The sequence below is a fragment of the Mustela nivalis genome (assembly GCF_964662115.1).
Source record: "Mustela nivalis genome assembly, chromosome: 2".
NCBI classification, from domain to species: Eukaryota; Metazoa; Chordata; class Mammalia; order Carnivora; family Mustelidae; genus Mustela; species Mustela nivalis.
Window position 1 is genome coordinate 35,801,120 of NC_139021.1, and position 288,358 is coordinate 36,089,477.

A 288,358-nucleotide genomic window follows, 5' to 3' on the forward strand; every position below is an offset into this window, starting at 1 on the left:
TAATTTTAGACTTCAAGAAACATTATTAACATGTATATTAAAATTTTTAAATAACTCGGAAAAAAAAGAAATAGAGAAAAAAGATAAACAGAAAACAAAATAGATGATAAACAGAAAACACACAAAATAGGTGGAAATCAATCCAAATAGGTTGGAAATCACAGAAAATATAAGTTGATTAAATTCACCTGTGGGGGGACGCCTGGGTGGCTCAGTGGGTTAGAGCCTCTGCCTTCGGCTCAGGTCATGATCCCAAGGTCCTGGGATGGAGCCCTGCATTGGGCTTTCTGCTCAGCAGGGAGTCTGGTTCCCTTCCTCGCTCTCTGCCTGCTTGTGAACTCTGTCAAATAAGTAAAAATCTATTAAAAAAATAAATTCACCTATGGGGAAAAAATCTTCAGAACTGTTTAAATGCAATCTAGTTTCCTGTTTACCAGACATATACCTAAACCAAAGCTATACATAAAGGTTGAAGCAGAAAAATATCCCCTCAAAGTTATAACCATAGAAAGATACTACAATAATGTTAATATCATTAATGTCAAATGTTGAGGCAAGAAACATTAATAGGAATAAAGAAGCACACTAATAAAAGAAACAGTCTTCTGGGAAGATAGAGCAGTGATCCATGTACCTAAACATAGTCCCAAAATGTAACCCCAAATTACATGGGATTATAAGAAAAATCGATAAATTCACCATCATGGGGAAAAACTGTTAACACTACTTTCAGAAACCAATATATCAGATGGCAAAAAATTGGAAAAATAGAGAATATTTCCACAACAAAATTAACAAGATTGATCAAATGTATGTATATGAAGAGTAGAATCCTGTCTTCAACTAATGCTTCATACATTCATTTCAGATACACATGGTGCATTAACCAAAAGAAAGTCTAAATTTTAAAAAATTCTTGCCCCAAAGACCATTTTCTTTTACCACAATGCAAATAAATTAGAAATGAACAAAAAGATTTTCAGATCCCATGTATGGGTATTTAAAATGCATTTCTATATAATTAATAGGTTTAAAAGAGGACATCACAGAAATTATATAATATTTAAACAACAGTGTGAAATACCAATGGGGTCCAGTTGACACATTAATGTAAATTTATAGATTTTTTTTCTTTCTTTTCCTAAAACAATTATATAGATTTAAATAAATTTGTTAAAAGGTAAGATTAAAAGTGAGTTAAGGATACAAATCAAGAAGGTAAAAAAAAAAACACACATATAAAACTTAAAATAGAAGAAATTAAAAAGAAAAACCAGAAGCAGTAAAACAGGAGAACTGGTTCTTTTTTTTCCCCTCCAGATTATTTATTTGAGAGAGAGCAAATGCACACATGCAGGGGGAGGGGCAAAGGGAAAGGGAGAGATAGAACCCTCAAGCAGATTCCCCACTGAACTTGGAGCTAGATGGGGATGTGGGCTCAATGCCAGGGCTCTGAGATCCTGACCTGAGCCGAAATCAAGAGTTGGCTGCTTAACCGACTGAGCTACCCAGGCGCACCAGTTGAAAAACTAAATATACAAACTTTTACCAATAATGATCTAGGAAAGAAAAACAAAACAAGAAAAAGCACAAATAAACAGCATCGGAAACAAAAAAGGAAACTATGCAGATATAATAGAGATTTTTCAGTCAGGAGCGTGTGTAATGTATAACTTTACGCCAATAAATTGGAAAACTAAAAAGTTTAAAATAATAACATCTGTGGGTCAGAGATTTCAAAGAGGCTTAGCTGAGTGGTTCAGGCTCAGTGTATTTCAATCAAGATTTCAGCCAGGACTAGCCATCTGAAGGCTTGGCTGGATCTTTTCCAAGGTGGCTCACTCACAAGTCTATTGGCAAAAAGCTTCAGTTCCGTGCTGTTTACTGGCGGTACTTCATCACAGAAACGTCTATAGTACTGCTTGGGTGTCCTTATGACATGGCAGCTGGCTTGTTTCAGAGTGAGTAATCTGTGACACAGTAAGAGGGAGGCTGCATTGTCTAATTTATGACCTGTCTTACAAGCCACTTCTACCATGTCCTGTTTGTTAGTGGTGAATTAGTAAGCCTATACTGGGGGGAGTGGGTGGTGGTGGTGCATAATTTAACTTGACCTCTTGAAGAAAGGTGTAGTGAATTTTCAGGCATGTTTTCAAACCAGCGCCCTGTACTTAATGTAAGTGATATGGCAATACATAGAAAATTCAAGAGAACCTGTAGATGTATTAATAGAATTAGTAAGAACGCAGCAGGGTTGCTGATGTGAGTCAGCACATATGCATCAGTTTCGTTCTTTGTACTGGTAATAACCAAAGTAAAACTGTAGTAAAAAGAGACCTCAATCACAGCAGAAAGAACAATGGGTTTTTAAAAAAATAAAATGTATAAAAGATATACAAGACCTTCATGGGGAAGATTATAAAAATGTATTAAAAAGATAGCAAAGAATATCCAGAGAGTTCACGTTCAAGGGTATGACTTTGTGTAGTAAATAAAATTTCCAATAGGCTTTCTGTGGTACATGTCAAAATAATCCTGACCCTCAGATGGGATAGAAGATTGCAAATAATTGTTATAATGATTATGAAGAACAACATTGTGAGACTTGCCATAGAAGATATCAAGAACTAGTGATGATGATGACACTAAAGTTATTAAGACAGTGTGATATTGGCACATATATGTTCCACAGACTGTTAGAACAGAGTAGAGAGCCAGAAACATATATATAGAAGAAATTTGTTGTATATTAGAGCTACATTATCCAGTATTGTGGCTATTTAAATTTTAAATGTAAAGTGCCTAGCATTAATAGCTGCAGTAGTGGTTCTCAGCATTCTGGTGTTCTAGTATTAATGCTGTTTTTCGGTATTTGGGGTGATATATTGTGGGGTTTAGGGGCATTTAAAAAACTTTTTAAAGTATTTATGTCTTGGAACATACCAAGGGAATTATATGGAGAGCCAGGTAGCTAAAAACTTGAGATCCTTGGTCACTGATCACTTTTTCTCATATTAGTCACAATGACCTGGTCGGTCTCTGGGCAGTTAAAAATAATTTCTTGGGAAACTGATACAGGGATTTGCCAGCCCTACTCCCATTTCTGAAAAATTTCCTAGAACTCTGAGTACATAGACTTGAACTGAGCCAACTCATAGATCTGCCATTTTAACAGGAGAGGCTTTGTAGGGGCCAGGTCTCAGTCAGAAAGAATGTTGTTATAATTCATTGTCCTTTTCACTCAGAAATACTGTTCTATTGACGAAGCTATCAGGACTGCTGATTCAGCTCTGCCGTAGAATGCCGTAGAATACTGGCATTTCCCACTTTGTGCCCCACATTTTAGGTTCCTAACTGGCAGCTAGAAGAAAGCTCCAGCCAAAAAATACAACTTCTCCCTGTAATTCTTATTTTTATCCTTCTAAAATGGGCCGAAAAATTTAGGGGGGAAAATCCTTATTTTTCTTTTCTTTAACCTATAGTCATTTGTATGTCACCCCTTATTTTCTTTCTCTGGGTATCAGAGGACGCCTCCCCAGAATAGGTTGCCCCGCAGTCTAAAAGGGGGCAGCAGGCAAGGAAACAAAGGCTCTCCTTAAAGTCTCAGACATCTGTTCTTCATCCTTTACTCGCTTTCTACCAAAGGTCTTATCCTTAATTCTTAGGGAATTAAGGAAAAAGAGGAAATGTCTCACACCCCCCAATGGTGGTCCTTTTGTCACTGTTCATAACCATGCCATTTTTAGAGGCTGTTTGGCTTAGTTGGTTCCTTAGTCCTCTCTTCAGTCATTTTTTTCATTGTATATCCTTATTTACTAGGGTCCCCAGAGGTTCAAATAAGTGAGGCAGGACACGAGTCTAATAATGACATGTCAGGAGTTCTTGAATTTTAAGTGTCTTCATAGGCGACATCACTGTAAGCAGTATAGAGCCCTCGACCACAGTGGTTCATATAGCTTTACATGCAATCAGAGCACACACCTCAAAGAAGTCTGCTAGATCATTTGTGGGCTTGTATAGCCTAGGGAGGTCCCTTGTCCACCCTATGTCACTATGTGAAGGATGCCATACATGCTAGCATCCATCTGGTGCACAACTGAAAGCATTAGGTGGGGACAAATTACAATAAAACTGTGACACACTTATGTTAAAAATGATGTACCTTATATTTCCACCGTGAATCATGAATGGAGCTAGAATCTTGAGGGTAAGGGGTAGTTTGCTTGTCAAGTAGCATGTTAACGGCCTTTCTGATTCTCAGTATCCTTAAATGTAAAATAAGGAGATTGAGTTGAATAATCCTGAATGGACTTCCTGGCTGTAAAAACTTCATAGAAGTATTCAAGGTTCTCCTTAAAACAGAGTCTTGTGCCATCAGATTGCTTGAGGTGAATCTAGTTTACATTTTGTGAACTATTTAGAAAATGAGTAATTTACAAAAGTTGTAGTTCCTGTATTTTTAAATAACATCAAATAAATGAATAAGTCTTTTTTTTAGGGGGGGAAGGGCAGAGGGAGAGAGAATCTCAGTTTCACAACCCTGAAATCATGACCTGCGCAAAAATCAAGAGTTGGACGCTTCACTGAATGAGCCTCCTAGGCACTCCAGGAGTGTCATTTTTTTTAACACTTTAATTTTGTATAAATGAAGTCTGTTAGGGTGGGTTTAATGAGATTTAGATCTCTAAATAGTCCTGGAGTTATATTTATGCTATTAATATGCTTGGTAAACTTTTAAATTGAGGTATAATTGACATACAACATTATGTTAGGTAAACTTTTTTTTTTTTTTTTAAGGAAAATTGAGCTTTATCTCCACTCTGAATTTCACTAATTAAGAATTATAAGCGGGCGCCTGGGTGGCTCAGTGGGTTAAGCCTCGGCCTTTGGCTCGGGTCATGGTCTCAGGGTCCTGGGATCGAGTCCTGCATCGGGCTCTCCGCTCAGCGGGGAGCCTGTTTCTCTCTCTCTCTCTCTCTGCCTGCCTCTCTGTCTACGTGTGATCTCTCTGTGTCAAATAAATAAAATATTAAAAAAAAAAAAGAATTATAAGAGAATGAGGGCGCCTGGGTGGCTCAGTGGGTTAAGCTTCTGCCTCCGGCTCAGGCCATGACCTCAGGGTCCTGGGATCAAGTTCCACATCAGGCTCTCTGCTTAGCAGTGATCCTTCTTCCCTCTCTCTCTCTCTTTGCCTGCCTCTATGTCTACTTGTGATCTCTCTCTGTCAAATAAATAAAATCTTTAAAAAAAAAAAAAAGAATTATTGAGAATAATAATAATAGCAAGTAACTGTGAAATAAAACGGGAACGCCTGGCTAGTTCATTCAGTAGAGCATTAGTCTCTTGATATCAGGATCGTGAGTTTGAGCCCCACATTGGGTGTAGATATCTAAAACAAATAAGTAAGTAAACTTTAAAAACAAAAACAAAACAAACAAAAAAGAAATGAACAAAAACTTCAAAGTTCTTCCTCTTGCTGTATTCTGGTTGTAGATGCTGAAGTTGTACTTGAAGCCCAGGTAGGCCACAAGGTGGCACCATTAGGTCACAGATAAGGTGTTGTTGCAAAAAAACAAAAACAAAAAGAACCCTGATTTTTTAAAAAATCACTTCATTACAAAAATAATTCATATGCATGAAAGACTTCAGATTGACATTCCAGTGCTTATTTAATATCTTTATTATATAATTACAAACTGTAAACTGAAGACTTCTATGGGGGCAAGTCATTTGCTAAGAGTATTAAACATTCTGAAATTACACGGTAAAGATTTTGGAAAATACTGATAGGTATTAGAATAAAATAAAATATCCACGGTACCAGTACTCCATTTGTGAACAATTAATTTTTATTTTACGCCAATATTTCTCCAAAAGTTGAACTGAACTAAATTTTAATGCAAGAATATAAGTAAAGTAGTACAAACATTGGAGAAAATATATAACAGAAATCCTTGTTTGGTGTTTTTTGATTTTCTGATGGAGAAAGAAAATTTTACACAAGTGTTTTCTCACTATCCCAATGAGTAAGAAATCCATGAGAATAATGACTCCAGGAATTTAGTCACTTCCTATAAAGTAGAAAATATTCCCAAATATTTTGTTGTTATTTTCTCACACTTAGAAAAGATTATTTTGAGAAGATTGCAAAGAGTTAATTCAGAATATATGACTGAATGTTTCCTGTAAACATGGACCAATGTTTCCTGTGAAGTAAGAAACATTTCCAGATATTTATATTGTTTTCCTGCAGTTTGAAAAATTTACTTTGAATGAAATGATTATAAGGAGTTAATTCAGAATATGTGGGCTAGACTAATGTTTCCCTTTACGTAATCTTTGATGAAAAGTTTCCTAAACTAATTCATTATATGAAAAAGAATTTTATGAAAGCAAACTTAGTGCCATTTGTTTTTTGCCCATAAAATGAGGATAATTGATCATACTTATCTTTTATATAAGACTTATCTAAAGGTTAAATCAATCATTCCAGGAAAAACAATAAGTGCCTGGAATATAATAACTTAGTAAATGTTAAATATTATGTATCTCATGTTGCTAAACAGTTGTTGCATAGTAATAGCAGACATATAAACAAATTCTTGTTTCTTTTTTCATTAAGCTTTCTTTCCTAAGAGTGTTTACTAAGTAGTACCTGATTAGCCTACTTTCAATTATTCTATGAACTTAAACATAATGAACTGGCTTTTAGTAGCATCCTATAATTCACACATTTCAATTAACCTCACATTTATTGTTTTAATAAAGTTTTAATTAAGCAATTGAAAGCTTGGCATTGAAGAAATCACAACGTTAAGAATTTTAAACAAATCAAGTTAGACTTGGAAATATCACAAAATCAATGTAAAGTAAAAATATATCTGTAGGAGATCCAGATCTATCTAAAAATTATTCTTTTTGAACTTCTGTTAATTATTTTTGAGACTTGAAAGTAAAATTTGGAGGGTTCTATTTATGAACTTCCTCCTTCAAATGGTCTTCATGGTGCTAGAATATCCTGAAAGGATAATATTCTCAATTCTTTTTCAATTTACTTTCATGTTATCAAAAAGGGGCCTACCTTTTTTCTTTTTTAAGAACTCCAAACAAATATCCACATATTTTGCCTTTATTTTGGACAGATAAGTCCAAGGTTAAGAATTGGGATTCTAGCCATACAATCTGTGAGAATTTATTTCCCAGACCCTTCTAAGACAGTCATCCAAAAATCGATAAATAGGGGTTCTAAAAGGGATTCAGATTAAAGTGAACTATAGTTTAACATGAACCATACACCAGAATCTTTGAAGTTTTTATTGTGAACAAAGCAAGCATTACATCAGGATTGCTGTCAAAGTAAAATTGTTTGCCATAAAGAAATAAGACCAGGGCCACCCCCGTGACTCAGTTGATTGAACATCCATCCAACTCTTGGTTTCAGCTCAGATCATGATCTCAGGGTTGTGGGATCAAGCTCCAAGTGGGGCTCTGGTCTCAGCAGGGAGTCTGCTTAAGATTTCTTTGACTCCCTCTGTCCTCCCCCTGCCCCCCACCACATTCTCTCTCAAATAAATAAATAAATCTTTAAAAAAGAAAAAGAAACTAATTCCACATTGTAGCTGGATCCATTTGTGTCACATCTGTTAAATGCATTGCCTGGGAATCCATTACGATAGATTCCATTACGAAAATTATGAGAACCTATCATGATAGTACTAAAAATACTATTTAAAGGTCTCTTAGACTATGTTTTGTTTGTTTTTTAAGATTTACTTATTTTAGAGAGAGAGAGTGAGCAGGGGGAGGGGCAGAGAGAGGGGGAGATAAGCAGACTTCCTGCTGAACAGAGAACCCCACATAGGGCTTGATCCCAGAACCCTGAGATCATGACTTGAGCCAAAACCAAGAGCCGGTCACTTAACCAACTGAGCTACCCAGGTGCCCCTCTCAGACTATGTTTTTATGAGCTTAAAATGTCAGTGAATTTAAATTTGGGTAATAGGAAAAATGCAAAGCAATTTTTTTAATGTGCTAAGGAATTTAATAAGGAAATTATGGAAAATTAGTATATTAAAGAATAACATCATTAAAATTATTTTTTGAAAACTGGTAATGTAGAAGGGTGTTCATGATACAGTAAGTAAAAAAGTTCAACATTTGCATTTATAGTATGAATTAAATATATATTCATATAGAGAAAAAAGGCTGGAGCGCCATAGCACCAAAATAGTAATAATAGTTATTTCTAGTTGGTAGGATTATGGGTAACTTTTATTTTCTTCTCTTTGTTCATATTTATTTTCTTAATAAATTCTAGGTTTGATCATAAAAAATGTTACCTTAAAATCTTCTTAAGATGGGGGTGCCTGGGTGGCTCGGTCAATTAAGCATCTGCCTCCAGCTCAGGTCATGATCCCAGAGTCCCCGGATTGAGCCCCTCATCAGGCTCCTTCCTTAATGCTGAGTCTGCTTCTCCAACTCTGCCTCTCAACCTGCTCGTGCTTTTTCTCTCTCTCTCTTTTTCTCAAATAAATAAATATTTTAAAAAATAAAATAAAATCTTTTTAAGATGAACTTAATTGAATGTGTAATCCACAAAGAATTACTGGATTCTCCTATGTCTAGATTTCAGAAAAAATGTGCCAGGCACTATGTAATATGCAAGGATACACAGACATCTCAGACCCATTTCTTGCATTTTAGAGACAAGGTCTGGCAGGAATTTTTGCAAACAGTTGTGAGCAAGCAACCGAGCTTTGTGTGACCCATTTCCTACTGATTATCTTGATAACTGCATAGAGGTGGCATATTAGAAATAGTGTAGACTAAATTTGAAGTCCGCTCTGCCACTTAATAGCAGTGCGGCATTAGACTCATTAACCTCTCTGAGCCTCAGAAATTATTAAGACCACTATGTTAAAGAAATATAGCCATTGAGGAAAAGCAGGCTGAAAAAATATATTATTAACATTTTGAGAAGGAATTGTTAAAATTTTGACGTGTGCAGAGCTAGATTTCTTTTAGATGTGGTTTTTTTCCCTTACCCTAGTACCTGTGGATCTGTACAGCACTTGGATTTTAAGAACAGTAATTCTAAAGTGCTAGCAGTTAAGATTTAATGACTTCATTGGAAGTTCTTATTTTATGGTTCTTTGAGGTTATTTTTGTATTTTGAAACAACTGTATCCTTTTAAAAGTTTAAGAATAACCACATGAAGTATAGAGAATCCAGATTTGGGTTTCCATTTACTGTATATCACTCTCAGTTTTAGTACTTTTCTAGGACATTAGAAAATGTAGGCAGTCCGATCTGATAATGCGTCTCTCCAGGTATGCCGTTTTCCCCTTGCATTTTGCTGAAGTGTCTGATGCTTTGATCTCTGATCAAAGTTGCTATGTAGGCATAATGTCAGTCCATGTGAACCAAGAATGTATCACTTAGTCTTGCCTTTCCCAGTGAAAAGCAAAATGAAAAATAAATCAATACATTATGTATGGTTGGTGATACTGGATATAGAAGATGAATTTAAAGTTAGGTTTAGTGAATGTATATTAAAATACAACAGGTTTTCTCCATTAGTTCTTACCCACCAAGAATACTATCTTAAGGTTATATAGATATGGCCCAGTATTGACATAAAAATATAAAAGAAAAAGAATATTAATTAGAACTATCAAGTCAGTGACTCACATGCTTCCTCTAAAATGCCCTTATTGTTTTGTCATTTGGATTGAGACATGCGCTGTGTAGCATTAAGAGTTCTTGTTACTGACATCTAGGTGACTGCTTCCCTCCAAGACATGACCCCCAGAGTCTGCCTTTTAACAATCCCAGGGAATTGGCCTCTGAACTAGTCACTGTCCTTCATGGACACTGTCCCTTAGGAACCGGGCTGTGGTGAACAAGGAGAGGATTTGGGGGGCTTGACTGTTCCCACAATTGACTGTTCTTGTGGGTTTTCCTCTTGCCAGGAATCTGTTATCAATTTCCTTTCTTGGAAGTCTTTACTCCCCACTAGAGGTCACCCCATTGCTAGATGATGCTCTGTTACCAGGGGATCAATGCTCAGTGTTCCATGCAGGCTATCTTCAGTACAGCAGAGAAGTAGCTCCCCAGAACTATCTATGCCCATCCTCAGGAAGTTAATAACTATTAATTTTTGAGTACTTAAGTCACACAACCGGGATTCAAACCCCAGCTCCAGATACATTCTGGGTGAGGGAGCCAAGCTCTTTTAACATCTTCTGACACTAGAGAAAGTGCCTGTTTAGATTATTATACACTCCTGGAAGTAGTCCCTCAGGAAAGTCAGACAGTATCTTAGCTCTCTCCCTCCTCCTCTTCTACCTTGAAAAGCAGTCTTCACTATGCTTAGATTTTATGTTCATTTACAGGGGAACAGACTCATCCGTCTGTGAATCTGGAAAGATAGTAGTTCAGTTTTCATACTCACACATTAATGTTTCTAACTCTACTTGTGGAATGGTTCTTACTGCACACTACCTTTGGTAAATACTAGGGTCTTTATTAACGCTTAATCCAACAAACTCTTCTGTAAATTACCTCTCGCTGTCCTGGTTGTGTGAGCCATCCAGGCAGATGATTCCCAAAGAACACCTTACTTTCTCTTTTCTTTTCTTTTCTTTTTTTTTTTTTTTTTTTGCATAGGGACAGTAGGCACCTTCAGATTTGACTTTTTTTTTTAAGATTTTGTTTGTTTATTTGAGAGAGAGAGAACACAAGTAGGGGGGATGGGCAGAAGAGAAGCAGACTCAGCAGCAGGGCCTGATCCCAAGACCCTGGGGCCAGGACCACAGCTGAAGGCAGACACTTAACTGACTAAGCCACTCAGGCACCCCATAAATTTTCATTTAGTCCAAATCTTTAAACCTCCATACCAGCAATTAAACTCCTGGCCATTTGTTCTAGAGAAATGAAGACGTCCGTTCACATAAAAACATATACCTGAATGTTTTAGAAGCTTAATCACACCTTCAAACTGGAGACAACCAGATGTCCTTCAAAGGGTGAATGGCAAAACAAGCTCTGGTGCATCCATAACCATGGAATACTACTCCATAAAAGAAAAGAATCACCCTATTGATACACACTACAACCTGAATGAATCTTCAGAGAATTATGTTGAGTGAGAAAAAAAAGCCAACCCCAAAAGGTTACATACTGTATGGTTCCATTTATATAACATTCTTGAAATGACAGAATTCTAGAAATGGAAGACAGGATAGTGGTTTCCAGGGGATAAGGTGTGGTGAGGGTGGAAGGGAAGTAGGTGTGACTGTAAAAGGGCAATATGAGAGAGCTCTGTGGTGATGGAAATGTTCTAGATCTTGATTATCAATGTCAGTATCCTAGTTGTGATATTAGAGTTTTGTGAGATATTAACATCGGGGGAAACTGGGTGAGAGTACAGAGGATCTCTTTGTACTATTTCTTTGAACTTCGTGTGAATCTACAATTATTTCAAAAAGTTTAATTAAAAAATCTTTAGTCCTCTTCATTCCTTGAACCATAGTTAATATGTGTTCTGAGTTTTACTTTCATAACTTCTTGAGAAGCTATTAATAGATTTCGAGTGATGAGGTTCTAAATGGGGTGTTAGACATTTTCTTGGCAGGTTTCAAGTATAATTAGGTCTAATGCATTTGTGTAATATTAAATTTGAAATCACATAAATCTGTAATTTGATCAAATGTATTTTCTTATGGGACTTGCCATCAAAAGAAAGTGGCAGAAGTATTGTCTTGTGAATTTAAAGAAACTTTCTTATGGCTTTTTAAAAAGTTTTTATTTAAATCCCAGTTAACTAACATAGTATAATATTAATTTCAGGTATATAATATAGCAATTCAACACTTCAACACCCAGTGCTCATCACAACAAGTACACTCCTTAATCCCCATCACCTACTTAGTCCATCCCCCCACCCACTCCCCTTATAGTCACCATCAGTTTAGGAACTTTCTTATGAATTTAACAGGTCATTTAAAGGGGTAACTATTTAATCTATAGTTCTGTCTCCAAATGAGAAGCAAAGTTTGTTCTTTTCATAATGTGAACCCCACTATCTTCAGAATAACATCCACAGCATTTTAACATTGAAAATCATGTATTAGAGGTAGGCTTTAGTCATGAAGATTCAGCCTCCAGTGGTCAGGATAAGAAAGTAAAGGTATTGTACTTTGGATGAACTCAGAATATTTGTGATTAGAAATTGATTAGAAAGTGATTAAGTGGCTGTAATTTGAAGTTTGTTTAAATTGGTACATATAATTTGTCAGCCCTCATCTTCTAGTCTTGCAGTGACAACCCTTTTGATACAACCTGATTTATGTATTTAAATGGAGCCTCATAAGATACCATTAATTATTTCTTGTACAAGTTTATTTAAAGGAATTTGATAATATTGAGCATGAATAACCAATAAAAACTTAATCTGAATCTCAGCCTGAGCCACAAATTCGAGATTTAGTCTTTATACCCTACCACTTAGCATAGTATCTGCCATATTTTGAGCACATAGTAAATGTTAGTTTCATGAATTTACACTGATGTTTTGTGGTCCCTGCTGCCTGTGCATGACCCTACTTCCACAATCCCTTTAAGGGGCAGACAGGGTACTTGAGATGTCTCTTAGTGCAGAGGGGAAATGTGAGGGGATCCCAGCAAGAGCATGAAGGTGGGACAGCAGCATGTTTCAGGAGGAGCATGGTCTGGCATGTGGAAAAGTCTGCAGATAGATTTGGGCCAATTTTTCTTTCACACTGAAGAGCAAAAGGGACAGAGGATCCATCTCATAGGGAGATTTAAGTATCAGCATTGAGGATGGATTAGAAATATTTCTCCTTAAATGTATCCTATTTGGTTTAAATATAAATATTGACTGTTTTTACTTACCCTCCATAGCATTTTATTTCTAGAAATGCTTTTGTGGACTACTGTGAGATCTAGCCACTATTTATAATATGAAAAATAGGTATTCTGAATTCCAGTGACTTAGAATGAATTTTCAGAGTCCAGATTGTCCTCTACTAGTGGCACATAATTTGATTCTTTTTCTTTTATCTTGTTGGCCATGCTTTCTAGTTTGGGGCAACAGAGCCACTCCTTAGGAGGCCTTCTGTTCTCCTTTTTCACTACTTTATTACTTGTCAGTTACTACTAGCCTCACAAATTGATGCTTTACCAATAGATTTTCTGGAGAATATCCACAGAGCCCACCAGCTTGTCTGTGTTTAATAGAACAGCTAGACTTATGTCACACCCTTATTATAACTGAAGTTTTTGTTTACTGTAGGTCCTTGTTGTCACATTTCTTGATATTCTGTTGAACCTTCTTAAGAATTCAGAGAAACTGCTGGGTGACCACTGAAAGAAAGATCTAATCTCCAGGCTTACGTGAGTATTTTTCTGCTGTCAACTTCCTCACAATATGTGAAAGCTACGATACCTTGTTTTATGGCTTATTCAGTTCTGTGATCAAGATGAAATATGTTATCTATCATTGGCCTTATTTAATTTGGGGGTAAAGTTAGTTTCTCAAGGACACAAAGAAAATCACAAAATACACCACTCTTATTCTCACTTAAAAAATAAACAAACAAGGAAGACTTTTTATCCCCCACCACTGAGCCAACATTCAAAAGAATCCCAAGTCTTCAAACCACAAGAATTCTTACTGTGTTAGAACCAAAAATATCAAGTTTGTTTTTCATTATCTGTTTTTATAGAATTGAACCAAAAGACGGTATCTCTTGAAAAGCACTTGATATGTGGTATATTATTTTTTTTAAATGCCTCTGATAACTTTGTCCTTTTTAATTATCTAATCCAGTGAATATGGAAGGGGAAAATAGGTTACCCTCAAAAGAGAATTCTTGATTATTCTATTTTATTAATTTTTTTTTTTTAAGATTCTATTTATTTACTTGCCAGAGATCACAAGTAGGCAGAGAGGCAGGGAGAGAGAGAGGGGGAAGCAGACTCCCTGGTGAGCAAAGAGCCCGAGGCAGGGCTCAATCCCAGAACCTGAGCCAAAGGCAGAGGCCTAACCCACTGAGCCACCCAGATGCCCCAATTCTTGACTATTTTAAAGAGTAAATTCTTCTTTTCTTCTTTTTTTTTTTTTTAAAGATTTTATTTATTTATTTGACAGAGAGAGATCACAGTAGGCAGAGAGGCAGGCAGAAAGAGGGGAAGGGAAGGAAGCAGGCCCCTGCCGAGCAGAGAGCCCAATGCGGGACTCAATCCCAGGACCCCGAGATCATGACCTGAGCCGAAGGCAGCGTCTTAACCCACTGAGCCACCCAGGCGCCCAAGAGTAATTTCTTCTTAATGGGTTGATTTCTTTAAAAAGCATTATATAGTGTCATAATCTGAAATCTGTTTTATCTCGATCTCGGTATTTCTTAATCCTTAGCAGGTTTTTCCCATATTTAGAATTATCCTTAAGAACAACTTCTCACCTATTATATGCAGCATGTCATTAAGTTGTGCTAATTCTATCTTTATCCTTCTCCATTGTGATCCCATCTATCTGCCACTGCCTTAGATCTGGCTGTCATCATTTCTTAGTGACCTGCTGATCTTCCAGTCTCCAGCCTCAACCCCCTCTAAACTAACCTTTCCTTCTGACAGAGTAATCTTTCTGAAAGACTAATATAATAAGACTATGCCATTTCCATGACTTGAAATCTTTCAGTAACTAAAATTCTAAAATTCAGTATAATAACCCTTACATAGAGTTGTTAGGAAGATTAAATAAAATTACTAAAATTCAGTATAATAACCCTTACATAGAGTTGTTAGGAAGATTAAATAAAATTCATTAGACACCCTTGGTGCAATGCCTGCCTTGGAACAGGCCTTCAGTGTGTGTTAATATTATCCCTTTGCACAGAGAACCCATAAAACCGGCAGAGCTCTGGTGGAAGGTAGCCCACATCTAGAAGGACCGTGGCTCTGTTGGGAAACCAGGCTAAAAGGAGTGGTGGCCAAGAATCTCAACATACTCGATAGCCATGCTTTCCTGAATCCCCTTGAGGTTAAACACAAGAATAGATTGGTCTAATATCCAGCTCTATCAGTGTTTCAGAAAGAAAGTCTTTATCTGACAAATTACAAGCCAACCCTGTCTGTGACTCAGTTTCTGTAACTATGAAGTGAGGGAGCCATCTCTATAAACATATTGGTCTTTGCCTTTGTGTTTTCTTTTGGTTTGTTTTCTCTTGAGTTTCTTAGCAAGGTTTCTTTTGTCAGACTTTAACTTTTCTTAAATGAACCAAGAGGAGGTCAGGGAGATACACACACACAAACACACACACACACACACACACACACACACACACACAGACCAAGAGACTGCTGGGGTAGTGAAGTATCAGTGAAAGAGGTGTGGACACACTGGAGAGGCTAGGTTGTTCAGTTGGATTAAATTTGCAGAGTGGAAACAGTTGGGATTGTTGCCTTTGTTCAGCCTCTATTCCCAAACAGACCTATTTTTCTTCGTCTCCGTCTTCAGACAGTGGGAGTTTGGCAAAATCCGATTATTTAGATAACCACAGAATAGCAAAATAGAATCAATACTATAAAAAAGTCTGAATTGATTTCATGGTATTTCCAATTTTTCAGTTTAGTTTGTTGCTTTTCTTAGCTTTTCTCCTTCTATGAAAATTGAAGTTTCTGCTATAGACAAAACATTCAGCGGTCTTTATTAAAAACGAATAAGCTATCTCATTGTTTTTTCTTACTGACTTAATTAACTTTTGAGTAGGTAGTTCTGTTTACCATGTAGAATATCTCAAATATGATAAAAAAGCACATATGGGAAAGAGAGTTACTTTGTTTTAAATAAGAATCTCTACCAGCAGTAGCATGTGTTTGAAGTTTAAGGGTAACGTTATGTATGTCTTCTGACAATGCAATAAACTAAACTCTAAGCAATCATATCTTCCTTAGTTTTTAAAAGTTCTTAATCTTTTGCCTAATAAAAAGCAAAATAGAGCTTTATAGTAATTTATTTGCAGTTTTGATCAAGTGGATATGAAGAAAATAAGACATTTTAATGAGAAATAAAATCTAATTGATAACTTTGTTGTTGTTTCTGTTTGCTGAGGTAATTTATTAGAGGCAGGAGGCCAAGAAGGATAAGAAATAGTGCTTCTCTAAATGACTTCATTGTCTTGATTTAGTTTGGCTTCTCCAAATCTCACCTCATATTTCATTACAGGCATAGTCCATCCACTCCATCAGAATAATGTCCTACGTTTTCGTAAATGATTCGTCTCAGACTAATGTGCCCTTGCTACAAGCCTGTATTGATGGAGACTTTAACTATTCCAAGCGGCTTTTGGAAAGTGGCTTTGACCCAAATATTCGTGACAGCAGGGGCAGAACCGGCCTTCACCTCGCAGCAGCCAGAGGGAATGTAGACATCTGCCAGCTGTTGCATAAATTTGGTGCTGATCTTCTGGCCACAGATTATCAAGGAAACACAGCTCTTCATCTCTGTGGCCATGTGGATACTATTCAATTCTTAGTTTCCAATGGACTCAAAATTGATATTTGGTAAGTGCTCTGTGGTTTTTGAAGTCGAGTCATTTCTTCCCATTAGTTTGTCAACCAGTGGCCCAATCTCAGAGTCTATTGATTCTGCATTCTCATTGATCAGCTGCAGTGACAAGGTCAACAAGGCATGGAGGACAAGGTAATCTTGTTAGGGGAGTGAGAAAACGAGAGGCCAACTTCTAGATTTATGCTGAAGCAATACAAGTTTTCTGTGAAAACAGTGGTGAGGTTCTGCTACCAGTTATTGCATATTGACGGATAAGAGAAAAAAAAAGTAAAAAACTAACATTTGTTGAAAACATGTTATGGACCAGGTGCTGTGTTTACTTACATTAGCTCATTTAATCCTTAGAATGAATAGCTCTTAAGGTTGTTGTTATCTTCATTTTGCAAATGCAGCATTTGATACAAGAAGGGTTTAAAACAAATGACAGAGGTCACACAGCTGGAATTTGAACTTAGTTCTGCCGGATTCCAAATTGTTCCGTCTTCTATCGTATAATATTCCATGCTGGCTTCATAATCTCTCTGGGACTCAGAGTCCTTTTTATACTGAACAGTTTGAAGAAATAGTGTTTGTTTTAATGATACCTTGTCTCAGAGTGGAAAAGGTGTGAGACCATCTTTAAAACTGAGCTTGACCTTTAAACTACACTTATATGTTGCATTGATTTATTGGTGCTCTGCTGTCCCTAAATCTGAAAAAGACAGCAAATGTGATGGACAAATGTGGTGCGAATTGGCTTTGGGATTCACTATTACTTGGCTCTTTTCTCTTACTAGGGTTCAGTAGCTAGGTGAGCCAGAGCAGCTTGTTTGGTTGCTTTGGGCTTTTATTTGCTTTTAATTCTTAGACTTAAAAAAAATATATGCTCTATTGCCATAAAATATAAATGTCAGGTAGGAATGAATTTAGAATCTAGAATTTGCAGTTAGTTTCTAAGAAAATGCCCTATGTTTCTTTGATTTATTCTCATTTATTTACACTTTTGCCTATATATTCTTCTTCCTTTTTCCCTATAAGGAAAAAAAAATAGCTTAACTCAAAATTAAAATTCCAGTTCAGTCATTGGTTCTGCTCTGGTCTTTGAGTTAATTTGGCCCACTCCTTTGTCACTGAGAGCTAAACAAGAGGGTACTAATGATATAATCCAACTATAATGATGACGTCTTTATATTTATGAACTTTTTTTTTTAGTAATCATCAAGGTGCTACACCCTTGGTTCTGGCAAAGCGCAGAGGAGTGAATAAAGATGTCATTCGATTGCTGGAATCTTTGGAAGAACAAGAGGTAAAAGGATTTAACAGAGGAACTCACTCAAAACTGGAGACCATGCAGACAGCTGAGAGTGAAAGGTACTTAACAATGTAATTTTTTAAGGGACAGGTCCCTTTAAGTCTTTGGATCTTTTATAATAACTTTGTGAGCTTTCTATTTATTTGCTTTCAAGTACAGAGCTTTGATACTTTCTTTGAACTTTATATAAAGTCCGTATGGCTCCAGATTACAATTGAGGAGTAATTAAGAGAAAGTACTACGTGCCCACATGCACGTAATGTTCTGTTAGTCCCTGTGCAAGGAAGCCTTGCAGTATTGTCAGCACAAGGGTGAAGAGGTGGTTAAGAGCTGAATTTGAGGGAAAGAAACAGGAGTTTGAGAACTTTAAGTGCAGGTCACAAACAGAATGGAATTGCTTAAAGCGGGAGAAGGAAAAGTAAGACTAGAAACTTGGACAACATTAGAAAAGACTGGAAAGGCCATTTCAAAGGTAAAGTGGAGCACTGAGGAAAAGTAAAACAGGAGGAGAGAAATGAAAATTTAACACCCAGTTCAGGAATGTGAAAGTGAAAGTAACTTTCCCATGATTTGGAACAAATGAAATTTGGTCTCCTGTAAGTAACTGAAGCTAAGATGTAGTGACTGACAGGCCTTCAGTATCTCATCATTTCTCATCTAGAAGCAGTTTACAAGACGGTTCAGGGAGCTCTGAAAAGGTGACAAATCATCTTTTCTCCTGGCCCCACTAGCTCAACAGGTAAAGTCCGTAGTTCAGACTGAGTTGTACTAGCATGCAGTCTGGTTGATTGCCACGAAGTTTCAGGCTTCCAGGTAATTGCAAGGTAGGACAGGTGATGAACCTGCTATTGTCTCCTCCCAAAATTTTCCATGGAATATATTTCAAGGGCTCTCATGAGCTGTTGACCCAGTAGTTTGACTGATCAGGACTTGGAAATAGATCATATGCTCCAGTTAGACTGTTGGGATCATTGTTTCTATGAGTTCTAATTGAAATTGTCTATTTCTTTTTATAGTTGACCCTTAATTTGATTCCTTTGTACCAGTGATTGCTTTCCTTTCCTTCATGTGCTGGCTGGTATACTCCTTAGGAACCATGAATTCTACTCTCAATCTTAAGACTATTTGTTTAGATACTTCCAAGAACTTATTACTGTCCAAAGAAATTAAGAGTTTTACTTCTAGAACAATGCATGCTGCTCATGAGTTATCACTGAAAACTGACATGTAGATAAAATAAGAAGTCCAAGATATATTGCAAGCTCTTTTGCTCCCACCTGTGTACTCTGAATTGGCAGAATGTCATAATCAATATGACAACATTGAGTTTTCTATTATTTGTTGAAGACTGTGTTATTCCAAAATATCTTGAAATTTATTTTCATAAATACTTTAAGTTTCTTTACCATGAAAAAAGTTCAAGAATGTGTTTTTGCTTGGTATGTTCTGGGGACCTTGCTTGCTACATTTTGTTAATAGCCAGTTTATTGGCATCTCCTTATCAGAAATATATGTCTAACTTTATTTTGCCTAGGTAGTGATTACTTACTAAGTAGTAGAAATAATTAGTCATTTGAGCTGCTCCACATGAAATATTTACTCCTGCTTCTCTCACATACCTGTCATTTCCTTGCATAAGGATTTGTATTATTTATAGCATTGTGTAAAGCCAGTTCTTAAAAAACCCAATTACTAATACTTGTACTGTGTGGTTGCACTACCTTACTCCTGCCCTTCAGTATCATGGCAGACATGTGGTAGTTGAAGTTTAAATTAAAAAACTCAAGGACAACATCATTGGGGTCATTAGGGAAATGCATAGCAAGGCCGTAGTGGGTTACCACTTCATACCAGTAGGATGGCTACAGTCAAAAAGATGGAACAACAAGTATTGGTAAGGATGTTGAGAAACTGGAACCCTTGTACATTGCTGGTGGGAATGTAGAGTAGCAAAGCTGCTTTGGACAACAGCCTGGCAGTTGTCAAAAAGCTATACAGAATTACCATATGACCCAACAGTTCCACTTTAGGTATATACCCAAGAAAATTGAAAACCTGGTTTCGTACAAGAACTTGTGCACAAATGTTTATAGCAGTATTATTTATAATAGCTCAAAGGTGGAAACCACCCAAAAGTCCATCAACTGATAAATGGATAAACAAAATGTCATCTGTGCATCTAGTGGAATATTACACCATAAAAAGGAATGAACTACTGATATGTGCTACAATGTCAGTGAGCTTTAAAACCATCCTCCATAAAAGAAGCTGGTCAAAATGCCATATATTATATAATTCTGTTTATGTGAAATGTTTGGAATTGGCAAAAAGGAAGTAGGTTAGTGGTTGCCAGGAGCTGATGGAAGTGGCAATGGGAAGTGACTGCTAAAGGGTATGGAGTTGATTATAGAGGTGATTAAAATGTTCTGACATCAGTGGAGGTGGTTGTATAACTTTGTCAATATACTAAAAAAAATACGCCTTATTATACAAGATGAATTTTATATATGAACTATACCAATAGAAAAAGTTATGGAATAAAGCTTAATGGGATTGGCTAGCACGTGGCATTGTGGCAAAGCTGTGTGATGATTAGCAGAACATAAAGCAAGTTTTGAATGTTCTCAGTATTTTCCATCACTCTTAGAATTCTCTGAGACATAGCATAACTTAAGGGTCTATAAATCAAGATGATGAAAAATATTTTCCCACTCCCCCATATATCCTAAATTTAATAGTTATTTTAAATTTGTGGGTATAGGATGACAAAGACACTGTAGATGACACACGTACAAAAAAACTTCTGAGCATTCAGTAGAAAACATTTCACTGGATAAGGTCACTATGGAAAATTCTGATTGGCAGAGCTTCTTAAGCTCCTAGAGATTGCTCAGCGGAATTCTCGTTTTATATCTAATATCTTTGAACATGAGATCACATCAGCTTGGACATTCACTATATTTCATACAAGTCCGAATTAACCTCTCCTGAACTTCTTTATCTAATCATGGTATCATGTGTTTAAACCTTCTCAAAGTTCCAATCTTATTTTTGAACTTGCTTCAGTTTTCTTAAATTTTTGTATTCATGTAGACTCCCACTGAAAATGTCTTTTCTGATTTAGAGAATAAACATCTTTTAATATAGAAGAAAGAAAAGCTTGGATATCAAGCAGAGTGGCCAATTAGGAAGTCAGCTTCCTATGATTAGAGAAGACCTCTAATACTAGTAAATGCTGAAGAATGTCTGGTTAAGTGTCAAGAAGTAAAGTAAAATTATAGGTTAAATAAAAATGCCAGTTTGTAAGACACTGTTTTATTTTGTTTCCATTGTTCTGAGCCCATACGGTTGGAAGAATATGAAGAGAAAGGTTTTAGGAAGGGTGGTAAATGATCTTTTATAAGCAACAGATAGTTGATACATAGGATTATGGTGATTGTGGCTTTAATCTAAATGATACCCTGTTATTGGACCTGCATTTTGTGACATAATTGCAGGTGCTAATTGCTCTGAGCTTTAAATTCTTCACAGTGTGGCCATCTACATATCAAAGTCAGATACCCTGTTTTCTACTTTCAGGGGTCATATTTCTCATTGATAGAGTTCTGAAAACCAGAATTATTCTTATGGCTTTTGTGCTACCTTATTACCTATTGTGCTACCTAGATTCAGCCTTTATGCAGAAACAAAATAAACTTATTTTGTATTATTGTACAAGAGAGAACTACAACCAGTGGGTGGAAGCTATTAAGAAGAATTCCTAATGACTAGGCTTGTTCAGATGTTTAACAGACTGAGCTAAGTGTCCATTTTTAGAGGATTACAGTTAAAAGAAGTAATTCCTTCATTGTTCAGATAATTTAAAAGTTAATGAAAATCCCCTTTTGACTTTAAGATTCACACACTGTGTAAAAGTGAATCTAAAATCATTTTTAGATTTACCCATCTTTGCTTATTTTCATTAATATGAATTCTTAAAATACGAATCTTTGTTTTGAATTCTTCTAAATTTAAAGTAACTTAGATACTAAGAGTTTAAAACAACTCATTTGACCTACAGTCAAGACTTCTGCTTGGGACCTTTTCATTAGAAAAGGATTTTTGACTCTAACTCTGCTGGATACCAAACCAAGAAACATAATCATTGCGGCTTAATTGGCAATTGAATGTAGATTGTCCTGATACATGCAGATACATACATCAGTACATGAACGTATGAGAGCACATATATGTCAGTTTTCTTCTTGCAAGTGTTGTCTTGGCTTTTCTAAGTAACATGGTTGCTGTTGTATCTTTCTGAAATGGGTGGAATGTGTTGTTCATGCCCCTTTCCTTTGTCTTTGCTCCTTTTCACAGTGCCATGGAAAGCCATTCTCTCCTCAATCCCAACCTGCAGCAAGGGGAAGGAGTCCTGTCCAGCTTCCGAACCACATGGCAGGAATTTGTCGAGGACCTGGGCTTCTGGAGGGTGTTGCTCTTGATCTTTGTCATTGCTTTGCTATCTCTTGGCATTGCATACTATGTGAGCGGGGTGCTCCCCTTTGTGGAGAACCAGCCGGAACTGGTGCATTAAAGGAGCCCATGGGGGTGGGGCCTGTGTCTCTTTCCTGGCTTCCACTGTTGTCCTGAGTTTCTCAAACGTTTTCTCTTAGTGCAAGGCAGTGAGGGCTGTACATTTTTTCTTTGTGCATTTTTATGTATTGTAATCCTTTTCAAACAACGTGGTTGTTTGAACTAACCACATACCGTAGTCAAGTATACTTCATCCTAAAGCTACCTCTGACTCAGCCCAACTTGTTAGAATGCCTTCACATAGCCTTGTTTCATAAAAACGTGGAGGTGACTGAAGAATGAAAGATAAAGGAAGAGACGAGGGAGTCCTTGCTATAGAAACCTTACCCTAATATGGACCAACTAAAGTGAAGTGTTCAATAGGAGAAAGATTTTCTTATGTGATTACTTTTTTGTTAGTTGGTTGATTTGGGTTTTGTTTATTTTTGCAGGAGCCCCTTTTCTTCTTTTTCTTCTTCTTTCCTGGGAATAGGGGAAAGAATGAAACATTAAGCTTAAAACTTGAAGTGCTTTTTTTCACATCCTGTATAGCAAATCAGTATTGTGGGAAGCTGTTTGGTTTATTTTAATATTTTTAAAGTCTAGTTACAAACCGAACAGAACTCTAGAAAATTAGCTATGTTTTCTTCAAAAATGATTGATTTGATCTTATATTTATTTGTTTATAGGATAATTTTGATTCTCTTTTTTGTAAACTGCTTTGCTTGTTGTTAATATCTGTGAAAAAACTTAAGTTCATTTAGTTCACTTTCGTGTTTCCCCTAGTGTTTTTATCAAAGATCTCCTGTTCATCAAAAATTTAGTCAGGAAACACTTTTTCTACTCAGTAGTTAGCAGGGAAAGATAATTTGAACATCTGTCACTGTAATTCTGTAGTGTAATTATTGTGGAAAATTCAGCTTTACAGGCTAGCTGTGCTGTCACAACTGTACATGCAGTCCTGTTTAGAGGCCCTGTTAGAATTGTCTTAACAGTTTCATCCGTGTCAGTAATTCTCTGATGCAAGAACGGATGGAGTATTTCTGAGGTAACCATGTTGAGCACTACTGTACTGGGTGCCATTAACTCTTTATGGATGGTAATATTATGTAAATCGAAATCTGGTCCTCAAACTATATTGCAGCTTTCAGCAGTATGTTTGAAGGGCTCTTTTGTTAATGACTCTGTTATGTATAAATCATATTCTTGAGTTTTTAAAAAGTATATGAAGTTGATAATTATTCACTGAGTGTAGTCAGAAAATTGTAGTGAAAGAACTAATGGTTTTATTTTTTAGAACAAAGGCATCTAAGCTACTGCTAATTGAATTGTTGTTAGAGGTAGAAATTATAGTTTAGAGTAGGATTGGCATTTCTGTGATTCTCATTGCTTCTTGATATTTTCTCTTGTATTTATATATGTAGGATGAGGTGTTTTCTTTCATGTGGCTTTATCCTCTCTTAAAGAACTGTTTAAAAATTCCTGATTTTACTGACTGCTTCAGGATCAGCTCAGAGAGTCTTGTTTTTAGGATAGAAACAAAATAAATAAAATACGATAAAATAAAACCCGACTTTAGAGTGGAGAACACTAGAACTCAGAATCAGAGTATATTCAGAATGAAAGCTTTGGAATTTGCTTTATGTTTGTAGATCTAAATAGATAAGCAGGATTGGTTAACATATATGTAAAGATACTGCATTTTTAGAAGATTTTAAGTGCTGATTTCTTTCTATTTTAATCTCTGCATTCAGCATTCAGTAATACTACCAATAAACGCATTTATAGTCTCTTAATCACAACCCATTTTCTTAGTGTGTCATTGTTTTCTTTTAATTTAGGACTCTTTGTAATAGGTTACAATTGCCTGTTTAAAAAAATGTTTTTTTCAAACCTGATATAACAGGTATATTGAATTTCACATATGTTTGTCTTGTAAGTGCTCTGAAACTAATTTGGGTGAATTGCTTGTGGATTCAAGAGCGACAGTAGCTACCATGATCAAGCACCTTTCTTATTTTTACTTAACATGCCTCATCTTGTGTTGCCTGTCAGTCCCCCGACGCAAGCTACATTTTCCCATTTTGCAAAGTGAGAAAACTGACACAGGGAGCGTTGTGACCTATCCAAAGTCAGACAGATAGAACATAGTGGAACAGGGATTCCAAGCTGAGGCTCTACCCCAATTATAAGTTTCTTTTTTCCTTCTGCCCCACTGTCATACACCTAACAATGGAGTCATCTAGAACCTTGCCTGCTGCCATCACAGTAATACATTACTAAATTTTCCACCCACATTCCTAAAAACTTTCCTCCTCCTCTAATGCTCCATTTACCACATCTTCTTAGTATTACCAACCTTTAAAATTAAAGGTCTAACTCTGGCATGTTCAGAAGACCTTCCCTAGTTAACCTTGACAGCCCATTTCTCTGCCTCTTATTTCCTCTTCAATTACCATACTGAATAAACAATGTTTTTTCATTTGTCTCTTATTATAAGCTTCATGAGAGCAAGGGCTTAATCCCTATTACTACCCTTTTTGTCCACAGTACCTCCTATGCTGTGTAGGACTCTTTGTACACACATACTGACAGCATTGCTTTTTCACCTGTAGCTGTATTTTTTCTTTTCAGATTAAGTAGCTTTTACCTTTCACATGTTCTAACAGGCTGCATGTGTGAATGGTGTTGTTCATTCTTTCACAGTATGCCTGTCACTTGATAGAAGAATTGCACAGTCATGAACACTGTGGCTCCTTTACTAAGAGCATGCAGGCTCATTTACCATAGGTAAAAAATATATATACACACACACATATAATTGGTGTGTTCTTGCTCTAGAAGTCCAGGAACAATACTTAACCTGTTAATGTTGTTTTGGTTTGGCTTTTTTTTTTCCCCCAACCAGGTCTTATTCTTTGTCTTGTGAAGTTGTTCATGTATGTATCAAAGTACTTTTAGCTGCAGGAAACCAAAATCCAAATTAAAAGTGGTTTAAACCATAGGAAGTTACTGACTGATACAACTAGAAGTGTAGAGGTAGAGTAGACCCCAAGGGTGATAATCCAAATTTATCTCAGTTCTCCTGTGCTTCTGGCTCTGCCCTCCTTGCTTGTTCACTTCATCTTCCAGCTGGTTCTGAGATGAGCTTAGAGTTTTCAGGCCTCAGATCCATTTGTAATCATGAAGAGAAAAAGAAAGAAACTGTCTGTCCTGTGGTTTTCTCCTAGGAAACTTCCTGCCAGGTGCCCAGCAAACTTGCTCTGTGTTTCATTGGCTGACATTACATCATGTTTCCTCTTCCCAAACCAACCACAGCCAGGCACTGGACAGTGAAGCCTGGATTTATGAGCCAGATACTGGTGATGGTGGCAGTGATAGAACCCATATGATTGGCTTGGAGCAGTGGTTTTAGAAAAATGGTTGGAGGTGTTGCTGGCAACTAGTGGGCAGGGGGGTCAGCTGTGTTTTATGTCCCATAGTACATGGGAAGGTTTAACACAATAAAGAATTGTTCTATAGGTCATGATTCTTGAATGTTCTGTTGAATATTCAGAAAAAAAAGAAAGTTTAGTTTTCTGAGCCTTAAACCCAACTCCATTTTTAGTTTTTTTTAGCCTCTCTAAAACAACTGATTTTTGCATATTCTCCTTATGACATATAAAGTTGACATTGCTTACTGACAGTGAACATGTTTGAGTCCTTTTCTTTGTGCTTAGTGTTACATTACAGTATTTAAATTTTAACCTAAGTCGTATTTGAAAAAATTATATGATATTATCAACCATGTGTTAGATGTATAAGACATGTACTAAATTTTGACATCCTAAAAATTTTTTTACCTAATACATTTTATTAATTGTGTTATGTTAGTCACCATACAGTACATATAGTACATATACAATAATGTACAATGTACATTCAATGTACATTGAATTTTCCAAGAATACAACGATGCAATTAGTGAGGGAGGATTTTACTTTATTTTATTAAAACTTGACCAAGAACTGTACCTGTCTCAGAAAATCTTGTTACCAGTGCTACTGGTGATAATTGAGTCACCATCACAGGTCTGTGTATAGGTATTGATGACTTTATTGCTTCTTGTGTGGCCGTGCCTAAGCATTTATATATTGAAATACATGTTTTATTATCAATTACTTGACCTTTATTTTGCCTTTATATTGCGTGACTTATATGAAATCATTTTATTGATTTTAGCAGTTGTTACTTTTTTCTGGGACTCATATCCATACTATACCTTCTCTCATTTAGTCATCTTAATGTACCCTTTCCAAATAGTTTATCCAGGAAATAGCATTTCATGAAGTTAATAGAACACTGGGGGAAAAAAGAGGCCAGCATCTGGTTAAACTACCCTTTAAAATTGTTCAGGTCCAGGGTGCCTGGTGTGGCTTAGTCGGTTAAACATCTGCCTTTGGCTCAGGTCATGATCCTGGGGTCCTAGGGTCCTGAGCAGGGAGCCTGCTTCTCCCTCTCTCTCTGCCCCTTCCCCTGCTTATACTTTCTTGCTCTCTGTCTCTTGAATAAATAAATAAAATCTTTAAAGGAAATAAAAATAAAATCGTTCAAGTCCAAACACTTCCAACTCTGCTGATCGAAGTAGGATCCTGGGATCAAAGCCCATTCCTTTGTGCTTTAAAGTAGCTTCAAAGCAGTTTTTTAGGGATGATCTTGGCCTTGCTGTGGACACCTCTTTGGCTTCCCTCACAACATAGATAGGTGGGCATTCTGTTCAGTCACCTTGGACTTTACACATCAAAAATGGACAGGTCCATAGCCCAAGGACTAGGAACTGTGTTTACCTGGCAGTGGAGGTGGCCACACACCAGTTAGATGTCAAGGAATACGATCTGGAGAACTTATTGCCAAATACTCATCAAAAACTTGCAATGGTATTTAGAGAATATTACTTGGAAGACGTTTATAGATAAGTACTGTTTAAACTTTCTGAAATTTCTATATCCGTGCTGTCCAGTGTGGTGACCACTTGTTACTTGTGGTTATTTAAATTAAATTAGAAATTCAGTTCTTCATTAACAGTTATCTGAGCCTAAAACCCAACTCCATTTTACATTTGAAAGCAAAACTAGCCACATTTCTAGTGTTCAAAAGTTCTTTTGGACAGCACTGTCCTAAAATCTATAGGGTCAAGTTAGATCGGTGTACTCAATTGTATTGTGGCAGTGCCCACCCTAATTACTTTTACTAAGCTCTTCATTAAAAGTGGTAACACAATACAATGCTTATTAACTTGCTTAATCTTTGCAAATTGCTGTTGTCCTCTCCACCTCACAGTTAAAGAAACTAAGGACCCGTGGCAGGTCAGAATAACCTACCCAAGGTCACCCAGCAGAGCTGGGGTTTGAACTTGGACAGTGTGGAACTGGAGTTTCTCCTAACCATCGTGCTATGATGCCTCCCACTGTGTGAATGTGATGCTATCACTTTCCAGTAAGAATTGTCTTGAGGACTAGCCCTGTGTACCCACCCACTGCATCTATTTTAGGAGGGTTACTGAGGATGCTGTTGGCACAATTCTTTGTGATGACCCCCAAAGAGGAGCTTTTGCTTCTTCAACCATAAGCAACTGCATTTCCGCTGAGCTTTTGCTTTCATCTTATTTTCTCTATGAATTATGTAATTGATCAGGTAGACTTCCTCATTCACACTGGGTGCTGGAAAACTTAATGCCAAATTTGGGTTCCACTAGAAGTAGGAGTGCCTGGGTAGTTCAGTGGGTTAAAGCATCTGCCTTTGGCTCAGGTCTTGATCCCAGGGCTCTCTGCTCAGCGGGGAGCCTGCTTCCCTTCCTCTGTCTCTGCCTGCCTCTCTGCCTACTTGTGATTTCTGTCAAATAAATAAATAAATCTTAAAAAAAAAAAAAAAGAGAAGCAGTTGTAATGTTGACTGTTAATGGTGATTTATTAGATAGAACCTCATTCCTGGCTTATTTTGTATGCTCATCTTTAATTTTATTTCCCTGTTCTAAATGTTCACTTTTTATTTATGCATTTCTGTATTATTTAGGCCCCTTTAATTTTTTAGATCATGATAGCAGATGATAGTTAATTAGATTGTTATTTTTATTAATATGAATTGATAGGACTACTTGATAATTCATTAGTATGAATTGACAGCAAAACTGTCAGTTTCTGGAAAGTAACAGCAGAAAATGCACTGACTTTTGCAATGGGAAACAATAGTTTTTACCTCCTAATCAAAATACAGTTATGGTTTCTGGTGTAGCTGCAGTTGTCAGTTTACCTTATTCATACGTCTCTCTGTTCCACAAAAGGATTTAAGTTCTGCTGAATAAGCAGGTATTATTCTAAGCTATGGAAATTGAATGTCTTGGTTCTCTTCTAGCATTCGGATGAATCATGTGAGTGGAGCCTAAATGAACATTGGGGCACCTGGGTGGCTTAGTGGGTTGAAGCCTCTGCTTTCTGCTCGGGTCATGATCCCAATGTCCTGGGATCGGGCCCCACATTAGGCTCTCTGCTCAGCAGAGAGCCTGCTTCCTCCTCTCTCTCTCTTTCTGCCTACTTGTGATCTCTATCAAATAAATAAATAAAATCTAAGAAAAAAAATGAACATTATAACAAGTTACTATAATCACAAAATTTTAAAGATGAAGGGACATTAGGAGTCAGGGAAGGGAAAAAGACGGAGAGGAATGGAATGACTGGTCCCACAAGTAAGAAAGGGGTAGAACGGTTGTATGAATCCAGATCTAGTGTATTACTCTTACCAGACTTGCCCGTATCCACATCTCTAGGCTCCCCATAGGCTATCAGAAATGTTACTTAAAAATACAAATATCTCCTGTTGGTTACATAAATAAACTTTCTTGCCATGGTGTTTTGTGTACTTCAGTAGTTAACCAAAACACTGATCTAATCAGTAAGTTGATCATGTCATAAACCAAGAATGTATTTTTCTGTAACCCTATTCTGTTTGTTTATGGGGGAGTCACCATAAACCTATCATCTTCTCTTGATAAACACTTTGAGAAATCTTTCACTTCTCAAAAAAAAAAAAAAAAATTGACATCAGATAATGCACATTATCTGTAAAGCACCTTACACCATGGAAATGCTGTGGGGAAGCCAAGCAGAAGGCCCCAGAGTTGCCGTCAGAGGCACAGTGTTGCCTATTTTTCCCTCGTCAGTCACAATACTTTTTCTTATTAGAACAACTAACTATTTCTTCAATCCCATTGTCTGTTGTATACTTTTAATTCAAGGTAGGAGGTTGATGGCAGAAGGACTGTGACTGTGAGCCCCGAGTTCTAAAATGCCCTGCTCGATGATGCTTCACACGGCCATTCACCACTTAGTTCTCTCATGATTCAGCCATGTTTTACGGGTGTCAAGCGGGCTCTTCAGTACATGTTCCCATGTGTCCTTTCCCACATCTCTGGTAGGAGTTTTTTAAAAAGTAGTGAGAAATGAGTGAAGATAAGAGAATAACCCAAAGTCAGAAGAAAACTCATTGTATCTGCTTAGGACTCATTCACTTAGGGTGCTCAGTAGATTCTTCTTGCCCCCTTTTTCTTCCTAAAGGTTTTCTTTTTAATCTGGGTTATTTATTCATGTCCAAATTAGTCTAAGGATCAATGTAATATTAAGCTCTGACTTAGGGTAATTCCAACTTGAGATGTACAATAGTTAATCTACTCTTAGGAAGAAAAAATACTAGATGGATTAATTTTTTATTTGTAGGAGTCATCACCAGTTAATGTGTGCATATATTATTTTATGATCAAACCTAGTTCAGCAAATTTCAGGTGTTTATCTTTCTCTTTTTTACAGTATTCTTTATGTGTCTTTAAAATTGTATGGTGTGCTGCGTTAGCTCTACAGAATACTTGTGTATTTTTGTATGTGTCCATAAGCCAGAAAACCTTTCTGGAGGTTAAAGAATATTTGTCAGCCTACTTCTCTTGCAGCTTCCCGGTGTAAATGGCAAGTAATTTCAACTTTAGAAGGGTGGCATTGCAGGGTTAGTTATTTCTTCCTATAATTGGGCTAGGAGAAGGTTATTCTCTGTCACAATAAAAATTAATATTCCCTTTCTTTGGGGATTGATTTCTAAATTTAAAGACTCCAGGTCAGAGTTGGCTGGGTTTTTTCACTGAAATTTCAGCCCCTAAGAAACAAAAATAGGTTTTGGAATAGTTTCTAGGTCACTGGCACAGAAAGCCGGCAAAAAGCGCTAGCTTGCTTTGGATGGTCCTCGTTGGTCCAGTTCCATCAGTACGGCCTGTTCCTTCAGCCTGTGACTCAAGTTCAGGAGGAAATAAAATGTAAGGATCCCGAAATTTGTACTCTGTAGTAAATGTTTAGTCTTGGATTCTCCTGTATTTTAGTAGAACCCCTGACTTAAGGGGTAGAGACTTATTTAATCAGATGTCAGTTCTATATTTTACCCTACTGAACTGTTCACATTCATCTGTTATTTTACTCTGTGTTCCAGTTCTGCATCAGACAGTGGAGGCTGGGCTTATATTGAAAAGCATGCAGTCTTGGTTGGTGATAGATCTCAGCTATTCTTAGTGTGGACTGACCTTGATCAAATAACACAAGCTTTCTAAGCCTCTGTCTTCATCTGTAAAACAGTTAATACCTACCTCACAGACTTAACAGTGAAGAAAAATAACTTACTTGAGAGCTGTGCGCCTGCAGGTATGTGTACCTAGCCCTTTAAGTGTTGATAGTGTTATTATTCCCATAAAGAAAACAAGGCTTAAAAAATTTAGTATGTTTCCTGAGGTCATGGAGTAGATCAAACCAAGAATCTGTCTAATTCTGGCAATTTTGTGCATAGCCATTAGAACACGGTGCTTCTCCCATTAAGTGAGTCACCACGTCTGCACGTACTTGGTACTCAGTATAGGGACCCACTATAAGTTCTCCTTTTCTCTTGGCAGAGTAAGTAATGTGGTTTATTGACTGAACTCTCGATTTTTATGTGCAAATGATCTACACTTTATCGCACAATTTCTGATTCACTGAGGATGGTTTAATAACTCCTTTATTAATTAAAATTCCTGTCTGTGATTTTTTTATACCTGCAACCTTGTAAGAGCTCGTAGAACCTCTTAGGCATCATCTCATTAGCTCTGACTGCCCCTTCTCAATGAAGAAACTTCTTATCTACAAAGAGAAAGCCCAGAGATCTTTTCAGGCACAGGGAAAAGGAAAATGCACAGACTCATGATTGCTGGACTGTCCAATCTCAAATTTACATTGAGAAGGGAAGTGTACCTTTTAAACCAACTGTTGAGTTGTAAAATGCCAAATGCACACCATTTAAGACTGAGGAGGAGGATTTCCATTGAGTTCCATGAAAAAAAGATCTGGATGTGGGTAGCCATGTTGACTATATTCTTTCAAAAGGGGTTCTTCTTATGGAACTACTTTTGAACATAACAGAGTAAATGAGAATTACGGAAGCTTATATTTTCTTTCTAGTTGAGCTTTTTTCTATCTGAGAAACATGATATTTTTTCTCTCATGATTTTTGTATCTGTGATTATGTTGGCCATGTCAGATCCCCAGAGATGTGGTGATATCATTTTGCCTAATTATATTCAAAAAGCATGTGTTGGTCACATGAACTGGGAATGCACTAGATCTTCAGTTAAACCTGCAGCCATACTGGAATTCCCATTCTGGAAAGTGGCAGTCCCAGGCCCCTCCCAGGAATTCTGCCCTATCTTATTTCCCCTTTGACAAATGTGACACCTTTCCAAGGCCTGCCCTGCCCTAGCCTTGAGCTGCAGTTGGAAGAGAGAAAGACTTGAAAAGCAAGTTCTTGTTCTTTTGGTCCTGACTCAAAGAATGCTAAAAATAGAAGGGGCTGGAGCTCCCCTCATGCAAAATTCCGATTCTCTTTGCATAGATTAAACATCTGACCCTCCTCAGAATACAACTTCTATTTAACCAGAAGTCTTATTCTTATTAGAAAGAAATCATTTTGATTCCAGAGTTAAGTGGCAAAGCCCCTTTTCTCCTGCTGATTGAGATTCTTTGTCGTCATTATCACACTGGGGCTACTTTGGTTTCCTGGCTTACAGCTGCTCAAATAGCATTTCCAGATGTGGAATAAATATAGGTGGTTAACTTATTTCACACATCAGCCTTTTAAAATATGTATATGTGTATGATGTTTCTTGATCATTTAATTTGGATAAGATAAATTGTAACAGACTGTGGCTTCTGGGGCTTCTGAGTTGCAAGAATGGATATGAAGGGATGAGGTAAGATGCCCCACCTTCAGCATTCCAAGGGACATGCAAACACACAACTTGTTCTCTCTACCTCACTATTTGCCAGGCTTATATAAAAACAAAATAAACAAGGCACATCTTTCCACAGGCATCCTGTGTTTGTGATTGGGAGACAGAATGGCTTAGTGGTAAGCACGTGGGCCTTCAAGTCGGACCTGGCTTTGGATCCCAAGCTTACCGCTATAGTGGAGTGGTCTTGGTCAGGTTGCCTACTCTTCTCCCCTAGCTTCAGCTTCACAATCTGTTAGGTGAAAATAGTAACACTAACCAGAGGCTCAAATGAGATAAGCAAATGCTGGACACAGGGTCTGGTAACTGTCAGTTATTAGTGTATTTATGTGATTAGTTCCATTTAGGCCAACCACTACCTAGAACTGAGCCAGCCCGCAATGCTACATTTCAGGAGGCATTTAAAAGGACAACTTCTGTTCTCTTATAATTGGTCAGGCCCTCAGGCACTGGCTGATTGGATTCCAGGATGACTGGATGGCTTCCTCTCTGAGCTTTCTTCAAATAATACCTTAATTATTAGCTCAAGAGGGGGTTGACCACAGTCTCTGCCAATCTCCCAAAACCTTCCCTGCAGGAAGCCCAGAAATTTGAGGAGCTACAGAGCACTTCCCATCCAATGTTGAGAGATCTAAGGCAAGAACTGGAGAAGCAGGACCTGTGCTTGCCAGGTCCAGACATTCATCCCTTGTTTGGTCCCAGTTCTACTCCGTAGAGTAGCAGAACTGAGATTTTTTTTACCCTTCCCACTTCTTCAGAGAAGGAAACTGAGGCCTGGAAGCTTTGCAAAACAAACAGAAGCTGAGTCCAGACTATCTAGCCTCCAGGTGCTCTCTGTACCTGGCTCTTACCACCTGAGCATTGGAAGCCAAGAAAGGAGGGACACAGACATCAGTATCCCCGTGCCTGTATCCCCAGCATGACTGTGTTAATGGAGCTGCATCTCCATAGAAAAGAAGCAGAGAGACCTCACCGCCAGGCCCCTCCTGTCTATTCCTGACCTGCAGTCCACCTGGCATATCTGTGGCCTTCCCAGTTCCTCCAGCTGAGCCCAGAGGACCATCCCCTTTGCTGGGGCAGGATGCAACCTCCACAAAGTAGATCACATGCATCTGTTCTTGAACAAAAGGCTTCGACCGTGTCTGACATGACAACTCCCCAGTGGGTGATGTCATGCTGTTTTGTCTCCATAGACTGTGGGGATCTGATTTCAGTTGTGAAGAAAAATGGTCTGGGGAAGAAAGTTACTTCATTTGGAAAATTCCGAGAAGCCATAAATACAGTTTGCAGCTGATGAAAGCACATTCACAGGCAGACAATAGCTTTGGGATGGAAGAAGAGCCCTCTTGAGAGGCCAGGCCTTTCACCCCCACCCACGGCCAGCAGTGGCCCTGCTTCTCCCAGGCTTCTGGCAAGATGGAGAGCAATCCCTCTCTCTGCTCAGGAGACTCTCTGTATCCCAGTGGCAGGTTGGCTAGGGACAGATTTTCCCTGGTTCTCATCCTAAATTGCCTCTTGCCCAGTTCATCCTGGAGTGTTTGGCACAGTTGGGTCCACCTTCCTATCCGAAATGGTTGACCTGCATTTCTGAGTTCTGAAAGCAAATTAAAAATAATATTTTGTTTTGTTTTCATTTCTTACTCACTTTCTAGCCTTGGAATCTCTCTTGAATCTTTTTCACTTTGCATATTCTTTTCTCTTTTTCATACAGTTGGCATGGTAGGAAAGAGGGAGAAAACAGAGGATGAAATTCTGTTTTGCTTTTCATAAGAAATTTAAGAGTATAATTCCTAGTCCAGATCCTCAAGCCTGAGTCAAGAAGGAATATAACCATTGCCAGGAAAGATCAGAGGCAGAGAGCTTAGAACTGGGGGTAAGTTTTCAAGAGATGTTGCATCCCCCTGACAAGCTCCCCCACCACACACAATAATATAAAAACAATATGACAAGATTACAGAATTTGGGGAGATCAGAGAAAGTTTTCCTAATCTATCCCTTCCTTTCATCATTGTATCTTCCTGGTGCCAGGTCCCTAGTTCACTGAGTCCCTCATTCTGTCTTTCCTATTCCCACAACCCCCAGCTTTGGGGCACCCTTCTCTTGGGGTTTGGCCTCCTAGAAGTCCATGGTCTTCCCAGACCACAGGAGCTGTTTTTTCCTGAAACTCACCCACAGCCTCCGATTTCCATCCCCAAATTGGTTCCTAGAGATGACGAGCCCCTTGTGTTTAGTCCTGAGAAGGGGAATCCCTTCCCTTTGGCCCTCAACCTGGGTGCCTCCTGCACAGGTCTGCCCCAAGTACCTGCAGCCCTACCAGCTGCCCATCTGCAAAGTCTGAGCTGGGCCACTGTGGTGCAGACACTGCCCCAGGCCTGGCAGGCCCCGCCTGGTTCCTGCCTCCACCCCCACCCCCACCCCCCCACCCCCCACCCCCCCCCCCCATCCCCCGTGAGCCTCAGTGACCTGCCAGACTACAGGTTCAGGCTCTTGGAAGGAGAGTCCAGTTCCTAGAGTTGGTGCAAGTACAGTGTCAGAGGAACCTTGGGTGGAGACCACATGTGTCCTTTGGGGGGTTCTCAGTCCCTCAGGCACAGCATCACCAGATAACAGAAGAATAAAAACAAAGCCAAAGCTTCTGGGAAAGTCCCCATTAACCCAATTAGCCAAATCCTGAAGGGGCTTTTGTCTTAATGGAATTTGACTATATCTCAATATTACTTGAAATTAAAAAAAAAATCAATTCACATTTAGGAAATGTGGATTTTAAACTCCTGGGATTTGATTTCTAGACATGAATAGTTTTGCCTCATAGATCAGTGTTGCCCCATAGAAGTACAATAAAAGCCAACTGGGTAATTTTAAATCATCTAGCAGCCACATTTTTAAAAAGCAGTAAGAAACAGATGAACTTAATAGTATATTTTATTTAACCCAGTATGTCCAAAATAGCAACATGGAGTCAATATTGAGAACTATTAATGAGATATTATATATTCTTTTTAGTGCTAAGTCTTTGAAACTTTACTCTTTCAACATACCTCATTTTGGACCAGCCACTTTTCAAGCACTCAGTAGCCACATGGGGCTAGCAGCTGCTGTGCTGGGCAGTGCTGTTACAGGCAACTGTCATCTCTCCTGGGAAGGTTCCCTGTGAGAGAAGATCCTGGCAAGTAGGCCGTGGCTCTGAGAACACAGCCACTAGAGGCTGGCATCTGTCAGAGAGCATAGGGTACAACCAAAAGCAGTGGAGGAGTCCATTAGAAAGCAAGTGCTATGGGGACAAAGGAAAAATAGAGCAAGATAAGGAAATAAGTGCTGGGGTGCGTCAGGTTGTAGTATTAAAGAGAGTAGGCCTCCAAGAAGGTGAGATTTGAGCAAGTCTGTATGCAAGAGCTGAAAGAGAAGTTGGCCTGTAGAGCATCTTCACAGGACAGCTAGAGCAAAGGCCCTCGGGTGAGCAGGCATACACCTGGCATGTTTGAGAAATAGCAGAGACACCATTGTGTCTGGTGAAGAATGAGCAAGGGAAAGAGTATTAGGAGATGAAATCACAGAGGTAAGGTGGTGAGGGGCTAGATCATATCGGGCCTGACAGGCCATTGAAAGGACTTTGGCTTTTATTCTGAGCAAGAATCACTATAGATTTTTGAATGACATGATCTGACTTAAATTTGAACAAGGTCACTCTGGTTGCCGTATTGAGAATAGAGTGTAGGAGGGCAAGCGTGGAAGCAGGAGGACCAGTTAGGAGTTTATTCCAAGGCAATGGCAGTTGGTCCAAGGTAGTAGTAGGGAACATGACAAAGAATACATGCCTTATGGATATATTTTCAAGGTAGAACCAGTGGAGTGTGAGAAAAAGAATAGTCCAGGGAGCACCTGGGTGGCTCAGTGGGTTAAGTCACTGCCTTCGGGTCATGTCATGATCCCAGGGTCCTGGGATCGAGTCCCGCATCGGGCTCTCTGCTCAGCGGGGAGCCTACTTCCCTCTCTCTCTCTCTCCGCCTGCCTCTCTGTCTACTTGTGATCTCTGTCTGTCAAATAAACAAATAAAATCTTTAAAAAAAAAAAAAAAAGAATAGTCCAGGATGCCTCCTAGGATTTTGGTTTGCATAAAAATCTGTCATGGCATCTATGGGGGTAGAAAAGGCTACAGAGGTACAGGCTTATGGGAGAAGTTAGGAGTTCAGTTTCAAATGTGTTTAGTATGAGGTGTCTGTTAAACATCCAAATAGAAATGTCAAGTAGGCAGTTGGAATTACGAAGCTAGAATTTGAGAGGTAGGTCTGGGCTTGAGATACAAATTTGAGAATTTTCAGCATATGCTTAGAATTTAAAGCCCTGAGATTCAATGAAATCAAATCATATGAGTACGTACAGGAAGAGCAGCCTAAGGCACTCCCAACAGTAGATGGTTGGAAGATCAGGAGAACCAGCGAGGGATACAGAGAAAGAGTAATCCGAGATGGAAGGAAAACCAAGAGACTGTCATGTCCTGGAAACCAAAGGAAAAGAGAGTGTCAAGGAAGAAATGGTGAGCTGGATGGGATGTCCTGACCGGTCAGGTCAGATAAGAGAAATGAGAACTGACCGTCGGATCTAGCAGCCTGGAGGTCACTACAGTCCTGATGGAGCAGTTCCATGCGTGATGGAACAAAACGGGAGTGGACAAGGGGAGAGTCTGTGGGGCAGAACTGCAGACAACTCAGCCTTGCAGAACAGCTGGTGGGGTGAGTGGGAGCAAGAGAAAGTGTTTTTTTAAAAATCAACTTTATTGAGGCATAATTTAAATTTACGTCTGAAGTATACAGTTCAGTGAGTTTTGACAAAAGTAGACACCCATGTAACCACCACAACAATCAAGATATATAATACTTCCACTACCCCAGAAATTCCCTCATGCCCCTTTATAGTCAGTCTCTCCCACCCCCGCCTCCCAATCCCCAGCCCCAGGCAACCACTGTTTTGTTTTTTGTTGCTGAGCTTTGTTTCACCTTTTCTAGAATTTCATATAACTCGAATCATAGAGGATGTACTTCTGTGCCTGGGTTCTTTTGCTCAGCATGTATCAGTAGTTCTTCCTTTATATCATTGAGTAGTATCCTGTTGGACAGATAGACCACAATTTGTCTACGCATTCTGTTGTTGTTGGACATGTAAATTTTCTAGGTTGGAGCTGTTATGATTAAAGATGCCAAGAACATTTGTATACAAGGCTTTGTGTGGACATAAATTTCACTTCTTTTGGGTAGGTATATACCTAGAAGTAGAACTGCTGGATCATATAGTAAAGTATGTTTAATTTTATAAGAAACTACAAAAATGTTTTCTAAAATGACAATGTAATTTTACATTCTTACCAGCAATGTATGAGTTCCAGTTGCTTCATGGATTTACCAACACTTAGTACTGTCAGTCTTCAAATTGTAGATGAAGATTTTTGTGGAGGGGGAATAGACTTTTGATTTTAGAATAGCTTTGTGTTCATAGACAAGTTGCAAAGACAGAACAGAGAGTTCTGGTACACCCTTTGCCCAGCTCTACCCAATGTTACCTTCTTATAAAGCCATAGTATATTTGTCAAAACTGTCATTGGCACAATTCAAGTAGCCCCACCATGGCCTCTACCCACAGCTCACCAGTTTTCACACTAATGACCTTTCTCTGGATCAGGAGACTTTCTCTACTTTCTGGAAGCCACTCACTGAGTCTAGCTGACCCTCAGGGAGAGGGGATTCAAGTTCCAGCTCCTGGAGTGGGTAGTATCTACATGTATTACTTGGAATTCTTCTCTAGGGAAGATTTCCCCTTCCCCTTTATTTCTTTGTTGAATCATTTATTACAGAGAAAACTTTCTTTTTAAAAGATGAGAAAATAACAGTGCATTTGTATGTTGGTAGAAATCCAATAGAGAGCAAAATATTGTGGGAGTTTCTTTAGTTTTTTCAGCAAATGTTGAAAATTTTTTGACTGTTAAGAGTTTCTATTGGGTCTTTTCTCATGTCATTTTAAACATCACTTTTTCCTGTAATTGTTTCCATAGGCCTCACTGGAAGTCAGAGGAGTTGTGGAGGTCAGGGCAGAGTTTTCATAGATGGCCCAGGCGTTAGGTCTGTTCATCCAGCAGAACTCCTTGGTACTTGTCAAAGGATGGCTCCTCTCCCCAGCCTTCACACTTTCTAACGTCTCCCTCCTCAGCCCACAGTAGCCCAGGCAAGACAGAGAACTCCAGAACTGGGGAAGAGCCTGTGTTTCCCCAGGGTAGGAAGGTGCCAGACATCTGTCACAGGGATCTGTGGCAGCTGGAGACCTCTCAAGGGGACTCTGGGGGCTGATAGAGTCTGAGGGGGAGAATTCTAGGGGAAGGAAAAAGCAGATGGAGCTGCTTGGCTCCAACTCAGAATCCAGAACAGTGGGCTCTATTTCTTCCATCCCCTCATTGGGAGGACAGAGCTCTGAGGACAATAGTCAAGGCTCTGAGCCCCAGTCCAGTGTGGGGGGTTGTTCCAAGAAGAACCCAGGGCAAGATGCGGGGAGGATGAGATATGAATGACCTTAGAGGTTCGGGTTAGAAACTCAGTGCTGGAAGAGATACCTGAGGAGAGAGGCCCAACAGGCCTTGGAAGGGACAGGGGCCACTGCCAGCCAGCATACCAACCCCACTTCCCCATCCCAACCCCCCAATCCCTACACACAGAGACTCTCATCTGACCTCCAACTGGGGAACCCCAGACCCACACGCCTAAGACTGCAGGGTGTGGAGGTGGTGGAGAGAGTGGTTGTGACAAGAGGTGACGTATTTTGGGCTGCAGAAATGATCTCCAGGCTTGTATTTTGCAGAGGCCAGTGGTATGGTGTCTACACAGATACAGATATTTGTAGGTGAATCAATCCATACCCTGCCGTGACAGCAGAAGCCCCGCCACCATAAAAGAAGGTGGTAAATTCCCTCTCATTCAGAGAATGCCTCTCTCTTCTCAACCAGCTGCCCACGGGTTTCTCATCAAGATAGTAATTAATTGTACAGGGAAGGGAACTTACCCTGGGGAAATTCCCACTTCCTCCCGAGAACAGTGTGCACAGTGTTAACCTCGGTGGGTAAGAATCCCCCTGCTCCCCAAAGGCTGCTTTTCTCTTTGGAAGCCTGCAGCCACTCTAGGTCTTATCCAGACCTTCTGTACAAGTCTGAAAAATGCCCAGGGAAGACCTGGGGGTGAGCTCAAAAGCACCAATAACCTGATTAATAGGAACAGATATGATAACGTTCTTTCTGCCCAGCATCTCCTTCTGACAGCAGCCCTTGGATTTTCCTTTGGGGTGGTAGCTCTTCTCTCCTGTCCATGTGCTTCCACAGGCACAGGCTGCCGGGATGGACACGGGCTGAGCCAGTCAGAGCCTTGGGCAGGTACTGCTAGCCTGGAGTCCAGGACAGAGCCTGCCTGAGGACGGAGTTGAAGCCGAGGGAGCACTTGGCTCCAGCTGGTCTTCTCAGTTACAGATCAAGCAAATTTCTTTCCTGTCTTTCTCCCTCCCTCCCTCTCTGTCTCCTGCCCACTTCCCCCACTCCCACTACCTTCCCTTTATTTTGTCTCGGTCCAGTTTGTGGTGTTTATCTCTTGCCCTAGAATTGTTCCAACAAATACCTTAATGCCATAGCCACCTCACGTGCCTGCCTGCGCCCCCTCCCCTATGCCCCAACACTGTCTGAGAAAGCTTCAAACTCTGGTTTTTCTCAGGAGCCACAGGGCTACTGCAGGAACCATCCCACGGGTCCAGCCCACAGTCCCTTTTGTCCCCTACAGAATAAAGCGAGAATGTATTTTTTTAAACTGAATACAGGTGTCTTTCTAGTATACAAGAACTTATTGTTTTAATTAGAGAAAAGGGGGAAATTATTCATAATGCAGCTGCCATGAGGATTTTAGCTTATTTCCTTGCAAATGTGTCCTTAGTACACATGGACATAGTTGTAGCCCGAATGCACACACAAAATGCACCTGCCTGCAGCAGCCTGGCGTTGGCAGTAGCATTTCTCTCTTTCTGTGGTTTTTCACTGTCTCTGTTCTCAACAGCTCCCCTTTTCAAAGGTCCAGCCTTGAGACTGGAGAGTCAAGATCTCCCCTAGTATAAGGTAAACCTGCTTGTTCAGGTGAGGACTATTCCTAACTCTTTCCAGAAATCTGGCTAGCCTCAGCTGGAGTTGGACACTGACGCCAGGGTCGCACCCCTAGGCAGTCTGCTTCAGGGGCTCTGGGGTGGGTTCCAAGAATGTGTATTTCTGAGTAGTTGCCACATGATCCTAATGCTGCAGGTCTCAGTATGCAGGGTTTACCTGGAAGCTAAAACGCATTTGCTATTCAGGTGACCTGTAGGCCCATTCCAGTTCAAGAAGCCCAGATAGAGACATGCCCCAAGTTTCAACTTAATAGTCACTTACTAAACACTACCTCATGCCTCTGTGGTTTTTCAGAAGCCTACCTTTTTCTTGGGGGTGAAGTTTCCAAGTGGGGTAGGACCTTACAACTTCACACCTAAAGCCCCTGGGAACCCCCAATTTCACATAACCTAAAAAAGGAGGGTTATGGGGCGCCTGGGTGGCTCAGTGGGTTAAGCCTCTGCCTTTGGCTCAGGTCATGATCTCAGGATCCTGGGATTGAGCCCCACATCCAGCTCTCTGCTCCGCGGGGAGCCTGCTTTCTCCTCTCTCTGCCTGCCTTTCTGCTTACTTGTGATCTCTGTCTCTCAAATAAATAAATAAAATCTTAAAAAAAAGGGGGGGGTTATGTGAGGGTTTCTTTCACTGTTCTCTTATAACCCTCTCCTGTTGGTTGGAGATGAAGAGGCAGGCTGTGGGGGTTTGGAACCTCAGGTTAGTTTCATATTTATTGAGTGTTGGGGAATCTAAAAATAAATGAAACATGGTCCTTGTCATCTAGGAGCTGATGGATAATGGAGAGGTAAACACTAAATAAATAAATGCTCATAAGCTGAGAAGAGCGGGGCAGAAGAAAGCAGTGTTCCCTGGGAGCACAGAGAAGGAGCACTCAGCTGGCCGTATGGGATGGGGAAGCTGAGCCGAGCAGAATTTTGCAGTCCTTTAGCCATGAAGGAGTATGGGAAGGGCAAAGGAACAGTGAAAGCCAGGGGCCCTGAGACGTCCTGGTGCTGTCAGGTGTAGGATGGTGAGAGACGGAGCTGGGGGGTGAGGTGGGCCTGTTGTAGACCCTATGAGCTGAAAGGACACTTTAGAACCTCCCATATCTCTGGTCCTCTGGCCCAAGAACCTGACATGGAGCCAGCATAAGACTATTGGAGGATTTTGAACCAATCCACTGAGTGGAATGACTTGGTTTCCCTTATCATTTATAATTTCACCCCAGAGGCACCAAGTTTGGGTAATAATTGTGAGGCCTGCACATACCTAGCCACCACAAGATCTCACGAATGGCTCCTGCAGCTGAAACCACATGTCTGCTTAAGGATGAGGACAATGGGTTGGGTTGGGTTGCTAGTAATAAAGAACCAGATAGCAATGAGTTTATTGAAATCCAGTCATAGTTCCTCCATTTGAACTTCTAGTGTTCAAATCCATCATCCTTGACTGCCTTGCTGCTCAGAGTGTGAGAACCGGTTAGAAAAATGGGAAGGGCCTGCTCCAGACCTGCTGAGCCACAGCCTGCATTATAACCCATCCCCAAGTGACTTAAACACCTATAATTGAACAAGCTGGGCATATCCTCACTGCAAGGAAAGATACCACACACCTTGGGCAACGGTCGACCATCTCAGTAGGAAGGGGTTTGACAGGACGTGCAGGACTTGGCATTTGGTTGAGTGAATTTAGGGAGGACCCAAGAAAGCAGTCATTTGCTCTGGTTTGGGTTTTGCCAGGAAATGGGATAGTTCTATGACTGAGTATCTTAGTAAATCTTATCGATAAGGAGGGTAGATGTGACCCAAGCTAAATGTGTAATTGGTAGAGAAGGACATCTGTGAGAAGAGTCAGTCTGCTCCGTTAGAAGGCTTTCTCCCAACCCTAGGGAGATGAACAGTGGGAGGAGGGGAAGAGGACTCCTCAGAACAAGGTATGGGAGCTAATGAGATGGAGGCATGCCTTCGCTTTTATTCCATACACTAACCCAATGCCCAGGAGTCCCAGAGGTCACCGGCCGGAATACACAGCAGCATCACACTGATGCCAGGTCACAGTGACGCACCCTAGCTCCACACCACAACACACACACCACCACCTGAAGTAGAACGGCACTTCCTTCCGAGTGCCCCCATCATTTCCCAGAAGCCCCAAAGGGACCCTTCCCAAGTGCCCCTGGCAATATGCCAGCTGCCCGTTTCCTCGCCTCGTTGAACACATTTGCTAAGCACCTTCGAGACCCCAGGCCCCGTGCCAGACACAAATGATTCAGGTGTCCGTGAGACAGATGCATCCTTACCACAGAGAGCTGACAGCTCACTGTGGAAAACACACAAGAATCTACTAGACATAGTTACAGATTGTGCAAATGCTGTGTGAAAGACAAAAACCTGGCAGTGACCAACAGGAACTAGGGTATTCCTTGAAAATACCCCGAGCAGCCAGGGGTGTTCCCACCTCAGAGCACAGCTGCTGTTCTTTCTGCAGGAACAAGTTTTCCCCTACAGTCCCCATGACTCACTCCCTCGCTTCCTTCAAGTCTTTGTTCCTTCAAGTCACCTTCCTAAAGACGCCTTCCCTGACACCCACCCCCAGCCCCCGCTCTCCCTACTTCCTGGCCTTACTCTGTGTTCTCCACAGGTTTAACATCTACCGTCTCACATGTGGGTTAGCTGTCTACTCTCCCCTCCACTAATAGTTTGTTCTGTGACATCAGGGTTTTGTGTTTGTCACTGTCCCCCGTGTCCATAAACAGTACATGTGACCAGGCTTCGGTGAAGGTATGTTGAATGAAAGGATGAATGAATGAGTGAGTCAGCACAAGAATGGAGCAGTCAGGGAGGGCCCCTTGCGCCCTTCCGCCCAGGAGGCAGAGAAGCCTGAGAGATAGTGATTTGATTTCTGTTTTATTACCAGTCATCTGGCTGTTTGGGGCAGAATGGCTTTGAAAGAGCTAAGCATGGCAATGGAGAGGCGGACAGGGTAGGAGGCCACTGCAGTGGTTGAGGCAGAGAAGTCAGCCGGACATGGCCCTGCAGAAAAGTGGGCAGTCGAGAGCCTTTTTGGAGGTGGACGGGATAAGACTTTGAGTTGTGCCCCTGAGCGGGGTGGGGGGGTGGGGGGTGCTGGCCTCCGCTGCTTGAGATGGAGCAGATGGGAGGAAGAACAGGTATGGAGGAAGCCAAGCATTTCCCTCTCCTGCTCTGCCCCCACTGTGGACCTCTGTAGCCCTGAAGAGACTTGCAAAGGGTCTCAGTGCTGCTGCTGGGACAGAGTCCCCCAGGGAAGGCCCATGGCCCTGCCAGGTTGGGCCCTGATCCCTGCTGAGGCTGCCAGTCCTTGGGGAGCAGAGGGTGTGCCCAACCCCTGCTGGCCCTTGCCCCTCCAGGGTACGTGGGGACTAAGGGAGCAGATCTGCCCCTTCCCATTCCCTCTCTCCCCTTCCAGCACCCACAGCTCCAACCTGAGCTACCCAGTTCAGCTGCCTGGAGGACCCTGCTACACAGGCCAGTGTCCACAGGGTTGAGGCAAATAGTTAACTAGCAGGGCAGCAAGCACCACATTCACTCAGGACAGGGGCCCAGATAACCATCAGCCCCCAACACACCCTCACCAAACCCCAAACACCAAGTTGGAAGGAACAGGATAGTCAGACTCCCCAGAACCCTGAACCCAGTGGGTGACAGACCCCCAAGGGTCAGCCCAACAGCCTTCTCCAAGGACTCTGTCCCCACTTCCAAGGCAAACCAAAATGGCCTCTGAGGAGCCCATATGCCACCGCACTGAGTCCAGTCTCCTCAAGGTTTGCACCTTATCCCTTTCTCCACTTCCGTTCCTGCCCCTACCTTCCCATTCCCATTCTCTGACACCATCCCTACTCTGCCTCTTCTCCTTTGTGTTTCATTTCTGGGTTCTTTGGCATCTGCATCCTTATTTCAGGATTTGGGACTGTGTCCTTCAGCTCCTGTCTTTTTTAATTCCTAGAGGTAAGAGGGCACTTGTTACATGCCCACAGAGTGGGGGTGGCGAGCACAGACTACCCCAGGCAGAAGGTGTGCTCAGGTCCCATCTGCCACGTGTGGCCTTGGGCAAGGAACTTAACTTCTCTGTGCCTCATTGATCAAGAAGGTATTCATGCCTCTTTGAGAGGTTCCTGGAAGAATTGGATGAAACCCTGTTTGTGAAGAACACAGCCTGGTGCCCTGTGCTCAGTTAGGAACTCTAGAGAAATCAGCCCTTATTCTCATGAGACAAGTCCCTGTGATATCTAACAACACACCAGGCATTCAGGAGGTGCTCAGTAAGTGCTCAGAGGGTAAATGGGCTGAATCTCTGTTTTTAGCTGCTTCACACTAGTTATATATTAGGGCATCTGTTTCTCTTTCTCTATGGACTTGGGTCACAGCTGTGGGACTGGAGAAGCACAAGGCTGATGTCTTATTTCCGTAGAGCCTGAGCCAGCAAAGAGACAGGCAGGTCAAGTTTCCAGATAAGTGTAGACATTGGCTTTGGGCCCCTCTCAAGGGGTGGAGAGAAACTTTCTCATAAATATGTTTACAATTCCTCCCCTCTTTTCCTCGCAGACATCCCTAAAACAAGGGCAGTCTCTGTGGCAACCCTCTGCTTCAAAGACAGATTCTAGAAACTCTCTGAAGACCCTTCAGGTCCCACATGACCTGTTGCAGTGGCTGAGGCTCTGTCAAGGAGTGGTGTGGTCATCGTGATACTTCACTTATTGACCTCGGGGTTCCAGGTCCTGGAGCCAGCCGTTTTATATACATATGTCCCTTGTATCCTCATGAAAACTCCATTCTACAGTTAAAGAGACTAAGACTTGGCAAGGTTTAAGAAAAGTGCTCAAGGCCACACAGTTGGCAAATAGCAGCCCCAAGATGTCTACCCTGTTTGACCTCTACAAGCTCATGCTTCTCCCTCTGGGCCACTCCCTTTTGTAATAGGGTAGCCACCAGCCTAGAAGCCAGATCTGGAAACCCGGCTTTGGGCTAGGTAATGGACTCTCCTGCTGGAACTTCTGGCTTATCCCTTTCTAAACAGGGGAATGAAAGTCTATTCCCACCCCACCCCCAACTGCTCACATGAGGGCTTTTGGGTCGGGTCAAGAAGAGAGTAATGAGTAAAAAAACAAATTATTTTAATTTATAGCTAACCAAATTTCTCTCTTGCAACAATTTATATCCATTTCCCCTAATTCAGGCAACTCTGAATATGAGAAAAAGCATTCATTTGTTTGAAGAATGCTATTCAACTCATGACAAAGAACAATTCTTTTGAATCTTTGAGAATTTTCTGGAAGTCACATGTCATTTTCACTTTCACCTATTAAAATCGAAGCTTACATTCAGCTTTTTAAAAAGTTCCTCAGCATGGAGGCAGCCACCAGCTGCTCCTGCCGGCTGGATCTCAGGTCCTTGCCAGGGGTCAACACTGGAATCACAGACTAGCTCAGCAAGCCACAGGCTTGGGCTGAATCCCGAACTGATACTGAAAGAAAGAAAGACCTGCATAAAGATCACAATGAACCAACAATGAACAAATATTCAATGTCTGTCATTATCTCAACTTACTGGGGGCTTGGGAGCGGGATACAGCACATTCCAAGAGCCCCTTGAGGGAAGAATGAACCATGAGGAAATGGAGCTCCTGGGCTGGACAGGAGCCTGGGGCCAGGATGAGGCCTCTTCACACATCTGCTTCCCTCATAACGGGTCCCTGACTCACAGGCTCTGCCAGGTGGAAACCAAACCAGCCCTGGGCCAGGGGCCAGAGCAAGGACTTACCTGGAAGAGACCTCTGCTAAGCAATTCAAACCACATGCAAACGCTGCTATTTTAATGATCATACATTTCTATGGCAGGCTCCCCCAGTACCTTGGCTACCATGTGAGTGGAATCATTTTTCAATGTACTCAGTACAGAGGAGACACAGTGCACAGGGCCAGGCAGAGGGTGCGTGTGCCTGTGTGTGTGTGTGTACACGCCTGCATTTTTCGGGAGTGAGGGTATTTGCATAACGCAGATATCTTTGCAGATATCAGACAAACAGGAAGTTTCAGAACCTTTGCCATTTCCTTTCCCTGTGAATCAGCGGCCTCTAACTTCACACTCATAAATGATGAAAATCACAGGGTATGGCACTGGAACATGAAATACAAGAGAAGAGCACAAAGGCCTGCCAAGGCACCTTCTTTGGTGGGGGGCTTCCCTCTCGCCCACTCCTACCTGCACTCCTCGGGCCATCACCTTCCACCTGTCAGCTTCCTGAGTACTTCAAGTGATGTTTGGGCACTAGCCTGAAACACAGCAGCAAAACAGTCTTCAGCCCCACAATCTATGTCACACCAATGCTCGGGGTGAGGCCCAACCAGGCTGCAGTGGGACCTCCTGCATCCTAGCTCCTGGCCCCAGGGCTGTATACCAGAGAGGCTCTGGGGAGTTACACGCACACCCTGGACTTGGCACCAGACTACCTGGGCTCACATCCCTGCTCCAGCCAGAGAGGCCTTGGCAAGCCCCCTTCCCCTTCGAGCCTTGGTTTCCCTGACAGTTACATGGGACTGATGGCGACTCCCTGTGGGTTTGGGGCTAATAATACCTGTGAAAGGCAAGGAATATAAGGCGGCAAAGAAAAGCACAGGCATTGGAGTCGGGGATCTGAGTTCAAAACCCAGCTCTGCAGTGTACTGGCTATGACACTTGGGGGAAATTACCTAACTTTGCCAAATCTTATTTGCTCCTTGTAAAATGGAGATAATGAGCACATCTACCTGACAGTCAACGGAGAGGACTAAATGATGTAATCTCTTGGCTCACAGGAAACTCTCAACAACTGTAAACCAGTTTTCCCACCACCTCCCCCACTCTTCCTTCCTCCTGCCCCACCCAGTGTGGCAGGATCCCTAAGTGAGACCCCTGCTGAACCTCACCGGGGAGGCCGCAACGGACTTGGCCTGTAATAAATCAGGGGAATGAATGGAGGGATGGATATTCCCGGTCCACAGCAGGTGCTGAGGAAATATATCTCATTAAATAAATTTATACAAAAGTCACAGACCAAATCATGCCCTCTACATTTTTGAAACTCCTGAAGGTGGAGTTGGGCAGTAGAGAATAGTGATGACAAACATCCGGGGCTTAGACAGCAGTCAAGTATGGCCCGTCTTTTAACTTCGCACTCTGCACAAAATATGGAGAGGCTGTGAAGAAATGGGTCTAATGGGTTCGGTAAGTCCCCTTGACGACCCAGGAAGATGATTCCAAAATTTGACTTCCTTTCCAAGAGGACAGGCCTTGCGACTGGCATCCCTCTTGCCTCATTTCTCTCCTGACCCTCCTTAGACCTAACGGTCTTTTCTTGTTAAAGAACTGGTAGGTCTGAAGCCCCACAGCTTCCAGCAGCCTCACAGAGGCCAGTGAGCAACCCCCACTGCCGACCCAGCCTGCAGGAGTACAGAGGTGCAAGAGGCTTGTGTCGGCAGTAGGACAGCACACTCACCGGGGCCTTCACCTCTGGGGCATGGCTGTTCAGCACTCTCCTTGTGTAGGCTATGCCAGAAGAGTGCTGCCTAGCCACTCCTCCAGGAGCGAGTCCAGAGCTCTGCAGACACGCAGGCTAAGCGCCAAGGTCTGGAGTCAGATAGCCTGGCTTTACATCTAGACTCTGCACAGACACGCTGATTAATCTCAGGCAAGGCTGCTACCTCTCTCAACCTCAGTTTCCTAATCTGTAAAATGGAGACCAGTGCTAAAGCCCAGGCTGAAAACCTTTACTCACTAGCCTGGGGACTGAACTAGGAAGTGAATCCCAGCCGAGACCAGGCTAGACGACTAAATATTAGCTCTGCTCATTTCTACTCCCGGAGCTCTGTAAACACTCTGGACATGAGCCGCTGCTTTCACTACACAGCTCCCAGGGGAGGGACTTTCAGAGGAGTCGTGGCCCTAGACAGGCCTCATCATTGCCCTGGCTCAGGTTAACAAGGTGCCCCCTGCCTCTCACTGTTCCCCAGAAAGTCACAGGAGTGGGACACCCTGGGTGGCTCAGTCAGTTGAGCATCTGACTCTTGATTTTGGCTCAGGTCATAATCTCAGGGTCATGAGATCGAGCCCCTGCGTCAGGCTCTGTGCTGAGTGTAGAGTCTGCTTGAGATTCTCTCTCTTGCCCTTTCCCTCTGCTCCTCCCCCCACTCCTGCTCTCTCTCTCTCAAATAAATAAAATCTTGAAAGAAAGAAAGAGAGAGAAAGAAAGGAAGGAAGGAAGGAAGGGGGGGGAGGGTGAGTCCCAGGAGTGCTGGGGATGGGACAGGACCTTGATCTCATCTGCCTTGTGTGAATCATGCTCCATTCCTATGTTGCCCATGGCAGGAGCTCTTTTCCCTGTGAACACTCTGCAAATCTTTATCACAGCAGCAAAAGAGCCTAATAGCTAGTGGTCTATTCACTGAGCATATATTTACAGTACATATATTGTACATATATGTATATGTACATATACATGTACAGCATATATTTACAGTACAAACCAAGCCAGTGTGTGCCTCACATACCACACACTGGGGTACCATGCACTGTCTGGAAGGAAAACCCCAGAGATATTTATTGTGCACATATTCCTACAAAGGATCTGTGTCAGAGGCCAGAGTCACTTTTCCTCATGCTTTGGACCAGTTTTTTTTGTTTTGTTTTTTCTTTTTTTTAAGAGTTCTCAGGACATTCAGAGCATGGAGGCTGCCCCCACAGCAGCAGGAGTGGAAGCTCAGGCATCCTGTGCCCCAAATACCAAGCCAGAAATATCAAGGACACTGTGCCCAGCTGGCTAGAGTCTGGAGGTCATCTTGGCCTCCAGGGAGAGCCCGCTGGAGCTGAGTCTGCTCAGAGCCAGGACAGCCGGTCACCCTGGGGTCCTGTGACCCCCTGCCTGGGCTTTGATGGCCTGCTGGGCCCCCATGGTGAGGGTTAAACGCGGCCATCGCTCTCCTGCAGACCATCAGTCCCACTGTGTAACTGACTGCCTTTCTATGAACGCCTCTCCTGTCATCTCATAAAAGATGCTCCTGCTGGAGGAATGTGGAAGCCAGCCAGGGAGGGAGGTGTTGACCCCTCAGAGCACTGGCTCTAGAAATGTCACCCAGGCGATGGCTGCCCATTGAAGCCAGATAACAATGCAAACCCAAATGGGATTGTCTGATAACTGTTCCATCAGCAGACTTTTTTTTTTGAGAACTCCAACCTTTGTGAATAGAACCCAGCAGGAGTTCACTGTGGGTTTTTCGAGCATCTGTATCTATCCTTTGCTGTGTCATGACTATGGACAATATAACATAATTTTGTGATCCCAAAGCTACCATTTCTTGTCTGCAAACTGTGCTTCTGTCTTGAGCATTTATACACATTCTCCCCTTTGAGCTATCCCTTGCCAAAAACCTGTGAGAAAGGAGTTATAGTAACACTTACTATTATTCTTTTAGTTTTAATTATAATTTATCATCATTATTAATAAAATGAATTTTATTTTAATAAGTATAACATTTACTAAGCTTTTTCTCCATTCCAGGCATTTGTGGTCATTGTCTTATAACAAACATCTCCTTTGTTCCCTCCAAGAGCCCCATGAAGCATGTGCTATAATGACCCTTTTGCAGGTGAGTTAGGGGAGACCTGGGACACCAGCCCAGAGCCGCTGTCCCCAGAGCCTGTGAGTGTCCCACTGCGCCATCCCACCTCCCTTCTCAGCCCTGCTTCTTCTCCCTCTTCTCTGACCAGCAGAGGCAAGGGCATCGGGGCTTAGGAACTTATGGCCTGAGCACAGGCAGCCGAATCAGCAGAGCTCTGGAATACCACCCACTTGGTTGTCCCAGCAGTCAGTGAAGACCAGTGGTCACTTCTGTGAGCACAAACACACTGGTCAGGATGACTCCTGAAGGCGCGGGCGGCTCTGGGTCAGCCTCAGAGTAGTAGGTCTGGACTGTGGAGGCTGACATCACAGCTGGCAGGCCGGAGTAATGTTAGCAAAGAGTACAAAGTTCCCAGACGCCCCACTTGTTACTGACACCTGTATTGGTGTGATACATTTATGACGCATGATGAATCAATTATTATTATTATTGACTACAGTCCCTAGTGTGCACTGATTCACTCCTGGTGTGCCATCTGTAGGTTCTGACGAATGGAGAAAGACACGTCTGCAGCAATACAGTATATCAGACTAGTTTCGAGGCCCTCAAATTCCTGTGTGCTCCACCCATTCGTCCCTCCCTCCTCTCTGGTCCCCTGCTGCTCACCTCCTGCCCCAACCCCTGGCAACAGCGGATCTTTCTACCGTCTCTGTCGTTTTTACCTTTTCTAGAAAACCACGTAGTTGGAATTACACAATATGAAGCCTTTTCAGATTGGCTGAGTTCACTTAGTAATATGAATTTAAGGTTCCTCCCAGTCTTTTCATGGCTGCTTAGCTCATTTCTTCTTATTGCTGAATACTAGTCCTCTGTTTGGATGTATCACAGTGTATCCATTCCCGTGTTGAAGGACATCTTGGCTGCTTCCAGATTTGGGCAACTATGAACACAACTGCTATAAACGTCCGTGTCCGGGTTTTTGTACCGAAGTTAAGTTTTCAAGGAGCTCAATTGCTCGATTATATGGCAAGAGTATGTTTAGTTTTGCAAATAACACTTTCAACTTCATTTTACTTGGGATGTTTTGTGTTCCAGTGTGAGTGCTGAAGTGGTTCTGCAGATTTGCCACTGTCCCAAAAAAAGCTCGAGACCCCCTAAGAGCAGAGATCTAACAGTCTAGCCTCACCTCCTGTCCCTGTCTCTCCCCTAGTGTCTCCATCAGTTCCCACTTGGGGAAGGGAGGTGGGCACAGGACAGGTCTGCTCTCAAACCCACCAGGCTAAAATTCAGTGCAAAAGGCCAGGTTCACACCTTCTTCGGGGCAGGGAAGTAATTGTATGGCTTTTTACCACTAGTTAAAATTCAGTTCCTGCTGAGCACACACAAAGATGTCATTCATGTCAAGCTAAATAGTTTAGAATGTTGACAGAATTTAAAAGTAAAATTGTGGGATAATTCTGGAATATAATCAAATTCATTGTCCGCTCATTATTAGATTGTTACGTTTTAATATATTTCATTTCTTTCTCTCCCTGAATGTTCTTTTTCTTATTGAATTGCCCCCTTTCTCTTCTTTTTTTTTTTTTAATTTATTTTTCATTTATTTTCAGCATAACAGTATTCATTATTTTTGCACCACACCCAGTGCTCCACGAAATCTGTGCCCTCTATAATACCCACCACCTGGTACCCCGACCTCCCACCCCCCGCCCCTTCAAAACCCTCAGTTTGTTTTTCAGAGTCCATAGTCTCTCATGTTTCACCTCCCCTTCCAATTTTCCCCAACTCCCTTCTCCTATCTCCCCATGTCCTCCATGCTATTTGTTATGCTCCACAAATAAGTGAAACCATATGATAATTGACTCTCTCTGCTTGACTTATTTCACTCAGCATAATCTCTTCCAGTCCCGTCCATGTTGCTACAAAAGTTGGATATTTGTCCTTTCTGATGGAGGCATAATACTCCATAGTGTATATGGACCACATCTTCCTTATCGATTCGTCTGTTGAAGGGCATCTTGGTTCTTTCCACAGTTTGGCGACCGTGGCCATTGCTGCTATAAACATTGGGGTAGAGATGGCCCTTCTTTTCACTACATCTGTATCTTTGGGGTAAATACCCAGTAGTGCAATTGCAGGGTCATAGGGAAGTTCTATTTTTAATTTCTTGAGGAATCTCCACACTGTTCTCCAAAGAGGCTGCACCAACTTGCATTCCCACCAACAGTGTAAGAGGGTTCCCCTTTCTCCACATCCCCTCCAACACATGTTGTAAACTGTCTTGCTAATTTTGGCCATTCTAACTGGTGTAAGGTGCTATCTCAATGTGGTTTTAATTTGAATCTCCCTGATGGCTAGTGATGAACATTTTTTCATGTGTCTGATAGCCATTTGTATGTCTTCATTGGAGAAGTGTCTGTTCATATCTTCTGCCCATTTTTTGATATGATTGTCTGTTTTGTGTGTGTTGAGTTTGAGGAGTTCTTTTTAGATCCTGGATATCAACCTTTTATCTGTACTGTCATTTGCAAATATCTTCTCCCATCCCGTGGGTTGCCTCTTTGTTTTCTTGACTGTTTCCTTTGCTGTGCAGAAGCTTTTGATTTTGATGAAGTCCCAAAAGTTCATTTTTGCTTTTGTTTCCTTTGCCTTTGGAGACATATCTTGAAAGAAGTTGCTGTGGCTGACATCGAAGAGATTACTGCCTATGTTCTCCTCTAGGATTCTGATGGATTCCTTCTCACATTAAGGTCTTTTATCCATTTTGAGTTTATCTTTGTGTACGGTGTAACAGAATGGTCCAGTTTCATTCTTCTACATATAGCTGCCCAGTTTTCCCAGCACCATTTATTGAAGAGACCGTCTTTTTTCCACTGTATATTTTTTCCTGTTTTGTCGAAGATTATTTGACCATAGAGTTAAAGGTCCATATCTGGGCTCTCTACTCTGTTCCACTGGTCTATGTGTCTGTTTTTATGCCAGTACCATGCTGGCATAGTATAGTCTTGATGGTATAGTCTTGATGATCACAGCTTTGTAGTAAAGCTTGAAATCAGGTATCGTGATGCCCCCCATTTTATTTTTGTTTTTCAACATTTCCTTAGCGATTCGGGGTCTCTTCCTCTTGACATACATACCTCTGCTTTGGAAAATCACACTCCTACTTTATTAGCTCAGTGGGTCAGGAGGCAGGCCTTATTTCTCTCTGTAACCCCTGGGAAAATATTTATTGAATGAATACTTCAGAGAAAAGTATCTTGTTTTTTCCCTCCGGTTTGAAAATGTCTTTTCCACTGAGTCAATCTTTACAGCTGAGTACCCAAGGGCAGTGTTGGAATGTCATTAACATAGTGATTTAATACGTATTTAAATTTATGGCTTACTTCCTAGGGTTGTAGCATCTTGGAAGAGAAAATGAAGGGCTTGAGTTCAACCTCAAGGGTGTGTCAAGGGCGTGTCCCTTGCGTTCCATACCCACCTTTCAGGCCTTTCTCCTGATGTCCTAGATCAGCCTCTTGCTGCTGCAGTCCTTTACACACTGTCCCCAGAGGCTTCATGGAGGCGGGCTGCTCTTGATCCCACTGAGGGTCTCTGATTCATGCTTACCAGTGGCTCCTTCCCAGGACCATATTACGGAGGAGCCCCTGGTGCCTGGGGCCGCTGGACCTGCACTCCTCTGTAAGCTGACAGCTCCTCCTAGGGTTTGCATTCATACCCAACTCCTCAGCAGAAGCCTGTGATGTTGGATTTGTTTGGCTGCTATGTTTGACTAACTTCTGGTTCCTTCTACTGAAGAAATGGACCCTAATTTCCAGAGGGCATTTTGCATGACTGTCAGTCTTAAAGTCTTTACCCCTGTTTAGCCAGGAATGGCCCAGGAAGAGCTTTGAGGCTCTCCTCCCACCTCAGGAAAAGGTCAGCCCCTACCACCCTCCATACTTTATTCAAGGGTCCTATTTCTGGGTTCCCAGACCTTGACCATCAGCCCCAAGAAAGATGTCTTCCTAGGAAGACTCCTTTCTTCCTAGGAGTGAGCTCTCATGAAAAGCAAAGTTTCTGTGGTCCTCCTTCCCATTTCAGAATTCCTGTGGTGGGTATGCTGAATTGGCCCTGCTCTACTTAGGACGGGCTAAACCACTGTAACAACTAGACCCCAAAATGTCTGGACCTGTATACATTAGAAGTGTATCTCTAGATCCTGTAACATTCCAGGGTGGACGTTCCAGATCAGCAGGTGGCTCTATGCTGCAGGGTGATTCAGGGACCCAGGCTCCTTCCAGCTGTGGTCTCATTATCCACAAGGGCCTTGAGCCAATGGAGGGGGAACAAGACCATAAAGGAAGCATGTTGCTGTCTCAAAAGTTCCTCACCCTCCATTGGCTGGAAGTCAGTTATCCAGTCCTTGGCCACTCTTACTTGCAGGAGGAACTGGACCATACTGCCTAACTCTCACCCAGCAAGAAGGGGAGATAGGTTTTGGTGGGAAGCCAGTGGCCCCTGCCAGAGACCCCATCCATCTTCTTCTCAAGTCTGCCCTCCCTTGCCTTCCTGCTGTCGCCTCATTTGTCACATTTGCAAGGTGATGTGTTGAGAATTTATAACTCAGGAACCAATACAATAAAGAGGTAGTCACCTACTGCTCCTAACAACCAGATAATAGAATCTGCTCAGTAAGGTCTAATCACCACGATCTTAGCAACACCCGCCATATCCCAGCAATGGTCTGCATTAGCATTCTTTCAGTTTTTATTTTGTTTGTTTTAAAATTTATAGTCCGTGCTGTTATTCATTATCCCCAGGCCTCACTGATGTATACCAGCTCCAAGGGAAATAAAAGCCAAACATTAGCAAACATCTTCCTGAGCACGAATATGTTTTAGAGCTTTGTGCTCAGTATCAGGCTTGTGATATTAATCTTCAGATAAGTTCTTAGGGGCCCACTCAGATGCATTGGCCTTAATGATATTATTAATGGAAAACAGGACCAGGCTTGGGGTTACAGACCTTGAGGCAAGGGTCCTGTAGCCTCCACCCCTACTCCAGCTGAGGCTGGCTCCTCCCGTCTATCAAGGAACAAAAGAAGTCAAACTGATTTAGAGAAGCACTGGACATTTATTGGGTGCCCTGTGGAATAATGTGAACTTTTGGCTTCAAGATGGAGGAGGGGCCGAAGGGGAAGGGAAGTTTAAATGTGGCATCTCCAGAAACTCTCTATTGGTTCAGCTTATGATGAGACTCCCCAGTTTTTAATCGCCTCCATTTCCCTTTTCTCTTCCTAATTGTTCTGTGAGTGCATCCCAGCCAGGGGCTACCTTCCACGATTAATCTGCTGACTGACCTCAGCTTGTCCTGTCACTCTTCCTCATTGTCTCAGGGCTTAATACCAGGCTAGTACTCTTTGATGGCGACTTTACTAAGCCCCTTTTCCAGGTTCAGCCCTCTCCCCCTTGAGAGTTCCCTACCTGAGTCTCTGCCCTCAATTCCAGGTGAGAACATCTGGCCACTGCCCCTCCAGCAGGCTGGCCCTCAGAGGAGCCTGCGCCTGACTGCTTCCTGCAGGCGGAGACCCGAGGGTCTGGACACATCTAGGTGCCATCCGCCTCTTTGGCCCCTACCTCCATCCGCAGCCTGCAGTGGGATAGGTTCTTCCCCATTACTGTCCTCCTCCTCCCCCTACAGCTGAGGGCTCCCATGTGCTGCCTGAGGCTGGAGCCCTCACAGGTAAGGAGGGTCATTCCCACCTCAAAACCTTCCTTCCTGCTGCGTACCCCATTTGTCCCTTTCCATCTGGGCTCGCCTTGTCCCCATGGATGGCCCAGCTCCCTTCTGGAGCCTCCTCTGATGAGCCCGATGTGGATTTCTTGAGCTCTATGTCCTTTAGGACGCTCAGGTCGGGGTAGCTGTTATCAGACCCAGGGGAGTGGTCCTTAAGCAGAAGCCTCTGTTGGGGCAAAACTCTAGATTTTTCTGAAGGATGAAACTACTGAAATTGTGCCAGAGGCAATAAGCTGCTCTCCCCTGTTAGTTAATAGAAGCTGTTAGCCACAAAGGAGTGGGAGGCATACTTTGTTTTTGCAGTTGGGGAGGCTGTAGAAATTACCAGGTGTATCCACTCTGTGGTGGCTGTGGTTAAAAATGAGCAATCACTTCCTTTGTTTGGTGGATATGGTGTGGCCTCAGGAGGTTTGGGTGAAATTTTTATCCCAAATGCCTCTGAAGGAGAAATTGTCTCCAGGTTTGGTCCCTGGAACACCTGCATCAGAACCACCAGCAGCACTAATTAAAATGCAGATTCCTGGTCTCCCCCAAGACTAGTGAACCAGGGCCTCTGAAGGTGGGGCCCAGGAACCGGCATCCAATGCTATCCGCGGCTTGACCACGGACAGCTGTTTGGCACAGGATGCTGTCACCTTCCACCCTGAGGGCGTCGTGGCATACCCTAAGGATCCCAGACCTCCCACCTTAGTAGCAGAGACTTGGAAGACCCACCTAATATCTCTCAGCCATGATCAACCCTGGTTTCAGCCCACTGCCCTATACCAGTTTGCTCAAGTAGGCAGTCTGTACATATTTCTTGAACTGAACTAGTACCCTTAAGGGCAGGGCTTTGTCTTCTTTATTTCTTTGGGCCCCCTGCTGGCAAACAGTTAGTGCTCCCTCTCTCTCTGACAGCAGACTGATGGATGAGGTCACAGATCCAGGCCCTATCTGTAACAAGACTGGAAAGGAGACAGCAGCTTTAGTTAACACCAATCTACCTGCTCCTCAGGGTGTTTTTACAGGAAGAAGCTGTTTTGTTCATGTTCAAAATCCACAGATTGTCAGACTCTCAGCTGGGTAGAGTCCACTGATAGGAGTCGGGAAAGGAAATATGCACGCAGGTGCCTTTTCCAAGAAAGAGCCAATACTGGTAAGTGAATGAAGTTAGCCTCGAGGGCCTTGACAATGGCTTGGCCAGACAGAGCTTCTGTGTACAACTTTGATTTTTGTTCTCTGGAATAAAAGCCATGGTGACAATCTTTGGTGTGCCTCCTGGGCCTCTCAGCTTGAAGGTCATAGAGCCCTTGAGATATGCAGGGAGGGAGCCCACCAGCTATGGTGGGAGAGATTTGAATACGGCTGAAAGAATTCTTAAACCTTTTATGAGGAAACAGTTTTAAACCAAAGACCCAAAGGAAATTGGAGAAGGCTTACATGATAACCCAAAATAAATGGACTTAATTCAACCCAAAATGAATGGAATGTCGCACCCAGAGAATACACATACATTTACATGGGACTGGGAGAATTACCGGCTCATAAGAAATGTTCATATTTGAAGAAAGCAAATGACTTCTATTAGTGTCTCAGTCAATCAGTAAGTATTTACAAGAGCAAAACTACCAGCTAGCCTCTCAGCTGGACTACAGGAGGACTCAGAACAAGCCCCACCTCAAGGCTTTACAACCTGGATGGAGAGCTGAGACAAGCTCTCTAGAAAGAGAGAACCACACAGAAGATCTCAAAAGTAAGCACACCTCCCTAAATGGCTAGGAAAATTCTTGAAGGGATGAAGAAATTTTGAGTCTTACCTGGAATCCTAAATTCGTAGTTGTTCAGTATCTTAAATGCTTATATAGATCAAATTTATTCGCCTAATTGCGAGCAACAGAAAAATGGCCTGGTTCCAGAAGAAAAGAAATTTAGAAAAGTATAGCTGGGAAGCTGAGCTGGGACTCAGACTCAGAAAATGGGCAGAAACCATGAGAGGCTGGAGAACAAGAAGAACCACTGGGTAACCTCACAGGAACCAGCTGATGAGGCCACCCGTCATGGCAAAGCCTAGGATTCCAAGTCAGAGGCAGGAGTCTAGAACCACATGCCCACATCCTAACCAAAAGGGAGGATGAAAAACAGAGTGTCTGGAAGGTTTTGGTTTTTTTGCAGGAGATAAACATTCATTCATGAGGAGGGGAATTCCAGGGCAGGCAAAATAAATAGCAAATGTTCACCACGCCTTCCTTATCTGGTATGGAAACGGAAAGTAGGGATGTGAAAGAATAAAAAAAGATTAAAAAAAAAAAAGGTATACTGCGAGATAGGAATTGTGCCAGTGATCCATCCAAAAAGCTCTGCTCCATGGGAATTGGGGAAGTCTTAGTAGAAAGGGGGACCTGATGAATTTGAAGGATTGGGATAAATGGGAAAGAGGTGGGGAGAATCCCAGGCTGGGAAACTACCTAGAAGCCTTGGGGATGAGGGCAGGAAGGAGATACTTTGAACTTCCTCCTACCCAAGGCAGCCCTGTCAAGGCTCAAGATGCCACATGAGGATACCCCTGTAATGCACATCTGCTGCAGTGTCTTCAGCATCACCCAGATGTCCAGTTTATCATCAACTGCGAGTGGCATCACCACTACTCCTTTGAGCGGGGAAATGAGGAGCGCCCGCATTTAACATCTGACTCCATTATACCTAGAACAACAATGAACTGAAACCAGTCACTACTAATGGCTCCATGTTAAACTGTTTTCAAAGTAAAGGCTTAACAAGTGAACAGAGATTACCAAAACTGAAAATATTACTTGATTTTCCTTGTATACAGTATCTTTCCCTTCTTGCAGGTAAAAGTAACTGTGGCCTCTTCAACCGGTGGTTCCTAAGATGGATGGTTATCAGGGATCACCTGGTGAGCTTTTAAAAGTATTTCCAGCTCCATCCCAGATCAGTCCAAAATTAGGACTTCTAAGAGGGGAGCTGAGACACCCATACTTTTTAGGCTCTCCACGATATTTTCAGAATTATCCAATTTGGAAACCGTGCTGCAGACATTTCAATGCACCTCAGCGTTCATTATACATTCCTTTGATTGTCTATGAACCCAAGAGCCCGCTTCACTTTTTTCCCCTACTTAACTCTATTCTCTATTCTTTTTTTCTCAATCTATAAAAAATTTCAAAATCCAGAAAAATTGAAAGAACTCTACAGTGTTCAGTTATATACCCTCTATCTAGATTTTGCATTTGTTAACATTTTGCAATATTTGCTTTATCATGCATTTATCCATCTATCCACCCAGAGATCCCTCCACCTTATTTGATACATTTCTGAGTTGTGGACCTCAGCATTCCTCACCCGTAAACATGTTAGATTGCACATCATCAACTAAAGTTCACTATTTGTAGGTAGCTCTTTCTTTTTTCAAGTAGAATTTACAAAAACTAAAATGCACAAATTGTAAGTGTACCAATCACTGTGCGTTGAGAAATTCAGATCCCTGTGTAACCCAAACTCTTATCAAGATATACAATATTTCCGTTACCTTAAAGGGTTCCAAATACTCTTCCCCCTCAATCTCCATCTCCACTCCCAGAACAAGTGTTATTCTGATTTTTTTTTTAAACTTAGGTTAGTTTTGCCTGTCCTAGAACTGTCTATAAATGAAACTGCACAGCACATAATCTTTCTGTGTAAGGCTTTTGTCACTCAGCTAAGGATTCATCCTTTTTTGCATTTATTGGTAGTTAATTTGTTTTTCTTACTGCTTTTATTCCATTTGTATGAATATATCATAGTTTGTTTATCCATTCTCTTAATGATGGACATTTTGGTTGTTTCCCAATTTTTAGCAATTATAAATATAATGTCTATGAATATGCTTGTATAAAGCTTTTGTGGAGATATGTTTTCATTTCTTTTAGGTAAGTACTAAAAGGAGTAGAGGAGTAGAATTGCTGAGATGTATGGGAGGCATATGTTTAATTTTATAAGAAACTAGGCAGATTTTTTTTCTAAAATGTTTGAACTATTTTTGATCTGCTAATAATGTATGAGAGTTCTGATTGCTTCTTGACATCCCTACATTTTAGTGTTTTTAGTCATCTTTAAGCTATTTTGGTGGGTAGTAGTGGTATATCATTGTGGTTTTAATTTACATTTCCTTGGTGATTAATGATGTTGATCACTTTTTCACATGCTTTCTGGTTGGTGATATATCCTATTTTGTGAAGTATCTGCTCACATCTTTTGCCTGTGTTTAATAGAGTTGTTTCTTTTATTTTTGAGATTCAACTTGCTAATATTTAGTTAAGGATTTTTGCACCCATGTTCATGGAGAATATTGGTGTGTGTTTTACTTTTATTGTAATAACTTTCCTTGGTTTTGGTACCAGGGTTATGATGATCTCATAGAATGAGTTCATTTTATAAATAATTAGTGTTAATATAGTTTTTCCAACTTTCTTACAAACTTCCTCTGAATTTATACTTAAATTGTGCTTGTAGACAGCATAAAATTAGGTTTTTCCTTTTTCTTTCCAGACTGCTAATTTTTAAATTTTAAGTGGAGTGTTTTGGTCAATTCATATTTAATGTAATTAATATACCTATGTGGGTATTCATTGTTTTTAGGTTGTCCAATCTATTTTTATTTTTGTTTCTCTTTCCTGTTCTCTTGGAGGTAGTGTGGTTGGAGGTGGGGGTTGTTTTGTTTTCTGTTCTGTTTTGTTTTAGAATCACATTTTAATTTATCTACAGGTTTTTTAGTGATCCCTATTTGCACTAGTTTTTTTTAAAAGTAAATGTTCTACAGATTATAATAAATATCCTTGACTTACTACAATTTACTTAGAGTCATTTCACAAAATGTAAAAATTTTGCAACCGTGCAGTTTTATTTACTGCCTTTGTCTGTATACTCTAGTCATGTATTATATCTACATATGTTCTATGCTTTACAATATAATGTTACAAGTTTTGCTCTCTCTAAGTACTCATATGTATTTAAAACTTTTTTTTTAAAGATTCTATTTATTTATTTGACAGAGAGAGATTACAAGTAGGCAGAGAGGCAGGCAGAGAGAGAGAGGAGGAAGCAGGCTCCCTGCCGAGTAGAGAGCCCGATGCGGGACTCGATCCCAGGACCCTGAGATCATGACCTGAGCCGAAGGCAGCGGCCCAACCCACTGAGCTACCCAGGCACCCATGTATTTAAAACTTTAAAGAGAAAATAGACTCTTACCTGTATCCACATACTTACCATTTATAACATCCTTCATTCCTTTCTGATGAATTGAGTTTCTGTCTGATATCATTTCACTTCAGCATGAAAGAACTTTATCATTTCTTGTAGTTCAGGTCTGCCGATGACTAATTCCCTTAGTTCTTATTTATATGAAAGTGTCTTTATTTCACCTTTATTTCTTGAGGTGTGTTTTTTTGAATATGGAATTCTGGATTGACAGGGTTGTTTGTTTGTTTTTTTCTTCCAGACCTTTAGAGAGGATCAACTGACTTCATATCTCCACTCTTTCTGTCCTTCATGAATGAACCAGCTGTCATTTATATTGTTAGTCCCTTGTATGTAATATGCCATCTTTCTCTAGCTGATTTTCTCTTTATGTTTGGTTTCAGCTAAGATGGACTACTACTACATATGGTTTTCCTTGTATTTATCCTGCTTGGTGTTTGCTTATATTTTTGCATCTATAATATTATGTCTTTCATCAAATTTGAATTAAGATTGGCAATTACTTCTTGAAACATTTTTTTCCTACTTCATTTTCTTCCCTCCTTCTAGAGCTCCAGTCATAAATGATAGACCTCTTGATACTGTCCCACAGGTCTCTGATCACTTACTTGTTTTTTAAACTTCATTTTTCTCTTTTCTTCAGATTGTTTAATTCTTGTTGATGTATCATTAAGTTCACTGACACTTTATTCTGTCATTTCCAATCCTCTCGTGAGCCGATCCAATGAATTTTTATGTAAAAATTCAATGAATTTTTACTGTATTTTTTAGTCCCAGAATTTCAAGCTATTTTTTAATCATTTCTGTTTATCTGCTAGAATTTATGTCTTTTCATTGATTGTGAACTTTTTTTTTTTTAATTCTTAAGCATAATTATAATAGCTGCTTTAAAGACCTTGTCTGCTAGTTCCAATATCTGGATCTTCTCAGTGTGTCTCCATTGATTGCCTTTTTTTTTTTTTCTTAAGATTTTATTTATTTATTTGACAGAGATTACAAATAGGCAGAGGCAGGCAGGGGGGCGGGAAGCAGGCTCCCTGCTGAGCAGAGAGCCCAATGCTGGGCTCAAGTCCAGGACCCTCGGATCATGACCTAAGCCAAAGGCAGAGGATTTAACCCACTGAGCCACCCAGGCACCCCGATTGCCTTTTTTCTTGAGTATGGGTTACTCTCTTGAGTACGGGTTCTCTCTCTTCTTGAAACATCTCATGATTTTGAATTTGGTCACTGTGAATGATACATTGTACAGACTCTAGTTTCTGGTATGTTCTTCAGTAACATGTTGATTTCTATTGATTATTGTTCTAATAGGCAACTAGCTTGGTTGAACTCCAACTTCAAACTCTATCTCCTCTCCACTGGGCAGCAGCTGCATTTTTTGTTTGGTTCTCTTCGCCTCGCTTAACTGCTTGGAGTTTGCCCTATATGTGTGTAGCTCAGAAGTCAACCAGAGATTTGAGCAGAGTTTATATATAGAATTTAGGGTTCCCTCCCTTTGCTCTATCCTTTCCAGGATTTTCCCCTTCCCTTTATAGCTGCTTTGGCAGCCCCAAATTCACTTATCTCATTCCTCAGGCTGATAAGATTTCAAGTTTGTTCCCAGACTCTAGTTACCTTGCACACCTGACTGAGGTCTACCACCAGGTAAAAACCCATACAAATTTAAAAAATAAATAAATAAAGGGAAGCTCACCCATGGTCCTTTTCTTCTTCCATGTGTCAACTCCCCTCCGGCTTCTGCATAATTATGGTCATGCTCTAGTGGCTTCACACAGTTGTTTTGTATGCTTTGTTTATCACTGTCATCTGTGTGACATCTGTGTAGGGTTGGTCTAATTTGGAATACACAACTCTACTGCTTTGACTACTTTTTAGAGATAGTTGCTGGGCAGTCAATCATTTGGATTTTCTTTTTCTAGCAAGGCTATAAAATACAATAGTAGTTAAGATCCTAGACTCTGCAGATCAACTTCTTGGGTTCAAATTCCTGCTCTGGCTGCTGTGACTTTGTGTAAAATATGGGTCTTCGCTATACCTCAGCTTACTCACCTTTAAAAATGAGGATAATCCCAAAGTATCTCCTAGGTTTGCTGTGAAGTTTAAATAAATTCATATGTAAAGATCTTGGAGGAATGCATCTTTCATGGCCAATAATAAATAAGGCAGCATTGCTGGGTTTTATTGATATTACTTCACTTCTCTCTTCAGTAAACTTTTTGGTACACAGAGTTTGGGGCAAAGTTAATTAGCAACATTTTATGGATATGCAGACTGAAGATCTCGAAACTGTAAACAGAAGTCAGAAATTACAGCTCCAGGCCTCTTGTTCTTTGCTAATTTACTCAGTTGTCATTTTCCCTCACCACACACTACCCTGAATCCTTCAATGAAATGAGCCTGCCTAAAAAAGTTTATCCCAGGTTTTATTCATTAGGCTGAGAGAACTCCCAGACCCCTTCTTAAATAAGGACATTCTGTCAGGAAGCTTTTTTGGCTTTTATTTACGTTTGAAGGGCTACAACATTCCTGCTGCCTAAGAGGAAAAGCCTGTTCTCCCAAATGCTTTTCTCCTTGGCCACATACCCCAGGCTTGAGCTCATATTCTAAACCAATGACTTCTCCTAAGTGGTTGAGTTTATTATTAACAATGTCCTTTAAACTTTATCTCAACCTTGGCATCTGCAGCTGGGGTGGCAAGGAGGGAGAGAGCTGGTCTTCTCAGGACTCAAGCCTGTCACCAGGAAGGTTCTGGCACCTGCTCCACTCTGATGATCCCTCTCTAGCTCTCCCGTACTAAAAATCAAATTTTTAAAAAGCCAGATTGGTGGGTTCTCTTTACAAAAGGGGCCCAGAGGAAGCTGTGAAGGAAGGCTGATTTTTGAAAGGGGCTTAGTTTCATTAGAGTTACAAAGTTGGCCTCAGGATGTATTTTTTAATCCTCTGAATTTAAATGATTTTAGGTAGAACAGGCATCACCATTCTCTGTTTATGTTTGACTGGCTCCTGCAGGATTTAACTTTGTATCAAGTTCTATCAAGGGGCACCTAGGAGAGTACAAGAAAATCTGGATTTTGCTGCAGACATTGGCACCTGATGAAGGGACCAGAGACCGGAAAGCATCAGCAGTAGCAGATATAATCCACTAAAGACATACAAACACAGGCCCCAAATTCCAGCCTACCAGTTCCAGGCCCAGCTGCCATCACAAGTTAGTTTCCTCATTATGGTTACATAAGATCTAGTTGGAAAAATCCACCTGCATCGCCTAATTTTATATCTCAAAAACTGAAGCCTACCACAGTGCTATTTGTTGACAATGACCATAAAGAACAAACTTGGGTACTCCTATACAAGTCAGGAATGATTCAGTATTTAATTGAATGAAATGAAGTTGATCTAGTTCTTTGGAGGAGAGTTTGGAAACCCAATGGAAGCTACTAGAGCCACAGAGCCAGGACTGAATATTGCCTGCATCCTCTCTGCCTCTGGTTTTAGGTCCCTCCACCCTCCTCAACTGGGACTCTGCATTACTAGCCAGAGATATCTTCCTTGGTCACCATTTGATAGTGTCTCTTTCCTGCTCAAATCACTCTTGATGACTCCCAGGGCCCACAGGAGAAACCCTAGTTGAGTGATGTGACGTATAGGGTCTGAGTTTTGACCTTAAGCACATCCTCAGTCTGAACTCTGACCACATCATTCCCTCCCCTCCCTGACATCAACCTGGCAGTCCAGCTGCAGTCCTAAGATGTGTCATACCCAGTCTTTGCCAGGTTGCGTCCTTGGCTTCGGCCACTTGCTGTCTCCAAACCCCACCCCCACTGTATTAGTTTCCCATTGCTGCTGTAACAAACTTTCACAAACATAGTGGCTCAAAACAAGCCAAGTTTATTCTCTTAACCTGCTATAGGCCAGCAGTCTGAAATCTGTTTCCCTGAGCTAAAGCCGGAAGTATTGGTTGGGCTGGTTCCTTCTGGAGTCTCTGAGGAGAGAATCCCATTTCCTTGCTTTTTTCAGCTTCTAGGGGCTTCCCGTGTTTCAGGCTGGAGGCCCCCAACCTATCTTCAAAGCATATCACTCTAGGATCCTCTCTGTAGTCAGCGTGCTTTCTCCTCGGCCAAAGTCAGGTCTCCCTTTGTCTCCCTCTTACAAAGACACTTGTGATTACATTTGGGGCCACCCAGATAATCCAGCATAACCTCTCATCTCAAGATACTTACCTTTATCACCCCTCCAAAGAGCTCTTTGCCATAGGGGGTAATATTCACAGATTTGGGTGAGTAGGATGTAGACATCCTTGAGATCCAACTGCCCTCCAGGTTCTTAGCTCAGATTTTGTTTTTCTCCTCTAAGAGGCATCCCTGATCCCCCAAGCTGTGTTCATGGGCAGACTCCCTCATGGAGCATGTCACACACCAGACTGTAATTGCCCTTTTGGTCTCCCTTCTCTCAACTGTCCACTGCTCCAGGGCCAGCATCTTGGTCGCCTTCCTCCTTTCAGTGTCCTCAAGGCGTGGCCCATGATGTATGCTCAGTTTTTGTTGGCAGGGATGGAAGTGTCCCTCTGGCTGATCACTCTAGGATGAACAGCCCTGACAAAGTGGACACAGAGGTCTCCCCATCAGGGGGTGAAGGAGCCTGAAGAAAGCAGGGCTGTAGCTAGGCCAGTTGGTGGGCCAGATCACATAGTACCCAGGCTTTCGGATTCCAGAGTCTTGCACAGGGCATACAACGGCCCAGCAGCCATAGAGGCCTGGGTTCCTCAGGTCACATGCCCTGTCCCTGCAGCCTACCTGTCGCTCTGACCCCAGGGACATGACCCTTGGGAACAGGTACAACAGTCCAACTTTACTACACCTCTGTGGTGCTCTGTGACTGGTTCCTTTAGATACTGATTAACTTTTCAGGGAAACACAATCATTAGGCAAATTCCATCCACCTACCAGGCAAGATAGAAACATAAGCAAATATTAACCTAGACACGTGGTTTACAGCCCGCAGCTGCACATGGCCAGTGCCAGCTTGTCCCTGGGTCCATGGAGCTGTTTGGTTGAAGGGAGTGAGGCTGACAATTCTGTGCTTTCAGTTTACGCCAACAGATACAGGAACATGACCCCTGGAATGTGGACTTATCCATGGAGCAAGGTTTACGTATCAGCAAGAAACACAAACATTCACACACCCTCAAGACTATATTATATCGCAGCTGCAAGTGTTTATTTCTGACAAGGCTAACCTAGTTTTAATTATTTATGCCAAAACTTATAAGCCACTAAAAATGCCCTGCAGAATGGGGGTGCAAAGGGAAAGAAGTCTTGGTAACCCGAGACTTTGCTACGACAGGCACCTTGCCCTTAGCTCCTGCGGGCAGCAAGCTGAGGCTGTTTACTGGTGCACTCTTTCGACATGTGGTTGAGGTGGTGTGGGTGGGAGAAGCTTCTGTGAGCTTCTTTTGGATGGTTAAGGGTGCAGAAAGGGCTAGGGAGTCTGGTCAACCCTCAAAAAACACACACCTCTTTGAGACTGCAAAGGGTGAACTACTGTAGGACTGACCACCCCCTCCGTGGAGGCCCTCAGGCCACTTCAGCTGTCCCCACCCCCTGAGGTGTCTGGGGCTCGTGGCTGGACACTCTGGAAATCCCGGTCAAAACACTGGACTGATTGGAAACACTGAAATCTTCATTCCCTCAGTTGGCAGGCCCTCTCTTGCCCGTTCTAGAGAGTTCAGAGGACATTTCTCTTCATGCCCACAAGAGGATCTTTTCTGCCCTCTCCTGTCCTGTCTCCCTTAACCCCTTTACTCTCATCCATCTGGAGTCCCACACTTATCAGCATCCTGGGCACAGGAGAAGATGAGCACAAGAAAGATCTTAGAATGAGAAAAAATTGCATTCGATCCTGCCACGTCACATACCTAGTGCCAGTTGTGAAACCGAGATTCCTTTTCCTTATCATCAACTCCCACTTGACAGACGGTTTAGGGTCCTGGCTAAAAGCATGGGTTTTGGAGTGGGACAGACCAGGGTTAGCGGCGGTGCTGCCATTTATAACCTCAATGCCCTTGTGCAAGTTAGTCTGCCCAACTGCTCCTTAGTTTCCCTGTCTGCACAATGGAATAACAGGGATGGATACCCACCTCACAGGGTTGCTATGGGAACAAAATGAGATAAGCATGTTAACGGCTTAACAAGTCCCTGTATATGTAGCGACTGATTGATAAATGTTAGTTGTTGCTACTATTGGCCATGATAGGATTGTGGGTAGTATAAGAGTAACATGGAGAACCTCTGGTTAGAGAATGCTGGAGAATCAACTACTCTCCTATATTCAGGGTAATTGGAAGTACAATGGAGGGTGGAAGATTTTTCCAAGAGGTCATGGGAGGTAAAGTCACATAGGATGGAATTCGGCAAGGCCACTCCCCAGTACCTCCAGGATCTCTAAGTGAATGAGGAGAAACACATCTTGATCCTATATTGTTCTTTGAGAGTCTATTCCCCCTACCTCACCCCCCAGCCCCATCAAGCAGAAGAATCTCAACAGAAACTGGCATAAGTAAATTTAGTGCGAGAGGAAGTGTTGAGCCACCCACTAGGGAGGGGCTGGGCCTTCCAGCTTCACATTACAGGTCGGAGAAAAACAGAAAGCGTTACAGGGACAGCTTTAACTCACTGAGCCAGCAGCCTACTGGGGTCAAAAGCTACTTCCCACAGGTATCAGGCTAGAACCTTTCAAGAAGGAACTACCCAGGGCTGAAGTAACCACAAATGGATCCAACTGGTTTTCGTGGTGAGGAATGTTTGTTTAACATTATGTCCAGATGTCTAGAATGCAAGACACATATGTTGGCCTCAGAAAGTGTTTATAAAATTCTTATTTGAACTCCATACTGGGTTAGATACTGGGATAAATCAAACTGAAACCAAACTGTTGGCCCCACCCTTGCAAAGAAGGGCTGGAACTGGTCCCAGGTTCCAAAAAAAGTGGACAAAAAAACAAAAAAAGAGAATCATATGAGCAAGGAGAACTTGCCTGATATTCTCAACTGTTTTCCCGTTCCAGGAAAAAGGCTAAGTTGTGGACATGGCAAAGTAATCAGGGACTTTATTGAGATCTGGTTTCCTAGGTGAGCCCCAGATAGGGAGAGAGCCCCCTCCCTGGGAACATCTGGCTCCTTTCCATTGCTGGGCAATTAATGATATACTTGGTTAAACAACCTCCCTGCAAGAGTGGGAGGTGAATGCCCCACTCCCCAAAAAAGCAGGTTACTTTTTCTTCACTTTTCTACCAAACATAAGCATTAATATCCTCTATTCGGCAATAACTTCCTGTTCTGGCAAAGAAGTGGAAATTATTGTGAGGTTTTTTGGCTGTTTTCATTTTTCAAGACTTATGTATTTTGGGTGGAGGGAGAGAGAGAGAGTGCGCATGTGCATTGCATGCAGGGGAGAGGGAGAGAGAGTCCTAAGCAGACTCCGAGCTAAGCACCAAAGCTGATGCGGGGCTTCATCTCAATGAGCCTGAGATCACAGCCTGAGCTGAAACCAAGAGAAGGTCACTTAACCAACTGAGCCACTCAAGCACCCCAGAAATGGAAATTGTTTTAATGGGGTTTTTGTTTGTATTCTGGGTTGTTTTTTGTTTTGGGGTTTTGTTTTTTGTTTTGGGGTTTTGTTTTTTGTTTGTTTGTTTTTGGTTTTACTTTTTTTACCCTAGTGTTGGCTATAAATTCAGATTTGTATTCTCGAGTTTGACTTTAGGTAGCAGGACAGGCCACAATTAGACCTGGCCAAGAGCTCTAGTACAGAAACAGCTTAGGCCAACATCCACTTCATTTCTGGGTTCCCCAGTACTCTGCCCCCAAAAAAGGGAAATGTCCAAAACCATCATACTTGTGAAAAAAAGGAGGTATAGTTAGAGACTCTCAGATAGGAGCCTCTATTAGCTAACTTAACTTCAACAAAGTATAGCTTACATTTAGGCCTTAGAACAATGACAAAAAAAGCTCCTCCCTAGAGAATGGATTCATGAAATGGAGAGGCTAGTCTAGATTTTTTACTTGCTATCTTTTTTCCTTTTTTTTTTTTTTCCTGGTGACTTTAACTGCCATTTTCCACAACATTACTATTATTATTTTTGAAAGATTTAAGAAAAAAGTGTTTCTCCACAAATAGTATGTTTGAAACATCTGAAAAATCATATATTCACAGCTTACTGTGACAGAGCCTATGACTGAGAGTCTGTTATCTTGAAAATAGTCTCTAAATTGCTTTCTTCCTTTGATGGATAAGAGGTGAAGGGTTGGAAACTAGGCCAGATTCCATCTCACTGCCCACCCCCCTCCACTTCTCACCACTGTTTAAACTATTCAGGCAAACTTGTTTCAGCAAACAGAAGATAAGGCTGAAATAGCTGATGTAATGGTGACCGAGTTTTTCCTTCTGGCAAATTAAAACAAATGATTTTGCTGTCAAACTTTACCACTGAAGTCACTTGGCAATCCAGAACTTTTCCATCAAGAAATTGCAAAATTGGATCCACTTGGAGGGACACAAGAGAATGGAATATTTGACCAAAAAGATAAGATAAAAGAGTGAATCTTTGCATTCTGTTGGATGAGTGTGCAGAACATTTTCTAGAGATACGAGGTGGTAAAAGGTTGCATTTGTATGGGTGAGGCATGTCAGAGCGTAAGACTGGAGAATAATATTTTAGAAACAGTGACTCTCACTGGGTTGTGTAAGTTCTCATAGGGCCTCCCTTTGAGTCTTGAATAGGTGCTTTAAGACTCAGAGGGGAAACTAGGTATTTGGAGATGACAATCATCTTTGACTCTTTGCTTCCCTATATACAGACACTGGACGAGCCCCAGAAACCCTCTGGTGGATCAGATACAGAACACTCAGTGGTTAGGACTGTAGGTCCTGGTGTCAGCAGGACTGGGTTGGAGTCTTGGTACCACCATTCACTAGCAAATAATTCAATGTTTCATTTTCTTCATCAACTGCAGATTACGATACAACTTACATCTTTCAAAGGCCTTGAAAGATAAATCTGATGATGCACACAAACATTTTAGCATGGTGTCAGCCACAATCTAAAAATGTCTCTGACCAGAGACTCTATATAATCTCTTGAAGTCCATGTAGAGGAGGGTGTCATCACTGGGAGGCTTATGTTTAGTTTAAAGACCCGGCTGAAAAAAGCCCAGGCTAACTGTTAAAGACCCGGCTGACTAAAGTGTTCAATGTGTACAGTTGCCCCTTCATTGTCTTCAAAGACAAGGTGCTTTTCAGATAGTAGAGATTTGGGGGGTTGTCAGCCTGCCTCCAATAAAAATATTTCAAGTGACAACAAATTTTAATTAGTGGGTGGTACCAAAAATATGGCAGAAGTAAACCAGTCTTCTCCACTATGGTTTCACACTGGGTAGCCTACCATAGCTATTGGCTTCTAAAATAGGCAGATAGAAATACTGTGTGTGTGTGAAACTCTTGAGACAGACCAAATTTCCAAAGCTGAATTGTTTGTTCCTACCAGAGTGTGTTTTAGGTCATTATCTGGTAGAAAGTTTGCAGGATAAATGAATTCAAGCATTTATTCACAGTTTGTTCAACAGTGATTTATGGAGAACCCCAGTATGTGCTGAGAATGGTTTTAGGTGCTAGGTTCGTCCTGTCCATGAATATGGCCCTGTCCTTGTGGAGTTCACATTCTATAAATACTCTGGTTGGAGCAAAGCAGAAATTAGCTAACTGAGCATTTCTTTGGACTCTCTCATGGACTAGTGGTGAATTATCTAAGTAAGAAGACCTCAAAGGCTCTGTGAACAGAATGATGGCCTGGCACTCAGAACCTGAATGGACACTCCCAAAGTGGTTTCCTTACGGGCAGCCATCCTACAGGAGCACTTGGCCCCTCTCTCCAGGAGTGAGGACTTGCACCTCTCTCATGAAGGGCTGCCTCTTTGAAACCAAGGCCAAGGCCAAGAGTGACTCATGTGGTCACGTGGGGTTTACACATCACCTCTTCACCAATCCATTTCCTGCAAAGTGGCTATTAGCTTGGCCATGTGAGAGGATAGATCAAGAGGAAAGTAGGAGAAGCCTGGTTCTTATAGGCAGGAAAGATATTTGTTGGGGGCCGAGGTTTGAGATGAGAGATTCCTGCTGCTGCTGTGGCTAGCAATGTCGGGGCTCAAGGTATCATAGGAAGGGATAATGGAGTTAGCAGCTGGTTGCTGAATCCTTCAGGACCCTCCACTATAAACCACAGAGGCTGATTCTGATTATCAAGCAGAAAGGAGTTTATGGAAAGGAAATTGGCTTGCTCACAGACTTAGCCTAGAGAACCAATCTCTTAGAACAATATTTGAATCCACGCTACAGAACCGCCTGGGTGAAGAAGCTATTGCTTGGTGCCTACCCCACCAAGGAAAAAGGCCACCAGCACTGCCACTGATCCACTGATACTATTTCTGACCCATTTCTTCTAAAAGAAACCTCTGCCGCTCCTTGTGACAGCAAAATGGACTTCACCCGAGAGCCTTTTCCTTTAATGTTTTCACTTCTCAGTCAAATGTAACTCGGATTCAGATCCCTGAGCTCTAATTGCACAGGAGCTTGGGAACTGATTTTCTGGATTCTTCCTGATAAAAGTAGGACTTAAAGCTGGAATTTCCCTGATAGAGCAAAGACGGGTTAAAAAGTTGCTGGACAGCCAGGCAACACTGCAATTGTCTATCTCACTCAACACCTTAACTAAGCCAAGGCCAACCTACACCACAATGTGAAGCACAGTGTCAATAACAACAAAATTCTCTGCCTAACGTAATTCAGCTCTCTCTTAAGCAATCTAAAATGACTCCTCTGCCTGAAATGGGTAAAACTCAAACTCAAACAAGAGTGGGCCCTCAGAAGTAAAGAAAACAAAACAATGACAAAAACAAAAAACCCACAAAATAACTAGCCATTTTATCTTTTACTGGAGAAACCTGGCAAGCGGGGTTTATGGTATAAAATCTTTAGGGGGGCATTAGTTTGGTAATCAAGGCATTCTCAAGGACACCATGGGTACCTCTACCTTCTGGCTAGCTTATCCTCTAATCTGATGCAGGAGAGAGGAGCTATCCTAGAATCCTCTCAGCATCCTCTCAAGAGATAGAGAATTTGGATTCAGGGAATAGGGCTGCCTCCTCATAAGGGCTCAGGACACAGTTGTCCAGAATGTCGCATTGTGGGCCCTAAGATGGGAGCACTGACTTCTCGGTATTGGGCAGCCCTTGCCTAGTCAGATAGTAGAGCTCCCTGTCAGGGCTCACAACCTCCCAGTTTCTCACCCCTTCCATTTCCCCTCTAAGCTGCCCTCTGGAAAAGACCACAGTCAAGTGTGAGGGTTCTTCATTCTTATCTGTTCCCCTTGGACTCCTGGCAGCCCTTGAAGGTCCCTCAGAGAGGGTGTCCTGTGACCGGGTGTGAGGGTGCTGCCCGCAGTCTCTCAGAAACTGGCAGGCAAACGGGCACTAGAACTCGGCTCTGTACTCTCCCATGATGGCACCTCTTGTTCAAGGATATTTGCATTTAATAGAGGACAGAGACTTGAGCCAGAGGGTTGAGTCACCTCTTGTGCAATGTGCTCACCTTTGAGCCCTCGTGCTAGGGATTGCTGAGTAACACAGCATTCCCCCAGAAGCCACAGGGAGGTAATACGGCAGTGAGCAGAGCAGGCAGCCCTGGGGCATCTCTACTTCCTGAAAGCCTGCCACCCTCCACTCACAGGGCTGGAGGAGAAATCCCAATCTCCTCCAGTGGAGGAACCCAGTGGAGGTCCTTCAGGAACTTCACTTTCTAGGTCTTCCCATCATGGGAAAGATGAGAAGGATGAGAAGGAAATGCCAGCCCTCTGTCCCACTGGCCAAGTTCAGCTTCTGTGACATCTGAACTTAGCAAAGCGTGTGCTAGAGGAAGGAAGTCTACAGGATTTCAAGTTGCCTTCTGCCTAAAATGAGGGAGTGGTAACTGCATGATCATAAAACTGTCCTGGGCCAGGCTCTGAGATTTGGAGAAGGCTGAAAGAGGAGGGATGACAATGGAGGAGACATAAACAGGCCATGAGGAAAGGTTTGGTCAGAGCTCAACGTACTGGAGGCTGTGAGTGAATCTGAATTCCAACTAGAACCTAATATGAGACCCAACAGTCAAGGCTCTGAGGTGTTCAGATGACCACAATGGTTGATTCATCACAAGAGGAGGAGACCATCCGGAGATTCTGGGCTTAGGGAAGCCTGCCTTCATGCTGGCTTCACTCCTCTTGGTTTGTTCAGCATTTATAGGGCTGAGAACCAACATGGGTGCCACCTCACCTTAGGAATCTGCTAGCCTTTCTCATGGCATTTCTACACCTGTTGCCCCAGACATACGCCCTTGATCCTGTACCTCAACTATACAAATGTGGCAAGTTTTGACTTAAATTTTCAAAGAAGCTTCTTGATCTGATTGGAAGACAGATATCAAGCTATGCAAAAATGTGTTATGACTCTACTGACACTAGGGCCCCTACGGTCTGGTCAGACTAAGACAGTGGTGCATGAAAGACAGTCCAGACTCCGCAGAGCAACTCTCTTGAACTTCTGTCCTTTCTTTGTGCTTCTTGAAAGAGAAGAGATGTCTGGGCCACACTGCTCACAGTCCTCCTCTACGCTTCTGTCCTTTCCTTCTTAACCCAAAAACGCTCTAGCTTCTCTTTCCTCTGAAATATTGGAGGAAACCCTCTCCAATACTAGTTGGGGTACTTCTTATCCTTTTCCCCTTTTTGCTTTCTGCCTTACAATAGCTCCTAAGAGCTTCTGGCCACACGGAACCCTGGGGACAGGTCATGGAGGGCAGTGCTTCCACATGAGGACAGTAGTTCCCAAACAGGATCCACTGTCTACTGAACCAGATAAATGCACATTCAACACGCTTTTGGTGCCACTTCCTTTGGATCCACCTACTTCTCATTTTACAAAATGCTTCTAAGTGCCTAAATTTGTTGTAGCACCTCAGGTAAATACTAGAAGGAGGGGTGATATCTGGGGGACAGAAGTAGAAGAAATACAAATACCCATGAAAGAAAAGTGTGAGTTCTTGGTGGGAATTATCGGTGTGAAGAGAAAGCCAGAGGAGACCAGCGTAGCGATGGTACTGATTGGTGGGTCAGTCCGCACGTCTGTGATGCTGAAGTCGGCTCAGTGAATAGTTACCGTAGTACTGAGGGCCAGGTACTTTACACAGAATGTTCCCCATGATGACTCTGTGAAGTGATATCCCCCTGCTGAGGAGAGAGGATTTGAAGTCAGAGGGGTTAAGCTACTGGCTCAAGGCCTCTTCTGTAGTAAGTGATGGCATTTGGAATTGAACCTGAGCAGTCTGATTCAGAGACCGTGCTTTTCACTTCTACACTTGCTTTACTGTTTCCTCACAGAGAGGCTCCGTTTGGGAGCCAGGAGAGAGAGAGAGACTCACAGAGACTCCAGTGAGGCCACAGGCCTGTGGGCAGGACTGGTGTTTTCTTCAGGGAGAAAGTTAGGACCTGGGGAAATCCCTAAGGCACATCGCTATTTAGGAAATGCTGCGCAGGCATGATCTTAGTCAGTGTAGGCTAGTGGGCAATGAGCAGCTCCATATCCTAACAGCTGAACACAAAAGCTTATTTCCTGCTCCCATAAACCCTAAGCAGAAAGTTCTGCTCAGGCAGCTCTCCTGGGCTTCTCCTCCACGCAGTCACTCTAGGCCCCAGGGCTCTAAGGTGGGAAGAAAGTGAAGGAAGTCATTCTGGCGACTTAACCACCTCAGTCAGAAAATGTCACCTCACCGAGACTCCTGTTTCACTGGCCAGAATGAAATCACCAGGGGAGGGTTGAGGGGTCTCAGAAAGGTAGTCCGTGGATGGTCCGCTGCTTTTCAATAGTCACTACTCACTCTGGAAGGCCACCATGACTCTTCAGGGATCACTTGCCATTTCTGCCCCAAACACACTTGAGAGCACATGTGGGCAGTGATATGATTGCCTGGCACATGCTGGTGAATGGCTCCTGAAAGCTGGCGTTGTATGGGCTGCCCAGGAACTGGAATGCTTGAGAGCTTTGCATGGGGTGCTTCTCCCAAGGAGCAAGTCCAAAGGGTGAAGCCCATTCCCTGGGCACCCATACCTGCTGAATCTTGGCCTAGCAGCTTAGACTGGAATCTGCCCTCGCATGTGGTCCACTGTCACTGACTCTGACCTCAAAGGCAGCCGTGCCAGAGGACGGGTTTCTGAAAGCAAGACCAGCCTTCCCGTGACTCTAGCTGGACTCAGTTACATCGGGTCACATGACATACTGAAGTGTTTAATAAGTTCCTACTGACAGGCTGCTTTGGGAGTCTGGGCAAGAAAGATTGAATACCAAGATCTAAATCCTCAGACTAAAGACATTTACAGAAAGAATTTGAATAAATGTGGCTGTCAGAAGGAAAAGGGGCCAGAAAAAAGGGTGGACAGATTCTGAGGGGGGTGGAAAAAATAACCACCTCACCAGCCTGTTCTCAGAATCATATTTCAAATTCCAAATCTTTTTTTTCCCCAAATTGTCATTAATTATGGATTGTATGTCACGTGGAAGTTTGTTAATATTATTAGCTTTGGAGAGGGGTTTCCTGCTTCTTTGCCATATGCAACTGTTTATTTAGTCAGCTGGTTCTCATTTCCAAGTGCAGGTTCAATGGTCCAGCTAGAGGATAATGGGCCGAAATGTCTCGAATGAGACTTGAATAAATAAATAACTCTGATATTTGTTCTTCGGGAGTAGACAAATACAGTATTAAATCCATTGGGACTCACCTGGCCCCTCTTTAGGAAAATGCCCCTGGAAGGAAAGAGTAGTGGATTTGAAAACTTGAGTTGTAGATTTTTCTGGAACGCCAGTGTTCTTTCTGTACATCTGACACTTGGTACTTGGAAAACGGTCTACGACTACTCTTCAAAATATCCCTCAGAGGAAAACTATAAAATTTCCCTTTGTTTCCAGATGAGGAAACAGGCTCTGAAAAGACAGCTCTTCCAAGGTCATAGAAAGGGCATGAACTTGGAGATTGTGGGGCCCCCAGTTTCTCACCCACTTTCCCACTCCGGTCAATCCCACCTTCATGAGGCCATTTTTCTTACCAAACAGCCAAAAGGACTGAAGGGTGGGCTCACAGACACCCGGTGAGTTGTTCTGAGACCTTTTAGAGCAATTGTAGGAATTTCCACTTGAAACCTGTGCTCAGGGCCTTAGTCAGTGTTGTGCCTATAAGCTGTCACATTAAAAAGCCTCTGCCAAGCAATCTTTTTCCCATCAGCCCCAGTGAGCCTGCTGTGTGCTCCTCTGGCCCCACTGTCCCTCTCCTGTGACCCTCCCTCCATCTCCCTCTGCTCCAGCGCTCCAGCATCCTTGGCTGTCTTCCCACTTCCTCCTCCCCTACACAGCCTTTTCCAGGCAGCCCATTGCCCTCTCTGCATAAGCACAGCTGGTCTGAGTGGGTGGACTCGTGCAGAGAGGGGCGAGGGGCCCAAACTCTTGTGTGTGCCAGTGAGCAGGTGTGGGCCATGCTGGGCTGGAACAGGCTCGGCTGCTCCAGCAGGTCAGGGGCCTCAGCAGTCTAGCAAGACAGAGGTCATGGTCTTGGGCATGGCAACAGACAGATGGGACTCTGAATCAGAATTGGCGTCAGAGGTGGCTGTAGAACAGACATAGCTTGTGTGTCACAGGGAAGGGCACTCTGGACACATGGTCAGAAGGCCTGCCTCCAGACCCTGCCCCTGACAATTTCCATCTGTGTGACTTTGGGACAACTTCTCTGAACCTTGGCTTCCTCATGTCTACAATGGAGGCTACCTCAACATTAGCAAATACGCAGCTCTTCAGAAATCCCCGACGGCACTCCGAGCACTTTACAAACATGAATATACTTATTCCTGATACACACGCTCTGGAGTGTGTACTCTGATGAGGCTTACTGTATAGTTATGGAAATGGAGGCACAGAGAGGGGGACCAACCTCCCCAAGATCTCATGGCTTGCAGAAGCTGAACTGGGATTTGAACCCACGTAGACTGACTCCATTATCTCATTGAGTGGCTGGCAGGTAATCTTCATCAGGTTCCTAGCTCAGTGCCTGGCACAGAATAAACACCCAATAAAGGTTTAGAGATAAAGGAGGCTTGATGCTGGGGGGGGGGGCAGGTATGGATGGGGGTCAGGACAAGACTAGCAAAGGGAAGATGCTGGATTGAAGGACAAGAGGCAAGCTTCACAGACAGACCAGAGTGGGGGCTTCGGTTTGAACTAGGCCTAGGGTCTCAGCCTAGCTGTTGCTTCTTCCAGGAAGCCTTCCCTGATCTTGCATGACTGAATTAGGAGCTCTTCCTCTCTAGTGGATCCTTCGGCATAGAGACCAGGCTCCTGTGGAAATGCATGGACAGTTCTGTAATTACTCAAACTCGCTTATTCTCCATACTGTGGGCTCAGCAGTGACTCTGGCCTGCTACCCTGTGTACCCCAAGGGCCTGGCGTCTAACCTGACACACAGCTGGTTTCAAGAACTCTACTTAGGAAAATGAAGGCATGAACAAAGAGGCACAAAGGGTGTCTGGACAAGCAGACTGACAATATTGTCTCTCATCTAAGCACTTCAATTCGCACAGCAGTGAGTCCCACTGAGAAGCCCACTCAGCCTTTGTTTCCACTCCAGGCCTGGGTAGGTCAGGGTGACATGTCTGTAGGGTCTGTGGGTTATGTGGCTGGGCCTTGCAGTGAGGCAGCAAATAGCTGCTAACAGTGAGGCTACCTCAGGACCTGAGGGAGGTCCCATGAGCAGTGTATCTTTGGACCTCTCTCTTCAGACTTCTCTGCCACCCCTGGCCCAGGCAAGTGTCCAGGAGAGTGACCAGAGTGCCTGGGAATGGTCCTGGGAAGTTACCCTTCTAAGTCCTTTACCCTCTTAGGATCACCAAATCCTTCCAAGGCGGGTTACCTCATGTCTGGAGAGAGTACCTGAAATGCTCCTCTCAGCAGACTTTTTAAGAAGTTGCTTTTCTTACCAAGGCCCGTCCCCAACACAGCAGGCACTGGGGTCACCCACCCCAGTCCCAACCCAGACTCTCTGGACCCTCCTTCCTCATTAACACAAGCTCTTCCAGCTCCTTCCAAGCCTACGGCTTGTGGGAGCAGCTGTCTCAGGGAAATCTCCATGGGAACCTCCTGGGGAATTCCAAGCCCCATGGATGGCCTGCCATCTGAACTTGGCCTCTCTCACAGTTGCTCAAGACCACTGGCACACTGATGGGGAGGCAAGACAAAACACTTGGTTTTCTTTCCCCAGCAGTGCTGTCTGGGCCAAACCCCCATGCTCAGAGATGCCTTATTGTGTAAGCTGCAGGTGGGCAGGCCGGGATGGAATAGTTTCGGGCGCAGAGTGTAAACCGGATGTGTAATCACCTCACAGGCCCGAGGTCAAGGTTTATGGTTCGACTTTGCAGCTTCCATCAGGCCTTGCTCTTTCTACAGAGCAAGGCAGGCAAAACCGTAGCTGCTAGAATACCAGGCACAATTTCCAGACTTGGCCATTTCCAGCTGGGAAAACTCTGGACTTGGCACTTGTACCTCCAACACCTCCTTTTGTGGATGCACAATATAGCAGGAAACAGAGGTTAAAACAGTTATTGTGCTGTAGAGATCCAGAGATCTCTCTTGTTGGCAGAGATCAACGGCTTCCTGATAATCTATTCTCTGGAAAACACAGGGCAAGGAATGTTCCAGGCAGCCCCACAGATAACCCACAATAATGAAAAGTTCTCAGTAAATGAAATTGTTGTGAGATACAAGAAACAATGTGGCCAGCCTCACTGAGGCTGATGGGGTAGGCAGGCTGGGTGAGAGTGTGGCATATCTCCATAGTGCTCTTGACTGAGTGGGGATCAGGCCAGCCTTGGATCAAGTGAGAATCCAGCCTGGACCCAGGCAGGCAGGGCTGCTGGCCTCTCAGCTGTGACCTGAGGGCAGACAGAGCATCACGACGTTACTAAGCCTTAGAGCCCCGTCCCAGTTCTACTCCCAAGACCTCAGTGGGTCCCGGACCTAAGGAAGAGGAGGACAACATTTGCTCTGCTTCTCAGGGTGGTCACGAGGTTTAAGCTGAATGACCGTGACAGCTCCTAAGCTGTTGCTCTAAATGCTCCTCTGTGACGCTGGGGACCCTGCAAACCACGATCCTCCTTTGCCAGCTGGTAGCAGCTGAATGTCACCAGCAGTGAGAAGTAGCAGCAGGCCAGGGTGCAATGAGCAAGGCTCCTAGGATGCAAACTTGAAGAAGCCACTTACTCTGCCAAGCACCCGGCACCCGCACGACCCTCCAGAAAGGCCTGCAGAGACTCAGATGAGATGTTGTTCCCTGCCACCGTGATTTATAAGCACATACCTTGGTGTTGCTGACAGAGAGCCACCCTCCTATATGTTCCCTGCAGTTCATTAATGACTTAGTTTTGTTTTTGTCCTTTCTTTTCTTTTTTCCCTTTCGATGACAAAGACAAGCAGCTTTTCATCCGTGAGGGAGCACTCAGGGCTTCAGGATAGCTGCGGACATTCCCGAGGGCTGTCGGGCCAGGAAACCCTTACTTCCTTCTCTGGAGGGGTTGAGCCTAGGTTTCAGGAAAGGGAAAGATGCATCTCTTGTTGCCAGTGGCTTCCCCGTGCCCACATCTGGCCTAACTGGTCCACCAGAGGAAAACAAGCAGAGTGAAGGACCGATGAGCAGTCAGCAAGGATAGGCTTGGAAGAAGGAATGGAAGGAAGTCCAAATTGCTATGAACAGAAGAAAGAGTCACCTGGAGTTCAGAGGCGTGTCTGCCAAGAGCAATCAGACATCCGTGTGGGCATTATTATCCCCAGTTTCCATGAAACCATGATTCCATCTGGTTTAAGGAAAACAAAATCTATAGTATTTAATGATTTCGTTCCCGTAATAGCACTAAATGAGCAAACAATGTCTTTCGCTCTGCTTGGAGAAAAATGCAAACCATCCTCATGGAGTGATGTTTAAATAAGAAGCTCACTCTCTGATTCTCTGCCTCTCTCACCCCCCCTCCCACCTATTGCTCTAACCAGTATTGACAAAACAGACACCAAATCATTAAGCTGTTGATACTGTGCTCTGGGGCATCTTGGTTACAACAGTCACGTGATCTTTGTGTCTGTATTCCATCTGAGGTGTAACTCTGGCTAGCCAAATCCCAGACAGCAACCCAGGGTCAGAAAGTAGAGTATTGGAGGATTTTCTGTGCAAGAAAAGGATAGAAACAGACCAAATCTTAACACTTGTCATTTAGGAATATATTCTTGTCAGTAGTACTTACTTAGCTTGCTAGGACTACTGTAGAAATCACCATGGGTTAGATGGTATAAATAACAGAACTTAAATTTTCACGGGGCCCCTGGGTGGCTCAGTCAGTAAAGTATCTGCCTTCAGATCGTGATCCGAGGGTACTAGAATCAAGCCCTGCATCGGGCTCCCTGCTCAGTGGGAAGTCTGCTTCTCCCTCTCCCTTTGGGCTCTCTCTCAAATAAATAAAATCTTTTTCAAAAAGAAAATTAAATTTTCACAATTCTGGAGGCTAAAAGTCCAAGATCAAGGTGTCAGCAGAGTTGGTTTTCACTGAAGTTTCTCTTTTTATCTTGCAAATGACTACCTCCTCCCCACGTCTTCATCTTCACGTGGTCTTTCCTCTTTGTGTTTATAACCTAATCTCCTCCTCTTGTAAGGACACTAGTCATACTGGACTAGGGACCACCCATGTGACATCCTTTTACCTCCTGGAAGACCCTAGAAATACACTCACATTCTCAGGTACTGGGGGCTAGAACTTCAACATATGGATCTGGGGGTGAACAGACACAGTTCAGCCCATGACAAATATTTGGGATGATAACTGCAGTTATAGTTAACCTTTCCTGTAGTGTTTGGAACTGTACTAAACACTCAACTCAAATCTAATCCTTAAAAACAGTTTTATACGGTGGGTGTCATCACTGTTCTCATTTTAGAGCTTAGTGACAAAGGCTTTAAGAGGTTGAGTGACTTGCCCAATGATACATTACTAGGAAGTATGGAATCAAGAATTATGAGTTAAGACATAATGTGAACTCAGGTCTGCCCACTCCAAAGATATCCAAGTTTCGGAGGTCTTGCAATATTTCCCTTTCCAGAAAATTAATGAAAACAGTTTACTAACCCTCAGCACATTTATACATTGAAGAGAATAAAGTGAAATATCTTTAGAAGAAAAATACAATGTCTCAGGTATGCAGTGAAGGAAGAATATGATAGATGCCATTTTGGAAGAAAACTGGTTTCACAATTGGGAAGTATTTTAAAGACTAAGCAAAAGGGGAAACAAAAAGAGCAATGAATAATTAAACTTTATTTGTTGATGTTCTTGGGATTGTATTCAAAAACAAATCCATTTTGGAGAAAACCGCAGATCTCAAGAACACATTTTGTACTATGAAATTTGAACCTTACACAAAGACAAGAACAAGAGCTAAGTCAAGTAGATAAGAAACATCTATGTTTATTTTTCTGTACTTGAAATATTAAATCACATCTATCTCTACACCTATCTCAGAACTATCTGGTTTAACTCCTTCGTCTTCCTGCCAATCTCAAGATTCTTATTTATCGTCATTATCAATGTAAAGAGGGCATGTGATGTAAGGAGCACTGGGTATTATATAAGACTGATGAATCACTGACCTCTACCTCTGAAACCAATAATACTGTCATATGTTAATTAATTGAATTTAAATTTTAAAAAAAGTTTATCAATGATCCAAATGTGTCATTTTTAATATAGTATCTATTTTACCTATATTTTCCTCTCTGTTCTGCTACCTGACCCATCCAAGCTGGATATTAGCTAGCTAATTAAGATTTTATTTATTTATTTGATAGAGAGAGAGAGCAACAGTGGGGTTGGAGGGAGAAGCAGATTCCCCACTGAGCAGGGAGCCCAATGTAAGGCTCAGTCCTGGAAATCCAGGATCATGACCTGAGCTGAAGGCAGATGCTTAACCGACTGAGCCACCTAGGTGCCTTGTAGCTAGCTAATCCTAACAGGAAATGAGTAACTATGATCTGAAATGATTCTTGAACTAAATATTTCAAACATTCCAGATAAACCTAAATTGGGCTTCATCCAAAATGTTAGCACCACTCAGCAAACATGGCTTACTAGTTAATGATAGCCAGGGTTCTGTAATTAGCAGGAATGAATATGCCATTATCATTGTCCACCCCCCAAAAAATACATCCAACATCTCCTGTACATTGTTTTGTCAAAGTTACTATAAAAAGATGGAAAGATTTAGTTTTATGCCCCTAAGAGGCAAGGGAGACCATAGTTTAAGATCAATAGTCTACCTTGTATATATTCTGGTTAAAAACTCGAGCTGGCATAAATTGATATTAACCTGCTAACCTTGAATTTATCCACAAAGAGTGTATAAAGACTGAAATAGATAAAAAACACTAATTCCTAAACCCAAGCCTTCAACCTGATCTGAACATAAATCCACTTAACATTGAGTTCCTGAATATGTAATGCACAGTAGCTAATAAAAACATTTGATAGAAGGATTAGTGACCCAAGTCCATAGTGGTTACATTGAGACTTGAACTGCAACAGACATTAATCAACAAACCCTCCACGGAAAAATAGTCCCTTTGTAATAAAAATCAATATTGCTTTTTAAAATCATAAATAATGCAAAGCAGGACCAATATCAATAGTGGTTTACCACAAAGACACACAGGTTCCCAATTTTACATAACAAAAATTCCATCCTATGCCCAGTTTCTATCGGTAGGGGAAAGGGGGACGTTGCTGTTGGCTCTGTTTTCAGGACAGCCTGGGCGGTGACCTGCATACGTCCCATTTACTCTCCAGCATGGAGAGCACCTTGCCCCCTGCCTCCGCAAGCACATTCTAAACTCCAAACCTTTCTCCCTTTCTTTAGCTTCTCCCTCTACACATTATAATTCTCACTCATTAAATTCCCCTCAACACCTGATTATCTCCTTCTTGCCATGCTGTGAGCTCTAGGAAGGCAGGTGGCAAATGTTTTAACTTTCCTAGCTACTTAGTCTAGTCTAGTAATCATTCTAGAAGTGCTTATTTAATAAATGAATGAATTAGAAATTGGTCTCTCTTTAAACCATATGCAATCCCTGCAGTCTGCTGTAGGATAAGCTTTTATGCCCACGTTGGATTTCTTTCCCTGGTAATAACATTTCTAACAACAAACTGTGTCTTTAAAATGCATTATTTTTGTGGCTAGTACGATCATAGTACGCATTCAGCTACTCTGCTAAATATTAAACTGACTTGTTTATTAACTAAAGTTAAATATTTTCAGTAATCTAAAGTGACCGAATCTCTGTAGTATCTAAAGAAATGTACTCAAATATCAAATATTCTTTTTAACTCTTCCAAGAAGAGAATCTTGGGGTGGGGGTGGGAGGACACTGAATAATTACTCTTACATCTTACAGTGTGACTCAGATTTTAGGAGCAATATGACAAAGTGAGGGCAGGACTCTCATGTGGAAATCCCCCAAACTGGGTACTTGTGACCCAGGCCAATTTGAAGTTTTGTGGCATGGCATGGACCCGTTGCTAGGCAGCCCTGGTGATGGGACCACAACTCTGCCTCAACAAAGCTGTACTCCAGCCCAAGTAAACAACCCCCCTGCCTTAAGCAGAAACAGGGCTGTGAACACAATATTTTCACTCTGCTCTGAAAACCTACCATTTCCAACCTTGGAAAGCACACAGTGCTCTCTTGCTGAGAGGAATTTGCTGCTTAAAGTCAGAGGAAACATACTTCAAAACTAAGAGGTTACAGACCATCTAACACTCAGGACTAGAAAACAAGACCTCTCCTCTTCCTAGAAAACAAGACCTCCATTTTGTGCTTGAGTGTTAGTTTTTCTGCTGCACCCAAGTGAGGAGTACTAAGAGTCGGTGTCCATATTTGTATGTTCCTCTCACACTGTAATTCTATTTGCCAGTGGCCTTGACCTGTCGGGAAGTTTCTGTGAAGCAAGGGAACTGTTTGCACTGACTGGACCTAACTGGGGTGCTCTGCTCGATTGGCCTGCTTTTAACTTAGAGTCTGCCCTAGGGCTTGAAATCCTGATTTTGTGACAGAAACTTCTGCGGAAAAGATGATGGTGGTGGGGGGGGGCAAAATCAGACCCCTTTCATGCCCTCCTCTCTCTGCCAAGATCCTAAGAGATGGAGTCTAGATGGACACTCCTTGAGATGTGAGCTGTTATGTTGTTGGCATTCCCTTATGCTATTTTTGAGTAATTCCCAAGAAACGAGGAAGCTCTCTTTTCCTCTTCTATCACACATACACCCCCCCCACCGCTGCACACACACACACACACACACACACACGCACACACACAATATGTATGTATTCTCTACCTTTGACTTTGCATTTGTAATTAATATTTTTCATAAAATAAGTCAGTATTTTATGTTGCTCAGATTGTGTCATGGTTCAGGGGTGTTCGGGTAGGTCAGTGAAACCTGTCATAGTGCTGTGTGGAGGTTTTAAAATATGTCCACGAATTCTTTGACATGACTTGCTTCAAAGATAAGACCTAATTCCTCTCCTCTTGAGCATGGGCCAGATTTAGTAACTTGTTTCAGAGGAATACAACGTAGCAGAAATGACGCCAGGTGACTCTGACTTCAGCTCATAAAAACAATAGCTTCTACCCAGCTCTCTCTTGGCTTGCTTTCTTTGGTGAAAGTCAACCACCATGTTTTAAGGACACTTAAGCGGCCCTTTAGAGAGGCCCAGGAAGAGAGGAGCTAAATCTGGTGCCAATAGCTTGTATCAACTTGCCTACACAAGTGAGCTTTCCTGGAAGTGGATCCTTCAGCCTGGCAAGCCTTCAGATGATTTCCATCCCAGCTGACATCCTGACTGCAACCTCATAAGAGATCTTGAACCAAAATCACTCAAGGAAACTACTCCCAAATTTCTGACCCATAGAAATGATGAGAAATAGTAAATGTTCATTATTGTTTGTTTTTTTCTATTTTCATTCCAGTATAGTTAGCATATGGGGTTATATTACTTTCAGGTGTACAATGTAGTGATTCAACAATTCTCTACATCATCAGGGCACCTGGGTGGCTCAGTGGTAAAGCCTCTGCCTTCGTCTCAGGTCATGATCCCAGGGTTCTGGGATCAAGCTCCATATCGGGCTCTCTGCTTAGCGGGGAGCCTGCTTCCCCCTCTCTCTCTGCCTGCCTCTCTGCCTACCTGTGATCTCTGTCTGTCAAATAAATAAATAAAATCTTTTTAAAAAAAAAAAGTATGTTGTTTTTTCTTTTTTAATTTGTTTCTTTTTTTTTTCTGTGTTCATTTGTTTTGTTATTTGGATTCCTTTATCTTTATTGTTTGCATATCTACCACTGGTTTTTGATTTGTGGTTACCATTATATTTGTATATAACATTTTATGCATAAAACAGTCTATATTAAGTTGATGGTCACTTAAGTTTGAACCCACTCTTTATTCCTCTCCCCCTCATGTTTTAGGTAAATGGTGTCATACTCTACATCCTTTTATTTTGTGAATCCCTTGACTGATTGTTGTAGACACACTTATTTTTACTGCTTTGGTGTTTCCGTTTTTCTCAATCCTACTTGTGTACTTTCCTTTCCATTCAAAGTCCCCTTTCACATTTTTGTAGGCCGGTGTAGTGGTCGTGAATTCCTTTAACTTTTGTTTGTCTGGGAAACTCTTTCTCTCTCCTTCTATTCTGAATGATAGCCTTACTGGATAAAACATGTTTGGATACAGATTTTTCCCGTTTAGCCACTCCCTGCTAGTCAGCAAAGTTTACGCTGAAAAATCAGCTGATAGCTCCTTGGGGGTTCTCTTTTATGTAACTGTTTTCTTTTCTCTTGCTGCTTTTAAAAGTCTCTCTTTACCACTAGTTTTTGCCATTTTAATTACTGTGTGTCTTGGTGTGGACCTACTTGGGTTGATTTGGGTGGGGGGCTCTCTGTGCCTCCTGGGTCTAGATTTCTGATTTCCTTCCCCAGATTCAGAAATTTTAAGCTATTATTTCTTCAAATACATTTTCTGGCCCCCTTTCTGTCCTCCTTCTGGGATCCCTATAATGTGGATGTTATTATAGTTGATGGTGTCACTTAATCTATCTTCATTTATTATTATTATTTTCTCTCTTTCTCTCTTGTTCAACTTGATTGCTTTCTTTTTTTTTTTTTTAAGATTTTATTTATTTATTTGACAGAGAAAAAGAGAGGGGTCACAGGTAGGCAGAGAGACAGACCAAGGGCAGGGGAAGCAGGCTCCCTGCTGAGCAGAGAGCCTGATGCAAGGCTCAATCCCAGGACCCTGGGATCATGACCTGAGCTGAAGGCAGAGGCTTAACCCACTGAGCCACTCAGGCACCCCACTTCATTGCTTCCTTTTACTCTGTCCTCTAGGTCTTTGATCCATTCTTCTGCTTCCTTTAGTCTACTATTTATTCCTTCTAGTGTATTTTTTAACTTCAATTACTGAATTATTCATCTCTGATTGGTTTTTGTTTGTTTGTTTGTTTGTTTTATCTCTCTTTGTTAAGGGTCCCACTGATGTCCTCCACTCTTTCGAGTATCTTTATGATCATTACTTTAAATTCTCTATCAGGCATATTACTTATCTCTGTTTCATTTGGGTCTCCTGCCATGATTTTTGTCCTGGTCTTTCATCTGGGACATATTCCTCTGTCTCCTCATTTTGTCTCTCTGTCTTTTTCTGTGTTGGAAAAGTCAGCTATCTCTCCTCTCTTGGAAAGTAGTGGCTTTAGGGAGAAGAGGTTCCTACAGTACCCTGCAGTGTAATGTCCCCTGTTCACGAGAACCTGGCACTTCAGGGTTTCTCCTATGCATGTTGTGAGAGCCCTGCTGTTGTGGCTATGCTGCTTTTGTCTTCAGTGTATTCATCTGCAATAGCTGTCTTTACCTTTTGTGGGCAGGGTTTTGTCCCTGTGTTGGTAGGATGAGTCTAGGGCCACCCTGGACTTAAGCTGAGACAGAACAGATCTTTGTTAGAGATGCAATAGTACTGAACTGCAGGGGAACATAGGAGCAGGGCACACAGTGCCAAAAAGGTCCTTATTGGTGGGAGGAACCTGCAGGTATTGGGGATTGAGCCATATCAAGTTGGAGGGGGTGGATTTGCAGAAGAGCAGGGGAGCAGGTGACATGGTGTTAGCAAGGTTTGGGTGGGTCTGCTGTGGGAGTCGACCTAGAGCTGAGGTTGGCTGGAGGAGGCCTGTCTGCTGGAGCATGTGGAGGTGGCACACTGTAGGCACAATGCCAGTTCCAGCAGACATCCGTGTGTTTATGCTAGGAGGTAGGGGAGGAAAATGGCACCCACTAGCTCCCTTTTTCCTGGGGAAGTCTCGCAATGACCTCCTGCCCTTGCAGCACATGCTATTAGATAAGTAAACAAATCCCCCTCCTGCATACCCCAAGCAGTTCTCAAACTGCTGCTTCTATGCTATATCTCTGTGGGGCTGTTTGTTATGCTGTCTCTTTAAAGGCGGGGACTCAGTTTCCTCTTGCCCTCCCAGCTCTCCCACAAGTCTGCTGATTTTTAAAGTTCCAGATTTTAAGCCTCACTGATTGTAAGAACTCATGAAATCCAGCCCCTTTGGTTTCAAAGCCAAATGTTATGGGGATCTGTGTTCCCTTTGCATGTTGCCTGGTGTTAGAGTCTGTTTCTCTCCCCTCACTTTTGCCCACAGATAGTCTCGCAGTTCCATTTAGTTTCCAACTCATTTCCACCCTTCCTACCCTCTTCCATATGGTCTTTTCTCTAAATTTAGCTGTGGAGAGTTTGTTCTACCAGTCTTTGAGTTGTTTTCTGGGTTATTTACACTGACGGAGGTGTCACCTAGTTGTATATTCAGGGTTAGGTGAGCTTAGGGTCTTCCTACTCTGCCATCTTCCTGGAAGTCAAATGTTTGTTGTTGTTTTAAGCCATTAAGTTCTGAGTTAGTTACACAGAAATATATACACGTTGTCACTCCTCCCTCCTGTGCCCCTTACAAAACAATACTGATTGATTATGGAACTCTTGTCCCCTGAGCCTGGGCATGGCTTTGTAACCCTTCACACATTGCATTTGGCTGCCACCATTATAAAAGATTAAACCCATTTGCCAGCACTTGTCATGGGGACAAACTAGAACTGTTGAACATTCAATCCAACATTTTATAAAAATGCCCTTTTACTATTAATTATAAATGAAGACTAACTTTAGCAACTCTTTTATTACAATGTAGATGCTATTTATACAATATTTACAATAGTGCACAGATAAAAAGTATGGCCTATGGAGAATGATGTTTGTGTATGTGTGATTCTGGTCTGTTTCCATGATCTATTCAGCTTACTCTACAAAAATCGGGAGTCATATACCAGCTCAAGAATTTGGTCAGAGAGGATTTTGTGTGTGTAACTCAGTTGCCCAGGCCACAGTAGAAGTAAAAACAAGGTCACTATCAAAAGTATAGCTTGGGAGTGATGCCAGCAAAATGGTGGAGTAGGTAGCTGTAAGTTCTTATTCCCCCAAAGAAACACATCTCACACACACACACACACACACACACACACACACACACACCCACAAGCTGAAATTTTCAGAACCAAGTTGTCAGAACTCTAGAAAATAGCCAAAGGTTTATAGCAATCAAATAAATGCTGAATCAAAAAAAGTCAACTCGACAATGGTAGGAAAATTATGTGGCATTTTGCTTGCTCTGGCCCCACTCACTCCCCAGTATGAAGATGGTCTTGAAGAGATGGCAGCCTGGGTTCCCCATGTTCGCACATTATTGTTTATATCTGTTCTAACACACATTTTGTTCACCCATTATTGTGTATGTCCACTGTAACCTGTCTGGAGGTTACCAAAAATGCTTGTCTAGTTTTGCCTACCTCAGACCTCAGAAAAGCAGTGGGATGTTTGAGAACGTTGCTGGGTGAACCAACAACCAGCAGAAGCCTGAGCCAAAAGATTATCGTCCAGATACAGGTTACCAATAGATCCAGGAGGAAAAGCTGTGGCAAGTTCTTTGGGAAATTAGGATATTCAAAAGCACCTATATATGCAGGGGATTTTAGAAAACCATGCACATGCTCAAGCAAGCTTCATGCTCAGAAAATACCTGAGAAGACATTCAGCTTTTACTCTGTGCCAATCCCTAGGCTTAGTGCAAGCCTAAGTTTTGGAGTGCTCCAGCAGAAAGTCAACCTGTGAAGATTAGGATAAGTGTTTGCTTTTTGTGTTTTTTCTTTCTCTCTCTCTTTCTTTCTTTCTGGTTTTGTTTTGTTTACTTTTGTCTTAACATTCAACAAAATCTCTATTAAACATTAGCTGAACATAAGCAAATGAAATAGAGACATCAGTGACCACACATACAACAAGGAATAAGCTTTGCATAAATAATTTGGGGATGCCTGGGAGTCTCAGTCTGTTAAGCATCTGCCTTTGGCTCAGGTCATGATCCCAGGGTCCTGGGATTGAGCCCCACATTAGGCTTCCTGCTCAACAGGGATTCTGCTTCTCCCTCTCCCTCTGCCCCTGTTCATGTTCTCTCTCTCACTCACTCTCTCTCAAATAAATAAATGAAATATTTAAAAAATAATTTGGAAAGTCATTAAACAAGTGGGCAATTACAGAAATTAACAGTCAGTTAAAAAAACACAATAACAAAAACAGGAAATCTTGGGGAGGGGAAGATGCTGATTTTCAGTGTCATGACATAACATTCAAATGTCCAGTTTTCAACAACAAGAGTTACAAGCCATTAAAAAAAGAAGAAGAAGAAAAGTTTAGCTAATTCAGACGATCAAAACAAGTGAATAGAAACCATCCCTGAGGAAGCCAAGGCACCAGATTTACTAGACAAAGACTTTAAAACAATTACCTCAATACTGTGAAGGAACTAAAGGAAAAGACAGACATGGAAATAGACAAAATCAGGAAAACAATGTATGGAAAAAAAAAAAACCAAACACTGTTGTAAAAAGGAACCAAACAGATATTAGAGGCCTGAAAAATGCAATAACTAAAATGAAAAATTCACTAAAGAATTTCAATAGTAGACCTGAGGACATAGAAGAAAGAATCAGCAAACTTGAAAATAGGACCACTGGAAGTATCCAGTCTGAGGAGCAGAAAGAAAAAGATTTAAAGTGAATAGAACCTAAGAGACCTGTGGGAGACCATTAAATGGACCAACATATGCTTTATGGAAGTCCCAGAAGAAAAGAGAGGGAGAGGAGTAGAAAGAACATTTGTAACTAAATTTGGTTAAAGACATGAATCTATATATCTAAGAAAAGAGAGAATCCCAAAACCAGCAAAAGTGACTTTTGATACACAAGGGACCCTCAATAAGACAAATAGCTGGTTTCTCTTCAGAAATCATGGGAGAACAGAAGGCAGGGGGATTATATATTTAAAGTGAGGGAAAGGAAAAAGCCTGTCAACTGAGAATTCTATATCCAGCAAAATAAAGGAAAAATTAAGACACTCTCAGATAAAAAGTACAGTTAGCAACATAATAAAGATCCCACAGCTAACAACATAGTTAATAATGAGGACTGAAAGCTTTCTCCCTGAGATCAGGAACAAGACAAAGAGGCCTATTTTCACTGCTGTTATTCACCATTGTACTAGAAGGTCTAGCCAGAGATACTAGGCAGAAAGAAAGAAAGAAAGAAAGAAAGAAAGAAAGAAAGAAAGAAAGAAAGAAAGTCAGTCAGTCCAAAGTGGAAAAGAAGAGGTACAAACTATCTCTGTTTTCAGAGGACATGATCCTATATGTAGAAAATTCCAAGGGATCCACAAGAAAGAAAGCTACTAGAGCTAATAGACAAATCTGGCAAAGTTTCAGCATACAAAATCAACACATAAAAAAGTTGGGGCCTTGCCTTACACCATATGCAAAATTAACTAAAAATGGATTGGAGACCTACACTCCAAAGATAACACTCTTGAGAGAAAACAGGGAAAATCATTATGATTTAATGTCACTGAATTGGACACTAAAAATTGGTTGAAATGGCAAATTATAAATATACATATATATAATTTATATATGTAATATATATACACACATTATAGATATAGATATCTGTATCTCTCTCTCTCTCACTCTCTCTTGAGATATCTGTATCTCCCTCTCAGAGAGAGAGATACAGATATCTTGAGAGAGAGAGTGAGAGAGAGAGAAAGAGAGTGCACAAGCTGGGGAGTGACAGAGGGAGAGGGAGAAGCAGACTCCCCACTAATCAGGGAGTCTAATGTGGGACTTGATCCCAGGACCCTGTGATCATGACCCAAACAGAAGCAAACGCTTGATGGACTGAGCCACCCTGGTGCCCCTCCTTACTTTTTCTTTAACTAAAAAAAAAAAAAATCTGATGATGTTTATGATATCTGCATGTTTTGGAAAATGTGCAATGTACATTCAATGTACATACATACAAAAATTATGCATATGATAATTAAAACATGCCCTCCTATTTCCTTTTATTTCATTTAATCCTGACAACAAAGCAGCGGGGATGATCTCATTGTTTCTGTTGTCATGGCAAGGAAACCAAGGCTCCAAGAGAAGTTATGGGGCCTGCCCAAGGTCACGCCTAGGAAATGGACTTGCACTAGGAGAGCCAGAGCTCCTTCTCATAAACACACTGCCTCCTGAAGCTGAACTCCAACCACGTGTTACTGCAGAGCTTCCAGGGAGCTCAAAGCTTTCTTTTATAATGTTCTATACTCAGATCTTGCAGAACTGATGATTTGGAAAAGAAGGAAGGGAACTTCAACTGTTACTAGCCACAGAAACGGCTGCTGACAACTGTGGACCTTGGGCAAGATGACTTCCTATTTTTTTATATGTGTTGCAAAATGATTAAATAACACCTCATAATTTCAAGTAATTACCATTTCTTTTTGTGGTAAGAACATTTAAGATCCACTCTCTTAGCAACTTTCAAGTGTATAATACAGTGTTATTAGTGAAGACTTCCTAATCTTAACTGTAAGGATTGGACCCGTCTAAGGACCATTAGAGATAACCTACAATATGCTTAAAGAAATGCCCGGTACTAATACAGGTACTAATACATCCTTGGAAATTTCGGTTGCAGGAATAAATGGATGCCCCTTCACAGGTCAAACATTCCTGATTGCTACCTTTTCATGTTGAATAGTGATTCTACCTGGATCACTGAAAGAGGGTCAAAGTGGGAAGCATCCCATCCACATAGGCAGGCACCTGAAAATTAAGGGGAACACACCCCCAGGGCCGTAGTTGGAGTAGGAGTGTTAGCCCCAAGAGGAGGAATCATTATGCTTCTCCTAAATTCTGCAATGGTTCTTGGTTTTGCCATTTTGATGTCTATCCCTCCAAAGCCAGTTTTAAGTTGTTTCCAACTCTCCTGCGCTCAAGAGGCTTGGGAGTTTGCTCTGAATCACAGGCATAAAGAATTGCCAGGAAGTCCCTGAGTTATCTTTGTGATCAATTCCTTTCCCAACTAATTTTAAATCTTCCCAGGTGCTGCTTAGTGATTGCGTGAGCAGTCTGCAGAACAGAGAGCTGGGTTCCTTCAGCTGGTGCGACAGCCTGGCTTTGGGCATATCTGGTCAAGGATGCCATAAATTCTGTACAGCATACCTTTCGTCCAATAATCCTCAAAGTGCACCTACAAGCATTAGAGAACATACCTTTCACTTCAGAGTCACCCCCCAAGAATTGACTCGCCTTCCCAGTTCACAATGTCACCACGAGAACCACTACAGCCCTCACAGCCCCATGTTGAGTAGACAGCCTGCCCACCACTTCCGCAACAATGCAGCCAGTCTCTGACTAATCCCCAACTTACCAGTGATTCATAGATAGGAACAAGCTCATTACGTCCCACCACCTCCACCCCTGGAGTTCTCCCCACCATTTCTCTGCCGCAGCCAGAGCCACCAGCAGCTCCCTGTCCCCTTCTCAGGGCTCAGGAGCTGCAGCCTCTCCGGCTCCCCTCGGCAAGCATCGCTGATGCCAAAAGGCATTTGGGGCAAGTTTTCAGAGTGAGGGTTTTGGAATCAGACAGGCCACTGATCAAGTTTGAGTTCCTTCACTTGTTGGTTGCATGGCCTTTGGTTGGTTTGTTTATTTATTTATTTATTTATTTATTTCTCTAGTCCTTGTTTTCCTCATCTGTAAAATGGAAAGCTAACTGTACAAATCCCTTAGGGGGGTTGTGAGTGTCAAATAACAGGGGCATAGAGAGCATGTAGCACATGGGAAGTGCTTTCTAAGAGCTAGCTATTAGTATCATTATTATCACCATTAAAAATACTCAAGACTCAGCTACACTCAAAGGCATCAGTAACCCAGCCCACTATCAATGTCCCAGATTTGTGCCTGATGATCTATCTGCTCCCACTATCTCACAACCCATCCCACTTGCTCACTCTCTCCAGCGAGTTCCCAGAACATTCCATCCTTCCTCCTGATGTGTCAATGGTGCTTCTCTCTGTCTAGAATACTCTTCCTATTCTTATTATTCTTCTTCTCTTTTGCCTGGCTGACTTCTCATCTGTTAGGTCTCAGCTTAGATGCCACTTCCCAGGAAGCCTTGTTAAGCACTCCTAGTCTCCCCCACCAGATCCGGTTATGTTCCCCCTTAATGCTGTTAAGTGCTATATCTCTTTGGAACATTATCCATAATTATAATCATGCCATTATGAATTTAACCATGATTATGTGTCTGTCCCCCTTCTACCATAAACTATAATTTCCATTGGGAAGGAATTGTTTCCATCAAGGGCATCCTTATTGCCTAGGAAATGGCTTGGCAGTTAGTGTGAATGAATGAGAGAAAGAAAAAAAAAAAAAAAAAAAACAAGGTGAGGGGTGGGGGAGGGATTGGGGAGGAAAGAGAGATCCTTGGCTACAGTATGAGCTATTCAAATTTTACCCTTCTAGATCCTGGCCACTTGCTCAGCTCACGAAACTATGCTTCTCCTAGATCCCAGCCATCCTTATAGAGCCTAACACCAAACCAAGCTTTCCTAGACCCTTCCTTGGAGGATTAGATGCTGCTTCTAAACTCAGCAGGTAGTGCCTGAGGTCCTATAGAGCATAAACTCAACTGCTTGAAACATATCCAAGATACCTGCCTGCCTTTGCATATTCCCTTCTACCTGGGTCCTCACCATGGTCCTATATCCCCCAATTAGCCACCTCTCCATGAAGGCAGCCTGGACCTCAGCTAAATTCCCATTCCCTAAAGACATAAGATGCACCTCTAGACCCCACCCAGTGAAGCCCCACCAGCCCTCCTGCTTCTGGTTCTGGACTCTGGGGGAGACAGGATTCAGGGTGACCATTAGGACTCCTAAGGAAGTTGAGCAGACCAACTCCGTGTGACAACCTGGAGTCATTTCTTACCAACTTTCCATGGAATATCACAGAAACATGACATCTCTATGAATTTTAAAAATAACTCATTTGAAAAATACTAATTTTTTGGTAAAAGTTCTTACTTGTTTGGGCTTATCTACTATAACGATGTTACAGGAATCCATGTGCCAACCCTTCCCCTGCTCAGCACACACATATTTCAGTCTTACTACACCTACGCTAATTCCAGGTATACATTGGTTGGTTTCTGTGGGAAAATGCATGCCCAGATTCAATCAACCAACCTACATAGCAGTCCTTGGAATCTCAGTTCTTGGTGAGTAAAGGATTGCCTGCCTATGCACCAGACTGGAGGCTTCCTTGTGATTAAGAATGGGAGAAATTCCAGGAAGGATATAGTTCAGGTTCAATTTTAATGTAATAAGACCAGTTTAGGAATGTGCTTGGGGAAATGGATCACTCGCCAGGTGGATCTCCTTTTGTCTTCCACAATGCTGTACATCCACTCCTAAGCCTTTGTTCACACTAATTCTCCTGAATAGGATACCTGCTTCCTTCCCCTCTACCTGGCTAGACTCAGTTTATCTTCTAGGTCCATCTTGAAGCTGCCTGAAAACTTCTCCAGGATGTACCCACCTCCCCTACTGAACTCTTGGGGGCACTTAGCCCATGTTGCCATCTTCACATGCTCTACAATTGTCTCATACACCTTTCTCCAGATAACATTATAAACTCATCAAGGACCATGGTCATGCCTGGTGCACTGCCACGGTCCTTTTATGGAATTGACACTGAAATCCCGGCCATCTCCTACCCCTCTCTACTGCATATACTCTAGCCCTCTATCTCACAAAAATGGGGAGAATGTTACGGGACTAGCCCAGGACAGCCTGGGATTATAGATATCAACAGAAGGTATGGTTGTTCATATCCTCCAAGGTCTCTGCTCATGTGGGGAAACCACATGCTTCTTAGGAAGGAGAATTAGGGCAGCAAGCTCAGCTCTGGGTTGTGTGGAGTGACAGTTTGAGAGAACAATCAGAGAGGCCAAGAGAAGCCGAGTTACTCTGCATAAGAGAAGCCGAGGGAGCTACCCAGCTGAAAGAATCTGATGTATCAGAAGAGGCTAGAAAGCGGGCTGTCCAAAGGACAGCCTGCGTGGTTACAAGTACAAAAACAGGGAGAGGACCAGGAAGAAGAAGACAAAGAAGTAGACATAGAGCAGCCATCATGAGGAGTGAAACTTTGGGGGTAAAGAAAGACATGTTTAAAGACAATTTTGAAGAGTTGTGCCATGTGACATATAGCCTCCTTCCACCCCCACCCCCCCAGAAACCTGCAGTAAATATCAACATTGCTCCCTGACGTTTTCCAAATCAGGTGTGTGGAGTGTTCGGTTCACTTTTTTTCAATAAGATAATAGGTATGGCAGTTCTCACAGAGGATGCGGGGTGAGTGAACAGAAGTCCAAGGAAGCCCAGCTTGGGGACATATGGGTGACATTCTCTTCCTTCCCCTTTCCTTCCTCCCTCCCTTCCTTCCTTTTTTCTTTCCTTCCTTCCTTACCTCCTTTCTTTCTCTCTTTCTTTCTCTCTTCCTTCCTTCCCTCCCCTCTTTCTTTTCTTTTCTTTCTTTCCCTTTCTTTCTTTCTCTCTCTTCCTTCCTTCCTTCCCTCTTCTTTCCTTCTCCCTTCCTTCTTTCTTTTTTTGGAGGGTGTCAGAGTCATTTTTTATTGGCATAAAGACTAAATAAGAAAAATACAATTTGAGAAAATGAAAAACAAAAAAGGTACTCTGAGTCTCACTAGATTAATACCAGTTTTCCTAGTTTTTTTCAAACTAGCTGAACTTCTGAGGAATGTGTTCCTAACCTAAACCCCAAATAGACCTTGGAGATGAAGAATCCCCAACTTTGACAATTTATGTTGTACACACGGACAGCTGATTGCTGCTTACCTGTGACTCAATTAACAGGAAAAAAAAAAAAAAATCCAGCAGTTCTGAAGTGTTTTCCCGTCTCTCCTCAGGAAGACCAGAGGTTGCGGGAGCACATGTGGTCCCCGCAAGCCACACCCTGTGGGCCACAGAGCATGCGCACTCTTACCATTATATTCGAGAAACTGGAGCAAGCCCAGAGCGACAGATTGTGATTTGTGGGTGTCAAACACGCCAGAAAGCGGTCAGCGTGAAAGCGACAGATGGGAGAGGGTGGTATTCCTTACTGCAGGGGAAGGGAAAGCTGAGGGCCTCCTTCATTTTGAAACCTGTGGCTTTTCTCTGCCCGGGAGACTTGGCCACACTGGGGTGGCCCGTGGGAAAGTCTGAGTGTACAGGCCTCGAAGCCAGAAGGTCAGGCGTGGTTACAATAAAAATAAATTCTTGTGACTAGAACCCTGGCTCAGCGCACACGTTTGTGGCCTCGGACTGAAGACGCTGGCCACAGTATGATTTGCATTCACCAAAAATAGTCATTTCAGCATCTGAGAGTGAGATTGGGAAGGAAGAGCCAAGCTCAGTATCTCACTCTCTAGCTGCTATTTTTCTCCATGGGACCAAACACATCAGTGCAGTCCTTGTTCTTCCTTCTTGCTTCAATCTCACCTGCTCAGGCTCGGGTACTGTCAATCAACGAAAGGTTATTTAGGACCATTTGTGCCCCGGACAAGGTGCTAGACACTGGGGATTCCACAGTGAACAGATTACATGTGGCCTCTGCCCTCAAGAGCCTGAGAGTCTTGTTGGGTATGCATGCATTTCCTGGAGACTGTCCTAACAATCCCCCACAAACAAGGGGGCTTAAAAAACAGAACTTTATTGTCTCATAGTTTGGGAGGCCAAAAGTCCAAAATCAAGGCTTTGGCAGGGCCGTGCTCCTTCCAGAGGTTCCAGTAAGAGTCCTTCCTTGACTCTCTCAGCTTCTGGGGGCTTCTGGCAATCTCCAGCAGCCCCCAGCATTCCTTGGTGTGTAGATGCCTCACTTCAGTCTCTGCCTCTGTCTCCATAAGGCCTTCTCCCCCGTGTGTGTGTGTCTGTGTCCAAACTTTCTTCTTCTATTAAAGGCAACAGTCATATTGGAGTTAGACCCACCCTAAACCAGTATGATTTCATCTTAACTAATTACTTCTCTAAAGACACTATTTCCCATAAAAGGTTACATTTTAAGGTTCCAGGTGGACATGAACTTGTGGGGGGAGGGCACCTGTTGAACCAGATGTCAAATCATAAACCAATAAACACAAATAAAAGGTACAGGGTAGGATTATATGGAGGCTGCTAACCATTGCTTTCTGGGTATTTCCACTCCACCTCCTCACAGGTGCACCCAGTCAGCATAGACCAAAGCAGAAATAAGAGCAAAAGGAGAGAGCACACTGGGGGCTCCAGGAAGATTCTTGGATGCAGGCAACTTACAGAGTCTCCCTTTCCTCTCCCAGTGAAGAGCCCAGATATGGCAGGAACTGGAGATAGGAGAGTGAGAAGACAGCACGGCAACAAGAACAGGGGACGTGGGCAGGAGATTGGGGGGGAGGGTCTCCAGACTGGGAGAGGAAGGGGCAACTTCTATGAGGAGGACCAGGGAAAGGAGTGTCTGGGCCATTCTTGAGTGTGACCCCCCCCCCCCCACATACACACAACTCTCCACCTCATAAGAGTCCCAGGCACTTGTAAGTCCCTCTAAACCAAAGGGAGGAGACTTGGACACCTCTGTGGACATGGAGCAGTAGGAAGAAAGGAATAGAACCAACTGGAATTTCTGTCTGAGCTAAGGCCATGGTAGACACACCACCGCTGTCTCTGTAATTGCAGATGATGATAAGAAGGGAACAGGTGCACTGGCACAGAATAACAAAAGGGGCTGCTTTCAACTGAGGCCTGACAGGAGCTCTCTGAAGACGTGACTGGTAGGATGGGACATGAGGACAGGAAGACGTTCACAGGCAGAGGGGCAGGGCTGGGGACTTTTCTGGCAGAGAGCACAGCTGGTGAGCAGGCCTCATACTTTCGGTCTTCTGGATGGAGGCCCTGAGCATCAGGGAAGCAAGCAAGAGAGAGAGAAACACTAAATGGGGTGAAGAGGGAAGCAGGGGCTGGAGCCACAAGTCTGGCAAGACCCAGTGAGGAATTTGGAGGTAAATTCAACAGGACCAGGTTAAAGAATGTTGGCGGGTTGGGGAGATGGTGTTAGGGGACTGGATAAGAAAAAAGAAGCTTCGAGAATGACTCAGAGGTGCAAGTAGGAGGAGCAAGTTTGGGCAGGAGGGGATGGAGCTTTAACTTGGGGGCATGTGGAGTTTGAGAAGGCTTCTAGGTGGTCATGTGAAAATCCTAAGTAGGCAGAGGAATGGCTGAGTCTGAGCTCAAAGAGAAATCAGGCTGATGGTATAAAGCATAAACGTGGGAATTACCGCAGGAGGGTCAATGAGAGCAAACCCATCCAGGTCAGCTGTTTGGCAGAAAGGAGAGAATCGTAGGCTTTATTTTTAACAAAAAGTAGACATTTTTTCCCTAGTTACAAAAGCAAAACGTATTCATTACAAAATGCTGGAAATTCAGACCAGCAGTAAGAGGGTAAAAAGAGGAATTTCTGCTCCCAACAGTGTACTATAAATATGGGTATATGTCAATATATATCCTATAATAGGGTGGGGAGCAGCTGTGGGGATGCATTGCAGGAACATGGAAGTCATTCCTGATCATCTCCCATTATAAACAGCACTGCCATGAACAAGCTTTTTGTGTGTATCCTTTCATTATTTCTATAGGATAAATGACCTTGCAAATCAAATGAGGTTTATGCTCTCTGTGGTTTTTGATCCTTGTCACTGCACTGCCCTCCAAAAGAGCTGGATCTATTTAAGAAGTTATAGGTGTGGCTGGATCAGGAGGAACACAGACTGGCCAGGTTCCCTCCCAACCCCTCCACTACCGACAGGGATGAGAAAGTCCAAGGGGTGGAGGTTGTCATCCCAAGGAATGGGACATTCCTTCCATGAGAGCACATGCCTGCATGAGCTCTCAGGCACTGAATGTTCCCGAAAGGAGTGATTCTCCTGAGTGCCAAGAGCGACGTCAGGAAGCTCAGCTACCAGATGAACGGAATTTACATGACTGCAGGTGGGCCGGTGTTGCTTGTGCTGATGGATGAAGTCAGGTGTCCAGGGTCGGAGAGAAGTTTGGGGTTAACAGGCAGCCCTTACGACCTCCTTCAGGTTCGCAGCCTCACACAGGTGCAGCCTGGCAGCACTTCATGGGGCAGCTGAGACCATGACGGGAGAGCGCCTGCACCTGCTCTGGGGCTCTGCACATGCGCCCTGGCACGCGGAGGCGGTGCCGCACCTGGCACATTTTCTCTCCTCGCCCAGTGGTCCGTCTTTAGGCGATGGCCAACTGGAGAGCACATCTCTGCGGCTCTCCATCCTTCCCTGCTCGACTCAGCTTGTCTTCCATTCTCTGGCTCTCACTCCCCAGACTTTAAGTCTGTTTGTTAGGCTCTGCTTTGGGAGCAAACTCAGGCTAAGACAGTTGCTCTAGTTGTGCGACCTTGAGAAAGTGCCTTAATCTCACTGACTTAAATGTTTTCATCTCCAAAACGGGAGGAACTAGGAGTGCTTCCTGGGGTAGGCAGATTAATGCCCTCGCACCCCACCACCACCAAAGATGCTTGCATCCTGGTCTCCAGAGCCTGGAAATATGTTTGATTATGGCAAAGGGAAGTTGAAGTTACAGATGGAATTAAGGTTGTTAATCAGCTGACTTGAAAACAGGAAGTTGATCCTGGCTATCCAGGTGGACCCAGTGTAATTAGATCATCCCTTCAATATAGGAGAAGGAGGCAGAAGAGAGAGAGATGGCCACTGAGGAGAGACCCCTGAGGAGCTTTGTGGCCAGCTTAGAGGCTAGAGGAAGGGGCACAGAGCCAAGGAATGTGGTCAGCCTCCTGGAGCTGGGCAGGGCACAGAAACAGATTCTCCCCTAGAGCCTCTGGAAAGAATGCAGCCCTGCCGCCACTCTGGTTCTAGTCCACTGAGACCTGTGTCAGCCTTCTAACCTCCCAAGCTGTGAGGTAATACATTTCCCTTAGTTAAGGCACTAAGTTTGCAACGATTTGTGACAGCAGCAAATAGAAAATGAATACACATTCTGTATGTGACCATTTCACAAGCTGATGTGTGTAAAGTGTTTGGCTCAAGAGCGGGTGCGGTGGAAATGCTATTGCTGTTCTTGTTTGGTAGCAAATAACCCCAGAGCACCTGTCTGGTACACTGAGGTGACAACCTGAGTGTCACCCCTGCTGATTCGGGAAGAAAACATCATCCTTTAAGGGGTACATGAGTGATGCCAATGTACTTCCAGGATCTGGGACCATGTCTTTGAGCCCCCAGTGATAGCCTTGTGGCCACCAGCACCACTCATCCCCTGACCATTGGCACCCTGGTCCTTGCCCCATCCCAGGCTGCACAGCCCCCCAGCCACTCCCACCCCCCCAGCCCCTGAAAAGGAGCCAGGGCCAGAAATAGCAGCCCCATCCCTCAGTCTGAAAATGTGCTCCTGCCAATTTGGTATTTTTGTCACTGTGAATGCATTTAAAGTGTGAAGACAGTTTTTCAGGCAACATCAATATCCTAGACCATCTTAAGGACACATCTTATTGGACACATCTTAAGGTAGGGTCCCGGACCAGCAGCATCAGCGTCACCTGGAACTTGTTAGACATGGGAATTCTCCATCTTATCCCAGACCTACTGAATTAGAAACTCTGGGGTGTGGGGGGCTCTGCGATATGTTTTAACAGGCCTCCAGGAGATCCTGATGCATGGAAGTTTCGAGAACTGTGGTGCTGCACCGGCACAGTACCAGATGCCAGGTGGACTGCGTGTCTCATTGGGCCCTACCTTTCACATCCGGTCTTTTCCTACCACCACCCACCCCGGGGTTCAGTCACACAGGATATAAGGCTTAATAGTTAAGTCAGTAAATATTGGGTGCTTATAGTAGGTAAGGCACGGAGCTAAAAAGTGGGGTGCAGTGGGGAACAAGCCAGCTTGAGGCCTTTCATGGAGCTAAAAGAAAAGGCATTTAACAGATCATTCCCCAGTCATACCTCACAAGGTACAATTTGCAGTAAGGTTTGTTTGTTTGTTTGTTTGTTTAAATCCAGGCTTCTCAAGCTTTAATGTGCAAACAGATCACCTGGGATCTTGCTGAAATGTAGATTCTGTTCAGGTAGGTCTGGCGCAGGGCCTGAGAGCCTGCATTTCTCATCAGCTCTGGTGGTTCAGAGACCGCTGGCGGTATGGCTGCACTTTGAGTAGCTAACCTCTTCTGGCGTGTTCATCTTCCTTATCCCATTCCATCCCCCAGACTCTCTGATAAGCAAAGGTAGCAGGAATTAGAGCCTCATGTTCAGGTCAGGAAACCCAGATCCCGAGACTTTGCCACGTTGAGGGCTGGCACCCTAGAACCCAGGAGTTTCTTGGGCCTCTGGCGGTTATCTAGAAGGGCTGGCAGTGGAGACAAAGAAAAAAGGCAGCTCCCTGATAAACTGCTGCCCTCAGGGTTTATCACAGAACTGCAGAGCTCTCCCTGCTCGGGTCCTAGGGGAGGGAGACCGCTGCTCCTTCTCCCTCCTGTCCAGGACTTCGATAAGAAAACAGATGCGAATTTGCGATGCTTTGGAATTAATCTGCGCTCTTGGGCCAGCACTGAATGATAAGGAAGCCGCACTCCCCAGTTGCTGAGGGGAAAGAATAACACTGGAGATTTGCAGTGCCCCTCACTCCCCCACTTTTAAAAACAAAAGCCTCTCAAACTCCTTCCTATAGCAAAGGGAAAACAAAGGGTGCAGGCTTTTCTTGGCTTGTTTCCAGCCAGGGCAGCTGGAATCTATTGGACACATTCAGTTACTCTTTCCTGAGATGGGGGCTTGGGTAAAGGCTGCATTTCATTTAAGACCGCTCTGTCCCCTTGGGGCCCCCCTCTCAAGGCTAAGGAATGCCCCCACCACAGGCCACGCGTGCTCTCTTGTCCCTTGACTATTTCTTGCCTATACTGAGGGTTCTCAAGATTTGGGAAGGTGGTAGGATTCCAAGGGATTTAAGGGATTCTTTCCCACATCCTATCAAGCCTAATTAGCATCCACATCTCGTGAATTCAGCATTTGGCCAATTTGAGCAAATGACTCTCTTGGCTGTCAAAAGCATGATATGACTCTTATGATTCTGCTTTTCGAACGAGTCGCCTACAAGGGATACATCTAATTTACAATAGGTCATGATTTCTCAATAATTGTTATTGCAGACTAGAAAATTTTCTGCAAAGTAAGGAAAGCAAGCCTTATTGTTTTTGAACACCATGATTTTTTGTGAATCCCAAATTTATGAAGTTTAGCATGATATTTTTGTAGGCATGTAATCAGACTTTCATTAATTTCAATTTTGCCACTTCCTTTTCCTACCCAAAAAAAAAAAATTATTTTTACTTTTTATTTATTTTTTTTTTCCTGAGTCTTGGGCATTTCTGTAGGCTCTTGAAGGTACTTAGCAGTTGAAACAGCCCTGGATAAGGAAGGGGGTACTGCTGTTGGGAATCTGGACAAAGGGTGGATGCCACCTGAGGGAACTACTTACCAACAGCATGAATCTTCACATTTTGCTTAGTTCCTGCATTTCCCTACCTCCAGGGATCCAGCTTCTTCCAAGAATCTGGTTGCCATGGTGCTGGGGAAATCTCAAACTGTGCAGAGAAAACTACAGAGCATCCTCAGGTCCAGGGGCTTTGTTCAAATTGACTAAATTTTAATTATAGCAAGTGTGGAGAGTGGTGGGCAAGGGGAGTGTGGTCCAGACTGGAATGAAAGAGGCCACCGAGAGTGAGGGGATGGGATGGGGGTGGCAGTGGGATGAGGGCCTGGGAGCTGGGGCATCTACGTGAAGCCCTGTACGTGGGCTTAGTCCTGTAGACTTGGGCATTGGATGGTTTTCAGTCCTGGCTCATCTTCCACTTTGTCTTGAGACCCTGGGCAAAGTACTTCACTTCTCTGTGCCTTTGCTCGATCTGTATACCAAGATCATTATAATGCCTGCCTCCTAGAGCTGTTGCTGGAATTAAATTAGCTACTGTCTGTATACTAGACAGTATACTAGATGTTTCTATATTGTATGCATATATGTATGTCTGGAATTTTATCAAAATAATGGCTATTGTATTTATATTCCTGTGAGTGGGGTCAGTTTCCTTGTCTCTGCCCTCTTTTTTTTTTTGATTGCTCCAATGCATGGTAGGTCCCCTCAGACACCCACAGCTCTTACCTGCTTAGGGGCAAATCCAGCAGCAAACATGGTCTGAGGGAAGATTTTTTGAAGTTAAAAGAAGAAAATGACAGTCTGCATTTGTAAGTTCTCCTCTCACCCCGCCCCCACCCTGACCCGCCACCGAAACCCCAAGGAAGCCTTAAGGGTAACGAGGTGGTGATTAAAACAAACATATTGGGCGAGTAAGTCTCAAACCCTCAAACCCACGTGTAAGTTGGAACAGCCTCAGAGTCTGGCCCTGGATCCTGGGAGACAAGGAGGAGGGAGGGTTTCAAGGGCAGTTGGAGGAGGCAGACTCGGAGGTGACTGGCCTGGCTCTTCCCTACCCTTTTGCCAGCCAGACTCGGGCACACACTACCTCTGAGAGTGAGGGGGGCTGAAAATCGGGTCAGTCACGTGGCCACAAGGAGCATCGGCCAGCTGCCAACACAACGAGTGATTTTTAAGGCAAAGCTAAATTCAAGAACAGCTCTTCTGGGGCAAAAGGCAGCACTGAAGTCTCAAACTGAAGAGACCAAAGGGAACAAACCCTGTGTGACCCAGGAAGGGAGGCTTACAGTTCGCAGCATTATCTCCTGCGCTCACTTCAGCGTCCCAATAAGGTCGCACAGCCTCCCACTTGCCCTCCTATGGCCCCTGGGCCCTGGGAGCCTGCCCCTCCCCACACGGCACAGGGGTTTCTTGTGTGCCTGCAGGGCCCTGTTCTAGTGTAGGCCAGGCTTTCTGCATAGTCAGCCCCAAATCCCAAGGGTCTGACAGGGGGTTTGGCACAGAGTAATAGGAGTTGGTTGAACATAATTGCAGAGGAACTAGATGGGGGGGGGGGGAGCGAGACGGAGAAGGACAATCCCAGTGGTTAAGAGCACAGGTTCTGGTTCACTGTCTTGATGTCTCAGTGCCTTGATTTCCTTGTTTGTAAAAGGGTTCGTGGGTGCGAACACTTAACAAGCTCATCACCAGGCTTAGAAGAGCATCTGACTCAGTGAGTCCAGGTTAAATATTGTCGCTACTTTTGTTAGTAAGACAATAAGAAACCTTGCACCTGGAAGGATGCGAGGGCAGAAATGTGCAATCACGAGAAGGGACTGTTTGCACACAGCACAGGGGGGAAAGGGGGAGTCGGATGGAGAAAAGTTTCCCCGCACACCCTGGCTAGGAAACTTCAAAGCAAGTAAACATCAGAGAGTGACATTTAACTTTTCACAGAGCAAATGGAACATCGCCGTTCTCGCCCCGTGCAGGCTGGGGCAGGAAATGGGTCAGTCATTGCCGAACACAGGTGACTTAAGAGTCCCACGGTGCCAAGGCAAGGCTGGTGTTTTGAAGAGGGAATGAGGGGGTGTGTGAGAGACAGAGATACATGTGGGGTATCCGAGATCCACCAGATAATACTTGACATGGTGTTCGGGCCACAGGTGGCTGCTTTATTGCATTAAAATTTCCATAATTCAGAAGATCTCTTGCAGCAGCTGTATGATTAGATGTCAAAGATTTGGAGGGACTTAAAGATCTATTTGGAAAAACCCTGCATGATGAGACTAAGAGGGAGATAATGTCACAAATTTCAGTTCAGTCATTCAAGGCTTAGGCATAGCTCTCCTGAAAATGGAACACAGACCACTTCTGAGGACACCAAGACTAGATGTTTAATCTGTGCTTTAAGTGGGCCCTGCTAGCTCTTTCTCCATTCATTAGCCCCTCTCAGAAGGTGATCAAGAGGTCGAAAACGTGAGAGGCCAGTTACAAAAATCTGATTAAAATGAGGGAAATCATTTGAGCCTGCCCTCCAGAAGAGCCCAGGTGAAGTGGGCTATGGCTCAGAGGAAAGCCAGGATCTCATCCATTGTTAAGGCCCCAGGATTCAACCCCTGCCCTCTTCATTCTGTGGTTCCCCCCTGAGGAAAGGGAGCACCACGTGTTTGCTTGGCTTCCTTTGATTCCGGTTAAAAGAACAGTCCCTGATTAAAGAACTTTTCACACATTCACCTCCTCCTGGCAATGCACCTCTATCATTTTGTGATCAGAGAACCCCTCCTTACCTCAAGGTTTTGCCTACTGTTTACAAGGCAGACTCCTGGAAATGTCTTCTGGCATTGACCTCTTTCAAGTGAGGGTTACCTTAGGAATGGAGAAGTCTGGGGAAAGGGATGGACCCTGAGGTGGGTGGTGAGGTGGGTATAGGGAAAGGGACACCGTGGAGAGGCGCGAGGGGAAGCCAGAGTGGCCAAAGCCCAGCCTCTTGCCTCCGTTTACACTCCTTGTACTGTACTCTGTGGCCAAAGCTTTGTACACTGTTCACCATGGCTTCAATCCCCTGTGAATTCCGCCCTCATTCTTCAGCACTTCCCATTCACTGCCCTGAACCCGCACTGGTCTTGTTTCAGTTTCTTGAACATACCAAGCCCTTGGCCACCTGTCCGCATTCTACCTTTCCACAGAGGCCTAGCCTCTGCCTGGGAAACCCTTCCTACTGCCCATCAGAGAATGGACTCCTCAGAGGTTTGCAGTCTTTTCTTGAGAAGAGGGGGGCATTTCTACCGCCAGAAGGGATCTTACTATCTTGATTACGGTTGTCCCCTTGGCACCTGGCTCATCTATATAGTCCCCATTCAGGTAGTTGTTGAATGAATACATTTGTTTCATGGTTCAGTTGGGCAAGTCCCACGGCTCAGTTCCCGGTTAGGATCAGGCTTGGTGAGTGGGCTGAGTTTCTATAAAAATCTCCTCACCAGGTTCCAATTTTGGTGAAACTATCTTTGTGGGCACAGAAGAATGTGCTTGCCACTCCCAATTCGTGCCTCCGGTTACCCAGCCGTGGATCATGGTCCTTGCCCACAGAAGACTGCCTCACCCCCCTTTCACTTTTCATCGCTTGCAGTTGGCAACAGACACAATTGTTCAATGGGAACAACCAAGTGCCACCAAGTTAGTGACCTTCGGGAAGGGAGCTCATGAAGGTAGTCAGAATCTCATGGTTACAGGTGATTCAATATCCTGGCTGATATCTCTGTTATCCTAAATTTCCAAATTAAATTCTGAGCATCAGGAGTGAAATGAAAGTAAGAAGACAGCTAAAGTTCTCAGACAGAAAGCAGTTTTCCTCTTCTGAGATCCAGAAACGCTTTCTGCCCTGTGTATCCTGAAGGTAGAAAGCAGGGCTGCCATTCCACGGTAGAAAATGTGAGTAACCCTCACGTAAGATGTGTTAGACCTAGATAAGTCAGCCTCGTTAAGAGACTATAACATGTATACAATTCACCTGTTGTTACCCACTCTGGATACCAGAATATTTATGATTTTTGAAAACGTATAAATAAATTTATAATTAAAAATTACAAGAGTTGAACCCTCTTATATATCATTTTTGTATATATGTATGTATGTATATCAGAATACATACATATATGTATATATACAATAAATACACATACACTATATATGTTAAGAATATACAAAAGGATTTAACAGTGGTTATTTCTTTTCTTTTTTTTTTTAGATTTTTATTTATTTATTTGACAGACAGAGATCACAAGTAGGCAGAGAGGCAGGCAGAGAGAAAGGAAGAAGCAGGCTCCCTGCTGAGCAGAGAGCCTGATGTGGGGCTCTATCCCAGGACCCTGAGATCATGACCTGAGCCGAAGGCAGAGGCTTTAACCCACTGAGCCACCCAGGCACTCCAATAGTGGTTATTTCTGAGAGGACAGGAGTATAGGTAGTTTTCCAGTTTTTTCTGAGCTAGATTACAAGTTTCTAAAGTGAACATGCTTCTAGAACAAGAAAACAATAAAATAATTTTTGATAAAACAGTATGTTCTCATTAAAGAAAAAAATTACAAAATATAGTAGAATTAACAAAAGAGGAAAAATTACTCAAATCTATTATATCCACATTTGGGGTTTTTTAAAATTCAGTCTTTCTGAAAAGTAAAATGTTTTCTATAATTTAGCATAGTTAAAAATCTATATATAAAATATTTTTGCCTCCATTTTTCAAGTCATTTCATTGTAAACACAATCCATGTTGCTACTAATCATAGTAACATTATTTTAACTTGTGAATAATATTCTAACTACTGAGTTATTATAGTTTGACTTCTTTTACTTTTTTCTCATTAGAGGACATGTATGTTTCCAATGTTTCATAGTTAAAAGCTGGCCCCCTAGCATGCCACACCGTAGAATTTCTATTTCATTCTGAAGGCAATGGTAAGTCACTGACCCATCTTAAGCAGACAAGTGACACAACCACGTTTTCATTTCAGAAAGATCTGGCTGTCTCACCTTCAGAGTGAGGCTGAAGGCAGACAGGACTGGACTGAAGTGGAAACCTCCTGAGTCTCCCATTTCACAGAAATCTATTCCTACTGTCCCAGATCTTGCCTTCACTTTACTTGGGCTTATAAAGTTATGGAGTGCTGTGGAGATCTAGGAGTCCAACTTCCCTATTTTACAGATGGTCAGGGAAGGCTCAGAGAGTTTATGCAACTTCTCGGAGGTTCCATAAAGATGCAATGAGGCGCTGTCATTGGAATGCAAGGGATCTGATCGTAGTCTCCCGCCCTTCGCTAGAGTCCACCGTAGCAAATAAGATGACTGGAATGTCCTTTGGATACTCAGAACTGTGGGAAGTCAAGAGAAATTTATAACTAAGTAGCAAAGGCAGGGATCCGTGATGGCAGTGGTGATTCTTCACAAAGGCCAAATACACCCACAAATGTGATCTTCCAAATAAATAAATAATGCCCATGATCTACTTCCAAGCTGGGCATCATGTGAGATATTTTATATAAATTATTTCATTTAATTGACTCTATAACCCTATGAGATTGGTATTCATCCCATTTTACAAATGGGAAAACTGTGGCTCAGAGAAATGAAAGGACTGGCCCAAGCGAATGAGGAAGTTGGAATTAGAATTCTGTTCTTTTGTGTTTTATCAGGATTTCTTTCAGGACTAACCATTCAGACAATACTTTCCTCTGGCATGTAATTTAAACAATTGTAAGGCAATTGCTGAAAAGAAAAGGGAGGCAGATGGGCTGGCCAGGCCAGGTGCATGGCTATTGAGAAGGGGCTGGCCACTCTTTCCAAAGATGACCCCCTTGGAGGACATAGAGGGTAGAGATGGAGCTCCACACAAAACATTCTCCACAAAGATCTTTGGCCATAGCCATAGATCACCAAACAGGTACAGGGTTTAGGCAGAACTGCACTTATGGACCTAATCATTAAGAATGCCATTCCCAAGGGGTGCCTGGGTATCTCAGGCAGTTAAGCATCTGCCTTCGACTTGGGTCATAATCCCAGGGTCCTGGGATGGAGCCCCATGTCAGGTTCTCTGGTGAGTGGGGAGTTTGCTTTTCCCTCTCCCTCTGCCTCCCGCCCCTCCCCCTCTGCCTGCTCATGCATGCATACTCACTTTCTCTCTCATAAATAAAATCTTAAAAAAAAAAATGCCTGCTCCAAGCTCAGAGTACAAGATATGACAAGAACATGAGCCATTAAGAGAGAGAACTGTTTTTAAACTTTGAAATCCTCTAAAAATCGATCACTTCTCACAGGCTCCCATCAGCTTAAATCTAAATACGTGTTGCCATAGGCAACGGAGTTCATGGACTATCAAAACTGCCCAGTGCAGATGCGCTCTGCCAATGCGATAACAAGCATTTGTTATTGGGTTATTCCAATGTGAGCTTATTTGGAACAGCTATACCTGGTTCAGGAGCATAACAGCAGCCCATAATTAATTTACCATCCATGATTGATTTACTGGGAAAAATTCAGGGCCCCAAGAGAATAAATGTCACATTCATTTTTATTTCCTGTCATAAACAGGCCATAATATAATAGTTTGACACTATTGTGTTGGGGAAATCCTCCTCTAGCTTAGTGAGATGGAAGGAAAGTGTGATGGGTTGCCCAAAGTACTCAAAGTGAGGAAAAGTAGGTCCTTGTTGAAACAAACAATCAAAACCCCTCACCCTTTTTCAATGAAGGAAAAAACCAAGGATGACCTAGAGTGTTGGTCTGTATTTCAATGAGATCACTATTACCAACGAGAGTTTGTTTCTCAGTGTCACTGGGTAGGCTGGCCATGTGACAATGGGTTTTCTCTTCCCTATTTCACTCCCAGATATCAATTCACCCTTCTCCTCTGAATGATTCAAAAGTCACCTCCTCTGAGAGGTCTTCCCTCGTTCTCTAAAATCCCACAAAATGTCTGTCTAAAATCCCCTTAAACTACTTACGTGTCTTTCCTGCTTTTTAGCTGCTTAGCATTATTACTGTTTCATATCCTCTGTTTTACTGAGTTTGTTTATGTTGATTGTTTTGTTGATACTTAGATGATTATGGTGGTTTTCTCCCTCCCTAAAATATAAGCTCCATGAGAGCAGCCATCTTCATGTTTCTCCAAATTTTGAACATGGTGCTTAGCACATAATTGGCTCTCAATACATTTGTTGGGCAGATGAGTGGAAGCATAAATCAATTTCTTCAAGAAGGTCATTGAGAAACTCCAAAGATGTGTGACTAGGGGTTGATGGACAAAAGTATCACTTATTTTGTTACTAAAAGATTAGTCATTGACCTTTATTATCGACCAGACACTGGCCACAAGCTGTCCATGTTTAGGGCAGAAAACCCAAAATGTTTTTTAGAGCTGGCTGCAAGTGGTATCCCTTGCTCAAGGGGAGAAAAGGCAGAGTTCATCCTCAGGACAAAACTGCTCTGCTGTTGAGAAAACAATCAGGGACAACTTGGATGTGCAAAAATGAGGGGATCTTCGTAAATGACGTCAAATCACAGCTCTGACTTCCTTGGAGAGTTCACATTTCTGTGAAGGGATTTTCAGTTTTACCTCACAAATGTTTGAGCTAGGGTGAGGGAGGAATTCTGGACTTGAGAGTGAATGGAGACTAGAGAAAGGACTTGGACCCCAGAATCAGGACGGCCAGCTGGTGCCCAAGAAGGGAGACCCCTGACATAGGGCTCTTTTTAATGTGGCATGACTCATAGGCTTGCAGTGATGTCCGAGACCGAATATTCAGCTGCCCCATCAACATGCCCATCTTTCAGCAAATCTTGCACAAGACTAATGTACATACTGGCACATAGCCTCTTGGCCTGTACCTTCTCCCCCAGTTCCCACCACCATTGCCTTAAGCCCCCTGGCTCCAAACCCATGACCCCTTGATCTCCCCAGTGATCATGGCAGGGACCCATTAGGACTGACTGGCCATTCCATGGGCCACAGCAGTTGCTCCATATTTTGACTCTCATCCCTGCCTGCACATCCACCAGCTGGGCTCTGGTGAGTGGGAAGTAGAGGAGGAGGAGGCTGTGTCCACAGCTGTGTCAAAGCCAAGTGGAGAGAGCAGTGGTGTGAGAAGAAATGAGGAGACACCTGAAGGCCCAAAACCAGAAGGTGCCCTTAGGTGGCAGGTGGGACGAGGGACAGGCAACACCCAGGGCCTGCAAGCACTTGCCAGGTCTCTCCAGAAATATCCAGAGGGGTCCGGGTTCCTACAGTCAGGGCAAAGGTTCAGCCTGTAAAACTTGAGTATTAAAAAATGAGCTTACAGAAGTCTGGGAAACTTGGGGATACTGAGATCACGTATCGGAATGAAAAAATGGCCCTTCCCATGCTAATTCTGATAGTTTCAATTTTATATCAAAGAGTAGTTTGTGTCAGCAAAGAACAGGCTGAATGAAAACAGCATGATTCCCCCCATATTTAATCAGATGTTGAAGCATGTGGCGGGGGTGGGGGGTTATGCATGGCAAGAGCTGGCTCCTCAACCCCGGTTTCGAATCTGACCCATTCCTCAGGCGTGAGCATCCCAGGGAGGAGTACAGGACCCGCCGCGTTCATTAGACTCTGCTCAGCAACAGCAGCCTTGTCTTTTCTCTTAATATTAAGCAAATGGGAAGCTATGAGGCAGAAATATGAGTGATCCTTTTCCAGAGGCCCAGACAAACGCTGCTGGGGGGAGGGGAATGTCCTGCCACCCTGGTCATCCCACACTTTCACTGGCTTTTGTCCGAAGTTCTCTCCCCTCCCTTTGTCCTTTGTTGCTGATCTTCCCTTTTCTTCTCAGGCTGGAGGCTTTCCCTTACTGATAACACTTGTATTCTGCTCACTGACAACATGGTTGGCCCCATGTCAGACACCGAGGCTGACTCTACCCCAGGGCTTGCAGAAAGCAGACAAACAGTTCCCATCTCGCTGCAGAGAAGCGAGAGAATAAAAAAATGGTGATTCACCCCCATAGCTAGGACTCCGGAGAAGGGGCTACCAAAGAGCCTGTGAGGAAAGAACAGGGGATCCCTTCAACCCCCTTGCCCTACAGAAGGGTGAACTTCTTCAAGAAAACCTCTCATTTGAGACCCAGGAGGCATGCGTGCCACGTTTTGCAATACTCCTTTGGGACATTGAGAGCAAAATATCTTCTCGGCTGCCTCTTGAACCCTCTTGCCTGCAACTCTCCTCTGGCTTCAGTCTGGACACGCCAACCTCCTTGTGAATCCCACGATCTGCCAAGCACATTCCTACCTCAGAGCTCTGTACCGCCTGCTCTCTTTTCTAGAACACTCTAGATGTCTATGTGACCCCTTCCCTCCCTTTCCTAAGGCCCCTACTCAAATGTCACCACCTCAAACACCCTCCACAATGACTGTATCAAAAATAACACCTCTAGTCGCTACTCCAACCCTACCCTGCCTCATTTTTCTTTCTAGTACTTGCCCCACCAGACATAGCTAACATTTGTTTGACCTCTGCCTCTCTTCATTAGTACAGAAGCTCAAGAGAAGAGTCACGTGTCTGTTCCGTTGGTGACTGAGAGCTCCATACCCAGAAAAGATCCTGGCACAAGGAAGTTCTCATAAGTGCCATTGAATGAATGATTCCCCCAACTTTTTCACCACCAGATATTGTTTTCTTACTAATTTTACTCCTAGAAGTCTTAGAAATTCTTATCGGATTACTGAAAGCCTGTCTGAGCTTCTAAGAAGCAGAAACTGAACTATTCTCACTAACTTGTTTTAATGCCAGCCGTGTGGGTCTTCAGTAGACCTTGTTAGCTACCTCTCAGGTTTAAAGTAAAATTTTAAGTTACCTTTTCCAGCTCCCCACACCCAGGGGTCAGGAGCGCTCAGGCTGGGAATTGCTGCCTCAGACCTTCGGCAATACCGCTTCTTCCCACTAAGGGAACACCTGTCCACTCACAGCGTGTGGGCAGACCTGTCAACGTATCATTCAGTCTGCATGGCACTGGATGAAAAAATATCCTCTCTGACCATTTTTTCAGGCTCCTACTCAGTCCTAGAAACAGCAATACATAGCAGAACTGTGGTGCGCACATTATGGAAATCAGTGAATGCTTGTTAACTTGAATTCAAAGTGACCTAGAAACCTAGGATCTGCAAGGACAGAAATCCATGTTAAAATGCTTCATTCTCAAAGCTCTGGAGATGGGTAGCAGTGGTGGTTCCACAATATGGTGAATGTACTTCATGCTAGTAATTGGACACTTAACAATGGTTGTTAAAGTGGTAACTTTTATGTTATCTATTTACTTTACCATCAATGTTTTGTCCCCACTCTCTCCTTCCAGCGTATATTCTTTTTTTTTTTTTAAGATTTATTTATTTATTTGACAGACAGAGATCACAAGTAGGCAGAGAGACCACAGAGAGAGAGGAAGGGAAGCAGGCTCCCTGCTGAGCAGAGAGCCCGATGCAGGGCTGGAACCCAGGACCTTGAGATCATGACCTGAGCCGAAGGCAGAGGCTTTAGCCCACTGAACCACCCAGGCGCCCCCACCAGCATATATTCTTTAAACGTGTTTTGTGGTTCACAAATCTGCACTCCTTTCACTGAAATTTCTTCAATCAGGTGGAAAAGGAGTTTACCAGAAGGGTATCAGGTAGCTGGCAGAATTATCAGCAGGGCCAGAGAAACATGCTTGGGGCTGTGTTTTGAGGGAAACGGTCACATGGCCACTAGGCCCTGGTGCTGAAATATACAACATTGCAACTTAGACCTGAAACTTCCTTTACTGCAACTTCCACTGCCTTTTGCTGCACCAGTAAGCACTTCTGCACCAAAAACCACCTTTCGGTTACCGCCACTGCCAAAAAAATCCCCTTTACCTACTTCACCAAAAAAATAGATTTTAGATGGTGCTGGCATCCTTCCATTACCCACTTTCCAAGAGAAGTTTCGTGAGGACTTGGTGTCTGATTGGTGGAGCCCAGGCCATATGTCAGTTGTTTGCTCAAATCAGAATCCAAATAGTCCATTCATTTTAAGTGGTTACACCTCTTACGTGTTCTTTAAGTCACTTTTAATCTAGAAGAGTCCTCCCTGCATTTTTCTTTACAAGTAACTGACTTAAGAAACCAAATCTTTCTTTCGTGTCTTACATCCCAGCTTTCAGTGATTCCTTTTTCGTGATGCCATTTAACGTGTCCTTCTCCCCACTGTATTTTCTATAGATGAGGAATTAGAGTTAATGGATAGATTTGACTCAAGTTCAACTTTTTTAAAGTATACTTCACCGGTGATGCTGTTTGTATGCCATGCTTGGTTCATAACGTCTGATTGCACTTAAAGCATTGCCAAGATGCATCTAGGCTGGAAATAGCCTGAGCTCTCTGTTATCAAGCCAGATATCCTCTTAGCCTCTATCCTATCCTCTACTGAGGACCGCCACGGAATTGTAAATTTTTTAACTGTGCCATTTCTTCCGTAATTCAACTCCTCTGTAATTTTGATATTGAAGAAGTTTCCTTCATCCACGAGAGCTGTTTGGTTACTCTGAGGTTTGGATAGTACTAAAACAGCAGGACAAATTCTGGGGGTATTCTGGAACATTCCACAAAATCAGTGTTTCAGTTGAGTTACCTTTAGAATACACTAAAGAAACTGAATTTTTATTTATTTATTTTTTATTTATTTTCAGCATAAAAGTATTCATTATTTTTTTTACCACACCCAGTGCTCCATGCAATCCGTGCCCTCTATAATACCCACCACCTGGTACCCCAAACTCCCACCATCCCCCACCCCACCACTTCAAACCCTCAGATTGTTTTTCAGAGTCCATAGTCTCTCATGGTTCACCTAAGAAACTGAATTTTGAAAGGACATCTGTATTGAGTCTTTGTAGAATGAACAGATAATGCTTTAACCATTTAATCCCTGAAATATCAGCTTTGTCAACCTAGATACTCCAAATTGGTTTTCCATAAAGGAAGCATAGAGTTTTCAAACGGGAAAGCCCTGGAAAAATACTGACCAATTTACTGATGGAATAACCAATAGATGACCCAATGTAGTGTTTCCCCATCTTCTTTCTCCTGGTAGACACATGGCCAATGACACCCAATACCTCCAAAGAAGTGACAATACAGTAGCATTAATTATATGTCAGACACTGTTCCTAGTGCTCTACACCCACAAATGCATTTAATCCTCCCCATAACCCACTAGGACTGATACTTGTATCATTCCCCCATTCCACAGATGAGAAAACTGAGGTAAAGAAGATAAAGATATTTGCCCAAGGTCACACAGCGAGTAACCCAGAGGAGCCAGGAGTTAAACCCAGGCAGCATGGCTTCCACATGTGTGCTCAGAACCACGTTACCCCACGGGATAGCCAGCAGACACACACAATTGTGTGTAGCTCCCACAGATCTAGCTGTAACTAACTTTCTCTACTAGTCAGAGAGCAACTTCATATCCATTCTGATTTAATTATTTTTTAAAAGACCAAAATCAGTAGGAAATACTTACTCTTAGATCAATGAAGAACTCATGGGACATGGATAACACTGATCATGACAGACTGGTAGAAACTCTGACTTACGGTTCAGGGAGGAAGGCTGACACCATTCAGTTCCAGATGGGTTTGAGGGTGCCGCCCGAGCAATTGGATCGCTTAGTAATAACAACTAGTATTTATATAAGGCTGGATGCTGATGTATGCTCTCTAAACATATTATCTCTCTCAGCTACTTAAAGGGCTTTTTTTTTCCCCCCAGCATGGGTCTCAGGCCAAACCTATACCCTTGAGAATGCCCCTAGGAGGTCCTATGGGGTCCAGGCCTGGATGTTGTTTGATCCAATTTCTGGAAGGACCTGTCAGCCTGGCCCTGCCTCATAGAAGTCAGTCCCAGAGCCAACAGTCTCTAGGACCTCTTGGTGAGCTGAGGTGACCTCTGAGAGAGAGAGAGAGAGAGAGAGAATGTCATTACTCCTCCCTGAAGCCATTTCCCACTTCCCCCCAAGCCAGGAGGGTCACACTCTGATTAACGCTATGAGGCTTCTGAGCCCCGCTCTGCATACACAGCTGCTGTGTATGAATCAAAGATCATGCCTCTGTGGCATGAATCAAAGAAACAAAATCTGGAGGCAAGGCTGACAGGCGTGCCTCATTCTGACCTGACAGCTTTCATGTCTGTGTCAACCTGTCTTTCCCCATTTAGGAATCGTCACGGCTTCAGCCTCCTTTCTAATAATATAGTAAACATCCCTCAGTGACTCAAGCCAGATATTGGTAGCTACCCAAACTGCACCTTCTTCGGGCTCTCTTGTGATCCCTGAGTCATCACTCACACCAACCCCGGGCTGGGCTCCTCCTGACCAGACCTCCCATCCCGTGGCTTCTCGCCAGGGCTGCTCTGGGCCCAGGGCTAATTAGCAACACCCCTCCCCCGCCCCCACACCCCGGACCCTGTCCTCTGCTGTCTCGCCCACTCTGGCAGGCAGGAATGGAGAGGGAGAGTTCAAGAGCTGTGAAAAATGAGCCAGCTTCAGAAAACAAGAGAGCCTGCAGACTGGGAGCCCTTCACACCAATTTTAGGGCAGCTCCTGTGATGAGAGCAATAAAGAAATGGCAATTTATGCAATTGAGGAGCAAATGGGCCTTTCATCTGGAGTGGCTGTTTAATGCAAAGCGCACTCCACGGGAGAGGAGGAGCCGAGCCCTCTCGCAGGGTACCCTCCACACAGCAGAGGAAAGGCTGTCTTGCTGAGCCGCTTATAACAACTGGAGGTGGAGATGAGGCAGAATGCAAGGTTTCATTTTATGCCTTGTATCTCCTGAATGTTCTCTTCCAGGGGCCAGCTCTGGGCGCAGTCACAGGAGGCAGGAGGGACCACGGCGGGAGCATTTGATATTGCCTGCCGGTGTGATGGGTAAGGGGACAAGAAGAGATACTGAGAGCAGCATTCCGTCCTGGGATCATTGCCAGGGATAAGAGTGACGATCTGCTGTCACCCTAAAACGCTTCATCAATGTAATGGCCACATGAGGCAACTTTCCTCCCCTCGGTGTGAATAAATTTTGAGGCTGCTCGGTCCCTGCTGCCCCGGGGTGGTTCAGAGACCATATCAGCCCTGGAACCCCTTGCCCTCTTCTTGGAAACACTGACAGTTGGGTCCCACCCAGAGCTACTGAATCAAATCCTGTGTTTCAACAAGATCCCTTGTGCTAGCTGAACAATACCTTTTAGGCCCCCCTCTTGTTTGTGAGGAGACACGTGGGGGTGGAAGGGAAAAGAGGAGCTTGGAAGGCACTTTCCTTTGTAGGAGAGAGGGGGTCTGTGAGTATCACAGCCGCTCTCCCTCCCTGCGGGAACACTGCTGAAATCGTGACACCCCAGCCGTGAGTCTGAGTCAGCGGCAGGCTCTCCCTTCTGGCTCCCAGTGGGGCCTCCTCTCTCCACATCCGGGTGCCACGACCTGAGCCCTTTATGGATGCAAAAGTATGTGTTCTCTTTCATCAGTTGGAAGTCATGTTCCTAAAGCATTCACGGAGCTTCTGACAATCAGAGCAAGCGAGGGCGGGGCTCAGCCCTCTCTCTCTCTCTCTCTGGAGGAGCTCCCTACCACCCCCTTTCTGGGCGCAGGCCTCAGAGCCTCAGAGCCGCCACCATCTGAGACCCACAGGCAAGTCAGCCCTCACCCTGGAGGCCCCCGGCTCACTTCTGTGGATGGGCCCCCTTTTATTTCTTCCATGTCGCCCCCACCGAATGCCAGGAGCCAAGAAAAGTTCTATTACCGAATGTGTTCTAGAGGGAAACCTCCCAAGATTTTTTTTTTTTCAGCTTGCAAAAATTTGAGGAATGTCTATGCTGTCAAGACTGGGAAGAATGTCTGCTTCAGCAGCCATCAGCAGCGTTTAAGAAAATCAGTCTCTGATGTGGTGAATGTGGAAAGTGGACTCTTTATAAAGGAGAAGCGGGGCTTTTGTTTTGGGGATGAAAACCACTGGCGCCTGTGTTCCTAGCTTCTCAATCAGAGCATGCTGCTGGTGCGGCTGCCTAGAGCCCTTCTGCCCTGGTCCCCCCTTTCCATGCTTCCAAGAGGTGCTCAACGTGGGAATGCTGTTTATTTGAACAGAGATGTATCAAAGTTAAAAAAGCATGGCTGGTGAGAAAGTTCTATGAACATCATCTTTAAGGCATCTTTAAGCCATAGTGCAGAATGTGTGGTCACTTTCAAGTATTAGGTATTTGGCAGAAAAGGGACACTAGGGTCCTAGCATAGGATGTTGGCTAAGGCCCTCACACTGTGCTCTGTTCCTGGAGCCAGTGCGGCCCAGCCACACTGTTGACCCTTGGGAAATGTCCAACCAAAGAAGTAAAGCAATGAGAGGATGGAAGGACAGCCACCAGGCCGTAAGCACATCGCACCTCAACTGCTTTTCTCTGCAGGGCGATATCAGGCACCCAAAAAGTCTCTGAATGTTACATATAAATTGAGGATGAAAATGGAACAATGAAGTTTTGGGGGAGAGTGAGTCATAACAACCCTCAGTCTTCCTGGTCCGCTCAAGTGACTCTCCTATCCCATCAGCTGGGGCCTGCCCTAGACCAGCTTCCCTAGAAAAGCAGAATTTGAAACAGAGATTCTTGAGCAAGTGATTTGCAGAGTCTGCTCCCAGGACAAGGGGAGTGAGGGAAGCAGGATCGGACAGGAGGACGAGTAGAAGGGTGTGGCATCCCTGAAAAGCTCAGGGAGCCAGGGAGCGCAGATTACACCACCAAGTCGACCCCATGAGGCAAGGGGCCGTCAGTAGTCAATGAGTCATGGACAGGGTAGTAGGAGGGGGTGGGTAAAGACGAGGGAAGTTTGGAGAGTGAGGAGATGGGTATATCGGCCTAAAGGGGATCTGGATGGGGTACCAAAATCTACTACATTCCTCAAGTCCAAGGTGCTATAAGCCTACCTGTCAAGCCTTTGTAATATACAAGTTGGTTTTTGCAGATACATATAATTTAGAAGAAATTTTAATATCTCTTCATCTGGCAACCTCCCCCCGTCTTGCTCTATTTTTTACCCTACCACATTTATGACCATCTAGCATGCTATAAAATTCACCTATCTTTAGATATACTAGTAGCTTATTATCTCTGCTCTCGTACACTAGAATGTAGGCTCCACGAGGAAAGGCATTTTTATCTCTTTTTGATGGATCTATCCCAAGAATAGTGGCTGACACTTAGAAAGTGCCGGGTAAGTGTGCGTTAATGAGAGAGTATTCTGAAGAACATATTTCTCCTGGGGTTGCTCATTTTGTGATGATTCTTTGGGTCCAAAGAAATCAAATTCCAATCTGCATGAATAAGCAGGGAAGTCTACTGTTCCAGATACCGACCTTAGAGCCCCATGAGTCTCCGATTTCCCAGTGTTGAAGAACTGTGTGAGGATCTTGGTAACCGTGGGATTCTTGGTCCTGCTACCCAGAGATTCTGATTCAGTAGTTCTCGGAGGGATCTAAGAATATACACTTTTTAAAAAAAGCGTAACCGTTAATGTTGATGTAGGTGACCTGAGGCACGTACTTTGAGAAACACTGATGCAGTCTGAAACTCTGGTTCAGGCAGCTATTAATAGCTTCCCCAGAGTTGCTCAGCCACAGGACTGGGGGTTGGACCTGGCTCTCCTCACTCTCCGTGCAGCATGTTTTCCACTCAGTCTTAGTATATGTGTACAAGCTTTGCACGTACGGTGATTACCATGGGAACATAGAAAGCTTGATGAAACCCTACCGTTCTAGCTGGGTTTTGAGGCGTCGGTGGAGAGCTGTCTTCAGAAACATTTGGCTTCACAACGTGTTGTGGCTTGTGTTGTCCCTATGCTCCTCCAGAGTCTGTTAAAATTGTAAAGGGGCTTTTGTGATGTCCTAGTGCCATCTCATCTGACAGGAGGGGCAAGATGAGAGCCAGGAGCCTTGGCTCGGTCTGATGTGGGGCACGTACTAAAGAGACACGGAGAGCTTGTATGGAAAATCTGGAATGAGATCCTGTGATTTAAGGCGTGGGAAGAGCTTCAGGGTGTCTCCAATGGAGGACATTAACTGATTAGAAGTCAGTAAGCTAAAACCGAGCTGTCATGAGGAGGAATTTCACGGAGACTGGATATATAAATGAATATTTGTTTAAAGACATTTCAATTAAAATTTTTTTATTTACCACAAATCCTCTGGTTGTGAGCATGGACCATCCTCAGAAGGAGTGTACTTGGGAGGGAGGTTAGACTCCAGAGGGATAATGTGGTTGAAAAGTTGTCACTCAAGAATAAATCCTTAAAGAATTATATTGCCATGTACGGCATGTATAGGGAGTCAGGTTCTGGTTTGAGATTTATGTATTATCACATTGGATCCTCATGGCAATGCTCCGTGCTGGGTACTATTATCCCCCATTTAACAGAAGAGGACAGAGAAAAGTAAGTTGCCTAAATTCACACCCTTCTAAAGCCTCTGACCTAGGACTTGGTCCAGGCAGTCTGGGTCCAGAGCTACACCTTGAAACAACCACGTATCTGAAGTCGAACAGGCTGACTCCTGTCTTCCAGAGCCAGGCCCTGAGGGTTGCTAAACCATTTAAAAATGGAAACTGGAACACAATGGAACTGCTTGTATCTGTGTGTGTGTGTGTGTGTCTGTGTGCGTGCGCGCGTGCATTCTGGCGGAGAGGAGGAGAGAAGCACCAAAAAAAGGATTCAGGAGCACAGAAATATCCAGGGTCGATTTCAAGCCTTTCACTCTGGAGTTGTAGGTCCTAAATTGTCTCCTCCTCTTCTCTTTGACGTAAACAGAAAATTTACAGTGCTCATTGCTGCGTTTGTCACACGGATTCTTTTCTGGGAGAGGAACTGGAAGAGGAAAGATGAGTGAGCAGCCATCTGGTTTCACTGAGGAGGGAAGGCACCGGGTCGAAGAATGTAGTTTCCCTTGATGGTGATCGCGTGCCCTGTGGGCCCTGCACGGAGCAGGAGCATCAGGACTGGGGAGGGTCAAGGTCGGGATCCCAAACCTCTGTGGGCTGTGGCTGGAAGCTTCGGGAGGAATCATGTGGCCTTGGCAATAAAAGCTGCGCCAAGAAGGAGAGTGTAAGGGGTTGGCTTGGGGGAGGAGACAGCTGTAGGCCAGAAACTAAAACCACAGCTGGTGACAACAGCTTGGACCAAACCTCAAACCAGAGAGCAAAGAACATAATTTTCATATATTTGCCACCAGCTAGAGGCTGTGTGAGCAGGGATTTTTCCAGAGCTCATCCTGAGTAGAGAGAGGCTAGCAATGGAAGAGGAAAGTGAAACGGGTCTAACTCTGGTTGGTGCAGAGCTCCTCCTCGGCCCTTGTTTTTAGTGATATGACCTGCCCTGTGAGTCCCCACACCTAGCTGGCCACATTCAGTTCTGTCATTGTACTTCAGCATTTTCCACCCTTTGCCATTTAATGGTAAGCAGGCAGCTATAGATCTACACAACCAGTGTACTTTAGCCATAAATAACATGGCTTCTTGTTTGGTCAGTTGGTTTTTTTCTAAGACTTTATTTTAAGTAATCTCTACACCCAAGGTGGGTCTGGAATTCACAACCCCAAGGTCAAGAGTTGCATACTCCACTGACTGAGCCAGCCAATGCCCCTTGTTTGTTTTTTTATTTTCCAGTTCTCTGTGTATTTTTGTAGATTGAAACTGATTTTTTTTCTTTTTTTTTTTTTTTTTTAGGGGGCAGCGCAACATTGAGGGTTTAGAGAGGGTTTTGGTCTGGGAAATGTGCAACTGACACGAAAGTTTTTCAAACCTGAGAGTACGTTTGGCCGTTATGGGCTAGACTCCAGAGCAAAGGGGGGGTGGAGGGGAGGTACCACCTGACGCCTGGTGACAGCCAAAGGTAGTCAGGAATCGAGGCTGCGGCCACTCTGTAGGCTGGAGGGCCAGAGCAGTCAGGCACAGGGGAGGGCTCCTGGACTCCCAGTAACTCCACTAGAGGGGCACTCAGAGTGTGACGGGGAAGGCTCCGAGGGGCGGACACAGCACCGCAAACAGGATCTGCTCGTGCACGCAGCTCCCTGAACATGCTTTACCTTGTGCTTCGATAACTGACCTTCTCACCCTCTTGTGCCTCCTGTTCTTTGACCTCTTATCTCTGGAGGTACCTGCTTTCTGCTTGCTTGCCTCATTTACCACTTTCTTACGCACAAGTTAAGGGCTCAGGTCAATGGTTCAGGGGGAAATGGCTCACACTGAGCCTCGGCTAGCCCTCAGCAGATGCACACCAGTCTGGAGTACCAGTTGTTAAACACTTCAACCATCCCCGTTGGAGCTGTGACCCGGAATCCCACTCAGCCCAGAAAGATACTGGCACTGTGGAAGGCCAGCCCAGGGACAGGCCACTCCCGCCCCACCCCCCACTTGTCTTCAGGACCGCCCTCCTCATCCATATCATTTCAACTGCTGCTTTCCTCCTCTCCTTGTTGCTCTCTTTCCTTCTCTTGCCTATACTGTTGAATACAAAGTGAATGAAATGTGGTTTTGATGGGCTCGACCACATTTCACCTTGGTCTTTATTCCTGTGTATGTCTAGGTCTGGGCTTTCCCGCTGTCTGCTAATCCTTGGCTCACGTCAGACCCTGTCTGCTTGCCACTAACCCACCCATGTCAGCTCTGCTAACACCGACACAGGACACTCTATTTTGAAAACAATGCTGGTAGCAACATCCTCCCGCTTTGTCATTCTGTAACATGAAGACCCAGGAAGGGACGCCTATCTCACATTCACCAAAACAAGTCTCCGCTTATGAACACCTTGTGTGTCCATTCATCACTAATAGATTTTGGTTATAAGTAGGTTGCCAGATTTAGCAAATTAAAAAAACAAAAGCAAAAACAAAAACAGACTATCTAGTTAAATGTCAGTTTTAGATAAGCAACAAATAATATTTTAGTATAAATATGTTCTATGCCATATTCAGAGCCTATTTCTTATAAAAAATTGTCTTGTTTATTTGACTTCCAAGGTGAAGTGGATGGCCTGTATTATGTCCGGCAACCCTCGCCACAAGTGCTACAGCAAGAGCTGCGAACGGGAATGTATTGGCTTAGCCAGCGGAGAAGTCTGGAGGCGGGCCTGCCTTCAGCACAAGCTGGTGCAGGGGCGTACTGGAAGTCACCAAGAACGTGCCCATAATCTCAGGTAAGGGTCTGTCCTGTGCTGACAAGATAGCTACCTTCTTCGAGCCTCTTGCTCTTATTCTGAGTTGACAAAAAGAGAAATGTCAAAAGCACCCCCTCTCCCCCCGGGAACTAAGATTCATTCCAGTGAGGTCATGTGTCCACTGCCAAGCCCATCTTTGTGGTCAAGGAAATACGATACACTGATTAGTGCAGGCTGGGGCCAGTTCTCCCCCTGGAGTGGGAGCAGCAAAACCACACATGCCTCATGGGCAGAGAGCGAGCTGCAGCCGGGGAAGGGGAAAAGGACCCTGGGTAGGCCAGTGATGCACACCCTCACCATACATGCACTGGAGGATGATCTTTGTCTTTTGCAGCAGCTTGCAAAGGCCTGGAGGGAGAGAATGTGGGGAAGCCCAGGGCCGTGGCAGCAAGCTGCTGTTCCCAACCGCTTTCTAGATCTGGGCAGCTTCACTCTCTTGCCCCTCTTCCCGGCTTTTGGCTCTTCCCCAATTTGTCTTGATTGAGGCAACACTGGAGACAGTTCAAAAATGTTCTGGACAGGGGTGCCTGGGTAGTACCATAGATTAAGCGTCTGACTCTTGATTTCGGCTCAGGTCGTGATCTCAGGGTCATGGGGTGGAGTCCTGCCTTGGGCTCTGTGCTAAGTGCAGAGTCAGCTTGAGATTCTCTCTCTCCCTTTGCCCCTCTCCCCACTCTTGTGCCTACACTCGCTCATGCTCGCTCGCTCTCTTGCTCTCAAATAAATCTAAAAGAAAGAAAAGAGCATTTTGAACTGAATATTTGTGTCCTCCTCCCCCGCCCCCCACCTCACACCAATTTCTTATGTTAAAATCCTGACCCCCATGTGGCTGTCTTTGGAGATGGGCCTCTAAGGAAGTAATGCATGTTAAATGAGATCATAAGATGGGGCCCTAATCTGATAGGATTAATGTCCTTTTAAGAAGAAACCCTGGAGGACTTCCTTCCACCCACACTCCTCCTGCCCCTAGCACACAGCAAGAAGGCAACTGTCTATAAAGTCAGGAAGGTCGCTCTCACCAAAAACTGAATTTTCTGACACCTTGATCTTGGACTTTGCAACTTTACATCTAGACTTTACAACTGTGGGAGAGAAAAGAAAAAGAGCCTGCTGCTTAAGCCACCCTGACTGTGGTATTTTGTTATGGCAGCCCGAGCAGACTAACACAAGGACTCTGGCTGAATCTTGGAGGGCAACTATATTTTCACATAATGCTACTAACGGGAAAGGTTTTTCAGGATGTCAAATGACCCAGAAAGACATGATCTACCAGATGGCTTTTCTGTGTATCTGTTTGCAAGGACACATGGTTTAGGATGCTGTTAGTCCTTAACCTGAGTTTACATTTTAAGAGACTTCATCAGATTTGTTAGGTATTTTTTAATGATACAGTTAAGAATAAATTGTTTCTTTTGAAGATCAAATATAAGATACTAGAAATTACTACAGCCAAGGTTCTGTGTTTAGAACAAAATGAGTAAATTAACCACCAATAAGTGTATTAGCAATATCTTTCTTTAAATAAAAAAGTTTAAAGACTAAAAGCCTAAGAAATAAGATAGAAATTTATTTCTCTTTCACATGAGAGAAGTCTGGAGGAGGTAGTCCAGAACTGATATTGTCATAAAGGCAATTAGGGATCTAGCCCTCTCACTGCCCTCCTATTCTTGGTATAGAGTACCTCATGATCCAAGATGGCTGCTTAAATGCCAGCCATCATATCTGTATTACAACCAACAAGGAGGAGGAAGGGACAAAGAGCATTTAAGGACATCTTAAATTTATATATGATGTCTTCACTTACATCTCACTGGCCAGAACTTAATCACATGTCCATATCTATCAATAAAGGAGCAGGGAAATGCAGTCTATATTCCAGATGGCCTTTTCCCCAGGTGAAAATTGGCAGTTCTGTTAGTGAGTTAGAAGAGAATGGCCATTAGGGGCAAATAGAAATTTTGGAGCAACCGACAGTTGGAAAACTTTTCATATTATAATGAGCATGAAACATTAGAATGCTTTTATAAGAGATATTTTAAAATAAGACTTTGAACAAAGATACCAAACATGAACAATTTGTAACATTCCAGGTTTTCTTCCTATCTTTGTTAAACTTATTTTATATAGTTATGGTCATTGTCTACTTGTTACTTGAGTGGTTATCATTATATATTATGTCATATAAACATTGTCAATATGGTCATAGTTCACATAGTGGTAGTTTTAATATCCTGTCATGTTAATTTAACATAATTTTAAAAAGTGGATGTGGGGGGGCACCTGGGTGGCTCAGTGGGTTAAAGCCTCTGCCTTCACCTCAGGTCATGATCCCAGGGTTCTGGGATCGAGCCCCGCATCGGGTTCTCTGCTCAGCGGGGAGCCTGCTTCTTCCTCTCTCTGCCTGCCTCTCTGCCTACTTGTGATCTCTGTCTGTCAAATAAAAAATAAAAAAATTAAATAGCGGATGTGGGACAGATGAAATGAGAGTGGTAAAAAGTTGATAATTATTGAATTTGCTTGATGGTACAGGATGTTCATTATTCTGTTATCTCAACTTCTCTGCATGCTTGAAGATGTCCATCCTAAAAGAGTGGTCCGTATGTATCATAGTTTCCCTAGGGAAGACAAGTTTTGAAAGAATAAACTGCTAGATTTTCTTTTTTGCAGTCAAAATACTTAGAGGAAAGAGGAAGAATAGTAGAGAAACCTTTTGTACTTTCTTCCATCTCCCTCAAAGCTTAAACAAATTTCATTCAGAAAGTTGGTTGCAATATATATTTTTCTAAGATTTATTTCTTTATTAGAGAGAGAGAAAGAGTAGGGGGAGGAGCAGAGGGAGAGGGACAAGCAGACTCCAAGCTGAGCACCCAATGAAGGGCTCAATCCCACGACTCTGAGATCGTGACCTGAGCTGAAACCAAGGGTTGGACTGACTGAGCTACCCGGGCACCCCAGGTTGGTCTCAGTCTAAAAAAGCTAATCATAAGACCCTTTTGTTCAAGACCAGTGATACTGTATTGCACTTTAGGAGGATTGGTTTCAACAGGGGATACTATCTTTCATAAAGTTTTCCTTGTCAGAAAAAAAATAAGTAGAGAGGTGTTGTGCATGATTCAACCCCTCACCCCCAACATTTATCGAGAACCCATTCTGAGTTCTTGTGGGGATACAGAGATGAGTAAGGCCATTGCGGCCCTCAAGCAGCCCATAGTCTGTTGGGAGAAGCAGACACATGAGTAGATGGTTATAAAATAATGTGGTTAGTGTACAGCATATCATGACCGTACAAAGCATATTCATAAAAAATGGTTCATTTTGAAAATGTTGCCTTCATTGAAAGAAACTTAATACGCAGTGGTATTATACAGTTAAATATGTGCCAACTATGACCCTGCTAACACAAACTACAAAGATGCTTTTAAAACAAATGCAACTTGCAAATGTTAATGTATTCTACATACTTGAAATGGTAATATGACTTTACCACAAATTCCTCAGTGCAATCAGAAGAAATGTGATATTTCATGAGGAAAGGCCTTTAACAAAGTCACTGCAAGATAAGTTATTATGTAACTTGATGCTCAAATTCACAGAAAATTTTTTCAGATAAATATGATAGGTTTAAATTGTTAAGAAAGTCTTTTTGGATATAGCAATTAGTGCAATGATTGGTATGGGAAAGTTTGTGAACAGATGGATGGAAGCTTGGAAGAAAGCTTGGATTCTGCTCTTGGCTTTGTCACAAAGTAACCAAGTGTTCTAGGTAGGTCAACTAACTTCTCTGGGAATTTATTTCTTAACCAGTAAAATTAGGAGGTAAAATATACTGAGGGTTTCAAACTTTATTTAGCCACATCACCCTTTGTTCTAATGAAGTGTTGAGTGGTGGCTTTAGGTGCAGGCACATGCGTGCGTGCGTGCGTGTGTGTGTGTGTGTGTGTGTGTTTGGTATGTCAGAGGTATATTCTTGGTTTCTTCTCATGTTCTCCTCCCCTGGTGATCTCAGAGTCACCTCCTGCCATGAGTCGAGTTTCTGAGAGTCTCCAGTCTGGGGGATCCCTAAGGTCATGTCCCACTGTAATGCTGGATGGTCCTATTATTGTAAACCATGTAGCCATAGAATAGTTGAGGGAATGTCAAAGAAAACCTAAGCCCATCTGTGGCAATAAATGGTGGAAAGGGGGGACATTTTGAATTGATCAAACCTGGTAGCCTGTTCAAGAAGCCAGGAACTAAAGACTGGACAGCTTTTTATCCCGATTCACTCTTAGATTAGGCTCTTCAATGATGAGAATATGAATCAAGCAAGACCCAGAATTAAAGTCTTCCAGAAGAATCCAAGGGGCAGTATCACCAGCCCGGAGAGTTGGTTTTTCTCAGCCCTCTCTGTTTAATTCTTTCAGCCAAAACATCACAGAGGAGAACCATGGGTTTCAGAAAGTGGTGCCTATTAATATGAACACTGCCTGTTGTACTGATAACAGATGTGGTTATAATGGGAGCTGAGTGAACAGAAACACATTTCCCCAACTCCAAACCTCAAGCACATTTTTCATCATCTGTAACAGACCGAAACGCTGGCTCAGAGCAGATGATTTTCTTTGTTCATTTGTGGACATTGCTTCAAGCCCGACTTGGGAAAGGAGAATCCGAGGTCTCCAATGGCCAGTCTCCAGGAGATGGTGGGACTGCAGCCTCTTCCTCTCCCTCACTAATAGGGTCTGCTTTGGGGGCTGGTGCTAAAGTGGCCTTTCTCTTTATACAAAGCTTTCCTGAGCCAACACTAAGCACACATTTCTCAGAGAAAGTTTCAGAAAGCTGAGCATTGCTTAGCTGAGCCGTAACAGTCTTATGACCAATGCCTTGGCCAAAACCTTCCCCATAGTGCTCAGCCACGAACTTCACCTTGTGTTAGTGCAAAACCACATGCTATCTGGAAATAGCCTTGAGGAACTCACGCAGTAAGAGACCAAACCCCAAAACTTTACTCTCCCAGAAACAAGCCACCCACAAATGATCACTTTGTCAACCTGACAGCTTTTCTGGAAAAGAGATTGAGAAATGACCGCATGAGGACGGCATGCTAAGCCAGCAGGAGAGGCCTGATCTGAGCTTCTGGCTCTCGATCTTGCACTTAGTAAACTAGTCCAGCCCCTTCTCTGTACAAACTTATGTCTTTAAAGTGTGGGGAGAAACCATTATCAACAGTGTACATTTTATAGCTAAGTTCCAAACCCCATGACATTTCATTTTTCTCAGTACAGCCCTCTGTGCTGAAAGACTGTGTCTCTCTGAAGTGCACTGTAGCCTTCATTTGAGCGCCTGTTGGGAAGGAATCCGATTTTCCTGTGGATTGGTATTAGCTAAAACATTTGTCATTATATATTCCCCAGAGTTTTCTATACTTTGTTGGGTCAGCCCTTGTCCTTCCCGGCAGTAGCCAGAGACCATTGTCTAGGAGCTGGAGTTACAGCACTGCTGTGAAGTTACCCAGGAAAGTTCTCGTTCAGGCTGGAATTAAGGCTGTTGATTGGATCACTTAAACTTTCTCTTCCCCATGCCCAAACTCCCAAAGCTGGAGCTCACCAGTTAGTTTTGTACCACATCTGTATCACATCAAGAAAGAGCTCTGGACACCCAGAGTGGCATATTTTAAATATTGTGTAGTCTTGGGATGGCTGGTTGGCTCAGTCAGTTAAATATCTGCCTTCAGCTCTGATCTCAGAGTCCTAGGATCGAGTCCCCCCAATGAGCTCCTTGCTCAGCAGGGAGCCTGCTTCTCTGCCTGCAGCTCCCCTTGCTTATGCTTCCTTGCTCTCTCTCTCTTTCTCTCTGACAAATGAATAAATAAAATCTTTAAATATTGTGTAGTCTGTCTAAAGGCAATGTCTACAGTATGATCCATATTTGGTTATAATATATACACTAAAACTGGAAGGAAATTCCCCAGTTGATAGCAGTGCCTTCCCCAGGAGAGTGAAAATCTAGATGATTGTTTTTCCTTTATCTCCTGGACTTTTCAAAATTTCTACAATGAACAGATTTTATTCTATAGCACTGTGACTCTATTACCATATATTACTGTATTATTCTTATAGTGATATTACTATACATAATAGTAATTACTATAGATACGTAGTACTATGTTATACAGTATTGCTTATAGAAAAGAAAAGGGTGTGTGTGTGTGTGTGTGTGTGTGTGTGTGTGTGTGTGTGTGTGTGTTGAGTGTGATGTAGCTATCATGCCCTAACTGACATAGACTTTGCTTTCCAGAAAGCTCAGGCTCCCAAACCTAGACTTTATTTCCTAGAAGACATTCTTTGCCTCTCTCTTCCAGTTACTCAGAAAACTTTATCAAATTCCCACTTCATTTCAGCTGTGGAGACAACTTAGGAAATATTCGCAGAATTTTCAAGCCCTCCCACTAATTGGGAAGGAATGAACAGAAAATGATGGGAGCCCTAATCAATAATTTAATTTTTAAAATTTAACTTTTATACATGCTTATCTTCATTGGTTATAAAGCAGACTTCTTATCAGAGAGATGACTCTGGCTGGCAATCTGGTATCTTTGTCTTCTTCCACTAAGCTCATGCTAGAAGTTGCCCATGGCATGACTCAGGAATGCAGGCCCCAGGACATTTCTTTTCCACTTGTCTTTTCTAAACAGGCCCTTGAATGTCACTCTTTCTCAGAACGTCAGGGGACAGCAATAGGGCTGCCGTGATTTCTATCCTCCAGTCTGCTTCTCTTTAACCCGAAAGAAAAGGCGTTATTTGCATAACACTGTTCAAAGACCTCCAGTATTGGGCCTAGATTCTGGTTGTACAAAGATCAGTAAGATGGCTCTGACACAATGTATGAACAAATAATAAAAATACAATGTGCAGAGTACTCTGATAGATACACACTGGGACGGCAGCCCAAAAGTATAGCAGAGGGAAGACCTAGGAACATCTTTCACATGGTACTTCTGGATTCCTCCAGTTGTTGAGTTCTTAGGAGTGCTGACCCCTGGAATCGGCCAATGTAGATTTAAGCCCAGTCCTGCCATTTACTTGCTATGTGACAGTGGGGGAAAAATACGTTCTAGCTTTCTGAGCTAGGAGGGACTGATCCCACCTTCCTCATAGGGTTTGTAAGAGAGTGACTTCAGATATGTCAGTAAAGCCTTGGGCCCGGTGTGTAGCACATGACGAGCATGCTGGAGGTCCTGTGGCAGGACCACCAGGCTCCCCTTCCTGCAGCTCTGTCCTCCTAGCTTCCTCCTCATGGATCCCAGACTGACACCACCTCTAGTCCCCAGGGATGAGAACTTGGTAGTGAAGAGAAAGGCTCTTCACTCAGCATGGCCAGCCACGCAGGTTAGCTGAAAGATGAAGCAGATTGGTCATAGAACTCCAACCTAGTTCCCCAGCTGTGCTCAGCCGGGTGGGAGACAGAGGCAGAGGCCAACAGGAACATGGTTTTGGCCATATCTTGCCTACTGTGGGTTCAGGAATAGACATTCAACCTGGGCCTGGCATTTGCCTCTGTGGTAAATTTGGCAAAAGGAGGTAACACTGCTATACAGGGGCACAGCACATATTGGCACGGACATTAATGATGCCAATTTAACCCTTTTGTTAACCGACATCATTGCACTGGGACTCCAAACACACGATTACCTCACTTGTTCAGAAGGAAGAGTATCAGGAGGAGAATTGATATTTTTTGGTGCTTCCTCATGTCGTTTCTCATGGAACTGACACAGCTGTCCTGTGAGCTTTGTATGACACTATCACCCTGGCCATACAGAAGAGGACACTGAGCTTGCTGATAGGAAGAGACTTGCCCACCCCACACAGTGAGCAGTATCTGAGATGGGGCTGAACCCTTTTCTAACTAACACCAATGACCATTTTTTCCAACGCTTACACTGTAGTTTGAATGATCCAGAGCAGTGCCAAGAACCAGAGAGTCCTTGGGCAGCTAAAATACATGGCATTGACTTTATGTACTAACGAGAGTTTATTTTATTCATAGGCAATCTCCCAAGGACTTGTTCAGAGATGTTTTTTTTTTTTCCCCCTGCATAGAGCAGGAGAAATACTGAATTTCTTCCAAGATGTAAGTAAATCTTATCGACTCGCAGGGATGCTCACTGATAAGAAGGGTTCAGTTAAGATACGCCTGTTGGACCACTTAGATCTTGTTTTGTCGTGGTCCCTTCCACACTCCGCCCGACCATGTCACTGAGACTTAGGATCGTGTACAAAGAGAGGATAGTTTTTGAGCTCTACGGATACAGGAGAAAGGGTTCTTCTTGATTCCCATCTGGGAACAAGTTCTTTGAAACATCCACAAACATGATTTAAAAGTTAAAATATATTCTTTCCCATTTCTAAAAGAATTTCTGGCAAATCATTTTGGTGTGAGATCAACGACACATAATGGATTTTAAAAATTTAAATCTGTGCTTACTTTAGCTTCTTCCTTTACTTTCACAGAGTTTTGTGTTGCTCTTGTTTACTTAGTTATTGACCAAAAATAAAACATGATCATTAAGAGTCATGGTCCTGGGATCCCAGGATCAAGTCCCACAGTGGACTCCCTGCTCTGTGAAGAGACTGCTTCTCTCTCTGCCTCTCTCTCTCTCTCTCTCCACCCCCTGTCTTTCATGAAAAAATAAATAAAATCTTAAAAAAAAAAAAAAAAGATTAAGAGTTCTCCTAGATCCTACAAGGGAAATACTTATTAAAGCATTTTGAAGCAATGGAGTCATTCCCCATAACATCCATTAGGCCATTTCAGAGCAGATGGGTCTGAGCACTTAAAAAATCCAGTCTCAAAGAAAAAAAAAAAAAAAAAAAAAAGGAAAAAAAATCCTGTCTCATCATAATGGTGAAGAAAAAGCATACCGCAGTACAGCTTCAAGAGCCAATAAGAAGTTAGGACAAATGGCCACGACAGCACAGGCTAGAAAACCAAGACTTTGGGGAGGTAAAAAAACTTCAAAAAGCACCTATTCAGAATCAGTATTTTCAAAAAGGCCACATAGAAGTGTTTTTTCCAAAACCAAAGGCTCAGAGGTTAAGTTTAAATTTTAATAACTTAGGCAGCTAGCAAAGGAACTTTATTAGACTCAAAATTGGCATTAATCAGAATTTTCCATTAGATCCATTTTCTTTTCTACGCAACACTCAGCATGCTTAGACATTAACCAGTTGTTATGAGGACTGTGTGTTTGTTGTTATTTTATACCAGTACATTTGGGGCTATGGGATTATTTTCACAATAAAATTTTAGAAGCGTATAGCTGCCTGATACAGATCCAGCTTTGCCAAAATCTGGCATGGCTCGTTTCAGCTCTCTCCCAAGAGGGGGTCTTTATTGGGATAATTTGCTATAATGACATTTTATGAGAGAACAGTTTTCATGAGACATAATTTTGGAAATAGGCAGGGATAGCCAGATGTTGTGCTTTATTTTTTGAGTTCCTAAATCCTGTTTTAACTCCACTTGATTTTAATAGTTATTAAGTAACCCTGAAATAAGTGCCAGAGTTTTCTTCAGTGTTTCATGAATCATAGACAAATGCCAAATGCCCCAAACAAAAGTTATGATAGAAGGGCAGTCACAGGAAACACACGCACACACACACACACACACACACACACACACACACACGAAAAAACCCAAGGAAACCAAAAGATGATGTGAGCAGAACAGATTTTTCTGAAACCCTTTTTTATAAGGAGAGGTAGGGGTCAGGAAAGGGTCCCATTTTTTTACTATAATGTATTCTTTGTCTATAAAGATGTCTCTAGCAGTGATGAGTCTGAATGGATTCATCCACACATTCTGATCCTCTATTTTTTTGTGACTAAGAGATATGTTTTGCAAGGTGGCTGCCTGAAACCAAGATGCAGGAGGGGAAAGGGAAGGGAAAGGTGCAGAATCCAAGGTCCCAGAACAGGAAAACAAGAGCCACGTGACTTTTTGACCTTGGCCATTTGACTTAATAAGATACACAGTAGCCAAAATAACTCAAGTCCCTGATGCCCCTGTGACATATTATTCAGTTTATAGTGTGTGTCATGATGTCTGAGCAAGCATCTGCTTTTGTGTGTCCTGAAAAGTCCTAAAATTTTGCATTTTATAGTCATGGTCAGGGTGGTTGGAAAGCAAACATGTATTAAAAGTTCAAAGTGGAGGGCCCCTGGGGGATTCGGTGGGTTGAGGTCAGGTCATGATCTCGGGGCCTGGGATTGAGCTCCGAGTCAGACTCTTTGCTGTGCATGGAGCCTGCTTAAGATGCTCTCTCTCCCTCTCTCTCTGCCACTCCCCACCCCGCACCTTGGACAAGCTTCTTTAACCTCTTTGTGCCTTAGTTTCCTCATCTGTAATATGGGGATCTTAACACTACTTGCCTCACAGAGTTCTTGTAAAGATTAAATAAAGTGAGATGTGTAAAACACTGTCTATAGGTAGCATTATGCATGAGTTATTATTACTGAATACCTACTAGGTGCCAGACTGTTAGATGCTTTTGTATAATGTTTTATTTAATCTTTTTATAACAAACTTAGAAGTCATGTAATATTATTTCCATTTTGCAGATACAGACATCAAGGCTCAGAGAAGTCAAGGAAATCACCTCAAACGTACACAGGTAAGTGGCCCTACCAAAAGGCATCAAATCCAGGTATTTCTGCTCCAGCATTATATCAAACACCACTGGTGCCCCCAGCTAACTTCAGCTGCCATTTGATAAACACCTACTGCATAGTCTAGACTATTACATTTTTAATCCATTTAATTGATTAGAGAATTATGTGTCTTTCCACCATCATTTGTCTAACTCATTAAAATTAATAGACAGCATTAAATAAGTGTATTTGAACACCTGAAATTGAGTCACTCTGGGAGAAAGCCCTGTGTATTACAGGTTTGGGTGCAATTGGAGGGAAAAAGAACAGTTGCTCCTTCCTTCCTTCCCTCCCTCACCAGACAGGAAGGGCCAGCAAACATACAGCTGCCTCTCAACAAAGTGACAAAGCCCAGGACAGCCGTTCTTCCTGAGCTGGGGACCATCTGCTCGCTCAATTACCAGACAGTCACTCTCATATGGGCTATCCTTTGGGGGCTCAAACGCACTTAGAAATTTGGGAACAGGACTTTCCTCATCAAGAGGACTCAAGCAGGAAGCAGCCCTTCCTGACAGGCTGCTCTGCTCAGCTTCCTGGTATAGAAGCAGGAGAGGGGAGAAAAGGCAACAGAAAAACACTAATTAGAAACAAAACAAAACAGTAAGGGACAGCGTTAAAATAGCACAATCATTTAAAATTTGAGTTTATAAGGACTGTTGTAGTCGTGGTTGACATTTACCCTTTTGATTTGCCTAGTGTTGGCAAAGTCCTTTGGAAGTTTCTCTAGGTTCCTTCTGGTTGTCAAGGCATAGGGTTGTGGGAGGAAACACATTTGGGACTGTGGGGAAAAAGAGCATGGGCACTGCTGGAGCCCAGAAAGGTAATATCTAGAAAACCCAGTAGACAGAACACCATGATGCCACCATCAGAGAGAGGCTTGCAAGGACTTGGTGTCTGTAGGGCACTTGGACTGGGCATGACCGGAGAAACAACATAGTTCATTGGTGCATCCAGAGATGAGTTTGTGACCTTAACTTCATAGGTCTCTGTGACCTGACCAAAGATACTAACTAAAGAATTACTTCAACACATCCAAACAGGTTTTAAGATTAAATTAATGGATAGGCTATCCATTATAGGGACCAACTTGCACTGTTGGAGAAATGATCCTAGAAAAATTTCTTTTTGTATGTGCCCTCTTTGAAGCAAATACAGTGCAGACATATTTGGATGCATGGAACTGATTACCCAATTTTTCATGTTACAAAAATTTTTCCTTTTCACAAAAATTATCTTCTTGTCTTCTCTTAAATAGCAAGCTCTTTAAAAAATATGTGCATCTTTCTAAGTGCACAACTACCAATGCTCCTTTCTTTGCCCCGGTGATTTCCAAATGAGAATTCTACATGGCTACATGAGAATCATTTGGGTGTTCATTAAAAACAGCTTCCAGGGGCACCTGGGTGGCTCAGTGGGTTAAGCCTCTGCCTTTGGCTCAGGTCATGATCTCAGGGTCCTGGGATCAAGTCCCACATCGGGCTCTCTGCTCTGCTCAGTAGGGAGCCTGCTTCCTCCTCTCTCTCTGCCTACTTGTGATCTCTCTCTGTCAAATAAATAAACAAAATCTTTTTTAAAAAATTCTTTCAACAAATAGTGCTGGAAAAACTGTATATCCACATGCAAAAGAATGAAGTTAAAACTTTACCTTATATCACATGCAAAAATTAACTCAAAATGGATCAAGTACCTAAATATAAGATCTAAAACAATAAAACTCTTAGTAGAAAGCATAGGACAAAAACTTCACTACACTGGATTTGGTTTGTTGGATATGACACTAACGGCATAGGTAACAAAAGAAAAATTAGACAAATTGGACTTCATGAAAATTAAAATTTTTGTGCATCAAAAGACACTGTCAACAGAGTAAAAAAGCAGTCTACTAGGGGGGAAAAAAAGGCAATCCACTGAATGGAAGATCTTTGTAAATCACATCCCTGATGTGCAAAATATGTAAAGAGCTAAAATTCAACAACAAAACAACAAACAACCCAGTTCAGAAGTGGGCAAAGGGATTGACTAAACATTTATCCAAAGAAAATATATGAATGACCAATAGGCACATGAAGAGATGCTCAATATCACTAATAATTAGGCTCCTGATACAGGGGCTCAATCTCAAGACCCTGAGATTATGACCTTAGCTGAAATCAAGAGTCAGTAACTCAACTGACTGAGACACCCAGGTGTCCCAAAAATATATTTTTAAGTTAGCAGACTAAAAAGGTTAGCAATTCCCCTAATCCCCACCTCCAAGCTTACCACTGAAGTCAGCATGGCTTTGGGCCTCTCTGAGCTGACTCTTACTTACATCTACTGACAGAAAAATGGTGCCTACCTGAGACTGCCAAATAATTAAGTGAAGCAATCTACATGAAAGCACTGTGAGAGCTATTAACTATTATGAAAAGCAGAGGTGTCATTAAATCTATTTCTGTAGAATGTAATGAATTCGTTCTTTCAGTTAAATTTTTTATGGAATTGGGAAGCTGTTCTTATAAACTGACAGAGGATTCAAAATTTACACATTAAAACAAATATTTATTGCCCCTTTCAAGCTGGTCATCTTGAGAAACTATACATTTATTCTGACATTGCTACATTTGCTGGAAATATCTCTTTCAGTTATTATTTACATTTCTCCCTTTTTAATTTATTAGTATTTTACTTAACTGAATGCACTTATTTATCTTTTTAAATTTTTTTATTGTGTTATGTTAGTCACCATAAAATGTATCATTAGTTTTTGATTCAGTGTTCCAAGATTCATTGTTTATGTGCAATACCCAGTGCTCAACGCAATACATGCCCTCCTTAATACCCACCACCAGGCTCACCCATCCCCCCACCCCCCTCCTCTCTAAAACCCTCAGTTTGTTTCTTGGGAGTCCACAGTCTCTCATGGTTTGTCTCCCCCTCTGATCCCTCCCCCTTCACTTTTCCTTTCCTTCTCCTAATGTCCTCCATGTTATTCCTTATGTTACACAAGTAAGTGAAACCATATAATTGACTTTTTCTGCTTGACTTATTTCAGTCAGCATAATCTCCTCCAGTCCCATCTGTATTGATGCAAAAGTTGGTTATTCATTCTTTTTGATGGCTGAGTAATATTCCTTTGTATATATGGACCACATCTTTATCCATTTTCTGTTGAAGGGCATCTTGGCTCTTTTCACAGTTTGGTGATTGTGGACATTGCTGCTATGAACACTGGGGTATATATGATCCTTCTTTTCACTACATCTGTATCTTTGGGTTAAATACCCAGTAGTGCAATTGCCTGGGTCATATTTTTAATTTTTTGAGGAATCTCCACACTGTTTTCCAAAGTGGCTGCACCAGCTTGCATTCCCACCAACAGTGTAAGAGGGTTCCCCTTTCTCCACACCCTCTCCAACATTTGTTGTTTCCTGCCTTGTTAATCTTTGCCATTCTAACTGGTGTAAGGTGGTATCTCAATGTGGTTTTGATTTGAATCTCCCTGATGGCTAATGATGATGAACATTTTTATCATGTGTCTGCTAGCCATTTGTATGTCTTCATTGGAGAAACACTGTTCATGTCTTCTGCCCACTTTTTGACATGATTATCCGTTTTTTGGTTGTTGAGTTTGAGAAGTTCTTTATAGATCTTGGATATCAGCCCTTTGTCTGTAGTGTCATTTGTGAATATCTTCTCCCATTCTGTGGGTTGCCTCTTTGTTTTGAAGACTGTTTCCTTTGCTGTGTAGAAGATTTTTATCTTGATGAAGTCCCAAAAGTTTATTTTCACTTTTGTTTCCTTTGCCTTTGGAGATGTGTCTTGAAATAAGTTGCTGTGGCTGTTGTCGAAGAGGTTACTGCCCATGTTCTTCTCTAGAATTTTGATGGATTCCTGTCTCATGCTGAGGTCTTTAATCCATTTTGAGTTTATCTTTATACACTCTTATTTAAATTTAACACATAAAACATATTTATAAGGACCAAATTTATATGTCAAAATACATCTGTTTTTACATACTTGTATAGAAAACAAGAAACTCTGTGATTAATAAATAAGAGTTAGAAATAACTATATAGGGGCGCCTGGGTGGCTCAGTGGGTTAAGCCGCTGCCTTCGGCTCAGGTCATGATCTCAGAGTCCTGGGATCGAGTCCCACATTGGGCTCTCTGCTCAGCAGGGAGCCTGCTTCCTCCTCCTGTCTCTCTCTGCCTGTCTCTCTGCCTACTTGTGATCTGTCTGTCAAATAAATAAATAAAATCTTTAAAAAAAAGAAAAGAAAAAAGAAATAACTATATAATTCCTATAATACAAATGCTTTCCTGATCTAACCAATCTCAATGAATTAAAATTATTGTAATTCTATATTACCCACTCATACTTAAAATCCCATTAAAGTTGAATATTTCATTATAATATATATCCCATTACTTTGTTTATCCTCAATGGTAGCAAATCATTACCAATCACCAATTTTTAATGCAAATTTGATTTCTTGAAATGATCAGATGTCATTGAGAGCCAAGTCTAATGGTTCAGTGAAGGCAGTGATCAGTCTGGTTAATGCTTTTCTTTTTTCAAGACTAAGTGTTACTACTAGGTAATAATTAATTTTTCTTTAATTAATATGTCGAGATTTGTGTGTTTAAATGAGAGTTGCCCTACAAAAAAGTCCCTGGACTGAGCAGCTTATCGACTTGTGATATGATTACTGATTAAGAAAATAATAAGGTATTATTTCCCAGCTATGACTGAGAAGCATGTTCTGCTCCTCCTTTCTTACCCCAACCCATTCCCTAGAACATGGTTTTTCAACTTTGTGACATTTGGAGCGAGATAATGCTTCGTTGTTAGGACTATCTGTGTGCACTATGGGATGTTTAGCAGCATCCCTGACCACTACCCACTAGATGCCAGTGCCAAATGTATCTGGAGGGCAAAGTTGCCGCTGATTGAGAGCTGCTGCCCAAGATGGTAGCCAGACCTTAGTGTCCTATAGGTTTGGGCTTCTGTTTCTCCAGAGGATAGGTTTTTCTTACTATCAAAAGTCTAGGCCAAAAAAATCTCAAATACAAATCCTTCCAGGAGCAGGAAGATCATTTGTATTAGTCAGGTGGACCAGATGTAAAAAAAAAAAATTTTCAAGTATTTCACTCTCTTCACCATAAGAAATAAAACAAGTGGGATTAATAATGCCAATGAATGGTCAACCCCAACACTAAGGAGCAGTAGGGATTGGTGAAGACTATAGTGAATTATAGAGCTTGTGCTCCATCTAAGTGGAGGCAGCCAGTTTTTGGCTCTCGCTAGTCACTGTCATGGAGGCATGTGTTCTAATGTTTCAGAACTTTCAACTTTGAGGAAAAATCCAGAAATTAAGATTTTCTTTTTGAACAAATAATCCAGTTAAGATATGGGCGGAAGATATTTTTCCAAAGACAATATCCAGATGGCTAACAGATGCATGAAAAGATGCTCAATACCATTCATCATCAGGGAAATGCAAATCAAAACCACAATGAGATACCACCTCACACCTGTCAGGATGGCTGAAATTAACAACATAGGAAACAACAGGTGTCATCTAGGAGGCGGAGAAAGGGGAGCCCTTTTAACACAGTTGGTGGGAATGCAAACTTTGTACAGCCATTCTGGAAAATAGTACGGAGGTTCTTCAAAAATTTGGAAATAGAACTGCCCTATGACCCAGCAATTACACTACTAGATATTTATCCAAAGGATACAAAAATACAGATTTGAAAGGGCACATGTACGCTGAAATGAAATCTTGCCATTTGCAATGATGTGGATGGAGTTACAGTGTGTTATACTAAGCAGAATAAGTCAGAGAAAGACAAATATATAATTTCACTCACGTGAAATTAGGAAACAAAACAGAAGAATATTACGGAAGGGGGAGAAAAAGAGAGAAGCAAACCATAAGAGACTCTTAATGATAAAGATTTTTCTTTTTGATTGTGAAATCTTCCAAATTTTCTCACTCTGTCAATGAATTCAAAATGTGTAAAACCTTGAATGTGAATCTTGTGCCTGACCACTGGTCTCAGATATGCTACCCTGGGCAGAAGCACAGAACTGGATTGCTCTGAGGGGAGGGGATAGAAGCTGTGAAGGAAGGAAGGAAATGGTTGGGATCCCAGAAATACTTGACCCTTGATTCTGGGAAGATATGCTCTCAGGTAGCATCTTAAAGGTACTAGGATCTCTGCCGGGATGTCTCTATGATGCCTAGGGACCGGACACTTCTGTGTGGCCAAGTTTGCTACAGATGGAGCAGGTGCTATGAGCACTGGCCTTCAGATGGGCAAGGTCAGCTTGGTTAATGAGCATCTTGATGTCAGTGATGACCAGGATGGACTCAAGAGCAGAGACCCTTTCTCAACTTTCGGGATCTCATGAGCCTCAGTGTCCCAGTAATATCTTAACAGAGGGGTGGGGATCCCTCCCTCTGCAGTCCCCGCCCCTCACTTCCACCGCATGACTGAGATTGGATTTCCCATGTAACCTGCTGTCATAGTGTCTGTAAATTGCTTTAAAACAATTTAGCACAGACTGGATGCATTAGTTTTATTCTAAACCCTAGGGGCAGTTAGCTGACATTTGAAATATCTGAACCAGAATATAAACTCTACAATAGTTTGTTAGCATTTGAAAGACTCTAATTAGAAACCCATACTCCCATGGTCTTTGTCTCAGAATACTAGAGGCTTGTTAATTGGCAAAATGGATGTTGGAAAGGATTATTCATTGGAGAAGTCAATAGTGAACAGAGTGTATGGACCAGCTAGAAATCTGTACAGCCACACCTGCCCTTGCACAAACAAGGACTGAGGATCAAGTGAGCCCAGTAGTCTGTACCTACACCCTTCAATATGGCACTGGTCCTGTAATGCTTTTTGGAGACCACGCATGTTAGCTGACTCTGGCCATAAAATGCTGTCACATCCATCTTTGGTGAAACTTTCAAACACGATGGCTTCAAAGATCTTAAAAATCAGAAATCTGGGATTATACTCTGCAAAATAACTTCATGACTGCTTTTGTACCTGCTTGGTAATATATGTGTGGCAGAATCCAGCCTGAAACACACTTTAATAGTAAAAGAGGGTGTGGTTATGACTGTCACCTAACTGAACTATTAAAGACTGAGATGGCTACCAATAAGAACCAGGGCTTGGAAATATCCAAATTGGGTTCTCCATGTCTGCCAATGCTGGTGGATGGATGATGAGTCCAATTTCATAGGATCTTGAAAATTAAGAGTATGATGCTTCCTACTACAGAGCCAGGGAATGCATAACTATTACACACTTATTCCATCCATAATGCCAATGCCAACATTTGGAGGCTCTCTTTTATAACCACTGTTCGTGAAAGTCAGCCTCCCTAATTGTTACACCTGACATGTTAGAACCACACTTTGTTGGAACTGTGTGTCTGCAGTCTCAGCAAATGAAGCTGAGGTTCCTGCCCAGAAGGGATGGGAGAGAAGTCTCACAGAGCTTTTACTGTGTTTTATTCAGTTTCCATATTTTGCCTTGAAATGTCCATTCATTTCTATTCAACCAACAAATAAGAACCTATTATGGGTTAGCCCTCAATAGAGGCCATGTAAAGATGATCAATATGAATTAAACATAAATCCTGAAACAACTGACTTTATAATTTGGTGAGAAAGAAAGAAATAAGTGCAAATGTCAGTCAATAATTCAAATCAGAATATGATAATTTAAAAATAAATGGATAGAGGCTTCTGGATGGATCAGTCAATTAAGTGTCGGACTCTTGACTTCAGCTCAAGTCATGACCTTGGTGTTGTGAGATCAAGCCCTGTGTCGGCTCCACACTGGGCATGGAGTCTGCTTAAGATTCCCTCGCCCGGGGTGCCTGGATGGCTCAGTGTGTTAAGCCTCTGCCTTCAGCTCAGGTCATGATCTCAGGGTCCTGGGATCAAGTCCGGCATCAGGCTCTCTGCTCGGCAGGGAGCCTGCTTCCTCCTCTCTCTCTCTCTCTCTCTGCCTACTTGTGATCTCTGTCTGTTAAATAAATAAAATCTTAAAAAAAAAAAAAGAAAAGATTCCCTCTCCCTCTGTTCCTCCCCTCCCTGCACTCTCTTGCACTCTCTAATTTAAAAAAAAAAAAAAAAGTGGGGGGGATAAATATCATGCTGGGAGCTCTGACTGCAGGGATAATCAGTCTTCAGAGAAGGGGATGAGATGAGTCTTAAAGAATGAAAAGGGATTTGATAGAGAATGAGGAAGTTGTTTTGTGTAGGTGGAAAGTCCCAGAGACAGGAAAGTCCTAAACTGTACAGGGAAGAGTAGGTAAAAGGACAGAGCAGGAGGAATGTGGAACCAAATCTTCACCATATCTAGCTGGGCAGTTTGCACCTGGCACTGAGGGACCCTGCCACATGGTCTTCGGGAGAATGAGATCCTGCCCTCCGCCAGCTCATCAGCTAGGTGGCAGCCATCTGCTGAAAGGGGTGTCTTTTCTTTCTTTGATTTTTTTTTTTTTTAAGATTTTATTTATTCATTTGACAGCAAGAGAGGGAACACAAGCAGGGGGAGTGGGAGAAAAAGAGGCTTCCCAAGAAGCAGGGAGCCCAACGTGGGGCTCAATCCCAGGACCTGGGATCATGACCTGAGCCAAAGCCAGGCACTTTATTTTGATTCTCATTATTATTATTTTTACAGAGCGTAAAGTATTTTACTGTGTGAATTGTTAAAGCAAAATGGTTAATTAGCTATGCAAAATTCTTTGGTACCTCTGAGCATAGCACACAGCATTTCTGGAGGCCAGTATAGTGATATGTATCAAAAGTCTTTAAAATGGTTCTTAGGGCTATTTTTTCTAATTTGTACAAAGACCCCCTATGGGTTAGTGGAATCTCACTCTTGCTAGTCTTGAATGTCACCTCCCATCCCTCGGGAGTCTGGGCTTTGTTCTGTAGGCAATGAGAAGCCCTTATGAATTTTGGGGAAGGATTAGAAGAGTCTTTGAAAAACAATGTGAATAATGAGAATAATAACAAGATGGGTATTAAGCACACTTTTCACTGGGGCTCACTCTGTTTCAGTTATATTCTTGGATATTCACAAAAGCCTCTGAAAAATACATTTTTCTAACATACGAGCAAATGGATCACACAACAGATGGATTTTTTAAGAGCCCACACCAAGTACAAATCTAAAGCCTGGCTCTAGACCCTCAGTCTAGAACCTAATCTCCCTGGTTTTTATTAGGTTGGATCTCTTCAATGATCTCTAGTGGGGTATTCAATGGAGTGTTTGGATGAAGTGCAAAATAAAACAGAAAAAAAAACCCACATATATAATCTAAGAGTAAAAACTTCATGTTTCTCCTTTTGTTTAGACATTATTCATTTTTCCATTTATAACTAAACTTTCCTTAAACCTTCTAATAAGATAAAACTAAGATGGAGCACCTGGGTGGCTCAGTGGGTTAAAGCCTCTGCCTTCGACTCGGATCATGATCCCAGGTTCCTGAGATCGAGCCCTGAATCGGGCTCTCTGCTCAGCAGGGAGCCTGCTTCCTCCTCTCTCTCTCTGGCTGCCTCTCTGCCTACTTGTGATCTCTGTCTGTCAAATAAATAAATAAAATCTTAAAAAAAAAAAAAAGATAAAACTAAGATTATAAGGCATCAATAGGTAGTTTACCCGAATCAGTTTAAGATCATGAGCAAAAAATGACAACTGACTTTCCCTCATGCAGACTCTGACATATTTCCACGTGTCTCTGTGTTAAATAATATACAGCATCGATCCAGCAGTCACTGGGTCATTAGTCATTAGCAGATCCAGCCTAAAGTCTTTCCTGGCCTCCAGAAGCAGCAGTGTCTTTCCTTCCTGGGTACAGATCAAATTTCCACTCCAGGGAACACAAAAAGAATGCAAATTCCAAGGAGAGACCTTTTCCAGAAGGAGGGTCCACCCCCTTACTGGAGTGTGGCTTTCCCACCTGGTGTTCTGGGATTTCTGCACAGATGAAGACCAGGCCTCCAGGTGCAGGGCGTGGAGGCGGGGAGGGGGAGGCACTAAAAGGAAACGTTGGAATCATCTAGTAGGATTTCTCTAACCCACATGCGTCTCATCTAGAGAAAAGAAAATTGAGTCTCAGAGAGTTTAGGTGACGCTTCAGGTTACAAGGTTCCTGATTTCCAGCCCACTGCTTTCCTACCACACTATTCAACCTCACGAAGTATGTATTGTTCTCTCTTGCTTATGCAATAGAATAGTCATTATTGTTGTTGTTGTTGTTTTCCCAATTACCATCCTCTCATAAGGAGGTGCTTTTTTGTTAGCATTTGTGATCATTGAAATCTATGTCACCTAACAGACGGTTGGTTCACTGTTTTGAAGTAGATACTTAAGTGGTTTTTAGTAGATTCCCAATTTGTACAGCAACCAGCACTTTCTAATTCTAGAACTTTTTCATCACCCCCAAAAGAACCCTTGTACCACTTCGTAATTATTCCTCATTCTCCCTTCCCCTAGGCCCTGGCAACCACTCGTCCACTTCCTGTCTCTATGGATTTGCCTCTTCTGGGCTTTTCATAGCAGTGGGATCATACAATACGCGGCCTTCTGTGTCTGGCTCTTTTCACAGCACAGTGTTTTCAAGGTTCATTAGTACCATAGCCTCCATCAGGACTTCATTCCTTTGTACAACTACAGAGATGGGCTTTACAAAGAAGGTTCTAGACTGACAGATAAAAGTCTTTCCCTTTGAAGATTTTTCTTGGGGTTAGTCCTGGTATATCTGACCTAGGGAATATGCAACCCTTCTCTAGAAGGCAATTTCACTGTGCATAACTCAGTGGACCCAATTTTCTCCCTCTCTATTCACACTCTCTTTTCTCTCTTCAGCTTCAGAGGCTCCATCTTGGGCAAGAATGTAACTCAGAGATACAATCAGGCAAGTGGCTGTCTCGTAATTCATTCCTTTGCTTAGATATAAGATGTCACTGAGGAGAAATTCTGTTAGACATTCTGCTCGTGGCAACTGAACCTAGTCCAGGATTACTAAGCCCACTGGTCTTAGGGACAGTTCACTTGTTTGCTGAGCAGCACACCCAGCCGCCCACCCAGCTCAGGATCAGAGCTAAACCAGATCCATTTAAGCTACAGTGAAATATAATTCACTGAATTCACTGAAACAGAGCTCAGCAGGAGGGCTGAGGGGGCGGGTGAGGTGGAGAGGATGGGCGGCCATTGCTCTTTTGTGGTAGGAAGCTGCTGTGCTCTCCTTGTATTATAAAATAGCCTCCCAAGTGTGAAGGTTCTGTCACCAGGAAAGCAGTGGTCCCTTTGGAGACATCATAGCTATATTTATTAACTGTCACCCTCCTTTCAAAGGGGAAGATGACTTTCTTTTTTAGAGCCCAAATCTCTTTTAACAGGTTATATTGGACTTTCCAAATGTTTGCATTTTGTGATTTTCTTTTTTTACATTTGTCACTTTCTAAAAATTCCTTTGCTAGCTGATTTTCAAAGTTCTTCCTTGGAATAGATTAAATGTTCAGAAATGAGGAGGTTTTTTCCTCATCCAAGTTCATGGAATATTTGGCATGTTTTCTTAGAGAGTTTAGATAGAATTTAATGGTGAGTGTTGGAAGGTTGAGACAGGGAAGAGATGAGCTAATGGTAGTCACTGCTTGAGAGCAGGACACAGTCATAGGGAGAGTTCAGCATCGTCTTTCTCTAACACATGAAGTTCCACTGGTGATTCTTAGATGCACATGGACTAGGAAAAGCATGTCAGGTGGCATTATTTGACTTCAAGAACTCAGTCAAGAGATCAACAAGGCATGAGCACTCCAGGCCATCCACTCTGCTGGCACATGTTTGGCTGACACTTCAATGTGCCTTTTCTGTTGTCTGTTACCTGTCACAGTCATTTACTACTCAATTTCTCAGCTTCCTCTGCATCTGGAAAAGACCCTGTGACATAGTTACACAGAGAGGAAGCTTTTGCTTTTCCAGTGAGAGGAGTAACTATTGCCACTGTGACCTGCTTCTCCCTTTCTTCCTCTGAAGGTGTGAGGTCTGGCGCTATAGCAGCCGTTTTGGGCAGTCATCTTGCTCTCATAAGAAAAGGTCAAGAGACTCACTGAGATGTTAGTCCTGACATCACATCATGGACCTGATGAATCAACACTGCCCACTTCTAGCAAACTGACTAAGAACTCAAAACCCTTATTTGTTGAAGACTCTTTTTAGCATGATTTTCCCTACCTGAATGCACTGCTAATATCAACAATTTATGGAAAGAATGTTATTACATACCTGTCTTCTGCCTTTACTAATATTTAACAGCAAACATTCCTTTTACCTTAATATTCACCATTTCCCTTTTTCTCTGTCCTGTGTATTCCAGTATTATCTAAAGGGAAATCATTATTGTTTTTATTATTTTATTCCATTTCATTTATTTTTACAGAAACTTAATAGAGGTGTAAGTTTTAAGTTGGGGGTGGGCAGATTTACAAAATCCATTTTGAAAGACATATATTCAGGAGTGAGTTTCATTTTCACAATCTAACATGTGTTGCTCCATTGAGACAAAAATGTTTTCTGGGGAAGTTGCAACCCACACATGGTAAAACAGGTTGGTGTGCGAGAAGGACAAAGGGAAACTGTGACAGAGGCAGAAAGCACAAAGCTGTCTGACCATAGGTCTGTGCATAGAAACCCATAACCTTTTGCAACCTCAAATGCCAAAAGCAGAGTGTGAAATAACCAGCACAGGAAAAAAAAAAAAAATGGGGGCTTACGATTGATCTTCACTATAGTAATAGGTTTTAAAATTTTAAAGACATTTATATTTTTTTAGAAGAAAAAAATCTCTACTTTTAATCATTTTCAGATTAATCCCTTGCATGGATGCCTGTGGCCTGTTTAAGAGAGTCTGGGTGGCTCATACATTGTTTTGTCTGTTAAGGATATTGTCCATTGAATCATGGGCTTTCCTGTGTATTAGGACCTTTGGGGAAAATCTTCTGTCTGATCACAGAACCAAGAATATTCAGAGCTTAGCAATGGGTTTGTTTTTATCCCATGGATATTATAGTTGGTTTCATTGTCATTGAGCTGCTGATTTTTGCTTTATTGGTGCTTTAAAAAAACAACAACAACAAAAAAAACCCTGGGTGGTTCTCAGGTCATGATCTCAGAGTCCTGGGATCAAACCCTGCATCGAGCTCCTTGCTCACTGGGGGGCCTGCTTCTCCCTCTCCCTCTGCCTGCCACTACCCCTGCTTGTGCTTGCTCACTCTGTGTCTGTCAAATAAATCAATAAAATCTTAAAAAAAAAAAAGTTTATCCAGAAAGTTATGCAACTCTCACAGCTTTAGTTCCTATTAGCAAAGAATGAGCTAATTAGGTCAGATTTTCATGTAATAGAGAAGAATGACTCTCTGGCTAATAGTGTACCCAAACCCTCCACTTGAAGTTTCCCAACACGGACTCAGGATATGCAATGTTAACTAACATTATGTGAATTTTCACATTATTGCTATCCCCAACTTTAAGGATTCTCATTATAATCACAGTAAATGGAGATTAGTGGGCATTGTAGTTAAGAGAACAAACAAGTCCCAAAATATATAATTGCTTCCACATCGCTACTGAAGTCTAGTTTTCACTCAGGTTGAGTCTGACATGCATGTTTCTGATCAGCATAGAGTTCTTCTCTACCCTAGACTCCTTTCATCTCATAACTCCACTCCCTTGACTATGTGGCTTCCCAAATTGCCCTGCTGCTCGGCCATCTCGCCTGCAGCAGAGGAAAGATCATGAGGTTGAGGGCCAGGCCACTCATATTCCACTGGCCGAAGGGCAGCCCCATGGCCACACCGAAGTGCCAGGGAAGCTGCAAGAGGCAATGGAGCCAGGGCCCAGAAAGAAGAGTGAAAAGGGTCGATGAAGCCCTAGCTAGTCTCCACCACAATAAAAGTGATGATAAAGTCAAAGGCACAGAGCGTTTTATAATTTGAAGAGGGATGGAAAATTCAATTAACTCTAATCACTTGGTGTGAAGATAGGCTACACCCCAAGGGGGACTGTAGAATTCTATCTACCCAAATCATGCATTAAAAAGTGAAAGAGGCTATGATAAAAATAAGATAAGGGTGAAATTTGAAAGATACTCTGGGGACACATAGATACATTCCTTCTCTGGTGACACAGAAGCCAGAACCAATCCAACTATAAAAAGCAACTCAGTGTGTTAACCTGTTGCTCAGGTAGAATTCTCCTGGAAAAATTCTCAGTTTCATATATCTTGCTGATAATCAATATTGTAGTTCCAAATAACTCCAGCCTGCCCAGAATACCTCCCCACTCCTTTTGGCTGGTGACAATGACTTTGCTTCTCTCAAGAAGATGCAAAAAAAGTGCAGATGGCAAAGCCAGTCAAACTCACAATATGATTTACTCTTGTGTTAAGTTTAAGGAGTAAGTTTTATGACCATTGTGATCATCTGTTTGTGTTTGTTACTTAAAGGGTTTGAAATGTTTAAGAGACTCTAACAAATTAGCCTTGTAGTTTTATTTTCAAATGATAAATTGGTGCTCGATTTGTGATTTTTTTCCATTTGAACATGGTAAAGTAACTGAATATGTTTGTGAAAAGCGTTTGTGTGTTGAAATGAACCCCAATGCACCACACATATAAATTAGTTTTATTAGATTCATAAAAGTTAATTGAGACATAGGAAGATTTTACTTGCTAGGTTTGTGTTGCCCTCGGGTATATGAATTGTCTCAGAAAACAAAATATATTAAGTTTGTGAGGGCAGTCAAAAATACTTCAGGAAACCTAATTACATGGCCAACATTTGAGGAAGCTTAATCTTTTTAAATTTATAAGTTAACTGAAGACTAATCCATAAAAAGCAATTGTTTTTACATAAAAATGTCTATATTTACTGATCAAATAAATTGATAAATTTGTAGATTATTTTTATAGGCTAAGTTTGAAGACTTAAGGTAAGCTAAAATGTCCCACTTTAACAAACAATATTAATTAATTAGAGTAGATGCAAGTAGTTCATTTTGCTCAATAACCTCTCACAAATACTCAACTGGTAGGAGTAAGGAAGAGGAGAGAGAGAGAGGGTAGGCATTTAATAAAATGCAAGACCAGAAACAGTTAAATTCATTTCTTTCAAAGAGTAGTATGAGGCTAGATATTGGTCTATGGTATATCTTCAGAGGAAAAAAAAAAAAGCCAAAATATAATCTCTATATATCACAGTACCACAACTTGGAAATCAAAAGGTACAATGGGTTGCTTTATTATAAACACATTAAATTTTCACAAAGTCAGCTACACGAGCTTGGTTATGACCAAAGAAGTTAATTTTGTCTCAGTCCCTAAAATCTCCTAAAGATTACGGGAATTTTTGAGAGCAATGTTGCCTTACAGATCAACCCTGGAGAAGTCAGGCATGATTCTGCCCAAATGACCACCTGACCTGAGTCTCCCTGCTGGCTGGTGCTGTCTTTTGCCCACAAAAGGGAGGTGGTTCAGCTGAGCCTCCATGGGGAGCACGAGAGAGGCTGAGGTGGTCAGAATGGGGAGGAAGCTGGGAGGGTCTAGAGAACTGAAGGCTGAGCTGTGTTGAGGCTCCTGGGGAGCCAGTGGGATTGACAGGTAGAATAGAGGCCGTTCTAAGAATTCTCCCCAGAGCAGGGCAAGAGAGAGTGGGGGGCAGGTCTTGGTCCCAGGAAATGGGTCTGACCAGCATTCCAAAGGGGCACCAGTGCCTTGTGTCAACAGAGTAACTGGCAGCGAATGAGAGGATGGGAAGAGTCTTGTGGCAGTGGCTACAACTGTAGGGGAACTACCTGGCCACCTGATGCTGAGACAGAGCAGAACAGAGACTAAATATAACCAACTGGTAAGAATTTGTTGAATGAATGAATGGCTTCTAGGTAGTATCATAGCAGTGGAAAAGTGGGGATTAGATGATGATAAAGTTCCAAAACCTTCCTGGATTGAGACAGGTGAAAACTGATTGATAGAAGAGAGAGTCAAAAGAGATTTATCCCAGTAAAGAAAGAAGTAGTGGTCATACATAAAATGGGATATTACTCAGCCTTAAGAAAGAAAGCAATCCTTTTATATATGACGACATGGACAGACCTTGAGGACATTATGCTAAATGAAATGAACCAGACACAGAAGGACAAATACTGCATGAATCCACTCAGGAGATGTCTAACATAGTCATAACAGAAGTAGAGAGTAGAATGGTTGCGAGTGCTGGGGGAATGGGATGGGGGAGTTGCTCTCCAACAGCTATAATAAAGTTGTAGTTATGCCAGATGAATGAATTCTATAGATCTCTTATGCAGCAGTGTCTAGAGTTAACAATCCTGTGTCATACACGTCACAGTTTGTTAGAAGGATAGGTCTCGGTGCCCCTGCTTGGCTCAGTTGGTTGAACGTCCAACTCTTGGTCCAGGCTCGGGTCTTGATCTCACCATTGTGAGTTGGAGGCCCCATGCTGACCTCCAAGCTGGGTGTAGAGCGAGCCTACCTAAAAAAAAAATAAATAAAAAAGGAACACAGATCTCATATTAAATGTTCTTACCCCCATTTGAGAGAGAGATAGAATGGTTTATACTTAAATTTAAAATTTTTTTTCTAGCTGGTACATGGGTTTATCTCCTCATTTAATAATGAGTATGTGTTTACCATTTTTAAATACATTTTTAGTCCATGTAAATACAGATGTGTTACTTCTGTGGAATTCTTAACATTCCCTTCAGAAGCCCACTTCTGTTTTAACCGGGAGTCCATCATATTACTTATGTGAGCTGACTACAAATCCTCTAGTGACAGCAACAGGACGGAGCAGTCCCTGGGTGAAGAGAGGAGAGCACAAAGCACTGTTCATGTTTTCCCCCAAAGTCCTAGCATGCAGTTAGCAGAATCCCAAAGGAAAATCTGGTTGAGTTTGTGCAGTGGGTCTGGTTTGGGAGGATCCTGGGAGGCCAAGCCAAGGAGTTGTTTTAAGGTTTGGAGCAAGGGAGAGCCCCGAGGTCACATGTTGAGCACAGTCCCATGTTGTCCACGATGCCCTGAGAGGATTCTTCAGGCACTGGTGGGCAAGGAGAGAGGAGAGATGCCTCAGGATGGGCTCTGATGCCAAATGAATGAAGGGAGTTGGCTGTTGGATCTCAGAGCCAAAATGCCATGTGGAAACGACTATGAAGCTATAATTGTGTCCAGCGAGGATGGAACTTCCTTACGGCTTACAGTTAGTGGAATTTAACACTGTCATGATGATTGTAGATATATTTTCCTTTTCAAAAAAACTCTGGGAGCGGGTTACTAAGGCACGGTCACCAAGACCCGGACAAACCAATGCTCTCACTGCTTTGGGTAGCCTTGGCCATCAGGTCAAAGCCAGTGTTATTTGAAAGGTCAAGGCATTATTTTGTCTCAAGGGAAATCAGTTTTAAGATAAGATTCTAGGATGGTCGGGATCCCTGGGTGGCTCAGAGGGTTAAGCCTCTGCCTTCAATTCAGCTCGGGGTCATGGTCCCAGGGTCCTGGGATGGAGCCCCGCATCGGGCTCTCTGCTCAGCAGGGAACCTGCTTCTCCCTCCCTCTCTGCCTGCCTCTCTGCCTACTTGTGATCTCTCTCTCTCTCTCTGTCAAATAAATAAATAGAATCTTAAAAAAATAAAAAAGATTCTAGGATGTAAACTACATTTTAAAAATTCTTTTTATTGAGATCTGGGGAATAACTTCTAGCTATTATGAAATTACAATCTCTTAAGCTTGCCTTTTTTTTTTTTTTAACGACATTATGGGAGGGAAAGGCAGTGAGGCCCGAATATCCTTTCTTATCTCCCACAGTAACAGAACTCCTGGTTTTTCAGCAGGGAATAATGGATCCCTAGAGAGCATACCTTACTTCCTGGCTTCCCATGCTAGATGTCGCCCTGTTGCTAAGTTCTGACTAATGAGATGGGGACAGAAGTATCGCGCAGAGTCTTCCAGGAATCTTCCCTTGAACGACACCCACTGTCTGCTCTTTGCCCTCTCTTCCTTTTGACCCTTCCTCCATCTTGCTGCTAGGACCCAGATGTAGCCGGCCTGGGCCATGAGGAGGCTGACCACCCCTAGGCGTGGCAGAGCCGGAAGCCAAAGGGGGCTGGGGGCTTGAGGAACTCACAGAGCTGTCACACTAGCCTGGCCTGCCTGACTGGCCTTTGCATGAGACAGATGGAATCTCACATTTTGCCTGAGTCTTTCTTTGGAGAGTTTTGCAGTCGAAGCTAATCTTCAGCAATACAAAAAATAAAATTCTGTTCTGTTCTTACTCACCTATTAAAAATATTTTTCAATTTCTCTTTCATTTTTTTTCTTCTACCATTTGTCCCACATCACTGAAAAATGTCCTCTTAAAAAAATTTCCAACCTTCTCTTCCACGCCTCCCTCTGTTTGGCTCAAATGAGCCTTGTTCTCCTGAAATGTTTATCCCCAACTCTGCCTGTCACTGTTCTCTGTGTTGTTCAAGGCCCAGCTCAAATATCATCTTTCCCAAGCAGATTTTCCTCCTTTCCTTCAACAGGATGGGATCCCTCACTCTGTTATCTAGAGCACTGTATCTCTCCCACCTGACAATTATACCCTCTGATGGCTTTTCATCATCCTGTCCTTCCTTTATCCCCATCCTATACAGCAAGTATTGTGAAAACAGAAACTATGTTTATTCATCTGGGCATCTCTATTGCCCTTAGCATAACTCTTGCGTAGGGTGGATGCTTAATAGTTATTTGTGGAACTGAATGGCCAAGGTTCTTGGCATAGAGAGAAACCAATTCATTCATACGATTCATTGTTGATCCATTTGCTTTAGATTTTATTGTTCAGTCTCTCCTATCTTCTAGTTCTTGAAACAGAGCCCTTTGTAGTGGGGAGAAAAATTAGATACATTCTTCCATAATTAGTTGTCATAACCTAATAAATTGTAGCTCCTTGATATCAAGAACCATGTTTTTTTTTTAAGATTTTATTTATTTATTTGATAGACAGAGATCACAAGTAGGCAGAGAGGCAGGCAGAGAGAGAGGAGGAAGCAGGCTCCCTGCTATGCAGAGAGTCCGATTCGGGGCTCTCGATCCCAGGACCCCGGGACCATGACCTGAGCCGAAGGCAGAGGCCCCAACCCACCAAGCCACCCAGGCACCCCAAGAACCATGTTTTAAACGCATTTTCTATTTCCTTTTTTTGTCACTTCCCCACCCCACCAAATAGTTCTGAGCTCAGTGTCACACTCACTGAATTATTTAAAATATCTGCTGAAGTAATGAATAAATGAAGTCAAGTTACTTCTTCTTGACATGGATCACATTTTCTTTTCCCCAACCTTGCTTTCTCTTTTCCATTTTCAGAGCCTGCCTCTTGCTTTGATGTCCCCGGTTTTCTTCTCGGTTGCCCAAGCATTATTCTTCAGGGATCATGCCCAGCTCTTCCCAGAGCTCCCAGATGTCCACTAACCAAAGAGAGGAAATAATAGAGACCCTCTTTGGTCTCCATGTAGTGAAAAAGTGGTGCAATACTGAAGGGCTTGAAATGCCAAAAATGTTTAAAAGGCGTGATCATAGCTTAGACAAGGTTTTCAGATATGTACATGTATATATTTAAATCAGAAACCACTATGAGGCCAACAAATATGATGTTATGTGGTCAACACTCCAAGACAAATAATGTTATTATAGCCAATCAAGATCTGTTCTCGTTTGGTTTTGTATGAGTACATCCTACCGCTTTCCAAATTGGAATTAAAGTAGATTAAGATCTGTTCATTTTCTGATTTGAGGCTTGCACGGTATCCCCAGGGCACATGGGTTTGGGAATTATGCCAAGGACAGCACCATCAACAAAAAAGTCTATCGCCAATACATTCCCTATGGGTACTGCCAAGCAGAAGGATTTCTTTTCTAAAGGCCACACTGTTTTCTAACATAGCTTTCTCCATTAACTCTCCCTGGGGTCACTCTTGTCTTCTATGGTGCCTTCTATGATTAATACAAACTCAGTGGGTAAGCATCCCCAGAAGGACATAATCTCATTACTTAAACTACTTGTTGCGGTTTAAATTTTATAGCTGATACTAGATTTACTTCTTAATCCCATTCTTCTGGATCAACCAAGGGCCCTTTGCTTCATGGATTCTGTCACTGAGGACATTATGGTCCTACCATCTGGGTATATGGGTTAAGCCCATATATTCAGGCCAGACTACCCTCTGTATGACCTTGGGTATTATAAGTGGTGATCCTTCCCTAGTATCATGCTCACATAAATTTCCCAAAACTCACTTGCCCCTTTTGTGAACACAGGCCTCTATTAGGCAGCTCTAAACTATGCTTCCTCTTCGGTTTAGTCAGGTCCTAAAGGCCACTACCCGAAGTCATTCAACCTGTGTCAAATCACAGTGCTTGACAGCTCTCCACACTTCCAAAGGTCTGTTTAGTTTAACGGATCTTTATTGACAGAGTTTGATGCTAGGCTGTGGGGATATAAAGATTAAGGCCTGGTTCTTGCTCTGCTAAGGAGGGGACTATAGCTTCCCCTTTCCTTTTCATATATTTTACACTCCTGCAACCATCAGCCCACAGGACTAGAACATTTTCTGGGAACTGCCACAGTTTTCGGGAATGGGAACTATACCTTGTGGTCCTATTAGCCAAACAGGCAAAAGCCATTCATATGAATGTCCATCATTCCCACTTTCCTTACTCTAACAATCTTGTGTCAGAAATGACTTAGTTTGACTTGTCCTGTAGACTAGAGGGGAGATTTGGGAGAGAGGGACTCTTGTTGCTTTGAACCAAAATGAAATTTGGATCTGGGGCAGTTGAACCCCCTACTGGTTGCCTCCTATTATTTTACCCTTACAGGAGTGTCTGGGTATCTTGCATAAAAATCTGGTAAGTAAAGATGGTCCACTATCAAGAATAAAGAATGGGGGGGGGGGTCAAGTAGACCAGCTGTCCCAAGGAAATCTAGGAAGGGAGGATGGGAAGGAAACAAGAAAATACAAATCAGTTGAAGGTTGTATTTCCTCCCCCTCCCCCGGTGGGCTTTGCTCCTTATCTTTGGCCTGGAGGAAGGGTCTGTAACTCCTCTCTGGGGCGGGGGAATTCCACCTGGGACTCTGTGTTGCTATTTCTCCTGCCAGGCCATCTCCATATGAGGTGCACCCCCCACCACCACCCCTGGAGGCTGTCACTAAAAGGGATCATCTTTCTGGTTAATCTTTGGCCATTAGCACCCACGAGATCATACGTCTTCCTATTAAACTAAATTTTGGACTTTGTTATACTATAAAAATACATCTCTTCTTTCTGATTGTGAGTTACATTACAAACCCTTCTTCTATGAACTTAATCTTGAGTGGCACAGTGACTGCCCACCCCTCCGAATCAACTACAAAAGCATGCGGGGAGGGGTGGGAGCCTTCAGGATGGCCCCCTCCAAAGAAAACTGACAGGAAAGGGTGAAAGTCAGGAAAAATTACTCCTAGAGATTTTTGAGATTTCTTGAAGTTTTGTTACCTCCCCGTGGTGTGTGTGTGTGTGTGTGTGTGTGTGTGTGTGTGTGTCTCAATTTCAAACGAGCAGTAAAAAATCCTTAATAACCCAAGGTAGATTGTGTGCTTGTCTCAGGAACAGCAGGGGCTGAGGCAGAGGTGAGATGCTTGCTCAACTTCCAAAATGCTTGAGCAACTTCCTTGCTATCTCAAAATCAGTCTAGGCCAAGAGAGGGGTCAAGAGGAAGTCACTGGGAGCCTGAGAAGAAGAGGTAAGCAGGAAAAATCCTTGGACTTGTGTCATAGTAAGAATGGAAGGGCTGAGAAAGGACCCTGCCTGGGACTGGGAAGTGGGGGTTTTCACCTGGAGAAAGGCCCGGCTCCCCAGTACTTCTGTGGCTTGGTAGCTGGTCTTTGCCCCTTCTGGACACTTGTAGATGAAACGAATGAGAGTCTAGGCACTCTAAACCAAGGCTTCTAGATCTGGGGACTTTTTCCTGGGAGCGCCACTCTCTTTCATGCAGGAAGTCCAAGATTCAAGTCCTGGCTCCTGAGACCGCTGGCTGTGCCATCCTGAATCTGTCACTTATACTCTCTGGGTACTTGGTTTCTTCATCTGTGAGAGGGATGATAATTCCACCTGCCTATCTCCCCCACCCCCCTTCAGCAGATATCTGAAGCGCGAGCCATTATACTCCAGGTCGCGGAGCCAGTGAGTGAGGAAAACTATGGTCCCTGCTCTCTGGTAGCTTCCGTTCTACTTTGAAATTGGTTGTGAGCAACTATCTACAGGTGTGACAGTGTCACCGTGGAAAAGCCCCCGGATTCGTGGGTGCATTCACCAGGGTTCCTAACCCAGACCGGAAGGTCAGGGACGGCTTCCTTGCTGGAGGCACACTTGAGCTGACATGCAAAGAATGAGGAGAAGTTAGACCAATGATGTGGGAAAGGGAGAGCTGGTCATGATAAAAGAACAACAGGAGAAGAAGGTGGCGTGAACAACAACAAAAAACGGGCAGAGTGACAGGAAGTGCAAATCCACGCGGGGAAGGTGGAACAGACCGGTGCTCAGCCTCACAGGCTGCAGTAGGTTAATTCTAAGGGAGACAAAATGAATAATAAAGTGATACTATTTCTCGGGCCAGATGCCGTGGTCATCACTTTCCATGCACCGTCCCATTTATGTCTCCCAATACCACAAGGTCACGTAATTATCAAGTAGGGGAGCCAGAACGCAACCCCAGGCAGCCTGCCCCGGCCCCCTCACACTATAAATGTGCTTTATATAAAAATTCTGTGCAGACTCGAAGGCAGCCTGCCACTGTCACATATGGACACTTAAGACCCAGAAGGAATCCTTTCTCCCCAAATCTCTTTTGGATATTTCTATTTTTGTAGGAGGTGTTTCCCAAGGCCACAGAGAATGTGAAAAATGAAATCAGCTTCTTTTTAAAGAAACTCATGAGGAACAAATGACTCTCGGTCAGGCTGTTCCTCTCTCTGGTCAACATCCTGGCAGGAAGCTTCCATTGCTGCCTGCAACAAACACAAGAGACTTGAGAAGGAAGGAGGGTTTTCCTTTGCCTATAATTTGGTTTCCTGTTTTGCTTTCCATAATTTCAATAGATATCTTTTAAATGCTTTTAGGAAAAGTGGGGTTTTTTCCAGTCTTTTCCGGGAGACAAGATTTATGTCAGTGAGGGATCAGTCATAGGAATTGCCCAAGATTGGCTTGAGCCTTCTGGATGTAAACTCGGCTGCCTCCTCTCTGGAGCCTGTTCTGTGCCCCTTCTCCCAGTTGCCTAGAAATATCTGCTCCTTCCTTTGTACTCTCACGCTGGCCCCACATTCCTCTGAGGCACTTTGGCAAGTTCATTTGCTTTTATGCCCGTTCCTCTACTAGACCGTCTGCTCCCTGGTGGCAGGAGCTGTCTGACTCATCTGTCCATCCCCATGCTTAACTCACATGGTTTCTGGTACATGCTGGCCATTCACTGGAGGTTTATAGACGGAATGAGCGAACAGTGATACCAGCAGCAACGAAGTATCCCTTTTGTGAATAGCGCCATGTCAGTGGCTTGGATGTATCATCTCATTATATTCTTGGAAGCCTAATAGGCAGGGACTCTCTTGTTCCCTGGTTTTCAGGTAAGGAAACTGGGTCAGGGGACTAAGTAAATCACACAAGTAGTAAACAACTGAGCCAGGAGTCTATATCAACCTTTTCTGTCATGTTCTTGGCCTCCTTCCTTAAAGTGGCAGGTAGAAGTCAGCAGCTCAGAGGGCCAATTTTTAAATGCCGTCTCTTATTTGGCATGGTAAGGCTTGCTTTGGGGCCGCTCTAGGAGGGTGAGGTGATGGGGACCGTTACTTCCCTCGTGTTCTGTACGCTTTCCCACCAGCATTGAGCGGGAGGGAGGAAGGAAGCCATGGGTCGGCGAGGCCACAGTTCAAATCCTGGTTTTGTCACATTCCAGCTATGTGACTCTGGCAAGGTGTTCATCAGCTCTGTGTCTCTTAAAGAGGAGTCCTTTATAAAGTCTGGCTGGTTTTGGTGTGAAGATGCCCAAGAGATAAGGTCCCACCCTACCACACCCTCCAGCTTTAGCAGACACGGGAGGCAGCAGATAAAGCTCTGTCCCTCTACCCGGAGCACTTTCCCGTTCTGACATTCTGACACAATCCTCCCCATTACTCCTTTCACCCTGCCTGCCCTATGGCTTGTTGCTGTCTGTTATTTGGTCATTGGTTGGTTGGCAGGTATTGGGGAGGTCTTGAACTCTGGGCATGGCCAGGGCTCAGCAAACTGGAACCTGCAGGCTAAATTTTCTCTCCTTGTTTTTCTATGACTCACAAAGTAAGACTGGTTTTTACATTGTTAAATGGTTGGGGAAAAAAATTTTTTTAAAGGGTACTATTTTGTGACAAACGAAACTCATGTACAATTCAAACTTTGTGGTCCATAAATAGTTTTATTGGAAGACAGCCAAAAAAAAAAAAAAAAAAAGGAAGACCGTCCTGCTCACTCATTTACATATTATCTACAGCTGCTTTCCTGTGACAAGACAGAGCTGAGTAGTCACAACAAAGACTGTAGGGTCTGCAGTCTAAAATATTTCCTATCTGTCCCTTTACAGGAAAGTTCGCCATTCCCTGGTATAAGCAAATAACGGCGGAAGATTCCTCACTCAGAAATACCCAAGCAAACCTCTTCCCCTTCTCCCTCGGTTGCCCATCCCCAAACAGAGCCTCAGGCCAGAAGTTCTATTGGGTGCACAAACTGCGTTAACTCCCTGAGAACTCCACCGGTGCTCACCACACTTCACACTTTTATATTATTTGACTTCATCACACCTTAGCATAGGGGAGGGAGGGAGGAGAAGGTGGAAGCAGATGAGGAGGAGAAAAAAAAAAAAAAGAACAAGAGAAGTGAAAGAAAGAGAGAGTGAGAAGGATACACAAGAGCGTACATAGACTTGTCCCAAACAAATCCATTAAAAGTCAGGAAAAGATTTAATGGAAATGTATAAGTTTCCCCATCTTCCCCTCAAATGACACAATCATACCATGTCTTCTTCTCCAAAAAAAGTAACAGTTCTGACAATATGGCAACGAGAGCTAATGATACCAGTTAGAGAAGACGGCTGTTAACCAGGCAACTATTGTTGACACAATTTAGTATTTACTCAGCTTAGAAACTGACCAGTTGACAGAGATGACGTCAAAACTCGTGGCAAAATTTGGCTGTCCTGGCAAACAAGCTGAGGGGCCAGAACTATCTAGAAGTCACTGGATCTCTGGAAAAGAAAGAAATAGCAATTTTAGCACTGAAACCTTCATAGTTTTTAAACTTTAATGTATTATTTGCCCCAGGGGTACAGGTTTGTGAATCATCAGTCTTACACAATTCACAGTGCTCACCATAGCACATACCCTCCCCCGTGTCTATCACCCAGCCACCCTATCCCTTTCCCACACAACCCCCAGCAAACCTCAGTTTGTTTCTTGAGATTAAGAGTCTCTTATGGGGGCGCCTGGGTGGCTCAGTGGGTTAAAGCCTCTGCCTTCAGCTCGGGTCATGGTCCCAAGGTGCTGGGATCGAGCCCCGCATCGGGCTCTCTGCTCAGCAGGGAGCCTGCTTCCTCCTCTCTCTGCCTGCCTCTCTGCCTACTTGTGATCTCTCTGTCCAATAAATAAATAAAATCTTAAAAAAAAAAAAAAAGTCTCTTATGGATTATCTCCCTCCCCAGTCCCGTCTTGTTTCATTTTTCCTCTCTTCCCCCCACAATCTGCCGCCCTGCCTTTCAAATTCCTCATATCAGAGAGATCACATGATAATTGTCTTTCTCTGACTGACTTATTTCGCTTAGCATAATACCCTCTAGTTCCGTCCACGTCATGAAACCTTCATGTTGAATGACTATAGTAATTAACAGGGAAAGTGCTGGGTAGAAAAAGACATGGGCATTATTTAAAAAATTAAAAAGCTAGCACATGCACTTGATTAGCATAAGCCTTACTTCATCAATAGAAAGAAAAGCCCTGGTGATGGTAAATACCAGAGAAGATCTGGTTTTATCCTCCGTGTCTGGGGAGCTCAGGCAAGATTTCTGAGCACAGGAATAGGGATTGTTAAAATACCAGAATAAGCCTAGCAAAGCATTTCTCCACTTTAGCACAAAGACCAGAGATGACGACCACAAGAGCACAAGTGTTTGCCAAAGCCAAGTCTCATGGGGCTTCGCTTTTTTCTGAGTGTGCACTTGACACAGAGGGGGAGATTTAATCTAACCCGGACTCACAGAGGAATGGGAAAAGCTGAAAAATCTTATCTCCTCACCTCCAAGGTATTTAGTAGTACCAAAAGAAGATAAAAAAAAAGAGAGAGAGAGAGAGAGAGAGAGAGAGAGCAGAAAAGCAAAAACCAAAGTGGTATAAGCAAAAAGAATAGGGAAACACTTGCTATGTTCTCTGCACTCTGGGGCTTTTAAGCATTTGCTTATGCTTCTGGCTCCCCCAGCTCCAGCATTCCACATTCCCAACTTGGGGGAGTTAGTGCACAAGTTTATGCCAAACTGTAAAAGGGGCCCCCCCACCCCGATTCACCGCCCCAAATTAGATAGCAAAAAGGATAAGAGAAAAATTAAGTGATTCCAATCGGTGCATCTCACAATAGTCAAGGTCATGAAAAGTAAGGCTGGTCTGAGAAACTGTCACAGCCAAGAGGAGCCTAAGAAGACGCAATGACTAAATGTAACAGCGCAGAGGATCAGAGGGGAAGGGGGGCAAACCAAATGGGAAGTCATCAGAGGGAGACAAACCGTGAGAGACTCAACTCTAGGAAATAAACTGAGGATGGCTGGAGGGGAAGGGGGATGGGATGGCTGGGGGATGGGCATTAAAGAGGGCACATGATGTGATGAGCACCGGGTGTTGTACGCAACTGATGAATTATTTAACTCTACCTCTGAAACTAATGATGCATACTATGTGTTGGCTAACTGAACTGAAATTTTTAAAAAATGTTATGTGGTACCTGGATGGGATCCTGGAACAGGAAAAGGATATTGGGTGCAAATAAATAAATAAATAAATAAATAAATAAATAAAATTATATATATATATATATATATATATATGTAAATAGACTTTAGACTTGGATTAATAGTGATGTGTCAATATTGACTTATAAACTGTAAAAAATCCACCATACTTTTGCATCTCCCAAAATTCTCAATGGTTTCACTACATAGGGAGTAAACTGTCCTCTTGACCCTGCAATGGCTTAAGTCAGTGTTTTCCAAAGGGAAATTCTCTGTGAGATTCAGTAGGTGTTACTTAAAAAGAGAGGGAGAGGGAAGAGGGATGCCTGGGTGGCTCAGTGAGTTAAACGTCTGCCTTTGGCTCAGGTCATGATCCCAGGGTCCTGGGGTTGAGTCCGCACATCAGGATCTTTGCTCAGCGGGGAGCCTGCTTCTCTCTATGCCTGCTGCTCCCCCTCCTTCTCTCTCTTTCTCTCTCTCTCTTTGACAAATAAATAAATAAATAAAATTCTTAAAAAAATTAAAGAAAATGGCACACATTTAAACAAAAATTAAAAGACAGGGAGAGAAAGAACAAAAGAGAGGGTAGACTTCGGTTAAACAAATTCCAGAAAAACTGAATTATGCACATTTCTCTACTGTGGGACCTTGCAGAGCCTTTCTTTGGTGCATGAACATTGCACATATCCAGAAAGATGTAGAATGCAGCATTTCCCAAACTTAGTTGATTATGAGACTCTTTTATTATAGAACACCTCTTGGGACTAGCTTTCTCCTGAACGTACTTTGGAAAACACTAATTTGTGCAACCTAAGAAGAGGACTAAAATAGCTAACAACAACTAAAAGAAGGCCCTGAAGAAATAAGAAGAAACACAACGGAAACTATCCAATTAGCCATTGCTGATTTTTAACAGGGTTGCTTCGGGATCTCAAAAGCAAGAAATTCTGCCAAACTAATTGCTGAAAAATTCTCATTTTACGCCCAGGGCCTTAGACAAGAGCTTAATGGACTGTGTATCTTGTTAAAAGCAACTGGATGAGGAAACTATTAACATGGGGCTCAGTTGATTTCCTTTGTTGCTAAACAAAAGGCATTTGTATCTCAGTCCTTTGAAGAGTTACACAGATTTGCGTGAACAATGAATATGTGGTCGAGATTAGTTAATGCGAGATGAATAAATCCTCCCTCTTCTGGGGAACAAAGACAATTCAGTTTGCAAATAACTGCAGACACCCAAATGTATCTTGGACAGCTGGAATATTTAGAACTCATATGTGAAAAATTGTACATTTTATTCCTTTAGACGTGAGAGTTTCTCAAGTCCAAACTGCATTCTAATTTAATCAGTTTGGGCTTGTGTATCTCATCAACGGAGATTAAAATAATAACAGGCTCAAACTATTCAGGCTTTTCTGGCGAATTTGTTTCAAAATGTAACAGAGGATAAGGGATAAGACTTGAATCTGGACAACCCAGCTTTGTGATGGCATACATTAGTAGCATTTTTATCAACTCTGTTTTTAGCACAATCCTTGAGGAATTGGAAAAATCTCGCTTGAGATGCATTTAAAGTAGCAGAACAAAAATCGTTGAGGAAAGAGAAGACCTGAGACAGCAAAATAGACTAAGGAATCAGACTGGAATAGAAAGACACAGGCTTTTTGAAGGGTAACATATATGGGTTTGAATCCTAGATCCATCCCTTCAAAGTTGAATAACATTGGGCAAATCACTGGAAATCTTAGCTTCCTCATCAGTAAAATGTGAACAAGAATATTACCTTTGCAAGGTTGTTGTCATAAAAATAGGGCTCACAAACTGTCTTTTACAATACTAGACACTTCCTATACTCTCAGCAAATGATTATTCTAATAAGAAAGTACCATCATTAATCTCCAACAGCAAAGAGTTTAGCAAGGATACAAGCAAATGTGGGACTATCAGTGCAAAACCCCTGGAAACCAGGTTTATAGGAGACAGAGGAAAGGAAAAAATGTTAGGCCAACTAAAAGTGAATGCTGTATGGAAAGAACAACTTTATTTGCATCAGCTGAGTTTCTTGGATGGCGGGCAAGACTAATAAACTTTTAGCCTGTTGGCATAACTGAACCCAGTTATAGTCCTTCCGCTTGAGTCAAGTTCATAAAATGGGCTACCCTGTACTTCTCAGATCAAAGTCTTCTAAAACTAAACTTCCTAAACGCAAACAAACAAACAAACAAAATTATTAGATTCTCAAAAATAATACAGTGAAAGTAAAACCAAGGAAATGTTTCCCAAAGAACCTTCTGGATGTTATATATAATTGTGAAATTATATATCTCAGGAGCCATTGGGTTAACATTAAACCAATTTCTAGGTTTCTTTAAAAAAGCTAAGCATAGGGATGCCTGGGTGGCTCAGTCATTAAGCATCTGCCTTCAGCTCAAGTCATGGCCCCAGCATCCTGGGATCGAGCCCCAAATCGAGCCACAGGTCAGGCTCCCTGCTTGGTGGGAAGCCCGTTTCTCCCTCTCCCTCTCCCACTTCCCCTGCTTGTGTTCCCTCTCTCATTGTCACTCTCTCTGTCAGATGAATAAATGAAATATTAAAAAAAAAAAAAAGTAAAGCATACACATGGATAAATATTTGGACAGTAGAAAAGAGCAAAGAATGCAACATAAGATTTCTTCTCACCTCTCCTACTGCCCCCCAGTTCTTCACAGAATCAAAGATTGTTAAGTTTCTTGTGTATCTTTCCAGAGACAGTGTATACATTTATAAGCCTCTTTTTAAAAAATATTTATTTATTTATTTATTTATTTATTTGAGAGAGAGTGAAAGACAGAGAGGCAGAGGGGCAGAGGGAGAGAAAGAAACTCAGGCATACTGTGCACTGATTGCAAAGCCCGACACAGGTCTTGATCGCATGGCCCTGAGATCACGACCTGAGCCGAAACCAAGAGTCAGACGTTTAACCAACTGCATCACCCAGGTGCCCCTACTTCTCTTATTTAAATCAAGGTGTCGGTAGCTATAGGTAAATAGTTTACACAAATGATAACATATTGGGGTGCCTGTGGCTCAGTGGGATAAAGCCTCTGCCTTTGGCTTAGGTCATGGTCTCCAAGTCCTGAGTCAAGCCCCGCATCGGGCTCTCTGCACCGCAGGGAGCCTGCTTCCCCTTCTCTCTCTGCCTGCCTCTCTGCCTACTTGTGATCTCCCTCTCTGTCAAGTAAACAAATAAAATCTAAAAAAAAAAAAAAGATAGCATATTATACCTGTTTCTCCACCTTCCTTTGTTCACTTAAATATAACTTAGGGGAACTATTAGTTCCTTTAAATCAGTAGTGGTCAACCAGGGGTGCTATCTGGAGACATTTTGCTGGGGGAGCTACCGGCAACTAGAGTTCAGGGATTCTGCTAAACATCTACATGCACAGGACAGCCTCCTACAGTGATGGATTATCTAGCCCAAAACAGCAACGGGACTGCCATTGAGAAACTGGTTTAGGTCTATCTCATTTTTTTAAATGACCTCATATGCTTCCACTATATGGATTAGTCCTAATTTATATAACTTATGCAATATTGGTGGTCATCCAGGTGACTTCCAAGACTTTCCAAGTCTTTTACTAGGAAAAAAAAAGAAAGCACAAATGCAGAAGCATATCTATAAAATATTATCCTATAAGTAGAATGGAGGGGTCAGAGTGTGTATTTTTTTTTAATGATTTTATTCTATTTCTTTAAGTAAACTCTATGTCCAATGTGGGTCTCGAAACCACAACCCCGAGATCAGGAACCCTATGATCCACCAACTGGGCCAGCCAGGCCCCCCTGTGTGTGCATTTTTATCATAAAAATGATCAGTTGTTTTCCAAAGATGTTACAGTAGTTTATACCACCATCAACCATGCAGGAAAATTCCTGTTTTCTCAGATCCTATCCAAGGCAGTGTTGTCACATAACTTTTTATACTTGCCCATCTAATTGGTTAAAATAGTTTGTTTACATTTGTGTTTACTTATTGTAAGTAAAGTTGAGCTTTTGTTCATATACCTAAATTCCATTAATTATTTTTGTAAACTATCTGACTAAAGTTTGACTTAATGCAAGTCTTCTTAGAGCCTTTCATATATTCTACTATGTTATTATGAGTCTCCAAGAGATAACATTCAGCATCTCCCAGTTTTGGTGCCCTCATTACTGTATTTCCCTCGTAAATCATTTTTAGTAAGTATGGTTTTGTGACACACTCTGAGAATCACTAAACACAAGACACCAGGATAATACTGACTTGTGAAAGGACTTTGTGGACATTTTAGGGAATGTACAACAGTGACTTATCAATCCTTTGACGGCCTTTTTAGCTCATAGGGAACCTCATAGAGAACCTTCCTTCCTTAGAAGGAAGGTCAGTCACACTTGAGCCCCCTGGACTCTTGCTTTTCCACAAGTGTTCTGTCAGGATCCTTTCCCTTACAGACTGAAACCCAGCTGAATGAAACCCAACCGACTCAAACTAAGTTTGGCAAAACAAAACAAGAGCAAAAAAACCTCCTTTGCTCACATAAATAAATTTGGGGAGGGCCTGTACTTCAGTTGTACCTCAGTATTAAGTGGTGCCAAGAACTCAAACTCTATGGGATTTTCCTCTCCTTGTACTCTCTTGCTCACTCACATTCCGGGCTTCTCTTATCAGTCTTAGCCCCTCAAATGACAACACCCCCCCCCCCACCGTGCAGCTCCTGTACCTACAATTTCACTATTTCACTACCATAGAGACAGAAACCCTTGCTTTTGGTCCTCAGGTTCATAAGTACCAGGGGGAGCCCTGGGTCACTGCCCACCCCTGCACCGCACTGGGGCGCCAGGGCTGTTTACCGTGAGGAGACCAAGCAGCCATCCCCTAGTCTGCATCATGGCAGTCGGGGAAGGAGTTTTGCCCAGAGAGAGGACAAAGGAAGTTTCTCTTTCACCAAGACATCACAAAATGTCCTCTGTGTTAACAAAAGAGACCAAAATCTTGGAGCATAAGTGACATTTGGCAAATAAATTTAAAAAGAAGCTATGATCCATATATACAATGAAGTATTATGCCTCCATCAGAAAGGATGAATACCCAACTTTTGTATCAACTTGGACGGGACTGGAGGAGATTATGCTGAGTGAAATAAGTCAAGCAGAGAGTCAATTATCATATGGTTTCACTTACTTGTGGAGCATAAGGAATAACATGGAGGACATTGGGAGGTGGAGGGGAGAAGTGAGTTGGGGGAAATCAGAGTGGGAGACAAACCACGAGAGACTGTGGACTCTGAGAAACAAACTGAGGGTTTTGGAGGGGAGGGGGTTCGGGGGGTTAGGTGAGCCTGGTAGTGGGTATTATAGAGAGCACATGTTGCATGGAGCACTGGGCGTGGTGCATAAACAATGAATCTTGGAACACTGAAAAAAAATTAAATTAAAAAAAAAAGAAATTTAACTGTGTGCAGTTTACACAGATGTGCCAACATGAAAAACAGCATCAGACACTGGAAAAGGGCTATTAATTGACGTGATTTGGACAGGTGAAAAAATAAATATCAAAGGGATGGCCGGCTGAGGCCCTGGGGCAGAGGGTAGATTCATAAACCCTGCCAGATATTAAATAAATAAATTCTCTTTTTCACAGTTAAAAGTCTAGAATGGAGAATAGGAAAAACTGGACTATTCAGTACCAGTCTGAATGTATGGAACACTTAGAAATTATATTCAGTTTCTATTTGCTGCCAAAACCTGGGAAATGCTGAATACTATCTCTTGGAGAGTTATAGTAGATGAACATATCAAAGGCTTACACAAACTTAGGGGCTTCAAAAATGCAAATGTATTATCCTACAGTCCTGAAGGTTAGCAGTCCAAAATGGGTCTCCCTGGGCTAAAATTAAGGGGGCCTGGGTTCCCTCATAGAAGTTCTAGAAAGAGAATCCCTTTTCCTGCCTTTTCCGGTTTCTAGAGGCTGCCCACATTCCTTGGCTCTGGTCTGCTTTCTCCATCTACAAAGACAGCAATGGTAGGCCCTGCCTTTCTCACATCTCATAATACTGACTCACTTCTGTTGTCACATTTCTCTCTCCGACCCCTCCCACTTTTAAGAACACTTGTGATTACCTTGGGTCCACATGGATAATCCGGAAGAATTTTTCTGTCTTGAAGTTGATGATGAGCAACCTTATTTCCTTAACTCTGCACTCTCCTTCTCCATTGCCAGGTAAAGTACCATTTCCCACGGTTCCCAGGGGTCAGGAAGTGGATATATTTGGGGAGGCATGATTCTGCCTACTCTACAAATTAAGACCTTGAAAACATTTTCTCCTGAGTCACCAGAAGGACAGTCAGCATTTGAAATACGGATTATCAATGATATTAGGTACTCCAGATGTATAAAGCAATGTCTAAAGTTTAAATATTTCAAATGCTCAGAGGACAGTTTGCATGGACATGGAAAGGTAAGTCTCTCTGTAGGCTAACCCCTAACTTAGAGGCAAGAAATTTCATGAAAAGAACTACTTGAACACTTTTGAAACTGGCTATTTTTGAGTCATTCAGGAAATTGTTCACATTGCTTAATTTGTATTTTATCCTCCTAGCAACAGTACACATCATATATAGTATTACCACAAAAATCCCATAAAACTCATATTCAATATCTACAACAGAAAACCAAATGGCAGAAATTCTTTTTTTTTTCATATTTTATTTATTTATTTAAGAGAGAGAGAACATGACCAAGGGGAGGGACAGAGGGAGAAAGAGAAGCAGAGGCCATTCTGAGCAGAGAGCCTGATGTGGGGCTCTATCCCAGGACTCTAAGATTATGACCTGAGCTGAAGGCAGATGCTTAACCAACTGAGGCACCCAGGTGCCCCTCAAGGGAAAAGATCCTTACAAGGTATACCAAAATTAGCACAGCATTATTCTTTCCTTAGCTAACAGGGAAGACTTCTTCACAGTACTCCTGAGATTAGCCCCTCCTTCCTTGAAGGCAACACTTAGGCTTAAAGCTATCCAAATAGACAAATAGTGATGATAGTTTCCTGCAGATATATCATGAAATGAGAAAAAAAAAGGGGGGGTGGATTTTATGTTATGTGAAATGTGGTATTGAATTATATCTCAGTAAAGATGTTATTAAAGAAAATAGTTCAGTATCATAAATGGTGGATCTGTCACAATTAAATAAAACAAGCCCTCAATAATAGTTCACAATAATTGAATATTAAGGACCAGAATTTTCCTGAATATTTCATACGTATTGACTTGTGTGATCCTCACAATCATCCTCTAAGGCAACTACTCTTACCCGCACAAATAAACTGATTCATCCAAGAACCCCAATAGTGAACCCCAATAGTAAATGGCAGAGTTGAGGTCTGAACTCAGGACATCTAAGTTCAGAACCTCTATTTCTAACCCTTCATTGTTTATTCCCTTAACCACTGTACTACGCCCTACTGCATCCTTGAATAGATGGGGTCCATTTATCTGAAGACCGAAGTTACTATTAGACATTCTCAGCAAAAAACTATGGTGGAAAAATAACTTAATATTTCACTCTAAATAGCTGTATGTTTTGGCAGAACTAAACAATATAATCAACCTATACCCCAAGCCTGGTTTGACAACATATGTGAGGTTATAAAATTGAGAAAGTCATCATAGATTTAAACCACCTCCCACCCAAGTTCAACAGGCATTTTTTATCCTGTTGAATGCTCTAGAATTTTATCAATAAGAAAAACAGTGCAATCAGAGAAGAACATGTATTTCACATCCCATAAACATTTCCTTGAGTAGAATAAACAAAAACTTGACGTCAAGATGAAATATATCTTCAATATCCATTTTGATATGGAAATGACATTAGAATTCCTGTATCATGTAAAAAAAATGTAACTTTTTCTTTTGTTTCTATTTCCATTAACCTAGTCTGGTGGGGAAAATTGAAATATATATATGAGAGTTTAGGAAAGATTTCAATAGCATTTATTTTTCTCTCCTCAAAACAAAAGGCAATATATATCTGTTAAATAGGACACAAAAGTGTTAAGGGAGCAACAGTCCGTGCTTTGTAATGAGCTGAAGTTTCTTTGCCCTTTTGTTTTAAAATTAGGCTCTTGGGTTTTGTTTGACTAACATTTGAAAACTGAGTATTTTGTGCCTTATTAACACATAAAGTACCTTCTTATCGGATAACGATGATTCCATTTACTCTGAAGGTTTCCTGTATACAAGGTCAGAGCCTCATCTCTCGCACTCAGTGCCAAGGTTTTTGTAGGATACCAGGGCTGGGAAGTGGGGTGAAAGCTGACTCAGAAATGTTGGGCAAAGGCGCATGGGTGGCTCAGTCACTAAGCATCTGCTCTCCGCTCAAGTCATGATCCCAGGGTCCTGGGATCGAGCTCTGCATTGGGGTCCCTGCTCAGTGGAGAGCCTGCTTCGCCCTCTCCCTCTGCCCCTCCCCCCAGCTTGTGCATTCTTGCATTCTCTCTCTATCCCTCAAATAAAGAAATAAAAATCTTAAAAAAATAAAAAGAAGAGTCAGGCGAATTGGCTTGGAGGTGTGTTGGGATTAAAATTCCACCTGCAAATAACAGTAGTTACAGTCTTAACCCTGAACAAGTTGTGTGCCCATGAGCTTCCCTCAAAGATGTGAAAAAGAAGAAAATGTCACGACTAGCCAGTTGCCGATCTTTCAGATCGCCTCTCTTCCATGGCTCACTTACCAAAACCCTCAGGCTTCATCTTCACCAAGCCACCTTCCTATGTGTCTTCTACACTCCACCACCCTGGGTCTTGGGCCTAGCTGCCCAGGTCCCTGGAGAAAATCTCCCCAACATACACACATACACCTTCTACACTTTTTCTTCAGTAGTTTTATTCAACCAACACATATTCATTTAGAACCAAAACTATGGGCCAAACATTACAGAAACAACGCTTAAATGACTATTTTGGGGGGGCAATTTTGCAATTATGATAGTGCTTGCATCGATTTATACGGTAACTCTGTCCTATTGCTTGATGAGGACCTGCCTGTTCTTTGTACCTTAAGCACTCTGGATTCTGGCATTATTGGTACTCACTCGTACTCTGTGAGTTTTACTTAGCCTCCCAAGAGTGAACCCAGAGCAGCTCTTCTCACTATGCTCCACGGTAAGAGAAAGTACATGAACTTTACCTCACTATCTGAGCCACACTAATCCAGCTGACTTGTGACCCCCCCTCCACCCTCCTCACCAAAACAAACATTGAATAATTATCCCCAAGAATTATCAACTTTGGCCAAAAACAGGAACCCTGAAGCCCAGAATCCAAGTCCTTTGCCTAAAGACTCTCATTAGCTGAAACATCTCAGAATACAGAGAACAAGGACACAGGATTCGAATCTGGGTGCTGCCACATCAGCTGGGACATCCCCAAGGAAACCACAACTTCACCGAGGTTCACTGTGCTCATGTGTAGGATGCAAAGGCTGGTGCCTGCCTACCAGGGCTTCTGGGAGGGAAGAAATAAGGAACCGTCTAAGAGAAGGCTGGGAAAACTGCATAGACTTAGGGGGAAAAAGAAAAACAACTATTGACAAGCCTCTCCTGCCTTTCTCTGGCTCACTACTGCCTTCCGAAGGACCAGTGCCTTCCTAATAAACCCAGTTTTGCGTCAATGACACAGACCTTTAATCTTTGCCTTTTGGCACTGGAATTTCAAATCAAACTTCACAAAAGAAAATCCTCACAGTCTTTCTCCATAATCAGTCATGCCTCAACCCCCTGTAATCTGGCTTCCGTTCTCAGAAATGAAATGAAGCTGTAGCCTTGAAGTTCATCTGGGAGTTCAGTTTGCCAAGTCTAAGAACTTCTTTCCTTGTCAGTCGACTGGTCACTTGATGCTCTCGATCATTTTTCTTTCTCCACTCCTGAGACATAGCAACAGTGTGGTTTTTCTCTTACCTCTCAGTCTTCCCTCCCAGGACTCTTTGCGTTTCTATCTCCTTCTATCTCCTAATGGCTGCTGTCCCTAGCGTCCTGACCCCCATTGTGCTTTTTGGCTTCTGACTCTTGCCTCATGGACTCATCCACCATCATGACTTCAGCGACCAGTTTCTGAGCAAATGACCCCCATTTGTAGCTTCAGTCCCCATCTCCCTACAGGCTTGCTGGATCTTCCCACACAATGAAAGCTTGACTATGTCATGTCTGCAACAAAATTCATTATATCTCCCCCAAACTGACTCTTCTTTCTGCTTTTTCTCTCCCTCACCCCCCTTATGTGGTTAATCACCTAATCTTGGTAGTCCTTCCCTCAAAATACCTTGTCCAAGCCCCCGTCACCATGGAGAGTGATGACAATCGTCTTCTTTCCATCTTGCATGACTAGGGGGCTCTCCTTTTTGACACAAGGGGGCAAGTTTGGATTTGTGGTTTAATTACACAAGAGCATCTAAATGTATGAAAATTGTTTCTAGGCAACAAATTTCTGCTAAGCATTTTTAATACATTGTCTTAGGAGGAAGGTTTATTCTCACTTGGCAGTAAAAAGATATAGTAAAAGATTACATAATAGGTGTTTCTCAGATCAACAGACTGGGGGTGATATGATTCTCCCCCGGATATTAGTGAAACAGGTTTCCCAATTTTGTAAACCTCTGCTCAATCCGAATTGACCCATGCCTCAGAGGGTCCACACATCCAGGTCCTAAAGATGAGGTCTATTTAACTCCTAAGTGTATAGGGACACTGTACTTCCCCAAAAGTCCATGCCCAGCCCCCTACCCTACCCCACACACCCCTATATTCCTGTCTAATGAACATGCCAACCCCAGCGAAGCTTTTCTTTTTTCCTGCCATATACAAACTGCTGGTCATCTCTGCTTCATTGACAGTCCACCTTCCAGCTGTTCTGCCACCAAACCTCTGCTTTCTGCCCCAGTGAAAGGAAATATGCCTGTAGCTCCACTCAGGAACAAGAACCTAGGAGACCCCCAAAGAGTACATGAGGTTTTGATACAAAATACTATGTCCAATAGATGAGGTAAAGCCACCTCTATGTCCCCCACCCCTGACTCTCAGGATGCCACCTCATTCTTCCTGAGAAGTCCAGACCCCCCACCACCACACTGCCTGAACAGGGGAGAAGCTTCTAACAGCCATGTTATCTGGCCCTGAGCACTGTGCTTCACTTCTCTTGAAGGGGATGATTTGGACCCCCAAATCCACTCCAATACTCTACCCTCTGTTGCTCTCTTCTCTCCTTCCAGCGGCTTCTCTGTTCCCCTCAGAAGATCTTTCCAAAGCTCAAAGGATAAATTGAGCCCCGTGACATTGACCATCTCTTTCGGAGTCTCTCATGATAATTGCCCTTCACCTAAACTTAACAAAAAATCATGGCAAAAGATGTCACAGTACTCCATTCACTCCCAGGAGCTGACTCCGTTGAATTAACCGAACATGCCTGTCTCTCTGTGATGTATATTCTTAGACTGTTGGTCCATCATAGTCAACAACTTTGTACTAGCTTTTTATTAAAAATTACAGGCATAGCTTCCCAGAAGACCAACAGCAACACTGAGACATAATGTACTGGCGGGCGCGTAGAAGGGCACATAGGGAAGGAAAACAAGAGGCCTACAGATAGACTTGCCCCGACTTCAAGAAAAGTCTGAGTCAGAACAGACCATCACAGGAGTGTTCGCTAGGGCACTGACAGGACCAACCTCCTTCTATGCTAATTCACAGAGATGTTTATGCCTCCATCACCATTTAAAACATTTCTTAATTTCTTTGGGCTTTGAGGTCTACAACATTGTTTTCAGTTTACATTTTCCACCTGGTGTATAGCCCACACACTCAAAAGGGCAGAGCAATTCCATTTTATTTGAGGCAGAAAGGTCTTTCAGAGCCACTCCTAAGAGTCAGTGGAAAAATTTCTTCTCTCGTCCTCTCTCATCTTCTCCCCATTGCTCCCCACACAGCCTCTAGTACCCACTCACTGGTATAGAATCCTCTTAGCAGCTCTTCGTCCTTGAATATTATTAAATGGGGTTTGTACGAAATTAAAAGTGAAATATCATGAGAGGAAGTACACATTAAGTCTCACCAGTCATTTGCATTTTGATGAAAAGCTTAGTTGATTTTATCTCTTTTCCACTTCCCTCAGAGCAAATTTTAAGAAAGGAAGAAGAACAAATGGGTTGTGGACACTGAGGACCTAATCAGGCCATGGAAAAACCTAGAGTCTAGTTGCCTATATCACAGTCTGGCTAAAAGCTGGGTCACGGGTATTTCTCTTTTCAGTTCTGCCATATCCCCTCAGTCCCATGTGGTATCCAAGGGATAAAAAGCCCAGCACCCCCATAGCTATCTAAGAAATGAGAAGAAGAAAGAATAAATGAGTTGCAAGTGGGAAGATAACACATGCCAAAGAGATCAAGCCAATGGTTTGAGGTGAGAAGCTATTCATGTTTGGCCTTATTTTATTATTAGTCAATAATCAATGCAAGTTCATGTCTTCAGTTGATCTTTGTATTAAGCGTTATAGGAACCAACTGATACACAGCAAAATGTAGTGATTTCTGGAGTAAGACGGGGAAGGAAGAAGGAACCCTGTGGCCATCATCTTGGGACCTTGAGTTTGATTTTCAATAGGAACTTAAACCAGAAATCACTGACATATGAATGGAAAAACAACCCCCCTTTCAAGACTGCAAACCGTTTTCAGTGTCATATGCAAGGAGATTTAATTTGTAGAGCCCAGAGCAAAATAAAAATGTAGGACCCTTGTTCATAAAGTCATAAGAAATCCAAAGTGATGACAGCAGCACATTCAAACAAACATCCCTTCTGAGCATGGGACCCCGAGAAGCTACACAGGTTGAAGACCCATAAAGTGGCCATGGGACCATTTAATCATTCCAATGTGGACAACTTCTAATGTGGACATAGTTGAGGCCTGACTCCAAGGAGCTGAAGTGCTCCATGGAAGAATATGACTTTATGAAGGCAGGAATGTGGGCTCTTTGGTTACCACCATATTGCCAGAGCATAGAGCAGGTGTTCAATCAATATTTGTTGGGGAGAAAATGAGCAAATGAACATGAAATGCTTCATACGCAACAGGTAGCTGCATCATTGCAGACTTTACTTATGTTTGCTTCCAGGTTTTCTGTGTAGGAAACTGAACTGAAAATGCAGGTAAACCATTGCCTGTGCTTACAGAAACATGAATATTCCATTTACTCAAGAAAACCAAGGAGTTGTTTCCATCAAGGTGTTTGAGAAAATCTGAGCCCAGATGGTGCCTGGGGTTGAGAGGACCGAATGTGGCCCCAGTTGGGAGCAAGTCTTTCTTGTCACTAATGAAAGGAGAGCAGAGCCATTCATTTACCTCAACTATTGGAAGCACTGTGACCATGTCTTGGAGTATTAGCCATATACCTATGTGTTTAAGACCAAGGGCACCGAAATCAGACTAGCTTCATTATTCGATGCTCCTGAACCTTGAACAAGTTATTGAGCCTTTCCATGCCTCCATTTCCTTTTCTATAAAAGGGAGGGATAATATAGTATCTACCTCACCAGACTGTTTAGAGGCTCAAATGAATTTTAAGTGCCAAGCCCTTAGAATAGTGTCTAGAACATAGTAAATGCTATATAACTATTTGCTGCTTCTTATAACACTCTTTGAAAGACACCATGGTCTGAGGCAATCATGAGGCACCTTTAAGGACCTTTCTGGACAGTGAACGATGATGGGAATGGGAACAGAAGAGGAGGAACAGGCTCAATGCTGCCAACAAGCAAGTATGTGAGCACTTTTTTTCCCCCAGCCCTTACCTTAGCATATTGCTAGAAACATCCAGGGAAGAAGAGTTCTTTACTTCATGGGTGAGGGAAAGGAGAGGCAGACAATAAGCATGGAAAATTCAGGACACCAGTGCTTTCGTGTGATTTGACTTGTAAGTTTAGGCTGGAAGAAGAAGTGCACAGTGGGAGTCTACACACCTGGATGGTTATGAGCAAGGGTCCTGGGGTCAGACTTTCTGGGTCCAAGTCCTGGCTCACCTGTGGGTTCAAAACTAATTTAGTAGTATAACTAGAACCCAGCCCTTGGGACATCTGGGTGGCTCAGTCAGTTACACATCTGCCTTTGGCTCAGATCATGATCTCAGGGTTCTGGGATCAAGTCCCTGCATTGGGCTCCTTGCTCAGTGGAGAGCCTGCTGCTTCTTCTGCCTGCTGTTTGTGTGCTCTCTCTCTCTCTCTCTGATAAATAAATAAATCTTTAAAAACAAACAAAAAGAACCCAACCCTGAGTGATAAGCCTTCCTCTACAAGGGAAACCTAGAACGGAATTGTTGTTCTAAGGTTTTCCACGTTCTCACAGAAGACCAACCCTGTGTTGGGTAACCAAAAGGACTCCTGGCCCAACTGGCCACTGTGTGTGAAGCAAGAGAAGTCTTCATTTTCTGAGCTTGCAAAGCTCAGGCTGGACTTGACTTCCAATTCATCCCCTTTGCCAGAAGCCCCTGTCAGGGTTTATTTAAGCTTAACACATATACTCAAAGCCCACTTAACCAAATCAGTTACTATTTTAGTGTAAAGAAAACAACAACTTGGAAGAAAAGCGTCATTTAATTAAAAAATAACAAAGTCCATGAATTTTACATTTATTTTTGCAACTAGTCAAGACCAAGAAGACTGAATCTGGAGGCTCTGGCCAGTCATACTTTCTTAAGATGGTTAGGATCCTAGTAGAAAACAATATATTTTATTGTTTTTAGAAGGAAATGTTAAGAAATGCTTTGCCAAACAGAAATTGGAATTAAAAAGTAGTGGTCACTTTCATCACCAATCATATATGAAGTTCAAAAGAGTGGTTAAAAAAAAAAAACAATTTTCCTATGAAATCTTTAAGTAAGGAAAAAACCCATAAAAGTAATTTGACACAGTTATACAGTAAGTTATCTCTGTGGTTTTAAAATGGAAAAAATAGATATATTAAAATATCTTCTATATGTAATTTAGATACAATTTGCAATTTAGATGCAAGTTATAATTGAGTCAGTAGTAAGAGATGTGAAATCTTTGCATTTGGAAAGTAGAACTGATTTAGGATTTTCACAAGTACCACCAATTATATATATTTTCCTGATATATTCTCCAGATTCCTGTCAAGAATCTTCCCAAGACGGAGGATTTCTTTGCCTGCAGTATGGAGAGACGAGTGCTGGACTGGATCAACATAACAGGGGTTTAGACCACATTCAGCCACCAACCAGCTGGCCCTGCTGGAATGATCTTCCTCTCATTCTCCTCTGGCCAAATCCTGCTCCTCTTTCAAGACTCAGCCCAAATCCCAGCTCCTGCAGGAAACCTTCATGGACTCCCCCAGAGAGTCTCTGGATTCTCACACATTTTGCTGTATGTCTTTTATAGTTTTTTAGCTGTTTCATAATTTTGTTTTCCTAGCACCTAGTACAATACTTGACTAGGTAAATGATTAAATTAATGAACGAGCAGTGCTCCTAGACAGTTCATATAATCTCTTCGGTACTGGTTTTCTTCATCTATAAAAGGAAGACATCAGGCTATTTCTCAAGGTCCCATCTGGTTCGAATGTTCCTTGAATATATCTTCAGTTACCAATATTCTGCCCAGGCCTTTTCCAGGGGTAGAGCAGACAGGGTTCTGTCATATCCCCTTTGTACCCTCTATTCATCTGATTCCCCTCACATATCCTGGCTATATCTTTTCATCAAGCCCTTGCACTCAACTAATAGTCAATAGTATCAGGGTTAAGACACAGGGCCTGGAGACAGACTGAAATCAAACATTGGCTCTAGCACTAACTAATATGACTTTGAGAATGTTAGTTAACCTCTTGATTCCCTAATTTTAAAATAGGGATGATAATAACAATGACTTGCCTTCCTAGTATGTCTAACACAGGCTCTGACCAATCAGAATGGATCCAGGCTTAAACATCCTGCACAGATACACTGAGCACAGGATGCCTTCCCCCAACCTTGTAGCCTTCCAGTGCTGAGTCTGTTGTAGCCATTGACTGTTATTTTTGAGAAGAAATCAAATAAGGGCTTAACAAAAGATGTTCCCCCTCCCTAGGAATTTTGAATAAGGCCTGGAGGTGGGACAATTCAGATAGTTGAAGTCCAGTCCCAAGGCTCACCTTAAGAAGGTTTCCAAGCTTCGTTGATTTCACTTTGGCAATGAATGGCCAAGCTTTGGAACCTACTCCTCCTAGTTTGTGAACAGAATATATGTCTACTTATTATCAGAAAATAATATTAACGTGGTTTCTCAAGATTTATAATTCTCTGATCATATGTGTAACTTAAGAAACTGATACTTTTAATAAAACATTTAATGTTAAAATAACACTTCATGCATTTCCCTGTAAATTACTTCATACAATTCTCACAAGCCCCAAGTGAGGTGGGTAGGGCATTATGAGCTGCCCCATTAAAAGAGTAATCACAAATTTGTCGTATCTGGGAGCATCTAACACATACAATTTGGGGCAATTCTTCAGAAACTTGTCTAAATACTGATGAGCTGGTAGTATTCTCTGGGAAAGTAGGAGAGTAACTCAGATTTTCTTAATCAATTTCCTGGAATCTAATTGGAAATCTTGGATGATGTAAGACTCTAAGGGTAATAGCTCATATTAAATGGATCTATAGCTTAGAAATTGCTGCTGTCACAGATAATATATTACTTCACTTACTCCAAGAATATAAGGTAAGTGACTTTTGCAATTCACAGAGCAAAGTAGAAATAGAAGCATACCAAGCACATAGATTAGTTATAAAATATTATAGTAGAATCCCTCTGAAATATAAAGCTATTAGGAGCTCTGTAGACCATCTCTCCTATGTGGAGATGAGCAAATTACAATTTTACTTAACTTGACAGAATACGTGGTGCAGAAAGAATAATCTTCACCCGGCAAATCACAATTGTAGTCCCAATCCTCTTCCACTATTCATTAAATTAATATACCCTTGACTTCTAAGAGAATGCTTAACAATAATTAAAGCTGATGGCTTAAAAATGTAAGTTTGACTCTATTAATGGGTCTATAGACTAGATATTAATATATAATAGCTAGATCTTCTGTCTTCAATCCTAGACAAGTATTTGTTCACTGATCATCTCATTTGATAAGTTCAGAGGAAAAGAATTGTGTCAACTCATCACTGAACGCAATTCCTGTGAAGCGTCCTTATGCCTAAGAGCAAGTGAGGTAGGCAATCTTTGTTTATTGAGCAGATTGATGGAGTAACATTTTGGAAAAATTATAGGAGTAAGCAGATGGGAAATGGGCAAAAAGCCACAGGGGTAAGAAAAATCATGAGTTTTCATCATGTAACTGTGAAATACGAAGGAAAATTCTTTGGGGAACCCCATGGGTCACTTCATTCAACAACAGTGATTTATTTTCTATTGAGCAAGGGTTCTAAACTTTGGGAGTACAGGGAGTTTTATGACATATGGCTCTCAGCACCAGCTGTGACAGAAAAAAAGGCAGGGTGGGGGGAGGCTGTTGATAGAATAATTCTGACCAAGATAATGAGATCCTTAGCTGGCTGCCTCTAATAGCCTCACAGGAAATTTTAGAATGGAAGTCAGCCAATGAGCCCATCTTCATTTGCCCTTTCCTTTGAGCTGGCACAAACAGTAGACACTTATTTATTTCTCTGAAAAATTAATTCCTTTAAAAAAATTTAATGGAGTCCTTTCCCATGATAGTCCAGCCTATATTTCAAACTAGATAAAAGCTTCAAAATAATGTTCCATCTTGTTGACTTATTCCATCTCATCCTTGGCCCCATTGTGTCATCCTGTTATGTCATGACTACTGAAGGTGGAGAGACTGATCATACGAGAGCCACTGGAGATGGGAGTGCAGGAGGGAAAACAGCCCACGGGGAGCTCTGTCTCCACACAGAGAAGGGTCTCATACAGCAGGCGAAGGGTAAGCAGTACAAGCTACAGATGCTTCCCAACTAGGAGTGCTATAGACTGAATCTTTGTGTGCCCCCCCCCCCAAATTCCATAGGTTAAAATCCTAACCCCCAGCATAATGATATCAGAAGGCGACTGGCACATTTGGGAAGTGAATAGGTCATATGGTCCAGGTCCTCACGAATGAGATTATAAAAGAGGCCAAGAAAACTCCCTCACCCCTTCTGCCATATACAATTATGGGGGAAAGATAGTCTTCAGTGAGAAATCAGGCTCTCTCCAGGCACTCAATCTGCACTATGATCTTGAACTTCCAGCCTCCAGAACTTTGAGAACTAAATGTTTGTTGTTGGGCTGCCTGGGTGGCTCAGTGGGTTAAAGCCTCTGCTTTCAGCTCTAGTCATGATCCCAGGGTCCTGGAATGGAGTTCCGCATTGGGTTCTCTGCTCAGCAGGGAACCTGCTTCCCCCCTTCTCTCTCTGCCTGCCTCTCTGCCTACTTGTGATCTCTATCTGTCAAATAAATAAATTGAAAAATCTTTAAATGTTTGTTGTTTATAAGCCATCCAGTTTATAGTATTTTGTGACAGCAGCCCAGTGGACTGGTGTCCAAAGGAATATGGTGTAACCAGATCTGTGCTTCAGGAAATCACTCAGGTGACAACATGGAGGACAGATTAGAAGAGAAAGACTATGGACTTTGTTATATCACTTGGAAAATTCTCTAAAAGGGCTGAAAGGAGAAATGCTGAGAACCTGAACTAAGTGGCTCTGGGGATAGAGAGGAAAAAACAGATCAGCACACTTAGTCATCAGGTCCTGTTCATTTTCTCTCTGAAATCTCTCCACCAAACTAATCAAATATCCCAGTAATGTCCTTTAGAGCATTTTGTTTTCCTGCATTAGGAGACGCAGTTCAGCATCACGAATTGTGTTTGGTTGTTATGTCTCTTTAGTCACTTTTAATCTGGAACAGCTCATCAGCTTTTCATTATCTTTCATGACACTGACATTTTTTTTAAGTACAGGTCAGTTCTTTTATAGACTGTTTCTTAACTTGGGTTTGTCTGATGTTTTCTCGTGATTAGATTCAGGTTATGCGTTTCCAGCTGGAATACCACATAAGCAATGTCATGTCCTTCACGGGGTCACATCTGGAGGCCACATGAGGTCTGGCTGCTCCTCCTCATTGGTTATGTTCATCTTGATCACCCGGTCTGGTTTCTCCACTGTGTAGTTACTATTTCCCCCTTTGTGGCCAATAAGCAATGTGGGGAGAGATGGTAAAACCATACAAGTGTTCTGCTCTTCAGCAAACTTTCCTCCCCAGACTGAACATTCTCTGATGATCCTTGTACAAATCAATATTTACTAGGATGGCTACAAAGTGGTGATTCTTCCAGCACCTCCATTTTTAGCTGGATGTATTCCTGTCAGAAATGAGGGGCCCCCTATCCAGTCTAGTTGTTGTGATTTTGTGACTAAATTCTCCTTGTAGCAGTCTGTGGGATTTCCAAGAAGTGTCCTTAAAGGTGAGGTGGGGTGGGCAGGTGTTCATCTTCACCCCGCTTCCTGCACCTCTAGGTTGAAGGTCCATCTTCCAGGTTAGACCACTTTGGACATTGCAAATGAAATCTTCAGTTAAAGGATACCAGAGCAGAAATCTTGTGTCCCTGTTGACACCATGAAGCTTCCACACCAGCGTTAGGCTGTCTACATTCGGACTTGCACCTTGTTGAAGCCAGTGTTTTGGGGTTCTCTGTTACAGATGAACAAAAATTTCTGGCTAGATACATACATAGTAGTTGAATCCTTGAGAAAGCATGGGCAGTTTTTTTAAGAAGAACATGGTGTAAGAAGAGAGAAGACTCTAGGGGCACTTGGGTGGCTCAGCTAAGTGTTTTACTCTTGATCTCAGCTTGGATCTTGATCCCAAGATCCTGATTTCAGGCCCCATGTGGAACTTACAAGAAGAAGAAGGAGGAGGAGGAGAGGAAGGGGAGGGGGAGGAGGAGGAAGAAGAGGGCCCTGGGGAACACTGCAAATTACTGGGTAGAAGAGTAGCAGCTGTGAATCTGTGAAAAATCACGCACCAGGACAGAGTAGTGCCTCCAAAATCAAGGAAAGAAAGAGTTTGTAGGGAGAATGGAATGAGCAGTTCAAATATCGTAAGAACGCCAAAGTAAGTGAAGAGCCTCCATTGAATTGGCCATAAGAAATCTTTGGTCAGGGGCACCTGGGTGGCTCAGTGGGTTAAAGCCTCTGCCTTCAGCTCAGGTCATGATCTAAGGTCCTGGGATTGAGCCCCACATCAGGCTCTCTGCTCAGCAGGGAGCCTGCTTCCCTACCTCTCTCTCTCTTTCTCTCTCTCTCTCTCTCTCTCTGCCTGCTTGTGATCTCTGTCTTTCAAATAAATAAATAAAAATCTTTAAAAAAAAAAGTCATTGGTCACCTACCAAAAGGAATTTTACTGAAATGGAGGGGGAAACCTAGACTGTACAAAGATGAAATATGGGCATTACAATCATTTAGTTGACTCTTCTGTAAAGCTTCCCAGAAAAGAAAAGGAATAGGATCAGGCTGTAACAAACCCTCAAACTAATATACTGAAGACAGAGATAAATTGTCTTGATTACCCTGGTCTCCAGCAATTCATAATAAGCAGTAAATAAATACTAGCTGAATGCAAACTACACAGAAAAAGTCTCTTCCTTTAGAGATCTTTGAGAGTAGGATGCATGGTGGAGGGTTCTTTTTTTTTTTTTTAAGGATATATATTTTTTCAGGTTTATTATATTAGGCATACAGCTCTATGAGTTTTGACAAACATACACTGTCAGTCACATATTAACCACAACAAATTTCAAAAGTTCCCTTATGTCCCCTTTCTCTTACTGCCAGTTTTTGGCAACCACTGATCTAATTTCTATCTCCATAAACTGACTTTTTTAGAATATCGTGTAAGGGAATCCAACAGGAGCTTTTGTGTCTGGATTATTTCATTTAGTATAATGCTTTTGAGATTCGTCTATGTTTTTGCATGTACTAGTGGTTTATTCCCCACATTCTTACCAACACTAGTTACCTCTTATCTCTTTGATGATATCCTATCTAACAGGTATGAGATAACATACTGTGGTTTTGATTTGCCTTTCCCTTATGGATAGTAAAGTTGAGCACCTTTTCATGTACCCACTGGCCATTTGTACACCCTCTTTGGAAAATCTACTATTTGGTTCCTCTGCCAGGAACCAGTTTTTTAAATTTTTAAGTTTGATTGTTCGGTTTGTTTTTTATTTTGGTTTGGCTGTTGTTTTACTTATTCTTTATGTTGTTTGTTATTGAGTTGTATGAGTTCTTTATGTATACTTGTGATGTTAACCTCTTATAAGGTACATGATTTGAAAATAGTTTTCCCATTCAGTAGGTTGCCTTTTCATTTTGTTAATTATTTCTTTTGTCATGCAGAAGGTTTTTAGTTTGATGTAGTCTCATTTGTTAATTTTTGCTTTTGTTGCTTGTGCAAATTTTTGTGTCCTATCCAAAAAATTGTTGCCAAGACCAACATTAAGGAGCTGGTCCCACATGTTTTCTTCTAGAAATTTTATGGTTTCAGGTTTTGTGTTTTAGTCTTTAATCTATTCTGAGTTAATTTTTGTGTGTTGTGTAAGATAGGGGGTCCTATTTCATTCCTCTGAATGTGATTATTCAGTTTTCCCAACACCATTTATTGAAAAGACTATCCTTTCCCCATTGAGTATTTTTGACTCCCTTGTCAAGGAGACAAGCTGACTGAATATGCACAAGTTTATTTCTAGGCTCTCGGTTCTGTTCCATTGACCTATGAGGCTATTTTTCTGCCAGTACTGTTTTCATTACTACAGGTTTATAATACACTTAGAATCAGGAAGTATAATGTCTTTATACTTTATTCTTATTTTTTAGCTTTATTCTTCTTTCTTGAGATCGCCTTAGCATTCAGGGTATTTTGTGGTTTCATACAAATTTTGGGATTGTTTCTAATATTTCTGTGGAAAATACCATTTGAATTTTGATAGGGATTGCATTGAATCAACAGATGGTTTTGGGTAGTATGGACATTTTAACAATATTAATTCTTCACACCCATGGACATGAGATAACTTTCCATTTATTTGTGGCTTCTTCCATTTCTGTCATCAAAGTCTTATAGTTTTCAGTGTATATATCTCCTAACTCTGTGGTTAAATTTATCTCCAAATGTTTCATTGTTTGATGCAATTGTAAATGGGATTATTTTCTTTATTTCTTTTTCAGGTATTTCATTGTTAGTATAGAAGAAGTGCAACTGATTTCTGTATGTCCCTTTTGTATCCTACAACTTTACTGAATTCATTGATTAGTTATAACAGTTTTTGTGGAGTCTTTAGGATTTTCTATATATAAGATACCATCTACAAACAAGACGGTTGTTCTTTTTCCTTTCTAAATTGGATACCTTTTATTTCTTTTGCTTACGTTATTGCTCTTGTTAATACTATGTTAAATAGGAATTGTGACAAGAGTGGGCACCCTTGTCTTGTTGCTGATCTTAAAGGAAAATCCTCCCAATCTTTCACTGTTGAGTATGATGCTAACTGTGGGCTTGTCATATATGGCCTTTATTATGTTGAGGTATGTTCCTTCCATACCCAATCTGTTGAGAGTTTTCATTATGAAAGGTTGTTGTATTTTGTCAAATGTTTTATCTGGAACTGCTGGGATGGTCATAATTTTTTCTTTCATTCTCTTGATGTGGTGGTATATCATATTTAGTGACTTGCATATGTTGAACCATCCTGGCAGTGTATGTCCTATTCGTGCTTCTAGAAACGTACCTTAATAGGACAAAAACCTACAATCATGAAAAGGACCTCAGATATAGTTCCTAGCCCTCAGGAGAGGCTGTACCTTAATTGTTTACCAAGTACATAACTTCAGTCATTTTTCAATGGTTTCCAGGAGGAAGATTTTTCAAAAATGAATAAGAAAATTGCCTGTTTTAAAGGAGCTTACAGTCTAGAAAGGAAACAAATTCATTATCACAATATATAGCATATTATAGGACTCAAAGTTATATATAGGAACAGTGAAGAAAGCAACTGATTCCAGCTTGACATACTGTTCATCAGAAGATACAGGGTTTAAGTTGACCCTTGGCAGATGATTGGAATCTCAACCAGGAAAAGGACATTCTAGACTAAGAAAACAGAAAGCAAAAAAGTCAAATTCAGAAGTCATAAAGTACAAGATTTATTCTTGAAACATCTCATGTTTCATGTGGCAGTGGGATAGGGTTTTAGAGATAAGGGTGTGAGGCAATAGGGCTGCCGAGGTGGTTTGTGGGGGGTGGGGGGACCTTCTTGTGGAAAGCAGAATAAGACAGCAAGCAAGATGGATTTTTTCTGTACACACTGGGGAGCTACTGCAGGTTCTGAAGAAGCAAGTAAATAATAAGTCAGTTTTGAAAGGATTTGACTAGACGCCAAGGGTAGAGGGAAGAGTTTAGAGACAGGGATGGGTTAGACGATTTTGCCATGATGATACCTAAAGAGTCTGAACATCTGTATGGGCTGTGGTTCTAGGAAGGGAAAGAGGAGGATGAACGCAAGAGCCATTTCACAGGGCCATGAAGGGAAAGTGTCCTGAAAATGTGATTACCATAAGATTCCTCTCTTTGCAAAATATTACCATAAACCAGCCTTTGCAGACATAAGCCACAGAGTAACTCCTGCTGCTATTGGTATGACTTTTCCCCAATGCCAATCAGAGTAGCATTCTGCTAACTATGGTCACAGCAGTCCATCATCATCAAAAGTCACTAATCCTAAAAATATCCAACTAATAGCTACCATCTATTAAGTGCCTACTATGTGTCAGTCACTGCACGAGTGTTTCATGTATTTTCCTGCAGATATTTATATCAACCCAATAAGGAATAATTTTCTCACTTGTCAGATATGGAAAATGAAGCCCGTTGAAGGGAAGTAAATTGCCAGGCGTGTCTCAAGACTTCCCATGTCCAAGGCGCTTAGCCCATGGAGATTAAGATAAAAATGCCCCAAATCCTTTGAACCTTTACTAAGACATCTGCCTTTTTCAGAATAGCTAAATTTCTACTATCTTTTTTTTTTAATTAAAAAATATCCTCCTTCTACCCAAGCTCTTGGGTTTTTTTTAAATTAATAGACATCCAAATACATTGCAAATACTCCTAAAGAAATAATTTTCAGCATTAGATCTTTCACTTGATCTCCTGACTTCATTCCACAGTCATATATTAGATGATACCCCTTAATTGCCTCTACCTGCCAAACCTGGATCTTTTGCATCTCAAATTCATTGTTTTAAATGATTATTTGCGGTCAGTGGGGGGAGCTGGCTAGTAGACAACAGGTCAGTTTCAAAACATACTGCCATTTTTCTCTGCCTCACGGTGTTCAGAAAATTATTTGAATCATTTATTGCATTTTTGTCTTTATTTTATTGTAATAGTGTGAAATATAAAATAACAGTGTTACTAATAGGAATGAGAAGCATTGGTCTTACAAACTTAAGACAACCGTGACTGTCAGAAAGAACCAAACTTCAAGTTCCCTAAATGCTTTCTAAACTTTAACTGGTTAATTTCTATTCAGTTGTGATGGAAAAATACAAAATCAAGAATACGAGTAAAATGCTAGAACCACATTATGAAAGATTATATCTAAGAAGTTCTACATATAACTATGAATATAAATTGTATGTCTCTCTATAGATAGACACATGGATATAGTTATAGATACACACAATTTATATTTATACTCTGGGATAAAATCCTTCCTTCAAACATGTATTTCTATTGTTTAGCTTTTACATATTTAATTTTAATTCACATTTCCACAAACGCATGTGTGACAAGGAGACTTATTCGCCTCTCTTTACATTGAGAGTTTTCCAACGTTGAGGTCTTATTTAAATAACCTCTTACTTCTTCCCAAAATCTACCTTAATGGATCCTTTCGGTCTAAACAGAAAGCTAATGCTGCTGTCCTTCTGTTTCTCTCCCACTGTCCTTCTACGTTACTCTCACTTTTCTTCTCTGTTCTGTACTCAGCCCTCAGCCCCTCAGCTCTTTCTCTCCGTTATCCCAGCCTCGCTCTCTCTTAAAATGTTACCTAAGTGTCTAGATTATTTTTCTTCCTCAAATGAACCTAAATGCCTCCAAGCAAAGAGATTAGGAATATAGTCACACAAAGAAGGACTGATTTGAAATCAAAATAACTCGGGTGTTGGCAGGTGCCCCTCTGTTTCTCAGTATTTTATTATATGTGGGGTATTTCTCGCTCATACTCTGTAAACCATAAGAACTATTAAAATTCCTTTGCTTGGCATGGTTCTGAGAATCCTGTTATAAGCACCAAATGTGATATTGCCAAACAAAATTTAATGAATCGTGAACGCAGAGGACCTAAATTCCAATCTCATGGCTGCCCTTTGTAGAATAATAAACATAGCAAATAGCAAATCTTGCTCATTCTGGAGATGAACAATAAGGAGGAAAGCAAATCTAAATTCACAAAAAAGTGAAAGAGCTGCTTTGTTATACTACCTTTGTATACCAAGAATAATTTGAATGCCAAGGCTAAGGAAGGTTTTCTAAGTTAGAAGCCCTATCTTTTTTAATATTTTATTTATTTATTTGACAGAGAGAGATCACAAGTAGGCAGAGAGAGAGAGGAGGAAGGAGGCTCCCTGCTGAGCAGAAAGTGGGATGTGGGGCTCCATCCCAGGACCCTGAGATCACGACCTAAGCCAAAGGCAGAGGCTTAACCCACTGAGCCAGCCAGGCATCCATTTACATACTTCAGAGATAACAAACCTTTGGGTAGTTAGGATCTATTTACAAATAAATAGCAAATGCACTTATCTCCTTAAAAAAACATTTCTTCTTTTAAGTAGACTAACATAGTAACCCCCCCAAACACAGAACCACAATCTCATCTAGGGGATTGATTTGCTCCCTTTAGATAGCACTGACAGTTACTCCTTGCAAGAATGGTTTCATTAGAGATTTACATTTTATTTTAATCTCCATAATTAGGGCTATATCCCTCACAAAGTTAGAGTTAGAAAAAGATACACTGGTATTACAGTTAAAATAGCCTATGAGAGGGTGCCTGGGTCGCTCATTCTGTTAAGTGTCTTCCTTTCTGCTAAGATCCTGATCTCAGGGTCCTCAGAAGGAGCCCCATATCTAGCTCCTTGCTCAGCAAGGAGCCTGCTTTTCCCTCTCACCAGTGCTCCTGTTCTCTCTCGCTCTTTCTCTCTCTCTCTTCTCTCTCTCTCTCTCTCTCGCTCTCAAATAAATAAGATAATAAGATCTTAAAAAAAAAAAAAAGAATAAAGTAGTATGTGTGATTTCAACGGTGAGGGACCAGTCTAACATTGTTTTAGGCTGTGGCAACCTCAATTCATCACTCTTAGTTTAGTACAAAAAATGAAGTTATAGTTTGGTTCTATCATAAAGTGTATGGGTTTTGGAGGTAAAGAAACCATTTGAGATTATATAGAGGAGTTTATATTAAGAATTTGCGGATTTTGAAATAGTTCACTGGTACCACCTCCCCAAAAAACCATTAGGTATAAAGTAAAGGAAAAACAAAATGCGATGCAAACCCCACAAGATTTAGAGTATAAAAACCTTAGTGTTTATCTGGCACATATATGACTTTGGACACGTCCTGTAACCTCTCTGGCGCTGTTTTCCAGCTACAGAATAATACTACAGTACTAACCTCAGCATATTATTTTGAGTATTAAATTCGATCACATGTGAGAAAAATGTTTTGTAAACTATTCAATGCTTGATTAAAAATGGAAAAACACTTAATTTGCATTTTATTGCTTTTGAAATAGAACTGTTCCTGTCTTGGCCTGAGAGAAAAATTTCCTCTAACACTTGGCATCTTTTGAAAAGCTAATAATAAACTCTTCTACCAGTAGTTGACTCGTAATTATTTCATACATTTGTGAAAGGAAGGAAACACGATACAAAGTAGTGACTTTAGACAAACTGTCAAAACATCCTTACAATAGTGACAAGTTTTTGGTCAGGAAAACATTCCCGTGTAGCTGCAACGTGGAGTTTAAAACCGGTTTTTGTTTTTGTTTTTTATTTTTTAAGATTTTATTTATTTATTTGACAGAGAGACAGCAAAAGAGAGCACAAGCCTGGGAAGTGGGAGAGGGAGAACCAGGCTCCTTGCAGAGCAGGGAGCCCAATGCGGGGCTGGATCCCAGGACCCTGGGATCATGACCTGAGCCGAAGGCAGACGTTTAAGGACTGAACCACCTGGGCGCCCCTTAAAGTGGTTTTTCACTACAACATCAACAACAGCTCATAACTATATTGTTAAAAATGAGATATGCGTTGTACTTAGTTGAATGTGAACTAAAGTTTTACGAAGCTAGTGGAGTAGTAGCATCCTGAGATGTGATAAGAAAGAACTGAAGAGGGGACGCATGGGAGACTCAATGGGTTAAGCGTCTGCCATCAGCTCAGGTCATGATTCCAGGTCCTGCAATGGAGCCCCGCAGGGGGTCCGCAATCATCATGGCAACATCAGGGCTTCCTTGCTCAGTGGGGAGCCTCCTTTCCCCTCTGCCCCTCCCCCCTGCTTAGGCTCACACTCTCTCTCTCTCTCTCTCTGTCTCTCTCGCAAAAATAAATAAATAAAACCTTAAAAAAAAAAAAAAGAACTGAAGAGAATTGTCTTGTCGCCCTCAATAGTTTTCATATTTGTACATGAATGAAAATCAAAATAAGTGACTATTGACTAATTCCAGATGGTGATAGGTAGTACCACCAACAATTGGTTATTGTTAGCCCAACTCTAAGCACTGAACGGTGAAAAACAAGGAAGAGGAAAAAGAAATATGTAATAACAAAATAGGGCTCAGAAATTCAGAAATTTCACCCAGGTGGAAATGCCAATCATTTCTTCCCTGTCAAAATCTCTTCAGGTAGCCTGCTGCCTGTAGCCTGTGAGGGCATTCTTTCGGGAATAAGGACCCTGCCCTACTAACTGGCTCTCCCACCAGCTAACTGGACCAGGAGCAGAGACACCAGGCTCAAACTGGGTCCATTCTCGAAGACATGGAGGCAGAATTGGATGTTCTTGGCAATGAAGAAGCAAGGTCATGAAGAGTCATTGCCAAAACTGGCAATATGGCAACCCGAAGTCATGCGCTAGCCAGTGTGAGGAGGGCAGAGAAACTAAAATCCTTACAGAGCAGCAGAATAACCAGTCGGCAGAGAGGAAAACGGATCAGATGTGAAACAAGGACAAGGAGAGATGAAGAAACCAAGCAGCCAGTAGGAGAGAGGGAAAGAAAGAGACAGAATGAGAGAGAATCTGTCTGACCATGCATCCTTTCTTCAGCTGGGTTCTGTATAATGTCTTAAAATAAACCTCCTTTCCTGTACTTGTGCTGGCTTCAGTGTGTTTGGTTCCTCAGAACAGGGGGATATTTTAGTAAGACATTCACTGATTGGACTAGAGCCAAAAGTATAAAAGTAAACAAGAAAGACATCTGAACAAACTGCATTTCCAAAACGTATACTAAAGCTCATGTGAAACTAAAAGTCTTAATGCTTATTCAATTTTGTGTAACAGCTTTATTGAGATGTAATTGACATCTCTGATACTATAACATTCACCCTTCTCTAATTGCCCGTTTACTTAGAGTCTTTTTCAATTCCGTCAGGCTTCCAGATCGAGTGTCCAAGTCTACAAGTAGCCTTAATAACAAAGACAGAAAGACTAGTACATGCAGACACACTCTGGCAATGAAATGTGACAGTTGACAGCCTAGCAGCAAAGGAGAAACAGAAAAACTATAAATAGGAGAACAATAATTCCAAGGGGGAAAAAGAGAGCAATCTGAGGCCGTATAGAGTGTTTTTCTTAGGCTCTTTTAGTTCTGAGGAACAGCTCAAGTTACATCTAATATTAGGGGAAGGAGTTATAAGGAATGAAGAAAACAGGGATCTCAGCCCCACAGGGCCTCGTGGGAACCACTGAGGGCCAGATCACCAAGCCTCTGGAAGAGCAGGCTCTGTCACCGAGCCAAACCTCAGGAAGACTGAAACCAAGACACCACGAAGAATCCAAGGTTACCCCAGGACTTCAGCATCAGGAGCCTGCACATCATCACCTCGGTGATTGGTTATTTATCTGACTCAGCTGTCCCCACGGGCTGTGGCCGTCCATATCTAACTGGCTTCCTCATCCTCTCTCTGGAATGTGTAAATGGCCAGTTCTTGACCTGTTTCAACCTGCAGACACATTTTGCTTGGCCGGCATGATGCCTCCACATTGTTGAGAATTCCAGTCTTTGGGTGGGACGTGAACTTGGAAGTCTTCGGAATCTTGACTGGGCCCCATTACCTTCGCCACACCCTATTCTCTCAGCCACGGAGCCTGCTGGATGCTGAAGGTACCTGAGTTTGTGACTCCTGCTCGCTCTCTCTTTTCCACCGCCCAGCAACCTCGTACCATTGTATCTGGTTCCTCATAACTTTTGCTTTTTCTCCCCCAACAGCTCTCTCTCTATATATATATATGCCTTCAGCTCCCACTGCTAACTAACAGTTCCCAGTTCAAATTCCCCAAAGGGAGAATCTGGATCACGTTGCCCATTCTTGGCTAACCTTCTCCCACTGGTTCATACTGTAGAATTCTGGCCAGACTGGAGCATGTTTCCTTTAAGACAGGTGTCATTCCGTCAGCAGCTGGGGCTGGGGGAGCTCCAAGGCCTGCACAGCTGTCTCGGGCCAACGCCTCAGTCGGGTCCATGAGCTGCGTAGCTAGTTACCTTGAGAAGGGACCGAGGGCAAAGGTGGCCACCGCACTTGTCTAGTGCAGTGGGTCAAAATGACATGACTCTGCAAGTTTAAAAAAAAACTGAGAGAATCAGCCTCCCTCTAACCTCCCCCAAGTAATTACAGTCCATGATGCTAGCACGGAGTCTTCAAGAAAAGGTTAAATCATGTTCGCTTTCCTCTATTTAAAAAGCAGCAACATGCACAGTATACTTTGGAAGAATTTTCGTTGAAAACTAGAAAAGAAAAATAGTGGAAGTTATTTAATACATACTCAGATATTTGAGAAACTTTGGATATCTAAAAAAAAAAAAATCTCATTTTCCTTTGAAATAGGAATTAGTCTTAGAAAGTTGTTAAGAACAGAAGCCCTGGAAGTTTTCTAATCCTGACTCTGATACTTCCCAGCTAGCTAATCCTTGAGCAATTCAGTGCCTCCATTTCTTCATCTATAAAATGAGGGTAATAATAATACCTATCTCACAGGGTTGTCAGATTAATGAAACAATCAAAACAAAACAAAATAAAACCTTAGAACATGTACTTGGTGCATAGAGAGAGCTAAAAAGTATTATTGTTGCTTTTGTTATTATATAAATAAGCAGTCTGTGTTATGATGTCATGAGTCCAATTTTTATAATAGTTGAGAATGGCTGAGGTTTTCCTCTTTGTATGTATATATTCTCTTCTCTGTGATATTTTATTCTAGCTCGGTCATACAAATTATGTATCACACGTCCATATGAAACAAATTGCTTTGATCAGATCAGATTGCTGTCCCATTAGCAATAGTGTTTTGTTTGGGGAGATCTGAGCTTATTTTAATGCTAGTGCTGGCTTGTCTGTTCATTCGCTTCCCTTCGCCTAGACTGAAAGGCAGCCCATACACGGCAATCTTCAGAGCAGGCTCCAATACAGACAGTTGTCTATTTGAAAGTAAACACCTTTGAAACACAACAAAGGCTATAGCTGATGCCAGAGCATTTATCCAAAGACAGTCTCTTTGGAGTCTCTGGCCAGGGCTAGGATGACTTCCTGCCTGGAAACAGGACAGGAAAGTGCTGGAAGGGGTGCATGCCAGAAGGGCTGGGGCCTGAAAGCATTAGGGCTCCCTTAGTGAAACCATTAAAGGCAGATAGGGAGCTTTAGAAAACAGATCAGTGCTGTCCCGCCTTTGACCCATTAAATTCTAAACCTCTGAGCAGGGCGGGGGAAGGAAGAGAGCAAACAGTTATATTTTTTAAAGCTCCCCCAATGTTTATAATAGGTGGCCAGGGTTGAGAACCCTACCATTCGCGGGCTTCCTCTAATTTGCTTCTGCCACTGGGCGGGGCCTCCTTGGAAGAGAGGCTTCCGGGAAAGACCGGGTTATTGGGGGGTTGGTGAAGAAGAGAGGACATTGCCCACCAAGCTACTCCTCTAGCAGCCGCCTCAGGACTTGGCCAGGGCTTTGCCTCTGCTCAGCACTTTGCAGAAACCAAGTGGGAAGAGAAAAGAAGATTATGATTAGCGTTGCCTGCCCTCACAGAGCTCTCAAAACAGTTGGGGATTCCCTATTAGCCCATGAGAAATGGCGGCAGAACCGTGAGGCCTTACCCTGCAGCCAGGATTGAAAGGACACACTCCGAGAGTTCCACCAAGGGGGGGATGGTGAAGGTGGACATGGAGGAGACGGGGCCTCCTAAGGATGTGAGAGAGAGGGGCACAAACGGAGCATGATGAAGGCGGTTGTGAGAGCAGTGCACAGAATGAGCAGGGTCACAGCAAAGGCCTGGGGTGTCCCAATGACATATACATATATGTATGTTCCCCACCCCAATACCTTTACAGAGAGTCTTTGCACCCTACATTTTTACTCAACAATGTATTTTGGAGAAACGCCATATCAGTACCTACAAAGGCCCATTGTTCTCTTTAATGGATGGGTAATACTTAACCGCATAGAGACACCCTACATTACTTAAATGATCTATTGATGTACCTTAGGTTGTTTCCAATATTATGCTCCTACCAACAAATTTGCAATGATTATCTGAGTCATAAATTATTTCATACGTATTGCGAATTATCCATAGGATAAAGTCCTAAAAGTAGAATTGTTGGGTCAAAGAATATGTCTAATTTTCTGTATTGATATCTATTGTCCACTTCTCCCCCAAAGTGATCACATAAATTAAGAGTCTATCAACAATGGATGAATGTCTGTTTTCCAACATCCTCTTTTTTTTTTTTTAAGATTTTATTTATTTATTTGATAGAGATCACAAGTAGGCAGAGAGAGAGGGAGGGAAGAAGGCTCCCTGCTGAGCAGAGAGCCCCATGTGGGGCTCGATCCCAGAACCCTGGGATCATGACCTGAGATGAAGGCAGAGGCTTTAACCCACTGAGCCACCCAGGCACCCTTCCAGCATCCTCTTTGACAAAGTCTATTTTTAAACATTTTGGTCTTTGTAAATCTGCAAGTGAAAAATACTCTCTCATTTTCATTTTAACCTTACATATTTTATTATGAGGTTGAGTATCTGCTTGTGTTTAATACTCACTTGTCTTTCCTTCCCTAGAACTATTTGTTCATGTTTGTTGCCATTTTTCTATTAGATTGTTAACCTATTGATTGGTATATACATTTTACATTTTATGGAAACTAGCTTCTTTTCTTCCATATGTATTTGCAACTTTTTTCTAGATTGCTATTTAACCTTTCATTTCATTTATGTGTTTCTTTTTTTGCTTTGTCGTGTTTATTTTTGCCAAGAACATGACAACTTTGAATCTTCTTTTTTAATCCTCTGTATATTGCTAAGTCTTAAAGTTTGTTCTTTTTTACTATTCCATGATGGGAAAAAAATGAGCAGACCATTTATAAGCAAGGAAGTACAAGTGGCTAATAATAAGCACATAAAAATTTCATCCTCATAAACAACAAAAAAATACAAATTGGTTTCATTTTTTAGTCAAGCAAATTAGCAAAGATAATTAGAGTGAAACCAGCATTGCTATACTGTGTTGGCAGGAGTGCAAATTAGTTCAGTACTTTTGGAAAGCAAATTCTCAGTAAGTAGCAAGAACTTTAAATTTTTGAAAACTCTTTATTCAGTAATGGCACACCTAGAAATTTATCCTATGGCTGTACCATCAAGATAGACAAAGATTCATGTCTGAGATATACTTCTACCCCATACTATTTTAGCAGGGGAAGAATGGAAAGCAATTCATAAGTTGTTGTCCTGCAAGTAAATTACAGTACAGCCATACCAATGAAGGCCACACAGCTACCAAATTAAAGCTCAAAGCTATTAACAATGCAGGGAAATTCTCATACTCTTATACTAAAGATGGGATACAAGTTTGCTTAGACTGTGAGATAACAACTCCATTACAATAAATGAAAAATCAAAGAGAAATGTCAAAGCAGTGGTTACTTGTGTTTAGAGAAATTATGCATGAAAATTTTCTCCTTTTTACCCTTCTGTGATTTCTCAAATTTTATAGTGTGCATGTATCATATAGTCTGATAAAAATCAAAATCAAGGGGCGCCTGGGTGGCTCAGTGGTTTGGGCTGCTGCCTTCGGCACGGGTCATGATCTCAGGGTCCTGGGATCGAGCCCCGCATCGAGCTCCCTGCTCCGCAGGAAGCCTGCTTCCCTCTCTCTCTCTCTCTCTCTCTCTCTGCCTGCCTCTCTGCCTACTTGTGATCTCTGTCTGTCAAATAAATAAATAAAATTTAAAAAAAAAATCAAAATCAAAATAAGCACACATCAAAGGAATGTAAACCTATTTCTAGGATTTTTTCTTTCTCCTTGTGCTTCCACGGTAACCACACAGGCCTTTATTTATTTATTGGTCTTTCACATTGGGATTATTGTATTACCCCATCTTGCTGCCTCTGGTCTCCCCCAATACTCTGTTAGGTTTCTGGAAAACACTGTCATTACTCAAGACCCTGCAACGTCTTCTTACTCCCTACCGCGTGATGTTACAGCACTCATAGTGCATCGGTCTTCCATAATCTGGCCCCACTCTGCTTAAATCATCCAAGTGGATTTCCTGCTGCTCTCCAGGGACATCTTGCACCCTAGAGGGGTCTTGTCACTGGGACACCCCAGGCCTTTTCCATGACTCTGCTCACTCTGTACATTGTTCTCATAACCACCTTTGTCATGCTCCCTTTGTGCCCCTCTCTCACACATCCTTATGTGAGATCTCCATCTCCTCCATGTCCATCTTCACCCCCCACCCTTGGTGGAACTCTCAGAGTATGTATATACATGCCCAGACTTGTTTTGGATTGATATGTAAGGTACTAATAATAGTTGCCTGGGGGGAGGGTGCTGGAGAGGTGGGACAGAGGTTTTTACCTCTAGAAAACGTTCACTCTATCCTTTTGTTCCTCTTGAATTTTGTATCGTACATCTGCAATGGGAAAATGTAACTCTTAAGCGTGTGATGACGGCTTTCCTACACTGTGTGAAATCAAGGTTCAAAAGGGCAGCTGCTTGGATTCTCTCCCAGTTATGATTTGGATACAGCTGCATCAGTCAGCGCTCTCCCCTGGACTGTCAACCCAAGATGACAGGGCCTGTGTAGGTTCACCTCCCCATTGAATCACCAGCATCTAGCCCAGATGGGAGGGGCTTAATAAATACATCTCCGATGACTACCAGGGTTTTAACTTAATAGAAAAATGGGAGGAGCCACAGGGAGAAACAGATTAATGTGAAAGGAAGACTCAGAGACAAAAGCATGTAGGAGCAAAAAGAAGGTTCCTTGCAAAAATGTTGCAAGGAAATCAGACTTCAGGACTGGCCCGGAGCCAGGCTGCTCCTTCTGCATCAGCACTGAGCGGTGTTAGAGCCGGCTGGGGGAGATGCAGCTGGAGAGGCGGGCTGGGCAAGTTGCCATGGGCCCAGGACACCACGTAAAGAAGTGAGAAGAACGGTTAGAAAGAAATGGAGAGCCCAAACATGCTGTTCAGACTATTTTGGCTTCAAGAGACGGAGATCTAAACCAAAGAGGGAGTTTATTGGCTGGAGTAACTGGAAAGTCCAGAGATTCAACAATATCATCAGGATATTCTTTCTCTTTCCCCACCTCCACACCCACTTTTCTGTGCTGGCTTCTCTCTCTTGCAGACTCTTTCCACATGCTGGTTTTCTGGCAACTCCAGCTTTACAGCGAACAAACAAGTGGTCCCAGCAGTTCCTAAGAATTCCAGCAAAAACCTTAGAATGGATTCTTACTGGACAGCTTAGGTCACATGCCCATCCCTGAATTAGTCACTGTCTGAAACATTAGTAGGCCAGGCAAAAGTCATATGATCACCCCTAGGAGTGCGGGTGGTGAATACCACTCTAATCTTATAACCCAAGAGTGAGGGGAGTAGTCAGGATGCCATTTCCAGATACAAAGATGCTGAACAGGTAAAAGCAATAATAGCACTCCACTCTAACCAAAAACAAAAGATCAGGGGTGCCTGGGTGGCTCAGTGGGTTAAAGCCTCTGTCTTCAGCTCAGGTCATGATCCCAGGGTCTGGGGATCGAGCCCCGCATTGGGTTCTTTGTTCAGCAGGGAAGCTGCTTCCCCCCTTCTCTCTCTGCTTGCCTCTCTGCCTACTTGTGATCTCTGTCAAATAAATAAAACCTTTTAAAAAAATGATCAATTGGGGACGCCTGGGTGGCTCAGTTGGTTAAGCAGCTGCCTTCGGCTCAGGTCATGATCCCAGTGTCCTGGGATCGAGTCCCATATCGGGCTCCTTGCTTGGCAGGGAGCCTGCTTCTCCCTCTGCCTCTGCCTCTGCCTGCCTCTCTGTCTGCCTATGCTCACTCGCTCTCTCTCCCTCTATCCCTGACAAATAAATAAAATCTTTAAAAAAATTTTAAAAAAATGATCAATTGAAGATTGTTCCTTTCTTTAAAAATAAAAATTGGAAAGAATTTTTGGAAGGAGAAAATGTTAAGATCCTAGGCAAAGCGGGGGCGGTCATGGAAGCAAACTCTGGAGAAATGGGAAGGGTTGGCATTCAGATGGAAAGACTGATGGTGGAAAGTAATTGTGAGTTAGTAGAACTAATCCAGCCCCCTTACTCCTCTTATGTGGGCCTCCTCTGCCCACGCCACATACACAAAATTGGGACCTCTTATAGGACCATTCGAATTCAACCTGAACATATTCAATAACATAGTTTATGATTTCAGAAATTAGTTTTATCATCTGGGTTTGCTTCTCTAAAATGTCTGTGGGCCAGTGAGCTGGACCCCAGTTCTCAGGCGGGCTTCTGGATTAACAAACCTTCAGGCTACTTCTCTCATCAGATGATCCTTGACGTGTTGGATAACACATTCCTGCCCCAGTATTTTCTCTTTTGGCCAAGCACAACCAGTTCTTTTGATCTTGTATCAGGTGACATGGTTTCCAGATTTTTCTAGGGCCTAATTATCTTTCTCTGGATTCATGCTGGTTTATATGCATCTGTCTTTAAAATATGCTTAGATGTAAGCCAGCAGATGAGGCCTTACCACTGCTGAGTTCAGTGGGGCCATTGCCTCCCTTTATCTGGACACTATATTTTGCTAATGCAATTGAAGATTTCATTGGCTTTTTTTTTTTTTTTTTTTTTTTTTTTTTTTAACAACCATATCACAACTCAGTCCTGTTGAGCTTGTTACCAACAAAATCCCCAGGTCTTTTTTTCTTATGAACGGTTGCCAAGTCAGGCTTTTTGTAATTATGCGAGTAGTACTTTTCTGAGCCAACAGAATGGAACTTCCTAGTTTTTTTTTCCTTTTAAATCTTTCTTTATTGTTTCTTTCAAGCTCCATCCTGTCACTTGCTCTGCCAAAGGCTCTTTCTGAGCCTTTAGAACCAGGTGGTATAAGGCCTGTAGACCTTGCTGCAAAAGAAGGAAACCCTCTGGTATTCTATTTACCCAACTGGTTTTTGCCTTATGCATGGGCCAGGACTCATGCCTATTCCTGAATAATCTGGTTTCTGTTCCTTGCTAATGCCTTGGTTGTATGTTACACCACGAATAATTGGGCAGCCTTGCTAGCCCATAGCGGCTGGGCATGTGCCTACACATGTGTATCAGATGATAAGCTTTGACCCGTGGTTTCAGGTCAGTTACTGCCAACCTTTGTCCCCACTTTAGTTTCGTGCCTGCTGTTCCAGAGGAGCAGACACTGGTGCCAGTAAAGCCATTCCACCGCTCTCCCATGACCAATGAAAAGATATCAGCCAGGATAGGTCCAGAGGCATTTGGAATTGGTCATATCTGGCCCGTGCTTTACACCAGAGTTGTCGGAGCTCTAACTCATCATCATGTAGACAAACAGTCTGATGAGCCTTTGACCCAAGTCCCAGATTCTAGATGTCCTCCACCCCACCTCCTGACTTGGAACTAAAGGCCTCCATACTTCAGCTGTGTCATCTAGGATCTTGACTCCCTGAGGATTCCCTCTTCTGGTTCACAGAAGACCCTTTTCATGGGGTTATACATATGCTTTCAGAACTCAGAAGGGCCTCTCTGATCTAAGATTTGCATACCCCATTACTGCTTTAAGATGCTCATCCCCAGAAACTTCTCCTAAAAATTGCCCTAGTCGCTTGGACTAGACCCTTTGCATATAGACACACTACAAAGTGAACTAAAATTCACCTTGTTGTTCTGACTCAATGATTTTAACTGCTGACCTCTCCCTGATTGGATCTGGCTCCTTTGCTTCAGTTTGTCTCTGCTGTTTTTCTTGGCGCCCATGCTGTTCTCCTATTAGCTTGAGCCAGCTTCTGTACCAAGAGGTCCTAGGCGGTTGAGGCTCTGGGAAAGTGCCAATCATGATCATTAAAGAAAATGTGCAACTGGGACACTGAGGTTGTGGTCAAAAGTGGAGACTCTTCCCTGACCCAGAGAAGGAAGGTAGGTTATTCCAGGTGTAGGCCGTTATGCTAACAACCCTTGCATCCTGTCTCCCGTAATACATGCATTGAAGGCACCTGGAAAGAAGGACCAAGGTCTGAGACTCTCACTAGATAGTAGAACCCATATCTCAAATATTTGAAAGGTCTACCTTTTTGGCAGGATTTATTTCTCAGTTTTTTCCCACAAATCTCTACAATAGCTCACTGTCAGATTGTGTCAACAGCAATAAAAATATAATATATTAGCCCTGCTTCCTCCCATATTCTGTGTCCCTGAAGAAGAAATGCTGTCTTGAAGAGCAAGGCTGAAATAAAACCATCAGCGGTGTTCTCTTCACCTTTCCAAACTTGATTCATGTGATGCCCTTCTTTAGAAGCAGTATTTTAAAAAGAGGAACCAGATGTTTTCCTAAGGGGAAATTTCTGACACCCTCTCTCTAAAAAAATAAGGCACTGGAATTGAAAGATCATACACTCAGGATTTTCCAGGTTATGATCATAGTAAAGTAACGGGTGACATCACCTACAGGAGAGAGTTTTCATGAATGGATGCAGTAAACTGTGTATGAGAAGTAATTACTAAATCTAACAGGAAATTTCTATAAGAATTCCTAGATACTGAAGTACTCTTCCTTGCCAATCCAAAATTAGGAGATCAGAAAGAGAAAATAATTGTTCTTGTTAGCCAATTGTTCTTCTTAGCCAATCTAAGATTGAAAAACCAAGCCTGTATGTGTGGGAATATTTTTATAGCAAAATAGAAAGTACCTGGAAGGCAATCCAAATAAAATCATCTAAAAAGAAAGGATCCTGACATATCTGCTAAGGAACTATTCATTAGAATGTTTAGATCAGATCCAAGAATGTTAATCCACTGGCTCCTATGTTGATTATTTTGGGACAGAACACAGATTTCAAAAAGAAGAAAACATAAGATAGCATTCAAAGAAACTGCCAGTTCTATAATTTGAAGATATTAACAAACGTACTCAGCATTTCTTTCATCAAAGAAAATTTAAAAACTTGGTATTTAATGCAGACCGTCTAAAGTGTTTAAGATATTATCATTTATTTTAGAATAAAAAGTATGAAGACCCATAAGGGGTAAGGTATTGGAAGAGGGAAGAAAGGAATGAATTCAAGAGCTCCTATGGGAAAGTAAATAAGATTGGCTCTTCCTCTGAGACAGGAGGAAAGGTAGAGACAAAGAAGCAGAGAGAGATGACATAGGGAAAGGGAAGATGAAGAGGCTGTTGCTTGCGAAAGGCCTGATTGTTTCCAGCAAAGCAGAATGGGTGGGAAGCTTTTTTGTTTCCCTCACTAGACCATAAGATCTGTCAGGGCGGGGATTGAGTCTGTATTGTTTACTGGGAATGCCCATCGCCTAGTGTAGCAGGTGGTATATTATTGATTCTCAATTAGTATTTGTTAAATAAAATGAATGAAAGAATGTGGACATTAGGAATTTAGAAGAGCAGGAAATGCTGGGAATAGCTACGTTAGAAATCAGTAAGAAATGAATAATGGGGTTATAAATTTGAGGTTAGCTGGTATGCAAAGTTCAGAAGCAAGAATGGAAAAGCAGGCAGATTGGAAATTGGTGTGATTGAGAGAGTGGGATGAAAAAGGAGTAAGAGGGTTCAGTATGCAAGCAAAGATGATGGAAGCCAGGCTGGAAACGAGGCTCAAAGACGAAAACCTATTGGAAGCAGCAATAGACTGTCAAGGTCATGTGATTAGAAGTACTTCTGAGGGTTTTAGGCAATGAGCCCCTTTAAAAACACCAGTGTGGCATATAACTTTGTCACAGGCTAAGCAAGCTTCCAACTCAAATTTTTACTCTCGATTCTGTGATTGTTCAGACAGGGACTATGTCTGATTTTTTATCTCTTGTCACCTGATTTTTTTTTTAAAGATTTTTATTTATTTATTTGACAGAGAGAGATCACAAGTAGGCAGAGAGGCAGGCAGAGAGAGAAAGGAGGAAGCAGGCTCTCCGCGGAGCAGAGATGTGGGGCTTGATCCCAGGACCCTGGGATCATGACCTGAGCCAAAGGCAGAGGCTTTAACCCACTGAGCCACCCAGGCACCCCCTGATATTTTTTTTTTTTAATTTAAGTAACATACGGTGTATTACTAGTTTCAGAGATAGAATTTAGAGATTCATCAGTTGCATAGAACACCCAGCGCTCATTCCATTAAGTGCCCTCCTTAATGTCTATCCCCTGGGTACCCCATCCCCCCACCCACCTCCTCTCAGTTATCCTCAGTTTCCTAGAGTTAAGAGTCTCTTGTGGTTTGTCTCCCTCTCCATCTTGTTTTATTTTTCCTTCCCATTCCCTATGTTCATCAGTTTTGTTTCTTAAATTCCACATGAAGGAAATCATATGATATTTGTCTCTCTCTGACTTATTTCACTTAGCATAATCCACCCTAGTCCCATCCATGTATCATTGCAAATGGCAAAATTTCATTCTTTTGGATGGCCAAGGAATATCCTATTGTATATAAATGCCACCTCTTCTTTAGCCATTCAGTTGTCAATGGACATCGGTCACCTGGTATGTTAATCAAATGAACAAAAAAGGGAGGAAAGAAGAAAGGAAATCAAAGACATGATTTACATGTCGTGTCTGTTAAAATTGTGAGCTATTCTAGTCCTTTCTGGGGTGGCAGGGAGAGCAGAGAGAAGGCCCTGAAGGTCTGGGTCACACTTCAAGAGTACAAGGTGGTGGGGAGCTGCCTGCCCACCCCGAATGTCGCTCTCTGCCCCTCTACTGGGTGTGAATCTTTGCACCTAATCATGTGGTCACCTAGTTCTGCTTCTGGCACTTTTTATCTCAGCTGAAGAAGATGAAGTCTTCAGGGGAAATTGTTGACTGTGGACAGGTGTTGGAGAAATCTCCCTTGTGGGTAAAGAGTGCTGGCATCCGGCTGTGCTATGACTCCCACAGGGTCTCCCACATCACTGGCCAGGAGCTGATCATGGCAGGCACTGTCATCCTTTGCTGTGAGTTGTGGGCACTGGCACCGCACCAGGCCCACTCTATCCAGATCACAAAGATGAAGGAGACTACAGCCAGCAAGTGCCACCGAATGGCCATCAGATAGTTCCAGGACTCCCCACGATCAAGATCCTGCTGCTTCGCTGGGTCCTACATGACCAGCACAAGCCACGCTTCACCACCAAGAGGCCCAACACTTTCTTTTGGATGCAGAGCCTCCCTGTCCCCAAGTCGGCCCAAATAAACCCCGTGGGAAAACCAGGGTATTAGAAAAAAATAAAATAAAATAAAATATTTTTAAAATTATAAGCTATCCTAATTTTTTTCTGTGTGTCAAAGTGTATAAACATTTGGATATGCATGTATAATACTCACAAATTCACCATCATAAACATCTGCAGATATTTCTGCAGTATTGGGGTTGCTAACAAAGATTGGATAATCCAACGGTTAGTTATGTTCTAACTTCTGTGCTATAGGATTGAGCCAAGATCTGGTAAATACCGGACTTGGGGACGCAGGAGACAGGCTAGAGATTTGAAGCTGCTGGGGGCAGAAAAGTAGAACCAAATTCCCAGGTACAAGCATCTTGTCCAGAGGGTAGTTACTGAAAAGAAAGGGCATAGAGGTGACACGGTTTGACCAGAATCAGAGACCATGGAACTGGTCAGGTCAAACAGGGAAAAATTAGCAGATGCTATATAGGAAATCAGAATCAAGAATGACTGTGTTTTTCTTCTTTGGAAGACCCCAAAATCAAACCCTTTGCCAAGACTCTTTAGTTTGAAGTTTTCTGTCTTTGATAGCAAACATACTTTCTTTTTTAGGATTTTCTATTTAAAAGATGAAGCTTTTGAGTTAATTTTCTTATCACCTCTTACTGAAATGTCATTTTATAAGGTTCTTTCTATTTCATTTGTTTTAAAATTTTTATGACATTATGAAAATACATATATTCATATATTCTGTTTCTCAGGCTGGAAATTCTTCACTTGTGAAAAATCAGTGCAAAGGTATATTAGAAGCCAAATTAAAACAGTGCTCATCGTTAGATCAGAGTGAGATGGGAGTGGGCTTTGGAAGGAGAAGAGAAGGAAAGGAACTTTCTCCTTCAGACTTCCTACATAAGTCTTCCAAATGTAGTATTTCAGGAGAATCCATTGTTCATTTTAAAGAAGAAAAAAAACCTCTATACTTTCTTTTCTACTGGGTCTAGAAATCAGTAAAATACTAAGGTGGAAACAAAAGAAATACCTCTTGGTGATTGACCATCTACTTGAGTCACCCATCCTTGAATTTGATGGTGCTGCAGATTTGTACTTCTGAAAATAGAATGTCTCAAGTATTATTGCTAAGTCCTCGAATGCTTGCTCCCAAATTATTTCTCTTCTATTCAACTGAAATGCAGAGATCGTTTAAAAGAGCTCCGGTGATGTACGGAACCAGCATTGTACAAAATCTGAATTGGGCACCCTCCTCTTCTCGGTAAAAATAAATTGTAATACAATTTTAGCATGTGGGAATCTTTATTTAAACAAAACCATCTCATAATGACAGCGCTGTAGTAATTATTCAGTTTTCCTTTCATGTCCTTGAGATACATTGTTTAAAAGTTTTGATTTTATCACAGGATATAAAACCCCTAGAAACAAATTGAAATTGAATACATAACACTAACCCTGAGACTTCAGATGTTTTTCTCCCTTGCTTGCTTACTCAACTATTTTAAAATCTTACTCTCTTTGATCACTGATAGGAATGTTGGCCTGGCACAGTCATTTTAGCTCCAAAGTTGTGATGGTTTTTTGTTTTTTTGTTTTAAAACTCCCGAGTATGAATTTCAGCAAGGTAACAAATTCTTCCTTCAAGCCCCAAATATCAGTTGATGTATTCAAGGTACTACATGTCATCTCTTGTCCACCTTTTTATATCACACAGACTTATAATTACTCATTTTGGATTCTGACCACATTTGCCAGGAAATAACTGTTTAAATGTGTCTTCTAACACATTTCTGATGGGATTCCCCTGGCAAAGGTAGATGGGATTTTTAAAATTGGAACCATACTAGACACAGAATTGGTTTTTTTGGTAATTGCTGATGAGTTTCCTGGCTAGCATACATGGAACTAAAGTGACAGTACTATTGAACAGAATGGATGGCCAAAAAAGGGCGGTAGCTTTGTGGGGGGGGGGGGGGGGATGGCACCTGCAAAAACAGGCTGTCCACTGCCAGCGGGAGTTAATTTGTGCTTAGTTGTCTTTCCTACTATTTTCTCTCTGCTTAAATGTTTTGTATCTTCTTACTGCTTCAGTGCTAGACTGCCAAAAATATTAAACACAATTTGAAACACTTAAATACCACTGAATCCAATATCCACTCATCTTAAAATAACACTATTGATAATAGCTCATTTTTACTGAGCGGTTACTAAGTGCCATGCAAAATATTTTTATATTACTTCATCTAATTTTCACAGAAACTCTAAAGAGCTACTTTCAGGGGCGCCTGGGTGGCTCAGTGGGTTAAAGCCTCTGCCTTCAGCTCAGTTCATGATCCCAGGGTCCTGGGATCGAGCCCCACATCAGGCTCTCTGCTCAGCGGGGAACCTTCTTCCTCCTCTCTCTCTGCCTGCCTCTCTGCCTACTTGTGATCTTTGTCTGGCAAATAAATAAATAAAATCTTTAAAAAAAGAGTTATTTTCATTATCTTCATTTTTATAAAGATGAGGAAACAGGCATATAGGGACCTTGATTTATGAACATTCATCTCCTTGTATTAATAATTTTAGACTTTCTACTGGAATAGCTCTGAGAATCCAAATACACACATGTATTTTTTTTTCACCCACTGAATTTTTTTTAATTTTTTATTTTTTATAAACATATATTTTTATCCCCATGGGTACAGGTCTGTGAATCGCCAGGTTTACACACTTCACAGCACTCACCAAAGCACATACCCTCCCCAATGTCCATAACCCCACCCCCCTTCTGCCAACCCCCCTCCCCCCAGCAACCCTCTGTTTGTTTTGTAAGATTAAGAGTCACTTATGGTTTGTCTCCCTCCCAATCTCATCTTGTTTCATTTATTCTTCTCCTACCCACTTAAGCCCCTATGTTGCATCACCACTTCCTCATATCAGGGAGATCATATGATAGTTGTCTTTCTCCACTTGACTTATTTCGCTAAGCATGATACGCTCTAGTTCCATCCATGTGGTCGCAAATGGCAAGATTTCATTTCTTTTGATGGCTGCATAGTATTCCATTGTGTATATATACCACATCTTCTTTATCCATTCATCTGTTGATGGACATCTAGGTTCTTTCCATAGTTTGGCTATTGTGGACATTGCTGCTATAAACATTCGAGTGCACATGCCCCTTTGGATCACTACGTTTGTATCTTTAGGGTAAATACCCAGTAGTGCAATTGCTGGGTCATAGGGCAGTTCTATTTTCAACATTTTGAGGAACCTCCATGCTGTTTTCCAGAGTGGTTGCACCAGCTTGCATTCCCACCAACAGTGTAGGAGGGTTCCCCTTTCTCCGCATCCTCGCCAGCATCTGTCATTTCCTGACTTGTTGATTTTAGCCATTCTGACTGGTGTGAGGTGATATCTTATTGTGGTTTTGATTTGTATTTCCCTGATGCCGAGTGATATGGAGCACTTTTTCATGTGTCTGTTGGCCATCTGGATGTCTTCTTTGCAGAAATGTCTGTTCATGTCCTCTGCCCATTTCTTGATTGGATTATTTGTTCTTTGGGTGTTGAGTTTGCTAAGTTCTTTATAGATTTTGGACACTAGTCCTTTATCTGATATGTCGTTTGCAAATATCTTCTCCCATTCTGTCAGTTGTCTTTTGATTTTGTTAACCGTTTCCTTTGCTGTGCAAAAGCTTTTGATCTTGATTAAATCCCAATAGTTCATTTTTGCCCTTGCTTCCCTTGCCTTTGGCGATGTTCCTAGGAAGAGGTTGCTGTGGCTGAGGTCGAAGAGGTTGCTGCCTGTGTTCTCCTCAAGGATTTTGATGGATTCCTTTCTCACATTGAGGTCCTTCAACCATTTTGAGTCTATTTTTGTGTGTGGTGTAAGGAAATGGTCCAATTTCATTTTTCTGCAGGTGGCTGTCCGATTTTCCCAGCACCATTTATTGAAGAGGCTGTCTTTTTTCCATTGGACATTCTTTCCTGCTTTGTCGAAGATTCGTTGACCATAGAGTTGAGGGTCTATTTCTGGGCTCTCTATTCTGTTCCATTGATCTATGTGTCTGTTTTTGTGCCAGTACCATGCTGTCTTGATGATGACAGCTTTGTAATAGAGCTTGAAGTCCGGAATTGTGATGCCACCAACTTTGGCTTTCTTTTTCAATATCCCTTTGGCTATTCGAGGTCTTTTCTGGTTCCATATAAATTTTAGAATTATTTGTTCCATTTCTTGGAAAAAGATGGATGGTACTTTGATAGGAATTGCATTAAATGTGTAGATTGCTTTAGGTAGCATAGACATTTTCACAATATTTATTCTTCCAATCCAGGAGCATGGAACATTTTTCCATTTCTTTGTGTCTTCCTCAATTTCTTTCCTGAGTACTTTGTAGTTTTCTGAGTATAGATTCTTAGCCTCTTTGGTTAGGTTTATTCCTAGGTATCTTATGGTTTGGGGTGCAATTGTAAATGGGATGGACTCCTTAATTTCTCTTTCTTCTATCTTGTTGTTCGTGTAGAGAAATGCGACTGATTTCTGTGCATTGATTTTATATCCTGACACTTTACTGAATTCCTGTACAAGTTTTAGCAGTTTTGGAGTGGAGTCTTTTGGGTTTTCCACATATAGTATATCATCTGCGAAGAGTGATAATTTGACTTCTTCTTTGCCGATTTGGATGCCTTTAATTTCCTTTTGTTGTCTGATTGCTGAGGCTAGGGTCACCCACTGAATATTAACACTTACAGGTATAATCAGAATAAAGGACAGTCATAAGACAGGTTCTAGTATTTTTCAAGTTTTAAGAGTGCTTCAGTAATTCTGCTTCTAGGTATATACTCCAGAGAAATTCTCCTATACGTGCAAAAAGACACATATAAGGGGCGCCTGGGTGGCTCAGTGGGTTAAGCCTCTGCTTTCAGCTCAGGTCATGATCCCAGGGTCCTGGGATCGAACCCCACATCGGGCTCTCTGCTCAGCAGGGAGCCTACTTCCCCTCCTCTCTCTCTCTCTCTCTCTCTCTGCCTGCCTCTCTGCCTACTTGTGATCTCTCTGTCAAATAAATAAAATCTTTAAAAAAAAAAGACACATATAAGAAAACTCATTTATATGGAAGTTTAAGTAAATAAACTAGATTTCCATGTATCGATATGGGTAGATCGCAAAACAATGTTAAGTAGGAAAAAAGAAGGGAGGCTGCTGTAGAATGACACATTTGATACAATATCATTTATGTAAGAATGTTATTTAGTAAAAACTGTGTTTAGAACATAAAACAACAGAATATGTTATTGGGGAATATGCACTTAATGTCATAAAAGGATATGAACCAGAAGGGTAAAACTTTTAGGATAGCAGTTACTTGGGGAGGAGAGAAATGGGACTGGGGCTGGGGGAGGTCCAAAGGAGGTTTCAACTCTATAATGTTTCACTTCTTTTGCTTAAAAAAATATTACAAGTAAGAAAAATGTTAATATTTGTTCTTTCAGGTGCTACATGGGTTTGTTCCCTCACTCTCTGAAAGCTTGTATTTTAAGACATATAAATGTGTCTATTCACACTGATAAGGGGCAGAAATCACTATATTCAGTACAATCTCCATAAATTTGGGGTGCAAATGTTTTGAAGCGGATTTAACTAGATGCCCAATTTATCCATTAAATAACATAGAATGTCTGGCATCGAGTCTTGTAAATTCAGTGCAATCTCCAAAATAAACTAGTTGTAAAATGTATTTCTCAGTAATTTAATTTAAGTGAATTTCTTTATGTGGTTTTATGTTATCTACAAACCATAGTCAGCCAGGCTCCCCCTCTCCCGACTCCGGCAATATTATCAAGGCCAACAGTAAAAAGAATTGTCTGGAGACTGTTACAGGCCACATACTTCTAGCCAAAGACTCCTTTTCATGGGTCATCATTATTATCTGGACTGCACATACTCAAATCTGATTCCCTGACCTGCCCCCCTCCTCTCCCTTTCTTCGTGTCCAACAGTACAGGATTTCATTATGAAGATAAACACTCCTGCACACTATCTAATTAGGCTATGCAGTTTCTGTAGTGAGTGTTCCTCATTGCATTATTTGGTATAAGGTTCGGGGTCATATCTAAAAATATTGCAGCTTGAAAATTAATCTAACCTTTTGTTCATTTCCTTTTGTTTGAATCTTTCCACTTTCTAGATAATGAGGTAATTTAAGAATGCTAAATCCAGCATTACTTAAAATGTTATTCATTTTGTTAATACTACATTTTGAAGTGAGGAAATAATTCGTTGTGTACATTTTAAAATAATCCCTTTCAGCTATGTAACTAACAATCAGGACCAGTTTGTTTGTGGGCCTGTGTTCAGACACATTTTGCTTATACCTGCCTTGTTTCAAAAAGAATGAGATGAGTTACAGATACATACAACATAGTACCAGAGAAATAAATCTGAAAGTGAAGAAATGGAAGTAATCACTCTTGACTTAAGTACATCTTGTTCAGTCTTACATAGAGGCCAGAAGGAGGCCACATGATACAGCTCTAAACTTCCTCATACCAAGATAAATACTGTCAGTTCCACAATTAGGTATCCAGAAGACAAAACAAATTGGGACAATAAACAAGGGGAAAAGGGAAACACAACTATGCCAGGTGCTAAAATCAAAGAAAAATATTTTCCAGATACAGTCAGAGAGAATAAATATAGCAACAATCTTCACGGAACTTTCTTATAAATCCCTTATTTACTTATTACACCGAAGTAAATTCATTAAGGAAATATGAGAGGAGGGAGTCATAGCATGAGACTGGAGACTAGGAGGATAGGTAGGGGGTGGGCTAGACACAATCCAAGGGCTAAAGGTCTGCAACTCTTGGTTTTGACATGAGGCTCATTACCAGGCTGATGATTTAATGTGTCTAACCCCGCACCCTTGGAGAGTGAAAGGGGTGCCATCAATATTTAAGCCTCCACAACAGGTATGGGCCAGGATTTTTCTGAGCAAACTGGGACATATGGTCATTAAGTTCTTGCTCATCACCCACTGACATCCTGCTTCCAGGACAACCCACCATTGTGGACCTAGTCAGCCAAACTCACCCTGTCCAACCAGCAGTAAGTCTAACCAGCTCTAGTTTTAGGGGGCTCTGGGGATTTCTAGTGCAGGTGACCAACTCAGGTGACCAACCTCCTGAAACAAATAGGAAATGTAATTAAGAAAGACTGGAATAAGCGAAGGGTAATGGTGACCTGAGGACCCAGTCTCCACCAAGAGAAGGTTAAAGGAGATTTCACTTCTGATAATGGGTAGGAGGGAGAATGAACTAGAGTATAGGTAACTGAATGGGTCCCATGAAGAGGAATGAGATACCCTCCTTCCAAAAGAGCCAGATGAGAGAGCCTGTGGAAGAAAACTGCTTGAAGTTGGGATACGATCATAACGGCTGGAGCACTTAAGCTGTAGTTCTTAAACGTGTAATATGAACTACCCGGAGAGTTTGTTTAAAATTAGATTCCAGGACCCCAACCTCACAGATGATGGTTCTGGAAATGGAACCCAAGAATCTATTCTAGGAGGTATTCCAGGTGATGCTGACAATGATGGTTCTAGCCTGTACTTTGAGAAATACCACTCTCAAGGTTGATTAATAACCCTTTGGGGAGTCTAATCTTCCCACAAGAAAAAGTACCTTGGGCTGACTTGGGGGAGGATATGGTGCCATTTCCCCTGTGGAAGGTGGTGAGTGAGAGATGGAGCAGGGAGAAGAGAGGCATCAGAGCAACTCCGCTTTCAGCCACGTGAAGGATTTTTCCATTGAGGAGCCTTCATTTCTCAGTTTGGAAGGGGAAAGTCCTTTCCTTTCCGGATCCCCTATATGGCCCTAATAATCATGATCCCCTCTATGCTCAGATCCCTGAGCAGGGATGCAGATGACCCCATCCAAAAAATCCTAGCTGGATTAACTCCCACTCTAGCCAGCTTCCCTTTACATAGTAATAGTCGCTGATATTTACTGATGGTTTACTACATGCCAAGCTTGAGAACTGTATCTGCTTTTATTTATTGAATCCTGAGAACAACCCAGTGGGGTAGGTACTATTTTTCCTTCCTATTTTATGACAGGTTATGTTGAGGAGGGCCACTATGTCCACAAGGTACTGTGCACAGTGTGGTCTATGTCTTTGATATCCCTTATGGTCACGCAGGGCAAAACCCTTATGCCTTACACACTGGGCCCAACACTGTGGGGCACAGGGGCTCTCAATAATTTTCCCAAGGTCCCACAGCTAGAACCCAAGCTCTGAGAACTCATACATGAGAAAAATGAGGGACTTGTATAAGAAGAAATGTCTATGAACCTGCCGGGTAGGGAACTGAACCAACTTGAGATCAGTACACTTATTCACACAGTGACAGGTCAAAGTGAAAATCACATTCCGGTGAATCAACTGTGACAACTGAAGATATCCCAGATCTTCCTGGATGAGGTCCCAAGATTGCCTCCCCAAGCCATATTAAATGATGGAGGAGAACAAAGCTCCCAAGCTCCCATTTCCGCTTGCATTTTTTTTTCCCCAGTGAAACAACCTTTAGGCCAAGCTTCTTGCCTCCGATGTCCTGTCTTACAACATTTTGCTTCTATGACCCTTTTGGCCTTTGTATTAGAATGGTTTTCTATGAGTCTGTTTCCCTGTCAAGTTTACAAGCTTCTTGAAGGCAAGAACAATGCTTTACTACATTTGCCTTTCTTAATGCCCAAGGAAGACCCCTTTGCTCTCTCCCTTATGTATTTGGCTTTAAGCTAGCCACCTTCAAAATCTAGTGGGAAAGACCTATAAACACTAACGATGCACCTTACATAGAAAATTTTGGAGGTATGCACAGAGAAGATGGGTTTAACCTAGCCTGCAAGGATCAGCAAAGGTCATTAGATTGAGCCAGGCAGAGAAGGGGAGAGGGAATTCTAGGCAGAGGAAGCAGCATGTACAAAGAAAAGTAAATGCTCATCTGTAAGAGAGAGGGAGGAGAGAAAGGGAAAAAGAAAAAAAGATTTGCAGTATTGTAAGTAGTTTAATGAGGCTGAAAATTTCACTTTGTGACACCAGTGGAGGGGGCTTATGGTTGGGCTAGAGAAAGAGTATGAACTGTAGAGCCAGACTACCTTGCCTGTGTGGTCCAAATCCAAGCTATGCCACTTACCAACTATTTAACTTTGGGCAAATTACTTACCCTCTCAAGCCTTGGATCCTAATTTGTTTATGGGATAAAAATAGTACTGATCTTGGGGTGCCTGGGTGGCCCAGTCAGTTAAGCATCTGCCTTCAGCTCAGGTCATGATCCCAGGGTCCTGACTCCCTGCTCAGCAGGGAGTCTGCTTCTCACTCTCCCACTTCCCCCGTTTGTGTGCGCGCGCTCTCTCTCTTTGTCAAATAACTAGGTAATCTTTTTTTAAAAAAATAGTACCTATCTTTTGGGACTCCTACAATAATTAAATGGCTTAATACTTAAAGCACTTAGAACAGTGCCTGCCAGGTAACATGTATTCAGTAAAGAGTAGCTGCCTTTTTAGTCCATTTCCTACCTTTATTCTAAGCAAGTCTTACCAATTCTGCCTCCAACACAAATACCAAAACCATTCTTTTCTGTCTCAGCCTTAGTCTGAAGAACTATGATTTCTTTCCTGGATTCTTGAAGTAGCTTCAAAACTAATCTCCTTCTTCCACTCTTGTTCTGCCACAATCTGATCCCCAGAGCAACCAGAGTGATCCTTTCCAGAGATAAATAAGGTGTCGCTCCACTTAAAAATCTGTTATCTAGCCACACATCATACCAATCATTTAGAATTCTCTTTATCATGATCTCAGAATGTCTTAAATAATCTGGCTTCCTCATACCTCTGTAACCCCATGTGGTATATTCCCTCTTACATGCTTCAGCCTCTAGCTAACTTGAACTTGGGAAGTTTGTCTTGCAAGGGCATTTGCACCTGCTGTTCCCTCTACCTTCCCCACCCCTTAACTTGTTTGCCTTCTTCTTGTCTTGTAGAACCCAGCTCAAATGTCAGAGGAGGTAGACTTTAGTTTGAGACTTTTAGTTTGAGGTAGATTCTAGTTTGAGACCTTAGTATAAACTAAGGTAACGTTCTCCCAGGTTTCTGTATGTCATGAAGGTAAATTTACTTCCTTTATTTGTTGTTTTTTTCTGCCTTTTCCAACTGTGCCACCCCACTCCCCCACACCATAAGCTCTATGAGACCGGATACAAGGTCTGTCTTTTTCATTGTTGTATTCCCAGTTTCTGGGAAACTCAAACCCCTTCCCCCTCACGCACACACTCACACACACACATACTAAGGCACTCAATTAATATTTATTGAATTGATTCTGAATGAATAAGAAGAGAGTAGGGAAAGAAAGAAGAATGCTGCCAAAAATCAAGGCACCTGAGGCCAATTATGATCTTCCAGTAATCTGGTGAGAAATGATGAGGCCCTAGCAGTGGTTTTCAACCGTGGCTATGCATTAGAATCACGAGAGGGTTTTTTTGTTTACTGTTGGTTTTTTGTTGTTGTTTGTTTGTTTTAAATCTTGAATCCTCAGAGATTCTGACTTAATTGATGGAGGCATCCTGGGCATCAGGATTTTTTTCAAAGCTCCTCAGGGGATCCTGATGTGCAAAGTGGGAATCACTGCCCTAAAGGCAGGAGGACGGGGATACAGAAGAGAGAGTACAGGGATATTTAACAGAACTTAAGGTTGATTATGAATTGGAAGTGACTGAACCAGGGGTACTTGGGAAGAATCCTAGATTTCTGGCTTGGGCCTGGGTGAATGACAGACACAAGTTTTGAGGAAAAGAGAAATTGTGTCTTGGGCAGGCTGAGTTTGATGTACCTGTGGGAATCCAAGTGGAGATGTTCAACAGATATCTGCTGTTGTTGTTTTTAACAGATCTATGTTGCCTCAGTGAAGAGTAGGAAATCCCTCTAGTTTTCAAGAGGACAGCAGGAAAAGGAATCTCTGGAAAAGATGACAATTGTACAGAGTACAAGACCTGTTTCCACTTTGCATAGCCTCTTTCCTCAAAACCTCCTTCCAAGCCAATGTCCCATCTGTTCTGCAATGTTCAACATGTTGAAATATTCTTAAGGATTATATTATGTATGAACAAGTTCCATAAATCCATTTAACTTATACTATTTTTGTACTATTGGTACAAAGTACCCCATTTATTAAATTGTAGGCAGCTTTCAAATAAGATTTATTTTTTTTAAGATTTTATTTATTTATTTGACAGAAAGAGATCACAAGTAGGCAGAGAGAGAGAGGAGGAAGCAGGCTCCCCGCTGAGCAGAGAGCCTGATGCAGGGCTCGATCCCAGGACCCTGGGATCATGAACTGAGCCGAAGGCAGAAGCTTTAACCCACTGAGCCACCCAGGTGCCCCTCAAGTAGGATTTAAAGGAGTGCATAACAGCTTTAAAATTTCCAATAAATGAAAATAAACATACCCATAATGATTTCCTTTAAGATTTGTGGTTAAAAAACAAAACAAAAAAGCAAACAAAACAAAAACAAAAACAAAAAATCTTGGACCTAAACTGCTTAGCTTGTTTAGTTTTCTAATTGGTAAACATTTACTGGGTTACCAAAGATACCAAGTACTGTCTGGAAGACCATGGCTCCTTGGTTTGTTTCTAATTTAAATTAGACAGACGCTCTAAAACAAGGATTGATAGGATGATATATTTAGTTAAGTAACAGATGGCAAATGGACATTCTGTCCAGCATCCATCACATTCCGTTTCTCAGTATTCCAGGGAAGAGTGACTCTTAATCCTGACATCAACTATGAAGGAGTTAACCCGGTCTGCACTGAATGTTTATTCCGTTTATGTTTATTCAGTTTATTCAGTTTATGCACTGAAAAGAACTGATACTAAACCAGACGCAGGTTAAAAAATTCAAAGGGGAGGTATGACTGGCTTAAAGGATAAGAAGGGGCTGGAACACATAAAGCTGGATTCAAGTAATTCAGAATATCAGTAAGTACTAAAGGATGAATTCTGAATACTTAAGCGACTTTGTGAAAGTAAGCGATGCGGGGGAAGAGAGGAGGCGAGGGGCAGATATTCTCTGCACGCTCACACAGGGTGTTTGTTAAACGGTGGTGAAGCGCTGCTGCTAGCAGCCCCTGCGGAAGAATGGGGTCTCTTAAAACTAAGAACCAAAGGGTGGGAGCGCCGTCACCCTGGGGGAAGACAATTCCACGCGGAGGGGAGAAGAAACTCGCAGCAACATCCCGGCTTTGCCCTCCCTGGGGATACCAACCTAACAGGTGAACTGTGAGAACACAAAGAAACGAGTCATAAATAGTGTGCGGGATGCCAAGAGCCAGGGTCCTCAAGTCCAGCATCTACCACCACGTCCGGAGCAGCTCCGGCCACCCCACCCATCCTCGGAGGCGACACCTGCTCCACAGCCCCGCCCGCTCGGGGCGAAGTGCTGCTTGCCGAGGGGCAGAAAGGGCGGCTGACTCGACCGCGTAAGGGACGAGCGGGGCGCTGTCCACCCAGCCGCCCGGTCGCAGGCGGGACACACCAAGACCCGCCAGGCCGAACGTGCGCGAGCGAACGACAGCGTCCCAGAGCCGCCCGCGGCGGATCCGCTGGGCGTGACGCCATGACGCACGGCACGCGGGCGGCGCGCCGGGGCGGGGCGGGGCGGGGTGGGCCGGGGGCGGGAGGAAGGAGTGGGAGGAGGAGGCGGAGACAGCGGGGGCTGAAGGAGGGGGAGAATGGCAGTTGGGGCGCTGGTTCCCGGGAACAGCCGTCAAGACAGAACTGCGGAGGAGGAGTTCGGGAAAGCGGCGGTCGGGACCCCTCCTCTGCGTTCCCCCCGCCCCAGCTGAGAGGCGTCTCGGCGGGTCTGAGGAGCCCTCCTCCGTACTTCCTTCGGCTTCTGCCGCCGCCGCTGAGAGATGGGCCTCCTCTCCCGCACTCCGGCACCCGCCGCCGCTCTGAGGAGTTGAAGGTACGGTCGGCGCGGGTGGAGGTTGCGCCTGGGTGCGGGAGGACAGGGGCGGCTCCCGTTTCCGACTCGAGGCGCTCCGGCACGGCCGCTGCCCTCGCGCCCCTCCCCGGGACGGAAATGGATTCAGAAATCCCACGGGAAAGGCGCCCCCTCTCGGGCCTGGCCCCGGGGTAGGGGCCGGGGCGGGGGTCGGTCCTGGTCCTGGGGGTCAGGCCGTTGGCTGGTTTCGCGTTCACAGCCCGGACCCGGCGCTGGCGCCCCCCCGGGCCGCGCAGGCTGAGCCTGAGCGTGGGATCCGCCCCGAGCTCTGCCCTCCCGGCCGGGGCAGTCTGTGGAGTCGGCGGCCAACCCAGCAGTGTTGTGACGGGCCGAGGCGGCGCTCCCCGGCAGCACTTCCCGGGCCGCCGAAGCAGCCGACACCGAGGGCGGCCGCCGCGCGGAGGCGGCGGGGGTGGAGCGCATTCCTGATGGGTGAAATCGGCTCTAACGGGACCGATTCCCGGGCCTCGCTGCAAATTCAGACCTGGGGCGAGAGCCCCCAACCCCTGCTGCAGGGGGCTCTGGGGAATGGGTGGCATGCACCCGGGAAGATTCTTCGGGGAGAACTGCCATCCCCTTCAAAAGCAGAAATTAAACAGACGAAAAATGGTGTTGCTTTAGTTAAAGGGTGCTTTAAGAGGGGTCTACCCAGGATCGTCTCTCTTGCTAAACCCTCAGGGTGTTCCTAGCCTTCACCCAGCAAGAAATGCCACGATTTTTAATTTCGTTTTCCCTGTCATTTGGGTTTCCCTCTCTCGTTGCTCTTCCTCCCCATTGCCATTAATGGGAAAAAGAAAAAGAAGTTTAGGGTTCATTAGCCCCGCGACAAGGGCAATAAATAAAAGAGGGGAGAGAGGGGCGCCAAGGCTATATATGGGAGAAAAAAAAGGTCTTAATTTTTTCCCATTGGTCCTTAAAGGTGGAAATACGCGAACGATGCTTTATTCTGGTTAATGTTTACTATTCAGAACGTTGCAGAATGTTCTGTTGGGTTTACGTTGGAAAAGACAATGTTTCCGTGCTGCTATTTTCAAACCCAGGTGTTGACTAGAAATGCTAGTTTTAAATGTTAGTAAACAGTGGAGGCGTAAAGCAGTCTTTCCCCATGGTTGCCTTAAAATGTTTGTGATCTTTTCTTTCCGTTCTACTTTTTTTTCTTTTTGTAAGAACATGGCTGTCTTATTCATTTTTTATTATTTTAACCTAGATTCCTTGACTCTTGGTTACACGAAGTATGACGGTATGCCTTGTTTTCATTTTCAGTTTTGCCATTAACCATCTTAATAGGCAGCCTTCCACGTCTGTTTATAATTCAAGCTATTACCGTATTTGCCTTTTTATGCTTCCTTAACACCCAACTGACTGGACTGAATTAAAATGTAAATACTTCTCTCTGTGTCGAAAATGGCGATGATCTATTGTTAACTCTTATTTTCAAATGTTCTTTTCTTGCTATTTGGAATTCCATGGTAAAGATTTGGAATTAAGTCTTGGGACTTAATTACATTATGCAACAACAACAACAACAGCAAAAGGTCCTTTTTCTTTGTTTAGTACTCTTTTTTATTGTATACAATATAGCAAGTTTAAATTTCATGCCTCCATGGAAACTATTTTAATGTCACCCCAACGAGTCTTTCTGAGGGGGAAAAAATTACACTTGGCAACTAATGTTAAAATATTTTTTCAATATTGTTGACTTCCAGGAGGAGTCCAGTAAGATTAACTTTTTAAAAACTGCCGTGTGTTTTAAGAGTTGAAACACAACCCAAGTCTCCAGATAGTGGCTACTTAAAATATTGTTGTTTCATTTTGGGAAGGGCTTAAATAAAGAACAGTCCATTTTACTATCTAACCAGTGTTGAAATTTCCTTTTAAAATTATCATGGCGATTTGTAGAATTTGGGGTGCCGTTTTACTTGACTAAATGAAACCATATTTTTTTCTACCTAATGTATGGAAGGTACTAGATTAGTATCTGTTTTTAAAGATACCTCAGCATCTTAGTTGCAAATAAACGTATTTCATAAATTTGAAGTAGGGAAGGTCATAAAGTAATATTTTTCCAGTTGTGAATGTAAGACCCTTGGAGCCCCCTCTCTTTAGTGAGATCAGATTGAAAGATACTATTTGTTATAGGTATATGATACCTATACTATCATAGGGTTATTAGATAGAATTAAATATAGGTAATTTGAAGCAAACTTTTTTAGCATGTGAAAGACTCTCTTGTATAGTATTATGGCAGGTTCTGATTTTAGCCTTAAACATTTAGGTTTATCACAGAAATGCTTTGGTTTGTAATCATCTCCCACTCTCCCAGCTTTGTTTTGCTTTTTTAATCTGAAGGGCACTGAGAATTGAAAAATGTAGTTTTCTGAATTTATCAAGGAGGGAGGGGGGAGGACAAATAGTTGAGATAACGTGTAAAAAGACCCTGGTCTAGTGCTGGGCACAGAGTAAGGGGGGGGGGGAGCAGATAAATTTTGTTACATTTACATCTGAATTGTCTCCTTATATTCTCTCTTCAGGTTATAAAGGAAATTTTAGGGAATTGTTACTTGTTTTCCTGATGCTACTAACAAGTGACAATCGATTGTCAAATGCAGACTGATTTTGCACTCAGCTTTATGCTCTTTTGTTTGAGGCACATATGAAAAATAGGCCATTTGGGGTTGAAGACCAAAGAAAAGTTGAATTTGTCAACTTATATTTAATTGCATTGTATTTGGCATGTTAGCACTAGTAGTTTAATGATTGAAAGGACCCATGATCCTGTATGAATTACTTTCATTTAAAGATTTTGATTTGACTCCTTTTTAGCAAAGTGCTAATTTGATTATTTATGGAAAATAGCTCTATTTTCCTTAGGCATTTTCCCCCCAATGAGTAATTATTATTTTCTTTAGCTTAAAAAAAAAAATGTCATAATAGTTTTTTGTTTGCTCGTAGAAGATGCATAACATTGAAACAACTGCGTATGTAACCACACCTGCACAGCAATAGACCGAGGGATAATAATTCCTTTGCTCACCACATCTGTATTTCAGATGGTGGTAGACTTAAACCAAAAAAGGCAGTGAGATCACTTTGGGTGTTTGAAACTTGGGTACTTCATTTGTTTCTCAATAGCTATCATATGTCAGTAATACTTTCTCTATTAAAGTGGGAAAAATTACCACCTTTTGATAAAGTAGGTTTGTTTTTCTTGCTTTCTTTGTAGCTGTCTATAAACTTGAGCATTTAGTTTATTGGTAATAGTTTCTTGAAAGCAATGCCATTAGCCTTAAAAACATACATATTCTTGACCTATTGATGTTACCTAGTATTTTATTTTGAAAATCATTTGCTAGATAAAATACCACTAGTTAATTCATTTTAGAAGTCCTATTTGGTAAAGTTTTCTTACGTGAACGCCTCAGTGGGTCAAAACTAATGAGTTGTTTTAGCTCTCAAGTAAATTTGTGCTTTTAATTATGAAGTGAAATCCTACAGAAATCACCCAAGTTTTAAACCCAAAAGAAACTTCAAATCTCAGTCTTGGGTCCAAAACACAGGAGTTGGCTGCCTAAAATTATGTACACTTTACATTTTCAACGTCTTTCCTTCTTTGTAGACCCCTGAAAGTATAAATAACCCTGCTGTAACATGATTAGCAGGCAGGTTGCCAGTTGAAGAGACAGTCTGGGAAAGGTGAGCCATAAAGAGGGAGCAAACTAGTTAGAGGGAGGCATCAAGAAACTGGAAGAAGCTGTTGGAATGTGATAGTATTAGGCTTCCAGATAAACATTATATAGCATGTATTATAAAAATAGACAGCCATTAGTGTGAGTCTTTATGCTTTATATTCTGTCATTTCTAAGTCAAGTATTGGCATTTGCTCCCCCATATGGTAAAGTATTCTAAAATTAAATTATCCTTATGCATTATCACAAATGTGATAATATATGTGAAATGTGCATTAGAAGTGTAGGAGATAATTTAAAAATTATGGCAGGGACCATTCTCTTTGTTCACTGTTAAGGTCTCAGCCTTTAGCATAAAGCTTGACAATAATAGATGTTGAATAAATATGTACTAACTGAATATGTGTAATATAAGGTATCTATTTCATAACTCTCTACAGCAGGGCTGTCATTATTAATGAAGTCTAATGTGAGTCATAAGTAAAGATTTTTCAATTAGCTAAATTAAAAGTAAAAAGCAGATGAAACTAATTTTCGTAATATATTTTATTTAATCTAGTGTATCCAAAATATTACCATTTCAGCATATATTGAGTGACTTTACATTCTTTTATTCATACTAAGTTTTTGATCCAGTACATATTTATACTGAACAGCATACATCTAGGGGCATTTTGCATGAAATGTTTGTTCCTTTCCACAGAAGTTCTATTAAATTAGATTCATTAGGGGGCGCCTGGGTGGCTCAGTGGGTTAAAGCCTCTGCCTTCAGCTCAGGTCATGATCCCGGGGTTCTGGGATCGAGCCCTGCATCGGGCTCTCTGCTCGGCGGAGAGCCTGCTTCCCTTCCTCTCTCTGCCTGCCTCTCTGCCTACTTGTGATCTCTCTGTCAAATAAATAAATAAAATCTTATAATGAAAAATAAAAAAAAAATAAATTAGATTCATTAGATATTTAACCATAGACTCCTAGGAAATATCAACCTAAAGACCAATTTGAAAAATCACTAATCAGGAGACAGAGGGCATCTCTTAAATTAATTACAGAGATACAAAGAGTGAAATGACAAGGTTACAAACCTGGAATTGCTCTAGTTATGTTCAGGTGCATCTACTCGAATACTCATTTACTTTTTTCTTGGAATGTGGCACCAACTTGATTTGGCTGTGGAACTTATCCTAGTGACACTAGTGTTCTAATTTAACCTCTCCATTTTTTAAGTGAGAGAACTATAGTGTAGAGCTACTCAGTCCAATGTGTCATCACTAGACACATGAGGCTATTTAAGTTTAAATTAGTTAACATTAAAAAAAATTTAAAATCCATTTCCTCAGTTGTACCAGTTATGTCTCAGATACTCTATAGCCATATGCGACTACTGGCTACCATATTGGACAGTGCAGGTCTAGAATATTTCTATCATTTCAGGAAGTGCTGTTGGATTGTGCTGGTCTAAAGAATTATCCACACAGCTAATGTGGTAGAGCCAAAGTTTCAGACCACTTTCTCTTATCTTCCCAGACTGAAATTTCATTAATCACCTGGTTTCTGAATGATCACATAAGTCTTTTTGTTTACAAATCTTCATTTGCTTCTTACAGATAAATTTCAAATTTTCATGGCATTCAAAACCTTCCACAAGCTAACCTTATTCTCTCACCATTCTGGGGCGGGGGGGCTTCAACATTGAAGCCAGTTGATCTGTTTGGTAAATATGTTAATAAAACATCCTTAGTTTCACCCCCATGACTTTTCATAGGCCTTTTATCTCTGCCTGGAATACCCTTTTCCATTTTCCCTACTTATCTAAGGTCCTCTTCTTTCAAGGCCTGACTCCTGTCTTATCTCCACAAATCATTCCAGGTTGGTGATTCTAAGTTAACTACTAAAAATTTTTCTGAGATATTATTAATAACAGGTTCCAGACATGAATGGGAACATAACTTTTGAGGACCACCAATCTACTACGTGGTGCCACAAGTTTTTGCTAAGGACATTAGTATATTATGTTTATGTAAAAAGCCAAAGGATAGTCATTCGTAATAAAAATTTTGTTTTGTTTTGTTTTTTTAAATGGTATTGCTTGCCGTAAGGAGACATCTGTTTGATTTGGCTATGTGTAACTGCTTACCAGGTAACCTGATTTGGATGAAAGAATTAGTCATTGTGCTATACATAATCTATCTTGTGATGATAGGCTTTTCTAAATGGTTGTTTTATTTCCCCCTTTCACACCCACTGATCAGTCCCTAACCCTCTTTCCGAAGGACTTTATTTCACTATTTTAAGAATGCCTATTTAAGAAGTGTTGGTTATTCATGTAAACAAAAACTGCAGGATAGATTAGTTTAGGCAGTATTTATGTAGATCAGAGATTTAAAATCTGGTGCTGCAGTGGACCTACTCACCTTTCCAGATTCTTCCTATTACAGTAGCATTTTGTATTGATTTATTCATTGTAACTGATTCCAGTGTGGGCAGTAACAGGACCTTCATATGCAGTAGTCTCATGGGAACTTCTTTCTTTTGTTTTTATACTTAGATTTGCTATGACAAGTTACCAATGGGGAAAAAAAATCTCTTGTCTGAGTTCAGTATTCAAAAACATACTTTCAAAAATATACTTTAATACTAATCCAGTGAAATAGATGATAGCACATTTTACCTTATTTGATAGGGAAAAAGAGTGAAGCACAGTCATTCTGGGAGAGTTGTAAAGCCAAGAAAAGGTTTATATCCTGACTTTCAGTTCAACTTAGTAATTCTGGATCAGTCACATATGTGCTTTCGTATTTGGTCTCAGAAGAAGACTACCAAAAAGGCAAAGATTATACTCATTCCACTGGATTTACAAAAGAGCATACTAATATTTTAGAGAATTTGGAGATTTTTTAAAACAAAATTGTCTCAGAAAAATCTAAATTATCCACTTTTAACTCTAAAGTATGCTGTATATTAAAACTATGCATTTGTAATTGGAATTTTAGTCTTTTTTTTTTAAGATTTTATTTATTTATTAGAGAGAGAATGAGAGCAAGTAAGCATGAGGGGGAAGGTCAGAGGGAGAAGCAGACCCCCTGCTCATCAGGAAGCCTGATGCAGGACTCATCCAGGGACTCAAAGTTTATGAACTGAGCTGAAGGCAGTCGCTCAACCAACAGAGCCAGCCAGACACCCTGAATTTTAGTCTTTTAGAATTAAGGGACCTTTGACATCATCTGGTTCAACTTGTAAATAAGGAAACTGAAATTCAGAAAAGTAGATAGATGTGGCTAAGATTTCAGATGAGGTTAGTATTACCCTTCTGTTAATCTGTAGCAATAAATATTTTAACCAGTTCAAAAAATTTTTGGCAACTAGATATCGTTTTTAAAACCTATTTAAAAACCTTTGAATTTCTCTAGGCATTCCATCATGTGTGGCATTTTGAATGTTTCTGAGTACTCTGTCATGCCCAGGATTTTGCATTATGCTTTCCTATTTACCTGTTGGTTTGTCCTTCTGAACAAAGAGGGCCTGGCATGAGGCAGCCAAAATGTTTTTAATCTTTCTCTTTTTGGAAAAATGGAATGAATAAGGCTTTTGCTTTCTGCATCAGCTTTCTTTTTGTAATAGATTAAGTAAATAGTAGTTTTCATGAGTATTATTAAAACCACAAAGTACCATTCTGTTCTACATCCAATCAAGAATAGGCTTCAGGAGGTGAATGTGGCAGGTATATGTTTGTGAAGCTGTTTAAGAACCCTCTTTGGAGAGGGTTATGGAATATGGAAATATGGGAATAGTATGCTCTGAACTTTGTTTCTTTTTCTGTGGAATTGTAGAAACTATTTAAAGGACAGAGCTCAAAATAGTATATTTGAATCATTCTTAAAAACTTGCTGGATGGGGCGCCTGGGTGGCTCAGTGGGTTAAGCCTCTGCCTTCGGCTCAGGTCGTGATCTCAGAATCCTGGAATCGAGTCCCACATCGGGATCTCTGCTTGACAGGGAGTCTGCTTCCTCCTCTCTCTCTCTCTGCCTGCTTCTCTGCCTGCTTGGTCTCTTCTCTGTCAAATAAATAAATAAAATCTTAAAAAAAAAAACTTGCTGGAAACTGTACTTGCCTATGTTAATGATCTGTTTGAATTACCCTCACCTCATACAGTTTTAAATAGTTGAATCAAAATTTTTAATCCATTTTTTAAAAGATTTTATTTATTTATTTAACAGAGAGAGATCACAAGTAGACAGAGAGGCAGGCAGAGAGAGAGAGAGAGAAGCAGGCTCCCCGCTGAGTAGAGAGCCTGATGTGGGGGCTTGATCCGAGGATCCTGGGATCATGACCTGAGCCAAAGGCAGAGGCTTTAACCCACTGAAGCACCCGAGCACCCCTAATCCATTTTTAATATTGGAAAGACCACGGGACGCCTGGGTGGCTCAGTCAGTTAAGTGTCTGCCTTTGGCTCAGGTCATGATCCGAGTCCTAGGATAGACTCCCACATTGGGCTCCCTGCATGGGCTGCTTGCTTAGCAGGGAATTTGCTTCTCCAGCTGCCTGGTGGGCTTGTGCATGTGCGCGTGTGCACTCTCTCTCTCTCTCTCTCTCTCTGACAATTAAATAGAATCTTTAAAATATGTGCTAGACCACTTGAGGTAGGTTTGTAGCTGTATAAACATAAGACTAAAAACATTCATATTTGCCTTAGAGAAATTAATGTACTATAATGATGTATTCCAAACTTCCACATGACTAATTTTTCTGATTCTATTAGAAAAGCCCTCTCAGAACCATCAGTTTGTTTTATTACTAACCTTAAATATGATAATCTTTCCAACAGTTTTATTCAGTAGGTGGTTTAGTTAGACTTGTGCCATCTTCTTAAATATTTTTAATAGTTTGGCTAGTATTTGTAAAGTAATTAAAAGTGCCATACCCTATTCTTCATTCTTTGTATATTTTATTTCGCTTAATCCTAATAATAATCTGGTGGGCTGTAGGTATTATTATTATTATTACTCCTATTTTGTAGTTGAAAAAACTATTAGTAATTTAACTCAGTGTCCCATAGCATAGTAAGTGTCAGAGGCTGAGCTTGAACCCAGACTTGTGAATCCAAAATCCATGCCTTAGTTTCTGGATAAAAAGTTCTTGTCATTACCCCACATATGTATAATATTTAAAAATCCCCCCCAAGCTACTCTAAATTTTTTACCTTATTTTATTTCCCCCCACTAAAGTAGGTTAAGATAATTGTATCTGAAACAGAGAACCCCAAAATCTCACGGTGGAGCACAGTAAAACTTTATTTCTCACACACCATGTGGATGAATCCAGTATCCACATTCCTTCCGTCTTGTGACTCAGTTGCCTCTGTGGCCTGCTTGGAGTCACCACTAGAATTACTACATTCAACAAGCCAGTGATGAAGAGTGAGAGCTCAAAGGATATGTGAAAGGAAGATTTAGGGACCAGTCCTGGAAGGAGCATACATCATTGCATTGGTCAGGACTAGATCCATGGCTGCATGTAGCAGCAAATGGAATGGAAAATGTGGTCCTCCTATGTGCTTGGGAGAAAAATGAAACAGGTGAGTACATAACCTCATTACTGCTACAGTTGTGTATTCCCTGTTTTACAGATGGTACAGAGAGGTGGTTACTGAACCAAAGCCACAAAACCACTTGGTAGCAATAAATAGAATCCAGATTTCCTTAGAGCTGCATATAATATGCTCATGTTTCTGAGGAGACCTTCAAATAATTGAAAGGCATTTAGATTGTATTTCTAGCACCACTGCTGATTCTTTCTTATTGGACAGCAAATATTTTACCTCTGTGTCCATTACATTTTAAAAAGAGTTATTGTCATTGATTTACTTTACGAGGAATGATAAAAACATTTTCCAGTGGTAATTGCCGTTTTAAGTGAAGAAGATGTAGTAGCATTTATAATACCTTTATATACATATTAATAATCAGTTGCCCTTTTAGTTTACAATATTAATTTAGTTTATAATATTAATTCATTATTTGTATAATTTTATATAAAACATGGGATAGATTATTTTAGGCCATATACATGCCTCATGTTTATTCTTCCATTATGAACCTGAGACATTTGTTTTAGGGATGAGAGTTGTTTTTTAACCTTCCCCAAAACTTTTTTTTTTTTTTAGCGTTCTAAGATTCATTGTATGTACCACACCCAGTGCTCCATGCAATATGTGCTCTCCTTAGTACCCAGATCACCCAAGCCCCCGCCCCCTCCCTTCCAAAACCCTCAGCGTGTTTTTCAGTGTTCACAGTCTCTCACGGTTTGTCTCCCGTTTCCCCCAACGCACTCCTCTTCTCCTTCTCCCAATGTCCTCTGTGTTATTCCTTATGCTCCACAAGTAAGTGAAACCATAATAATTGACTCTCTCTGCTTGACTCATGTTACTCCGCATAATCTCCTCTAGTCCCATCTATATGGATGCAAAAGTCGGGTATTCATCCTTTCTGATGCCTGAGTAATATTCCATTGTGTTTATGGACCACATATTCTTTATCCACTCGTCTGTTGAAGGGCATCTTGGCTCTTTCTACAGTTTGGCTATTGTGGACATTGCTGCTATGAACACAGGGGTCATATGACCGTTCTTTTCACTACATCTGTATCTTTGGGATAAATACCCAGTAGTGCAATTGTCGGGTCATAGGGTAGTTCTTTTTTTAATTTCCTAAGGAATATCCACACTGTTTTCCAAAGTGACTGCACCAACTTGCATTCCCACCAACAGTGTAAGAGGGTTCCCCTTTCTCCACATCTTCTCCAATACTTGTTTATTGTCTTGTTGTCAACAATGTCTTGTTGATTTGGGACATTCTAACTGGTGTAAGGTGGTATCTCAGCATGGTCTTGATTTGAAGCTCCCTGATGGCTAATGATGGTGAACATTTTTTCATGTGTTTGTTAGCCGTTTGTGTGTCTTCTTTAGAGAAGTGTCTATTCATGTCTTCTGCCCATTTTTTGACGAGATTATCTGTTTTGTATGCATTGAGTTTGAGGAGTTCTTTATAGATCCTTTATAGCCCTTTGTCTGTAGTGTCATTTGTGAATATTTTCTCCCATTCCGTGGGTTGCCTCCTTGTTTTGTTGACTATTTCCTTTGCTGTGCAGAAGCTTTTAATCTTGATGAAGTCCCAAAAGTTCATTCTCGCTTGTTTCCTTTGCCTTTGGAGACATGTCTTGAAAGAAGTTGCTATTAACCTTCTCCAAAACTTAACTCTTTTGGAAATAACTGCAGCTTCAAACCTTAACGGGATACAAGTGCATTCTAACTGAGTTAACAGTTAGTATAGATAAGAATATCATTCTGATATAAATTACCAAGAGCAGAAAATTTACAGAAACTGATGTTAACATCTACTGGCAAATTAAATTCCAATATCTCAGCGGTAGCTGTTAACCTTTTGTTTAGACTCCTTGGGGAATCTCTTGAAAGTTATGGATTCTGTCCATAGAATGTACAGTTATGCACTATTTAGTATACCATTTTAGAGATTTCATGGATTTTTTTGAAGCTTATCCATGTATTAGCTGTTATTTTTAAGCATTTTTATTCTTCTCCAAATATGTATTGTAGTGCCTATTATATTTTTACTTTAACACACATAGTATAAAGAGATGTTTAATATTTTAGAGTTTTTTATAAGAGTGTGCCTCAGTATTATTTGGGCAGCAAGAACTAGGCCCAGAACCTGCACTGCTCTGATAGCTGAATTTGGCAGCTATATTGGGGATAGATTTATTAGAGGAAAATATGGCATTTTCAAATTTGACATTGGCAAAATGAATGCCATAACTTAAAAAAAAAAAAAAACTTTAGACATTTAAATAATCTTTTTGAGTAACAGCAAACATTGTTATAATGAACTTTAGTAGTTTACCTTTGTTTAGAGAAAGCCATATATGAAAATCCAAGAAAATTAAATGCCTCAGACTTATCTTAATGAGATGTTTCAGATTTACAAAAGCACCGTTTACTTTGGGCCAAAATCAGCTTATATATGGACACATATTATTTTTTTTTTTAGAGATTTTATTCATTTATTTGACAGAGATCACAAGTAGGCGGAGAAATCAGGCAAAGAGAAAGAGAGGAGGAAGCAGGCTCCCCGCTGAGCAGAGAGCCAGATGCAGGGCTCGATCCCAAGGACCCTGGGACCATGACCTGTGCCGAAGGCAGGGGCTTTAACCCACTGAGCCACCCAGGCACCCTGGACACATTATTTTTAATATATCACTTCCAGTTGTGGTTCGATCAAAAGATGGCTTATGATAATTATGGTTTTTTGGTTTTTTGTTTTTAAATTCTGGTTTTTGGTAGTCAGTTACTACATTAAAATGTACCTAGCCATGTTTAAATTTGATAGGTTGTTATTTGCAGCTCTCCCTGTAGGAGATAGTATGGAAAGATAGATAGTTCTTTTCTCACTGCCTTAGGAGCCTTTATTTAACTCTAAAGGAATGGTAGAACCAAAGATATGAGTCAGGTTTTGAAGATTTCCCCCACTATTTATTTACCAGTATAGGTTCCTGAAATTATGCACAGTGACCTAAATGAATGTTCTCTATACTATGTTGTATCGTCAAATAACCAGTGATTCCTTTTTGTATAACTTAAATTGTCAGCTATTTATGGTGTCAGAAAATCATTGTTACAATGAAAAGCAGAGTTGCTGTCAGGGTATATGTAGTTTTTTAAAAGAAAGCTTTACAATGGATTTTGATAAGTATTTATTTAGTTTATGGGACTACCATAATGTCCAAATGTAAAATCAATTTTTCTTTCAAAATTATGCATATGAAAAAAGGGCATCACTTTATTATAATGTAGATCTGGCAAAATCACTCATATTATTGTTTGGGGAAGACATAGTCTGAAATGTCTTTGTTCAGTTTTTTAGATGCACTGGAATGAAAATTCCACAGAACAGAGGGCTTGCCTATTTCTATCTTGGTATTGTATATATGCCACCTAGGAGAATGTCTGGCACACAATAGACATTGGACATATTTATTGAAAGACTAAATGAATTAATACACAGGTTACTTACAGTAAAAAGTCAAAAAGTTTAATAAATTCAGGTATTCCTTGAAGCCATTGCAGTTGCAAGTATTATAAATACAATAACACCTTTTAAAGATCAGTTTTTAAAAGCTGTACATCATGCATTTATATTTTAGAGATAATGTATACTTAATGTTAGGCTAAGATTTCTTATGACAGCATCATATACAGGTTGAACAATACTGTATCTCAGAACCTAGTTGAAGATATACTTTGGAAAACTGCCAGATTTTTTTTAAAAAAAAAAAGTTTATATAGCTTTACTCTTGAGCAAAAGACCATGCCGCACAGGGCAGCTGGAAATCAGGTAGAAAGTCAGAGTCTTACTGGTTTAAGGTGTCAAGGAATGAAGTTTGAGAGTGCCAGAATTGCTGGAAATTGATGAATTCCAGAAAGGAGGGAGTTATAGTAGGATAGCCTTAAAATCTATGACTAACCCCCCACCCCAAGACTTAGGTGACCCCTGAATTGTGAATGTAAGATACTGCTGAGCTCAATGGAAAACAACAGCTGTAAGACTGAAAATGCTGACTAGAGATACTGCAGCTATCCTCAGCAGGGGGACAGAATTTGGTTTTTAATTCCCACCAAATTAAAGGGTCTTGGTAAACATGTTCTTAAGACCCATGCTAAAAAAGTATAAACCAGTGTAAACTAAGCATCCACAAGTCCAACTTGATTAGCCATTGATTTTAACTGCCAGGTATAATACAAATCCTCATTCTTCACGAGATCATAAGAGACTCCTAAAGTCTCTACAACATATCTTCCACAATATCCAGTTTATAATACACAGTTACTAGAATCAGGAAAATATGACTTTATGCCAACATCATCTACCCCAAATGGTAGCAGACGCTAATATTAGCAGGATTAGCAGACTTTAAAAAGCATCTGTAGTATTTTCAATGACTTAAAGGGAGGAGCATGATAATGACTGAACAGATGGGTAATGTCAGTGGAGAAGTGGAAACTATAAAAATGAATAGACATTCTAGGACCAAAAAGTCCAATGTCTGAGATGAAAATTTCACTGAATGGATTTAACAACAGATTGGGGAGGCCAGAGGTAGAATTGGTGAGCTTGAAGATAAATAAAAATTTGTCAATCTAAGGAATGCAGAAGCATTACAAAAAATGAACAGAGCCTCGATGGCCAATGGGACAGTATTAAACTGTCTAACATATGAATGGCAGAAGGAGAGATGAAACAGATCGGATAAAGGGGCGCCTGGGCTCCGTGGGTTAAGCCTCTGCCTTCGGCTCAGTTCATGATCTCCGGGTCCTGGGATCTAGCTCTGCATTGGGCTCTCTGCTCTTCAGGAAGCCTGCTTCACCCTCTCCCTCTGCCTGCCTCTCTGCCTACTTGTGATCTCTCTCTCTCTCTCTCTCTCTCTCTCTCTTGCTCTGTCAAATAACTAAAAATAAAAATCTTTAAAAAAAAAATTGGAAGAAGTAATTGCCATCACTTACTCAGATTAAAATCAGTTTCAAATCCAAGAAGTTAAATGAATCCCAAGCAGGATAAACACAGGGAAAACCACATCTAGGCACATCTTAAACTACTGAATATCACAGGTTGAAAGAAAATATGGAATGTAGCCAAAGGGTGGAGGGTGGGGAGACACATTAGGAACATAGGAATTAAAATATCAAAAAAGGATGACTTAACCAGGAATGATGAAGGTTAGAAGACAATGGAATGACCTGTTTAAAGTTCTAAAAGGATAAAGCTGTCAACCTGGAATTCTGAATTCAGCAAAAATATCCATAAAACATGAAGGTGAAATTGAGACATTTTTCAGATAAACAAAAGTTGAGAGAATTCGTTGCAAGGAGGCCTGCGTACCAAGGAATGCTATAGGATGCTCTTCAGACTGAAAGGAAATGACCTCAGGTGAAACTTGAATCCTCGAGAAGGAATGATTACAAAAAAATGGTAGTTGTATTGGTAAATAGATTCCATCCTCTGAGAAGATTTTGTAAGCATATGAAACAAAGAATTTACAGAGAAACAAAGAAGAGCTTGAAAGATGTGACTAAATAAAAATCTTAAACACCTTCAAAGTGTTCCACAATTAAAGGGCAAATGTTAGGAAGTAAATATTGTCTGTTTAAAATCAAAGAGCATTAAAGTTCCAGTGTAAAAATGGAAAAAAAAATCATGGTCCATTTGGTCAAATAAACCATTGAAGAAATAAAGAAGATTGTTGAATTTGTTTAGTAATCAAATAAATGGAAATTGAAATACTTTTTTGTCACTCTGAAAATGCTATTTAAAAAACATGGGATATTAGTAAGAATTCAGGATCTAAGCACCTTTCTGAGTGGTGGGAATACAGATTCGAACAAAACAGTTTGGTAGTCTATTTCAAGAGCTTATTTTAAAAGTCCATACCACCTAGATAGCAAAAATTCATACTAAGATGTAGCTTATTAAATAGGTGGGAGTTGTGGATGAGAAAGAGGTAACTGGCTAGCCATTTAGAAAACATCAAATTTTGATCTCACTTATTCCTAACATTTAAAATGAATTGAAATGAATGAAAGATTTAAGGCAGAGGATAAGCTGTAGAAGTACCAAAAGAAGCATGAGAGCATTTTAAAAATACACTCTTGGAATAAGCCAAGACTTGTCCGAGACAGGTATAGAAGCCAAAAGTCATAAAGAGAAAGATATGTGAATTTGAAATACCTGCATTGGAAAATTGCCATAAAATGAAGTATAATTAAAAAATATTTTTTTGAGACATAAAAGCAAGTGTTTTTTTTACATATAAATAAGTTTTACACATGAGTAAGGAAAAGTCCAATATTGGGATATGAGCATATGGTTAGGCCATACATAGCAAGTGAAATACAAATGACTTGTAAACATGTGAGAAATACTGTAGATATCTTGCCCACCAAAGCAAATGTCTCTCTTTGTCTCCTGGTCTCACATATAATAGCAAATACATAGCCACTGAGATGAATAAGTATTTTATTCCTCATCTTCTCCCAACTTCACAACATAAGTGTATATTGCTGAAGTTTAATAGCCTGTTACGCTTTTTAATACAGAATACAACATCAAAAATAGAAAGTCTTGTTTATCTTCTTTCTTGATTCTTTCACTTGAATATAAGATAGCTCAGGCTTCACTAGTAACCAAAATCAGTGAGCTATAGAAACTGGTGGGGATCTCTGTGCCTCTTCCTCCTCACTTAAAAACAAGAAAATTACTTTATACTTAGCTGTTCTCTTCCACAGTGCTAATAAATGTTGTTCCATGCTAATAAATGTTATTCCTTCTTTACATGCGGGTTTTTATAGATGTAGAACATTTGGGTGTCAGACATCTGAAAAAATTGAAATTAGAATTTGTAGGTACTTTTTATTCTTATACTTAGTAATTAGACCATCAACACAAAATTTTTGGACTTTCTCTGTATTTTAACTTTTTCGAGAAGTAACAGAAGAAACCTAATTTTAGCTGAATAACAAGCAAAAACAGATCAAGAGTATAAAGGAATTTTCTCTCGGAAAGTGATTTATTGTCTGTAAACATTTTTGCGCAGCCCTCTACTTTCCAGAATACCTTCTCATTAGTTTTAAATAATTTGGCATGTGGGTAGCTATTAGATGCTATTGAAGTGTTTATGATTAGGAGATGTTTTTTAGGAGAAATCCTAAATCTTTTTTTTTTTTTTTTTAAGATTTTATTTATTTATTTGACAGACAGATTACAAGTAGGCAGAGAGGCAGGCAGAGAGAGCAGAGGAAGCCAGCTCCCCACTGAGCAGAGTGCGGGATGCGGGGCTCCATCCCAGGATCCTGAGATCACGACCTGAGCCAAAGGCAGAGGCCCTAACCCATTGAACCACCCAGGCGCCCCCTAAATCTATAATTCTTGAAGTGACATAGTGTCAAGATACTTAACATGTTTTATTTCTCCTGTAGCACTCTTGGGATAAAGTTTCTTATTTTTTCACAATATAAAAAGCTGGGTATAGTAAGATTGTATCCCTTGATAAGGATGGTACATTGATAGCAAACTAGAAGTAAAGATATGGATAGAATCCTCAGTTCCTCATTTCCACTTATGCATATTTTGCATCATAATTTATTTAGCCAAAGTTTATTAGGCATCTGCTGTAAGTTACACATTGTGTTAGGCACTAGGGATACAAAGCTTGTGTTCATTTCATTTCAGCTAACATTTAGTATAATGCCAGATTCTGTTAGATACTTTCAGCACTGGTCAACCTCATTTTATTTGCCTTACATCTGTTTGAAGTGAGTGGCATCATTCATATTTTGTAGTGGAGATCACAGACACGGTATTATACTTTATATATGGATTATATAACTAAAAGTAGCTAAACCAGGTCTTGACTCCCAAATTCTCTTTTATATATCCAGTACTGGATTTTTTTTTTTTTTTTAAATTTGCCCCTCCAGATCCACTCTTAACCCATTTGTGCCGTGCTCTGTGTCCGAGAGGGAGTTGACTTCTAAGAACTGCCTCATTTGGGCTCATTTGTTGGACTTAGCCAGTGTGAGGCATGGGCAGGATATTGGAGAGCCACAGAGAGAAGCTGGGTATTATTCTTCCAATTACTCTGGCACAGCTCCTCTTCAGTAATTGTTCCTCTTGCCTCTTCATTCCAAAGGGTGGCAGTGGGTTCCTGAGTGCTTTGCCATTCCTGTTTGGTTCCTTTAACCCTGCCCACACTTTCTTCAATGTGCCCTTCAGTTATCTTTTTGAAGAATGCTTTGTGTTTTGCCAGGACCTGACTGATACATACAGCTTTTCTTAAACAATGGGCTACTATTTGTATGGATTTGAACCTTTTTCCTGTTCTTGTCTATCCTGTGTTTATAAATTGAGTGTTTAAAATCTGGTATGTATTTTCATTTAAAAGAATATTTTAGGGGCACGTGGGTGGCTCAGTGGGTTAAGCCTCTGCCTTTGGCTCAGGTCGTGATCTCAGGGCCCTGGGATCCAGCTTGGCATCAGGCTCTCTGCTCAACAGGGAGCTTGCTTCCCCCTCTCTCTCTGCCTGCTGCTCTGCCTACTTGTGATCTCTCTCTCTCTCTCTCTCTCAAATAAATAAAAATCTCTCAAATAAAAACCTTTAAAAAAACGATATTTTAATTGTTGGTTAGATGCTTCAGGTGGAATGCTCGATTTCTGTAATGTTTACAAATATAAAAAATAGTGTGGTTTCAAATTAGATGTATTTTATGAGTCAGTACAAAGTTACCAGCACTTTTACTAAATCTTAATTCTACGGAGTTTTGACACATGCTGGTAGAAATATCTTTGTTTTTGAATATTCCTATTTCATAATCCCTCACGTATTCTCAAGAGGTAGAAAAAAGTAGGGGCACCTGTGGGGGGCTTAGTCAGTTAAGCATCTGATGATTTTGGCTCAGGTCATGATCTCAAGGTTTTGAGACTGAGTCTGCATGTTGGGTTCCGCATTGGGCTTTTGAAGGCTGCTTTAAGATTCTTTCTCTCCTCTCCCTCTGCTCCTCCCCAGCCCCCCACAAAAAGTAGAAAAAGGTAAGAATCAAGAGACCTTGACTTTAAAGGGGTATGAACCCTGAACTAGAGAAGGTTAGATGAGGAGGTATGGGTCTCTGTCTTTCTCCATACCAGTCTTAGGTTCTGTTTTTCAATTGAAGTCCATTTAAAAAAAAAAAAAAAAAGGTCAAAAGTGGGGCCCCTCTGCAATAAAACGAATTCCCCAACTATTCATTTTAAACATTTTATTTATTTGTGAGAGAGAAAGAGCAAGCACAAGTACAAGCAGGGAGAGCAGCAGGCAGAGGGAGAAGCGGGCTCTTTGCTGAGCAAGGAGCCCAATGCGGGATTCAATCCCAGGACCCTGGGATCATGACCTGAGCTGGAAGCAGATGCTTAACCGACTGAGGCACTGAGATGTCATGTCCCTCTCCTGCCATTTTCTTTAGGAGCATGAGTGTATAGCAGCAATTGGTAGTCCTGGTTACTTGTTGGAGTTATCCTATAGTGAGAACAAGGGAAAGAAGAGACCTTTCTCATAGTTTAATTAACAGGTGACTAGAATTCCTTGTGACATTGGTGTAACAATAATTATGATTGTAGATACTTAGTTGAAAATGCATACTTTAGGATCTATTTGTGTTTTATTATTCTTTTCTGTTTCAGTAACTAAACTCTTCTAGTGTCTTTAATTAAAGATCTGTGCTTTTATTTTGGGTATTCCGCTAAGTCAATAACCATATGGAGCCCAACTTGAGTTATCTTTTCCCCCTCACTATTTTATGTTATCAGTGCATTACAGCCTGACAAATCCTTGTGCTAGTACATCAATTTAAAGAGCTTCCAAGATTGGGGATTTTTAGCAGTTGGGGGTATTTCAGATTATGTTATTAATACATTTACTGCCTTTCATCATCTGCTCCTGCTCTGAAGTTGTGTGAACTATTCTATTACACCATGCAAATGTTTGTTTTTATATATAAACTATTCTGTATTTAATACAATAGACCTGTTATTTCTCTTTGTAGACCTAGTATGAACTAAATGGACTATTTAAAAAAAATAGAACAGGGGTGCCTGGGTGGGCTCAGTGGGTTAAAGCCTCTGCCTTCGGGCTCAGCCCGACCCCGCATGGGGCTCTCTGCTCAGTAGGGAGCCTCCTTCCCTTCCTCTCTCTCTGCCTACTTGTGATCTCTCTCAAATAAATAAATAAATAAAATCTTAAAAAAAAAAAAAAAAAAAGAAAGAACACATATGTGCTTAGGAAGTATGACAGTGAACTAACAGACTGATATTTTCTTCTGGTTATGGAATAGTAGCATCACTTCAGTGACATTGTGTCACTTTAAGAAATACTCATTTGGCATTTGTTCATGTTTCTGTTTATGACACCATCTTGGCTCTGTTGTATTAAAGAAATCACAAATATTCAAGTTCTACCTTAACCTTATTAAAAATTTAAAGATAATCAGGAAAAAAGTGGACAAAATGAAGTCATCGGAATTTTAAAAGTTGAGTACAGGGGTGCCTGGGTGGCTCAGTGGGTTAAGCCTCTGCCTTCAGCTGAGGTCATGATCTCAGGGTCCTGGATTGAGCCCCACAGCAAGCTCTCTGCTCAGCAGGGAGCCTGCTTCCCCCACTCTCTCTGCCTGCCTCTCTGCCTACTTGTGATACTCTCTATCAAATAAAATCTTTTTTAAAAAAAGTTGAGTACCGTTTGGTTAGGAGGAGAGAAAGAAAGTGACATTTCAGACAGGAGGAATGGTTTGAGTGAGACATGGAGTTTAAGGATAGTTAAGATGAGCCCCAGATGATGTATAAGATGTAATTGTCTTTTATTTTCTGAGGTAATTCTTGATATCTTGACAGTGACTAGAGAAGTTTTCATGAAGACAGCTGAAAGCAGATAATGGTACTGAGGCCGAGGTATCAGAACACTTGAATTTCCCTTAACCCTATCCTTTACTTGCAGTATTTACTCTCTGAACTTCAGTTTTCCTGTCAAATAAGTCTAATAAAACTTTTCTTTCAAGCAGTGAGGCTTGGATTAAGACACAGATAAAAAGGACTTTTAAACTCTATAATGGTATTATTATACACAACATAATTTCCATTCTTTTTCCAACCTGAAAACCAGCCATTTGTTTTAGAACTCAAGTAATATTTTTGTCTTAATGGTGTGTACATTTGAGAGGCAGAACATAATGCAGAATCATATAGTTGGTAGTTACTTCAAAAAAAATTGAGTTCAAAAAGAATAGTATTATATTAAATGATGCAAATAATAGGTTTTTATTTTTCACTGGAGAATGAAGTCAGCTTTTTCTAAAAATAAGTTCCTGAATCACTGAAGTTTTTTTTTTATGTCACACATTTTGTTATCTTTAAAAATTGGCAGAAGTTCTGTAGTGCCTTTTTATTTTCCTTAGTGGTTTAGGGTGTAGTCTTAAAAATCCCAAGTTAGCCAAAGTTCCCTTGATTGAGGCATTCCCAGTACTCTTCAGTTACATGCTTATAGACACTTCTATGGATTATTTCTGCAGAAAAATAGTCATTAAAGTATGTGGATCTTTAAGTAAGTCTCATCATCTCTATGCCATAGGTTAAGGGGTACTTCACCATAATCCTTTTGACTGATGATGACTAATAAACTGAGTTGTTTGTTGTTGTTGTTGTTGTTGTTTGATTACTTATTTATGTATTTATTTGACAGAGCAAGCGTGCAAGCAGGGGGAGCTGCAGAGGAGAGGGAGAAGCTGGGGCTGGATCCAAGGGGCTGGATTCCAGTACCTTGGGATCACAGCCTGAACTGAAGGCACACCCTTAACTGACTGAGCCATGCAGGTGCCCCCTGAGTTTTCGTTTTGGTTTTGTTTTGTTTTGTTTTGTTTTGTTTTGTTTTGAGTTGTTTTTAATAGAACTTTTATTTTTTGTACCTGACGTAATGAAAAACAAGGAACTTTGTTTCAGAGGCAAAGCCCATGGAGTTTTGTTTTTTAAGTGAGTGTTTTAAGTCTCCTTAGTTTAGTGGTTCTTAATCAGAATGTGCCACTAAATTATTGACCTAAATATAAAACACACAAACTCTGGACCCCATCCTTATTATTATTGGTTAGCTTTAGAGAAAAATAATTGTTACTGCTTGTGGGGTTCAATTAGGTTTTTTTGTTCTTTTTTCTTCTTTTTTTTTTTTAATTTAAACTCTGATAAGAGTTTTAAACTCTGCAGGAGGCAGAAAGTCAGTATTAGATTGCACTAAACCACAGTGAGATGCCTCGTCACATCAGCCAGAATGGCTAAAATTAACCAGTCAGGAAACAACAGGTGTGGGCGAGGATGCAGAGAAAGGGGAACCCTCCTACATTGTTTTTGCGAATGCAAGCTGATGCAGCCACTCTGGAAAATGGTTTGGGGGTTCCTTAAAAAGTTGAAAATAGAGCTACCCTATGACCCATCAATTGCACTGCTGGGTATTTACCCTAAAGATACAAATGTAGTGTCTGAAGGGGCATGTGCATCTGAGTGTTATAGCAGCAATGTCTGCAATAGCTGGACTGTGGAAAGAGCATACATGTCCATCAAAAGCTGAATGGATAAAGAAGATGTGGTGTGTGTATATACACAATGGAATACTATGCACCCATCAAAAATAAAATCTTGCCATTTGCAACAACATGGATGGAACTAGAGGGTATTATGCTAAGCGAAATAAGTCAATCAGAGAAAGGCAATTATCATATGATCTTTCTGATACAAGGAATTTGAGAGGCATGGAAGGAGGTCTGAGGGGAAGGGAGGGCAAAATGAAACAAAATGGGACCGGGGAGGGGAACGAACCATGAGAGACTCTTAACCTCAGGAAACAAACTGAGGGTTGCTGGAGAGGAGGAGGAGGGAGGTATAGGGTGGCTGGGTGATGGACATTGGAGAGGGTATGTGCTTTGTTGAGTGCTGAGAATTGTGTAAGACTGGTGATTCACAGACCTGTAGCCCTGAAACAAATAATACTTCTATATTAATTTAAAAAAAATACTAGATTGTACTTCCCTTAGTAACTATTGTCAGTGGTTTCTTAATTTTTCCCAAAAATTGTGTAAGTATATGTAAGTCTGTGTGGATATATTTTTTCCATAAATGCATTGCTCATATTATATACACTATTTTGAAGTTATTTACTTAGCATTATGTAGAGAGTGCTTTCCATATCATTGCACATAAATCGTGGCTGGTTCATTTATTTTTATCAGTCCCCTGTTAGATACATAAGTTTTATTTTCAGGTTTTGTGTGGGTTTTTTTGTTTTTGTTTTTGTTTTTTTTGTCCTGTTTTGTTTGTTTCTATCAACTAGGCTACAGTGAATTTCCTTGCACATTATCTTTGCACACCTGTGTCCTTACATTTTCTGAAGGATAAGTTTTACAGGTGGGATTGCTGGTCAAAGAATACTTCCATTTTGACGTTTAATAGATAAGGCTAAATTGGTTTCCCCAAATTGTGCTGATTTGCACTCCTCCCAACAGTATATGAGTTTGTTTGTTTTGTTTTGTTTTGTTTTGTTTTTAAGATTTTATTATGTATTTCACAGACAGTGAGAAAGAGAACACAAGCAGGGGCAATGGGAGAGGGAGAAGCAGGCTTCCCACTGAGCAGGGAGCCCCATGTGGGGTTTGATCCAAGGACCCTGGGATTATGACCTGAGCCAAAGGCTGACTTAACAACTAAGCCACCCAGGTGCCCCAGTATATGAGACGTTAACAGTACATGCTTACCAACTTTTTACAACCTTTGTCAATCTAATGTGCACAAAGAGGATATCTAATGTTTGAATTTTTGCTTCTTTAGTTTTGGTTATTATTAAAAACTGTGTTCAATCTTTCTAATTTTTATAATTCTTCAGACATCCTCCTTGTATCTTTGTTATCAGGTTGTACATCTTTTTCTCATTAATGTGTAAAAGCTGTTTGTATGGTAGGGAAATTTTTTCATTGTTATACACATTTTTCTAATTTATCACTGTCTTTCTGCATTATAATATTTTTTACCATGTAGAAATATTCAAGTTTTAGTATTCAGATTTGTTTATTTTTCCTTTGAGCCATATTTGTGTATTTGCGTAATGTTTTAGGATTTCCTAAATAGGATGAACACATGTTCTAATCTGCTCACTATCCTAGTTTAAATATTAAGAGTACTTCTAAAAGCACCTGAATGGCTCAGTTGGTTGAGCATCCAACTCTTTTATTGGCTCATGTCATGATCTGAGGGTTGTGGGATCAAGCCCCATGTCTGGCTCTGTCTCTCCCTGTTACCCGCCACCTCTGTACGTTTCTCCCCCTGCCTTGCCCCAGCTCAAACTAATAAATCTTAAAAACAAAAAACAAGCAAACAAAAAAACCCTACAAGATTCTCTTTTGGAGAAAAAAAATTCCATGTCTATCAAGTGTCTTAAAATGTATATATATTTTTAAAGATTTTATTTATTTATTTGATAGAGATCACAGGTAGGCAGAGAGGCAGGCAGAGAGAGAGGGAAGCAGGCTCCCCGCTGAGCAGAGAGCCTGATTTGGGACTCGATCCCAGGACCCTGAGATCATGACCTGAGCCCTGAGCCGAAAGCAGCGGCTTAACCCACTGAGCCACCCAGGTGCCCCTTAAAATGTGTATTTTGAAAAATTTCCCAGGTGATACTGATAAGTACCATTGGTTTACTATTTTAAGTGACAGATTCTGATGATAAGTTCCCCAAAGTCGATTCCTCTGTAGTTCTCTTCTATGATAAATATATTTCACTGTGGAGTACAGAAGACATTTTGAAATGCAAATTAAAATAAAAACATGGAAGAAAATAATGCTGAAAATTTTAGTAAAACCTACCATTACACCCTATATTTTCCACAGAATTAGCAGAGAATGCTGCAAATTATGAGAAAATATAAACTGATGGACAAGAATAATGTTTGCCTGAGTGAAATGTTTTTCTAGATTTTGTGTTGGGAAATCAATATGACTTTCTCAAGGATACGTGTAGATACCAGCTCAGGAAGTTTTTTTTTTTTTTTTTTTTTTTTAAACTCTGTGATAGAACAATCATTCAGTAAAGTGTATAAACATGAGTTTGTAGGTCATTGTAGTAGTTAGTTACTACTATATATGTTAAACTACTACATATGTCAAAGTTCCCTTTGTGCCTCCGCACAAAAGGTATCTATACTCCTGATTTCAGTCATCATAGATTAGTTCTACCTGGTTTTAAACTTTCTTTAAATAGAATTATACATACAGTATGCCATCTTTTGTGTGAGATTCATTCTTATTTTGTGTAAAGCAGTATTTTGTTCATTTTCATTCATTTCTAATATGCTAGAAAGTGAATATAATTCGTTGGAAGAAGTGTGGGTTGCATCTAGTATTTTGGCTTGTTATAAATAATGCTGCTATTAATATTGTTATGTATCTCTTGATGCATGTAGGCATTCATTTCCCATTTGCAGTTATTTCTGGTAGTGTAATTGGGTAATAAAGTGTCTATATGTTCAAGTTTGGTAGATACCATTAAACAGTTATCCAAAGTAGTTACGCCATTTTACACTCCCACCAGCAATCCACATCTTCGGTAATACTTGGAAATGTCAGTCTGAGTTTAAGCCATTCTACTAGATGTGTATCTCATTGTGGCTTTAATTTGTATCTCCCTGTTGACAGATGTTGGTGAGCACTTTTTCATATCCTTTTGTTAAATGCCTGTTAAATCCCTTGCCCATTTTCTTTTTGTCTGTTTTGTCTTAATATGTAAGTGTTATCCACACTCTGGGTACTTGATCCTTTATTAGTTATATGTGGCAACTGTCTTGTCCCACTCTCTTGAATACCATCTCTTGAGTTTATTATATTCCAATTTGTCAGTCTTTTCTTTTATGGTTAGTACTTTTGTATGTTTAAGAAGTCTTTTCACAGAAATATTCTCGTTGACTTCTAGAAGCTTTATCATTTTACTTTTCATACTTAGATCTGCGAACCAAATGGAATTGATTTTTATGCATCTGGTGGTGAGCTATAGGTTAAGTTCCTCTTCTCAGATGGTAACCAGTAAAACAATAGTATGTTTGTTTTATTTTTGAAAAGGCTATTGTTGCCTTTGGCGTAACTCTAGTATCCACATATACTTGCGACCTTTTCTGGACTGTGTTATGCTCCATTGGTCTTTGTATCTAGCGTTGTGATGTACCACAATGTTGTCTTAATTCCTGCAACTTTCTAAATTTCTAATTTTCTGCATTTGGCAGGATAGGAGCACACACACACTTCACTTTTCTTCAAGATTGTATAAGCTATACTTAGTAATCCTTTGTATCTACATGTATATTTTACAGTCAGTTAAATTCTGAAAAGCAGTGGGGAATCATTGAAGTCTCAGTGAAAATGGTCAAAGATTTTTATGAGAGTTTAATAATGGTAAGGTCAGCTCAAATCTAGTTTTTTTTTTATTAAGATTAAAGAATATACTTGTTTTAGTGCTAACTATATATACTTACATTCTCATGTAGACTACTCAGTAAATTAAATTGGTGTTATTGAAAAAACCCTAATGACTAAAGAACATACTGGTTTGAAGTTTCGTAGTAAGGTTGTAAGTTTATTTAAAAATCATGCACACTAAGAATATAAATAAAATTTTCTTGGTGTTATGTTTTGTTTTTCAGACCATCTATGATAACAGTCTTCTGTAAGTCAAGCTTTTTCAAGAATTCGCTGAAGGAACCAAGTAGGATTCTCTTACATCATGACTTAATCTGAATGCAAGAACAAGAAATAGGTTTCATTTCTAAATATAATGAAGGGCTGTGTGTAAACACAGACCCTGAGTCAATTTTAATGAACATTTTAGACATGAGTTTACATCGGCAAATGGGTTCAGATCGTGATCTTCAGTCTTCTGCTTCATCTGTGAGCTTGCCTTCAGTGAAAAAGGCACCCAAAAAAAGAAGAATTTCAATAGGCTCTCTGTTTCGGAGAAAAAAGGATAACAAACGTAAATCCAGGGAGCTAAATGGCGGGGTGGATGGAATTGCAAGCATTGAAAGTATACATTCTGAAATGTGTACTGATAAGAACTCCATTTTCTCTACAAATACCTCCTCCAACAATGGATTAACTTCTATCAGCAAACAAATTGGAGACTTTATAGAGTGCCCTTTGTGCCTTCTGCGGCATTCTAAGGACAGATTTCCTGAGATCATGACTTGTCATCATAGATCTTGTGTGGATTGCTTACGACAATATCTAAGGATAGAAATTTCTGAAAGTAGAGTTAATATCAGTTGCCCAGAATGTACTGAACGGTTTAATCCCCATGATATTCGCTTGATATTAAGTGATGATGTCTTGATGGAAAAATATGAAGAATTTATGCTTAGACGGTGGCTTGTTGCAGATCCTGATTGTAGGTGGTGTCCAGCTCCAGACTGTGGGTAAGATTTTGTTTGGTTTTTCTTGAGTTAATATTTTTTTCTGTGGATAAAATAAGAATTAGCTGTTACTCAAAAGAAAAATCTTAACATGTCAGGTGTGATTCATTGTTTAGTAGACAAATGTACATAGAGTGCATACCATGTGCCAGGCTCAATGTTAGATGCAAATAGCAGGAATATTATCTTACTCATTTTTATATTGTGTCTCATCGCATACTCATTTGAATATGAAGAAAGGGATAAGTTGGTAGAGTACAGGGTCTGGTTGTGTTCAAAATTGATTATCCCTCTAATTTGGAAAATTGTTATTTTAGTGTAGCAGATGAAATGATCAGGGGTTTTGTTTGGTTTTGGTTGTATAAACTCAAATGACCCTTTCAGAAGACACCTTAATGTGTGCACAATGTCATGTGTTCATGTTGGTATGACGTAAGTATTGCTAATATAAAGATTTAAAATATTTTTCTTATACATTTGATTATGTTAACAATATCTTCTGTTTATAGAGCATTTCCTATGTAGGGTTGTTAGAACTAGGAATAAATAGTCTTATGCTTTTCAAGAATAACAAAGGCTGTAAACATTGGATGTTATCATTAGTAAGCTAGAGATTATGTATAAGTAAGAGTTGGGAAAACCCAGAGCTTTCAATATTATCTGAGTATAATCAGAAATAAGGGTAGAATGTGAGTTCAGTTTCTCAGATGAAGTTTCAGTATTCATCATCTGAATCAAATCTATTATTAAAAGCTTGTTGAGTAGTAACTTTTCAGATTGCATCTAGCCTATATCTCTCATTCCAAATGAGAAAATTAATAGTATGTTACCAGCCTTTGCAAATCCCAACCAGTTTTCCCAGGTATAACTAAACTTTAACTGTCCACCAGGGATTTCAGTGGAAATAACATAGTAAAAATATTACCTGATTATTTGACATTTTATGAATTTATTAGTTGTGTGAAGTACTTAGAAATATAATTCATTATCACATTTGAACTGTGCTCCCCTCTAATGCAGGGAGCTTGTACTAGAACATAAATAATAAAATAATATTTTAAAGATACTTTCTAAACTGAGCCAAGGTTGACTGTGCTTACAGGTGTATGACAGAAGCAAACTCTGGGAGCCCTGAAGAGATAAACTCTCAAGAAAAAGATTGGAAGAAATCTTTTTTTTTTTTTTTTTTTTAAGATTTTATTTATTTATTTGACAGAGAGAGATCACAAGTAGGCAGAGAAGCAGGCAGAGAGAGAGAGGAAGGGAAGCAGGCTCCCTGCTGAGCAGAGAGCCCGATGCGGGACTTGATCCCAGGACCCTGAGATCATGACCTGAGCCGAAGGCAGTGGTTTAACACACTGAGCCACCCAGGCACCCTGGAAGAAATCTTGATAATGAACAGTACCTTTAAAAATAACTTGAACAGGAGACAGTATCCTGTCAAAAGAACAGCTTGCATACAGTTGTATCACTCTTGGTCCCGTGGACCTCTACACAACATTTTCACTGGTGCAAGCATGCATTCATTAGATTTCAACTTGGACAACAAATTTTAGGTTAACACACTTTTTGCAAATCATTATAGCAAATACTTCAAGAGTTCAAATAGTGAGGAATATACCTATATGCTGTGTTTTGTCTGGAGAAAGAGTGGTTTTCTGTCTCTCATGGAACCCCAGGGTAAAAAGTACTTCCCAAGTTCCTCAAGCATTTAATGGTTTGGTTGCCTTTTTTTTTTTTTTTTAAGATTCATTTATTTATTTGTCAGAGAGAGAGCATGCACACAAGCAGGGAGACAGTAGGCAGAGGGAGAAGCAGGCTTCCCACTGATCAAGGATCCCGATATGGGACTCAATTCCAGGGCCCTGGAATCATGATGTGAGCCAAAGGCAGATGCCTAACTAACTGAGCCACCCAGGCATCCCCATTTAATAGTTTTAAAAGAAAAAGTTTGAAAATGATGGCATGAATTAAAAGGCTAAGTGTCAGAAGCTATGGCCCCAGGAGATTGAGGCAGTAAATCCTGGGCACAAATTTTCTGGCCACTAAATAGATATATTCTCTTGAGCTGTGTTGATTTATCATGTGTTCCTAATGGATATCAATTGTATTAACTTAATAGAACACAATAGATACAGCTGACACAGATTCTTATTTAGATAAGAATTTGATTTTAGGGGAAACATGCTAAACCAACTGGGAAAGGATTGATTTTTTTCAACATACAGAGTTGTGAAAGTAGCTGTTTGAGGGGGGGGAAATGCGATTATCTCCACACATAACACACCAAAGCAAAATCAAAACAGATTATAAAGGAAAGTTTTATAAATAAAAGGGAAAATTTTAAATGAAAAGAAAATATAGGTGGAAGATTAGTTCACCAGCTGCCTTATTATTATTAAAATTGAATACACATTTACCCTTTAACTTAGAAGATTCACTCCTAGTGAAATACCTTGAAGAAATTCTTGTATGCCAGGAGACATCTAGTTAGGAGACATGTTTAAGAATGTTCATAATAAAAAAGGGAACTGTTTAAAAAAAAAAAAAAAAAGAATGTTCATAATAGGCACACCTAGGTGGTACATCCCAACCCTTGGTTTCAGCTCAGGTAGTGATCTCAGGGTGGTGAGATCAAGGCCTGCCTCCACTCTGCACTTAGCAGGTAGTCTACTTGAGATTCTCCCTCTGCCCCTCCGCCTCATGCACTTTCTAAAATAAATAAATCTTAAAAAAAAAAAAAAAAAAAAGAATGCTCATGATAGCAAACAAGAAAAAAAGTGTTCGTTAACACTAAAATGGATGAATATATTTAGTTTCATGGTTACCTATTGAAAGGAGGTTGTGAATTTGAAGGAGCAATCAAGAAGCTTCTAAAGCCACTGATAAATGTGGTAAAACCATAGGTTCTGACTTGCCAGAGGTAGTTCGGTTTTGCTTTTGCTGTAATTTTGATCGCATTACTCTTCTCAAGTGTTTTAGTTTGGGTTGTTAATTATATGATCACCTTACTGATACTTTTCTTAGTTTGCGTGGTAGATATGGGGTATTTGTTTTTATTTATAAATCCTTTTTGTATGGGTGACATTTTTCAGTAAAATTTAAAGATGTTTCATAAACTCATACTTTGTGTTATTTTTGCCCACTTTCTTCTTATTGAGACTTCATTGTCAGAGAGTAAAATGGCTTAGGGGCACATAGGTGATTCAGTTGGATAAGTGTCTAACTCTTGATTTTGGCTAAAGTCATAATCTCAAAGGTGTGGATTTGAGCCCTGCATTGGGCTCAGGTTCAGTCTGCTTGTCTGTTGCCCTCTGCTCCTCCCCCAGCTTGCTCTCTCTTTTTCTCTCAAATAAATGAATAAAATATTTAAAAAAAAAAAAAGCAAAATGGCTTAATATTTTAAATATTTTGGAGAAGATAAATGTTAAGTGTAAAATATAAAATAATAGAAACAGCTACTTTAATAAATTCTGTTATTATGAACACAACTACTTGATTGCGATGTAAGTTTAACAAAGAATTAGTCTTGGTTAATTTGACTATAAATTAACTCTTGGTTTCATGGTTGTCAATAGTCTTACCCACAAAGGACAAAGAAAACATGTCAGCATTACTTCGTAATGTATTATCATTTATATTTGATTTATGTTGTCTCTAGATTAAGTGCATATTTTATATACTTGATTACATTGTAGGTTTTATGGTTGCGTTACATAGAAACTGTCATCCAGTAGCAGAAAATTTATATGTGTACTTTGAGAATGGAATGCTACGTAAGCCTTGATTAAAGGTTTCAGTTTTACTTACCATGAGCATTTAGACCTGATTTTAAATGTCTGTCCTATCATGTTGTTATAAGGCTTGGGGTAGACCTCTAATTTTATGACTAACATAATTCCTGGCACACAGCAAGTTTTTTGTAGCTCTTATTTAATAATTCCTTGTGTCCATTTCTTAAGTTCCGCCTTAATTTTTAAAAATCAGACAGTTACTCATATATTTAAAGTACCTGTGTGCCAGGTACTTGGAAACTTAATAATGAATAAAAGACAAAAATCCCTTCCCCCTGGAACTTACTAAAATCTTTGGATCCACAGAGGGACATATTTTATTTAGAACCCATTTATTATTTAAATCTGGCATAAAGAATACTGGTAAATAAATGCCTGATTATCTGGCAGTGAGTAATGGAAATACTTAGCTAGCTAGGACCGTTGACATGTATATAGTATTTAACCCCTTCTATTGTACAACACACTTGAAAGACTTTTTTCTAGAAATGCTGTATGTAAAATAGTGAATTTTTTTTTTTGCATATGATATTTATTAATCTGACCATTTTCTGTATCTGACATTAATTTTACTTAAACATGTAGTTTAACACACTTTGAGAAATATTGCCCTAAGCTTAGAGGAGAAAGAAAAGCTGACCTGGTTTCTATTTGAGATCCCTCAGGTTTTCTGACCTAATATTCTTTCTACTCTTCTGAGGGCCAGGACAAATTGAACTTGTTTTAAAAGACAGTATTTCAGAAAAGTCCTCTTGAGAAGGAGCCAAACCTGTGTGCTTTGATTTAACCAGGATGAAGTTTGCAAAACTGCTGCTATAACATGCAGTCTACACAGGCTCAGAAAAGAATCTGGCCATGACTAGGGAGATGTGTTGGGGCGAGTTGAGGGGCACATAGGAAGGAATGCATAGAACTTGTCTTGAGTAAAAAGACCTGATTATCTTCTGCCCAGGTAGCCTAGTTTATACATTGCAGGCAGACAGCAAAAAGTTGGCATTTTAATGTTTGTCATCACGTGTTTCAGTTGGCCACCCTTCTGCCAGCACACATTATCCCATGTGAGTGTTTTCTCATGTGAGTGCTTCTGACTTTGCTGGGGAGCTTTGAATATACAAGAACATTTATAATACAAGAATATAGTTAATGATTTAATAATGTCTGTGAGCCTTTCAAGGGCAAAAAAGAAAAAAGTATTTGGTTTTTCTTTGTAATTGCTGGTTTAGCCATGCTCAATAAAGTGTTGTTGAATGAATCAATCAGACTGTATGCCACTAATATAAATCATATATCATAGGAGCTGTCAATAAGCCATTTTATTTTACTTTTTTTCCAATAAGCCATTTTAAAGCAATGTGATCAACTGTAATCAGGTTTGTATAGTGTCAAACTGGCTGACATTTAAATGATTCTGAATAATAATTTATTCTGGTGGAGGGTACTATTCATAATGGATTTAAAAAATGGTATCAGGGGCGCCTGAGTGGCTCAGTGGGTTAAAGCCTCTGCCTTCGGCTCAGGTCATGATCCCAGGGTCCTAGGATGGAGCCCTGCATCGTGCTCTCTGCATCGTGCTCTCTGCTCAGTGGGGAGCCTGCTTCCTCCTCTCTCTCTGCCTGCCTCTCTGTCTACTTGTGAACTCTGAGTGTCAAATAAATAAAAAAAATATTTTTTAAAAATGGTTTCGGCTTAGGAACTAAACAAGATACATTTTTAAATTCCAGTTAATCTTCATATAGCTCTTATTTCAAAACCCTACAAAGAAAGGTTTTAGCCATAACTTGACCGTCTTTTGACATGCTGAAAGTGCTTTTGTAGGCTGACCTTTAGAAATTTTATACAGAGAACAGATGCAACGTGTGATTTTCTCCAGAGGAAACAAATACATGTGACTTAGAAAACAGCAGGTTTTGTGTATAGGAAGCCATAATGAGTATAAACTGTGTTTCAGTGGAAGTTGTAATTCATAACTAATGACAGATTGTATCTGTTAGAATAGACATTCATAAAAGTATTCTAAGACTTTGAGCTTAGAGTTTAAAAATTCCTTGAGCTGAGAGTTTGCTCTTTTTAGTTTATTCTTCCTAACCATAAAATTGGTCTAGATATATTTTAATGCTATGTAATTCAGTATATACTGCTGCTACACCAGCCATTGTTAAATGATACTGAAATTTTGGGTGGTTTTAAGGGAATCAATAAAAATAACATACCCTCAAACCCTCAGTCAGAACCAAGTGGATATGTAGGAGACATGTCAGCTCTACTAAAGAATGTGGCTTTAGTTATGCAGCCAGAATGGCTTGCTGACACCACCCTTGAATTAGACTGACTTCTCCAAATAGACTGGGCAGTTCTTGACAATTCCCCTGTAGCATGTAGTGGAAAGCACAACAGAAGGCATCCTCTAGAGGAAGCAGCTCATGAAAGAGGGAACCAGGAGATGAGCCTCACTTTATCTAGACCTTCTCCCAAACATTTTAAACAAGTCACTCCTCTATCGAGTAATAGTAACTTCTAGCAAGTAGAAACACAAACCTGTTGATTTTGATGCAAAACTTGACTTTTTCCCCCTAACTGGATCAAACAGTATTTGTGATTATATTTTCTTTGTTCTCTAAAGGTTTTGTTAAAGCTTTACTTTTGGGGGGCAGGGGTCTTTGATGCCTGGATAATCTTTCTTCATTCTTTTTCCTCATTTTTTAATTAAAATTTTTGTTGTGGAGTATTATGTTTATCTTAGGATTAGATTTTGTTTTAGGTATAGTTTGTTCTTTTTACTTGTTCCTTCATAAGGAATTCAGTATAGACACAATACAGTACCCTAGCTGGTATCCCTACGTGCTCTGTTATCAGTGATGTAATTTGTAGAACTCTAGTACTGTGAGACTCTCCCTGAAAATAGACGCCATGGTGAAATAACTGGAAATAGTGCACACTATATACTGATCACTGGCATGTTAAAAATTCTTTTAGCGGGGTGCCTGGGTGGATTAGTGGGTTAAGCCTCTCCCTTCGGCTCAGGTCATGATCTCAGGGTCCTGAGATCAAGCCCCACATCTGGCTCTCTGCTGGGCAGGGAGCCTGCTTCCTCTCTCTCTCTCTGCCTACTTGTGATCTCTCTCTGTCAAATAAATAAAATCTTTTTAAATAAATTCTTTTAGCAAATCCTGTAGTTAAAAATGAAAAAGTGCTTTAATTTTGCTTAGCATTTTTCTAACTTGACCACTGAGTACTTTCTTAGTATAGACCTCCTGTTGCCACTCCAATGAACAGAAAATATTTCTGGAAAGACTGTCCTATTTCAGTCCCTGTTTCTCTTTTCCCCACTTTCTTCTTGTCCCTCCACTCTGCCAAATAGGAAGATTTAAACATTTTTAAGTAGATAGACATGGAAGAATAGAGATGGAAAGTAAGACTTGAATTAAATAATCGTAGAAGGACAAGGAGCCATCTTTTAAACCAAGATTTGGATACTGTTCAAGCCAAAGATCTTAGGTTAACTAGTATTGTTCAGTTATTCCTGACATTCTGCTGAGGGTGTTCTTTTCCCATATAACACTTAATGCACCGGAACAGAGATACTCCTGACATTTTTCTTTAAAGGAAGCGTGTTTTTTTTTTTTTTAAGATTTTATTTATTTATTTGACAGAGATCAAAGTAGGCAGAGAGGCAGGCAGAGAGAGAGGAAGGGAAGCAGGCTCCCTGCTGAGCAGAGAGCCCCATGCGGGGCTCCATCCCAGGACCCTGGGACCATGACCCAGGCCGCAGAGGCTTTAACCCACTGAGCCACCCAGGCGCCCCAAAGGAAGAATTTTATATTTAATTTAGTTTTACCATTTGCTTCAATGGAAAATAAGTTTGACTCCCACACAATGAAAATCATCAAGAGGCCTAACATTCTGTTTTCAATGTGTGAATGCTAGTTATATTTAATTCTTGCTATATTATAAAATATGCCTAACAAAGTTATTATTAAGATTGAATGTTTATGAAAATTTACATAGTAAGCACTCAATAACTGTTAATAAGAAAAAACTGTGATAGACTCTTAACTTTTGGTTATCAAAATATACATTCATGAAAAATAGTTAGGATTATTAAAGATAAACCTATTTTTCTTTATAACTTGTACAGATTGAATGGGACTTGAATGTTTAATTCTGGGGTAGGATCTCAGCTTTTCCTTTAAAAAGGAGATACTGGGAAGTAGCATAAACAAGTTTGAGGTACTTTATCTCTGATTCTCTCAGCTTTTCCTTTAAAAAGGAGATATTGGGAAGTAGCATAAACAAGTTTGAGGTACTTTATCTCTGATATTTGAGTACATAATGATGATGAATTCATTCATTCCCATGAATGAATTCTCTTTCCCTTTCCCCCGGCTTTCCCCCGTTCTTTCCACAACACACAGTTTTATTTAAAGATCACAGTCTTTTTTTTTTTTTTTTTAAGATTTTATTTATTTATTTATTTCACAGAGATATTAGATTACAAGTAGGCAGAGCAGCAGACAGAGAGAGGGGGAAGCAGGCTTCCCGCTGAGCAGAGAGTCCAACACGGGGCTCCATCCCAGGACCCTGGGATCGTGACCTGAGCCGAAGGCAGAGGCTTAACTCACTGAGCCACCCAGTTACCCCTAAATATCACAACTCTTTTTTATTATGATATCCTAATTTCTGAGATGCATCAGACCTACATTTATTTTCAACAGATGCCAAATGACCAGACAATTAATACTTCTCCGGGGCCAATTTCAAATATCATAATTAAGGTGTGATGAATTTATGGGATACAAAAGTAAATGTAAAATTTTATTTTAAAAAATAATCAAATTTTAAATACTTGACATCATGCAGAAATGCTAGTCTACTTTTCAGCTCTTTAGTTTGCTCCAGATAATTATACTGCATATATTTTAAAAATCTAAATAGGTATTCACTATTTATAAACAGTTATTCTCAACAAGTTTAAGTCACTGTAGGGAATTTTTATCTTAAAGCAACTTATGATGCTGTTTTGAAGCTTGATTATTGAGATTAAAATGTTTTGAGACCTCAGTTTTCACACCATACCCTTTCATGTTTTCATGGATTACATACCAGATGTAGAAATTATCTTGTCATGAAAGTTTAAAATAGCAAAGCTGACATTCTGCTTTTAATTCTTGTCAAAATGTGAAGAATTCCCTAATAGGACTTTTTCTTAAAAAACCCATAGCTTGGGTGCCTGGGTAGCTCAGTCGTTGGGCATATGCCTTAGGCTCAGGTCATGATCCCAAGGTCCTGGGATTAAGCCCCACATTGAGCTCCCTTCGTGGGAAGCCTCCTTCTTCCTCTCCCACTTCCCCTGCTTCTGTTCCCTCTCTTGTTGTGTCTCTGTCTGTCAAATAAAAATCTTAAAAAAAAAAAAAAAAGACTCATAGCTTAAATCATTGATTAAAAATTACGTCAGTTCTTAAGTTTTGTTTAGTGATATGGTGGTATACTGAACGACCTGTAAAGGTTAGAATTATATAACCAGGTGCCTGGGTGGCTCAGTTGGTTAAGCTTCTGCCTTCAGCTCAGGTCATGATCTCAGGGTCCTGGTATAGAGCCCTGCATCGGGCTCCCAGGTTGGTGGAGAGCCTGTTTCCCCCTCTTCCTCTGCCTGCCTCTCTGCCTGCTTGTGATCTCTCTTTCTCTGCCAAATAAATAAAATCTTTTTTTAAAAAAAGAATTATGATATAACCTATTTCTGTTAATCTGCCTTGTGTATTTTTATATTTATTTACTCAGACTATATTCTTCCTAAATTTAGTTCTGGCACTCCAGTGTTCATATTAACTACAAATGTATATCCCTGTTTTAATGAATTAAAAGTTAAGTTTAGTTGACGCCTGGGTGGCTCAGTTGGTTAAGCAGCTGCCTTCGGCTCGGGTCATGGTCCCAGCATCCTGGGATCGAGTCCCACATCGGGCTCCTTGCTCAGCAGGGAGCCTGCTTCTCCCTCTGCCTCTGCCTGCCATTCTCTCTGCCTGTGCTTGCTCTCCCCCCCCCTCTGATAAATAAATAAAATCTTTAAAAAAAAAAAAGTTAAGTTTATATCTAAACTTGGCTTTCACAGGTCTCACTAATAATTACTGTTTTTATTCTTAAACACAATGTGCATTCATACTTCTGTTGTCCAGTAAAATTTCACCAGATGAAGCAGTAAGATTTTTTTATTCTGTATCTAGAATGCCTACCAATGTTTGTTTGTTTTGTTTTTTAAGAATTATTTCAGAGAGTGAAAGAGCACAGGGGGGAGGGACAAAGGAAGGTGAGAGAGTCTCAAGCAGACTCCACACTGAGCCCAGAGCCCAGCAAGCCCAGCAGAGGGCTTGATTTCCCAACTCTGAGATCATGATGTGAGCCAAAACCAAGCATCAGACACTTAACCAACTGCTCCATCCAGGCGCCTTCCATACATTATTTCTATTGATATAGAAAGGATAATAACTATGGATTCCATGGTCATTAATCAAGTACAGATGCAGAGGTACTGGAACTGTCATTGAAATGGTGAATTGCTTGTTTGGCATTCTAAAGATCAAGGCTAAAGCTAAAGTTGACTTTGGCTGAATGCTGAAGTATTTGAATCCTGTTTTATGTTTTGGGAAGACTTAGTTGTAGGGAGGCTATGTGATTTAATGAGACTATACAGATTATAAGTGGTGAAAATTGTATTTTGACCAGGTAACCTAAACTTCTCTTCTGCCTTATATATTGTGACTGACCTTAACAAACAGTTGGTCTTGGGGCGCCTGGGTGGCTCAGTGGATTAAGCTGCTGCCTTCGGCTCAGGTCATGATCTCAGTGTCCTGGGATCGAGCCCCGCATCGGGCTCTTTGCTCAGCGGGAGCCTGCTTCCTCCTCTCTCTCTGCCTGACTCTCCGCCTACTTGTGATCTTTCTCTCTGTCAAATAAATTAATAAAATTTAAAGAAAAAACAAAAACAAACAAAAAAAAAAAAACCAAAGTTGGTCTTAGCGTCATCGTCCCTTGCACACACACAGATTTCCCCATGTCCCTCTCCTTCCCTCCTTCCTTCAAGAAAAGCTAGGATAGAAAAGAGTTACAGAAGAGAGCATCATTTCCTTTTCAGTGAAATTACTATTTTAAAGACTGTTTAGCATTATAATTTGATAGAAAATAAAGTGTTGAGTCTTTGAGGACTTTTTTCTTTTTATGAGTAACTGCAATGAACTACTTTCCCTCAGGGAAAGTAAACTTGGCTAAATTACCCCATGTTGATAAATAAGTTGTCTTTAATTTAATCATGCTTGGACACATTTATGATTATGTTGGTAACTGGAGAATCGGTCTATCAAAAATAAAATGGAATTTAAGATGTAAAATTTAAGTTTAAAAAGATACTAAGGGAGCAACAGGTCCCAAAAGTGGAGGAACTTCCTGACTCTTAAAATTTTATCATTTTACACATTATCTGGAAATTTAATAAAAATATCAGTTATAGTTACTATTTAAATTTTATTGCCAATAACAAGAAGAACCCTGAAAACTCCCTTAAATTTCCAGCCAAAAGGAAATATTTGCTATTTTAAAAAGCTCTTATACATAGATAAGACTTGTGTGTCTTTCAAAGAGAACCAGAACACCAGACATTTTTTATTTTAAGTTTTATTAAGATAATTGTAGATTCCTGTGTAGTTGTTAGAAATAATAAAGAGAAATCCTGATCCCAGGGGTGCCTGGGTGGCTCAGTGGGTTAAGCCTCTACCTTCGGTTCAGGTTGTGATCTTAGGGTCCTGGGATCGAGCCCCGCATCGGACTCTCTTCTCAGTGGGGAGGCAGCTTCCCCCTCTCTCTCTTCCTGCCTCTCTGTCTACTTGTAATCTCTGTCAAATAAATAAGTAAAATCTAAAAAAAAGAAGGAGAAGAAATCCCATTCCTTCAGTTTGTCCCAGTGGTACCATTCTTCAGTGCTATAAAACAACATCACAAAACAAAACAGCAACAAAAAACATCACAAGCAGGATATTGGCATTGATATAATCTACCAATCTTGTTTAAATTTCCCCAGTTTTACTTGTGTGTGCATGTATATTTAGTTATATGCCATTTTATCACCTTACATAAGTGTATTCACCACCATGGGGTGGTGAATATACCATGGTGGTATATACGATGGTGGTGAACCTATTGTTCTTTTATAAATCCTCTGTCTCCTTCCCAACCACATCCCTAATCCCTGGCCACCTCTAATCTGTTTCCATTTCTAAAATTTTGTCATCTCAAAAATGGTCTATAAATGGAATCATAGAGTATATAACTTTTAAATTGACTTTTTTCACTCAGCATAATTCCTTAGAGATTTATCAGAGTGAAGTGTATTGGTAGTTTCTTTTTGTTGTTGAGTAGTATTCCATATATATGCACCATAGTTTAAACATTCACCTAGTGAAAAAGACATCTAGACTGTTTCTGATTTTGGGTTGTTACCAAAAAAGCTACTACAAGCATTTGTGTACATGTTTGTACGTAAGTTTTCATTACTCTGGGATAAATGTCCAAGTGTGCCCAGAATTTAAGTAAGAAATTATTGAAGTGCCAAAATACTAATACGGAGAATAGGTCTCAGGGCTAGTCATGAGTCTACTGTTTTCAGTTTTTTAATCTGAAGTGAAAAAACAAATTTTCTAATTGGGAAAATCGAGTTCGCGTACTTTTTGGAGGAGATTGGCACCAAAGAGCACTTTTACTATGCATTTTAGAAACATTAATGTAAGAATTTATGCATAAATACAAGATAGTCACAAAATTTATGAATTATCAGAGTTTGCCATTAACTGATGTAATGGTGTAGCTGATTCAGTCATCGCATTTTTAAATAGGTGATATTTTAATTTTCTGATTTTAAAAGTAGCAGGTAATTATAAAAATCAGAAATATGTAAGTATATAAAGAAGAGATCTAGAACTCTAGTACCAGCAAAACTACTGTTAAGATTTTTGGTATATTTCCTTCTGGTGTTTTCTGTGTGCATACAATACTAATTTAATATAATTTTTATAAAATTGGAATTATGCTAACTATACAGTTTGACATCTTAGATAAAATTGAAAGTTAAAAGTTAAATATTGAACTTTAAAAATGTTTTTAGCCATTTATATGTATTCATTTGTGAATTGTTCATTTTTCCCCATTTTTATGTTGATGAGATAGTGTTAGGGTTTATGGCTTAATTTGCTCATGGATATATAAATAGAAAACTTTTTCAGTTGGATAATTGTTTTACTTAGTATCTCTTCTTTTTATGTCCCATTTTAAATCATTTTTCTTATTCTTTGAAGATATGCTGTGATAGCATTTGGATGTGCTAGCTGTCCAAAATTAACTTGTGGGCGAGAAGGCTGTGGAACAGAGTTTTGCTACCACTGTAAACAAATCTGGCACCCCAATCAGACCTGTGATGCTGCTCGGCAAGAGAGAGCCCAGAGTTTACGTCTGAGAACTATACGTTCTTCATCCATTAGTTATAGTCAGGAGTCTGGAGCAGCAGGTATTTATGTCTAACTTTTTCTAATAAAATATTTGACACAAACAGCACTATAGTTATCTTAATAAAAAATGCAGTATTCAAATAGTTCCTGTTATTACCTTTCCTCCCTTCAGTTTTCAGAAATGTTCTTTGTGTTGTTAGTATTTCTGTTCCAGAAGCACTCATTCCTTACTGTGGGAAAAATGGTATTGAGGTTGGGAAGATTTTATTGTAAAAAGAGAAAAAAGGAAGTGCTGTTGTGAGGTATATAACTGATAACTGAGGATGGTCTGAAACTGTTGTTCATAAAAGTATATTATGCAAAGCTTAGCAAAGATGTTTAAAAATCATCTTTTATTTACAGATGTGTCATCTAATTCCAGGATGAAGGATTCAAAATCATACTTTATGGGACATTCAGAATTTTGTGTCTTTGGCTAGGAATTTTTAAATTACCTGGGGATCTATTTGAATAATGTATCCATCTCCTAAATCTCAAAAATTAAGAAAAATTATGATCTTAATGTTCTTCAGATAAAAATTGAAAAAATTAATATTTCCCATTTATAGAATGTCATTGTTTATTGAACTTTCAGTCATTTTTAGAGAAATATTTTTCTCACTGATTATAAAATGGAAAAACTTGGAAAATACAGAAATTTGTCAAAATAATTTACATTCCTACTAGTACTGTGTTGAGGTAGTCATGTACTTTATGCTGTTAAAGTCAAATTTAAAATTAAACTTTAAATTCAACATTTAATACTTTATACAGTGTACACAGATTTTCATGGTTGTTTGCTCATTGGCTTGTTTCTCTTTGCTTTCCTGAAGATTTGGGGTGGAATTCAAAGGTATTAATAATAATTTACAGGTATGGGCCCAGAAGTAATTCAAAGGAGACCTGATAAACCTAAACTGTATCCTCTAGGGTCAGCTGTAGACATGGTGTGATCCACTTGGAAATGATATCTCTCTTCTCTGTGTGTGGACATGGGTATTTATTGATTGGTTACAGGATGTACATATTGAGTTAAGAGCCTGGACTCTGGAATCAGTCTGTCTAGATTTGAATCCTAGCTTTTCCACTAATTCTGTGTGACCCAATCAAGTTTTCTCATCTGTAAAATGAAGACACTAATAATACTTATGTCTGTAAGGTTTAAACATTTCCTGACACAAAGTAGGTGCTCTAGCTGTTTGAGGTAGAGAAACTAGAGAAACCAGTCATCTGTTAGAGATTTGCGTTTGTTATTAATTTTAAAATAAACATCATGATTTAGTCATGCAAATGAATGTTGATCTTTCTCACTGTATTCACTGTGAAAGATTTTATGGTTATTTCAGCAGTGCTACCCTGGAATGCCTTATTGTTCATAACCTTTAGATCCCAGTACAGCCACTTAAATTACCTTCTTAATTTCAGTTTAATTTCTGGAAGTAACGAGAAGTTCTTTTGGAACTAAGTCTAACAACTAGAATAACCAAGTTGAATCACTGGTTTGGGGTGGATCCAAACTAAGATGTGACTGTATGATCATGAGAGTGATTTTTTTTTTTTATATTAAGTAGTTTTGAAAATAATTTGAAAGAAAAGCTTCCCAAGTGATTTGAGCCAAATAGTAGCATTGTTGGAACAAATATAACCTCCCAAGGTGATTATTTTAAAAACTTCTTTTGGAGTTTTTCCATGTTCAGAAACCCTTATAATTCTGAAAATTTAAAGTACACGCATTTTTACCTCCAGTGCTCTTAAAAAATCAAAGCTCTCAGGATAAATGTTCATGTGGTAGTTTCTTTTGACGAATCTATAAAAAACTTGAACTTAGCTACTCATTGACTTGTGGGGGAGAAAAAAGAAGAAAGGGCACTGCCATCTAAAATGTTTTTTTTAATTCCATTATTCCAGATATCTTGATTTCTTTTTGTCTCCGGTTACCATGATACATTGAAAAATTGGCTGCACTTTTAATAATTGCTTGACATAATGATAATTAATTGGCTCTTTCTGATCAGTCAGCTGAAGATAAATACGTATGCTTAATCATCTGGTACATTAAGTAATTTTTATTATGATAAAATTATCTTTAAACTGTTACAGTATTATATCTACATAAGACACTTTATTATAGCTACGAGGGAGTTTATGCACTTGGAGTTAGCATTTTACATGAATTATATATTTTTCATTTTTTTACTATATTTCTCCCTTTATTAAAAATATTTTTAATTGGCTTTCGAACCTCATCTGTGTCTCCTACTGCTACCACCCCAAGAGATAACCACTTTTAACACTTTGTTGTAAGTCCTTATAGGTAATCTGGTGGAGGTAGGAAAGTTCTTTGAAAAAATTTTGAAAAGTGTATATTGTTTTGTAACCTGTTGTGTTTATTTCCCTCTAACATGACAATAACCCACATTTTAACAGTAAATAGAAATGTAATGATTAAAAAAAAAAAGAAACTTTGCCAAATGTACCTTAAATAGAAATGGGAAGCTTTTTTTTTTTTTTTCCTCAATATAAAGCTGCTATGGCTTAATTGATGTTCAGGGAAGGGGGCATCAGTTGACCAGCCAATCAGTAAAACAACTCTATTTAGGAGTTTTGCATTTGAGAATATTTTGAGAGAGATATATAATGTGCACAGTAAATTTCTAATTAAAGAGACAAAGACAAAACAGCCTTTTGTATGGATATATAATTACACAGTAGAAACATGCAAATACAGATCTATAAAGAGACATCAAAAATACATTGCTATGGCATTCGTTTCTAACATATAATCTTGGCATATTGAAAGGCTGTTTTGTGTTTTAGAATCATAAAAATGGGGATGTCACCTTTCATTTTGTTCTGAAGATTGCATTTATTACAGCGAAAGTCAAATCTTCTTATTCCCACCACTAATTAAGATAGTTACTAGTTGAGGAAACTCTGGAATGAGGAAGTTTATCAATTAATATACCACTTAAGCAGATAGTTTTAGCATTTCTTTAATTTGATGTACAGGCATTATATCTGCTGTAAAAGCCAGCTTTTTAAAATTCATGCTCCAATGTTAAAAAATTTTTAATGCAGACTTTTATGTTCCTTGGATCATTTAAATCGTGACATGAATATTTTTAATTTTTATATTCTAGTATTTATCATTTGTCTTGGTCTGGCTGCATAGAGTTATCAGTTTGCTCAAAATTGTTTGAAATTGTTAAAATACTAATTATGAGCATTGACCAGTTCTTAAGTTAAAAAACAGCTTTGGCCCTAAAAGAAGCACTAAAGAAACCCGAATTCACTGATAATGCACAGGTAAATTTGACCATAAAACTTTTAGAAAGGAAAATATAATATAGTTTAATGCTTATCATGTAAGAAAATGGAACAAGTACTTGAATTCAGCAGCTAGTACTACACATACCTTTTCTTAACTGTGTGTAATTGGAAAATATAGCTGGCTACTAATAATAGTAAAATAATTTACTGGTTGCTATTAAGTAGATGCCAAGGTTCAAAGTAGTTTATAATATAACTCTTACTTTATGTCAGTGATTCCAAAAGTTACTGATTTTAACTTTAACCATTTGATTTTAACTTGGCACCTTTGTGCCTTATAACCATAGTATTTGACAGGGATACAGCAACAGCATTTGAATAAATGACTTTTAAAAAGACAAAGATAACTTCTGTAGTACAAAGAATATCTACACTTTAATAAAGCAGAGATGGTTAGAAAAATTCTAGAATATGAAGTGCCACTCAGAGAAGACAGCAGTGGGGTAGGAACAAATACAAACTTTATGTAGTTTGCTCTTTGCTTAGGGCTGTCCTTGGTTCTCCTTTTTCTTTTTATTATTTTGTTGCTCTTTGTTCTCATTGTTCTATTGTGTTTGAAAATGTTTACAGTTTGAAAATTTAATGTAAAACATGTTCCTTTTCTCAGAAAGGAAGAAAAATTCTTTTAAAAAAAGTTAAATAGATATTCTCTGTAGCATTTCTTTTGAAAAAATAGTTTATGTACTAAAAAAAGCTGGCTAAAGCTATCAGTTAACAAACTATATATGTTAAGATTTTTTTGGCATTGCTATAATTATCTATTAGAAATTGTTATTTTTGGACCAGTTTTATGTAATAAACAGGTCTCTCTGTTTTCCTAATAGCTGATGATATAAAGCCATGTCCACGATGTGCTGCTTATATAATAAAGATGAATGATGGGAGCTGTAATCACATGACATGTGCTGTCTGTGGTTGTGAGTTTTGTTGGTTATGTATGAAAGAAATCTCAGATTTACATTATCTAAGGTAAGTTTATAGACAGAGCCATTTAATTTATGTCCTACCATCCTAAATGTGCCCAATCTTGTCTGATATTGGAAGCTAAGCAGGGTTGGCCTGGTTAGTAGTTGGAGAGGGAGGGAGAAAGAGCTATTTATATCTAAATATTTTATATTGTAAGATAATTGCGAAACCGTATTATCTTAGGAATTTTTAAACTTGATGCTTATACTAAGAGGAATGTGTTTTATTCTAGTTGCATACATCAGGTAATGTGAGACATAAATTTATGATGTATCTTTGAGTGGAAAAAACATTTTTTAAACAAAAATAAAATTTTTATTTTATTTAAAAAAATTTAAAAGGAGCCAAATAATTGTGCTAGCCACTTGGGATTAATTAGTCAAAATAAGAAGCATTAGATGTCTTCTTTTTTTGTTTGTTTTGTTAAACTAGAAGCTAGTATTTTATATCCCCATATAATTACGCTAGGTTTTAACTATTTCCATTTAATTTTCTTAAATATAAATTCCCTCATTTAGTCCACAAAGTGAGTTTGATATAATCAGATAATTGTATGCCTAAAAATAAGGCTTTTTTTTTTTTTTGCATTAATGTTTTGCATTAATTTACTCTTCAGAAACTAACCTAACATTTTCAAGATAATGAGGGATAAATACTTAACCTGAATTCTGGTTGTCAGTTTTCCTTTGAAAATAACTGATGGTCATTCTTACATTGATTTTTTTTTTTTTTTTGGCTTTTTAGTGAACTCAGAATTTAAAAAACCTCATTTCTGAGTATGAGAATTCTTTTAAAGACATTGTTTTAATGTATTATAAGTCATTTGCTGATACTATGTTTTATAGCAGTTATAGTTACAATATTTTCCCTTAGTCCATCAGGGTGTACTTTTTGGGGAAAGAAACCTTGGAGCCGGAAGAAGAAGATATTGTGGCAGCTTGGAACACTTGTTGGTGCTCCTGTAGGAATTGCTTTAATAGCTGGCATTGCTATCCCTGCAATGATTATTGGCATTCCTGTGTATGTGGGCCGTAAGGTAAAATGCTTAATTCTGTATTAGTTCATTATCTTATTCTAAACCTTCAGGTTTAAGACTGATGATCTTGGGGGTTTGTTTTGTTTGTCTTGAAAGATCATTTTTCATATCTCAGTATAAAACTATTTTATTTTTTCACTAGATAATAAATTTTCAGTGTTTGACAAACTTGTATATACCCATAAAATGTAGAGTTGCTTTTTTTTTTTTAAGACAGATTACAAGTAGGCAGAGAGGCAGGCAGAGAGAGAGAAGAAAGCAGGCTCCCAGTGGAGCAGAGAGCCAGTTGTGGGACTCGCTCCCAGGACCCTGGGATCATGACCTGAACTAAAGGCAGAGGCTTTAATCCACTGAGCCACCCAGGTGCCCCAAAAGTAGAGTTGCTTTAAAATTACCTGAATCTGGGGTGCCTGGGTGGCTTAGTGGCTTAAGCCTCTGCCTTTGGCTCAGGTCATAATCTTGGGGTCCTGGAATCAAGCCCATATCGGGCTCTCTGTTCAGCAGGGAGCCTGCTTATCCCTCTATCTCTCTGCTGCTGCTATGCCTACTTGTGATCTCTCTCTGTCAAATCAATAAATAAAATCTTTAAAAAATAAAATAAAATTACTTGAATCTAAAAACTTCCGTACATTTCCTAACTTTAAAGTATTGAAGGACACCTGCTATTTTTCTCATGGATATATCCTTTTAAAGTTAAGTCTATAACAATTTAATAGCTAAATAACACATGCCCTAAAGGCAAAGAATAATTAGCCAGTTCCTGAATTATTTTGAACTTCAGTTCAAAGGTTTTATTTTCTTAGATTACTGCTATTTGTAAATATGCTGTTCTGTAGATTATAACTGTCTTGTGTAAGTCCAGACACCAGTAATTACCACTGGCCTATGAGTGATGAATTATACTTCATTAGCCAGGCAATAATTCTTTTTTGAAAGGTTAAAGGGATAATTTATGAAGTGGCTAAGAAGTCTGCTGCTGTCTACATTAATGGAATCTCAGAATTGAGAAGGTACTTTAGAAATTATCTAAGGGGTGGCTGGGTGGCTCAGTTGGTTGGGCATCCAACTCTTAGTTTTGGTTCAGGTCATGATCTCATGAGTCCTCAGAGCCAGCAGCAGACTCCAAACTCAGTGGGGAATCTGCTCGATTCCCTCCCTCTGCCTCTCCCCCAACTCACACCGTGCACTCTCTCACTCTCTCTAAAATAAATCTTCAAAAAAAAGAAACTGTCTAATCATAACCTTGCACTCAAGCAGAATAAAGTATAGGAATTAGAAGAAATAACATGTGGTGAACCCTTACTGTGGGGTAGTTGTTTTAATTTGACTCATTTTAACCTTAAAGAAATTTATGTATTTGAATATTGAGGTTTGGGAAAGTTTATGTAGTTTTAAGTTACACAGAAAGAAACAGAGCTAGGATTTAAACCTAGATACACACATTCTTTATGTAAGATCCCTGATCGGTTTCTCTAGCCATTTGGGCACTTCAGTGTTGGGGACATCACCAACTCCTGCAGTGGCCCATTCTGTTGCCAGCTGTCTGTAGTTGTTAGGTTGAGTCAGAATCTGCTTTCCTTTTAATTGTTTCGTTAAATTCTGGTTATGACTTTTGGAACTAAACTCAAGAGGAGGCTGATCCTCTTCCATATTCAATATATGTTGAATATTTTTAAATATTCAACATATATTACTTTATAATCAGAAAAATCACAATATATACTATTTTTGAAAAATTACCAAAGATAAATAAACATGGATACTTATGAGCCAATTTTTTATTTCAGAAGGTTTTAATTAATTAAATTTGTTTAATGTCCCCAACATAGTAGCTGATTAAACTTTTATGTAGTTATCCAAAGCAAGGCTTTGCTAAAAACAAAACTGTTTATTCAGATACTTAGAAGTAGAAGAGAAGAAGAGACTGTTGTACTGCACACACCTACAAATAATTTATAGAGGAGAGATTATTTACCTCATTGTTCATGTCTTGGGAGCAGTTAAAAGGTTAAAAGTCTCCTTTTTTCAGACATATACCCAGAGGGTTGGCAGTTGATAAATTAGTTTTCCATTGAAACAATGTTCTCTATGGTGTTTAGGGTTATAGACCAGCCCAGGAAAACCTGTTAAGCTGATAAAGTACCTAAAAGCTTAGTCTTTATTTATAGTAACAAATAGAAATGTTGCACAAAACAGTAGAGCAGAAAGAAATTAAGCTGAACCAGGAATAGAATATTGTGATCACTGTAATTAAAGATTGGTGGTTAAGGATGCAAAATTTTCTGAAGATTCCTGTCTAGTCTGTCAGTTTTTTAGCTCTGGCTTTTCTCTGCTTCATTCCTGAGTTTTTCAGGAATGGTAATGAGGAGAGGAACAAGAATTAGCTGCAGTGCTGAAAGATAATGAAAGATGCCTTGGGAGGCTCTGCCATCTCTGCCTGTGTAGACTATTTAGGGAGGTAGAGAGGCTCATTCCCTAGGGACATATAGTCAATGCTGGCAGGACACTGACTAGGAAAGATGAATGCTTCTTGTCCCATGCATGCTTCACCTACCTCTCCACCCCAGTTTTGTCACTCTTTCGTATATGCCACAAGACTCATTGTACTTCATAGCCTTCAAGATAACCACATAATAATAATAATAATTTTATTAAACCTCACCTGTAACACTGTTCATAAGTCAAGTATTTATTTTAGAGACTACCCTTACAGTTTTGAGGGCTGTTTTGAATATGTCTTGAAACAGAACGGAAATGTACTTTATGAGCTTTAGCTGTGAGACCAAAGATACTGGGCTGTTTCTTGAAGTTGATCTGTTTCACAAGCCACTTTCAATGTGGTATTAAATTCTGTTTATTAACACCTCTACTATACAAAGTTGCTAAGTAGATCTAGTTCCTATCCTCTGGCCGCATTCTTCTCTTTTATTCCCTCTTAGTACCTTTGACTTTGAGCTGTAAATGAGACCCCAGGATTCTGAGTCATTTGATGATAATTTTCTTTATAAAAAGGGATCCAAGAAAAAATTAACTTATTTATGATGTTTGCTTATTAGTACTGCTTGTTAAGGTCTATTTAAAAAAAAAAAAAAAGTGTGGCAGTCTCCCCTAGAAGCCAACTTTTACCATTTTGGGATGTTTGCTTATTTACTTATTTATTTTAATGATTTTATTTAGCTGAGAGAGACAGAAAGTACAGACGGGCAGAAGAAGGGAGCACAGAGGGGAAAGGAGGGAGGAGCAGGTTCCCCACTGAGCAAGGAGCCCAGTTCAGGACTCAAACCCAGGACCCTGAGACCATGACCTGAGCCAAATGGAGAGGCTTAACCGACTGAGCCACCCAGGTACCATAAGGGATGCTTATTTAGAAAGAAACCTGTGGAATGCTAAATTTCTTAGAAGTAATCCTATTAGTCAAACATCCAGTCCATAACTATGTTAAAAATAATATTCTTTTTTTTTTTAAGATTTTATTTATTTGTCGGGGGGGGGGAGGGAGAACACAAGCAGGCAGAGTGGCAGGCAGAGGCAGAGAGAGAAGCAGGCTCCCCACTGAGCAAGGAGCCTGATGTGGGACTCGAGCCCAGGACCCTGGGATCATGACCTGAGCCAAACGCACCAGCTTAACCAACTGAGCCACCCAGGCATCCCTAAAAATAATATTCTTAATTCCTTCTTTGCTCAAAACATGATTTTATTATTCCTGAATAAAATTATACATCTACTCAAAACTGTCTTTTAAAAGCAAACACAAAGTAAAAATCTATTAAATCACTGTCTTATTTAAGCAGATTATTAATAAGGACTAAATTATGGGTAAAAATATGGTTTAAGAACAATAAAACAATCATCTTGAATTAGGACACTCGAATGAAATAAAAAATCACTTTACCAGCAACTGTAGGTCTGTTTCCTTTAAATTAAATATGTAATGTGTTTTTTCTTTAAACCCCCACCCCATTTTTATTTTTAATTCAAGATTCACAATCGATATGAAGGCAAAGACGTTTCAAAGCACAAACGGAATTTGGCTATAACAGGTGGTGTGACATTGTCTGTAATAGTATCTCCAGTTGTAGCTGCAGTAACTGTAGGTAAGAAAATGCTTAAAAATATTGATCACCTCAGATTTTGTAGAATTTAAGTTTTGTGGAAGAATTTAATACAGATCATTATATTGTGGATGATAAGAGAGTTACTTTTTTATTTATTTAAGGACAGTTTAAGCAGAGCCTACAGAAAGCCTCTCATTGAGTAACTATATTGGTTAAAAGCACTATAGACTGAAGAGCCTAGGATTAGGATATTGGTAAATTCTTACTGACTGATACCCACCCTCACCTCATATGGTTTAGAGCCTTGTGACTTAAAAACAAAAAGGTTTACATCTTTTTTTCTCATGTGTGTCATCGGAAAGTTTAGAAGTTTTGAATTTGTTTGTGTCCCTTAACAGGTAAATCTTCTTTGGGCAAGGGTTGGAGAACAGTAGCACTTTTCTCCTATACAGTTTCTTTTGAAAAGGCTTTCTAAGAACTCATGTTTCAGTGATTTATTTTGTAACTTATAATGACTAATTTAATTCCTCTTTAGGTATTGGTGTTCCTATTATGTTAGCCTATGTCTATGGCGTTGTTCCAATCTCTCTCTGTCGAAGTGGAGGTTGTGGAGTCTCAGCAGGCAATGGAAAAGGAGTTAGGATTGAATTTGATGACGAAAACGATATAAATGTTGGTGGAACTAATACAGCTGTAGGTAAGTTTTTTAAGCAAAGGAAGAAGATACACTTATTAATAGTTTAAGTTGGAGAAATAGATAACATGCAAATTAGAATTTCCATTGCCCACCTTTTGCTAGGCCGAATAGCATTCATCCCGATGTACATCAGTGAAATGAACTGCCCAGGAAAGGTGAATGGATGAAAGGGGGTGAAAGAGTTCTGGATAATCCACACTAGAAATGTGATGTTTTAGAAACATCCAGACTTTCATCCTAAGTTTTGCCTTAAACAATACAAATTGGTAAGAACAAGATACGAAGAGAAAGGTAGTTCATAAAAGAAGAAATACAGATGGCCAGTGATTAGAGAGTATCTTTAACCCAGGGTTATTCAGAGAAATATGAATTAGAACAATACCTGTAGGATGAAAAGGCCCTCATAAAAATTTATTATAGAAATTTGTCTTTAGGAAGTAATCAGGCAGATGTGCAAAGATAATGACCACTTTCTTACCTCCCATTCTCTCTTGAACCCACTCTAATCAGTTTTGGTCCCTGACACTCTAAGGTTTTATCTCTACCACACCACCAAAGCAGAGCCATGAGTGACCTCCATCTTACCAGATATAATGGTCAACTCTTGATTTTCATTTTAATATAACAATTCAATGAAAAGAAAAAAATAATAATACAACAATTTGCCTGACATAGTAGACCATGCCCTCCTTCTTGAAACATTTTCTTGTCTTTCACCTGAGAAACCATTTCTCATCTCATTGTATTTCCTAGCCATTTGTTCTCAGTCTTCATCTATACTCATTCCCTGGGTCATCTCTTAATATGGGTTGTATTAAATAATATGTAGGCTGACCACTCATAAATTTGTATCTAGGCTAGAACTTTCCTCTGCACTTCAGTTTTGTACATCTAACTCTCCTCATTAATCTACACTTAAATGTCTGATAAGAATTTCAAGTTGTCTGTAACCATACTCTTCACTCTAAAACCTGTTCTCTCCAGTCATCATCCTTACCTCATCAGATAGCCTCTCCATTCTAACTTGTTGGTTGGACCAAAAACCTTCACTTACAGTGATTCCCCCTTTTCTGTTCTTAGCTTCCATCTGATCTGACAGCTAATTCTGGTGCTTCCTTTAGTATTTAGCCATAATCCAACCATTTCTCACCCTCCACTGTTCTGTTAATTCAAGCTACTGTCCTTTTTCTTGCACTATTGTAATAGGCTCTTTAGATGATCCATCAACTCCTCATCTACTGCTTACTATTCCACAGGGTATGTAGTAATACTTCTTTTTCTTCTTCTTTTTTTTTTTTTTTTAAGATTCACTTATTTCTTTGAAAGAGAGACACAACGAGAGAGGGAACACAAGCAGGGGAGAGGGACAGGGAGAAGCAGGCCCTCCACTGAGCGGGGAGCCTGATGCAGGGCTTGATCCCAGGACCCAGGGATCATGATCTGAGCTAAATGCAGATGCTTAATGACTGAGCCACCCAGGCGCCCCCGTAGTGATACTTCTGAAACATAAATCAGATCGGTTCTTATGCGCAGAACACTCCTGTGCTTCCAGCTGTACTGAAGGAAAACTCACAATCCTTATCTTAGCCCATACTGCCCCACATGATCTGTCCTGGGCTGCATCTCTCTCATCTCTTTTTACTCTCCTATTTAATACCACCCCTCTGTGATGTTTTGAGGAGGCCAAGTACACTTTCACTTCTAGGCTTTTGAACTTGCAGTTCCCTCTGCCTGGAATAGTCTTCCTTCTGATAATTTTATGGAATACGGTGGTATCAGATCTTGTAATAGCTTGCAATAGTAGACAATTGGATCTGAAGAACATACCTAGAAATCAACTTTTGGCCCAATTTTATTGACCTGAAGAATAATAAGCTCTTTAAATGAAACCCTTATTGAAAACTCACATATTCCTCCAGAGTCAGCTAAATCTTCCAGCTGTCAGATTTTTTAAAGAATTCCTAAATCTTGAAGTGGTGACCACTTTTTTTGAGAATTTCAAGCCAATTTATTTTAGATTGAAGGTAAAAAGTTTGATTCCTTAAAAGCACTTATCACAGTCGGTAATAACTTGTTTCTTTGTTTACTTGGTTTCTTAGGGGTGAAGGCTATACCTGTATTCTTTGTTACTGTATTTTTAAAACCTGGAATATAGGGACGCCTGGGTGGCTCAGTGGTTTAAGCATCTGCCATTGGCTCAGGCCATGATCCCGGGCTCCTGCTCAGCAGGGAACCTACTTCTCCCTCTGCCTGAGGCTTTCCTTGCTTGAGCTCTCTCTCTCTGACAAATAAATAAATACAATCTTTAAAAAAAAAAAAAAACCTGGAACATAGTAGGCACTTGATTTCATCATCTTTATTTAGCATATAAAAATCCTAATACCTTTACTCTTAATAAAAGGAGGAAACCACTTCTCTCCTCCTATTTCTTCTTGGTCCTCATTTCTTTTCTTCTTAATATGAATATAGTTGACACACAATGTTACCTTAATTTCAGTTGTTCAACATGTGATTCAGCAAGTTCCTACATTATGATATGTTCACCACAAGTGTAACTAACATCTCACCATACAATGCTATTACAGTAAAAAATGTTGTGACCATTTAATACTGAGAGCCAGTCCCTAATCCAATATTACACTCAGAGATAGTTCCTTTTCCTCTTACCCCATAGTTATGTGTTCCTAGTCCCAGATGTCTTTTCTGTTCCTGTGCATGTTGAATAATAAAATGTCCTATCTGAAATCATGGAGGAATTCGAGAATTAATAATCTTTCTTATTTAATTTCTTTGAAATATTTGCCTTTAGACACAACTTCAGTAGCAGAAGCAAGACACAACCCTAGCATAGGGGAGGGAAGTGTTGGTGGTCTGACTGGCAGTTTGAGCGCAAGTGGAAGCCACATGGATCGCATAGGAGCCATTCGAGACAACCTGAGTGAGACGGCTAGTACCATGGCCCTAGCCGGAGCCAGTATAACGGGGAGTCTGTCAGGAAGCACCATGGTGAACTGTTTTAACAGGTAAGAGAAATTTGCTCTGTTTTCTTTTTGCCTTCTGTTAACTACAAATTATTAGATGAAAATTTTAAAGATTATTATAATTGTGTAATCATTATGATTACATACAGTCCTGTGTCGGGGCTGAAAACAGTAATGTTAGCAATGAAATTTAGTGGTAAACAGTGAAATGTTTACTTGTTTGAATTTTCTGTTGTAGTATTTTATACCCATGGTGTGGTAAAAACCAAGTCTAAGGCACGGCATTCTGCTAATTTCTTCACTGCATTTGTCAGATTTGATGTTATGCATCAGTGCTGGAGCTGCTTTGGTGTACGTGGTAAAGGCAGTGCTGAAGTCTGGAACCTCACGTCTGGAGGTGGCCACAGCTAGATGTTAGAAAAGGGGACACTGGCTGAGGCCTGGGGGGAGCAGATGGAGTCAGGATGTGTGGGAGTGCGTGAGCTGAGGCCAGGGTAGTCTAGTCCTCCGGAAACCTTGTATGTGTTAGCACTTACTTCATTCTCACCAAGTCTCGTACCAGCAGCCATATCAATAAATAGAAAAAATCAAAGCATTTTTGTCTTCCTTTGTTTCTTCTCTAATTCTCTATTCTTTATTTCTGTTTATGAGCTTTGTTGTTGTTTTTAACATAGGAGAGTGTGCATGAATTAAAAGATAAGTTGGTTATATTTATCTTATTTTTAGGTAGTTTACTTTTATTTATTATTTGTTTTTAGGTAGCTTGTTTTGATGCTTTTTTCTTCTTTGCTTTTATGCTTTTAAACACAAATTCTCTTACAGTAGTGTTTATTATGTCTTTTTTAAAGAATTGGGTATTAAATTTAGAGGGTCAGTTTTAATATGTAGAGGCTTGGGATGTTTTGATCCACTCATCTGTCATGTACACTGGTTTTTAATATATTCAGATTTTGTTTCACACTCAGACATGGCTAGCATATTTAATTAAAATCTTTTATGTCCTTTTTGTGTTACTCTTTTACTACCTTATTTGGCAGACAGCTAATTTTTCCTGTTTTATTTGGATGGCTGGCACTGTTTAGCTTGCTGCAGTAGAATTTGAGTAATCAAATAAAATGAAATTTTTAAAATGCTGATAGCTGTTTCTAAAATAGTTTCTTGTTACTAGGGGTGTTAACTGAATTATATAACTGCTATATATTATAGTAGTCTGATATTATATGTAATTTCAGTTTTTATCTGCTCCCTGCTCTTTAAGGTTGGAAGTACAAGCAGATGTACAGAAAGAACGGTACAGTCTAAGTGGAGAATCTGGCACAGTCAGCTTGGGAACAGTTAGTGATAATGCCAGCACCAAAGCAATGGCAGGATCTATTCTGAATTCCTACATCCCATTGGACAAGTAAGGAAAGAACTGTTAAACAGTTCAAGTATTTTTTAATTTTTTGTTGTTTTTTTATTTTTTTAAAGATTTTATTTATTTATTTTAGAGGGAGAAAGAGAATCCCAAGCTGACTCCGCACTTAGCGCAGAGCCCCCTCACAGGACTTGATCCCAAGACCCTGAGATCATGACCTGAGACGAAATCAAGAGTTGGACAATTAACTGACTGAGCCACTGAGGTGCTCCTTAAAATTAATTTTAAAATAATTATTCCTATCATTAAGCAAAATTATAATAAATAATGGTTACCAACTATTAGGTTCTCCAGGAAAAAAAATGATGAGATGTCCAGAGTAGGCAAATTCAGAGACAGGAAGTAGATTAGTGGTTACCACAGACTGGGGGCAGGAAAGGGTGGCAACAGACTGCTAGCGGATATAGGGTTTCTTTTGGGAATGATGAAAATGTTCTGCAGTTAGTTGCTAGTGACACTTGCACAACTCTGAATATACTATTTAAAAAAAATAGAATTGTGCACTTTAAACAGGTGAATTTTGTGATATATATGTATTTCAATAAAGCTGTTCTGAAAAAAAAAAAATGGAGAGGGTAACATAGTACCTGGAACAGATAAGCAATCATTGTAGCTACTTCTGTTTTTTTACATTGAAACATTATTATAAATACTGTCCTTAGGGTGCCTGGGTGGTTCAGTCAGTTAAGCATCTGCCTTTGGCTCAGGTCATGATCCCGGGTCCTGAATTGAGCCTTTTAGGCTCCCTGCTCAGTGGGGAGCCTACTTCTCCTTCTCCCTCTGCTGCTCCCCCTGCTTGTGTGCGCACGTGCTTGCGCGTGCTCGCTCGTGCGCTCTGTCAAATAAATAAAATCTTTAAAAAGTCCTCTTATTTCAAGTAATATTTTAATAGAGCATATCCTGCATTAATTTGTTTTGATGGTTTTTATGTAGTCTTTGAATTTTTCACACAGAAGTCCCTCTCCCTTTGCTTTTACGTCAATAAAAAAGGAAGTTAGAAATCTATTTATATTTGTTACTCTTATGTTCCAGAGAAGGCAACAGTATGGAGGTGCAAGTAGATATTGAATCAAAGCCATCCAAATTCAGGCACAACAGTGGAAGCAGCAGTGTGGAGGATGGCAGTGCCACCCGAAGTCATGCCGGGGCTTCATCCAGCGGCTTGCCTGAAGGTAAATCTGGTGCCACCAAGTGGTCCAAAGAAGCAACAGCAGGGAAGAAAGCAAAAGGTGGTAAATTGAGGAAAAAGAGTAACATGAAGATAAACGAGACCAGAGAGGACATGGATGCACAGTTGCTAGAACAACAAAGCACGAACTCAAGTGAATTTGAGGCTCCATCCCTCAGTGACAGTATGCCATCTGTAGCAGATTCCCACTCCAGTCATTTTTCTGAATTTAGTTGTTCTGACCTAGAAAGCATGAAAACTTCTTGTAGTCATGGTTCCAATGATTATCATGCCCGCTTTGCTACTGTTAACATTCTTCCTGAGGTAGAAAACGATCGTCTGGAAAATTCCCCACATCAGTGTAGCATTTCTTTGCTTACCAAAACTGCTTCATGTTCAGAAGTTCCACAGTTGAATCATATTGCTGAAGAACATGGTAACAATGGAGTAAAACCCAGTGTTGATTTATATTTTGGTGATGCGCTAAAAGAAACAAATAACAACCACTCACATCAGACAATGGAATTAAAAGTTGCAATTCAGACTGAAATTTAGGCCTATAAATGCTGCAGATTAATTACCGCTGAACAACCTTGTTTGGAGCTGGTTGAACTACATGTGACTACTTTAAGTTTCAAGTTACCAGCAGCCCGGTTACATAATCTAATGCAGATACATTTTCTGTGTTGAGCAGAGCATTGTGTTTCATGTGGATCTTAATTACCAAACTATGAAATGAAGGCTTTAAAAGTGCATTATTGTAAGGACAATAGTTCTTAAGAGAAGTATGTTTTGTGTGTTTGCCACAAAACATTGCTTGAAGCACATACTTGTGTATTTAGATAGGACTTTGGCTTAATTTATAATCAATATAAAATACTAATACAGTTAGAAACATTCTTATGAAGAAAACTTGAGGCTTAGGGGTAAGTGGTTAGTGACATTTTATTGAAACCACTATTGTTTAAAGAACCTTGCAGGTTACTCTCAGTATATGATACTCTTTGTAACATTTCTGTTCATAACTGGGCATAAATTTCATTCTTTTCTTCATATGCAATGTGGAATTGTAAAGCTTAATGCAGCCCATTTGCTACCATTTGGATACTTAGACACTTTGAGCAAGATTGTGGCAGTTTTTGCACAACTTTGAAATAGAAATACCTGGTACTCTATATATCTTGTATATTGTTGATGCCATCTTAAAAGCAAAATGTAAAGGTAGGTAATTAAGTGTACTGACAGCACCAAATAAGGTACATAAAACTACAAAATAAAATTCCATTAGTTTGTAAGTATTATAAAAAAAAAAAAAGTCACCTTCCACCAAGGGGAAGTTTGCACCCCATTGATTCTTGGTGCCTTTGGAATAGACTGGATTTTAAGGGCCTAGTTGTTTGAGGATTTTGCTGTCTTGTTTTCCATTAGTCCTCTCTAGCCACGTTGGATTATTTAGACAAATACAAGATAGATAAACATAAATATGAATAATAATAACAATGCTGAAAAAGTATTAGCCTACCAAAGACACACTCAGGCTTTAGTGAATACATAACCTCAGTTTTAACACACGCGTATCTTCTCCAATCATGAAATCAAAGCACGGTGCAGAGTTTGTACCAAGTGCTAAGGAGGGATCCACGTATGGCTGGCTTTATTTTCCTTTGCTTTTGTTTATGGAAGGTGTTCAGCTGACATAAACAGAAGTTGACCCAAATAACTGCCTATACTGTTAATTTCCTGTATAATTCACTTAAATAAAACAGGTTAACCTCAAAGATAGCATTTGAAATGTTCCATCTTATGTGTTTCTGTTAAGTATTACCATTATGGTGCTACTGAGCGTTTTCTTTTGATAAAAAGAAAAATGCCATGGGCTGCAGTCTTCTTTCACCACTTTTTCTCACCAGATCCATTAATATGCTTATAACACTAGTGCCAGTTATTTTATTTGATAATGCTTATTATGGAATTTGTATATTTGTTTGCATTCCAGTTTTGTTCAATAGTGAGTGTGTAAACTGCATACATTAAATAAATGTAAATACTAATGTATTGCTGCCTTATGGTTTGTGTGCAGGTATTTTTATAAGAATAAGAATTCTCATTTGTCACATGGTAGTTACTTAACAAATATTGCAAGCCATTGAGATGATTCTGTAGACTGGTCTCAGCCCAAAAGGAAGCATTTGCTGAACTTCCTCAGCAAACAGTGTTGACACACAGTGAATCCTTTCTTCATGTTTAATACCTGCCTTTCTTCCAGAAATAAGCTGCTTTATTCACCAACATATTTTACTTTTTAAAGTGAATTGGTTGGAAAATAAATAGATCTATCATTTAATTGTGAAGAGATAAATACTATAAAGGCTCATCGTAACAGAAAAATAAAAAGATCTTAAAAGACTATTCTAAGAGATTCTACTCTGGCAACATTAGATCATGAAACTAGAGCTGTTTAAATTTAAGCTAGTAATTGTAATTAAATGCTTTCTATCTTCAATAGCCTCTATAAAATGGTGATTTTTCTCATTTCCTGTTACATAGTACTTAATGAAATAATATGTATGAATATGTGGACTGCTTCTTGACATTTCTGTAAAAGGCCAAAGATTAAATGGAAAGCTAAATGATTCTCAGAGGAATCTAGCAGAAGTGGTGCTATGTAGAAGGTTAGTGCATTCAGTTTACCCATTCCTCTTCTGGTTGTACCCTCAACCAGTACCACCCCAGTGTCACTTGAAAAAATGGTCTAAACCTTTCAGCTGGCTTCAGAAGTTCCTTCATCTCCCAGGAGTCATTCAAACTTGAATTAATTTAGGGCCAAGCCAAATTCCCCTGGAGCTCAACTCTAGGACAAGACTAAAACAAGAGAATACTCCAGGGTTCAAGACAGGCATTAACTCCCCCAAATCTTTGAAAGTCCCTTTGTACTTTGTTTTCTTTAAGGTCTATGAGGGGGAAAAAATCACGAGGTTGTGAGAGAGAATAGAAAGATTAAAATAGCAAACCCTACTGTTCATTATATTGACCACCATTTTAACTGCATTCTCTTGAATGTACAAATTCATATCTCCAGAGCATTGGATTAGTTGGCTTCTATGTTAAATTAACACAATCCTTCACTCTTATTTTCACCAAAAATTGGGTTAATTTGTAAATATGTCAGACTTCCCAAAGCATATTGTTTAGTTAAATACAACTTTGATCACCAAAGGATAAATGCATGTTGGAAACCATCATAGCTATTAATTCCTATGTGAGCAAAATACCTAAACTCCTATTCTTCTGATCATTTTGCCTTTCTAATCAGAGTCTTCAGGATTCTCAGGGCTATGTTTTATGTGGTTCCTTTTTATGGACTTGTTTCATTTCTTCCCCTTATTAAAATATGAGCTAACACTGCTAACAGCCCGTGTTTAAAACTGGTCGGTTTTGAATGCTCAAAGTAGTATTTTAAACTTGGGGAGAGTCACAGTGTTTTGGTAGCCTTCATTTAATAGATAAATAGTGAAAGGGAGTTTGCAGTTTTTAAATTTAGTTCAAATTTAATTACTGCACTTCATATGCCAATCAGAATTTTGTCATTTCTGCCAATTCATTCAACAAAGTAGGATTTGGGGATACATAGCATTGTATCAGACACCCTGGCTTCAATGGACTTATAGTTGGGGGAGAGAGGCATAAAAAACACATACTCATAGCTTAAAATGATGTCAGATGATAGGTGCCAAGAAAAATACAGCGTGTGGAATAAAGTGACTAGAGTATTGGGTAGTGCTATTTCCTATAGAGCAAATCACAGAGAGGTCTCTATCCTAGATGACATTAATGCAAAGATGTAAAAGAAATGAGAGAGGAACTGGGTAGACTTACCAAATGGATGAACATTGCAGAAAGAGATCTTCTCCCAGGTGAGTTAACAGCCTATTTAGACACCTGTCTTGGAATTTGATAACTAGTAAGACAAATCTGCCTCCTTGTTTTTCTTGGGAGAATGTCTTGACTGTTCTTCACACTTTATATTTTCATAACCATTTCGGAGTAACCTTGTTGAATTCTACCAGTTTGTGTTGGGATAGTACTGAGTCTGTAATTATCCTTTTATTGAGAGCTTTCATGTTTTTTACTAATTTTATTCACAGGTACTTGGTTCTTGCCATTTTCTTTTTGTTCCTAATAGTATATAGAAATACAACTAATTTTCATGTAATGATTTCATGTCTTGGGGAATATTATTTCCCTTTTAATTCCAGGAGTTTAGCTTCTTTGAGATTTCTGTGTACACAGTAATCATCTGTGAATAATGTATTTTTTATTTAACACTTTTACAGTGCTTTGAAGTGTCAAACACTTTCTGTGTACTTTCAAAATATTAACCTATTTACTCTTCAGAACAACTCTGTGAAGAAGGTATTCATTATCCCATTTTATAAATGAAACAGAGGCAAAGAGTTAAATCCTTTGTCCAGAGTTGCATGGCTGGTAAGTGGCAAAGCCAGGATTCAGACTGTTTTGTTTCTTCCTCTTCGAGCTTTTGATCATGTATTTCTTTTTCTGGCCCATTTGCAGTGGCTGGGACTTCCAAGTGTAAAGTGCTAAACGGCAGTGGTGATGGGGCATTGTTCATTGAAACCTTTCAGTGTTTCAGCTGTTAAGTGTGATATTTGTGCAGATATATTTGTAGATGCCCTTTATCAAATTTATCAAATTGTCTTCTAACTCTTCGTTTGCCAAGAGTTTTTAAAACCTCAGGAAATACAGTGAATTTTATTGGGTGCTATTGAGGTATATCTGTCACATAATTGTGATTTATTCCTTTTATGTAATTATGCAATGTGAATATGATTTATTCCTTTAACCAGGGTTAATATGGTTATGGTTAAAATAAGAATTTGATTTTTCAGATATTAAACCAACCTCCTGGGATAAACTCCAGTATCAGCGCATAAGATTGGAATTACATCTTTTATGAATGCTTAGTAGAAATTGCTGTTAAGGCTGTGTGGGCCTTCTGAATTGTTTTTTAATATTACAGAAAGCCAGGTTTTCAGGGTTGAGAAGCAGTTCATCTTCGTAGATATAATATGAGCAGTAAGGAATGACAGCCCCTTTCCCTCTGTAAGAGTTTCCTAATCCTAGAACGTGTCAATTCTCCTAGGTCTATGGTGACAACATAGTTTTCCTCTTACTCTTTTTCTTTTCCTGTCAAGCGTTTTGCCTAATAATTGGAACACCTATTTCTACTACCTTTTATCCAGCATAGAGGAGGTTTAAACTTAGATTTTACATGCCATGTGCACCAGGTGCCTCCAAATTCAGAATTCAGGATACTAGAAAAAAGAAATCTTAGAAAGAAACTTAATGCTCTTAGGGCAAGGACCTTGTCTTTTCTTTCTGTAAGTATGTACCAATATGTATATACCAAGAAGAGATTGAGGAGGTCCTTGCTATGATGGGACAGAATAACTGAGCCATAGGAATAAGAATGCTTGTGGACTCAGGCCTCAGATTTGGTGCCTAGTCTCTTCATTACACTGTGCACTAGAATAAGCTGTTTGAAACAAGACAGTGACTAAAACAGTCCCTTTTGGTAAGGTTTAATGCCACATATGTTAGGTCATAAATATTGTAGAATGTGTGACAGCCACCGGCACATCATTTTTCAGAGTTGATTTAGCCAGGGCATTGTAATTTCGGTTTTGGGGGGCTTTTTGTTGCATGTTCATTTCAAGGAAATGTGGTACCTTAAGCTAGTAAAAAAATTTGCTTTAGAGAGATAACATGCAAACATGTTTAGAGACAATTACTATTAACAGTTTATGAATAGAATACAAACAAAAGAATTTACTCCCCTTCCCCCTTTTTCACTTTCTATCCCTTTTTTCTATGCTCCACCTTTTCCTAGACCCTCCTTCCCACCTTAACTTCCTCCATAACCGATGCAAATGAGTATGTACGTATGCTAGCATAGTTTTCTCTGTGTTACTTAGTGACACATGGTGCATATATACATGAATCATTTTCTCAGTTTTCTCAGTATCTTACAGAAATTAATCCAAGTCAAGCGGTATAGCTCCAAATCATTCTTATTTAATGACTGCATATGATGGGCATTCTCTTGGTGTCACTTTTGCGCTTTTTCCCCCCTACTACAAAACAGTGCAGGAAACATCTTCATATATAAGTCCTATTTTCTGGTAGTTTTCATTACAGGAAATAGTTTCACGGATATCAAATGGCTAGGTTGCAAAGTATATATAGTTTAAATTGAATAAGGTTATCAGATTGCCTTTTGAAAAAGGCTGTCAACATTTAGAGTTCCACTAATAATGCATGAGTCCCCTTTCCTCTGCATCCAGCCAAGAGCAAATATTAGAGCTGTACCGTTTTTACAAGACTGATATAATATGTATCACCTGATTTGGTATTTATGCATCCCTGACCATTAGTGAATTTGTACATCTTTTTGTGTGGTTTTCTTTTTTAGAGGAGGAGGGGAATTGGTATTTGATTTGCTGTTTTCTAAACGGAGTATTACATCTTTTGCTTATTTTGCAGGGGGGATTCTCCTTGTGCAGTTTGAAAGAGATCTTTATTGTAGCTATTATATATTAGAACTATTAAATTTTTTAAGGTTTATTTTTAGAAAGAGGGACAGGCAGGAGAGACAGAGGGTGAGGGAGAGAGAATCCCAAGCAGACTCCATGCTGAGCCTGACGCGGGATTCAGCCTCAGGACCCTGAGATCACTACCTGTGCCAAAACCAATGCTTAACCAACTGTGCCACCCAGGTGCCCCATTTTGTAGCTATTATCATAGCTATGCATTGTAGATATCATAGTACATGTGCTGCTGAAGCCAGCACAGTTATTATTAGCTGTTTTTTCTTATATTTTTGTTCAAATCCATTATTTGACCATTGACTTTATTAATTTGTTCTGCATTTTATTCTAAACTTTATTTGAAATATTTTTAGACTATAAAGTTGCAAAGATAGTTCAGAAGCTTCCCGAATACACTACACACACACACACACTCTCTCTCTCTCACACACATTTTGCTATATGAAAACTCTGTTGTCAAATGTATCTGATTTTATAGTTCAGACCTTCTAAGTCATAGTTAAAGTCTGTTTTGTTCCTAAATTATACTTACAGTCTTGTAGGTTTCTTGTGAGATTTTTATTTAATTTTTTATATTTGCCTTAATCTGTCTTGAATTTGTTTACTACAATGTAGAGGTCCAATCTTACTTCTTCCAGATGGTAAGCTGTTTGTGATGGTACATTATTTTTAAAATAATCTATCCTTTTCCACTAATCTGAATGCTGCCCTTATACTGGAATTTCTAGATTTCTGTCAGAAAGCCCACTGGGATTTTTATTGTGATTCCATTGAATCTACAGTAGATCTATTTGGGGGAAATTGGCATTTTAATAATAATGAGCCTTCTGATCCATGAATATGGTGTATGTATAAATGCATACATTTATTGGGTTTTTTAATTTCATAAGTGCTTTATAGTTTTCAGTATACAGATACTTTTTAAAATCTCAATTTCTGATTATATATAGAAATACAGTTGATTTTTGTAGATCTTGAGTCCTAGAAACTTGTCATTTACTAACTCTAATAGATTCTTAGTAAATCTAGAAGATTTTTCTGCATAGACAATCATGTTTCTGAAAATAGTTTGATTTCCTTCTTTCCGATCTGGATGCCTTTAAGAACTTTTTGAGTGGGGGCTCCTTTTGTACTGACTTTGGTTTTGATACAATCTTAAATAGAGGTGATAAAAGAGACAACCTTACCTTGTTTCCAATCATGGTGTGTAAGTATATAGTCTTTTATCCTCAGCTTTTATTCCTTCTGCTAAATTCTTGACAAGCTTAAAGTGGTTGCCATTTTGGCAACCCCAGAGTTTGCCAGTAAGTTATTGTTTGAGTTGGGTGGTTTGCTTTTTTTTTCCTTCGGTTTTTAAAGTTGAGATATAGTTCACATATTGTAAAATTCGCCCTTTTTAAAGTGTAAAATTCAGTAATTGCTAATATATTTACAAGGCTATGCAACCATAACCATTACCTAATACTAGAACATCTTCATCACCCCAAAAAGAAACCCTGTATCCATTATCATTAATTCCCATTCCCCTGCCTTCTCAACCCCTGGCAACCACTTACAGCTATTTTCTGTCTGAATAGGTTTGTCTATTCTGGGCATTTTATATAAGAAGAGTCATATAATATGTGTTTTTTGTGTGTGTGTATGGCTTCTTTCACTTAACAGTTTTCAAGGTTCATCTGTGGAGTAGTGTATATCAGTACTTCATGCTTTTTATGGTTCAATAGTATTCTGTTGTATGAATATACCATTTTTACTTATTCATCAGTTGATAGACATTTGGGTTGTTCCCACAGTTTTGGCTATCATAAATGAGGTTGATATCAACATTTGTGAACAGGACATTGTATGAACGTATGTTTTCAATTTTATTGGGTATAATGCTAGGAATAGAATTGCTGGGTCATATGGTAACACTGTTTACATTTTTGGAAAACTACCAAACTGTTTTCCAAAGCAGCTGCATTAATTTACATTCCCATCAGCAATATGTATTGTTTCTAATTCCTCCATATCCTTGTCAACATTTGTTTTTGTCCTTTTTTAAATTATTACACACATTCTAGTTAAATCTTTGCCCTTGTTGTAGCACACATGTGAATTAGGATTAAAATTGTGTATTTGTTGAAGTCCTCCCAACCCACTGCTTAATTATAGTAAATACTTGGTCCTATTTGCGGGTGGGAAACAAATTTTAAAAAGGTCAAATGGCAGCCAGTAAGATTCAATTTTTAGCAATTTTGGGATTTGACAGGTCACTATTAAAACCCTAAGGAAAAAATAGATAACCCAGTTTGTTATGTTCCTGTCTGGTGTCGGCCTGCTACACAGCGAAGCTTATAGTACCAGCATGATTACTACTAAGTTTCTAGGGCGTTGTGATAGTGGAAATTCCATAGTTATTTAATTATACTGAGCTCTCCCATCTCATCCACTGAAGTCTGTTTAAAAATGTGGCTTAAATTTTACCTTTTCCTGAAAACATTCTTGATTTATTCTACTTGATCCTGTTAGTAACTTTGACAAAAGTTTCACTGATGCTCCCCCCACACACACACTAGAGTCTCTCCTACCCTTTTTTAAAGATGTATTTATTTTAGGGAGAGTGAGCATGAGCGGGAGGGGGAGGAGGGAAAGAGTATCTCACGGAGACTCACGCTAAGTGCAAAGCCCAGCACGAGGCGTGATCTCACAACCCTGAGATCATGAAACCGAGGGTGGGAACCCAACCAGCTGTGCCACCCAGGTGCCCCCTACTAAAGACTCTTGAACTTGGTTTTATTTTCTGTTTAAGTTAGTTGTCAGCTCATGAAAAGCAGGAACTATCCTTTTTATCTCTTCCCCATAATACTTTATTCAGAAGGTCATGAATAGTTGAGATCACTTACAGTGCTTATCAACTCAGATACTAGTTACTGCACACTCGCCTTCTAGGACAGTGGGTCACATATTCCACCCTAAGAATTAAAGAGATATTTTAAAAGTTAGATTCCTAACCCCTGGGACTCAAGATTCCCAAGTGATTCTGATGCAGATATCCTAAGAACTATTTGAGAAATATTTGGGTTTTTAAAAAATATTTTATTTATCTCATAGACCAAGCAGTTGGGAGAGGCAAAGGTTGAAGCAGGCTCTCCATGGAGCAAGGAGCCCAGTGCGGGGCTCATCCCAGGACGCTGGAATCCTGACCTGAGCCAAAGGCAGACGCTTAACCAGCTGAACCACTCAGGCATCTCTGTGTTCCAGGTTTTAAAAATATAGTAACAAAGAATACAGGTGTAGCCCTCACTGCTAAGAAACCAAGTAAACAAAAAAAACAAATTGTTATAGACTGTGTTAAGTCCTTTTAAGGAATCAAACTTTTATTTCAGTCTAAAATAAATTGGTTTGAAATCCTCAAAACAAAGGTCACCACTTCCCGGGATCATGAAGGGAGTTTTCACCAAAATGCATTTCAGAAGTGAAAACGAAAGCTTTCCTGACAAACATCAAATTATCAGCATGTCCACCGTGTTGTAGTGTCAACTTAAAGAGCCCTGTGCTTTCTGAGATCTTGCTCATGAAAGAGTTACTCTCTGAAACGGCCTAGAAACATCGTCCATCATTCTGAGCAGTCAGAGCTAAGATAGCCAATTTAGATTCAGTCTTGCAGCTACTAAGGTTTTTGCTGTTTTCACCTTTCACGTTTCATTTTCTTTGCCCACAATCTCAGCAGAAGGGCAAAAACAGTACAGAGTTTATCAGCATTTCTAACTGCATAGTATTCTATTATGTTCTTAATTTGGGCTTCAGTATAAATACAGGGAGTAGATTTAGATGAGATGATCTCTAAAACAAAATCTCTGGGCCACAGTATAACCCAATTCTATGACTAAGAAAAGCTTCTGGATTTGACCAAGATTGTTGAGAGTAGTTTGAATACTGATGAGAAATAGAGGTCAAATTTCTTTATAAAAAAAAAGAGGATTCAGGAGGTGGGAAAAATAGAAAAAGTTATTTTTGAAAACATGATGTAGGAAAGGATGGAAACTTGATTGAAAGGAACTTTTAAGTGGGGAAGAGTTGAGTAGGTTTGTAGGCTAAGAGGAAGGTGGTAATTGAGAGGTACATATGCAAAAGATGGTATTATCATTGGAGGAAAGTCCTTATAGAGGGGATAGGATGAGGGATCAGCCCTAGTAAGGAGGGGGAAATTACTCTCTAAAAATGAAGAAGGGCAGGGAAAATGTGATGTCAGTAGGAAAGGATGCTGATTGGAGCAGTTGTAGGAGATGGCCTGTTACTTCAGTTAAGGTCAAGAGCTGAGGGTGCTCACAGCTAGTGGCACTCCCATGGCAGTGGACTGTGCGATGATGTAACAGCTACAGAGACTGGACATTAACTGATGGGCCGTAGTTAGGAGATGTTCTATACGTGGGGAGTTTTCATAGTGTCCATGAACCAGAAATACTGTATATAGCTTAGGAGGCATTTTCATATGTTGTATCACAACAAAAAGCTATCATCCCAGGGGATATTTATCATTTAAAAATATGCAAACTTAAGCCCAGTAATTGTAGATTTCCCCAGGTGTTATACATCTAGTAAGTATTGCCATGTTTGCTTTTCATTTGAAAGGCTTTGGGCTTTCCCCCCTTTTTCTAATATTTTGTCTTTCATTCTTAAGTCTAGAAATTTGCTTATTAGGTCCCTAAGGCATAAGGTCAAACTTTAATGATAAATCACTCTGACTCAGTATAGAATTACTTTCTTTGAAACTTTGCTACTTCTGGATGCATGATTTATAGCAACCTATTAGGTTAAATAAGTGCTCATTCTATTGAAGTATTTTAATATATGTACCCAAAAATATGTTAGTAATGCTTTTTTTTTTTTAAAGATTTTATTTGAGAGATAGAGCAGGAGCTGGGGAGGGGCAAAGGGAGAAGGACAAGCAGACTCCCTGCTGAGTGGGGAGTCCGACTCAAGGCTCCATCCCAGGACCTTGGGATCATGACCTAAGCCAAAGTCAAGATGTTTAATCAGACACTCAGGCACCCCAGTAATAATTCTTACTCATTCATTGAAGAGGTATTAAATCTCTATTGTGGGGTGCCTGGGTGGCTCAGTGGGTTAAGCTGCTGCCTTTGGCTCAGGTCATGATCTCAGGGTCCTGGGATCGAGTCCCGCATCGGGCTCTCTGCTCAGCAGGGAGCCTGCTTCCTCCTCTCTCTCTCTCTCTGCCTGCCTCTCTGCCTGTTTGCAATCTCTCTCTGTCAAATAAATAAATCTTTAAAAATAAATAAATAAATCTCTATTGTGCCATTTTGCTGAGCGACACGGGGAACAGAACTAAACCAGGCATTTTCTGTCATAGACAAATCAACTCAAAATACCAAAACAGTGGGGGTGCCTGGGTGGCTCAGTCAGTTGAGTGTTCAGCTCTTAATTTCAGCTGAGGTCATGATCTTGGGGTCATGGGATTGAGCCCATGTCATGCTCCACATTTGACACAGAGTCTGCTTGTCCCTCTCCCTCTGCTCCTCCCCTTACTCCCACTCTTAAATAATCTTAAAACAAAACAAACACATACACACACACACACAACCACCAAAACAGTGGTTAGAGCTATGATAGAGCTGTGCACACAGCACTTTGAGAAAATGAAGATCACTTAACTCAGCCAAGGCAGGTAAGGAAGAGCCTCTAGGAGGTGACATTTGAACTGGATTATATTGATTTATTTATTTTATTGATATTATTTATTTACTTGCAAGAAAGCATGAGCAGGGGGTTGGGGTAGAAGGAGAGGGAGAAGCAGACTCCCCACTGAACCAGAAGCCCAATGTGGGACTTAATCCCACGACCCCAGGGTCATGACGTGAGCCAACAGCAGACATTTAACCCAATGAGCCAACTGAGGTGGCTGATCAAAGACATGATCAAAGACAGATTGCCCAGGTTTGAATCTAATCAACCACATGTAATATTTGTAATCAGGATTTAAGTTTTCTCTATCTTTTCTGTGCCATGGTTTCATCTATAACAGTGTTGTTATAAGGATTAAATTACACAGCGTGTGATAAACTGTGCAGTCAAAACCACCTACAGTTGTTTAATTGAAATGTATTTGACATATTGTGTAAATGTAACACGTACATCCTGGTTTGGTACCCTTATTGTGATATTGTGATTGCCAATTTCGTGCTAGGTAGCATCTTCATCACCTATTTTTTTTTGTGGTAGGAGTAATTAAGATCAGTCTCTTAGCAAGTTTGTTGTTTATAATGCCTTGTTATCTATAACCATTAAGCCATGCATTAGATCTCTAGGACTTAGCTTATCTACTAGTTGCTAGTTTGTACACTTAGCTTATCTACTAGTTGCTAGTTTGTACACTTAAACATTTCTTCTATCCTTCCAACCTGCAGCCCCCTGGTAACTTTCATTTTACTATTTTTAGGAGTTTGGCTTTAAGGTTCCACATATAAGTGATATTATACAGTATTTGTCTCTCTTTAACTTATGTCACTTAGCTGTCCTCGAGGTCTATCCATGTCACAAATGGCAGATTTCCTTATGATTGAAAATATTGCAGTGTGTGTGTGTGTGTGTGTGTGTGTGATGTCTTTTTTATCCATTCATCAGCTGACAGGCATACTGAAGTTGTTTCCGTTTCTTGGCTATTGTGAATAATGCTGCAATAAACATGAGATTGCGTATATCTCTTCCATATCCTGTTTTCATTTCCTTGGGATATATACCCACAAGTGGAATTGTTGGATCATGTGGTAGTTCTATTTTTAGGTTTTTTGAGGCGCCTCCATACTGTTTTCCATAGTGGCTGCACTAATTTACATTCCCACCAGTGTACAAGGGCTCCCTTTTCTCCACATCTTCACTGGTGCTGATTTGTTGTCTTCTTGGTGAGAGCCATTCTAATAGGTGTGAGGTGGCATCTCATTGTGGTTTTGATTTGCAGTTCCCTGATTAGTGATGTTGAGCATCTTTTCATGTACCTGTGGGCCATTTTGAGGTCGTCTTTGGGAAAAGGTCTAGTTCCTCTGCCCATTCTTTTAATCAGATTGGTTTTCGTTATCGAGTAGTATGAACTGTTTATATATTTTTACATTTATTTAACAGATTTTTTTTTTAAGATTTTATTTATTTATTTTTCAGAGGGAGAGCGAGAGCGAGCACAGGCAGACAGACAGAGTCAGAGGGAGAAGCAGACTCCCCGTGGAGCAAGGAGCCCGATGTGGGACTTGATCCCAAGACGCTTGGATCATGACCCGAGCCGAAGGCAGCTGCTTAACCAACTGAGCCACCCAGGCGTCCCTATTTAACAGATTTTAATCCACTTTATATTTCTTGTATAAAACTATGTACTAGCACAGCTGGGGCCTGGGTCCGTCTGCCTTCAGCTCAGGTCATGATCCAGAAGTCCCAGGACTGAGGCCCACATCAGGTTCCCTGCTCAGCAGGGAGTCCGCTTGTCTCTTTGCCTCTCACCCACTCATGCTCAAACTCTCTCAAATAAATAAAATCTTTAAAAAAATGTTTTACTTCTTCCTATTCAATTGGATGCCTTTTATTTCTTTGTTTTGCCCAACTGTCCTAGCTAAGATCTCCAATTGTATTAAGGTGATGAGAGTGGGCATCTTTGTCTTGTTCCTTATCTTAGAGGAAAGCTTTTGATTTTTCACTGTTGAGTACGTTATATCTATATTTATCAGAGTTATGAGTCTTTAGTTTTATTGTAGGTCCTTATCTGGCTTTGATAGCCGGGTAATGCTGCCTCATAGAATCAGCCTGGAAGTGTTCCCTCCTCAATTTTTTGAGAGTTTGAGGATTGTTAACTCTTCACTCTTTGGTAGAATCTGCCAGTAAACCATCTGGTCCTGAAGTTTTCTGTCTTGGGAAGTTTTTGATTCAGTCTCTTACTGGTCTGTTCAGATTTTGTGTTTCTTCCTGATTGTCTTGGTGAGTTCTGTTTCTAGGAATTCATCGATTTCTTCAAAGGTACCTAATTTGTTCGCATGTAACTATTCATGGTGTAGGCGCTTACAATCCTTATTTCCATAATGTCTCCTTTTTCATTTCTCAATTTGAGTCTTAGTCTAGTGAAGTCTTATCAATTCACTTATTTTTGAAAAAAGTTTTGTTGATCTTTTCTATTTTTTTTTTCTGGTCTCTATTTTTGCTCTGTTTTATTTCCTTCCTTCTACTAACTTTGAGCTTAGTTTGTTCTTTCTATAGTTCTTTAGGTATAATGTCAGACTGTTTGAGATCTAACCTTTAATATATACATTTAACCACTATAAACCTCCCTCTCAGAACTGCTCTTGCATGGGTTTGATAAATTTTATTTCCCTTTTAATTTCTTCTTTGACCCACTGGTTGTTCAGAAGTGTTGAATTTTCACATATTTATAGATTTTTACAGCTTTCTGCTTGTTGTAGTTTCATACCATCGTGGTCAGAAAAGATGTTTGGTATGATTTCACTCTTCTTAAATTTGCTTAAGACTTGTTTTGTGTCCTATCATATAATCTATCCTGGAGAAAGCTCCTTGTGTTCCTGGGAATAATATATTGTTGGTATTGGATGGAATGTTCTGTATGTTCGGTCCATTTGGTCCAAAGTATGGTTCAGTTCAAACATTTCCTTACTGATTTTCTGTCTGGATGACTTTTCCATTGCTGTAAGTATAAAAGTCCTCTGCTATTATTCAGTGGTCTGTTCCTCTGTTCAGGTTTGTTAATATTTGCTTCTGTTTAGGTGCTCTAGTGTTGAATGCATACATACCTTTTTGCTGTACTGATCTTCATTATGTCTGAAGGCTTAACAGTTTTGGCTTAAAGTTTGTTTTGTTTGATGTTGAGTATGGCTATCCCTGCTCTTCTGGTTTTCAAGTGCATGTAATTTCTTCTTTCCCTTTACTTGGAGCCTGTGTGTGTTCTTAGAGCTGAAGTCTCTTGTGGGAAGCATATAGTTGAGTCTTACTTTTTCTATCCAGCCACTCTCTGCCTTTTGATTGGTGAACTCAGTTTAAATTTAGAGTAATTATTGATATGTAGGGATTTACAACAACTTAAAATTTCCATCTTACTGATTGCTCTGATTGTTCTATATTTCCGTTCCTTTTTCCCAGGTCCTTCCTCCCCCTACCCCACCCCTTCCTTTTTCCTTCCTGTTTGTTTCACCTTTGTGATTTTCCATGGTGGGTATACACCATGTTTATGTTTCCCCTTTTTATCTCCTGTGAATCTAGATTTTTGCTTTGTGGTTAACATGAGGCCTACATAAAACATTTCATACATGGAATAGTCCATTTTATGCTGATAGCTTATCTTTATTTGCCTATAAAAGCTCTACTCTTTTATTCCTATATTTTTATTACAATTCATCTTTTTATATTGTGTCCTGTTAGCAAATTATAGTGGTAAGTTCTTTTTAATACTCTTCCTTTAACCTTTATACTATATAGTTAAGTGGCTAATATACTATTCTATTATAGAATTGGAGTTTTCTAAATTTATTTTTCACCTTTACCAGTGTAAAGATGTTTTCATGTCACTGATTAGCATCTTTTCATTTCAGCTTGAAGAACTCCTTTCAGCATTTCTTGCGAGGCAGACCTAGTGGTGATAAATTCCCACAGCTTTTGTCTGTTGGGCAAGTCTTTATAACTCTGGCTGGCAGTTTGTTTTTTGATACTTTGAATATGTCATTCCACTCACTCCTGGCCTGTAGGGCCTTTTTTTTGCTGAGAAATCTGCTGATAGCTTCACGGGGGTTCCTTTGTAAATTACACTTTTTACCCCCAGCTGCCTTTAGGATCCTGATTTTCGGTAGTTTCCTTGTAACCTGTCTGGGAGAAGGTATTTCCACATTGAGGTAATAGGGTGATCTACAAACTTTGTGAATTTGGATGTTCAATTCTTTCTCCAGATTTACGAGAGCTTTCAGTTTTTTTTCTTTAAATTTCTGCCGCCTTCTTGTCTTCTGGATCGTGGATTCTTTCAAAATTCCTATCTGCTAAGTCATTTATTCTGTCTTCCACCTGCTCTATTCTACTGCAGAGGCTAATGTATTCATTTCATTCACTGAATTCAACTCCAGAATTTAGTTTTTTCTCTCTCTGATAAATCATTTTGTTTGGGACGCC

At 40.9% G+C, this 288,358-nt stretch overlaps 3 protein-coding genes and 2 long non-coding RNA genes across 11 annotated transcripts in view; 3 read left to right on the top strand and 2 right to left on the bottom strand.

Annotated features, from left to right (window-relative positions):
- LOC309854506 overlaps nucleotides 1-4,284 on the bottom strand; it is a 13,075-nt gene extending 8,791 nt beyond the window's left edge. Inside the window, exons 1-2 of one of the 2 annotated variants that reach the window (XR_014306262.1) lie at nucleotides 4,163-4,284; nucleotides 189-340 (exon numbers count right to left, since the gene is read on the bottom strand). This is a non-coding gene — a long non-coding RNA (uncharacterized lncRNA). Of the gene's footprint in view, nucleotides 1-188; nucleotides 2,707-4,162 lie in introns of those variants that run through there. The other variant, XR_014306263.1, reaches the window with a different exon arrangement.
- An 8,996-nt stretch (nucleotides 4,285-13,280) lies between these two features.
- Nucleotides 13,281-24,240, top strand: ANKRD46 (ankyrin repeat domain 46). The gene is made up of 4 exons (XM_082713770.1): nucleotides 13,281-13,417; nucleotides 16,248-16,585; nucleotides 17,784-17,942; nucleotides 22,240-24,240. The coding sequence occupies exons 2-4, from the start codon at nucleotides 16,275-16,277 to the stop codon at nucleotides 22,454-22,456; spliced, it is 687 nt and encodes a 228-aa protein (XP_082569896.1). The 5' UTR covers nucleotides 13,281-13,417; nucleotides 16,248-16,274; the 3' UTR covers nucleotides 22,457-24,240.
- Nucleotides 24,241-46,094: 21,854 nt separating this feature from the next.
- LOC309854541 lies at nucleotides 46,095-63,297 on the bottom strand. The gene is made up of 3 exons (XR_014306293.1): nucleotides 63,245-63,297; nucleotides 47,153-47,223; nucleotides 46,095-46,415 (listed from the first exon to the last, which is right to left on the bottom strand). It is a non-coding gene; the product is annotated as an uncharacterized lncRNA (long non-coding RNA).
- Nucleotides 50,536-178,794, top strand: LOC309854521 (uncharacterized protein). Of its 4 annotated transcripts, none has more exons than XM_082713774.1 (4): nucleotides 50,536-50,571; nucleotides 123,762-123,937; nucleotides 134,563-134,615; nucleotides 176,966-178,794. In XM_082713774.1, exons 1-4 carry the CDS (start codon nucleotides 50,557-50,559, stop codon nucleotides 177,235-177,237), a joined length of 516 nt encoding a protein of 171 aa, XP_082569900.1. In that variant the 5' UTR covers nucleotides 50,536-50,556; the 3' UTR covers nucleotides 177,238-178,794. The 4 variants fall into 4 exon arrangements, with proteins under 4 accessions (XP_082569900.1, XP_082569901.1, XP_082569902.1 ...); XM_082713775.1 differs by lacking the exon at nucleotides 176,966-178,794 and adding an exon at nucleotides 154,090-154,511; XM_082713776.1 differs by lacking the exon at nucleotides 176,966-178,794 and adding an exon at nucleotides 145,542-145,590.
- Nucleotides 178,795-215,512: 36,718 nt separating this feature from the next.
- On the top strand, nucleotides 215,513-273,641 carry RNF19A (ring finger protein 19A, RBR E3 ubiquitin protein ligase). Of its 3 annotated transcripts, XM_082722738.1 has the most exons (11): nucleotides 224,827-225,119; nucleotides 236,870-237,000; nucleotides 241,857-242,624; nucleotides 255,748-255,956; nucleotides 260,091-260,235; nucleotides 261,106-261,268; nucleotides 265,248-265,362; nucleotides 265,859-266,020; nucleotides 268,830-269,043; nucleotides 270,260-270,403; nucleotides 271,451-273,641. In XM_082722738.1, the coding sequence occupies exons 3-11, from the start codon at nucleotides 241,951-241,953 to the stop codon at nucleotides 272,139-272,141; spliced, it is 2,517 nt and encodes an 838-aa protein (XP_082578864.1). In that variant the 5' UTR covers nucleotides 224,827-225,119; nucleotides 236,870-237,000; nucleotides 241,857-241,950; the 3' UTR covers nucleotides 272,142-273,641. The 3 variants fall into 3 exon arrangements, with proteins under 3 accessions (XP_082578865.1, XP_082578864.1, XP_082578863.1); XM_082722739.1 differs by lacking the exons at nucleotides 224,827-225,119; nucleotides 236,870-237,000 and adding an exon at nucleotides 215,513-215,825; XM_082722737.1 differs by lacking the exon at nucleotides 236,870-237,000 and having other exon boundaries at nucleotides 224,828-225,119.
- Nucleotides 273,642-288,358: the final 14,717 nt, after the last annotated feature.

What these genes read in the sequence shown, in the direction of transcription:
- ANKRD46 (XM_082713770.1), top strand. Translation starts at nt 16,275, where the DNA reads ATGTCCTACGTTTTCGTAAATGATTCGTCTCAGACTAATGTGCCCTTG. An exon ending in GGACTCAAAATTGATATTTG is followed by an intron (nt 16,586 to 17,783) that starts GTAAGTGCTCTG and finishes TTTTTTTTTTAG; the next exon opens with TAATCATCAAGGTGCTACAC. An exon ending in CAGACAGCTGAGAGTGAAAG is followed by an intron (nt 17,943 to 22,239) that starts GTACTTAACAAT and finishes TCCTTTTCACAG; the next exon opens with TGCCATGGAAAGCCATTCTC.
- LOC309854521 (XM_082713774.1), top strand. An exon ending in GAACGTGCCCATAATCTCAG is followed by an intron (nt 123,938 to 134,562) that starts GTAAGGGTCTGT and finishes TCCATTTTGCAG; the next exon opens with ATACAGACATCAAGGCTCAG. An exon ending in ATCACCTCAAACGTACACAG is followed by an intron (nt 134,616 to 176,965) that starts GTAAGTGGCCCT and finishes TATATTCTCCAG; the next exon opens with ATTCCTGTCAAGAATCTTCC.
- RNF19A (XM_082722739.1), top strand. Translation starts at nt 241,951, where the DNA reads ATGCAAGAACAAGAAATAGGTTTCATTTCTAAATATAATGAAGGGCTG. An exon ending in TGTAGCTGCAGTAACTGTAG is followed by an intron (nt 265,363 to 265,858) that starts GTAAGAAAATGC and finishes ATTCCTCTTTAG; the next exon opens with GTATTGGTGTTCCTATTATG. An exon ending in TGGAACTAATACAGCTGTAG is followed by an intron (nt 266,021 to 268,829) that starts GTAAGTTTTTTA and finishes ATTTGCCTTTAG; the next exon opens with ACACAACTTCAGTAGCAGAA.